Here is a 260,194-nt window from a genome sequence, read left to right as displayed (position 1 = left end):
AATTAATTAATCTGTTGTACGGGTGCCTTAACCCAGCACAATTCCTCCTTGTGAATGAACACATCTTCTGTGACCTCCCCCCTGTTGGTTGGATTCCTGCCCCCACTACTTCTCTGGCCTACATTGTATTCCGTGGGAAATCCTGTTATCTTAAAGGACAATCCGTATTGTGCGCTGGGCTCTGTGGATCTCGTTATGCGCCACGCAGCCACGCAGGTGTTTAATTGCAGAGGGGATATACTGAATCAACATTGTCATAGTCTTTTTCTGAAATTAAGCTTTTTTTTTTTTTTTTTTTTTATATTTACATTTTTTTTTTTATTTATTTTGTTTTTATAGGCCCAGGCAGCCAATAAATGTTTTTTTTTTCTTCTGATATTTGTAATCCTTTTTTTTTTTATTATTATTATTGTATTTATTTTACATTTTAATATTGGCCTAGGCAATAGTCAAGGTCTTTTTCTGAAATCGTTTTTTTTTTTTTTTTTTTTTTTTTATTAGCCAGGGGATTTTAGTTTTTATCATAAAAATTCTGTGTTGATATATAAAATGTTACAATAGCTCTTCCAGCCGCCGGCTGCCAGATCGCGTGTATTTGTGCATGTTTTGAGACAACCGGCTAAACCGGTTTTTGCCCGTAAAATAAAACACTCTTATTTAGCAACATAATTCACTATGAAATTGTCCTTAATGCAAGAAATTATGTAACCGGTTATAACTTAATATTCTTTAATAATATTGGTAGAGGGGGGTTTTCATCCCTACTTTCCCGTTAATAATAATAATAATTTTTTCCTATAATGAGTTTTTATTTGTTTTTATTTTTTTTAACGTGTGACTCTGGCCCTGCCCACTTACACGCGTGTAAACACACACTTTTTTTGTGTTTTTACAAAGTAACACTACCATTATGATCTTTTCAATTAATTCATATCTATTGTTGGGTAGAATGTACGCAATTCGTTAATTACCCTATAAATCAACCCCACCCCCCCACACGCTGCTCCAGGACCACCAGGTTGCGCAATGCCCTTTGTAGATAAGGATTATAGGTAATGGGATACAAATGAGACCGCGTTATCCTCAAACTGGTGTTTTGGGGGCCGAGAGTTGTGTTTTCTTATATTTTCTGGTTTGCGGTTGGTTTAGTAAGTGAAATGGATCCAGCCATGTTGGTCCAAGACCACATGGCATCTTCAGTTGACGTTGGTACCATGTCCAAGATACCCGAGTAGAGTCTCACAAACTTTTAGGACTTCAGAGATCTCTTATTTGTGAAATAGTTTGGTTGGGGATAAAAAATGGGAGAATGGAACCAGTGGGGTTTAATGTAGACCGACACGACTTTGGTGCTAGATGTTGAGCAATCACCAGGAGGTCAAGAGGATGTTCTGCTGACTGCTCCTTCTTTAGGCCTTTGTCTAAGAGCAAACAGAAGGGTGGACTTTGTAGGTCTTCATTGCTGAAGAGCACATCTCGTCTTGAGCGTTTAGTGAGGATCCCGCTCATTATGTTTACTGTTATCGGCAGCTCTGGCCAAGGCTCGCTCCGCCATCATTCCTGGGATTCCTCTATGTATGGGAAATGCCAGAAGCATTAGCGAGAACGCAAGCCCGGAATGACTTGTCCTCCTCCCTACAGCCTGGCCACACACCCATTATCAGACAAAAAGAAACGTACAAACGCTGGATGTTCTTAATGAAGCGCAAAGGAGACAATTTTTGTCCGGTGCCTACGACTTGGGGTGTTTTTGGGGTGTTCTTTCCAATAGCTGGCGGACATCTGGTGCGGAACCCCCGATTTAGTTCCCTATGGCACAGGTGTGTTTAAAAGAAACCAGGTGGATATTATAAACAGTGGACACACTGACCTTTTATGCAAATTAACTGCTCATTAGCATGGAGGGTCAAGTTGTTAAGAAGATAAATACTTTTAACAAAAAAAGGGGGTTTCAGACCATAAATGATCAGATTAAATGCACCAGATTTTTTCTTTCCTATTTGTGTATGTGAAAAAGGAATTTGTCATTTAACCCCATAACGTCCGAATAGCATGCCCCCTCCCCCAAAATAAATCCCGTTTGCACAACAGTGAGCGATGCGTCAGCCCCGGCCATCGTTTTTTTTTTTTAAATATTTTTTTTTCTGTTATGTTTTCAAAGTTCTTGTAAAAAGACGTTGTGGGGACGGTGCTGCCAAGCTGGAATTCCTGCGGGCTCACTCCTTCCACTCTTGTACTTGTTCAAAAAAAGCTGTTTTTAGTAAAATAGAGTAAGTTGCCTGAGCCAAGAACAGAATGTCTTTTTTGGCAATGACAAGTGGGACAGATAATTTTTATTTCAGGTTATTTAAAAAAAAAAAAAAAAAACACATAAATTTAAAATAAAAAGCCCTTGCAGTGCAGCAGAACGCTCACACCCACAGACCGGAATATTTTAAAGGGGGTACACTCATGCCCCCTCCCCCCTTTTATTTTATTTTTAGCGTAAATATAGCTATATTACAGAAAAATATTAGAGTTGGTTGTGGGCTGGCATTCTAAGCGTTAAATAATATGATTTATTGAATCCATGCGAGATTATCACAGGGCCCCCGGCTTCAGGGGGCCACAACAAGCCACACAAGCTTTTGGCCGTCTGCCATCCTTAAATGACCCCGCGCCGTTTCTTGGCCCGTAGGGTTTCTTGATATTCAGGACGGCCTTTACGGTTTCCTTAATCCGCGCGTCCTTTCTGGAAACGATCTCCGTCCACTTCATAAAACATCTGGCAGCGATTACTATGCATAATTCAGCGCGAAACAATGCAGAGCCGCGGACGAGAAAAAAAAAAAACGACCAAGTTTGGGGAATTTGTGAGGTCGACTGCGCTGACCTCATATTTGAAAGAAGTAAAGAGTTTTTTTTATGCCCCCCCTTCACATGTCTTCTATATAACTTTATTTATTTATATATATATATTTTTTTATTATTATTATATACATTTTTAATAAACAGGCCGGCCAATGTTACCCCAACCTGTCGACAATTGGCATGGTGTTCCAAAAATGAGAACCTTAATGACTTTTTGAAAGCCCCCATCCTTAAAATTTGCTGCATAAACAATATCAATTTATTTTTTTTTATTTATTTATTTTTTTTATTTTATTTGGGTTTTGTCTGATAAAATCTGGTGCGTGTAGTTCCTTAAAATCTTAATCTTGATCATCGGCCGTTTCTTGATGTCGGTTGCCGGCATTTAATAGGAAGCTCACCCGGGACTTCGGCGGATGTGCACTTTACCTTAAACGAGACGCCGGTGTCACCGCCGCGCAGGCTTCGGATAATCAAGTTGTAAATAATTAACCGGCTTACTGCTTTTTCCTTTCTGCGAGTTCAGCTTTAATCACCTGGCCGGTGGATGTGAGCAGGATGTCAGTTTGTTTGCTACTCTCTATTAAAGATGAAATATTGCTCTTTATTAAGCCGATTTTAGATCTGTTTTAACGTTATGCTGCTAGACTTTGGATTGGCGGCTATTCTTGATGCACCGGTGATCAGGGAAAAACGCTGTTTAATGGGTGGAATAAAACACACACTCTACCATTCAAAAGTTTGGGGTCACTAAGAAATCGCATTGTTTTTAACAGAAAAGCAGATTTTTGTCCATTAAAATAACATGAAATCCAGTGCAGACGGGGTTAATGTTGTAAATGACTATTGTAGTGGGAAACGTCTGATTTTTAATGGAATATCTTCATTACAGAGGCCCTTTATCACTCCCATCACTCCTGTGTTCCAATGGCCCTTTATCACTCCCATCACTCCTGGGTTCCAATGACCCTTTATCACTCCCATCACTCCTGTGTCCCAATGGCCCTTTATCACTCCCATCACTCCTGTGTCCCAATGGCCCTTTATCACTCCCATCACTCCTGTGTTCCAGTGGCCCTTTATCACTCCCATCACTCCTGTGTTCCAATTTTTCTTCAAGAGTGTTCCAATAACTTCCCAGGGCATGGCCGCTTTCTGAAGAATCCACCTACCTACCCCCTCTCACCCCCAATACATGTAACGTTGGCGCTCGTCACGCTGAAGGAAGTTTCTCAACTCCTCCAGTAAAAGAAAAAACCCATGACTTGTCACAATTTCTCGTCCGCCTGTCCATAAACACATACACACGCACACGCACACGCAGACGACTGAGTCACCCTGAGTCATCTTTCCAAATAATGCCTTTTGCCGTGATGTCTGCTTTTGCCCTCCTACATGTAGCTAATATTAAACTGCTACATCACTAGAATGTGCGTGCGTTATGCAGCCAGATCGTTTATCGTGCTCGTGAAAGTGCGTTTGTTCATCGATGGGCTCCTGACACGCAGGACAAAAGCAGCTTTTATCTCTGGAAGCGTGTGCCGCGCACGTCAACCTGCACTGGTGCAAATTAATATTTAATGGCAGAAGGATCAGGTTTTTATATATTTTTTTTTCTTATTCTCTGCTTGTTGTTGAAACGAGCAATAAAAGGATTATTTATTTATTTATCTATTTTACTCTCTTCTGGTATACAGATAGCGAGCGCCCTGGTATCTTGTAAGGGTTAATAGATCAGTCTCTGGATAATTATATAAACAGAAGTCGGTGATGACCGACAATTCCGATATTAGCGAAGGCGCGATGTCTTGCATTTTAATTTAATAAGCTTTTCTTAAATATGTTTCCCAATTCTTAGTAATCTTGGTCATTTTTTTTTTGTTGTTTTTTTGGAAAATGGGTATTTTGGTGCATTTTATATATTGAGCTGGTATATAGGTGTCCTTCTGGTATGCGTTTAAAAACAATTTAATCTGAATTTTTTTTATTTTTTTATTAGGTCTGTGATATTTCCACATCGACCATGAGTGGGCTGTTGAAGCGGAAGTACGAGGAGCTGGAAGATGACTCCACTTGCTCTTCATCTTCGTCACCATCCTCGTCTGCCACCTCTTCCGGAGGGGAATCTGACGAGGAGTATGCGTGCAGTCCGATGCCTTCGATTAAGGATTTCACCCGTAAGTGTCTCTTTTGCCTGCATGGCTGTCCGATGTACGGCCGTCTCTCCAATATCTAGAGTATCAAGTAGTTGTTTTTTTTTTTTTCTACTTCCTTATACATTTTTCTTATCTGCCAGGGACATCCAACATGCAGCTTATATCCACCCCTGAGTAGATCTCAAATGGTACACAACACGTCAGAAAAAAAAAAAAATAATAATAAAAAAAAAAAAAATAATCAAACCACCACTATATTTGGAAAAAAATAATACAAAGTAAATGATGTTCTTTAGGAAAATTTTAAAAATAAAAAAAAAAACTTTATACCTAGTAGCGGGATTTTTGGTTTTCTCACTTTTCGTAGTCTTATTACAGTAAAGGGGCTGCGCCTTCTCAATTGGTGCCTCCCAGATACTGCATGCCGTGTCTCGGCAGCTGCTATGCGCCTGCGACATGTTCTTTAAATAATACGCATAGTTTCCATACTTTCCCGGGTAAAGCTGTCAGCTATCCAGCACCTGAATAAACATAGAAAACTTTTCCTACTGGCTTTAAGAGTTGGACCGCATTTACCCCGCGTACACGCAAATAACACGCTCCGCTCTCACGTACTGTTCTGTTCTGGAGCACCAGTGTTACCAGAGGGTGGTAGATAAATGGAATGGCCTGTCATCAGAAGCGGTAGAGGCTAATACACTAAGGGAATGAAACCGATGTATGGGATAGACGTATGGCTTTGAGTCTTTACAGACGCGCTCAATGGGCCAGCAGTTCCTACCTGCCGTTTTATTTTATATAATTAAGAATGTCTTGTCTCCTATTGCAGCCACGTCCATCTTGAAAAAGGCAAAACGTGTTAAGAAAAACAATGTGGAGTTTGACAGCGTGCTCGTCTACTACTTCCAGCGATGCCAGGGGTTCACGAGCGTTCCCAGTCGAGGGGGGTGTACTCTTGGAATGAAGCGCAAGCATTGCTCCAGCAGGCACTACACAATGGAAGAGTTTTCCAAGGAGCAGCTGAATCGTCGGAGGGAGAAACTGAAGGAACGATTAAAAGAGGAGAAACTTATGGCTTTAAAGAATACGGTAAGTATCTTCTGTGACCAATTCAAAATGGACGCCAAAGGAAAACTCGTACGCAACGACTTATATTCATTTTGAATATGTGTTTTGGTTTTTTTTGTTTCGTTTTGATCTGTAATTTTAACTTCTCCTCTTTTTTTCTTCCAGTTCACTATGAATGGCACCATTGAGTCCGAAAAGGCCAATAATCTCACTATCGACGACATCTGCGATGAAGACATCGATATGACTGACGGAGAGGTTGAAGACGGCTTCTGTCCTCGCATGTACCCCGCCAAGAAACGACGAGCTTTGCTGAAAAGTGAGGGAGTGAAGAAGATAGACAAATCCGAAAAGCACGAGCTGAATGAGATCAGGAGGTCGAGAGAAGACTGCGGTTGTGATTGCGTGGACTTCTGCGAACCAGAGACCTGCAGTTGTAACCTGGCAGGAATAAAGTGTCAGGTCAGTTCCATTAACAGGAAGGTTTTATGCACCAAGTTCCTCCTTGTTTACATCACGATGTTGCTTTATCTCCATTCCTTTTTCCTTGGATGGTGGTTTTGACTGCTTTTCGCAGTTTCAGAATCGAAGACACCATTATGTCCGCATTTTAAGACGAGTAAATTAACGGAACCTCGAGTAATAGAATTTTACTCCGTGCCTCGAAACAAAAACTTGGGTTGTAAGGGGTTGGCACAAATATAACCATAAATTAACATGGAGTCCTCACGGCGCAAGTAAAAAAGCATCTTGCCACCCAGCGTCTTCTTCGTCAATCCTGATGCAACAAGGTCTACCTTGAGTAACATATTTTCTTTTCTCCTGTTTTTTTTATAGAGAGATCATTCAACTTTTCCATGTGGCTGTTCGAAGGATGGTTGCGGCAACAGGAACGGAAGAGTTGAGTTCAATTCGTCCAGGGTTCAGACCCATTACATCCATACAGTCATGAAACTGGAGCTGGAGGAGAAAAGCCAGAGTAGCGAAAGCAACGACGAAACGGAAGACTCTTGTGGGGAACTGCTTAATCCGTTCGGGTATCCGCCAGCCGTAAACATCAATGAAGAACGGACCGTCCCTACGTCCCCGCCGCCCTCCTATCAGTTCAGTATGAGCTTGGATGCCGCTGGTGAAAACAGCTGCAGCAGCGACATAACCGACTTCTCCACCTCGTCCTGCCACAGCGAAGACTCCGAAGAGCCATTTGAAACTACCCCTGACAAATCCCAGTCGGATGTTGACGATGACTATCTGGCAAGGATTCTTCACTTCAACGACTCTGAATACGAGGAGAGCAGCAGCGACTGCCAAGATAACTTAAGCTTTTTCCATTCTGCGGATTTCTTCTGTGATAATGTTTACGACGCTCTTTCGAGAACAGAAAAACCAGCGAGCGGGACCTTCTCGTGCTCGTTATCAAATGTTTCCAAGTGCATGGATGAGAACGCAAACCAAGGAGGTGATTGTTCTGTTGATAGAACATCTGTAACCACCTCGGTTGACTCTACGGTTTCTGGAACACACACAGAGGCACCTTTGAAAACCTATCCCGATATCAACCTTTCCTCCGATTGTTTTGAACTTGCCTACCCGGATTATAATTTGGGACCTCTTTACAACTCTTTGAAGGAATATGATCACTCGTCGTATCAGCCAATTAATATCCCTGGCGTGTCCCAGAGCTCAGACTCCCATGCAAACTTTCTGGAATCCTTAATTGGCTCGTCCGAATCCATTCCCGATACGCTCGTCCCTTTCATGGATAATCAACTCCTGCTTGAAGATGCCTTCAAGTCCTCTTTCATGGAATCTCTCATAGTCTAAAACATATTTGGGTAACAGACTTTTGTGAATTTATACATATATTTATGTTACAGCAATTAAATGGAAGGAATGTTTATAGGAATTTATTTATTTTTTTTTTTTTTTATTTTATTTTTTTTTACACTCCAGGTAAAAAAAAAAAAAAAAAAAAAAAAAAAAAAAATTAATAATAATAAAAAAAATACTTTATACGAAAACATTTTTTGATGGGGATTACTGCCGGACACAATTTGTTTACCACGCATGTCAATTTGAACAAATATTTTTTATTTTTTTTTTCTCTCTCTCTAAGCAAATTTTGTATATAATTTATGGAAAAATTCTTAATCTTTGCAATGTCTGAACAACCACGTGTTAACAAAAAAAAAAAAAAAATGACCAGGCAAGGAAAACCTTTAAACTTTACACTTTTTATTTTATTTTCAAACTGTATTTATTGAAAAAGAAAAATCCCTTTTTGCATAAGTAGTGTGCACTACTTGGGTTTGCAAAAAGAGAAACAAAACTTCTTTTTTTTTTTTATTTTATTTATTGCAAATTCCAGGAATTACTCGGAAGCTTGAATTACCATGAATTTTATTTAAATGGGAAATACCTCAGATGTATTATGAGTACAGTCATATTTTTTTCATAATAGATCTGCATTATTTATGTAATTATTTCAGTCCTCTCTGTGCAATATTACAACAGTGACACTAATCGATTTTGAATAAAATCTTTAAAATCTAGAATGTACCGGAAAAAAAAATATCCTAAATATTTTGCGTGCCGGGGCTAATTTATTCTACAAACTGTTCTGTATCGTAATACAGTCCGCAAATGGTCATACTATGAGAAAATAGTGTCAATTACCAGTATATATTTTTATTTCATTATTGCGCTTCCCCCCTCCCCCATCTATCAAATAAGCCATATTATTGGTTGTAAGAGCTGATCTATATTTCATTCACTATTAAATTATTTTCTTATTTATTATTTTTAGGATTTGGCCATAAAATGTTGGTTGCCTCTTTTAGAAAGGGCTAGTTAACAATATAGGGTACGGTTTGAACAACATATCACCTAGAACAGACACAGAGCCCCCCCCCAAAAAAAAATAAGTGTTCCTTATTGTAATTGCTTGATTCATTTTATGAACATTGTATAGTAGGGACTTTTCCTTATAAATTACTATGAACACATGATATGGCAAAGAATAACCATTGGATTATTTATTGCATTAGTATAATTAATAGCTTTTTTTTAATATCCAGTTGTATTTAAATGGGACTTAAAAAAAAAAATAAAAAATTAAGCTTTAAATTCCAATATGGATATTTAAGTAATAATGTTAATAGAATGGACATTTATGGAATCTTTTCAAAAAAAGTAATATACATTTTGTAAAAAATATATATATATATAATATAATTTTTTAAATATTTTTTGAAAACTGAGACCAATAGCCATTACATTGACATTATTGCTGCTGTACAGAAATGCCAGCTACTAATGTGAAAGCCACAAATTAACCATTCAACAACAACAACAACAAAAAAAAAAAATCCTGTCCAATACCCTAAAACTGCTGTCGGGTTACTTTTCCCTTATTTATAAATACGATCACCATGTTTTTGGTTTGAGCCATTGGTTTAAAGCAGGGCAGCAAAGAATCCAGTCCTAGTGGTCTGCAAACAGTCCATGTGAATCCTGAGCCTGAGCAAAAGTAGTTCAATTGATTTTTAATTGAGATACCCGTGCTTAAGCTGGGATGTCCAGAAATTGCGGCCCTGGGGCACTGGATCGGGGCACCCCTGGCTTAAAGAGTGGAACTTAACTGGCAACTGTGAATACAACTATCCTGTATGCCCTACAGTGGCCTGATTGGCAGTTTGTTTTAAATCGAGGTACCGTGAGCATCTTCATTGTTTGTGTTTAGTAGTTTTCACAACTCAGGGTTGCTTGTTAAACGTTGATTGAGGGTTAGCATCGACTATTGTGGTGCCACCAAACTTGGGTCTACGTGGAGGAGCCAGTTCCCCAACCTCTCCCATAGATGTCTTTTGTACTGCGGGAAAATGATGGGAAATGCAGTCCATTGGTTGGAGAGATGCAGGGACTTGAATAATTTTTTTATGGCATGTTTGCACATGTTTAGTAGTGAGCCATTTTCACCAATGTTCCTCAAATGATCACAGTCAGGAAAGTTCTGCCCTTGCTATGACATTCAGCATCCATCCTAGCGCCTATGTGTTGTACCAAAGGTTAAAAATGCAGAAAATGTGTTCATTGTGGTACATAACATTTGGTTATTTAAGTAATTCTACACGTAAGTGCCTCTGCCCGCGCTACCAATGTGTGCCGGTGACATTTCTGTATATGGATATCTTTATGAGTTTAAAAACAAAAAGTAGGAATGTCTTATTTAACGTAATTTATTCTGATAATTCTTGCCAGCTTTTGCGGTCGGAGTCCTGCTTTTGTCCAGATGGCTCCTCGCAATAAATCTGGTCATTCTTGTTAAGAAATTGCAGGTCCTGAGCCATAAATCCTTGTCGGAAATATGAAATCGAGCCCTGCCCTCACCCTGTAGGATTCTGTGATTTGAGGACCAGCGATAAATAAATGTAATATTTGTCGGCAAAGTTTTTGCCATGCGTTACCAAGAATCACAGTTCTACGATTGATCTATTTTTGAAATTTGTACAATCCTTATCAATGTGACAAAAGCACATTTTTTTTTTTTTACTATTTTCTTTTATTTTATTTTTTTTTTTATTTTTTTTTACTATTTTCTTTTATTTTATTTAATTTTTTTTTTTTTGCTACCAGCTTTCAAGATGAAATTAAAAGGGTGAAAAAATTAGTTTAACGGGCATTAATTTTGACACGACTAAGATTTAACTGCTGTCCTGATTTCTCATTGGAAATTTTAAACACCTTGCAACTAACCTAATATTTATATATATTTTATATATATATATATAATATTTTTTCTGCGTTGGACTTGCGATGTGAAATGCTGGCAATAATTATCTGGTACTTTCTTGTATTTATTGGCACTAATAACATTTTGTTACAACATTCCTGGATTAAAACATATTTAATTTAAAGAGAAACTCAATTTATCCTGCATTCATAACTGCATTTTATTTATTTTGTTTGTGCCAAAAATAAACTGATTGTATTTTATTTCATGGGGAGGGCAAGAAAATCAACCCCCCATTTATTTTCTCTTTAAAAAAAAAATACTTCCTGTTTAATTATTATGTATTTATTATCACAGCTTGTTAATTCTAATTATCCCACTTCTGCAATTCTTGTTTTGTAAATATTTTTCTTTTTCCGCTTTTGGGTGCAATTTTTTTTTTTTGTACATTTTATAAAAACAAAATGCAGATGCTGTCTGTCATTTCATTAAGCAATATGAAGAAAATATCCATTACACTTTAAAATAAAAAGTAAAAATTTTATCTGGTTGAGTGTGCTTTATTTTATGGGGTCTTCAATGTATGTTGGTGCAATGTATCGGTGGTAATGCAAGAATGCGGGGATTTGGTTTGTTTTTTGCCCCCCCCCCCTTTCATTGAGAGGATGGTGCATAAGTGGTCTAGTGGTTAACTAAGTGAGCCTTGGGGGTCTCTTAATCGGGGTAGAGAAGTGCCCAGACTGCATAGGCTAAGTAGCGGTTCATCTGTCTTTTATAGGTTTCAAAAATTAGGGCGGCGGGGGGATATATATTTTTTCTACACACATACTTTTGCTCTGAGTTTTACGAGGTCATTGATTTTAATACCAAATATTATTATTTTGGTAATATTACTTTTCCAATATTTAACTGTTAACACTACAACATAGTCCTCACAGGAAAGAAGGGACACCAGTGGAGGAAAGAAAAACTAATAATTTGGGACTGTCCATACAAAACAGGGGTGTTTGGGAAGTATGCACACATCTGCTTACACCTCTGTGTCATTCATCCAGTAGAGCATTTGTGAGGTCAGACACTGATGTTGGACGAGACGTCCGGCTCCCAATCTCCGTTCCAGTTCATCCTAAAGGTGTTCGATGGGGCTCTGTGCGGCCAGTCAAGTTCTTCCAACCCAAACTCACCCAACTACGTCTTTATGGGCCTTGCTTTGCTGGGGCTTTGTTCCCTCAAAGCTGGACGCAAAGCATTGTCCATGATGTCTCGGTGTGCTGAAGAAGTAAAATCTTCCTTCACTGTAACTAAGGCGACCGAACCCTGAAAAGCAGCCCCAGACCATTGTCCCTCCTCCATCAAACTTTATCATTGGCAAAGTGTAGTCAGGCAGGTAACGTTCTCCTGGCATCCGCCAGACTTGTCCGTCAGACTGCCAAACAGGGAAGCGTGATCCGTCACTCCACAGAACGCACTACGCTGCTCCAGGGTCCGGTTGCGGCTGCTTTACAGCACTCGATCCGACGCTTGGCATTGTACTTGGTGATGTGAGGCTCGCATGCGGCTGATCGGCCATGGAAACCCATTCCACGAAGCTCCCGGCACACGGTTTTTGTGCTGATATCAACACCAGTGGAAGTTTGGAAGCAGAGTGTCTGCGACTTTTACGCACCATGCACCTCAGCACTCGGTGCCTCCGCTCTGTGTAGGGTTGCCATCTTTCTTGTAAAAAAATACTGGCCATGCTAATTTGCATAATTATTATATATGCGTGACATCACAGAAACATAATGTGCACCTACCCCTCCCCAATATTTTCCATCACAGAAACATAATATGCACCTACCCCCATATATTTCCTGTCACAGAAACATAATGTGCACCTACCCTCCCCAATATTTCCTGTCACAGAAACATAATGTGCACCTCCCCCCAATACTTCCTGTCACAGAAACATAATGTGCACCTACCCCCCCAATATTTCCTGTCACAGAAACATAATGTGCACCTACCCTCCCCAATATTTCCTGTCACAGAAACATAATGTGCACCTACCTCCCCCCCCAATATTTCCTGTCACAGAAACATAATGTGCACCTACCCCCCCAATATTTCCTGTCACAGAAAGATAATGTGCACCTACCCCCCAATATTTCCTGTCACAGAAAGATAATGTGCACCTACCCCCCAATATTTCCTGTCACAGAAACAAAATGTGCACCTACCACCCCCCATCCAATATTTCCTGTCACAGAAACATAATGTGCACCTACCCCCCAATATTTCCTGTCACAGAAGCATAATGCGCACCTACCTCAGTTTACTTTTATCAGTGGAGGCAGGAGTAGGGACGTAAGGCTTTTTCCTCCGTGTCCACAGGCAGCGAGCTTGCACAGGCCGGCCGGTCTGCGGATGCTGCAAGACTCCAGAGTGCTGGGGGAAGTGACGTCATGAAATTAAACATCACTTCCCCCCAACGCTCAGGCTCCGCCAATAACGCCGTCGGGGCACGTAGCTCTGCGCTAAAGACAGAGCGACAGGAGGGGGGGGCGCTCTAATGGGTGCTCCCCCTCCTGCCAATCACCCTGCCGGTCTGCCATGCAAAAAATACCGGCCATTGCATTGCTGGTATTTTTAATATACCGATACCGGCAGGGTGCTCTAAATACCGGCTGTACCGGTGAAATACCGGCCAGGTGGCAACCCTAGGTCTGTGGCTTTACGTGGATTTCCGCCTCATGGCCGAGTTGCTGCTTCCACTTTCTAATAACACCACTTAAAGCTGACCGCGGAATATCTAACAGGGATGGAAGGAACGGACTTATTGCAAAGATGGCGTCCTATCACAGCACCACACTTGGCTATACGCACACTATATGGACAGTTTCAGGACACGTATCTTAATTACTGAATAATTCCTATATATAATTCTTATATATACATATATATATAAGAAGCGGGTCGGTAGATGTTGAGTATGATTATAGTTTTAGCACCTTTGCTATCACTGCATGCGCAGATGTTTGCAGCTAAAAGCTTGCAAATATATCAATCTGCAGACGAGGGGCCGAGGGGCCGCAAGCAATATTTTTGTAATCAATCATATTTTCTTTGTTCTCCAACGGTGTGAACTTCTGAGCATGTCACTGTCACAGTATGATATATTATTATTATTATATGTATTATATACATAATTAGAATTTACTTATTTTTTTTAACAAATACCCTTAAATGTTAAAAGTATTTCCTTCGTTTTCCCCTGGGGATTCCAAGCACCGTCTTGCTTCAAAGCATAGATCCTTGTGCTAGCGCTTCCTGCTCTCTGAAATCTAATATGTTTCTTTTTTTTTCTTAACGTGGATAATCTCGTAATCACAGAAGTCAGACATTTAGGACAAAAACCACCTGTGATTCGCCGTCAGATGTCTCGGCAGCATCCAAAAATCTGACTTTTTATAGAATCGCTAAGAATTCTCCCTCTTACCCCAGGAACGAAACCATTCTAAACACATTTGATAAACGTAAGGTTTTACTTTCATTTATTGCATATTTAACCGTATCTTTTATTTTAATTAAATTTATTTTAAAGGGTAAAAAAAGTAGGAACATTACTGCTGTCTGTGTGCGTAGCGTTGTCCTTGACGTCTTGGTGCTGAAACATTAAGATTGCCTTTCAATGGAAGTAAGGGGCCCAAAATCTGATTTCAATAATTAAGAGGTGCGCCCCAATACTTTTGTCCATATAGTGATGCACAAAGCGAGCTCCATAAAGACACGGCTGGATGAGTTTGGGGTGGAAGGACTTGACCGGCCGCACAGAGCCCTGACCTCAACCCCATCGAACACCTTTGGGATGATCTGGAACGGAGATTGCGAGCCGGGCGTCTCGTCCAACATCAGCGCCTGACCTCACAAACGCTCTACTGGATGAACGGGCAACAATTCCCACAGAAACTCCCCAACATCTTGTGGAAATCCTTCCCAGAAGAGCAGAAGCCGTTATAGCTGCAAAGGGGGGGCCAACTTCAAATTAATGTCTATGTATTTAGAATGTGATGTCATCAAAGTCCCTGTTGGGGTAATGGTCAGCCGTCCCAGTACTTTTGTCCATATAGTGTATGTCTGAAGAAGAAATTGCGTAGAAATGTGAGGGTTCCGCATTAACTGGTCCGTATCGCAACATGTTTGCAGAGGTTTAGGAAATGGCTAAAATATAAAGGACTGCTGCCAAAAAATAATGTCGGTAGGCCTGGAGTGGCCATCGGGGAAATTGGGCAAATGCCCCATGGGCACGTGTCTGATGTCGCGTCTCACGTACCCTTATTGTATATACATTTATGAGAGTTTATAAATACGGGACCTCTAGGGCTTTCGACGAACCACTACAAAGCATCCCATGTGTAGGTTATATTAATAAGGAACTGAAAGAATTGGGAAGATTGGTATCCAGAGCATTTTCTTTACATTACCGGCCAAAAACTGTTTATGTTATCAGAGAATTGCTATAGCTAACCTAAAATCCCAAGAAACATTAGGTTTAGTTCTCAAAATAGCAAATGGTGCCCCTGCTTAACTAAAGCATGTTGACAAAGCACATCGGCGTGTAAAAATGTCACAGTTCCACTTGTAAGCAAAAAAAAATAATAATAAACTATTTTTTTTTTTTTTACAAAAAAAAGAAAAAAGCTATTGAAATAGAAATGAGTGTGAGGTTAAATCACAAACATTAAGGTGATTCTGCTGCCTGTCACAGAGAGAAACCTGTCCGTCTTAGTTGAACAAGAGAAAAAATAGTAAATATTACATTTATTTTGGATGCTTTCTTTAAAGTAAAGTTCGGAAAATTATAATTTTTTTGAATTTATATATATTTTTTATTTTGCTTCCATACCGAGGAGGCTTTTCTGACTTTGACCCTCCAGGGGCAAACAGTTGGCCATATGCTGTTTAAGATTCACATTAAATGATCCCGTCCCACACTTAAGGGATCTAAACAGATCTCAACAGATCGAGGAAGCCGCCACTCGACCTTGAGACACAAAGAAGACAGAGGGGTCTTTCTGGAGACCCCAGGTTAGGTCCACCTGGGTGCTCATCACTGCGGAGAAGATCCATTGAGGAGAACACCTGGTCGCTCACTGGCTGATGAGCAACCCAAAAGCATTCAGATCCTTCCTCGCAACCTTTCTTTTTTTTTTTTTAATTGTTTATTTTTTATTTTTTTTTATTTTCATTTAAAAAAAATTTTTTAAATTTTTTGCATTTCCAACCCTACGTTGGTGTCTAAAACAGCGAGTATGAGGGACCCTTTGATGCCCCTCGCACGTTCCTCTTGTTCTTAGATGTGTCGAGATGATGTTTTGCTTGAAAAATAGGAAATTATATTTCGAAGGGTCGTTATTTTGACGTTGTTGCTCACGAGGTCACACGGAGCCAGCTTTGTATAGTGTATAAGTCGGAACAGCAGTTTTTGTAAATCGTGAACCGAAAAACAAGAATTAAAAGAGAAAATGTCTCATTATTTCCCCGAATCCCTTTGCTTGCCTATAATTCTGCTTTCTTTGTGTCCTGAAGCGACTGCTTTCTCTGCCATTTTATTCAGGTCGCAAAAATGTTACTTTTCAGTCTGTCGACGGCGGAGGCTCGCACCTGGCGTGTGGCTCACGAATCTCTGCCGGTTATAGAAACAGAAATGCTACACGAAAGGTCACGTTTATTTCTCCAGTTTTTCACCTATTATTGTTATTATTTTTACTTTTTAAAGTTTTTACCTTGATTTAGGGGTCTTAATAGTACATTCGCTATAACCCATGAAGATGTTGGGATGGCATAATTGATGCCTAATAGTTTTTTTATTTTCAATTTTATTTTTCTTTTCTTTTTTTTGAAATCTTATTTTTATTGCATTTTTGCGATCAGTGGAAAGAATAGTCGGACCGTCGGGGGAGGAGGGCAGCTGCAGCAGCAGGGCTCCCTCTTCGGGGTCAGGTAGGGGCTTCTTTTCCGTTTTTTAAGAATGCATATTAAAATACTTACAAAGGGTTAGGATTCCTTAATATGCAGAGTACTTTAACCCTTTAAGCACCGGGGCTTCATTTCCCTCTTTTTCATTCAATAAATGATATATATCCGGTGCCGCGTGTTCTCCAGCGACGCACCCGGCCATCCACGCGATGTAAAAGAAACCGGGATTCGTCAGACCGGCCGCCTTCTTCCATCGTTCTCTAATTCTGTAAAATTCTCTAATTTATTTTATTTGTGTATTTTTTCAAATTTTTTACTTATATTTTTTTTAGCTCTTACCTAACCCTAAACCTAACTATTTCCCCAACTACCCCCCCACCACAATAATAATTATGCATAAAAACAATCACAGGTACAAAATTAACCCCTTAGGGGTCGGTTTAAAAAAAATCAGGGTCTTAGGACACAGGGAATGAGCATTTTCTGTCTCTCCTCGGCTGACGGACAGACTGACAGACAGCCGAGACAAAGGCAGCGATTACAAGCTTACAAAGCGGACGTTTTTACCTGGCTTTGAAATGCGTCGGCAGAAGTCATTCCGCAGGAATGTGCCGTCTGGGTATTTCATTCTTGCGATTAGTAAAGCACTAATTGTACGAATGACGAGCCGGTAATTACTTAGGTGTGTTTGCTTGTTGCAGTCGAAAGACACTAAAGGGAGGATGAAACTATCTTTTTTTTTAAAATGGAACCTTTGCTTTTAAAGAATTTTGGAACTATATAATAATGCTGTACCCCGGTGAGCAATACATTCTATATGTTTAATGAGGATGATTCATGGAGAGGGTGGAGAGCGCGTCAACAAGAAAAGAAAAGCAAGGACATGGTGTGTCTGGAGGTATCTTGGGGGGAAAATAAAATGTCAAATAAAAGCTCTTTTAATTTTTATTGTTATTATTATTGTTATTATTATTATTGTTGTTATTATTATTATTGTAATTATTATTATTATTGGTATTATTATTATTGTTATTATTATTATTGGTATTATTATTGTTGTTATTATTATTATTGTAATTATTATTATTGTTATTATTATTATTGTTGTTATTATTATTGGTATTATTATTGTTGTTATTATTATTATTATTGTAATTATTATTATTGTTATTATTATTGTTGTTATAATTATTATTGGTATTAATATTGTTGTTATTATTATTATTGTAATTATTATTATTGTTATTATTATTGTTGTTGTTGTTATTATTATTGGTATTATTATTATTGTTGTCATTATTATTATTGGTATTATTATTTTTGTTATTATTATTATTGTTATTATTATTATTGTTGTTATTATTATTTTTCTTTAGATTTTTTTTCATTGCGGTCTGTGATATTGATATTCTGTTTCTAGAAATACATTTATTTAACAAGCTAATCACCGGCAGGATAGTGCTCCAAGTGTAATTAATGGGAGTACTTTCTGCGCATGCATGCAGGGATCTCCATAGAACCCCTGGAGCACTTATTCTAGCCAGCACTGGAGCTCACCGTTGGGGAGTATCCCGCGCATGCACATTGATGTAGATGTATTCGGCCAAACTTATCTCCATTAAGGCAAATAGGTGGGGAGCGGCGAAACAAGGATTCTGATGAACCCCTCTATGCATCTAAATATAGATTTTAATAGCAAACCTTAATCAGTCGTTGGTCTCGTCTTGGATTCAGGAGCCGTATGTCTATCCTATGCATGTTTAATCCCCTCGCTGTATTACCCTCTACCACTTCTGCTGGGAGGCTGTTCCACTTATCTACCACCCACTTGGTAAAGTAAAACATTACATCTAAGCCTCTGACCCTCTAGTTTTAGATTATAGAATCTTTTTGTAGCGTTTATCGTCCTTTGGAAAGAACTTCGCTCCTGTACTTTGTTAAATTCCTTTATGTATTTAAATGTTTCTATCCCATCTCCCTCTTCTGTCCTCCGATCCGCAGTTAATGAGATCCCTCAGTCTCTCCTGATTTTTATCCCGCAACCCACTGACATAATGGAGGCCCCTGCATTGTGAGGGCCCCCCTGTGAAGTGGGGGCCCCCAATGTCAGTACCACCCCCCAAGGCCAGCATTCTGCAAGGCCACAGGGCCGCTGCCTCACTGAGTGTGAATGCCCGAAGATGACGTCAAAGGGAGCTCAGACACTCAATGAGGCAGCATGTGAGGACTGAGATGAATGAAGAGAGAGCTGTCACCGGCTGATGGATTTCCCCCTCCTGAGCCAACAAAGGCAGGGGTGTATAGAAGTATGTTAGTGTGTCTGTGTGTGGAAGTATGTTAGTGTGTATGTGTGTGTATGTATGTGTGTGTTTAAGTATGTTAGTGTGTGTGTATGTTAGTGTGTGTGTATATGTGGGTGTGTGTGGAAGTATGTTAGTGTGTGTATATGTGGGTGTGTGTGGAAGTATGTTAGTGTGTGTTTGGAAGTATGTTAGTGTGTTTGTGTGTATGTTAGTGTGTGTTTGGAAGTATGTTAGTGTGTGTATATGTAGGTGTGTGTGAAAGTATGTTAGTGTGTGTGTATGGAAGTATGTTAGTGTGTGTGTATGGAAGTATATTAGTGTGTGTGTATATGTGGGTGTGTGTGGAAGTATGTTAGTGTGTATGTTAGTGTGAGTGTGTGGAAGTATGTTAGTGTGAGAGTGTGGAAGTATGTTAGTGTGAGTGTGTGGAAGTATGTTAGTGTGTGTGTATGGAAGTATGTTAGTGTGTGTGTATATGTGGGTGTGTGCAGAAGAATGTTAGTGTGAGTGTATGGAAGTATGTTAGTGTGTGTGTATATGTGGGTGTGTGTGGAAGTATGTTAGTGTGAGTGTGTGGAAGTGTGTTAGAGTGTGTATGGTAGTATGTTAGTGTGTGTGTATGTATGTAAGTAGATTCACATTTCCACGTGGACTGGATTAAAGATGTGTTTGTATAATGTGTGTGTAAGTGTGAGTATGAATGTTAATGTGAATTTGTATTGTAAGTGTGTATATGTGTGTGTCTGGTTGTGTATATTTGATTGGTTGTGTATGTATATGTTATGTATACAATAATATAAATAAGTATAATTGAAAACAGATGGCAATACAGGGCCCGGTGGAACAATACAGGGGTTGTGGGGACACTACAGGGGCCTGAGGGACGATATGACCAGGGGCCGGGGGTTATGACAAGGGCCCGAGGGGAAAGCACATGACAGGAGGTATGGGATCTGGGATCTGGAATTTTATCTGACGCTGGGCTGTGGGTAAAGCGTATGACGGGGGTTGGGCATGTGAGAGCTGGCTGGAGATATTACACGGAGACCGGGTATACGACTGGGGCAAAGGATATGATGGGGGAAGGGAATCCGACAGGGAGGTAATATGACATGAGGGGCATGTAATGGTGGGGGTTAAACCATAAGGGAGATGTAATGGTGAGGGGTTAAACCAAGACAAGTGAAGTGAGTAATATCATTTAAAGAAATGGTAGGGAGAGACAAAAAGGAGAATAAAAACACAGAGGGAGCAAAAAAAAGGAAGAGTTTAATAATAAAAAAAAAGGGAGAGGTAAGGGAGAGGGTTAATAAAAAAAAGAGGACACATCATGGAGGAGGTTAATAAATACATACGGAGGGGGGTAACAGACGGGGAAATAATTTCAAGAGAATTGCTGGAGAATTTCAAAACTGAGGCAAAAATAACCGACAAATAACCGGGAAAATCTCCAATTCAGCTGTTATTCCAAACCTGCTGTTTTTGCCCCAGTTCTGCGATTCTCTCGCGCGTCTCGTGACGGGATTCCCACCTATTCTTCACTTAGCGAATAGACCCGAGAACGAGAAGTTTACGGCTGTTAAAAATAATTCCAAAACAAAATCACTTTATCACTTTTTTAAAATATTAAATTAATTTCTAATTTTGGTTAGCGGGAAAATATTTTTTTGGGTTGATGGGGAGCAATCAGCTATTTCTACACCTGTATTAGCCTCTACCACTTCTGCTGGGAGTCTGTTCCACTTATCTCGCTGAAGTAAAACATCCTCACGTCACCTCTAAACCTTTTCTTTTTTTTCTTTTAATGTAAGCGTGTGTACACGCGTGTGCGTGGACGTGTGTTAGTGTCGTTGCCGTTATCAGCAGACTCAGAAATGCCTTCCTCGGGATTCATATTGTTTTCATGTAATTGGAAGCCATTGAAGTCGGGGACGGGCTGTGCTGTGTTGTGCGGAGTGGCGCGTGTAACTGGACATGTAAACATTACTGCAGGCAACAGCGCGTGTCTCAACGGGAAACCGATATAAAAATAAATGTGAGGACACAAGGACGGGGCCGGTGACATCACGGAAGCTTCGTGGTGACATCAGAGGAAGCACGAGCAGTTTCTTAACAACGCTGGGCTTTGAAGTTCGAGGAGTAAACATACGCAGACATCGTGGCTGGGAGGAAACATCGCGCGCTGTAAGATTCTGCCGAGATAAATGAGTCCGTCGGAGGTGAAGATTGTTTTCTAGAAGCCGCGCTCCCAAAGAGTGTCCGTTCTCATGAAGAGGCTGGATGTGTAGGGATTTATACAGGTAACAGATGTAGCCATTGGATTTGGAGAAGAAGAAAGAAGAACATATATTTGAAGGAAGTTGCCCCGCCGAAAAAAAGAAGGGTTAAAAAAGCAGCTAAGGTGGACCTTGTTGGATCTGGTCTTCATAGCAGGTCTTCGGGCAGAGTTGGCCAAATGACCACCAGGTTTGTCTGCAGTGATATTTTCTTCTTTAGACACGTGACGTGTTTCCTAATCCTAACATGAAGGTGGACTACGAGAGGTGACACTGATGTCCATCAACTAAAACCCTTGCCGGGTGGTCACTGGTGGAATGGGTGGGCTTCCCACTGAAACCTTAATCAGTTGTTGGTCTCGTCTTAGATTCAGGAGCCGTATGGCTATCCCGCGCATGTTTAAACCCCCTCACTGTATTACCCTCTACCGCTTCTCCTGGGAGGCTGTTCTGCTAACCCTGAAGCTCTGAATAAATGAAAATGTCCTTACATTCCATAGGAGTCTCTGACCCTCTAGTTTTGGGTTATGGCCTTCTAACATTTCTCCTCCGTTACCTTTTGTATTTAACTGTAAGATTTGGGGTCTCGTAGTTTTAAAACAGCTTTGTGGCCAGAAGGAACATCAGAGAAACATAAATAAGACTATAAAGGAATTGGAATGTTGGAGACTCTCGTATTCGATGAGCGTCGTCCATCAGTTGAGAATTTACCTCGCTGCTCGTGCATTAAAAGGGACGACCTCCTTATCTTCTGCAAACATATTGAGCGCTCCTCCACGGCTCAGATACAACGTCTGATACCAGCACCAAGCGATAACGTTCTTCAGAGTAAACACTCGATGGGTGATCGCCCGGTAACTTGTCCGTAGTCATTTCCCGAAGGACGTTTTAATTATTTTTTTTTTATTTTTTTTATCATTTTTTTTAAATTATGCTCCTTATTGCACGGTTGTTTTAATTGTTTGACTTAAAAAGTAATACATTATTTAGTTATTTAGATTGTAAGCTGTTTGAGCCAAAATCTTGCTTCTCAGTGTTTCTGTGCATCTTAGATGATATTGATGAATTGATCTAGAAACAGACATTTTATTTTTCTGGCGCATGGACTTGCTTGGTAAAGTAGAAAAGTTATAGCAGGTGCCCTCAACCGGCTGAGGACGTAGGGAGCCTATTGAGCCAATCTGCCCCAGAGGACTAACAAGGTGCCCCAGCAGGTGTCAAAAAAGCTTTATGAAGTTGGTCCTGGGAGGGCAGGGGAGATCCGGGCTTCTTGGTACATTGAAGTGATCTGTGAGGGTGACGCTGCCAGGAAATAAGCACAGTTATCAGGACCACCCCAGCAAATTCTGGTCTATCGGCACCTATGGACAAGTTGAATTTTGCCAAGTGCGCAAAATTTGAAACAGGGTGCCAAAAAATGGGGGGGGGGGGCGTCCCTCGAGAACGTCTCCAGATACACAAGGGCCATGAATGTTCCTATCCGCTAAAATCTTCATAACAAAAAGGCTCTAACGGAATAATAATAAAAAGGACTCAGAGAGCCCGCGCTCACCGGAGAGATATCTCGCACATTAGCGCATCCACGTCTGCGACAGTAAAGCCTAACACTATTTTGTTGTAATGGGTCAGTCGCTATAGAGACAAAATATGTTTGCTGATCTTGTTACTCCGGCTAAGGGCTGGACGGGTTCCAATATTTTTTTCTTCTAGGCACACCCAGCCTTAAAGAAGTGCGATCATTGGGGGGGGGGTAGATGTTTTGTAAAAGGGTCGAGTAAATGCTAGCAGATGTGTCTTTCTACCCAGTCTTTCGCTTTATAAGCAGCGACGCAGAGAACTTCGTGGAATTCCGCTGATAATTTAAATGGAACGCGAGCGCTGACTTCATAGCAAGAGATGTAACGGGTCAGACACATGCGTCGCACCGCCGCCCTCTAGTGGTATCGGCTGTGTATTGCAAAAAGAGCCTGGAACCCCGAGGGTTTCATATCCATTCGCAAGCGTATTCACATTTCATTACTAGTATCAGAATAAATATAATGTTTTCAGGCAGCTGCGTATCAGCCGTTTGTATGATTCTCGCTCTGTTATCTGACCCCCGATCTACTAAACCCCCCCGACTCCTTATCATACTGCCTGTGGGGAACAATAGAACAGCTCGGTTTTATCAACCATTCGGGCATTCTGACTAATGACAGACTTCATTAGCATTGCCATAAAGCATCAGCTCAGTCTGGAGTTTGAGCCGGGAAAGTCACCCAAAATATCACATGACTGACAGCAACGGCGGCTCCAGATCTGCAGATAAAGGGAGTTTATTGGAACAAAATGAGATAAAACCTGTTTTTTGTGAACGTGACCGACATTACTGTATGCTGGGGGTTATATTACTGTATACAGCGCTGGGGGGTTATTATTGTATACAGTGCTGGGGGTTATATTACTGTATACAGCGCTGGGGGTTATATTACTGTATACAGCGCTGGGGGGGTTATATTACTGTATAGAGCGCTGGGGGTTATATTACTGTATACAGCACTGGGGGGTTATATTACTGTATACAGCGCTGGGGGGGTTATATTACTGTATACAGTGCTGGGTGTTATATTACTGTGTACAGCGCTGGGGGTTATATTACTGTATACAGTGCTGGGGGTTATATTACTGTATACAGCGCTGGGGGGGTTATATTACTGTATACAGTGTTGGGTGTTATATTACTGTATACAGTGCTGGGGGTTATATTACTGTATAGAGCGCTGGGGGTTATATTACTGTATACAGCGCTGGGGGGTGATATTACTGTATACAGCGCTGGGGGGGTTATATTACTGTATACAGTGTTGGGTGTTATATTACTGCATACAGTGCTGGGGGTTATATTACTGTATACAGTGCTGGGGGTTATATTACTGTATACAGTGCTGGGGGTTATATTACTGTATACAGCGCTGGGGGGGTTATATTACTGTATACAGTGCTGGGGGTTATATTACTGTATACAGCACTGGGGGGTAATATTACTGTATACAGCACTGGGGGGTAATATTACTGTATACAGCGCTGGGGGTTATATTACTGTATACAGCGCTGGGGGTTATATTACTATATACAGTGCTGGGGGTTATATTACTGTATACAGCGCTGGGGGGTTATATTACTGTATACAGCGCTGGGGGTTATATTACTGTATACAGCGCTGGGGGGTTATATTACTGTATACAGCGCTGGGGGTTATATTACTGTATACAGCGCTGGGGGGTTATATTACTGTATACAGTGCTGGGGGTTATTACTGTATACAGCACTGGGGGGGTTATATTACTGTATACAGCACTGGGGGGTTATATTACTGTATACAGCGCTGGGGGGTTATTACTGTATACAGCACTGGGGGGTTATATTACTGTATACAGCGGTGGGGGTTATTACTGTATACAGCACTGGGGGTTATTATTGTATAGAGTGCTGGGTGTTATATTACTGTATACAGCGCTGGGGGTTATTACTGTATACAGCGCTGGGGGGTTACATTACTGTATACAGCGCTGGGGGTTATATTACTGTATACAGCGCTGGGGGGTTATATTACTGTATACAGCGCTGGGGGTTATATTACTGTATACAGCGCTGGGGGGTTATATTACTGTATACAGTGCTGGGGGTTATTACTGTATACAGCACTGGGGGGTTATATTACTGTATACAGCACTGGGGGGTTATATAACTGTATACAGCGCTGGGGGTTATATTACTGTATACAGCGCTGGGGGGTTATTATTGTATAGAGTGCTGGGGGTTATATTACTGTATACAGCGCTGGGGGTTATATTACTGTATACAGTGCTGGGGGGGTTATTATTGTATACAGCGCTGGGGGGGTTATATTACTGTATACAGTCCATGGCAAAGTTACACAGAGTGTGAAAAAATAAGAACATGATCAACTGCTGTTTCTTTATCGACTTTTATTGACCTTTAGCGCCGTAGCAAACATTCTGAGCTCCTATAGAAAAGAGAGGCGTCACGAGAGGACTGGCCCTCCTAAACAGGGACACTCAGGAACGATGGTTACGAGGCAGTAATTAATGAGTCACTTTAAATATTAACCCTTAAAAATATCATCACAAAGATTCTACTGTAGTAACTCATTGGCAACAAACTGGTTCCAATACCGGTCCTTATGAACACAGGAGGTCACCTGCATTCAAGCAGGGATTCCAGATGCGATACAACATTGAGAAAAGCACCAGTGGGCATGCTCAGATATCATTACATCAGAATAGAATGTGATGACGTCGTCTCCAGACTGCGTGACCCTGAGAATCTATGTTTTCACTGAGGATGGGGTAAAACCATTGAGCCTCGGGGGTAACAGTTTCCAGATATGCCAATAATTCTGACCGCCTTTCTAATGTCGTTGCTAAAACAGCAAAGCGTTTTCCTCTCCGCCGGGATTAATCGTCGGATTTAGGTGGACATTCCCCTTTTTTTGAAGCCCGTGGAAGCTTTAAGCACCTGACGGCCTCTCACTGCCGGAGCGCGGGGGCTTAAAGCAGGCTCCGGGGTCTCTGATTACCGGCTCCCGCATTCATCTGTGAGCTTAAACCCCTAATCCGCCGAAGAAACATTCGTACGCCGGCCGTCCGTGACAGATGACAACGACACGTCTTCTATGATAAAACGGGATTAAGTCTGAGGTCACGCAGAGCGGAGCGGATTGTTCTCGGGATTAATTTTTCGGGGCTTGTTATCTGACATCGTTCCTTTCCTGGTTTCCCATTTTCATGTTCTGTCTGTGATGTGGCTTTTATTGTTTGATGCTGATGACCTCATATTTTTTTTAGAAATAACCCACTTATTGTTTCCAGGTCTCTGTTTTTCATGGTATGAAATATATTTTGCTGTAGAGCTTTGTTGATGGGACAGTAAAGGATCCAGCCAGTTCACACTTATTCAGGGGTAATATGTACCTGATGATCTGTGAAATGTTAAAAAACACTCTTTTTTCTCGCAGAGGCGGACTGTCTAAAAAGGTGAGAAAGTCTGTTCAATCATTTATTCCGTGGCTCCTGCTGGCATCTGTCAGATGGCTGCCGTTTGCGAAAACATGTATGTTGGATATGAATGTCCACGCTTACTTGAGTAGCTGTTGATCTGAACAGCTGTAATCACACTCTGCAGCGCAGAGGTGAGTTTGAGGTTAGTGATGCCTTGGTGCCGGTTTTTCTGCATCCCTCCAGCAAGTAAAATATCCACATTCTAACACGCAAACTCATTCTAACACCATACACTTACATTCATATACAGATACACACTATATCCCTCCTCTCCCTTGTACCACTAACCCTATGCTTGCCTCTGACACCCTAACACAATACACTGCACGCACTCACACTAACCTGTGTGCCAACACCTAGTACTAACACACACTTATGCTACAATCAAACACTAACACAATCTAACACCACATAGTAACACCCATGTTAACAGCATAAGCTAACAAGTTCTAACACCATATACTAACACACACGCTAACACCATATAGTAACACACACACCATACTAACATCACACATTCACTCTACCACCATACGCTTACACATCCTCATTCTCTTGCTCATTCTCTTCCATCATCAATGCAGTTTGCCAGCTTTCATTCTTGTTAATAGAATCTGTGTACATTTTTTTTTTTGGCATGACCAAAACTTTAATCATAAGACAAAGTCAAAGCATTCTGTGTGGTACATTCCTTCTAAATGTCCTGTGGAATTTTGGAAGTTGAAAGCTCTGGGTTTTCTATCTTACTGACCGCCGTGAAGCTCCAAAGTCTGAAAAAGATTTAAAGCACAGAAATTCACAAACATGGATTAAAAACTGTCCTCGAACTCCCAGCTATTTGTCTCCTCAAACTATCCCCCACTTCCCAAATCTTTCCGTACCCCCCCACTCTAGTGTTTACCCCCCTGACCCGAAGAGCTTGCATATTCCGGGTGTAACGAGATACTAGAGACTTTCTCTCTCTGGCACCTTCTTACTGTCACATACGCCAATGGTGAGGGTGAAGGACAATGTAGATGACCTGGGGAGCTATGGGCCTTTGGCATTGTGGGCAGGTGGCCATGGCGGTACGATGGGAAGGGTAATGCTAATGGAGATTTAGGATTGAGCCGTTCCGCTTACTCTGTAAATCCACTCGTTGAATGCTGACACGCGTGTAAACACCGTTGGCTTCTGGAAGACGCTGCAGAACGGCACTATGCCGTAGCTCGCAATACCATGAACTTCCCAGGAACCATTTCTAAAACAGTTGAGAGGTCCGCCGGAGTCGCCCTGGGGATTGAGAAAGACGATCCTTGTTTAACACATAAGAGGCTGATAAAGCAACACTGGCATCAAAACCTGAGCGCTGCATGGGCAGATATAATGAAAGATGCTCATGGTCACTGATAGGGAATGATACAAACCCAGATCCAAACAAACGAACGCTGATCTATATCATAAAACAGATTCTAAAATTAGGATGGAAAAATGAAAGAAAGTTCTTCCCAAACCCTAAGCTGCTGCTCAATATGAAAAATTCACCTAAAAAATTGGTTTGAGAAAGAAAGAAAGAAAAAAGGAAAAATGGAAAGAAAGGAGAAAAGGAAGAAAAAATGAAATAGGGAGGGAGGGAAGGAAGGAAGGAAGGAAGGAAGGAAGGAAGGAAAGAAAGAAAGAAAGAAAGAAAGAAAGAAGGAAAGAAAGAAAGAAAGAAAGAGAAAGAAAAGGGACAAAGGAAGAAAAATGGAATAGGGAAGGGAAGAAAGAAAGAAAAAAAAGAAAGAAGGAAAGAAAGAAAGAAAAAGGAAGAAAAAATGAAATATGGAAGGAAGAAAAGAAAAGGAGAGAAGGAAGGAAAGAAAGGGAAAGAAGGGAAGGAGTAGCAATGATAACAGCACTGATACCATAATAAAGTTTGTTACAAACAATAGTGAATTGAATAAAATTGATAGAAAATCATTCCTATATACAAATTATTTAACAGAGTCAATCGTTAAACATCTCAGAAAGCTCTGGTGACTTCATATACAAAAGTTTCTAATGCAATCTAACTTTTTTTCTCAAATGTTTTTCCCTCACTGCTCACATTCTGATCCTTCACCTTATATATGATATATATGTTATATACAGATCCACCACAGACCCCATTATTGCCTCCTGCCGGTTTATAAAATGAGGACACCAATAACCTCGCGTCACAATAGCTGTAAATACATTTCCAATGAACAAAGAATATGGAAAGGAATATCGGGGTATCTTACACTGCACCCCGATGTCACCCCATCTCCTCCAGCACAAATCATGCTGTCCTTTGCTTCCGTGCCCCACCAGCTGGGCTGTGAGCAGACGGCGTGGTCCACCACCCCGAGGGCAGCTTCCTGAAGTCTGTCAGGGATCCCTCCTCCAACTACAACGGAAGAAGTCCGCATCAGAAAATACAAAGTACCACAAGAAATGGATTTTCATGGAACAAAAGAGAAGCTTCTGACCACTAAAGGTTACGCAGGCATATCGAAAGTATCGTCCAATGTCATGTCGAGTGCGCCAGAAGTGCCCATCTCTGTTATTCTGGAGAAGACCTTGTTAATGGTGTTCTCTATAATTAGTGTTAAGGTCCAGTCTAAGATAGTCCAGTGTTTTGGGTTAGAATGACCCTGCACTGGACTTCCGTCTCTATTGTTAGTGTTCCATCATGGTGGATGCACCTTCTCCTTCATCACTGGGCATTGAAGACCAGGATACGCACTCACCTCAACACAAATACAATTTTCGACCCCCCCTAGCGCCAGCTGCATGACCATTCCCAGAGTTCTCCATGCTCTCTTTCTCTTTTGCCGGGTTGTAAGTCAACAAGTGTCAGGTTGAGCCCGAGTAATGACCCCAACTCGTTAGCTGCGTCTCCATCTCCTCTTCCCCGTCTAGCCCTTCCCAAAATAATACGAGGGGGAGAAATGGAAACACTTCCAGTTTTGGGGGTTTTTTTGTATTTTTATATGAAATTGGGGAGGACGGAGGATATTCACTAAAGCAGGCTCATTTCTTTTCTCTTTTTTTTTCAGGTTTGCCAACTCACTCAAACTCGGCGGCAACTCATAGATTTTCAGCTCACTTCTTGGAAAAAGAAAATGACATGAAATGTATTTGCGTTAATTATTATCTCTAGTTTCCTTTGAAACACGGGGGACAGATCAACTTTTTTTGCATGTTAATTGCACTTTAGCTTTGTTTTCACCTTGAGTTACCCCCCATCCGGTCACATAGCAGGTGTAGCCCCCGGGGAGGACGTCTTTATAACTCGCCAGTCTTCCGATAGCGACGTATCCGTTATCAAACGCGCTTTCCTTCAGGTGAAGCAAAGCTATATCATATCTAAAAAAAAATAATACACAAATAAAACATTTGGGGTAATCTATCTGCCCATTGTGAATAAAATAAAATAATAATAATAAAATATATATATATATACACAAATTAGCACACACTGAATGCTCTAGGTTAGTTACCCGTTTCCGATATTGTTGGCATCCCAGAGTTCATGAACAACTATATTATCCACACCAATAAAATATTCGGTGCCGTCAAATTCAAAAAGATTGTGCTCCCCAAATGCGGCTCTGTAAGTGACTCCGGTACTGGAAAAAAAAATACAGAGACATTTAAAGTCAATCACAGGTTCTGCATCCATTCAAGTACTGGTTGCCTCTGCATGAACACAGGTGAGATGATTTCAGTAAAACATCTTTGCATAAGTAGGGAAATCTGAAGTGGTAAGATGGGGCAAAAAGGGACCAAAATTGTGTACTTCTCATTGTTACCGGTGAGATGTGATTTACAGCCAACAGTAAAGGTCTCATGGGCAGTTTAACCCCCTTCTGACCAGCAAGTGGTGGTAGCAAAAGCCGTGGGCAGTTCCAATGGAATTAGGTTTGTGGAAGTGAAATAATTTGTTCATTTTGTGCACAAGGATCTTAAGTGATTTACTTTACTCACAAGTCAACGCAGTGGGCTGCTGTCAGGACCCAGTTTCTACTGATTAATGTCCCACCGCACAGATGGTAGAAATATCTTGGATCATAGTCGTAGGATATTTGGAGAGAGACCTGCATGTGGAGAAATAAACGGGAAAGGCAGAATAATATATGATATTTGTTGGCTATGCTATGCAGTTGAATATTTTGTCATTAGTTTAAGGTCCTGGCACTAAGCCGATCCTCGGGGGCGGGGCTTTCTGCAGTGCTGTTCTCCTTACATCAGAACAGATATATAAACTAACAGCTTGATAGATTTAATAAATCCACAATTGCTAATGAGACAACTGTGTTCCACTGAAGGACATTGGTATCTATTTGGAGGGCTATAAGCCAAAATGTGTATGAGGAGGCATGAAGTTGACCAATGCCTCTTGCCTCATGTTGAGCCTCCAGAAACATTTCCTTCCTAAATTCCTGTAGCCACTAAATGAAAAGTTTATTCACCTGCCATTTCCAGTGGTTTCTTGCAGCTTCTTGCCCTCCAATTACTTTATCCGTCCTCCGATGGTTATGGACGGCATGGTCCAAGGAATAGGAACCGGCCACTACTCAAAGGGAAAGATCAATAATCATCGATTGAACTTCAGTAGAACGTTACTAGGAAATATCGAAGAATTGTGGTTTCAGTTAGATCTTTATTGGACTTACGATTCTGGTGTAAAGTTTGAGAAGTGGTCTTATCACAGTAGCAAACGATGGAAATGTCCAATCAGCACGATGATTCTATTGGTTACTATGGCGATTAAACCACTTTTCAAACTTTCAAGGTAAATCTTCTGGTACTCAAATTAGTTTTAGCTGGATTGAGTAATTATGAAAATCAGTAGGAATCTCCCAAAGTGCAATTTTCTGGCCAAAATGGCATCCAGAATTGTGATCAACAAGAATAAATATCTTTTTCTTGGATGCTTCTTCGCATGTCTGATCTCCTTAACTTCGTGCATACGATGCAGGAATCCGGCGCTGGGCTTAATAGCAGCCCCGGCACTTTAAGGCCAGTGGTTGATAAATGTCGTATGTGTGGCCGCCTGCTGGATACTTACAGCTTTACCCTACGATCTTACACTTTTTTCAGAGCGTGGTCGGGATCTGTCACGTGAGCGGGCGATAAAGGTATGTGAGAGGCACCTGTCTACTGGGTGTTTGCCTGGTTTGCCCAATGGCCAGTCCAGCCCTGGGTAAATCTGCCACAGAAGCCAACAAGGAAGCAGACGCTGCGTCCATGTCTGATCTGTATCAGGTGATAACAGAGGAGGAACGCAGGGAGACATCTTCTATTAGAATCTGTAGACCACATCATCCTCTTTGATATCTCCAACTATGGTCTCTCACCAACCATCTTATATTTTTTCATTAGCTCCTGTCTATCTCCTCCCTTACTGGGGTGGTGGGGGGGTATTTCACATATAGGGCAGGTCCACTTTCTTATAATACTACCCCTCAATCAACAGATAACTTGCCACTAGCAGCTACTAGGATGAAAGGAACCCAAAGACAAACCAACCTCTACCACCTACTGACCTTGAAGGTCCTTCCATTCCATTGTGTCAATTAGGTCTGTCTTTGTTGTCTTGGGTGATCCAGCTGTTGGTCTTTGTTGACTGTCTACTTTTACAGTACGTCCATCTGTCTCCTGCTGTGGTCTCCTCACTCATCTCCTCTTGGTGTCGCCCCAATAGGTATGTTCTCCATGATCTTTATCTCCTTGCCTAACCTACCTATCATATGCTTATTAATGTCCTCTCCTTATCTTCCATCTTGCTGGAGAATGTTCCATTTAGAACCTCTTCAATGTTACAATTAAAATGTTGCAAGTTGAGAATGATTCTTGCACAATCACCCATCATCAACGCACATTATATACCGGTAGATACCAGGCGGCTGAACCTGTCGCCATCAATATATACCCTAAACATATTAGTGTGAATTAATATGGAAAAAATCATTAGACGTTACTCATTGAAACTTTGGTGATTGTAAATATGGAAACGAAGCCCAGCTAAGATGCGGACAGTAAATCTATCCATTCGATAACTTATATAAAGGCGTAAATGAAGTTTGGTATTTTAATGACTTACCCAGGCTGATGAGAAGTACCAGGAGTGGAGTCATGTTGAAATGTAGAAGCCAGACGGACCCATGGGCTTTTATAGCGTTCGGACTTTGATTGCGTTGTAATGTAACGCTGGATTGGAGGCTCACATCCACAATCTTATCGAGTCAAAGTGAATGAAATCCGTCTGCACCTGGGGCATTCCCAACGTATCTGGCACAGACATAACGAATAATCTGATGCTTTGCTTGTCTATGGTTAATACCGGCGATATTTAAAAATAACACTAATTAGACACTATAATTAGCCGGTTATTGGGAAATGGCCAGAGTTTAGAACCTCCTAAACACAGATTTAGGTACCCGTTCCATTTACCGAGACCCTCAAGGACCAGAAGAGCCGTTTCAACATCTTTACTACGTCTTGGTTCAAGAGCAAGTTTTCTCATTTAGCGTAACCACCCCAACCATACGTTGGTTTTCAGGAAAAAAAGAACTTTGCATGGAAAATTGCATAAGTAAGGGGTCACTTAATTAGAAATCTCCTTGGTTTTTTTAAAAATATCCATTAAAATAAAATGAAATGGATGAGAAATCCAGCGCAGACGGGGTTAATGTTCTAAATGATTATTGTAGCTGGAAATGGCTGATTTTTAATGGAATCTCTTCATAGGCGTACAGAGGCTCTTCATCACTCCCATCACTCCTGTGTTCCAATGGCCCTTTATCACTCCCATCACTCCTGTGTTCCAATGGCCCTTTATCACTCCCATCACTCCTGTGTTCCAATGGCCCTTTATCACTCCCATCACTCCTGTGTTCCAACGTTGTGTTCGCTGATCCAAATTTAAGTTTAAAAGGCTAATTAATTAATTAAAACTTTTGCAATTATGTTACAGCAAGAAATTTTCCTTGTTTTCCATGAAAACAGCTGAGTGACCCCAAACTTTTGAATGTTAGTGTACACTTGGTATACCAATGGGTAGAGGCTGGAGTTGGTTTGCCGTGTGCCCTATGGAAGCCATCAACAGCCTTCCACACAACGATCAATGAGCAATTACAGAACATTCACAAAACAATAAAAAATATTATTTATTATTATTATGTATTGTTTTTTTAATAGCACCAGCATATTCCGCAGCGCTGTACAATGGGTATACGGGACGTAACAAATAGTGTATGTTTTTTTATACTTTCTTTTTCTGATTTAGACTTGTTGGGTTGAGCAGCCTTTTGGATGTCTAGCGCCCTTATACGCTTGTTATCATTTATAATTATGGGTAGTTTTCAGAAATCCTAAAGTGATCTGATCTAGCGGAAAATGATTTTTAAACAGAAAAAGTCTTCTTCGCAGCGTAAATGGAATTATTGAGAGGATTTAACCGGACGGGTTTGAGAACGAATGAACCGGCCAGCACTTGGCTCGTTGCTTGCGCGTCAGCGCTCTGACCTTGCGGAGCAGCTGCGACTTCTCACTTTCCTCCGAGATAATCTCAGTCTAAACCTGTATCCATCTGATCCACCAAGTTCAGAGAAAAGCACCTAAAACACAATCTTCCACCATTTGTTTTTTATTCCTAGAATCAGATTAAATATACATTTTCGAAAATATTTTGCTGTTTTCTGCTTTAAACCAGTTGTCGTGTTTGCCCCGTAATCTGTTTCCAGGCAGCCATTTGTATGATTCTCACTCTGATTGCTCTTGGAAACGGCGCAGGTACGGTCCTAAACAAATGTAATATTTCTGGGATCGCATATGATTTAAGGACGTTAATCCGTCCAATCCAGGAAAATTCTAATCCTCGTCATCTAGAAAATTGTTGCTTTATAATTCCAATTTTTTTTTTATAATTTACCTGTATGATCTCGTTTGCCTTCGAATATACTTTAATTCCCGTGTATTCAATGTTGCCATTCTTCAAATCCACCTTGCCCAGCCCTGCCAGGTCCTCCCCGGCCTCCGTCAGTCCGATATATACAACGGCATAAATTGGGTTTTTAACAAGTCTAGCTTATAGTTAGAAAAAGCTAAATCTGGCTACCTCTGACAGCGAAGCTGGACAGAAAGTCTCCAGGAATATCTGATGAGTTTCTAATTAATGCAGCCAGGGGTTCGATGGTTAATGCATACAAAAGGGTGCTAACGGGCACCCCTGTCATGTGCCATTTTTAATGCTAAGAAATTCAGTTGAAAGACATCCCCTTTATCCTAGCTCTTGGGCCATTGTAGAGTCTCTATGTCGTAAGAACGGAGGGGGGATTTCTTGAGATGTATTTCGTATGCCGAAGACCCTTTATTTTTCAGTTTCTCCAATAACTCCCTCCGTGTAACATTTATTTTCTCAATCGTATCTTTCTTTATTTCCCGTTTTTTTCCCCCATTTCTAGGAGTGTTAAGGTCATATAAAGATCCGAGACGTCCCCGTCTGTTTTTTTTCTTAAGCAAGGTAGCCCCTTTAATGAGATCTCCCCGTAAAGAAACATTTCATGGTGCAACACAATGCAGTATCGGTGGTCTCACCACTGTCAGAAATGTTTTGTCTTGGGAAAGAGAAAGCAAACGCTTCAAAGTGTTAACGGTTCTCATAGCAGACTTTATGACAACCATGACTTGTCAGGAGGTAATGATATTCTAAATTGTCACCTGTATTCAAGCACGGATTCCAGCTGTGAGAAAAGTACCAATTGGGATTCTTGGGTATTATAAAATCAAAGCAGACTGTGAGACCCTCGGAATCTGCCGGCTCACCCCCAAATCCTGAGATGAAGGCATAACATGCAGTGCCAGTATGCAAGCTCTTGGGACTAGGTTACTAGCATATCTTATTGTTTTAATAAATGAAACATCCATTAAAAAAGGACAATTATTTTATTAAGAACACAGCAAGAACATTAAAACATTTTTTAATACAATATTAACATCCAGTAAAGATACTTAATATGGAAATGCCGGCTATAAAAACATCAACTCAAAAAGGCATAGAAATATATTTTAGAACCACTGGTGATTTAATTTATTAACAATAAAATAATAAGTATCGTTAACGCTTTCATCGCCATTCTTTCTGTTTGCAAGCGAATGATATCCCCTCCAAAATGTTTACTCTCTGCATATTAACAATGAATTCACCTCTAGATTGCAAGCTCCTTTGCTGCTCGGTGTTCATCAACAGCGCAGGGAAATGCACATTTCTCATAAATGTATCTAGAAATACTATTCTCCATTTGTAGAAAGTGAGTAATATTTGGTCAAAAGAAAAAAATATACATTAGGTAATAATTTATAAAGGATGGTTAGAAATGCTCAAGATTGTAAGCTTGCGGGTCGGGCTCTGTCCACTTAATGTGTCGGTTTGTCTTAGTCGGTCAATTCTAGTCTTGTCAGACCCCTTAAATATTTGTATTGTACGAAGCGCTGCGCAAGTTGTTGGCGCTATATAAATAAAAGATAATAATAATAATAGTAAATGTATCTCATCTTCTTTTCGGCCCCCTCTGTGCTGAGATATATCGTTGCTACTGCTTCAGGGCGGCCTGAGCCTTTTCCAGTATCTCTTTTTGGATTTTTGGGTAGGTCGGATGATCCTTCAGCACCTAGAACGACAAGACGTGAGTTTGTTTGCCTTGTATCAGCATTTATCTCCACGCTTGGCACAATATCTGTGTAAAAGCCCAGCTCACCTTATGGCAGATATCAATGGCGTCCGTGTACCGCTTATCTTTCAGATAATTAAAGGCTAATCGGAAACCTAAATACAAGAGAAAAAAAACACATTTACTATTCCGAGTTAAGATGATGTCAGATACTGCGGTGTACGACGTACCTTGGGACGAAAGGCTTTTCTTTCCTGTACTCAAAAAAAAGGGAGCGCTGGATATTCTAGTCCCCCACCCAAAGCGCGGCCCCTACTTAAGTCTTCAAGGAGGGCTAAAAAGCCAAAAAGCAGAGCCTTCGGTGCCTTGGATCTACTGTGGCATTTTACAATAGAGAAGAAAAAAAATTCGCTACTATATTAAAAAAAATCACAAGTACGCTAAAACCTAACAGGAGTGAAAAGTGAACGGCGTCCGTGTGTCCAGCTCGTGGCCGGTGTCATAAAAACGTCCTCTACACCCACTGGCTAAAGGTTAGTTCTTTTTAAGTGAGCAGCTGAAATAAAACAAATTTGGATTTGGGGCCAAAATGGAACTATCCTTCGTAACATAATGGGCCTGCGGAAGGTTTGCGTCCCCCTGCAGTTAAATACCCACCGATCGCCGGGCTCGACTGATTGCTGTAGTGCCAGGCCTGTCTGTAGTTGTCGGCGGCGTCTTTGTAGGACTGCTCCTTCTCCATGATAAAGCCCAGGTATTCGTACGCTTTACTGCAAGACTGAAAACAGCAGGAATGAATGTCCACCCGTTCAGAGCCGCGGGTAAACAAATTCAAAAAATCACTACAGAATTCATCCAAAATGGAGAAAAAACAGCATGTGACGGAAGACGGATATATTGACAAAATGGTAAATGAAGCAGATAAACAAAAAATAATTAATTATACGTCTAAAATCTGGAATCTGGAATTATGGCAGAAATTAACATATTACAAAGCAGTCCATATCTACTAAGTATGTAAGAGATGTCCGTTCCTTTAATAGGTAGGGCCCCTTCCCACTTAGAAGTATAGTCTGGCTGGACGCTAATAAATGAGTAATTTCATATAACAGAACATACATATTTTTACAGGAATGGTAAGGACTACACAGAAACGTTCAATGGAAAACAGCCGGCTGACCTGTATATAAATATGGCGGCACTCATGGCTGCCAACATTTTGGCCTGTGCTGCTATGACAGTATGTAACCCGTGATGTCATTGGTGGAATGAGCGCATCTTACCACCTATGACATGGGTATGGGGTAATGACATCACTGTCTCACTCTGGTCACGTTACCCGCCAGTCCTGCTCGCACCGGGCAGGGATCTCGCGTGTGGCGAACCTCTGGACAGGTAGTCTGTAAGGACGGGTCCCAGCCGAATATCTCCACTGTTCTTCCTACCTTGTTGTACAGGAGGCAGTGTTTCAGCAGCTCCGTCGCCATGTCGTATTTGCCAGACTTTATGTACACGTCCGCCAGCAGGAGCCAGCTTTTCTCCAGGTCTTCCGCCTCGGCCAGGGACCAGTTAAATTTCGACAACCGCTTGAGCTGGTTCCTCGCCCGCGGCGTCTGCTTGAGAATCATGTACGCCTGGGCCACGGCGAGAATGGAGGAGGCATCTTCCTTCTGGATACAGAAGAGATGAAATAATTACAGGAAAACATTTTATCACCCTGTACACCGGCATAAACCGACATAAACTGCTAAAAAATGAGTGAATTAATAAATACTATTTAATCTCCTTCTGTTTAGGTGAGAGGGATGTGCTTGGATCCACAACAAACGGGTCAAAATCCCACAATGTACTGGTACGTTTTTTTCTGTGCTTATTTACATATTTTTAAGTAACTTTTTTCTAGTCGCATTTTCTTCCTGAATCCCGAAGAAGAAGTACTGTGGTTGGGAGTTTAATAATTTTGTATAGTTTTTCCTTAAAATGATCACAAACCTCCGCCGTGGCCATTTCTGTGAAGGCCGCCAGAGCGCTTTCCACGTTGGTTTTGTCCTTTGTGGCCATCAGACAGTAGCTCTGGAGCCTCGCCGCCTGGCTCTGCGCTTGTGGAGTTCGAGGATGGAAATCTTTGAGCAGCTTCTCTGCCGTGCGGACGGCCCTTCGCTCCGACTCCCTGGCTTCCTCCGAGAGGCTGCATGCGCGACGCGGAGAAGTCACATAACAAAGCCAATGGTCAGTCTACAGCAGGTGAGACCCCCATGAACCCCAACCAGCTCCTACTCCAAGCCATGATTTAATCTAAGGAGACACGTCAGACACCCAGAAGAGATGGTGAATGTCCAGCTACGCGAAAGAACCATAATTTCCTACTAACGACATCTATAACATGAACGAGCTTAGCTATATCAATGCCCCAATACACATATCTTTCTTAATGAGCTTCATGTCATGCAGGAGGGCGCTGGCACAGGGGACAATTGCCCCTCGAACCAGACCAGGTCTGGTCCTACTTCAGAGAAACATTAAATTTCAACCAACGCAAAGAAAGAATGTTCTGCTGGTCTGCTGTCCTACTCGGCTTGGGAGATTTGGTGTCTACTTCATAATAACCAGCTCTAAGAAAGAAGACTCTGATAACTGTCTCCTTCTTTGGATAGCAATGATACCCGGAGGCACATTTTGATTTATGAGCGGTTAATTAGGGCATTTCGCTCAACAAATGTCACAAGGAACATCAATATATTGCACTTCGTAGAAGATGAAGGGGGGGGAGGGTCAGGCTCTTACCGTCCATCTTCATCCAAGTTTTCAAACACCTCTCCTCCTACTAGCTCGTTGTCGGGGTTCAGACAGATCTGAATCATGTTGCTGATGGCGCGTTGACCCCACTCATTGTCTTTGCGAGCCTTGTTAAAAAATGTCAGGGCCTCGTTGGGCTGTCCTATGTACCTGCCGAGAAAATCAAAAGTACATAAACGTCAGGGGAGAAAAAAAACCCCCGTAATAAATAACGAATTAGACCTTGATCATGGGGGTTTTATCATTATTCTGCCTCGTTCCACCACGCTGGGTCATGAATGCATATGTTAATTAAAGGAGCAGTCAGGAGTAGGTTTTGAGCAGCAATCTTTATGTTTTCTAAATTCTATTATTTAAGAGCCGCTACCCCATATAGTCTGCGCCCGTAGCACGCTAGCCTGCCCAGCCGAGTTGGGGACATCAAGTTGAGGGGATGGAACATCATAAAGAGACCCTCAGCTGAGTAAGGGGTGGTTAGAGGGGCTTCAATAATCACACAAATAGATCTCTGAGAGAACAGACCCCTCTACACGCCAGGCTGCCCACATCTAGCGGAGAACGTACCAGCAGTACAGCCCTTTGCAGTAATTAAATCCGGGCTCGAGGATATTCCGCGAGGATTTAGCTAAAGACATGTCAAAGTACGCTGGAGCTTCGGTCAGCTTGCCGCCTCTCCTGAGCAGGTCAATTAATCGACTCAAGACGTCAAAGTTATCTAAAAAAAAAAAAAAAGACAAAAACATCGGATTGAACGGCATCTGCGGGCGCACATAGACTATAATCAACGGAAGGAAGAAAGGACTCCCCGAGCTCTGACGTTTATTTATAAAAGGCACAAAGCTCGCCGGGATGAGCCGGGATGCACTATTGCACATTCATTGGCAGCGTACTTAAGTATGCTGGTGTTTCCCCTAAACGGGGGAGGAAAATGAGAAAGAAAAGTCATTTTTCAACGGCACCTATTAAACTCTGGGTAAGATTGATGCCGGGAGAGAGACTAAAGTGGGTTAAAAATCAATATTATTATTTTTCTTTATATTTTCTTACAGTCCATACATTTAAGGGGTCAGCAAATCTTTTGACAGACGAACCGATATATAAGATAAAGAGGACCCTGCTTGAAATAGCTATGTATATATAAATATATATATATATATATAGCTATTTCATGTTATAAATACTGTTAAATTGTTTTATTTAATTTATTGAACTGTCAGATGTAAGATTTGGATAAAGAAGGAGATCTGCTTTAAGGCCAATGTCCGCTAACGAACAGAAGAACCTAAAATTATCACACCAGCCGAAATACCAGCCTCGCTTTTCATTACTCCGTATATTTCATTCATGCATTTGAGGGCCGGATAAACCCCGCTTACCTGGAGCTTTTTCCAATACTTTCTGGAAAAGTTCTATAGATTTCGTGTAATCCTGTTTCTGAAACGCAATGTCGGCCAGCATCTAGCAAAATGACAACAGACAGGGATTAAAAGCAATGAATGTAACGGACGGTCTTCCGTGTAAAAACATATAGGATCAATGGCCGGCTTTTCTGCAGACAATAGTGATCGTTGGTCATTTCAACTGTGAAATTTGTGCAATTTTACATTGATTTACAGGGGTTAAATTATAAGACTTTGTACATTCACTACTGTTCAAAAGTTTGGGGCCAGGAAATTTCTGGCTGTAACATAATCGCAAAAGGGTTTTCTAACCATCAAATAGCCTTTTAAACTTAAACTTGGATCAGCCATTGAAACACAGGAGTGATGGGAGTGATAAAGGGCCATTGGAACACAGGAGTGATGGGAGTGATAAAGGGCCATTGGAACACAGGAGTGATGGGAGTGATAAAGGGCCATTGGAACACAGGAGTGATGGGAGTGATAAAGGGCCATTGGGACACAGGAGTGATGGGAGTGATAAAGGGCCATTGGAACACAGGAGTGATGGGAGTGATAAAGGGCCATTGGAACACAGGAGTGATGGGAGTGATAAAGGGCCATTGGAACACAGGAGTGATGGGAGTGATAAAGGGCCATTGGAACACAGGAGTGATGGGAGTGATAAAGGGCCATTGGAACACAGGAGTGATGGGAGTGATAAACGCCCTCTGTACACCTATGAAGAGATTCCATAAAAAATCCAGCAACAATAGTAATTTACAACATTAACCCCGTCTGCGCTGGATTTCACGTTATTTTAATGGACAAAATTTGCGTTTCTTTCAAAAATAAGGACATTTCTAAGTGACTCCAAAATTTTGAATGTTAATGTAGACCCTCAGAACCGAAGGACATCTCTCATGTAAAACATCTCCACTTATCATTTACAAAAGGACACTTTTTGTGTTTGTGTTAATGACACAAAGCAAACCATATACATTTACCATCGAAGCCGCTTCATTAAAACCGGGGTCTTGAAGGAGGACGGCGCATTGGCTTTCACAGGAATCCAAATCATTCATTATTAGGTAAAGATGCGCTAATTCCAGCATCGCCTGGCAATGAAAAGGGAAACGCGTGAGCTCCTGGAGGTGTTTTCACAGGAACAGCTAATGGGGGTTCATTAAATCATCTTCCCTGTACGTTTCCACGTAGACCATTTGAATACAAGATGCTGACTATAAGATAACTTGTAATCTGTGGGTTAGAGACTCATTGTCCACAGGGCCATCTTTAATTTAAATGGGACCTTTGTGAAAACTTCTGCTGTTGGACCCCAACTTAATGTTTCGTCTGAGTGGGACAGCGCCTTTAACTGCACTCCCTACTACGCTAAGCAAACAAACCGTAGCAGATCTGTCTCTCAATGCCGCTCTTTACAGAAGCTATACAGTAAAAACGTACCTTGCCGTCCGTCTCCGAATAAAGCAGGGCTTCCTTGTAGTATTTTAGGGCTTTCTCATAATCTTTTTGATCCGTATAATGCTCAGCGATTCGCACGCAGATTTCCGAAGCCGTCTGCTTTTGCTCGGCGATAAGGTCGGGTTGTTCCAGAGGCGCGCGCTTTAGGATCCGTAACTGGATGTCGAGAGCCTGAGAAAAGTAAAGAACGTTATTGAAGGTATGAAGCGGCGAGCGTCTGGGAGTGTCCGCTCCATTACTACATGCAGACCAGCTGAGTGCGAGTGCCCTGAACATGTCCATAATCTGAGTCATGTTTTGAAGCAGCCCCCACAGCCACGAGTAACCTTACTCTGTGACATGTGTCCGCAGAGTATGATGTCATATCTCAGCGCTCTGCAGGGGCCGCACCGGCCAGAGGTAAATCTGTGGGGGGCAGCTGGGCTTTTGCCCTCGGTAAAGCCTAGGGTACAGCTCAGACAAGGTACACCACTGCTTTACCTAAGGCAAAAAAGTGAGTAAGGCTCCAAGGGAATACACAATGTTGTTAAAGCTCTAGTGTTTGCGTCTCTGTGCTAGAGGGCATCTGCTCCACATGTTCTAAGCTGAGCCCTAGGGGTTCAACGCACAACTGGTCTCCCGTCTCACGTGGGAAGGCCAAAGAGGAACCCATTCCCAGTGATGCTTTAAAACCTTCAATTACGCGTACCCACGGGCACCCAATCTTCAAGAGCCGTTCTCCACGTGGAGCAAATAAATAACGAAAAGTCCTACCGGCTCCAGAGCTGAAATCAGCGGAAATATAATAATACTAAGAGGCGACTGAGCTGAGCGCCAAAAGGCCATCTTCTCTACGGTGTTAACACCGAACTAGGAATTACTGAGCGATCCGGCCGCGTCCCCAGCCAGCGGCACTCATGCTTTACTCAAGCTGGTAGCCGTAGATAATTCATGAAGCTCTCCAACAATCAATAGCTCAGTTCCTTCAAGAACCGGTCCCTATAGGCGAGAAATTAGACGCAGAATTCTATTCAGTAACATTAACACACCTTAATGCACTCTGGTGCCAAAGAAGAGGGCCCTGGCCTTGTGAGCTTACAATCTATTGAAGTTTAGCATTTGCCCCACTTGTCCTGAGCGTAACGTTTTTGCACTGTTACCTTATTTAACGTATCAACCAATTCTTCTCTTTTGAAGGTTTTGTAGATCTTGCCCAATAACACCAGACACTTAACATCCTTCACCAACGACGCCAGGTCCGCAGCTGAAAATGAACACAAAGCATTGAGAGCGCAGCTTAAAATGTGTTTAAAAAGAGAATAAAAATCAAAAAGGATATAAGGGTGATATTTATTTAATACGACAAATTATCACATGACAGATAACAAACAGGTAATCGTATCTCTTGAGACATGCACTCGTTAGGACATTAGAAACATCTTAACACATTTATATATACACACACACACACACACACACAGACACACACACAGACACACATATAAGATGAGCAATGGGTTGGGAAGAAGCGGCCGGGTGAGACTCGCTTGGACAGGCACCAGATCTGCTTCCTTTATACATTATATTTTTTTATTTATTTAATGTATTTATCATTTTTTTTATTCCGATGTTTTTGATACAACGTAAAAAGGAACCAGAAAAAGAGACAATAAAACAATATTACAACATAATTATACTAAAAATAACCATATCAACCCTGCCAATGCTACCTACATTATGAAATTGGATAATCCTTGGAGGGATCTTGAGAACAGAAGCGCTTTTGGGGCTGCGTTTTGTAAATTACTATATCATTGATATTTTTTGATATTTGTTATTTAAATTCTCTACGTCTAATCTTGCAGATAAAATGTACAGAGGGCTCTATAGGCTCTTCCCGAAACAAAATTGTCAATCTCTGATTTTTATATAATTATATTTCAATATAATGTTTAGCATGCTGGTTTTATAATCGCTAGGAGAGACATCGGGGGCGCATCTCAAATGATTTATAGGGGAAAGGTCTCTATCACAGCTCTTACCGATTGCATTAGAAGATATTTAGTTTAAAAGTAACGGAATATTTAACCATGTGGAAGCCAAGATCTGTGCCTTAATAATCTGTGCTGAAATAATGTATATTAGCTATATTTATATATATATATATATTTTTCCTTTATTTTTTTTTTATTTTATCTATCTATCTATCCATTCATCTATCTATCTATCTATCTATCTATCTATCTATCTATCTATCTATCTATCTATCTATCTATCTATCTATCTATATATATATATATATATGTATATGTGTTTATTTTTATTCTGCAAACACCATGCACATAGGTATATTTATTTCACATTTGATTAATTTGAATTCTGATTAGAAACCTCTAGCAAAAGTCAAACCTGGTTCATGGCCCAGGGCCTTCTTGAGCACATTTTCTGCCTTGCCGTAGTTTCTGAGCTTGAAGAGAAGGTCAGCGAGATCACAGCATAGGAAGTTCTGGCCGCTCATGTTCTGAGCCGCTTCGTAGTAATTAATCGCCTACGGGGAATCAAACAAGTGTTTTATAAAATAAAGTCTTTAGACGGGGTCGGTATCTATTAGCTTTTAGGACTTCGGATGTGTCTTGTTCAGAGAGATGAGACCTCTAAGGTGACTAAGGCTTTCAATAAGCCAACGATGACCCCCCCAAAAAATCCTCCCCATAGCTGTTAGTTTTAAAAGTCAATAATGTGGTTAAAACCTTTTTATACTGATGGGTTTTGACGAGCGCTCGTCCGATTCTGCTGGCCAGGGACGCGTCGCTGGGATTCTTCCTGTGAGCCTGATCGTAAACCTCCAGAGCCCTCTCCGGCTGTCATTACAAGAGACAAAAGAGACATCTTTATCATTTCTAAACGCAGGTCTGAATGAGTAAAAGTAATGAAAAGGAAACCTAAAAAGAAACAGCCTTTAAAAAAACACAATGATGACAAATCAATAATAAAGACAGAAAAATAGGATTATTAATTACATTATAAAGAAGAGAAAAAGCTTTCATTGCAGAATTGTAGTCACCTCTTGGATCTTCATCAAGGCATCTCCTAGAAGACGACTCGTGAGAGGTCCAGGAAACCGTTCACAAAGCTCTCTGTCACAAAGGAAATGAAACAATAAGTTACTTATGTATATACCGTATTGGCTCGGATATAGGCCGCCCCCGTATATAGGCCGCATCCTAAAAGTTTGGTGCTTTTTTAAAGAAAAAGTTTTTTTCTTTAAAAAAAAGCACCAAAAAAAACATGCTGCCACTGTGTCCTCCCTCCCCCGAGATACGCTGCCACTCTGTCCCCCCCCCAAGATACGCTGCCACTCTGTCCTCCCCCCAAGATACGCTGCCACTCTGTCCCCCCCCCAAGATACGCTGCCACTCTGTCCTCCCCCCGAGATATGCTGCCACTCTGTCCCCCCCGAGATACGCTGCCACTCTGTCCTCCCCCCCCGAGATACGCTGCCACTCTGCCCCCCCCGAGATACGCTGCCACTCTGTCCTCCCCCCCGAGATATGCTGCCACTCTGTCCTCCCCCCCCGAGATACGCTGCCACTCTGTCCCCCCCCCGAGATACGCGGCCACTCTGTCCCCCCCCCGAGATACGCTGCCACTCTGTCCCCCCCCGAGATACGCTGCCACTCTGTCCCCCCCCAAATACGCTGCCACTCTGTCCTCCCCCCCCCGAGATACGCTGCCACTCTGTCCTCCCCCCCTCCGAGATACGCTGCCACTCTGCCCCCCCCCCGACTTACCAGAGCAGACTCCCGGGTGTCTTGCGGGGCCGGAGGGGGACATCTATGCAAATCGCGTATACAACTCCCGGTGCCGGCACTCAGCGGAAGTGCCGGCACCGGAAGTTGTATACGCGTATTGCGTAGATGTCTTCCGCCAGTCCCGCAAGACACCCGGGAGTCTTCTCTGGTAAGTCGGGGGGGGGTGTAAAATGTATCGTGCGGACGCTTAGACAACCTCCCGTGCCGGCACCCCCCCCGTGAGAAGTGCTGGCAGGGGAGGCTGTCTGAGCGTATCAGAGAGTAGGATACAGGTCCCCTGCACCGCTGCGGGGGATCTGTATCCTAACCCCGCTGCCTGCCCGGCGCCCGGGACTGCTTGTCCCGGGTGTCGGGCGCTAGACCCCGAATATAGGCCGCACCCCCACTTTAAAGACTTAAAGTGGGGGAAAAAAGTGCGGCCTATATTCGGGCCAATACGGTAAATTCCATTACATAAGTTATGGCGGGTAAAGGTGATGGAAACCCTTCCACTAAAATTAAGGGGGCAGTAGAAGTATTATTACACACTCATCTACAGACAGCAGACAAGCCAGAAGGCCTGTCTTCCCCTCAGAAATATCTTCCCGAGTTTAGTCTGAAAAGGCATAATGTGAGCGATTGGTTGGGTTTTTAGGGGTCAATGTGTGCTTTACAGACGCCGTCCGTCCACGAAAAAGCAGATGTTTCAACTACAAACCTTACCAAGGAGCGCCGGCCCGCAGCCGCCCATGCGAGCGGCACCCGTGTCTGATACGGATTCCAGGCTCATGTTCTGAGCCTAATCATAGTAACCGACTTCCTAAGAGGAACCGAACAAAGGCCCTCAAAGCCCCTCTTTAGACAGAGGTGGTATCGGTTATCGGCCCAAAATAGAAAACCTATGCATCCCATGCAAAACCGGAAACGTCAGATATCTGCTCGATGATGTCATAATCCAAACGACGACTCTCATTACAGTGCGCAAAGCAGGGTTTTTAGAACGCCGGCGAAGGTTCTCGCCCGTCTCAGGCTCGGCAGCGATGTGCCGGGCGTAGTATGTTGGCCTTACCTATAACACGCGATGTATAATTTCTTGTCCTTTCGAATATTGAGGTATATGTCAGCCATCTTCTGCTTGACCTCGGTGTAGTACGGTTGGTCGGGGGCGATATCCCTCAGCATGCTCAAGGCCATATCCGCGCCTCCTTTACTGAGCGCTAAGTCTGCGTTACCGAGAACTATCCGGATCTCTTCTGCAGTGCCTTGGAACTCCAGGATGGCGTCTTGCATCACCTTAGTGGCTTCGTGCTAGAAGATAGGGTTTGGTTGGTATACGTCGCACAGGCATTGGACGGTGGCACATTAGGGTCAATTAATTAAGATGCCAAAAAATACACAGCGGTCTATTCACTAAGGGGAGAGTTATTAGGAGAGTTTGCAGGTGTTCTTTTAGCTCCTTGACTTCGCTATTCATTACGAAGGGCCATCACTGGCAGGTTTCTCCAGCAAGAAGGCTGAGCTAGCCCTGTATAATACATAACTCAACTGATGAAGAAGCCCCACTGATTTAACTACACATCATGCAGGGCAGGCGGATCTTTAAATGCCGCTCAAGTGCACTGGGTTGGACCTTCATAATAAATATATATATATATATAGATAGATAACGTAATAGGCAACGATTCAGTAAGAAGCCTGGAAAAGCTGTGTGAAAAATATATTACTACTAATACTATTAAAAAAAAACCAAAAAAAAAACAGATGTTTCAATTTGGTTCCATAGACAAAATCGAGGCTGTTTTTTTAATGTTCTTCACCCAAAAGGTGGAAACAGAAATATACGGGAAAGGAAACTCAAAGGCAACCCCATAAAGCAGAATTCTCAGGGGCTGCCAGGTGTCCGGCAGGTCCGTTACGTGAATAACATTCTATAATATAACCATTTTTTTCTGAAGACACACAGATGTTCTAATTGAATAATAACCCGGGGGGTCTGTTACCTGCTCGCCGTTGAGCCGTAGGTTTTCTGCGAGCTCCAGATACACGGAGACGCGCTCCCCGGTGCTGAGAGCGAAGAGCTGGCCCTTCTTGGCTCGGCTGCTCATTTCCGGGAGCTTCATGGTCATCTTGAGCGTTGTTATAGCCTCCGCCAGCTCCCCGTTCTTTTTCAGAATTCTGGCTTTCATTAGATGATACAGGGGGTGATCCCGGACCTGAGGGAGACGAGGAAGCATTCGGCATATTGTGGGGTAAGCAGCGCGTTAGACTCAAGGTGCCTAATAACGTAGGTGCAGGAATAACGTAGGTAAAGCTATGAATGGGGGTTTAGACGCTAATGGGATGACCATGCCAAGGGCAAGTGCTTCTGACAGCGCCACCAAAGGCAGAGGCATGATCTATTCAGGTTCCTCCTGCTGCCTGTCCGGAGTGTCTATTTTACCTGAAAGTTGTAGCTCACGCCTGTCTCCAGAGACTGTGAACACTCCTTAAACTGTCCCTTTTCGAAGTAGATCTGTGCCATCAGAAGATGAACGTCAGCACAGGTAGCGTCCACCTCCACGCAGCGCTGCAGGCTTCCCAGGGCTCCTTCCAGGTTTCCTGCAAAACAACCGGATTAAGCTTCAGGACAAGCGAAGCTACTTGTTGCGAGACATCAGTTCTCATTTAAAGAGTATTCGTTTAGAGTTGAAGTGAAGAACTCGCCCCAGACCATTTGGGGGCTCCTGTTGGTGACTTTGTTGGAGCTGCTATGTGACACTTAATGAGTGAAACTGAGTGGCAGCTAGATTGGGTCTTCTTTAGCCACTTGGGTGGCAGATAAATGGAACAGCCTCACCGCAGAGGTGGTAGATGCAATTTAAGCTCCTGAATCAAGGCCACGGACTGATCTGCCCTCAGAGTCTATGTTTCTATATTACATGGTGAAACGTTGTGTTCGCTGATGCGAGTTTACGTTTCAAAGGCTAATTGATGGTTAGAAAACCCCTTTTGTAATTATGTTACAGACAGAAATTCCCTGTTTTTCCATAAAAACAGCTGAGTGACCACAAACTTTTGAATGCTAGCGAATATCATTTCAGCATGGGGGTCCTAAGAGGCACTGGGGTGGTAGCGGGGGTCTCTAGGCTGCTACGCTGCATTACAAAATAAAGAGGTACAAGTACCTATAGCTAGATTTTCAGCCGTAACTGTTTCGGGGACATTTTGTTAAATATAAGGATTTTTTTTAAATGGAATCTGTGATTTGTGTCTCAATGTGGAATAACCATCTTTATCTAATGACGTACTCTCTCTCTCTCTTCTTTTCCTGACATTATAAAGGCTGCCTGAACTAATCAACAACAAACAAGCGGCAACAGGGGAGAGATAACGTACTGGGGAGGAATAAATGTGCAGATGCCAAAAACAGGGGGAATTAAGATACCTTTACCATGATATACAAAGGTGGGGGTTTTAATTCATATATACTTTTTATTTTAATCTGCAACACCCATTACCAGAGCCCATTTAATTCACTGAACCGTAACACCTAGGGCGTGGGATACGCTACTTATTTACCGGTATTCTATAGGTACACACTATATCCGGGGCGTCCAACCTGCGGCCCTCCAGCTGCTGCAGGACTACATCTCCCATACTCCTCAGACAGCCTCTTAGCTGAAAGAGCATTATGGGAGATGTAGTCCCGCAGCAGCTGGAGGGCCGCAGGTTGGACTCCCCAGCACTATATAGTATCCCAGCGGCAGATATAAGGTACACCCTCAGGTCGGTGTTGTTGCAACTCACTAAGCTGCCAGTAGAGGTCCCCATTCTCCTTCCCACATGCCGCAGACATGGCCTCGTCTCACATAGTAAAGCTTTTGTTTTATTCGGTCAACTGTGTTATTATTATTATTATTATTATCTTTTATTTATATAGTGCCAACAATTTACGCAGCGCTTAATGTTTGTGAGGGACGATCAGCTAATGTTTGTTTCCAGGTGCCGACACACCTTCGTCTAGGGGGTAAAGTATTTAAATCCGCGCAGCTCGAATAATAACAAGAAAACGCCTCTGTGATAAGAAAACGGAGGGTTTAATACTGTGATGAAGCCTGCAAAAGGCTAAAGGTTACATTGGGAATGAAGATCTGTGGTAACAAGGATGTAAAAGATTGTAACCAGGCAATGACATCACGTCTACATCATAAGATCAAAAGCCTCACCCTAAACAAAAGCTTCAGGTTTCTTTTTACCGATCCCATCACACCTTATTTACAAACAGGCGCTACTGGCTTCACAGACAATGCGATTTGCCTTTTGATGTGGGCTTCAGGAGACTACGTTTGTATTTAAATAATCAGTACGTCAAGAAGAAGCACATTATGAACGTTACTGTCGTTACATATTGAAAGAGGTCACGGCCCTTTAAATCAATTGTGAAATGCCTCTTTTGTTCTGTGTGACGGGCAGACTGGAAATGTTACGCGTTGATCCTTGGCCGTAAAGACAAACCCCCCCTAGCGTGCACTATAGTGCTGAAGATGCCCATAGACAGACTTGAGTGGTAGATAAATGGAAAAGCATACCAAAAGAGGTGGTAGAGGCTAATACAGGGAATTTAAACATGTATGGGATCGGCATACGGCTCCTGAATCTAAGACGAGACCAACGACTGATTAAGGTTTGAGTCTTTACAGCATAAAAATGGGCGACTAGACGGGCCGAGTGGGGCCGATCTGCCAGGAGGATTTCTATCCCCGTCCTAAAGCAGGTGCGAGGGGGGAGCCCGAGACCCCTGCAGAGACGTCCTCGTTTACAGTAACACACACCGTACGGCACAGGCATTGCCGGGGGGGGGGGATAAACAGCCACGTGAGAGGATAAGACATGATGTTTCCTGCCGTATCTCATTAACTCTTTGAATAAATGCTGAAATCGTCCAAATGTTCTTTGGCAACATAGTTACTTTCCCGGGGGTTCCGCAGCACCGGGTCAGAGGCCTGAATTTGTTGATTTGCTATACCAATGACAAAGAACTGGGGGTAAGATGGAGATTTGGTGAGTAAAGGGGGCAAGTCACTTACCTGCTAAATACTTCGCCTGAGCCATAAGATAAAGCGGCTCCATTAAGGCAGGGGCTGCGTTAACCACGGGGGTCAGAATGGCGACAACTTGCTTCAACGCGGGCGACACGGCCTGCCCTGCGGATCCGGGCTACAGGTAAAGAGAAACATTCGCTTATTAAAAATCAAACATATATATCGAGAGTAAGAGTGTCGCGCAACAACACGAAGCAGTCACAACGTTTACATACACGTGATACATGTCATATAGAGTGACAGAGACTCGTCATCCCCATCAGATACTTTATTAAAGGGACGCCGCCAGCGAAATGAACCGTTACTTACTTTATTGTAAATGTATAAAGTAACACGCGTTTAGTTAGACAGACACAAGAAAGAAAGTTTGAGGTTTATTCCCTACAGCCGGGTTATGTTCCGTGATGCCGGATTTTCACGCTCTATAGGATTTTCACTATAGAAGGAGATCGCACCAGGGCGGCTTCTCTAGGAGATCTTTAGTCTCCTTCTTTCTCATTGGTTTGTCCCTAGCATCGTCTGCCCTTTGTAACTGGACCCTGACTAACATGTGACCTTGGTAGGTCTGCAGATCCCGTCTCAACTACCCCAAGACATTAAGCGAGTCCATTTACGTCCCAAAATATCAGCACTCGCAAAAGAAAGTACATTACAAAGCCACATTAAACCAGTAAATGAATAATATTGCTTTTTTCTGTAGCCTTTAACTCAGATCATGGAAACTGCTGCTGATTACCATAACGTGATCCATACCTGCTTAGGACAAAACGCCAAATATTCCTTCACCACGTTGATGATGAAGCTGGGATTGAGTTTCTCAAAGTACTCCACGCCGAGGGGCAGGTCCTGCATTGCCCCAAAGTGAATCCCCACCGCTTCGTTTAGAAGGTCCGTTACGATCTTTTCTTCCTTGTCCTTCTTTGAAGCCATGATTGCCTCAATGTAACACATCTCCTGGAAAACACCGGCGAAATCAACACGTGTATCAGAACAACGATCAGACGTACATAAACATGGGAGTGATAAAGGGCCATTGGAACACAGGAGTGATGGGAGTGATAAAGGGCCATTGGAACACAGGAGTGATGGGAGTGATAAAGGGCCATTGGAACCCGGGTGTGATGGGAGTGATAAAGGGCCATTGGAACACAGGCGTGATGGGAGTGATAAAGGGCCATTGGAACACAGGCGTGATGGGAGTGATAAAGGGCCATTGGAACACAGGCGTGATGGGAGTGATAAAGGGCCATTGGAACACAGGCGTGATGGGAGTGATAAAGGGCTATTGGAACCCAGGAGTGATGGGAGTGATAAAGGGTCTCTGTAAGGCTATGAACAGATTGCATTAAAAATCATCAATTTCCAGCTACAATAGTCATTTACAGCTTTAACCCCATCTGCACTGGATTTCTGATCCATTTCATGTTATTTTAATGGCCCAAATTGGCTTTTCTTCAAAAACAAGGACATTTCTAAGTGACCCCAAACTTTTGAGTGATGACGTGGGTCTTGGCTTTCACCTTTGATCTCCCCAATGATTTCTGAACTTCGTGCAAGAAATCGAGCTGCATTTCTGCCTCTTCCAGCTGGCCTTGCAGGATCTGACACCATATGACACCTACAGGAACACAGGAGTGAACCCTTTATGGCAGAAGTAAAGAATCTTTACATAAAAGGCGGCGTCGGCCCATTCATAAAATCTAAATCGAATCTTTGTGAACTTTTTACACAATCGTTACTCTCACAGCTGCAATGCTGGACCCCATTTTAAAAGAGTGGTTTTGAAGAAGGGTGCTAAAGGTTGAGCAGTTACCATGGAAACCAGTGGAATGTTCCCACGGTAGTTTTACAATTTTGTCAATAATATTTAAAAAAGATTACCACAGTTTAATGTAAATCTATTCTAAAACCCTCTCCTAAAAACATGTTATTTCTAGTACCGTATTTGCTCGATTATAAGACGAGGTTTTTTCCAGAGCAAATGCTCTGAAAAATACCCCTCGTCTTATAATCGGGGTCGTCTTCTCAGACCCCCCAAAAAATGTCTGCTGGGTTCATGCTGCTTACCGGTCGCGAGCAGCGTCTCTTCTGTTAGAAGCAGGAGGACAGGAAGCTTGCAGCGTCCTCACAGAGCTCTATCTCCCCCTCCCTCCTCTGGGGGCGGGGCCAGAGAAGTTGCTGGTACAGCCGGTCCCCTGCAGAAGTCTTCGAGTGAGAGATCTGCAGTTCAGGTAAGGGGGTGGGGGAGGTTTTTTGGGTAAGTATGTGTGTTTAATGTGTGAAGTATGTGTGATTAATGGAATGAATGAGTATTTAAATGTGTTTGTGTGTGATAGCATGGATGTGTAAGGGGGGTGGGGGTTGTAGCATGGCATAGGGAGGCTGTAATCCCACTACTATCATCCCCAGGTTCCAGCATGTACTGGCTGCCTTGGCTTGATAGGAGTGTGATTGCTGTTAGCAGTTTGATATATATATATATATATATATATATATATATATATATATATATATATATATATATATCAAACTGCTAACAGCAATCACACTCCTATCAAGCCAAGGCAGCCAGTACATGCTGGGTTAAAAGGCATATCATGGGGCTGAGTGGCATATAGGGGGTTAAAATGCATTTCTGGACCTCCAGAAATGCATTTTAACCCCTATATGCCACTCAGCCCCATGATATGCCTATATACCTCCAGAAATGCATTTTAACCCCCTATATGCCACTCAGCCCCATGATATGCCTTTTAACCCCCTATATGCCAGAGTGGCATATAGGGGTATAAGGCATATCATGGGGCAGAGTGGCAAATAGGGGGGTATAAAGCATTTCTGGGGGCAGAGTGGCATAACTGGGGGGGGGCAGGTTGGCAAATAAAAGGAAATTTAAAAAATATATTTTTCTCAATCATAGCTTTTATTAAACATGAAAAAATAATTTACATGAATTAATATTTACTGGTAAAACTTTTTTCCTATAGGGTCGTCTTATATTCAGGCTTTTTGTTTTTTTCCTAAATTAATATTTTGATTTTGGGGGGTCGTCTTATAATCGGGGTCGTCTTATAATCGAGCAAATACGGTATATTGGAGAACTAATGGCTAATATGCAGCTGGCTGGAAACATTACGGGGCAAAACTATAACTTTTTGAAAAAAGGAGTATAGTATTTTTGGAAACGTATTAATATCATACTAGTAATTAATAAATATGGGAAGTTCCCCTTTAAATACAAACCAACGAGTGCCTCTGTGTGCTCCGCGTCTGCCCTGATAGCCGTGGAGTACCACTCCGCAGCCCCTGCCACATTGCCCTGTAGCATCAGCTGATTGGCCAGCTCCGTGGCGAGGTCGGCGTATCCCGGAGCCATACGGAACGCGCGCTCGGTAAACGCGGAGATCTCCTGCAGGATCGCCTGGTTCTTTCCACACTAAAAAGAAAAGTATTCTGATAATTGTGCTTTGCTGGTTTTTATTTTTCGGCTGTTAATTTACTTTCCACCAACAACCCCCTTTGCATACCTGCCAACAGACAAGGGTCTTTCCCCAATATACCCCATTACCACCTCCTATCTACATGCACCGGGGTTCCAGAAATCCCCATCTGTCTTTATTTTCCCAGAAAATATTTAGACTGTTGGCAGCTATGCCTCCTAGCCCTGGCTCCAGATTATATCATGTGGGTAACTGCGTGTCATTTACAGGGGTCCCAAGTTTGGAAAATGGGGTTCAGGGGGATTGGTAGGGGATCGGTGGGCTCTGGAGCTGGAAACACTTCACAAATTTCATGCCGTCAAAAATCGATGAAGACACCGTTGTGTCAAAATGTACATATGTGCGTTGTTTGTAACAAGTATTACGTTTGTATGTTACAATGTGGTTATATGTTTACGTTGCCTGATTATGTGTATTTTAATGAAGAACATTCCCTTTGTTTCAGGAAGTTAGAATTTGACTTCATACGAATTTTAACAAAATTAGCCAAAAAGCTCTGAAGTTTCTTTTGCATTTTGTTGCTTTTTCTCACTCATTCTTACACTCTCACCCTCTCTCATTCACTCCCACATACTCATTCTCTCTCTTTCTCTCTCTCTCTCTCAGTGCCTCCCTTACTTTCTCGCCAACTGCGGTGGCTCTGCCCTTTTGCAGAAGTACTCCAACTCAGACAGATTCTAGGAGTAAGAGAAGTGCAGACAGGCTTCTCTTTCTCCACGAAACCCTCTGCATTATTCTCGCCTCTTCCGCAAAAGAGTAGAGCCACGGTGCGCATCATGGGGACAGCCTCTCCCCTGTTCCTCCAATCGCTCTGGAAGGCCTGATTAACAGAGATTACACAAGAAGAGGCAAGAAAAGAAGCGAGGCTGCGGAAAAGGAACAAGGGACAAGGAAGCGGTCGGTGGAGAAGGTGGGGAGACATTTAGAGTGAGCGCGCATCAGGGAAAAGAGAGAAACCACTCCAATTTTTGGGAGATTACCACTATAAGGGTCTTACCAGCCTACTGATCACGAGGATGTTCTGATAATGCAGCAGGGGGTTTTTGGGCTCCACCGAATCCAAAGTCACAATGAGGTCTCTGACGAGCTTTAATGCCTGTAAGGGCGGAGAGAACTGTTAGAGGATCCCAATGATTACTTTATTATTTCTACATTTTGGGGAAGCTAAAACTGTGCAAGCTTTACCGCTGTATTCTATGGACTGGATCCCCTTGTAGGCCTACTGGCAAAGTCCAAAGAAAAGGTCATGTGACGCAAAGAGCATTTATGTTTCTGACGGCTTTTATTCAGCATCGAGTAGGGGATTCACTTGGAAACACAGCTTGTTTGGTTTATGAAAGCTGCCGGTCCTCCTCGCATGTTTGCACATACAGAGGCACCGGCAGGCAGGTAGGCACCCCCTCCGAACTCAGGAGAGCCATTTGTGAGGTCCGGATTCATGTTAAACACGTAACACATAGAGCCAACACAGGCCGGGCACCATACTTACTTTCTCTAAATCTCCTTCTCTTGCAAGGCAATGAACAGCAAGAATCTGAAAAGCGTCAATGTTAGTTGCCTCTTTTGCCAGGATTCTGCAATAAACAAATTTTGGAAGATCTCTGTTTGAAATCAAGGCCTGACTGTTAATGCCAATGCTTAGCAAGTTACAAAAAGCAGACCAATCGGCAGGCAGATTGCATTTGTTGCTATAGTGACTGCATCAACTTTACCGCGCTGCACCAGAAGGCCCTTTATCACTCCCATCACTCCTGTGTTCCAAAGGCCCTTTATCACTCCCATCACTCCTGTGTTCCAAAGGCCCTTCATCACTCCCATCACTCCTGTGTTCCAAAGGCCCTTTATCACTCCCATCACTCCTATGTTCCAATGGGCCCTTTATCACTCCCATCACTCCTGTGTTCCAATGGCCCTTTATCACTCCCATCACTCCCGTATTCCAATGGCCCTTTATCACTCCCATCACTCCCGTATTCCAATGGCCCTTTATCACTCCCATCACTCCTGTGTTCCAATGGCCCTTTATCACTCCCATCACTCCTGGGTTCCAATGGCCATTTATCACTCCCATCACTCCTGTGTTCCAATGGCCCTTTATCACTCCCATCACTCCTATGTTCCAATGGGCCCTTTATCACTCCCATCACTCCTGTGTTCCAATGGCCCTTTATCACTCCCATCACTCCCGTATTCCAATGGCCCTTTATCACTCCCATCACTCCCGTATTCCAATGGCCCTTTATCACTCCCATCACTCCTGTGTTCCAATGGCCCTTTATCACTCCCATCACTCCTGGGTTCCAATGGCACGTTGTGTTCGCTGATCCAAGTTTAAGTTTAAAAGGATAATTGATTTTGTTTACCCTGAAAACAGCTCAGTGACCCCAAACATTTGAACTGTAGTATGTATATACATATATATATATTTATTTATTTTTAACCCTTAAACACATAAAAAAAAAAGAGTAGTATTTTAAAAAATCCCTTACTAATAAGGGATCTCGATATGTCTGGGTCTGCGGGAGAGAAGAGAGACAGATGGGATGTGACTGAAACATTTAAATTCATAAAGGGATTTAACAAAGTACAGGAGGGGAGTTTATTTCCAAGAAGGAGAAACGTTAGAAGCGTTAATCTCAAACTATAGGGTCGGAGGCTGAGATGTAATGTGAGGAGGTTTTGCTTTACTGAAAGGGTAGTAAATAAATAGAACAGCCTCCCAGCAGAAATAGTAGAGGCTTAAAGGGAATTTAAACAATGCACAGGACAGGCATACGGCTCCTGAATCTAAGACGAGACCAACGACTGATTAAAGTGTGAAAATGAAAGGGAGGATTCAACTTCGTTATTTCAAAAATAACAAAAAATGCTATAAGGGATCCTTGACGTGAAAATGTTTTATTAAAATAGCGGAAAGTTTTAAAATAATAATATAATCTGAGCAAATTTGTTTCATTTCGTGGTCCATCGCTTGGGGACCCTCGGCTAACACCCCAGTACACGCTACTCGCTGACGCCAATGCCCACCTGTGCGCCATCTCCAGGGTCTGATCCCAGTCTTGCTGAGCCAAAGTGATTTTCATCTTGAGAGCGTGCGCGGGAACGAACGAAGGGAAGCTTACGATAACTTGGTTAATCGCATCGAGGGCCGCGGAATAATTCTGCTGCATCATGAAACACGTCGCCTGGGGGGAAAACAACAGATATTATTTATTATCGTTTTTTACTATAAAAGCAGTCAAGGAAAGTCACCCCCCCCCTTTGAGACCCTAATAAACAAGACATGGGTCTTTAGTTAAGTTGCCAGAAAGACAGACTCTTCCTTATCTTATCTCAGGTGCAGTCGCTAAAAACAGACAGATGGGGGCAAAAATATTTGATGCCTAAGGATGCATACAGCGATACATTGGGGGCCCTCGCAAGCTACGTTGAGAGCCCCCTCTACCAATGCATGGACATAAATAACTGTGTCTTTAAACATGTGACGTTGGTATGGAAAATGTTATTTATTAGCAGCTAACAGACGTACTTAGCACCCTACAGCGTTATAATGGGAAGGCACAATAATATCCGTCATATAATAAGTACAGTAATGTCGATACATTATGATCAGGGTCCCATAGGTATGGATGCATTAGGAATCGGCTCCTTGCACCCAGGGGCTTACAATCTACATGCACCGTAATGATTTATATACAACTATATAGTAGGCCAGAGGGGAGATAATGAATACCATCTATCATAGTTAATTATTATATTCCGTTACATAAGAGACTCTGGAAAATCGATGTAGTATATGGAACGCTATGCATGTTATATGAATGTTAATATTTACTAATAATTGTGTCGATAATTGTAGAAAAGGTCATTTTAATGCAAATAGCAATTTTAACACAAGTAACGTGTAGAATTACTTGCTATCGGAAGTGTTAGAGATATTGACGTTCAATATATACATAGAAAAGGGAAAAATGCATATTATATATAGGTATAAAGAGTCTTAACAGTTTCAGTGCTGGACTGCGCACCTTAGAGGGAACATTAATTGGAAGACTTAACTCTAGGTCACATACATAAACTGTGAAAAACGCAAGGAAATTACCTTTCCCATCATCCCAAATATATCTCTGGAGCCTCGAATGCCTTCCTCGAAGTATTTCATGCATTTGGAGGCGACCGTTTTCTTATTAGAAGTCAGCTGCAGCCACCCTTTCAGTACCAGACCCTGGAACACAGGAACAGATCGTAACATTGGCTAAAGTGTTGGGTTTCTGCCTCGCGTTAACCCAACCAGAGTTTGGATAATGATCAGATGCCACGCAAGCAAGAATAGATAAAGCGTCATAAAGACGTGGCGTTACGGCCGCATGGGAAAAAAAATAGTAATTAAATATAAGTCCGTTCCTCCATAGACTTAGTCGGAGTCTCCGCTGGGGTGATTAAGACTGAGTCATTCTAACCGTTTACCGCGGGCAGTAGTAGATACAGATAACAGGGCGAGAATTCATACAAATGGCTGATATGCAGCTGTCTAAAAACGTTATATTATGTAAAAACTAGAACTTGGAAAAAAATGAAAACAGAAAAATAGTTTTGGAGATTCATGTTTAATGCGATATTATTAACCACAAAGAACTTTGGTGGGAGTTCCCCCTTTAAAAGGGGAAAAGCCCGAGCATTTAAATTTGCACATTAAGATGAATGCGTGATATATGCAGGTAACCTCCTTTTACTGAAACATCCCTCAATCTGTAGGTAGAAGATTTAGGATTTCTTTAATGGGGGGGTATATTGAATGGGGTCTTAATATAATTACCAGCATTATATTCTCCCCCTTTTCTCACTGAGCATGTGGTATATAAGTAGAACAGCCTCTTAACAGAAGTGATGCATGCGCGGGACAGGCATATGGCATAAGATGCGACCGGCGGCTGATTAAGGTTTAAGTCTTTACAGCAGGAGAAATGGGCAGAGTGGACGGGGGCCGATCTGCCGGCAGAAAACGATGTTTCTATGTCTAAAAAAGGAAAGATAATCCCTCCGTACCTCTGGGGACCTGCTGGATAACTTCAGCATCCTATCAATGTATTCCTGAGCCTTTTCGTTCCTTCCCAGTAGCCACAGGAATAAGCCAGCGTAGTAGAGAGCCTTGGCTCCACCGGTCCTGCGGCTCTCCTTCATCTTACTCTCCAGTTCCGAAATGGTGTCGCGGTCTAAAACAAATTGCAATAAAAAAAAATATATATATATATCTAAGCCAAAAGTACATACATTTATATGCAATAACCCCATATTTAACATATTTCCACCCAAACTCTGTTCACATCAGGATACAGTGTGTGTGTGTGGGGGGGGGCATTTGTGGCTCCCATAGTATCAGCCACAATCCCTGTGCCTTCCAGACTCCCCATACAATAAACCCCAAGTATACGAAAGAATATTCACACGCGAAGCATTTAGCGGCTTCACTAGAGTCTTACCAATCATGTCGCCTTTTTTGTGAGCATAAATCAGTGCCATGGTGGCACACACAGACGTCTCCGGGATATCCTTGATCAACTCCAGTTCTCGTATGGCTTCCTGTACACGGTCTGTGGATATAGTCAGCAAGAGAGGATTGGCCACTCACACTTTGAACCGCGAGCCAGTCTAATAACTAATTAAATTAAGTAGATTTAAAAGTTTGGGGTCAATTAGACCTTGTCACTCAGTGTCCTTGTTTTCAAAAGAAAAGCAAATTTTGTCCATTAAGATAGCATGAAATGGATCAGAAATCCAGCACAGACAGGGTTAATGTTGTAAATGACTATTGTAGCTGGAAAAGGCTGATTTTAAATGGAATCTCTTCATAGGCGTACAGAGGCCCTTTATCACTCCCATCACTCCTGTGTCCCAATGGCCCTTTATCACTCCCATCACTCCTGTGTTCCAACGGCCCTTTATCACTCCCATCACTCCTGTGTCCCAATGACCCTTTATCACTCCCATCACTCCTGTGTTCCAATGGCCCTTTATCACTCCCATCACTCCCGTTGTGTTCGCTGATCCAAGTTTAAGTTTAAAAGGCTCATTGATGGTTAGAAAACCCTTTTGCAATTATGTCACAGCTAGAAATTTCCTTGTTTTTCAAAAAACAGCTGAGTGACCCCAAACTTTTGAACGATAGCCTAATTACTAAACCACTAGATCATGAAGACGGTTTAAAGTAGTTATCACATGTCCGCTGCGGATGGTTCACTTATATTACCTTCCATAAGGGTGCCGTACATCTTGAAGAACGTGAGGACTGGATCATTATGGTACCTCTGAAGTCCTTCCCTCGCTAGATTTTGAACGTGTCGATAGTATTTGTTATAGGCGTTGAAAATAATGCCCGCCTAGAAAAAGAAAAGAAAATTGTGAGCTCAGACGGACCGCAGGATTTGCTTTTTGCTCCATCCCTAAATATTTTTAGCTCTGAACTCGTCTGGATTAAATTCTACGATTCTGGACTGACTGACCCCGAGCTCAGCGTGAAGAATGGAGTCTCGTGCAAAGTCCAAATCCTCACCAGAATATTACTCTATAGATTCAATATGGCGGAATCTTTCCAAAAAAATAGTATGCCTGTATCAGTCGTTGGTCTCGTCTTAGATTCAGGAGCCGTATGCCTATCCCATGCATGTTTAATAGCCTCACTGTATTACCCTCTACCACCTCTGCTGTGAGGCCGTTGCATTTATCTACCCCCAGTCTGTTAAGTTTAATGTTTGCACTCACCATGATGGGGGGGTCAGCTTCCGCCATTGTTACAACTATGTGAGTGATTCACTTTCTTATTGCAGGGATGCTTTCCAATATCAGCACATCAGGTGGTAATTCTCTCCTGGTTCTCTGCCTTTATCTTCCTCTCTCTCTCTCTCTCGCTCTCTCTCTCCCTGGTTCTTTGCCTTTCTCTCCTGATGCTCTGCCTATCTCCCCCTATCTCCCCCTCTCTCCCTCGGTTCTAGGCCTTTACCCCGCTCTCTCCCCTATCTTTCTCCCCAGACTGTCCGCTTCACGTGCAGTTTTTTCTCCGTCTCCACAGCCCTGACTTCCCTTCTATCCGCGTCCCTAGCAACCACCCTGGTTTCATCCGTTGCCATGTAACGTCACTACCCGCCAGGCCTGGCAGCAGATCGCCGATCTGTCAGACTCGGCCGTGGATTGCTAGTCCTGCGCTGCGTCGTGTACCCGGCTCCGTGGCTACTGGTGTCGCCGCCGCTGCCCTCAGCTGTCCCGGACATGGGCTTATCTCTGAGTTCCGAGGCCCCGGACGCCGGCAACGAGGGCTACCATGTACATGGGGTACGTCGGGGGTCTGGGGAGCCCAAGCATGGGGCAGGTGGGGTATCATTTCTGGGGTTTCAGTGTCTAGAGGGTTGTATATGGAGGGTAATGAGCCAGGGGTATCATCAGCTGCATTAAAATTATGTGGTGCAAACCCGAAAGTTAATCTGTAATAGATTCAGGAGCCATGTGCCTATCCCATGCGTGTCTAAATCCCCTCACTGTATTACCCTCTACCACGTTAAGGGTTAATTAAAAAAAAAAAAAAAAGTGGTGTTATAACCATAGCAACCAGTGGAAGTTCCACTCTGCAGGAACACTCCTTTTGTTGCTATAGTGATTAGTCCACTTTACAAATTGGCATAAGAATCACCCTTTAAGCCTAAATCCTGCTGTCTAAGATATAGGGGGTTGAATTGGCATCTAATGTGTTAATAAATGCCCCAAATCTTGATACCCTCCCGTGTATCAGAAGGGTAACTGACACCCCGTGAGTGCCGTGTAAACGAAGCGAAGGCAGCACGATGTTGGCGCTGTCAGGTTATTACATGTTTAGGTTGGGCGTTTATAGCGCGGCGGGGGTGGGGAAGCCGGGTGGTAAATATATTGGCGTCAGACCGCTGGGTTTGTGTTTTGGGGCAAATTTTTACTTGCCACAAATCGGGGTAAATTTCTGTATTTTTGTAGCTCCCAAAACTCATATTGCTGTATGCTTTTACTTATTGTACAGCGCTGTGGAATATGATGGCGCTATACAAAACAGTTAATAATAACGGCCCCCGTCTAGTCGCCCGTTTCTCCCGCTGTAAAGACTCAAACCTTAATCAGTCGTTGGTCTCGTCTTAGATTCAGGAGCCGTATGTCTATCCCATGCATGTTTAAATCTCTTCACTGTATTAGCCTCTACCACTTCTGCTGGGAGGCTGTTCCTTTAATCTACCACCCGCTCAGTAACATAAAAGCGATATTGATCAGAGCAAAGCTGCGGCTTTTCATTTCTGTTGATACGCATTAACGTAAGCGCTCTTGCAGGGTATTAGGATAAGTTCAATAATAACGAAAAATCTATGTATAATTATTTATTACAAATTGAAAGTTTACATTTTTTTATTATGCATGTTATTTTTCATCATGGAAAAAAGTCGGAAATCCCAGGAAAGTCGCGGTTTGGACGTTCAGAGAAATTCTGCGCTTTATTCATACGGAATATAAGTGAGGATTTAACACCGTATACAATTACATTATAATAATATAACATATTCTATTATAATTATAATAATTATAATTATTTAATCTACCTGCATATGTTTTGAAGGGAAAGAGAAATTCAGCAGATATATTTTTTATTTTTTTTTACAATCCCGTACATTAAAGGGTTAAACAGGACACATTACCTGCCCAACCCTTCCCAGTCTGCTCCATCCGCAGCAATTTAGTTGTTTGGCAAGAACCACGGCAGCAAAAAAGAGCCGCACCCTCCTAACCTGCCGGCCACGCCCCCTAACCTGCCGGCCACGCCCAGCCACGCCACGGTCCCATTGGGGTTTGGTGCGGGGTAAATAATCTGGAGCAGGCATGTCCAAAGTCCGGTCCGAGGGCCAATTGCGGCCCGCATTCCGGACTGATGAGGCCCCCCAGATAAGTTGCCCAAATATAGATCTGTTTTTTAGATATTAAAGGCAGAGTGATTTAACACCCGTTTAGATTTGTCATCCAGGTCACAAAATGAAAGGTATGCCGTTTTCAATAAACTTTGCATAAAATAGTTAATTTGCATTTAATTTTAATGGTTCAAAAAATGTCAGGCAAAATGGTCGGCCCTCGCACATGTTCACTTCATCAAATCTGGCACTCTTCGAAAAAAGTTTGGACATGCCTGATCTGGAGGAAGGGGGGCAGAGGCCACATCCTCGTTGAAATATTTCTATAATATTAAGGACCCCCCCCATCTGTGTCTATCTAACAATGCATGGAAAAGATATCTCATATCAACATGGATAAACCAACCGCTCTCTCATTTACCGGGGTCCGGGGGATCATTAAGTCGTTTGTCTCCCAATCAAGATGCTCGGCCATGGTTTAAATTTTTTTTAACCATAAACAATATTAATATATATCTCAAAAACATCTGCATACAGTTTATTATATTACATGGGGTGCCAAGGGATTGGGGTTATATTACTGTATACAGCGCTGGGGGGTTATATTACTGTATACAGTGCTGGGGGGGTGATATTACTGTATACAGCGCTGGGGGGTTATATTACTGTATACAGTGCTGGGGGGGTGATATTACTGTATACAGTGCTGGGGGGTTATATTACTGTATACAGCGCTGGGGGGGTGATATTACTGTATACAGTGCTGGGGGTTATATTACTGTATACAGTGCTGGGGGTTATATTACTGTATACAGTGCTGGGGGTTATATTACTGTATACAGCGCTGGAGGTTATATTACTGTATACAGCGCTGGGGGTTATATTACTGTATACAGCGCTGGGGGGTTATATTACTGTATACAGCGCTGGGGGGGTGATATTACTGTATACAGCGCTGGGGGGTTATATTACTGTATACAGCGCTGGGGATATTACTGTATACAGTGCTGGGGGTTATATTACTGTATACAGTGCTGGGGGTTATATTACTGTATACAGCACTGGGGGTTATATTACTGTATACAGCGCTGGGGGGTTATTACTGTATACAGCGCTGGGGGTTATATCATTGTATACAGCGCTGGGGATATTACTGTATACAGCGCTGGGGGTTATATCATTGTATACAGCGCTGGGGGGTTATATTACTGTATACAGCACTGGGGGGTATATTACTGTATACAGCGCTGGAGGTTATATTACTGTATACAGCGCTGGGGGGTTATATTACTGTATACAGCGCTGAGGGTTATTACTGTATACAGCGCTGGGGGTTATTACTGTATACAGCACTGGGGGTTATATTACTGTATACAGCGCCGAGGGGGGTTATATTACTGTATACAGTGCTGGGGGGTTATATTACTGTATACAGTGCTGGGGGTTATATTACTGTATACAGCACTGGGGGTTATATTACTGTATACAGCGCTGGGGGGTTATATTACTGTATACAGCGCTGGGGGTTATATTACTGTATACAGCGCTGGATGTTATATTACAGTATACAGCGCCGGGGGGTATATTACAGTATACAGCGCCGGGGGGGTGTATATTACTGTATGTCAGCAATGCTGCTTTGTTTACTTATACGTTTGATAGTAAACAAGGTCACCGTCTCCTCGCACACCTGCTGTCTCTGGGATTCTTCTCTTTGCTATTTTTAGGGCTCCTTCATTTCTCACGCTTTGTATTCTTTTACCTCTGAAGCCGCCCCCCAAGGGTGCAGCAGGCGGTACGGTGCGACGGGAGGGCAATAAGACCCCGTATCGTTAATGCCGCGTCCTCGTGTGTTCAGGGGAACTCCTGTCATACCCTTATATCCGCTTGAATCCGATGTGGCGTCCAAAAGCATCTGAATGTCCTTATAAATGACCTTAGAATGTTACGGTGTCTGATAACCCGTTTAGTCGATGGCCCCGCGGAATGCTCTTTATATAACCTCATATGCTTGGCCGTCTACACTGATGCCCCGGTCCGGGGGAACCGGGCTATTAATCTCTAAAGCGGATAGAAATCAGAAGTTTTGGAATGATCGCCGTCGGTAACCGCGTTCCCTTTTCGTTGCAGGTGCAGGAGAATTCGCCGGCCCAGAAAGGAGGACTGGAGCCTTTTTTTGACTTTATCATCGCGATCGGACACACGAGGCTGGTAGGTCGGGATAAATGGCCGGTCGTAAGAACCAATGCGAGGGTGCGGTGCGCTCGGCCGCCCGCGTTATCCATCGTAAGCTGAGGTTGGGGCTCCGACACTGTCCTCATCCCCAATACCACCCCTACCCAGTCTGCAGCCAGGCATCCTGAGAAGATAATGGATGGGTGGACGTCTTGTAGGGATCTCAGCCGTACGTCGGTAGTGACCAGTTGGGGGATCTTTTTCAACAAGCGACCCTCTCCCCCCAGCTGGGCTGTACTGTAACTCCCAGCATGCTCAGCCATTGCCCAGTCCTATGCTAGAACATTCCAGGAAGTCACAAACGGACTTTCATTCCCCAGCCTGCTCTGTGTATATCACATCGCAGGTCAATCTAATGGACGCCTAGTCCAGGGTCGCGCGTCAGCCATCTTTTTTTGTATGTTTCGCAGGTTGCTGCCCCCCCCCGTACAGGTGTAAAGTGCTGCCCCCCCGTACAGGTGTAAAGTGCTGCCCCCCCGTACAGGTGTAAAGTGCTGCCCCCCCTACAGGTGTAAAGTGCTGCCCCCCCTACAGGTGTAAAGTGCTGCCCCCCCTACAGGTGTAAAGTGCTGCCCCCCTCTACAGGTGTAAAGTGCTGCCCCCCTCTACAGGTGTAAAGTGCTGCCCCCCTCTACAGGTGTAAAGTGCTGCCCCCCTCTACAGGTGTAAAGTGCTGCCCCCCTCTACAGGTGTAAAGTGCTGCCCCCCCTCTACAGGTGTAAAGTGCTGCCCCCCTCTACAGGTGTAAAGTGCTGCCCCCCCTACAGGTGTAAAGTGCTGCCCCCCCTACAGGTGTAAAGTGCTGCCCCCCTCTACAGGTGTAAAGTGCTGCCCCCCTCTACAGGTGTAAAGTGCTGCCCCCCTCTACAGGTGTAAAGTGCTGCCCCCCCTACAGGTGTAAAGTGCTGCCCCCCTCTACAGGTGTAAAGTGCTGCCCCCCTCTACAGGTGTAAAGTGCTGCCCCCCTCTACAGGTGTAAAGTGCTGCCCCCCCTCTACAGGTGTAAAGTGCTGCCCCCCCTCTACAGGTGTAAAGTGCTGCCCCCCCTCTACAGGTGTAAAGTGCTGCCCCCCTCTACAGGTGTAAAGGGCTGCCCCCCCCCACAGGTGGTGTGTGGGATGTATAATCCGGTACCTGATTCCCTTCCCATTACTGTAGGTTAGCAAATGGAAAATGTATTTGGATCCTGGAAAAAGAAATTCCCCTTAATTACATATTTTTAGAATTTTTTTTATTTTATAAAGTGATGCAAAACCCAGCTTTTGCCTTAAAGATCAAAATTGTAACGGGAAGCTTTATACCCGAATTACAACGCGGTTCAGAAAGTGCCTGGGGTGTAACGGGTTTGGGACTAAATGGGTTAAAAGGGTCCCGTTTGCCCATTTTGTGCTGGTTATGAAGAACTTCCCGAGCTGCTTACCGCGCATCCCCGCCGGAGCCGCGTGCTTTGGGGATGCAGTAAGCGGCTCGTCTTTAAACTCTCGGTAATCCCCCCGGAGATTAATTTCCTAACAGCGCGTAATTTTACCCCGTGCCGAGTCCTGGCGGGGCAGTTACATCGAGGACCGGCCAGCTGGCGATTTAACCCTTTAACAATTCTGCTTGTTGGTTCCAAAACTGGTGAATTCCGTTAATTGCAAACAAACGAGCGGCGCTGTGATTTTAAAAGGGATTATGTGAATACTACAACTCCCACAAATCTGTGCCCACTTAAACACAGCGAGTCACATTTATGGATGGCCAGCCGCAGCTACAGCCCCTTGGTTAATTCCCCCCCGGCTTGGAAAACGACTTATTAACCCATCCAATGCCGCAGGTAAACTTTACATCTCCGAACAGCAAGTGTTCCATCCCAGAATCCGCTGTAATTTCTTTATTTATTTTTTTAATTCCCCCAAACTATACATTTTTTGTCTCCTAAAGTTAACCCTTAGCGTACAGGATTAAACCTTCGAAAGGGACCCATCTGCTTAATATTATTTTCTCAAAATGCTACAGAGGGGTTAATGTGTTCATTGACAAGTGCGGCTACTTGTGCTGCAGGGTCTGTTATACAGCTAACCCCTGGGACTGAAAGGGTTAAATCGCTGAGTCTGCATTGGTTTTAGCCGGTTCGGAAGGCCCAATGAGACCCCCGTGCACAGAAAGACCCCCGTTTATTTGAATGGAAGTGGTTTCCTGCCACTGATTGGATGGTTGAAGCAGCCAGTCAGTGGCAAGAGTAGCCTGAACACTGAGGAGACTGGGAGCTGCAGCTTCTCCCTAAGGTGTTTAAATTATTATTATTACCGATTAATGACTTGAATATGCGTCACTTTTGGTGAGGATGACATCATGCCGACCCTTTTAAGGGACGATACTTGAAACTAGTTAACTGACCGCCGTCCGCTCTGTCTTTGCAGAACAAAGAAAACACGATGCTCAAGGATCTCCTGAAAGCCAACGCCGAAAAACCCGTAAAGCTGGAGGTTTACAGCACGAAGACGATGAAAGTGCGCGAGCTGGAAGTCACCCCCAGTAATATGTGGGGAGGAGAGGGGCTCCTGGGGGCCAGCGTTCGCTTCTGCAGCTTCCAAGGAGCCAACGAACACGTGTGGCACGTACTGGTGAGATGGCCGGGCAGAGCAAAGGCGGTTACTTATCAACTCCCATCACACCCAGCAAGCCATGTTTGCCTAAAAGGATCACGGTTCACACGAAGAGGCTTAAAAATTGTTCATCCGTTGCATTAACTCTTTAGGTCACTCATCCCAATATGAGTATTAAGTATATCATCGCCCGAGGCAAGCAATTGCTAGTACAGGGGAGATTAAAAAAAATGCTTTTGTTTTTCCTCCCCATGGATGGAGCTTTCTGTAGCTTGTATGTGTAAATGTTGTGCCTGCGCGTTGCTTAATACTAATAGATTTGTTTTTATTTGTAGGAAGTCGAACCATCGTCGCCGGCTGCCCTTGCCGGTCTGAGGCCGTTCACCGACTACATCGTGGGATCAGACCAGATCCTGCAGGAGGTACAATACGCAGGCGCCCTGTCTGACTTCTCCACACGATGCGCAGGCGCCCTGTCTGACTTCTCCACACGATGCGCAGGCGCCCTGCCAGACTACTCCACACGATGCGCAGGCGCCCTGCCCGACTACTCCACACAATGCGCAGGTGCCCTGCCTGACTACTCCACACAATCAGCAATACTCCAACCTGTTTTGAGCCAGACCACAATTGTTTTAAAACATTAAGTTACTGAATATTTTAGATCCTCAAATTGTAGTAAAAATCATTATTTAGTTTTCTTGGATTTTATAAAAAAAATTAAAAAAAACTTGCTGCTTAAGGCTTCAAGTCGTTAAAGCTGCTGTTCCACTTAGAGAAAACATTTAGCGGTTTACAGAAATATATCTGTTATTTTATTCTTTTCTCTCAAGGTTTAATCGGACAAAACAGAGAAACTAAGAAGATTTATTAAGTTTCTATGGCAACGATCTTTGTGTTCCACGACAATTAAGCATTCCTTGAAAAAAATGATTAATGATGTGAAGTATTAAGCCATTCATTCTGCGAGGGGGGTTGGGTGTTCAGCAGAACTAGGAAAGATGGTTCTAACGGCATATTTAGGTATAACAGTGTTAGGTTTAACAGAGTAGGTGGAACAGCACCTTAAAAAAAAATGATATTTAAGGTCCATTAACTGGAATAACTACCCTGGCCTCAGGAGTGTGACACGGGATCGACACTAAGAGAGGCATCTATCGGGGTTTGTAATGCAGGGAGCACGATGTATGGAATAAGAGAGGGGCTTCAAGCCAGTATCTGCTGGGTATGTTATTAATCAAGTAATTTAACCCCTTCACTACCCTATTGACGTACAGTTACGTCCACCTAAGGCGCAAGCGCAGGTACACTGTTACATAAGGAATCGGGAATTCCCTTCCGGTATGTGTGCTGACACCCCAGAAGCTCTTTGAAGGACAGGAGAGACTCGGCATGGTCTGCCTAAAACCTGCTGAAGCCCCCTGCTGGCTGATCTCACGCATTGCAATCAGCAAAGCTATGGAGCCTCTCAGTGTGACATCACAGCCGTACATAAAATACACGAGAGATCCCTGAAACAATCTCCATCCATATTGCACGGATAACGTGGTATGGAAAGGGTTAATGTCTTTTGTGTATCGTTTCCCAAGCCCTGTCCGACTCCGGTAACATTAACACGGCCTTTTCTCCTTTTTTTATAGTCTGAGGATTTCTATTCCTTGATAGAGTCTCACGAAGGGAGACCGCTGAGGCTGCTGGTATATAACACGGAGAGCGATTCCTGCAGAGAGGTGCTCGTCACCCCCAATGGAGCGTGGGGCGGAGAAGGAAGGTACGAATAAAAATTAACACATTCAGGGGGTCCGCGGAGCAGCCCGATCATACTGCCCCTGTGTTATATAGATTAAGGCACACATGCGCAGCTATACGTCCCGTAAGACATCCTTAGCAGGTTACATGCACGGGGAGGCGAACCGGGTTTCATATTAATCCTACTGCATGCGCTATATAAGCCAGCCATGTATATAACGCACGCACACGCCGTATAGGAGGCTCTCTACCCTTGTGGTGCGTATCCCGTTGTGCAGCGCTGTGGAATATGATAGCGATTACGCTTAGGACCACTGTAATAGCCGCCTACCCCCATCTACTGGCCGTAAGTGGAATTGCAGCATGGAGGAAAAGTGCCTTTCAACGGTACAAAAAAAAAAACAATTGCCCCTTTTAGTTGAGACTTTAAGACCTTCTGCCATTTTCCTTCCATGGGGTCTTTAGAATGAAGCATTCATTGCTTCTAACGCCCCCCCCCCTTACACGTAACCCCTAGGAAGTGCCTTCCGGGTATATATTGCAGCTTTAGAGTCGCCCTTAAAGGTTAGCATGGCGTTTTCAGCACATTATGTCACTTCTCCTAAACAGAGAATAAAAATGAAATCGTAAAACTATAAGCGCTTTTACCTTTAAGTACATTTTATTTGCTGGTAATGCTTCCGTTGAAGCTGATCGGTTAATGGGGCAGAAGCTGCGACGAGGGGTAGAAGAGGCCAATCGCCTTGCGGCTGCCTCCCTTGGATTTTGTCTGGGATAGGTAAATTATTTACAGATATTCTGGTGGTTTCATGAAGCTGAGCGAATACGCAGTCATGTGATGTTCTAATGAGGAGGCGGAGCGGCCGCCGCGGAGAACAAGCGGTCGAGGGGTTTGTTTTCTTGTAATTAATGCCGTTTTGTTCCGTTGCAGCTTGGGGTGCGGAATCGGATATGGGTACTTGCATAGGATTCCCGCGCAGGCTCGTACGCCCCAGAAAAGCGGTGAGGTAACCCCCCGGTCACCGTCGCCGTCGCAAGAGCCTGTTGTGGCGCCCACTAGTGGTTACACCGAGGTAGGAGCCAAAACATGGATTATGAGGCCAAAGAATAACAAGAACACGTTATGTCTGCGCTCAGCCCTGATTTACTGGGAGGCGACAGCGACCTGATACACAAAGGAGAGCAAATTACCATCACTCTCATCCGAGCCAGTAATCATATACACGGAGCGAACACGAGGCCGTATACAAAGCAAATACATTAACCTGCCGTGTCCAGGCAAAGCACAGGAGGGGAGTCCTTACTGCATTACTAAACTAAGACAAAATAGATGGCATCCCCTCTCACTGAGAAGGTGGTAGATAAGTGGAGCAGCCTCCCAGCAGAAGTGGTAGAGGGTAATACAGCGAGGGGATTTAAACACGCATGGGATAGACATACGGCTCCTGAATCGAAGACGAGACCAACGACTGATTAAGGTTTTTACAGCAGGATAAACGGGCGACTAGACGGGGGGTGATCTGCCCGGAGATTCTGCTAAAAGGACAGGCGTGTTATTCCTCGGCCGTTTGAAGCGGGTATAACGTGTCCCTGTTTGTGGGTCTGTTTACCAAGCAGCTTTTAACCCCATCCTTATCTGCTTCGATTCTAGATTCATGTTAAAAAATGCACATTTTAAACAATAGAGGCATTCCCTCCGCACTCTGTTTTATAGCGTTCTACTCTTTAAACACTTCGTGTAACATGCTGTTCTTTTCCTTTGTAGGCTCCGCTGATGCCGGCAGAACCTCAGACTGACCTTTCTGCAGACGCTCTCCCCCCGACCGACCTCCAAGAACCACAGACCCTCAGCAATCCTGCAGAAGGGTCTCTGGTCCTCCCTCCCCCCGTACAGCGGGTGATGCATCCAGGTAACGCTACAAGCTGTGTGATTGGTCAGTTGTTAAAGATCCAGGTGAACGACTTGGTAGACGTTTCCCAGATTTTTCCCGTTAAATTGTCTTCCGCACTCCGCCCCCCCTTCCTTTAAGACGTATAACGTGTATATCAGGAATTATCTACTTTAATTTATCCCCCAGGAGACCTCCAGCGGCCTTTTTAAAATTGTTTCTATAATTTATTTAAAAAAAATGCTGCTTTTATTTAACAAAAAATACAGCAAAAAAAGAAAAATCCCATATTTGCGTTTTCTCAATGGATTCACCTGGCGGATTATCAGAGAGTGAAGTGTCCGCTCCGGGGAGTTTATATTATAGGGAATTGAACGTCATTAACTCTTCGTCGTCCAAACCAGATATTCTTTTAAGACTAAATGTATCCCTTTAGGTTTTCCTGATGTCTCCGACCTTCCGGTGCCTGAAATCCCCGACTTAACAAAACTCATCGGTGTGACGGCTCCCGATTTGTCAAACTTAATGGCGGACGTCCTCGGGGCAACAGACAAGTCTCTGCATGCCGAGGAGCTGAGTGCTCATACAGGTATTATTATTTACTATTATTATTAATATTATCACTATTATTATTATTTCATTTGATTCAAGGGCCAGTAGTTTTTATATCGGGGGAGATCCACTGTGTTACAGAGAGAAAGCCTGCTTCCCATTACAGTATTACGGCTCCTTGAATAATAAAATAGTGTATGTTACTTAAAGATCCCCTTTTTGCCTTTAATGATAGAGATTGGATTCCTTGCTGGCTCAGCGAACACAGCCAATCAGTGAAGAGACTCCCCAGGCAACAGGTGGGGGTAGGAGCTGCAGCTTCTCCCTAAGGATAATGCCTATGAATGCACTTTCATATGCATTGTGTCTTTCGGGGCTCCCTGGGACAGTGCATTTATCAGCCGGAGTATTGAAACCGTGAAATGATTACATTGTTATTGTAATACAAAGTAACCATGGGCTATTTTGTATGGCAGCCAGGTGCATGATGGGAGCACTTGCCGGGGCTGAGTGCCGTGGAATCGCCACGGTACCCTTCCGGTTCGTATTGCCTGCCTGGGGTCCTAACGGCAGTGATGAGATTGCCCGGCAGAGTATTCTTCACACGGCTCTAATCTTTCATTTTTTTAATATTCAGAAGCCCAACCGAACGTTCCGGATCCGTCTCCCGACTCCTTCAAGCCCCCATCTGCTTCGAATCACTTGCTTACTCCGGACCCTCGCGCGGACCCTGCCCCGTGTATCGCGGAAGACGATCTGGGAGTTAAATCTTTGCCTGATCCGGACACCATACCCATGTCCTCGCAAGACGACGGCAGAGCCCCCAAAGACCCCGCAATATTAAAAGATGAAGAGAAAGAAGAGTAATTGGAAAGTGTTGGAGGTTAAAGAGACAGCTGTGCCAATCCATGACCAGCCCCCCCGGGCAGCAGATCGTCTTTATATTGTTATAAAATAATAATAATAATTTTTATACAAAGGACACTTTTAATTATTGAGACGTCTTTATTGCTACTCAAACCCCGATGATTATCACCGGAATCCAAATTCATCGCAATCAGCCTCAAATCTGTGCTTCGTTAGAGGGACTTGTCAGTCCATTGAGGGTCTTGGGCTTGTACGATGTAAGATGACCCGTATATTTATACCGATATATATATATAATATACATATCTACCAGATTATCGAGTCACGATGCAAGGCGTATACAGGATTCTTGCAGAATAATATGCAGAATTTATATATTTTTTGGCAAATATCTTCCAAAACGGTTCTTCTGCATGCCGGCGTTATTCTTTGCGTTATTTCTGAGCATGTACGACTTGGCGATGCTTTTTCCTTCCCGCAAAAAAATAATAATAAGGCACGAAGTATTTATTAAGCCACCAGTTACGGGGGGGTCACAGACTTCAAAAGGGGGGGCTGTTACGTCAGGAAGCCTGTTTTTTTTTTTTCCCCACGCCTGCATGATCTGTCCTATATTTTAGGTTTAATCTGTGTATATTTGTTATTGTACAGGATTTCCTATTTTTATTATTGGATATTTAGAGGAAGAAAGGACCAGCGTAATAGATTTTAGTCGTTTCGACTAAAAACTTCACTCCTACACCAGGCGGGAATTGCTGTCCAAAGACCCAGCCAAAGATCTATAATAGTATGTAAAGACTTAAATGTACAAATGATGTACGGTCTCTCCGTCTAGAGCAGGGGTGTCCAAACTGTGGCCCTCCAGCAGCTGCAGCACTACATCTCCCATAATGCTCTTTCAGCTAAGGGGCTGGCTGAGGAGTATGGGAGGTGTAGTCCTGCAGCAGCTGGAGGGCCGCAGGTTGGACACCCTTGGTCTAGAGTATTGTCAGAAGGGTTAATATCAGAGAAGACGGGTCAGCGTGAGCGCGTATATGCCTACTGGTTGAACGTGGAACACGCGTGTATCGCAGTTTGGGCGGTATCCCTGTTTCATTCCTGACAGGATACCTTATTGAGACTGAAGGGGGCCATTTAAAAAAAAAAATGTTTTATTCAGTCTTAACATAAGTCTTAACAGATACGTTCTTAACCCATTATTATTATACCCCCCCCCCGTTGCTTTAGTCTGTTCTGATGCAACATTGAAGCAGCTCTGTATTTGATTGGCGGATGAAAAATAACCTAATTTGCCTTTTCGTGTTTAATTTTAGGGTATTAAACCCGGAGGCTACGCCTCTCCAACCTGCGGCCCTCCAGCTGCTGCAGGACTACATCTCCCATAATGCTAAGGGGCTGGCTGAGGCGTGTGGGAGATGTAGTCCTGCAGCAGCTGGAGGGCCGCAGCTTGGACACCCCTGTTATAAACGTTCCTCTAGCGCAGGAGCGTTGGTTTATAAGCGCACAGGAGATCGTCTGTGGTTAGAAACAAGCTGCAGATTCATAATGAGAGAAAACATTGAGGTCCCTCCACCGAAGAAGCAGTCGGTACTTTTCATCAGCCTGGATGGATTTAAGCCTCGTACCGCAGTCTGGCGAGTCTGATTAGTAAATTGCGACTTCTGGATCGCATGTGTCTGGAAGTAAAATCCAACACGATGTATCGGTCTTTAAGAACTTAACTCTAAGCTGGCCCCGTCATTCTTAATACTAAAAAAATATTCTTTGGAAATTAATATTTGATTTATTATTAGTATTATTTGAGAATCAATAAAGGAGGCTAACGAGGGGTTAATTGGACGGATGATCATCGCTAAGGCTTTCTTAGCAAAGTCATTTTTTATGATTTTGCTGCCATCCTTGGAAGATAAGAACAGATATTTAAAATCTTGAGTGGGGGGATAATTGTCATTTTGGTTTTGAGAATCTTTATCTCCACAAATACATAAATCAAAGGGTGACCAATTTCTGTAAAAAAAAAATAATGATAATTTCCTTTGTTTTGAGGATGAACGAGTGTGAACTCCCACTCCTGGAGTCAGCATATTTACTCATCTGCATCACCTGAAAATTGGTGCATCAGTATGTATGTATATGTGTGTATATATATATATACACACGCACACTACCGTTCAAATGTTTGGGGTCACTTAGAAAAGCAAATTTTGTTGATTAAATAAATCCAGCGCAGATAGGGTTAATGTTATAAATGACTATTGTAGCTTGAAACAGACAATGGAATCTCTTCATAGGCGTACAGAGGCCCTTTATCACTCCCATCACTCATGTGTTCCAATGGCCCTTTATCACTCCCATCACTCCTGTGTGCAAATGGCCCTTTATCACTCCCATCACTCCTGTGTTCCAATGGCCCTTTATCACTCCCATCACTCATGTGTTCCAATGGCCCTTTATCACTCCCATCACTCCTGTGTTCCAATGGCCCTTTATCACTCCCATCACTCCTGTGTGCAAATGGCCCTTTATCACTCCCATCACTCCTGTGTTCCAATGGCCCTTTATCACTCCCATCACTCCTGTGTTCCAATGGCACGTTGTGTTCGCTGATCCAAGTTTACGTTTAGAAGGATAATTGATGGTTATAAAACCTTTTTGTAATTATGTTACAGCCAGAAATGTCCTTGGTTTCCATGAAAACAGCCGAGTGACCCCAAACTTTTGAACAGTAAGTGTATAGATATTTAAAGGGATTTTTTCTTTCTTGGTGTAAAGCCGCGTCGCAGGCACGTTGTACGGAGACATTTCGTTAAGAACGTATCTTTCGCTTTTATTATCGGCATTTATGTTGTAATAAGGTGTGAGGACAAGTGGGAGTCCAAAACTGTTTCCTACCCGTTTTATATATATAGATTTTTAGGTTTTTGGGTTTTCATAATTGGGTAAAACGATATGCATGGGAAATATTTTTTTCTTGGTTTTGGGGTTTTTTCGGCTGATATTTCCGTGCTCCCCGTTGTAGATGTAGCCCTGCCTATTGATGGGAATTCAGCTGCTGGTCAAGAGGACTTAAAAGAGACCCTAAAAAATAACAATCGCCAAAAACAGCTTCATCTGTGCGTTTTATCACCCGATCGGTGGGTTTGAGATGGAAATATCCGCATTTTTTGTATCTGCATCCAAAATCTTCTTATTTAAGTCTGTTTGCAGTTATTTGTTCGGTTTTAGATTAGATTCATTTACCATCAGAACTTTTTTTAGGAACGCAGAGATTGCAATAAAGTATTTCTGCTACAAAGATGTTTGTCCTGTATTATTGGGGGTAATTATTACATTTTGGTAACATTCAAGCTCAAACACCACACTCGGCTGATTCTTTGACAATTCTTACGACAGTCTTTCCTCCGTAGGTTTCTTCCAAAGATGGGGGTTTTCCTATCCTGCGAGCTGGAGAACGACTCTTTTGTGAGTCCAGAGGGTCCATTTGGGTGATTGTGACGGAGTAATTCTATTGTTCACAGCAGGCAGTATGATAAGGAGTCAGGGTGTTTGTCGAGTAGTTTGGACCTGGATAACCGGAACACAGACAGAAATATGTAGCTGTCTAAAAGATTATGTGAAATCTAAAACTAAAATGGTTTGAAATAATGAAACAAGTTCTTTTTAATTATTCCAGTAATTGGTGCAAGTTTCCCTTTAAGAGGATGGTGACCAAAGGCGCATGCATGAGCACGCTGGACAGTTGGCCAAGGGCCCCACATTCTAGGGGCCCCCTTGGAATCACGCTGGTGGCCTACCAGAGAATTCCTGATCGGCTGTCTCACCTGGGGTGGGTCTCGGGACTGGCCATCTTATAATATGTGCAGAGGACGGGGTACACAGCAGCTCAAAGATAGGCTGAGGCTTCGCAGGGTAAGTGAGCTTGCGTGTATGTTAGTGTATGTTGATCTATACCTTAATGCGTCTGATATCCCCAGCTGGACCCATGGAAGGGCCGGTCTTACTTCTAGGCCACTTGCCTGTGCTTGCCTAATGGACTCAAATCAGCCGGCCCTGCCCTCCCTTACATGAACATATATACATATTTCTGTTTATTAAATCCCTCCCCACATCATGTATTTTTGAGAGGATGGATAGGGGCCCTAGCGCTGTATACAGTAATATAACCCCCCAGCGCTGTATACAGTAATATAACCCCCAGTGCTGTATACAGTAATATAACCCCCAGCGCTGTATACAGTAATATAACCCCCCAGCGCTGTATACAGTAATATAACCCCCAGTGCTGTATACAGTAATATACCCCCCCAGTGCTGTATACAGTAACATAACCCCCCAGCGCTGTATACAGTAATATAACCCCCCAGCGCTGTATACAGTAATATAACCCCCAGCGCTGTATACAGTAATATAACCCCCAGCGCTGTATACAGTAATAACCCCCAGCGCTGTATACAGTAATATAACCCCCCAGCGCTGTATACAGTAATATAACCCCCCCCGTGCTGTATACAGTAATATAACCCCCCCCGTGCTGTATACAGTAATATAACCCCCCCCGTGCTGTATACAGTAATATAACCCCCAGTGCTTTATACAGTAATATAACCCCCAGCGCTGTATACAGTAATATAACCCCCAGCGCTGTATACAGTAATACAACCCCCAGCGCTGTATACAGTAATACAACCCCCAGCGCTGTATACAGTAATATAACCCCCAGCGCTGTATACAGTAATATAACCCCCAGCGCTGTATACAGTAATATAACCCCCAGCGCTGTATACAGTAATAACTCCCAGTGTTGTATACAGTAATATAACTCCCAGTGCTGTATACAGTAATATAACCCCCAGCGCTGTATACAGTAATATAACCCCCCAGCGCTGTATACAGTAATATAACCCCCAGCGCTGTATACAGTAATATAACCCCACAGCGCTGTATACAGTAATATAACCCCCTGGCACTGTATACAGTAATATAACCCCCCAGCGCTGTATACAGTAATATAACCCCCAGCGCTGTATACAGTAATATAACCCCCCAGCGCTGTATACAGTAATATAACCCCCCAGCGCTGTATACAGTAATATACCCCCCAGCGCTGTATACAGTAATATAACCCCCAGCGCTGTATACAGTAATATAACCCCCCAGCGCTGTATACAGTAATATAACCCCCCAGTGCTGTATACAGTAATATAACCCCCAGCACTGTATACAGTAATATAACCCCCAGCGCTGTATACAGTAATATAACCCCCAGCACTGTATACAGTAATATAACCCCCAGCACTGTATACAGTAATATAACCCCCAGCACTGTATACAGTAATATAACCCCCAGCGCTGTATACAGTAATATAACCCCCAGCGCTGTATACAGTAATATAACCCCCAGCACTGTATGCAGTAATAACTCCCAGTGTTGTATAGTCTAGTAGATTGGGCAAAACTACAACTGGTTTAAAAAAAAAAAAGGGGGAGTTCCACTTTAAAATAAAAATCCCAAGTCACTGTTGGCTCCTATTACCGTTGGATTACCGTTATTTCCGTTTATTGATAACGGTCGCCTGCCCTCGCGGCTCACAAGTCACGTATAATAATGTCAGATGTTTTATTAAATGCTGGAATTGATCCTGGTCTCATCGCAGATACGGCGGTTTCTCATCAAACGGTAAAGTGCGACTTAAACATTAATCTATGTGTTTGTCAAATATTTGTTGACATCATTTTATACAAAACAAGAGAGATAAATAAAAAAATTATATTATTTCTTTATAAATCTGTTTTTTTTATAATAAAAAAAAAAGACAAAATGTCTGTGGTTTATCTATGCAAAGGAGGAGAAATGTCAAAAACTAGAGGGTCAGAGTCTTAGATGTAACGTAATGAAGTTTTAGATATATGGAACTGCTTCCAAGCAGGGGTGGTAGAGGTATTTAAACATGCAGGGGATAGGCATATGGCTCCTGACAAGACCAACGACTTTCAATCACCCAGAAATTGTTGCCATGTAAAACGTATCTTCTCCTTTATTTGCTGTTCTATCGCTTCGCTGTCAGACGTTAATAACTGAAGTACCGCTGCCCTGCACAGATGGTAATGCGTGAATAATGTGATCCCCCGCAAAATGCTGCTCACAGAAGACCATTTAAGGGTTAAATTCATTTGTTTCTCATCCGTTAGTTTGAGTGGAAAGCAAACAAGCAGTTTTACTATTTGGAAGAAAAATTCACAGCCGCCGATGATGAGATTAAGAATAAACTTTATTATATAATCCATTTTTTTCTATTTAATCGACCTTAACGCAGGTCAAGGAGGGGGCCGCCTCTGGACCCTCAAAGAGTCGTTCTCCAGTACGCGGGAAATATTTAGAACCAATTAGAAATTAGGCAGCTACAGCCTAGTAGCCCAACTGTTTGATTAGAAACCGTACAATCAAACTGTCCATCTTGGCAAAACATAAACACTTAATATCCTTCGCTCATTTATTATTATTATTATTTATTGTTTTATATAGCGCCATCAAATTCCGTAGCGCTGTACAATGAGTAGACAGGACATCATTCATATGGTTTGCTTTTTCTCTCTATCCGTGGTCTGGCTTCTCTTGAGCTTTCACACAGAGGCCTCCGTGGATCCCTACCATCCTATCAGTAGTAAAGTTCTCTCTTGTACATTGAGCAGGTTGTAGGTTATTGATACATTTTACTCCACATCAACCATTTTCAGCCATGCCCAGTTCCAGTTATAAAATCTGTAACGTTTTGTGTAAATGGGTGTGTAAATAAAGTTTAAAAAAAAAAAAAAAATTCTCCATTGTGATGTCATAACAGAAGGTGCACAGATCTCCGCACAGGAGTGAAGCCGTCACTCTGGAGCATCTACAGCAGCAAGAACCATGTAAAAACCGCTGGCCGCCTGACCAAGAGATCTGCGGAGTGTCGGCTCTCCGGCAAAGAGATTCGCAGAGTGTCAGCTCCCGGCCGAGATCCGAAGATTGTAACCTGCAGATCGACGTTTGTGATCGTGTATTTATATTTAATTTTGAATTGAATTTTGCCCCATCTACAAGATAGAATTAACCTCTTAATGCCCAGAGGGAAGGGCAATTCTTCCAGCCATGGTCCCTCATAGGTTTCCTCCAAAGATGGGGTTTTTCCTATCCTGCGGGCTGGAGAATGACTCTCTGTGAGTCCAGAGGTAGCCCCCTCTTCAACCTGCTTTAAGGTTGATTAAAAAGAAAAAATGTTATTATATAATAAAGTTTATTATTAATCTCAGAATTGGTGTCAGTGAATTTTTCAACTCTTTATTTGCTTTTAATTGTCATTTTCCAATGAACGGAGGAGAAACAAATTAATTTAACCTTTCTTATGTAAGCAGCATTTTGTGGGGGTCACATTTTCCACACATTTACAGAGCAGCGATATTTTAGTTATTAACTTCTGAAGTCATAGAGCAGCAAATTGAAGAGAAGATACATTTTATGTGGCAACAATTACTCTGTAACTGACTGGTCGGTCTCATCAGGAGCCATATGCGTATCCCATGCATGCATCAGATTGAAATTACATTTTCGAAATATTGATCCATCGCCTTTTAATCATTGTTTTCTTTTTAAAGCAGTTGTAGTGGAAATAGTAGACAACAATGGCAGCCTCAAGGTCTGCAGATAAAGGGAGTTTACTGGAATACAGCGCTGGGGGTTATATTACTATATACAGCGCTGGGGGTTATATTACTGTATACAGCGCTGGGGGGTTATATTACTGTATACAGTGCTGGGGGGTTATATTACTGTATACAGCACTGGGGGTTATATTACTGTATACAGCGCTGGGGGTTATATTACTGTATACAGTGCTGGGGGGTTATATTACTGTATACAGAGCTGGGGGGTTATATTACTGTATACAGTGCTGGGGGTTATATTACTGTATACAGAGCTGGGGGGTTATATTACTGTATACAGCGCTGGGGGGTTATATTACTGTATACAGCACTGGGGAGGTTGTATTACTGTATACAGTGCTGGGGGGTTATATTACTGTATACAGTGCTGGGGGTTATATTACTGTATACAGAGCTGGGGGGTTATATTACTGTATACAGTGCTGGGGGTTATATTACTGTATACAGAGCTGGGGGGTTATATTACTGTATACAGCGCTGGGGGGTTATATTACTGTATACAGCACTGGGGAGGTTGTATTACTGTATACAGCGCTGGGGGGTGATATTACTGTATACAGTGCTGGGGGGTTATATTACTGTATACAGCGCTGGGGGGTTATATTACTGTATACAGCACTGGGGAGGTTGTATTACTGTATACAGCGCTGGGGGGTGATATTACTGTATACAGTGCTGGGGGTTATATTACTGTATACAGCACTGGGGAGGTTGTATTACTGTATACAGCGCTGGGGGGACGACAGATCAACAGAAGGATAAAATAGGGCCGTTTTCAATAAAATAAAAAAGCTTTCATCTTTGGATTTAGTGCAATAAATGAGGCTAATGAGGTTTATACCCAGCCAGGGCCGGACTGGCGTTGGTGGGACGGTGCTGGCACTTTAAGGCCAGCAGCTCCCTGATGTTCACATAGCAGCAGCACCTGATCTGGTCAGGGGCCGATGGGCCAAGGGACCGATGGTCTCATAGTCTAAATTATTTAACATTAAAAGATAAAAATACAACAGTCCAAAAACATTTTATAACAAGAATAAAAACAAATAACATTTTATAGACATTTCTGGTATGAAGTTTCTGAAGATGAAGATTCTCAGCCCAATTCCTACTAAACAAAATTAAATACTCAAGAAGAATTTAATCTTAAATTACATTCCTGGGTTGGGGGGGGGCCGCTTGCATGCGAGGCCTCCATGGATTCCATCTAGTCGCCGTTTCTCCTGCTGTAAAGACTCAAACCTTAATCAGTCGTTGGTCTCGCCTTAGATTCAGGAGCCGTATGCCGATCCCGCGCATGTTTAATCCCCTCACTGTATTACCCTCTAATGTTCCTCCATAGACTTTCATTAGCAGGCAAGGTTGCCCTGGCGCTTTAAGGTGGCAGCGGCCTGGTGATGTCAGTGCGGCCAACGGCTGGATAAGCGCAGTTCAAAAAGACTATTTTCGAGAATGTATTTTTAATCTGATACTAATAATAAAAAGATGAATTGGTGGCTTCCCCTTTAAATTAACCGGTTCTTGCTGGCGCTGCCAGTGGCGGATCTCACGGGGTCCTTTTCTACCCTCACACTTTGTGACACTTCGCTCGCGATCTCTAAATAATCCTCAGCGACGCGTTCCTCCAGCTTTAAAGCATCAGATTTTTCTGAAAAATAAAAGTCACCCAAAACGGGTTAGAAAAGGGGTTTTGTTTTCTTTATTTTTTTTTGGTCTCCTTTGTGAGGCTGGATCCTGGCGGCAGGAACATTAACGCGCTCAAGGAGAGAGAGAGGACGAGCCGCGAATACTAATCCAGGACTGAAACAGATCCTTTCTCAGCTCTAAAATAGGGCATGGCTCAGCCAAGACGGGTGTTGGGTTTCCCCCCTGTCCACGGGGGCCGTTTTTCTGCGGGGACAGACTGTACCTTCACCTGCTGTCTGAGGAGTTAAATAAAAACTATTTCTTGATCTCACGGGTCGAAGGTCAACCTTTTTTTCCCTCTGTGAAATGGGCGGTCAGAATTATTAACCCTTAGTGCGCCGAGGATTATTTTCTTAATTTTTTTTTTAAGGAGAAACCTCAGGCCGCCTTTATGTCGCGAAATCGGGTCCGATCTGTGGGGAACCTAAATGTGGAGGTTTTTAAGTAATATATACGGTATATTTTGCGGGTTAATAAAATAAATTTTATAGTGATTTACACAACAACCTGGAGTACGTTAGATTGATAAGGGGACTGTCTCCTAACACTCACTCTAATACCGTACACATACACATACTTTCTCCTGCTCCTCCTCTCCATCTCCCAGGCACCGCTTACCACAGGCTGACCTCTGACAGTTAAACGCCATAAGCTGACACACAATCACGCTAACACCATACACTGACATCCACGCACACCCGCTAACAACAAATATTTGTCAGTCGTGTGATGTTTTGGGTGACTTTCTCGGTTCAAGCACCACACTGAGCTGATGCTTTTTGGCAACGCTAATGAAGTCCGTTGCTCCATAGACTTTCATTAGTCAGAGAGTCCAGTTGAGTGACTTAGACTGAGTCATTCTATTGTTCCCCACAGGCAGTATGATAAGGAGTCGGGGGGGTGTTCTCTAGTAGATTGGGGCTCAGATCACATAGCGAAAACTCATACAAATGGCTAATATGCAGCTGCCTCAAAACAATATATATTATGTGGCAAAAACTACAACTTTTTTTTTACCGACGCTAAAAAGGAAGCCACAGAATTCTAGACAGACAGCTCAATTCCTTACCCGGGAACCCACAACTCTCCAAGAGACAACCAGCTTTGTGATATGAAGGAACACTTTGATGGGAAAGTTGGGTGACCCTTCTGGAAGATCCTGGCTTTTCTGTAAGGTCTTCTTCAAGGAGAACTCTAAGCCTGGAGCTCGTAGATGGATAATCCAGGGGCAGAATGTATCTAAACATTACAAGGAATACAAACCGGTTAAACAAACCTCCGATTCCGGACACTCACTCGGTGTCTAGCTATGAACCACTAAACAAATGATCAAAGTGATAGCGATCGGTTCTGGAACCATCAAGAACCTGCGATGGTTCCTATCAAGGACAGCGATGATTCTGTTCTAGATACACCTTCAGCGTCCGCGGCTCCGACCTACTTTCGAATTGCTTGCCTCAGCTTTTGTCACATAGTAACACATTAAACAGACCTTCTATCTCTTCGACACACAAACCCACCTCTGTCTCCCCGCCGCTCGACTGCCAAGATGCCACCGACCAGGGGGATCCGTGGGGACAACAGAGAGGGGACTGAGAGCGTTTCAATTCAGCGCTGGGAACAAAGCACCATATTTTACAATTTTATATTGAAAAAAATAGTGAATTTCTGGAGATCCGTCCGCACTGCTGTTTCCGTTCATAGAAGAACCTTGGAGAAGATCTCAGTATAAAGGACTAAAAACTGTCACGGGGCGTTTTACTTTTATGTTGCTGTTTATCTGATCCGATGTAGGACTCAACTCACCGTTTCCTCCTTAGTCTGTATCCGCCATCAAGGCACCACTGTTTAAATACTAATTGGAGGAGTCTGATAGGGTGGTAGATAAGTGGAACTGCCGCTCAGCAGAAGTGGTAGGGGCTAATACCGTGAGGGCTTTAAAATATTTGTGAGATAAGCTTTATGTTTGTAATGAGCCCCTAGATTTCCGATGGCATCCCTGGCCCCAAACATTCAGGAGAACGTCCTTCATCCAGTTTACCCACCGACAACATACCGCCTGGGCCGAGAGGGTATATGGGTGGGGGATGGCACTATTCAGCCCGGGGTAGTGGGGGCAAGTTGAACCAAGTGACCCAGTAATACAGCAATACAGACAGACGGTGGTCCAAACAAGCCCTGTCCTGTCCTACAAGCGTTCACTAAAAAGGACTGCATAGAAAACACATAAAGGGAGCACAAGAAGGATCCAGGTATGATGTAAAAAAAACTTTTGTAACCCCAGACACCCTAATGACCTTAGGAGTATTTCAACTAACACAATTTAGGTATTGGCCCCAAAACCTTAAATCAGAGCAGCTAATGTATGATTATTTATTATAATTATTTTTAGTACAATGTATTTTTCATTATTAATTATGTATAATTATTAGTATTATTAGTATTATCATCAGTATAGATGATTATTTATTAATATTAATTAGTTATTATTTTTATTATGGATTATTAAGTTTATTATAATGAATTCTTATTATGCATTATTGTGTATAATTATTAGTTGTATTATCAGTATTATTATATTATTATTAGTGTTAGTCAATAATAATCTACTCTGATAATAACACCAATAATACTACTAATAATAAATAATACTACTAGACAATACTACTAATAAATATTAATAATACATAAATATAAATTAATATTAGTCAATCGTAATCTATACTGATAATATTAATTTATATTTATGTATTATTGATATTTATTAGTATTAGTAGTATTGTTTAGTAGTATTATTTATTATTAGTAGTATTATTATTGGTGTTATTATTAGAGTAGATTATTATTGACTAATATTAATTAATATATTTATGTATTATTAGTATTAGTAATAATATTATTAATTATTAGTAGTAATATTATTGATGTTATCATAATAGATTATTTTCTCAGATTAATTATTTTTTATTATGCATTATTATTATTATTATTATTATTATTATTATTATTATTATGATATAAGTGCTGTAGTGTGAGGTTTGGGGGCTTCTGTGTGGCTGCTGCTGCCTCCCAGGCGGTGGTGACAGGCTGCTCCTGCCAGCCTCACTCCCCCTCCCACCCCCTGCTAAACTTACCCCAGCCTCTCCTCACTCCTCCACTCACAGCACTCATGGACCCTCCACAACTCATTTTGTAGGACACTGATTTCCCAGGAAAGGGGGGCTTCTCTTTAAACTTCATTGTGGAATCCTGAGACCCTCCAAGACTGCATCACAAGGTCAGTGAAGGGGGTTGTTTTTTGTTGCCCCAAATACCCTGAACTGCTGCATGGGGGCTCTGAGGGCTCATATACACAGCTATGGGGTCTTTCATGCTGTACATTCTCATGTACCTGATCAGTTAACCCTTTCCCAACCCCAGTGGGGAGCATTAGGCAGCCACTGGCGCTTAATGTACTGCATAAACCTTGGCAGACTAAGCATGATAGGAGTTATTCTGCATAGCATTAATGGGTTAATAAATCTACCGTGTAAATAGTGCATGTTTGTACGTTAGGTATATTTATAAGTGCTGCTTCTTACAAATAATTTTGCAATGTGACTTTATTTAACCCCTTGAATGCCTGACGTCGGATAATTTAACTTATCGTCAATCAAAGGGTTAAAGAATAAAAACGTAAGCATAAATTCAAATATCTATCCATCTATCTGTCCATCTTATTTTATTATAATGTAAATATGAGCCGGCGGCATGCGCGTGTGTGTCCGTGTGCGTGTGTGTGCGCGTGTGTGTGCGTGTCTGTGTGTCTGCGTGTGTGTCTGCGTGTGTGTATGTATGGAATGACATGTCTGCAAGCCCCGGGACTGCAGCTTCCCGTATCACGCAGCTCACTGCGGCTGCAGAGCCCGGGACTCGGGGCTATAATTGGAAGGAGATGCAGTTTGCAGCTGAATTAGCGATTCCCTCCGCACTGCTGACACTTCATTCACTAACACCAGGCGTCCTTCACACGCTCCGGGCTGGGAGTCCAAGGGCAGGGGCGCTCCTGGCTGTAGGGCCCTGAAGGAGTATTAAAGGAGGGCCCTCCTGTGATAAATGCTGGAAAAGATAAAGCACATAGTAATGTGTATGTGTGATGTGTCGTGTGTGTATGTTCAATGTGTATGTGTGATGTGTATGTGTGTATGTGTGATGTGTATGTTCGATGTGTATGTGCAATGTATATGTGTTGCGTGTATGTGTATACGCGATGTGTATGAGTGGTGTGTATGTGTTGCATGTATGCACAATGTGTATGAGTTATGTGTATATGCAGGGTGTGAGTGCAATGTGTATCCGTGTACATGGGAAATATAATCATGTGAATGTATGTTTTAATAGCATGCTCATCATATGATATTTGAATGCTTAAGTATCTTGTGATCAGTCAGTATATGGCTGCAGGTCTGGCTTTAGGTTAATAGGGACCCTGAGCCCAGACTTAGGGGTCTCATCTCTGACTCCAGAGATTTTAAAAAGGATCGCAATACCTTTCATCAGAAATATACCTTCCAGCCATATTATGTTTTCTGAGACCCTTGCACACAAGGGGGCTCGTGCTGAGCCCCCTTGTGTGCAAGGGTCTCAGAAAACATAATATGGCTGGAAGGTATATTTCTGATGAAAAGTATTGCGATCCTTTTTAAGCTCTGCAGGGGAGGAGTCAACATTGAGCTCTTCAGGGTGGGATGGGGCAGAGCTCTTCAAGGGAGGGAGATAGAACTGAAATCAGCAGGGGAGGAGCCAGATGATCTGGCTGTGCCGTGTGGTCTAGGAATATTGGTGGGATGAGCTGTAGCTGAACAAACCGGTGAACACATATGTAAGGAACAAATGGTTACACTGCAGCTTTTGCTATGGCCTTTTTTAATCACGGTGAGGTCAGGGGCAATCCCTTAATTTGCCCCTACCCCAGTCTCACTTTCAGCAGAGCCCTTTTCATCCCTGGCAGTGCGGTGCGATGGCGGTGGCAGCTCCCACCTCTCCACTATCGAGTCCTCCTTCATGGTCTGCCCCCTGTCTGATTCCCGGCTCCAGGATATGAAGTCATAACCCAGGACTCAGTAACATCACATATATAGACCTCCACCCCACCGTGAGGACCTCCAGACCTTGGTGTTTGTTGAGTGGGCCCTAGGGAGAGATGCTGTGGGCCTCTAAGGTGTCTGCCCTTTTGCCTCATGTTGAAAAAGGACCCATCACTATGAAATGTTTGTTTTGCTCACAATACCATTTCTGCTGAAGGGTTGATCCATGCACTCACTACTGAATTGTTGGGAGGAATGTTTTCAGTGGGGTGTTTCACTCCCTAACAACAAATCTATAGTAAGAATATTGGTTTCCCCAGATGGCGCGCATGTTATTCCACCGCCCCTCGCTGCTTCGTGGGGTAGTATTTACAGTATCCCGAGATCAGTTACAGCTGAGACTCAGGAGCCTTCGAGGAGCTTATAATCTCCAGATCATCTGAGCCGTCCAGATGGGTTCCACGCCAAGAAGACTCTCCCCGCCTGTCCCGCATGTCACAGGCAGGCGCTGATACAGGGGCCCCGACCGTATCATAATAATAATAAAAGCCTGTCGCCGGGCACGCAGGAATCATTCAACTTTATTTAATAAAGCGGCCCTTTATAATGTATAGTTAAATCAGTGAGCCGGCCCCTGTATAATGTATAGATAAATCAGTGACCAGCCCCCTGTATAATGTATAGATAAATCAGTGACCGGTCCCCTGTATAATGTATAGATTAATCAGTGACCGGCCCCTGTATAATGTATAGATAAATCAGTGACCGGCCCCCTGTATAATGTATAGATAAATCAGTGACCGGCCCCTGTATAATGTATAGATAAATCAGTGACCGGCCCCCTGTATAATGTATAGATAAATCAGTGACCGGGCCCCTGTATAATGTATAGATAAATCAGTGACCGGCCCCTGTATAATGTATAGATAAATCAGTGACCGGCCCCCTGTATAATGTATAGTTAAATCAATGACCGGCCCCTGTATAATGTATAGATAAATCAGTGAGATGACCCCTGTATAATGTATAGATAAATCAGTGACCGGCCCCCTGTATAATGTATAGATAAATCAGAGAGCCAGCCCCCTGTATAATGTATAGATAAATCAGTGACCGGCCCCCTGTATAATGTATAGTTAAATCAGTGACCGGCCCCTGTATAATGTATAGATAAATCAGTGAGATGGCCCTGGGTAATGTATAGTTAATATTTTAACACCGTGCAGGATAGACGAGGCATACTTGAAGTTGTGTCAGCGAAGCGTCTCAGAATCTGCTGATCATAGAATGTATAGAATGGATACGCGTATAGAAGCGGGGAGGAAATACCTGGGCTAAGCAATTATCGTGCAAAATGTTAAAAGTGCTCTTATCACCATAGCAACCAGAGAAACGATTAGCAGGAACATTCCGTCGGATGTTGGGGTGATAACCTTTTTTTACACTTTTTCTCAAAATCACTTTTTTCTGTATAAAACCCCAACTATTTTTTTGGTTGCTTGATATTGAGTTGGGGCAGGCTGGGGGGTAACTCGGTGCTGGGCTCATGTCACGGGGCATCTATTGAGTTTGAGCCGGATTGTTACCCCCTCCACCCTAACACTTAATTCCAGTACAAAGGAGAACACAAGGCCGGCTCTATAATTCTTGCTGAGACTCTCTCCTAGCGGGGCATTTACCCCAGGGCAGCGCCACCAGCCTTTGGGGTTGGGGTTATAACAGTAATGGGCTGGTTGGGGGCGATCCATGACCTCCCTTTTTACCTCGTCATTGAGTAGCGGAGCCGCAGGGAGCCTCATCTCCCAATAGGCTGCGGCCCCCCTGGACCTGCTGCCCTAGGCCTAGTCGTCATACCCCGGACCTCTCCTGGTTTTCCCCAGAGGCTCCAGTTGAAGCGCAGCTTCTCCGAGTCTCCAGGTAACGAAGGAGAAACTCTGAGTCGCAGGAGCAGTGTTCACGCCTACTCCACACCCACACCACGCCCACTTCCAAAAACGGGCAGCTTCTATTTTTCAATCTCTACTTTTTTCCTTCTCTCTGCAGGCCCTGCTGCTGATCTAAGCTGGCACCATGGGGGTTAAAGCCGCCCTACCGCACTACGAGTTGGGATTCTACGCTCTCGTGCTGACCTGCGCTCTGGTTTACTCCTTGAATGGAGTATTTGAGATGTCTCGAGGTGAGTGATGTCCCCCTTCCGCATATAAAATGTATTAATGATAAAAGACATCGCGCCGCGCAGACTCCCCCGTTAACTTTAATCCCATCCCGCAGATAATATGAACCGAAAGACGTTCCGGGATGGCGTGAAGTCCGGCTGGCATTACATCGGCAGGAAAATGGTGAGTGACAAAAAAATGACCCTGACCTTGGGTACTTAAATAATAATAATAATAATAGTAATAATAATGATAACAATGCTAATAATAATAGTAATAATAATGCTAATAATAATAGTAATAATAATAGTGATAATAATGATAATAATAGTAATAATAATAAGGATAATAATAGTAATAATAATAATTATAACAGTAATAATGCTAATAATAGTGATAATAATAATAACAATAATAATTATAACAGTAATAATGCTAATAATAATAGTAATAATAATAGTGATAATAATGATAATAATAGTAATAATAATAATTATAACAGTAATAATGCTAATAATAGTAGTAATAGTAATAATTATAATAATAATAATAGTGATAATGATAACAAAATAATAGTAATAATAATTCTAATAATAATAATACTGTGTAAGTATGTTAATTAATGTGTGTTTTAGTATGTGTATGTATATACACACATATGCCAAACAAAAATGTGAAAATAATAAAAACTAAACAATTTCCTCTAACCCCCCCTCTTCGTAAATACATCCAATAGACGTTGCAGCACAAAAGCAGTTTATATAAAAGAAGGGGTTAAAAAAAAAAGCAGACTATAAGAAAAAAATATACTCATTTCCTGATATATAAATGATACTTTTTTGCACCCCTGATTCACCAACTTGTGACAACTCCTATCATTCTCATCACCACTCTGGCTGAGCGTCATAAGAGTTATCCGTAAAAACTCATCATCCCAAAAATACACTAATTTCACAGCCGTAACTTGGATTTTGTCCCCACAGGACTCCGCAGACTTCGAGTGGGTGATGTGGTTCACCACGTTCCGGAATTATATCGTATTTGCTCTGACGGGACATGTGATCTTCGCCAAAATATTCTCCATGTTGGTGCCTCAGGTGGGTGTCAGAAACCTTGTTCCACACCAACTTTTCTCGCATTGTGTGCATAAAAAGAGAGCATCCTTCACTGTAACAGCCTCTACCACTTCTGCTGGGAGGCTGTTCCATTTATCTACTACCTTCTCAGTGAAGTAGAACTTCCTAACATTATATCTAAGCCTCTCTTGGGCTCTCTAGAGTTAGATTCTGCTGTAACATTTCTCCTCCTTTGAAATTATCTTCCCTCCTGTCCTTGGTCCTTTATTTAAACGTCCCTCTGCCATCACACCTCTCTGCCATCACTATTTTAGATCATAAGCAGGTACATCGACGATATATGCTAAATACAGAGCGTGGACAGCATTAAAAAACATTGATCATTTTACTCACCGCTACTATGTATTATGGTAAAAAAAATATATGTTTTATAAAAAAAATGATAAATTTATAATAAATATAATAAGAAATATGTGAAATGTCATGTAGTTCATTCAATTATAATGAATTATGAATTTATTTATATTATACCACAATCAATCATAAATTTGTAGAAAGCAGCCGCATTTTAATATAAATGTAAATAATCATCACTTATGCTGTATGGATAAACGCAATTTATATAATGAAAAAACAGGGTTTTTTTATTATTTAAATATTGCGGGCGCGGTATTATTTAGCGGCATTTACACGGGCGCCGTACCGCTTACTGAACGCGTGTTTCCTCACAGTACAGGTCACTGGTTTACATGCTGTACGGGATGCTGACCGTGTGGGCCATTATGGGCAGTAACTACCTAACGCTGATCCTCTCGCACTGCGTCGTCCTCTACACCATCTCCCTGGCCAAGACGAGGTGCTTGTGCTTCGCTGCCGGGCTCTGCAGTCTGGCAACCTTCCGGCTGGAGCCATTCAGCACCTGGCAAGTATGTCTTCTGGGCTTCGATGACCAATAAAATGTGGGTTCATATGTCCACGTGTAGGAGAGTACTTGGAAAATATAAATCCATACCTCCCGTGTGCCCCAGTTTAAGTTGTCCAGTCCCTCATTGCCGCCTAAGTCCATGTCCCCCTCTTTTCCTCCCCTAATGCTCTTCGTTTATGGAGCCCATGCACCGTCTGCTAAAACAATGAAGGTAGCTGATCCAGGAAGCTGTTTAAAAACCCTGCTGGGGTAATATCTCAGCCTCGAAGTAATGAAAATAAACTCAACCAAACAGTATTTACTATCTCTCCTCCTCTCTCTCTTTATGTCTCCTTTTTCTCCCTATCTCTCTCTTCTCATTATCTCTCCCCTTTTTCTCATTATCTCTCCCACCTCTCATTATCTCCCTCATTTCTCTTTTCTCTTCTTATCTTATCCAGTGGTCCTCATCTATCTTCCTTCTCATTACGTTTCCCCTTTCTCCCTATCTCTCCCCTTATTCATTATCTCTCCCATTTACTGTTATTTGTTCCTCTTTTCTCCACCGCTTACCTTTCTCGTTATATCTCCCTTTTTCTTCCCATCTCTCTTCTTTCTCATTATCCCCCTTTTCTCTATCTCTCCTCCCATTCACTCCTCCTCATTATCTCTCCTCCATATCTTTCCCTTTATCTCTTCATTTTCTCTCCTCTTTCTCACTGTCTATCTCTCCCCTTTCTCCCCATCACTTACCTTTCTTAAGTCCTGTGGTGGGGGTGCAAGGTTTGTTTCTACAGACCTCTGTTTCAGTGCTATAGCGTATGACATCATATCCCAGCGCTCAGCATCAATAACCAGAATACTTCATGATGGAGCAGCGAAACAGAGGTCGGTATGAATAGACCCTTTATTTTGGGCCAGTTACAGCTAGATCTGTGATCTCCTAAAACGGCCCTGCTGGAGAGAGCTGGTGGGGAGGCCGACCCCACAAATTGTGGTGGCAGACACCGGGGTCCTTGTAGTGATGCCTCACTGACCCCTGATTGCTCCCCCTTTCAATGCGCCACCTGGGTCTCATGGACCCCCCCGGAACCACGTAAGGAGCGTCTCTAATCATTTCAATTCACATCGGCATCCGTGGGGTTTCTTGTATAAGGTTTATTATGTTTATTTTGTTTATAATGTTTATTAGGTTTATTTTGTTTATTATGTTTATAATGTTTATAATGTTTATTTTGTTTATAATGTTTATTTTGTTTATTATGTTTATTATGTTTTTTCCGCTGGATTCCAGAACGGATTTGTCACCGGAACGTTCACTCTACAAGAGATCCTGTTCTACGGAGGGAGCGGACTGACCGTCCTCCGCTGCATGAGTTTCGCCTTGGAGACCTGCGATCGGAAGGAAGGGTTTTACTCGCCCGTGGAGCTTCTCAAATACAACTTTTACCTCCCGTTCTTCTTCTTTGGCCCCATTATGACTTTCGACCGGTTCTATGAACAGGTGAGTTCGGGAAGCGTAAAGAAACAGGAAAAACCTGCCATGATACGAACGCTTTTTTTTTTTTTTTCTTTTTTTACAATATTTTGTCCGTCGCTGGAAGAAAAACATTTTTTTCAGTAAAAAAAAAATATTTAAAAAACAAAAAAAAAAAGAAAAACTAGGAGACAGCCTCACGGTTTGACGGATGTCAGATCTGTAAACGGACGAAGATTTTATATCCTGCAGCCAAAAGCCCCATCCGGCTGCATCTACAGATAGGACTCCGAAGACAGCGGTGATGATCTGCAGGACCCAATACTGACAGCAGGATTCCATTAACCCCTTCTGCAGGGTGCGTGCTACGCAATGGCAGCCAAATAATATAGGGGAGATTGAGTTCTGGTTATTTTCTTAAGAACCACACTAGCATTTTGAGGAGATAAAGTAGGGTTCCAGGGGCATTACTTTGAGGGAACGTTTGTTTCTCTGCCCGTGATAGTGACCCTGTTACGTCCCGAGTAATCCCCGATTAATATTGTGTTACAGGTGAACACGCGAGCCATCACGCGGAAAGAGAACGAGATGTGGAACATCCGCCTCCAAGCGTTGGGCCACGTCTGCGTTATAATCATGGTGGATGTGCTCTTCCACTTCCTCTACATCTTGACTCTCCCGTCAGACCTCAAGGTCGTGTGCCGCCTTTCAGACTGGTCATTAGGTGCGTAATGAGAAGAATAGATACTATTCTCATGAATGGTATGGTCAATGGCCATTTGACCACTAACTCAAAAGCTATTGAGGCTTCGTACACCTGCGGATCTGACCCTCTGGACGGGCCAATTGGCCAGGAAGTTGAGGAACTTTGGGTCCTGTGAAACCCAAAGGCGACGTGGTCCATTCATGCCAATGCATTTATTGTTCTACGAGGTGTAGGACCTGACTTCCAGTACATCTTGGAGCATCACCCCCTACAAACACCCTGCGTTAGTCAACAGCATCTAAAATCTCTCTCTCAGGCCAAAATTTTTTTTAGAAAACAAAGATTACAAAAATCCATAGTTTGCGCGGAAGATGCCAGGTGCGTGGTGGGAAAACTCAAGTCCAGAAATGTTCTCCCAGAAGAGCACCTGGTCACCTTATTTTAAACACTGTTTACGAGATATTCTCCAATGTATCTACCATCTTCAAAACCCACTTACTGCTTCAACCATGTCCTACAAAACCACCCTTAGGCGCTGATATTCCAAATATTCCTGAATCTATAGGTTGTTTCCATATGGGTTAAAGCACCATAAGCTTAGGCAAACACACAATGCTTCACCGATGCCTGGGAAAAAATTCTGAGAGTTACTGCCCCTTTAAGAGCATTAAAAAGGAATACTCAACGTATGATGAAGCTCATCGCTCAATAAACTCTATCCCTGCTCTCTTCCACCAGCGGGCTTGGCGTACTCCAACCTGGTGTATGACTGGGTGAAGGCCGCGGTGATGTTCGGCGTTATAAACACCATCTCTAGGCTGGATCACCTGGACCCTCCACAGCCACCCAAGTGTATCACCATGCTTTACGTCTTTGCCGAAACGTAAGTCTTAACTCCCCCAATTCCTCCCTTGGACCCCCAACTGGCTATAAAAAAAAACACAACAACCCGGCAGGGCGACCTCCCTTCTAATCAGCCCATAGAGCATAGGGGGCCACAGGGAGCCTTGTCCTCCAGGAACTGCCCCACTGGTTATTCTAAAGCTATGTCCCGGGCCCTGGGTGCGCCCCACTAGCTCTTCCTCTACCGCTGAATGTTATTATATGACATCATTCTCGACGTTCTCCTTTTCCAGGCACTTCGATCGCGGCATCAATGACTGGCTGTGCAAGTAAGTGGAGGCAGAAGCGCTGGAAACGGAAGGAATGAAAGCTTCCCGATAACCGAATGTTTTGAGTGGTTTATTCTCCCCTGATGACCGTCCATTAGGAATTTCCTATACATTCCATGATTTTAAGACAACAGCAACTTTTACAGGAACATATTCATCAAAAATTTACAAAAAAACCCACTAAAATATCTAACCTTGCTTTTTTTTTTTTTAAATAAAAAAAGCATTTAAATTTGTAAACATAATAGCAGATCTTTTCAAGAAAGATGATTATTTTATACTGTATTTTTTTTTTTTAGCAATGTCTTTCATAATTCAGTCTCACGCCCATCCCACACACCTGTAAAAAGATTTCTGTAAAAAAAAAAAAAATCAGTAAAAAAAAATAATTCAGTAAAAAAAATCATTCGGTAAAAAACTAAAAATTTGGTAAAAAAATACAAATTCTGTAAACAAAATATATATATTTAGAATTTACATTCTCTCACTTATTAGAAGAGGGATGAGCTCTATTTCCGTGTTTAAAATGTGTATATTTCGGTACTGCTTTCTGATAATCGAATTTATTTATTATGAGGTTGTTACTGTCCCTTTAAAATTCTAGATTCAAATTTTTCAATGAAGCCAATAAATCATGATTATAGAACTTTTTGATCCAACAATCATCACTTCATCAGCATATTGTGGGATTAGACCCCTTCATGTCTACTTGGTACATCCTGTTTCTATAGCGCCGTCATATTCTGCAGCGATGTACAATGGGTACATCGCTGCAGAATATGACAGCGCTATAAAAATCAATAAATAATAATAATAATAATGTTACAAAAAATTGGAAAAAAATATTGTATTAATTAAATATGTATTAATATATCTCCCGTTCACTTTTTTTTTTTAGGTATGTCTATGACTATCTTGGCCAGAACCACGATAATATCAAGAAGGAGCTCCTGGCCACCGTGTCCACGTTTGCCGTGACCACCCTGTGGCTCGGTCCGTGTAACATAGTTTACATCTGGTCCGTCTTCAACTGCTTCGGCCTGAACTTCGAACTTTGGGTTCAGAAATTCTTCCAGATGGAGCCGTTTGCTAAAATAGAGGTTCGTAGCTTTAAGAATTTGATCCAATAATCTTTAGTTTTGACCGTTTGACCGGGGATACCGAGACAGCCCTGATTATATAGGTGAACGCCACTTATCCCCCCCCACGCTGATCTCTTACTCAGACGGTGATTAGATGCATGTCTCTGCAGCCCTGTTTTGCTTACTAAAGGATGAACCCCCAACAGGGTCTCTATGACAGCAACGTGCCATTGGAACACAGGAGTGATGGGAGTGATAAGGGCCACTGGAACACAGGAGTGATGGGAATGATAAAGGGCCATTGGAACACAGGAGTGATGGGAGTGATAAAGGGCCATTGGAACCCAGGAGTGATGGGAGTGATAAAGGGCCATTGGAACACAGGAGTGATGGGAGTGATAAAGGGCCACTGGAACACAGGAGTGATGGGAGTGATAAAGGGTCTCTGTACGCCTATGAAGAGATTCCATTAAAAATCAGCCTATTCCAGCTACAATAGTCATTTACAGCATTAACCCCGCCTGTGCTGGATTTCTGATCCATTCCATTTTATTTTAATGGTTAAAATGTGCTTTTCTTTCACAAACAAGGAAATTTCCAAGTGACCCCAAACTTTTGAACCATAGTGTATATTATAATTCTATAATTTGGATGACATTTTTTTTTTTATACACTGTTTTCGTTTAGGCGAAGATGCCCGAGTCTCTGTCCAGAAGAATCAGGGGTGTTTTTGGTGCAGCTAACTTTTGGGCAATCATTTTGTACAACGTGTTATCCCTCAACAGCCTGGAGTTTGCAGTAATAGTCGCCAAGAGGCTTCTGATCACAGGTGACATGGAATTCAACTTATTTTTTTCTTTAAACTTGTCTAAGACGGAAACATAGAACCTGCCGGCAGATCGGCCCCATCCGGCCCCCGTCTAGTCACCCGTTTCTCCTGCTGTAAAGACTCAAACCTTAATCAGTCGTTGGTCTCGTCTTAGATTCAGGAGCCGTATGTCTATCCCGCGCATGTTTAATACCCTCAATGTATTACCCTCTACCACTTCTGCTGGGAGGCTGTTCCATTTATCCTATTTTGCTTGTCAGAAAAAATCACCTAAAAACACTGCCTTGTCTTATAATTTAGGTCGAGTTCTACTCACACTCGTCCCTCACACTCTCACTTACTCTGTAATACATTCTTAAATGGGCAGACTGGATGATGAGACCGATCTGCCGACAGGTTCTAGGTTTCTCTGTTATAATTGCCACGTTGGCTGATGAAACACCCCAAGGTCCACAGTCTTAATCTGCCTGTAGGGGGCACATCGTCTCTTTTATATCTCTACAATCTCTCTGTCATCCCTACTTATAGCCTTAAATAAAAGCGAGAATGATGGCTATTATCATTATTATAATTTATATTATTTATATATATTATTGTTACTTATCATTATTATTATTATGATGATTATTATTATTTATTATTTATACTTATTATTATATTAGTATGATGATGATTATTTATACTATTATTAATTATTATCAGTAATAGTATGATGATGATTATATTTTTATTAATAGTAGCAGTATGATGATTATTCTTATTACTTATTATTTATACTTATTATATAAGTTGTATGAGGATGATGATTGTTAGTAGTAGTGTGATGATTATTATTTATACTATTATTATTATTAATTATTATTATATTAGTAGTAGTATGATGATGATTATTCTTATTACTTATTTATACTTATATTAGTAATAGTATTATTAATTATATTATTATTATATTAGTAATAGTATGATTATTTACATTATGATTATTATTATTATTATTATGTAGTAAGATGATGATGATTATTTATATTATTATTGATCTCCGCAGTTTTTAGTTGAGTGAGATTATTAACTCTTTGTTTGCTGCTTCTAGGCTTCCCGTATAACACTCTCTCCATCTGGTTTGTCACTTACTGTGGAGTGCAGCTGATAAAAGAGAGGGAGAGAACGCTGGCCATCGAGGAGGAGAGGAGCGAGAAACAGAAGACGTCCTAATCGAGAACTACAAGAAACAAAAAGCGCTGAATCCCACCCTTAACGGTCTGACGCTGACCGCGAGAAATATAGAGCATCGCTGCACCCAGCCAATGGATGAATAACGGGCTCCGGAGTAAAGCTTTAATAAATATTTTCTGGAAGTACAACAAATGGCTGATTCGTTATAAATGTTACTTTATAAATCGCAAATACCCAGTAAATTCCAAGGCAGTAATCCACAAGCCAACCCGGGCCACTGCTTGGGGCCCCTGGCTAACGATGAATCCCTTTCTATTAATGGGGTATTTCATGTGCGAGAGGTGGGGAGCGAGGAGAGTCATGGGGGGAGAGCGGAGGGTAGAGGACCCGGGGAATTCTGCCTCCGTCCCTTTAATGGCGTCTTGATCTTTTTATGGTTTGGCTGCCTCTTGGTTTTCTCACGGCGGGTAGTAGGTAAGAGTAGAGACATTCATGTGCATAACTGCCAACGGTCTTGAATTTCCTGGAACAGTCCCAACAGCCGGCAGATGTCCTGTTTGCTGGCACTGCAGGCAACTGGGTGCTTGATTCATACTGTGCGAGGGGTAAATTGGGAGGAAATGGGGTATTCCAGGGGCGATACACCCCGTTAGCTGCCCTCAGATTGTGGGCAGTCACCTGTGATGTCACACGTGCTCTGACCGCATTAATCATGTTATTAAATCCCCCGGGTTCCACATGATTAAAAAAAATGGCGGTCTGCGGCAATATCAAAGCGCTGCCCCCAACGTCTGTCATCGTTTACTTCGCCCGAAGCACCCGGCCAATACTTTTTTTTACTTTGCTGTGAGGGTGGTGGCTAAGTGGAACAGAGTCCCAGCAGAAGCGTTAGAGGGAATGTAAACATGCATGGGATAGACATACGGCTCCTGAATTATTATTTATTGCTTTCTATAGCACCATCAAATTCTGTAGCGCTGTACAATCTAAGACAAGACCAAAGACTGAGTCTTTACAAAAGGAGAAATGGGCGACTAGACGGGGGCCGGATGGGGCCGATCTGCCGGCAGGTTCTATGTTTCTACGTCATATGTAAAGTGCTGCCCCCTGCAGTATGTATGATGTATAGTCATGCTAGGGAACCAGTTACTCGGTTATACCCCCAACACACTGCAGGGGGCAGCACTTTACACGCGATGCATCCGCACACAGACACACGCTTACACTCTAATGATGCTTTAACTATTGCCTTGTGCAATATCACGGCTACTCAGCAGGCTGATCACCAGGAACTCCCATAATCCTCAGCCAGGCTGTGACCAGGCGGCAGCTGCTGCCCCCTCTGCTGTATATTATATACAGTGACCCGGGCGCGCGATATGATGGTGTGAGGTACGGGAGCTACTGATCCCCGTTTCCACGTTTTAGTCCATAATCAGACATATCCCGTTACGGCCTCCGCCTCCGGCCAGGGGCAGCTGGGAGCCGCTAAATATACCCTGCAGCTGCCTCTCTGGGAATAGGGGTCCCAGACGAGCAATTACCGGCCGTGACGTTCCTGTGCGCGAGCCACGACACCCCCGGGAAGAATTAAGTTACCTTTATTAGCAAATACCGTTGAAGGTAGATAAGTGGAACAGCCTCCCAGCAGAAGTGGTAGCGGGTAATACAGTGAGGGTATTAAACATGCGCGGGATAGCCATACGGCTCCTGAATCTAAGACGAGACCAACGACTGATTAAGGTTTGAGACTTTGCAGCAGAGAAACGGGCGACTAGACGGGGGCCAGACGGGGCCGATCTGCCAGTAGGTTCTTTGTCTTTTTGCTGGAAGCTTCCGTAGCCAACACAAGACGGACATGATCTCAGTTCAGGAAATCACTGCTCCCCCGGCCCCGGTCTGAGTATTGGTGATATCTCGGTGATAGTGAGTGTGCGTTGCACTATTCCTAGATCTCTCAGCGTCGACGTCTCGGTGGCCCAAAGAGGTTTCATTCAGATGGACAGAGGCAGGGAGTGGGACCCCCACGCTGCCAATCTGCCCCGGGCCATAGCGGGGAACTGACTAAAGCATTTATATATAGAAGCAGCTGTCAATGCCAGCGACCTGAGTGCCCGCTAAATATATCATCTCACTCACACGCGCCTGTTCACCGGGACAGTAAAGTCCGGGGAGATTAGGGGGGCACACAATGAGCGCTCTGGAAAGAGCATTAAATAAGAGTGATGTCTCACCTAACAACCTCAGGGGTATTAGTCATGAACAAAGAAATAGGAACTACCGGGGCTGTTAGAGCTTTATGTATCTATTATTTATTATTATATTTTTTATTATAATATTTTTATTTATTATTATAATATTTTTAAATTATTTTTATTTATTAGTTATATTATTTTTTATTATTTGTATTATATTATTATATTTTCATTATTTTTATTTAATTATATTTTTTAATATTGTTTTATTATTATAATATTTATTATTTGTTATTATTATTAGACTTGTGCATTTAAATTCGTATGATCGGCAAATTTACCAAATTTAGGAAAATTCAGCGATTCGTACGAAGCCACGACCCCCTACTAATTGGACTAAAATGAAGCAAACAGCTCAGAATTTTCACCCGAAGTATGTGGGCCCATATTCACTCACACTCACTCTCCTCTCGCGCTCTATAAAATGGCTAATAGTCTTCTTTCTTCTATCTTTATTCTACTATCTTCTACCTTCATCTGCATCTCCGCGAACAGAACCCGGCGGGAACTTCCGCCAAAATGGCGGTGCTTCCAGCGACGTCCTCTCCACGATCCTCCAATCAGAGGGTTAGCAACAAGAGACAAAGAGGGTAAATACCCGGTCTGCAGCGGCCCCAGCATTTTCCCATTAAAGGTGCTGTTCCACTTAGGGAAAAATAGTTTGCCCTCTATATGTTAAACCAATAAACCTCAGCAGGTCTTCCATCTAATGGTTTAATCACAAAGAACCAATGCAGAGACTTTTAAGCAGAATTTTCCGTATCTATGGTAACAACCTATGGTAGCAACAAAATCAGCACCAACCTTTGAGTCACACGACAAAGCATTCCCCGTAAAATTACAAATGAAGCACAACTCTAGGATTTCCGAGCGGTTTGGGGGGGTCCACTTTTTGCAGTTAACCTCTTCAATGGTGATGTGGAGCTATCATATATGTGTGTGGTTAACCTATTAAGCGCTGTTAACCCATCTAAAGTTTAAAACATAACCTCAATTAGTTCCCTGGCATACTCTGCAGTCTCCAGCAGGGAAAGGGTTCATTAGGTCAGGTTTTGGGTTGTAAGAGAAACAAAGGGGGGGGGGTGTAATTTGAGATGAACCCTTACTCCAGTCATGGGTGCATTAATAATCGAATTAAAGTTAAACGGTTAACTTTATTAACATGCTGGAAAGTCGAAGTGGGACAGCACCTTTAATTGAGGGGGTCTAGTTTTCCGGTGGCCCCTTACGGTTCCTTTATGATCCAGCATATTCTAGGCAGTACTGAGTGATCCATTGAGGTGAGTGCAGGATCCATTCGGGTCTTTGACTCATCAGTTTGGACGGAACCCAGAGAATCGTTCTACCAAGTGGTCACAAAACCTTCCATGGAAACGTCAAAAAGAAATAGCGAGTGATGAGTCACGTATGGACGGTGTACGCCTGGTGCCCCCGGCCCGGACAGCTGTCCCCTTCGACGTGTCACGTCCAAGAGAGATCGTCTTCCAGTAAAGAGCCCCCTGCTTTGTAATGCTGAAGCTATAAATATAAATGGCCACAGCTGAGGAGCCTCGTCAGCTGTACAAGCAAAATATTCAAATGCTGGGTAGGATATCAGGTTGAACGTTGGGAATCCTCCTCCATTCTCCAAAGCTCGTTCCCTTTTTTTTGTTTGCGGCAGGTCACCGAGGCCCAGGGTCTGCGGGGAAGAAAGAGATCGAAGGTAGGAAGATATCAAAAATGGCGCTGCCCGTCCAACAGGCTGAAGAGTTACGTCTCTATCAGCAAACATTGCTACAAGATGGGCTGAAGGACATGCTGGACCATAACAAATTCATAGACTGTGTCCTGAAGATCAAGGAGAAGGAATTCCCCTGCCACCGGCTCGTGCTGGCAGCCTGCAGTCCCTACTTCCGAGCGATGTTCCTTTCCGATTTGGACGAGAGCAAGAAAAAGGAAATCGACCTCGAAGATGTGGACCCAGATGTGATGGAGAAGATCCTTCACTATATCTACACTTCCGAAATTGAAATCACAGAGGCCAACGTACAGGATATATTTTCTGTAGCCAACATGTTCCAGATCCCTTCGATATTCACGGTATGCGTCTCGTTCCTCCAGAAGAAGTTATGTCTCAGCAACTGCCTGGCCATATTTCGACTGGGTCTCATGTTGGATTGTCCTCGATTGGCCGTGTCGGCCCGGGATTTCTTGTGCGACCGCTTCAGTCTCATCTCGAGGGATGAAGAGTTTGGCCAACTGTCCCCCGACGAGCTGATAGCAATTATTTCCAGCGACACTCTCAACGTGGAGAAGGAAGAAGAAGTGTTCGAGGTGGTTATGAAATGGGCTTCCAAAGACCAGGAGAACCGCGTTAAGGCCTTGCCGGTCGTCTTTGAAAGCATACGCTTCCGCCTCATATCCCCAGACTATATCAAGAGCAAGGTTGAGAAGAATGACTTGGTCAAGTCCAATAAAGAACTTTTGAAAAAACTTCAAATGGTCAAAGAGGCTGGGGAAGGAAAACTTCCCGTCTTAAAAAAGAAATCCCCTCCCAAAGAGGGAAAAGACGGGGAGCCGGTGGTGAACGGGGACGTGGAGGAAGACGAAGATGTTCTACCCGGAATTTTGAATGACACTCTACGATTCGGAATGTTCTTAAAGGATCTAATATTTATGATAAGCGACACGGGGGCCGTGGCCTACGATCCCAGCGGCAATGAGTGCTTTTTTGCCTCACTCTCAGCCCAGATCCCCAAAAATCACGTCAGTCTGATAACTAAAGAAAACCAGATCTTCGTGGCTGGTGGAATTTACTATAACGAGGATAATAAGGACGAGCCATTGAGTTCCTACTTCCTACAGGTACGTAGGACTATGTGTAGAGCCCTCTGACAATCGGGATGTAATAGTGCTGGTATTAGAACGCCATAAAACACCGAAAATAACTTTCCCCCCCTGAAGTGGGTAAAAACAGAGGCTTAGGAGCTCCAAACCATTTCGAGGGCCAGCATAAGACTGTGGAGGAAAGAGATTTATGGATAGAATGTTTCATCACTCCAGTATATTTTTTTAACCCCTTAATGACAAAGCCTGTACATGTACGGGCTCAAAATGCATTGTTTTCAATGGGTTTAGAGACGGCCCATTGTCCTTAAGGGGTTAAACAGATGTTATAAGGTGTTTGTTTTCCATAGTGTTATAGAAGTGCGACCATTAATCGTGTTAGAGATGGTTCACGTGTGCTTACATATGGCCCTTACTGAAAGCTACCAGTAGGGGTCGCTGTTGAATATCAATATATTGTTAATGTATCCCCCCCCACCCAAAAAAAACCAAAAAAAAACCAATAGTATAAATAGATCTATGATATATAGCATGTATAATAAAATATACCGTAATTGGGTATTAATTAGTTGGCAGAAAAATAAAAAAACTGCCTATAAAGTTGTGTTCATATACATTTTAATGCAGCCCTGTTGCTTAACATACTGGCAATTGCCCTGCTGGGCTGCTGGGGGGGGGGCAATTACACTCCTGGGGCAATATGAATATTTTGTGCAGGGCAAGTCCGACATTTAGCCCAGGGCTGAATAGGGTCACGCAACCCAACTCGGTCCTCTGTCTGGTCTTAGATGCAGAAGTCGTGTGCCTATCCCATGCATGCTTATATTTCCTCACTGTTTAGTATCTACCACCTCTGCTGGGAGGCTGTTCCATTTATCTACCACCCTCTCAGTAAAATATTACTTCCTTACATCCCATCCAAGCCTCTGACCCTCTAGTGTTAGATTCTGGTCTCCTGTTGTAACTTTTCTCCTTCTTTGAAATAATATACTGTACTTTGTTAAATCCTTTTATGCATTAAAAGCCCCCCCCCACCTTCTCTCCCCAAGCCGGACATAATGAGATCTCTTAGTCTTAGTTTTTCCTCCTCTCTTCAGAATATCAACATCCTTCTGGAGTTGGAGGTCTGTAGTTTATTTAGTGCCTGGGTAGGCTGGATTTAATTTATGTTAATAAATATATATATAAACATGTACCAGCACCGAAAGAGTTAAATTGTTTAACATTTTGCCTGATGTATATATACATTTTCCTTTTATATGATAAACAAAAAGTTTTATTTTTTTTCTGAAACCTTTGCCTTTTTAAAAGCGAATGTATGTGGCCAAGAAAATTGAAACTGTTACATTTATCACATGCAGTTCAATTGAATGACCGATGTGGTAAGTTTAATTGAGCAATGATACTTTATCCAAATAATTCTCAGAAAAAATTAAAACGATATTCTTATCCACATGAAGGGGGAAATGATTCACACACACGCACAAAATATTTTATTATATTAACCCATTCATTGTGTATATTTCATAAACCTTATGTGGTATTTAAGGGATGGTTTAATGTAATTTAATAAAAAAAGAGTATTTCATTAAATGTCTTTATTTCCCAATCTCATTCACTCACTCGCATCCTTACAGTTTGACCACCTGGACTCGGACTGGTTGGGGATGCCGCCCGTGCCATCCGCAAGATGTCTCTTTGGTCTCGGAGAATCCGAAAACTCCATCTACCTGATCGGTGGGAAGGAGCTGAAGGAAGGAGAGCAGACTTTGGACTCTGTTTTATGTTACGACCGACCGTAAGTAGAGGAAGAAACAAGAAAAAAAAATACATTATTTTTAAAATTTTAAGCTTTTGCAGAAAATTAAAGTTTACGTCACGGGTTTAACTGCCAGAGTCAATAGGAATGAGAAGTCATGTGGTTCCCCAATCTCAGATTTTATCAGATTTTCCAGTTAACCCTTCGTATGCACAAATGATTACGTGAAGGTGCAACCCATTGGGCATCAGCAGACACCTCCCCGCAAAAAAACATGTCACTGTACGCTAAACACAGTAACCCTTTTCCTTTTTTCAGAACATTTTTCATATCTTCGGCCATAACGAGAGACGGTCAATTTTTTTATATTTATTTAGGGAATTGTAATAAATAAATTAAAAAAAACCCCATTGTCTCTGGAAAGGCTTTAGAATGTACAGCTCTGTGGAATATGACGGCGCTGTATGATACCATAAATAATAAAATTTTCCTAGCTTACTTACTTTGGTTACATTTCTTTTTTTTTATTCAGATCATTTAAATGGGGGGAATCGGACCCTCTGCCCTACCAAGTGTACGGACACTCCGTGGTGTCACATGACAACCTGGTTTATGTCATCGGTGGGAAAGGAAACAACAAGTAAGTAAAACAGGATCCGTTATCAAAATCGATGACAAATTCTCCATTCTGATCGGTTTAAATGAATGGAAATTAGGGGAGTCCAAGCCAAGACTCTACGAGCATTAACGTCGGGCCGGCATTCTATGTATCAATCTGACCATGCCGAGTTTGAAAAGTTTTTATCGCTATAGCAACCAACAGAATGGGCCAATCATAACCATTGGTTTTCCTTTGACCTCATATAAGACGTGTAGGTTAGACGGCACTCTACGAAACACACTCGCCGGGTCTGCCAATACAACCTCAAGGGGCATCAGACTCCTGTCCATAATACGGACAATTGTCGAAGGCAAATTCTTCTTTCACTAAAAAGAACAATATAGCCCAATAGGTCATTGAGACTTTAGTTGAAGTTATTGGGCCTGAGAGGTCTCGTCTTCTGATGGAACCAACTTATCATGAGGTCTTCTTCTTCTGATGGAACCAACTTATCATGAGGTCTTCTCCTTCTGACGGAACCAACTTATTAAGAGGTCTTCTCCTTCTGATGGAACCAACTTATCATGAGGTCTTCTTCTGATGGAACCAACTTATTATGAGGTCTTCTTCTTCTGATGGAACCAACTTATTATGAGGTCTTCTCCTTCTGATGGAACCCGTTTCATTCCTTAACAAACCGGAAATGATTAATTTAAAGTTCCCCGTTGTTATCATGTATCTGGGTTTTTCAATATAAATACAGTTCATGTAGGGCCGTTACAAATAGATGGGAGGGATAAAGTGCTGGACAATCTGTCGTTATTCAATAACATGGTGGTGACCTCATTCCGCTCTCTCTTTTGTAGGAAGTGCCTGAACAGGTTATGCGTCTACAACCCCAAGAAGTTTGAGTGGAAGGACGTGGCCCCGATGAAAACGGCTCGGTCGCTGTTTGGAGCCACTTTTCACAACGGGAAAATCATTGTAGCTGCTGGGGTTACCGACACCGGCCTGACCAACACCGTCGAAGCCTACGACATAAAGACCAACAAGTAAGTAGCTGCACCTCAGCCTTGTCGCAGCCAAAGAGCGTAAGCCTTTTCGACTACGTAGTCGGCCTCGGATTGGGAGGCAGGCAGGGAATTAATAGTGAAAATGACAACAAATGGCTAACAGCGCGTAATTTTCCGTATTCCAGGTGGGAAGAGTTCGCGGAGTTTCCGCAGGAACGGAGCTCGCTCAGCCTCGTCAGCATGGCCGGGACACTTTTTGCCATTGGAGGTTTCGCCACGATGGAGAGCGAGACGGAGGAGCTCGTGCCAACAGAGCTCAATGATATCTGGAGGTAAGAAATAGAGTAAAAAATAACCTTTTTGGCCGATCCGGATTTATAGGAAGTGAACCAATTTTTTCCACCAAGAAACCTCCGGGAGACACGCGGCTGGCTTTGCTCCTGAGCTAAGGGTTGGATCCTGTCACTAGTTATTGGTGATAACGAAAAGGGATGAGTTGTAGATAAGTGAGCAAATCCGTTGGGTTTTTACCCCAACTGCAGGGTGAAGGGGCAGATTCTCGGGGTCACACATTCTGGAGCCAACCCCCGCCTTATTTCACACTCATTTAATGATTGGTGCTTTTCTCACTGCTGCATCACGTCTGAAATCCCTGCTTGAATACAGGTGGACTTAATTCAGAATTATCTTTACCGCCCGACAAGTCATGGTTTCCAGAAGGACTGTTAGAGCCATTTGGTTGCCACCGTCATGGCAATATAAGCTTTAACATGGGCCATTAATGGGTTAATACTTAAAATCTTAGAATCAGAGAATTTAACCCTAATTAAAAATACCTTAAAGAGAAAAAAACATGTTTTGCCAAATCTAGAGGATAAATGTGTTTTTAGATGTTCGGTATTGAAGTTTCTATGAGAATTTTTTAACTTTGTTTCAGATACGACGAAGAAGAGAAGAAATGGGAAGGTATCCTGAAAGAAATCCGATATGCATCCGGCGCCACCTTCCTCGCCGCTCGTCTGAATATTCTCCGACTGACAAAAATGTAAAAAATCTCACACAAGGCTTTGATTTATCCCAAAACCACAATATTCTTCAGTGCATTCAATAAAGGGTTAAAACATTAGCATAGCGGTTCTGAGAGTTAATCCGCGAGAAACCAGTGGCCATGCAAAAAGAAATAAAAAAGAAATTGAATTCTGGTAAAAAAAAAAAAAAAAAAAAAAAAAAAAAAAAGTTTTAAAACATGGACTGAACACAGCAACTAGCAGCCATTGGTTACCATGGTAATAAGATCACAATTCAAATTTTGCACCAGAATCACCCCATTGTGTGTTGGCCACACTCTTTTGACCATAACATTTTGATATGTGTTCTCGCTCCCAAAGAACTTGGCCTGTATTGTAACAAGAGAATTAGACAGGCTCTGCCCCTAATCAAGTCCATTAGAATTTGTTTGAGACAAAAAACTATTTTTTTCTATAATAATATATATATATATATATATATATATATATATATATATATATATATATATATATATATTTTAAAACAGGAATTTGTTTCATCCAAAAAAAAAATGGAATTACTTTTTTTTTTTTTTTTCTTTTTATTTCTACCCCCCCTCTTTGCGGAAGCTTTTATCAACACATAGATTGGAATTGGGAACTTTGCCCTCGTCGCACGCTTTTAACACAAATGTATTATTATTTAAAGGAATGGAGTTTATTTCTTATATAATTCTGCAGTTTTCTAACATTTTTTTTTTTCTTTCTAAAATGAGGGACTAAGAATTTTGATAGAAATTTTCTGCTAATAAATAAAAAAAAATCTGCTAAAAAAATAGGTGTTTTTTATGTTTCGGTCGTGGTTTTGGAATATCGGCAGAAAACATACAAAGTATAATTTGATGTATATAATTTTATTTTAAATTGTTTATTTACTGGCAGAGAACCTTAAACCCAACATCTTATTAGTTATTTCTTTTATTTTATTTAAGTTTACTGGGTCTTTAAATTTTCCGGAAGATTCCAGAAAATGACTTTTTAGGATCTTCTGATTGGCCAATTGTCGTAATAAGGAATGAATTGGCTGTATTTAAGGTCCTACTTGTAGAACCTGGGCATTCTTTCCTTTGATACCACGGGGACAATTCAAGCAACTCAACCAAGACCCTGTGAATTCGGCTCCTCCTTGGGAACAATTCTTAAACAACTGCATGGAATGACGACATATAAAAAGTATGGGGCCACACGGACACTGCGTGTTTTAAAAAGGAGCCACTAACCCCCAGGACTGAACGGACTTTGGTCAGAGAGGTTCAACTGAACCCGAATATAACTAAGAAGCTGGTGAAGGTGTTGGAGGCATCAGGTAACAAAGTATCTACATCCACCATTAAGAACTAAAACCGGCATAAAAACACCGGAATGAGATCTGCAGGTGATCAGCCGGACGAAAATCTAGACTTTTGGAGCAGTTTGTCCATAATGATCAGCGACAGGAATGGAGGAAAAAGAGTGAGGCTTAAAATCTGAAGAACACCATCCCAACCGTGAAGCATGGGGGTGGCAGCCTCATGATGTGGGGGTATTCTGCTGGAAAAGAGACAAACGCCCTTCAGAATATAGATGGCATCGCGATGACCGGGATTATCTAGAAATACTGAAGCAACACTTCGAGACTTGGCCACAACTGGGTCCTCCAGCAAGATCCTAAGCAAACCTCCGATGTTGGAACGCGACGACTTAGAGACAAAGAGAAAGTGTTGGAGTGTTCCTCACAACCGCCTGACCCGAGGCCCATAAAAAGTGCGTTCCGAGAAGCTTATGGAAGACACAGTGAGCAGGAAGCGCTTGGCTGGCCCTGGATAATGCATAGTTAAATAAGTGATGTGCTCCCAGTCTCCTCGCCCGCTGAGTTATGCATTAAACAGGGCCAGCTCAGCCCTTCTCACTGGAGGAAGAAGGCAGTGCTCACCCTTCCTAATAAATAGTGAAACGACAGTTAAAACCAGAGACTCTCCATTTAGCGAATAAACTCCCGTCTTTCCACGTATCCCAGAATCGTTAAATTCATTGGCTGTAAAGACTTTCCGATATCCGGCACGCAGGCGTTTTGTGTCAGCCGGTGATGTGGAAAAAAAATAAATTACTGGAATGTAGGAAGAAGGTTAAACATAGAAATATCAATAGAAAAAAAAATTGTATTTATTTTTGGTCGAAACGGCTACATTTCCCAAGTGTCAAAAATGTAATGCAAAAAAAAAAGGGTTAAATTGGGTTTAGATTCATATCTGAAATTTTAAAAACATCCAACAACCTAATTAAATAACACATTCTTTTAAAGGTTAAAAAGAATAAATGCACTTACCTTAGGGAGAAGCTGCAGCTCCCTTGTAGTCTGTCAGTTCCTGATACTGATTGGTTGCTTGAAGCAGCCAATTAACAGCAGGAGAACATTCCCACTGTATTCAATGGGAGCGACAACACATTTCTCCAGCATGGAAAATACCTGGGGGGGGGGTTGCATATGGGGGCAGGTGTGGAGGGGGGGAGGGCACCACAAAAAAAAAAAAAAAAAAAACCTTAAAAAGGGACCTCTCAGCTATTATATGAATTAAAGTGCATGCAACGGCTGGAGGGTCTTTAAATTTTCCCAACAAGTAGTAAGACAAATCATCCCCCCCCCCCCCCGACACCCAAAAACATGCAAGAACATAAAAAGAACAAAAACTCGAAAATGTTCAAATGTTTTTTATTTTGTCAAAGAATTTTTATAGCTATTTTAAAAAGGAAAGAACAAAATTATTATTTATGTTTTTTTTTTGAGATTGGCAATAGGCGAGTGGATCGGGCTCAGCGCCCCCACACACATCCTTTTATTTTTTTTGTCTACATTGTGCTCTGGACAAGTATTTTCTCACTAACAATTTCTACAACTACTCTTTAAATTTCTCCTACCTCTTCTAATTAGGTCTTTCCACTCGAAAGCACTAGTAAAGACATTAAAACCGCGACGTTTAATAATACGGTGAGACAGCAGAAGAGCTGTGAATGTAAGCATACGATATCGTGAAAAACAAAAAAAAAACGTTCCATAGAGTACGGAAATATCCACAAGTTCTCTTTCCAACATTGTCTAGTGTTGCTGAGAGTTTCCTATCTACAGAAGAAGTTTAAAGGTAACCCGGGGCGCGCGTCGGACCCCCTGCTGTCCGTATCTACTCCCAGAATGCTTTGCATTCACTTATGTCAAGTGTCCTGGGACCAGCTTCTAAGGATCGGGAAATGGTCTTATGGGTCATGGAGGACGCGCCGTCTATACACAGTAGTTGAGTTGAAAGATGACAAAAAGTTCACAACGGTGTCCTGCCCCACGAGGGATTCGCACGGAGGCACGCGGCCAGGTGAGGACATCCATCGATGGAGTTGAAGGCCAGTGAAATGTCTTTGTTTTGGGATTAAATTATCAGAAGTTGGACCAGGACACCCAATCGCAACTTTCCAAGAGTCCGTGAGCCCCCAAGCTAGCACGCCCAAGTCTATTGGTATCCTCTCGACGGAAGTCCGTGTCGATAAGACACAAGGCTGTTTTTGTTTTGCTCGCCATATCCAGAGGTGACGTTCCCCGCTGTCCATTTTGTTGGGTGAAGCCATGAATGGTTTCCGAGTTTGACCAAAGAGGGAGGTTTCTCCACCAAGCAAGGCTGTGGGTATCATCCAAACGGAACGGACTCAAGATATTCTTTTAATTACTACACCAGGACCATTCACATCCAGCTTTTTTGGAATGAGAGGACATCAGAACAAAAATAATCCAATGCTCTGGTTGGTAGGGAGGTCACCTTCTCCTTCTATGAAGAACGTCTACACAACAGCAGCTGTTCCAACCAAATAACTGGAGCGGGACTCGTTCCGGCCACAGACGATGTCTCCTGCTCGCTTTGAATGTTTCCTCGTGGGTTCGCGGTCAACTGTAATGCTAAACGAACTTACAGATGGACAAATACAGGTTGAATTTGGTTTATTTGCCAATTATCTGCTCCGAAGCATAGCAGCCTTTCCAAAAAAAAATAATAAAAAAAAAAATATATAAAGCAGGCAAGATAACTATTTAAATTAAAATAAAAAACAAAAGCTTTGAACCTCTGTAGGACAATGACTCATATATATAGTTTTAATGGACAGATCTTCCTATGTAAACCAAAGTTCTATACAGTCTTGAATTTTATTTGAACAGCAACCTGATATCCATATTTAAAAAATAAAAATTAAAATAAAAAAAATTAATGTAGAAAACACCGGGGACTCATTTAACCAATATTAAAGGAATCGCAGAAAAGGTTACCTGCTCCCTAAAGTGCCTTGTGATAAATGCTGCAAGGAATACTACCGTATAACAATACTACCGGGAACAATGACCTATAGCGGTTCCTCCCCATCTTTGTGGGGAGGGTAAATTACGTTCCCAAAATACTACATGAAACGGGGCTTTTTCCTGCCCCCCCTTTCGAGATACAGCTCAGTGGAACTATAGTATTAAATTCCGATATAACATCAGAAACCCATCGGTAAGGGAAAAAAAAAACAATGAAATGCATCAAAACCTTGCATCAGAGCGATGAAATGATATCACCGTATATACACGTGTGTATAATCACCAACACGCAGCGGCCCGCAAAAATATTAAAAACCAACTGTTCCCACTGCATATTTTTATATATTTTTATATCGCGCTCTAGTGAAGGCGCCATGTTTTTTCCTGGACTTAATATTTAAAGCGGAACGGTCATGAAAATCAAAAACTGACATTAAACAGAGTTTAAAGTGGCCTATTGGACTCTATCGCACCAATTAATTTTTTTTTATAATTTTTTTTTTTTTTGTTAATTAAAAAAAAATTACAAAAAAAAATTACAAAAAAAAAAAAAAAAGATTAATTAAGCACTCAGCTACACCACAACATTAATTTTCTTTCTTTCTGTGGGAAGATTTATATATATATATATATAAAATAATAGGAGCAGCCAATCAAAACAGGGAGGTGGGGCACATGCTGGAATTAATCAGCATATAGGACAAGGAATAAGTGTATAATTTATCAGAACCGTCTTAATAATGACAGAAATTACTTTTTTTTTTTTTTAAAACCCTGATTAATGTCATTTTTTCCTATGTTAAATAAACCCACGTCACGGGGCCACAAACAGTTTAAGGGTGCAGATCCACATTAACCATGATGTGAATCCACCCCGACCCCCCCCCGAATACAAGCCTTTTGCTACATTTAGTTTCCTAAAAAAACCAAAACATTTTCCTGCGACAGGAACGGCGTCGCAGTCCGCATGATACTGGAATCCAGTAAGAATTTTAACCATTCTTATATTTACCGAAATAACCGGTTTATTCCCCCCACACCGGTGCCGCTGTGGCTTCCGCATGTTACGGCATTAAAAGTTTGTGATTTTACTATTTATATAGAAAAGGCGGTTTTTCTATAGGACACGTTTCTAAAAGATTACTCCCCATGACTGTGAAATGTGAAACCGTAAAATAACTGATTGGTGAATTTATATAAATGTATATATAAAAAAAATATAAAAAATGTTTTTCATTATGGGGATTTTTTTTTTAAATGTAAATGTATAAAATTATATACCGTGGCCAGCAGAGGAAATATGTATTTAAATATGCCAACTGTATGCCTAATTTGCATACAGTGGACCAGATTAAAGGGGAGGGGCCAGTTATATTGCTTTTTTTTCCCCCTAAAACCAAAATCACAGTTTTTTGTTTTTTTTTTACATGCAGTTTTTGCCTCTGATTCATGGAATCAAGTTAATCCAGGTGTCTTCTCTTTATGGACCCCAAATAAAATACTCTGTAGGCTAGATTTATTCCGCAGTCCAATTTATGTCCTTTCAGATGGTGAAATGGGCCGGGGGCCGGGAGAGGAGCGTCTCAAACAGAAACTGGGAACCAACCACGGAATTCTAGACTTTTCTTTTTATAATTGTGTCCCACCCAAATTCTATATAATCCAGTTAACCCTTGCAGCAGCTGCACTCGAAGGGTTAAACGCTCCTCTTGGGCTTTTAATTCAACAGCGTCCTAAACCCTTCACACTAATCTATTGTCATTCTGAAATGTATTCGGAAAAAGGAGACGGGGGGGCGGTTTAGCGTGATCGAGAAATGTTGCAGTGGGTGGAGAGGTGGCATGATGGGTGGGTGGAGAGGTGGCATGATGGGTGGGTGGAGAGGTGGCGTGATGGGTGGAGAGACAGGTGGAAAGGTGGCATAATGGGTGGGTGGAAAAGTGGCCTGATGGGTGGAGAGGTGGGCTTCCTAGTCAACGTCTTGTATGTGACCCCCACACATCGCTCATCAACAGCGATGGGAAAGTTAACGGAAACAATTCTTATTACGGTGTTTCCGCCACTGTTTTGGTGGCAAGAGAGCCGTGCGGTCACGCGGTCGCTTGCAAGGCAGTTGCTTGTTTGCCAAAGACCCAGCGGAATTATCCCGCGATAAAGTGCGCTTTGCCCGGTAGCCCCCGACTAAACGTACGCATCAAAGCCACCGCTCCTTAGAGAAGGAAACAAACGTCCTTTCAACCACCTCTCTGCTACATTAAACAGCAGCCGACGTCCCGAGCGCCCCGGCAGCAGGATCGCGGTCCCACCAGCCGACGGCGCCAGGTCCCCCACGTGGCATCTCTGCCACATTCTGAGGAACAAAGGCAGACGACCCTTTATCGGAACATCCGTTGAATTAAAGGACATTATATCATGTATATTTACCAGGCTGCTGCCTCGTGACGACCAACAACTGTTAGGAGATACAATGGGAAACCTGCGTTCTTACAACTCGAGTGGACTGGTAACTTTCCCCATCTTGGCTACTAATTTCTCCGTGGCATTTCTCCAGGTCTGGTTATATATAAATACACACAGTTACATGGACACGTGTATATTATATATTACATTAGACATATAAAGATGAAACACTAGCCAAGCGTGACAATATTAAAATTTCTAATTTGCTCTAAAAGTAAAATAACGCACAGTAGCCGGATAAGCACAGCTCGGAGCCGTCCCTCCCCTCCTTCCTATCTCGATGTATATCGGCGGGATTGACACAGGGGGGTCCCGTCTCGGCAGGCGCTACAGAAACCCCACACAATGGGGGAGGGGGGGGCCTGTCACGTCCTCCTTCCAGCCGGACGCTGATCCAGAAGAGAGGGAAATAATGGAACAGCCATAACTCCCCGGGGCGCTCAGCGAGGGCCACGTCCACGTTTCCGGGCCAGTCTTAGGTCGATCTAGTTGTTGTTGATGCGGCCGGCGGGGAAAAGCGGGGGAGGCGGCGGCAGATGGTGCGACGGCGCAGGCATGTTGTGCGCCAGCGAGTGGAGGAGGGGCAGAGACATGGGGTGCGGCGGTAAGGTGGGGGACAGGCCTGGACTCGACTGGCCCGGCGAGTTGCCGCTCTGGGAGGAGAGGCTGGCCACCGTGCCGGGGCTTCCTGGAGTCGGCGGGTTGCCCCCCTGGAAGCACTTCTCCCTGTGGGCCTTCAGCATGTTGGAGAAGCGGAAGCGCTGGCCGCACACGCTGCAGGGGTAGGGCTTCTCGCCGGTGTGCGTCCTGCGATGGCGCTTCATGTTTGGCCGGCTGGTGAAACTCTTGCCGCAGATTTCGCAGATGAAAGGCTTCTCCCCTGCAAGAGTAGAAAGGAGAGGGATGGGGCGGACAGCGGTCACACGCGAGACTGGTAAACAGCAGAAACAGTCACAAAAGGGGTCAAGTGCCCCGTCATCAACACCAAGGGAACATTTTTATTGCAAAAACACCCATTATGGTCACAATTTACACGGATAATTATCTACAAATACTTCTTAGGGAGAAATGTTTTCAGGCAGCTGCATATCAGCCATTTGTATGATTATCTGATCCCCGATCTACTAAACAAACACCCCGACTCCTTATCATACTGCCTGCGGGGAACAATAGAATGGCTCAGTCTTAATCCCCAGCATGACTCTCTGACTAATGAAAGTCTATGGAGGAACGGACTTCATTAGCATTGCCATAAAGCATCTGCTCAGTGTGGTGTCTGAGCCGGGAAAGTCACCCAAAATATCACATGACTGACAGCAACGGTGGCTCCAGGTCTGCAGATAAAGGGAGTTTATTGGGACAAAATGAGATAAAACCAGGTTTTTGTCACTGACCAACATAACTGTATACAGCGCTGGGGGGGGGGTTATATTACTGTATACAGAGCTGGGGGGGTGTTATATTACTGTATACAGAGCTGGGGGGGGGTTTTGCTCAAGGAGAAGAATATTTTTCACCCCTCTAACTACATTTATCTGAATGAGCTCCAAACCCAACCCAACAATTTTCTTTCAAGAATTTAATGCTAAAATGATTTTTTTATATCCACTTCAACATCCACATACGTTATGAGAAGAAAATTATACATTTCCCCATCACGACAGCATTTTTTGCATAAAAAATGATATTTCACTGCATTCCCAAACAGAACAGAAGTTAGTGATAAAATTAAAATAAAACAGTATTTCCCCGCGAGGTCCGAGGAATTAACCTTTTTTTTCTGCTCATTTGTTTCACATTTCGGGGATCCCAAAAGCGGAGGATTCCGCCATAGCTGGGTTTTGGATGCTGCTTGGTAGTTTACATCCTGCTTCCAGGTTACAGCGACACCAACCCTGCTCCTCGAAACCCAGTCTGACGCGACAGCAAAAGGCTCCTCGACGGCTCTTCTGATGAACATCTCCTATCACTCTGAGCCAGACCCTTGACGATGGGAGTTGTAGGTCAGTGCAGTGCGTGGTGCCCAACTCTCTTGTTCCAAGGCGAGACCCGAGGATGACTTCATTAATGAAAGGGAGAAGTCTTAACCCCTTGGGTGCCAAAGAGCTGCGCAAACCTGCCCTGAGGGGCCAAAAGCAAGGAGTCTTCCGGGATGGAGAGGAGGGATGCCGATGAAGGAAAAGGCAGGAGGGCAGGGTGATGATCACGTGGACAGGAAAGGGTGTTAAACAATATTAAATGAGTTTCCTTACTTTCCTTACCGGTATGGGTCTTCATATGTTCATCAAAATACTGTTTCATGTTGAAATCCTTGCCGCACCACTGGCACATGAACTGCTTGTGGCCGATATGGATGCTCATGTGGGAGCGGAGCTGGTATTTGTACTGGAAACGCTCGTGGCAGTTCTACAGGGAGCACAGGGGACAAAAAAGGTGCAAGACATTGATTAGCGATCACCCCGACCTCCGTAAGACCCGAAAAGAATCCTAAAACTGTCCTAACAGGACGGCTTCAACACCTCGGCTTCCCTACGCATCGTATGTAAGCATTCCGGCGCGGAGGTTCCTACATTCCCGGCAGATAAGAGAGAAATATTCCGCGGAATACCGCAGAGATCTAATGATATGAGAGCCACGTGATTTGAACTTTAAGAAGCTGAAGAGCTGCTGGCCGCCCGTCCCGGAGCACACCAGACCACATACTCTCTGCCCGGCTCTCGACACCAACAGCGATAAGAGTCCGGGTCCCCAGGGGCCGAGCCACCCGACAGTCAGTTTTTTTTTCCTTTTACACATGATGTCACACGATGCTAATAGCGTCCGCCGAGACTCACCTCACACTTGAACGGTTTCTCCCCGGAGTGCTGGAGCGAGTGAACCTTCAGAGACATGCTGCGCTTGAAGGACTTCCCGCAGGTTTCGCACGTGAACGGCATGTCCTTGGTGTGAGCTGCAAAAAGTCGGCAAAAAAAGGGTTATTCTGTGGAAGGCTGTAAATTCAGGGGGCGCAGAAAAGCATTTGAGAAGCGCACAGAGAGGGGCTTACCGATCATGTGATGCGTGTTCTCTCGGAACACGGAACATCGTCTCATAGTTACCGACATAAAACAGAACTCATTCTTTTTAGGGTTCTATATCTCCGCCGCTGTACCTAAAACACCCAGCGAGCCGCAGCGCAGGGGGAGACGTAGCCGAATAAATGTAACACACGACTGTTATACCACGGAGAGCACGATCACGTCAGCAGAGACACGATGTACACTTAACACGCGATCAGTGCAATCGATACTTTCAAAGATAATCTAATGGAAGCCACTGGTGGCAGAATGTGGCAGCATTTCCGGTCCTGTCGTCTCCCTTCTCCTACACGGCCCTTACAAAAAAAAGCTCCCTGAACCAATCAACAACCAGCAACACTGCCTCGGAAAGCGTGGCTTACTCGGAATTAATGTGGACATCTCTATGGTTTCTTCCTGCTTCCTGCGTCATAAAGCGATCAATTAGCCAATCACAGAGCAGCCTTAAGTCAGGAACGCAGTGCGGACGGCTTTAGAAAGGGGCAGCGGAAGCCGCGCGACGAGGTCACTCACCGACCAGGTGTTTCCGGACGTGGGCCATGGTGTAGAACTTCTTCTCGCAGATGTCGCAGGAGAACTTCTTCTCCGCGTAGCCGTGGACGATCTTGTTGTGTTCGTGCAGCGACCAGAGCTTTTTAAACGTTTTCCCGCACGTCAGGCACTGCGAAGAAAGCAGACGGAGGGGCGGTTAATACCAGAAGGAAAAAGACAGCCCCTGCCGCCGGAGACCACAACTCCCATCATGCAGGCAGGGAATCTGAAGAGGTTTTTTGCCCGTCTTAAGAAGAGAGGGTGAGAGCAAGAAGGGAGGGGAGAGCGAGAAGAAAAGGGAGAGGGAGAAGAAGAGAAAGAAATAAAAAAAGGAGAGAGAAAAGTCTGTATACACTTCGATACTAGGGGGTCAAAGGGCTTAGATGTAATATGAGGAGGTTTTACTGTAATGAGAGGTTGGTACGTGGAACAGTCTCCCAGCAAGTGGGCAGAGAAAGTAATGAAAAACGTGGTAAGTTGTAGAAACTCCGAGACCACGTCCCCTTACACGCTGAGCAGATAAGCCCCTTGTAAGCCAGATTCGCCCAACTCCAGGCTGCGACATCCATAACCAGGCCGGGCTTTGCAGACATCCCGGCCCGAGCGCCAGCAGCGCAACCAAAACGGTTTCAACCAAAACTGCGCTAAAAAGTGCTTTAAAGCAAGACTTAACCCCAAATCTGGTCTGTTTGTGCCTTGTGGGGCCTGGAGTTTGACACCCCTATCCCACATGTAATAGATACAGGATTTACTAAGTAAGATGATTTTACAGAAAAAAAAGGGGGGGGGACCCTAAGTTGGGGGGGGTGGTAAATACAGTAGATCAAACTCTTGATAAAAGCTGCGGATGCGCCTGCCTTTTGCCAATGACCATACGCGCCGTGTCACCCGTTAGCAAATACTTTTTTACATTAACATGCGCCTGCTTTGTGTGCTTGTATACGTACCAGCTCCCTCAGGAGGAGAATAGGGTATCCACTTCCACGGCGCATACATTTAACCCCTTAATGACCAATGATGGTCCAGACATGTCACGCAAAAACGCTCAGGTAACGACCAATGACATGCCTGATGTCGGCATCAGGATCATGTCTGGTAAATTCACACCTGAAGTACAGTTTGTGTGATAAAAAATAAAATGACATCCACAAAGTTTGATAAAGGCTGGTGGTAGAATTAGTGCATGGAAAGGGTTAAAATACCAGCAGCTGAAATACCCTGGGGTGTCTAGTCTTCAAAATCTATGGTTTGATGGGGTAAATCACATTGGCTGGCTTGAAAGATGACCGAAATAGCACATGGGGGCAGAACTTCCATATTTGGGGAAAAAATGGTTTTGAAATAGCAAAGCGCTACCTGTACTTATGGCCCCAAAACGTGCAGAAAAAAGCAAAAAAACATAAAAACATTGGATATTTCTAAACTCAGGACAAATCGTAGAATCTATTTATCAGGTTTTTTCGTTGGCTTTTGTAGATGAGTAAAAAATGTTTCTAATAAATGTGATGAAAAAGTGTGGGGTTTGTTTTTTTTCCAATTTTTCATCATATTTTGTTTTAATTTGTATAGTAAATTAGATGATAAAACTAAATATAACTCGCGTGGGTTCAGCAAATGGGCGAGGAGAAAATTACAGCTGAACACGAGCAGCGCAAAAGTGGGTACAAAAGATAAGCCTGGTCCTTAAGGGGTTAATGAGACGTCTCAGCTAACATATGCATTAAAGTGAAATATCATATAAACGTAAAATTAAGAGTTATTTCAGGAATTTCTTCCCGTTCCGTCAGTCTCTCTCTCGTGCACGACTTAACAACTCCCTGAAAACCCACCTGTGAAAAACGTCCAACCTCTCCTCCCAACACTCTCAGCCGTCATCCTAGCGGAGCCATCTAAACGACCAACAGCCTCTACAGCTCATCCGGACCCCCATCGACTCATCCCCATCCAAGCCATCTTCGCCCAACCGGTTAGATTGTAAACTCCTGGGATCAGGGATTAATATTGTGCGTGACTTTAAATGTTGATGGGTTCTTTTGAGGGCAAAGTTTATTGAAAAAGGGACAGCCCCCCCCCCCCAACAGACAGCAACAGGAAAAGACCCCGTGCCTGCAGCATTCAACACGCGAGCTCTCTAGCGTCCAGCTTGGGGTCTTAATTGGACGGCCATTGGGCCCGGCTACCCGTTCCTCGTACGAAATACATTTCGGACCCTGCCACGGCATCAGCTGCCACCACCTCTGCTGGAAGACCATTCCAACGTAGCACTAATAAAACCCAACGTCACTTCTGCACGTCGTTCCTTCCGAGAGCCGCATGTCAGCAGATACGATTGTTTTCAAAGTCTGGAATGTGGTCTTATCACCATAGCAACTGGATCATGAATGCCGGGGGGGGGGACGACTCAGCGGCTGAGTGTAACCCCATTTTCACAAACATCCTCGGTAGCCACACCTGAACGGAAAGCCGCAGCCCCCATTAAATCAGATCGGTCCTCAGATTAAAATACGATAGTTTGTTACCCCGGCTAGGGCAGTTCTGGGTTACCGGGGAGGGAAGAAAAAGGAAAAATAATCATTCCTGTGTGTAGCGGCTAAACGGGGGATCGCTGCCGGGTCCTTTTTTTTTGTATTATTTTAATACCCCATCACACGCAGGAGGATGCCCCGGAGGCGTCAGGGAAGTCAACGTAACAACCCACACCCTAAAGAAATGTCCAAACAAACCCAAATCTCGCCCCCCATGGGGTGGCAAAAAATTCAACCCCCAGGGACTATTTAATAGAGGTGGGCAGCGAGGGGTCCCAACACAGATTTAACCCTCTCCCCTACACTCAACGTGGGGACATAGAGTGTAAGCTCTTCTGAGAAGGGTCCGCCTTGTCTTTTGTTTCCGTAAATCCAAATTCTAGGACCCTCTGCTTGTTAAGCCCCATTTATCCGTTGTACGGCGCTGCTGCATATGATGGCGCTATATATTAATATTTAATGGGGTATACTACACTTACTAATAACGAGAATAATTACAGTAAACATGACTAATAGTAAATATACTATGTTACTAAATATTAGAATATTTATTATATTATAGACAAACTATAATAACACAGTTTACCCTAAATTAAAGAGATCTGGTGTTGAGCATCCGCCGCCTTGACAAGTTAAACTTTATTCCGTAAAATAAGAGGCGCGGCAGATAATAAGAAATCTCAAACTACCTGCAGACACATCTTAACCCTCTCATCACTAAATATAATACACGCCAGAAACACACTAAGAGACGAGGAAAGAAAACACTACCGTTCAAAACTTTGGGGTCACTTAGAACGTTCCTTGTTTTTGGTAGAAAAGTAAATTTTGTCCATTAAAATAACATGTGGTGGATGAGAAATCCAGCACAGACGGGGTTAATGCTGTAAATGATTATTGCAGCTGGAAACGGCTGATTTTTAATGGAATCTCTTCATAGGCGTACAGAGGCCCTTCATCACTCCCATCACTCCTGTGTTCCAATGGCCCTTTATCACTCCCATCACTCCTGTGTTCCAATGGCCCTTTATCACTCCCATCACTCCTGTGTTCCAATGGCCCTTTATCACTCCCATCACCCCCGTGTTCCAACGGCCCTTTATCACTCCCATCACTCCTGTGTTCCAACGGCCCTTTATCACTCCCATCACTCCTGTGTTCCAACGGCCCTTTATCACTCCCATCACTCCTGTGTTCCAATGGCCCTTTATCACTCCCATCACTCCTGTGTTCCAATGGCCCTTTATCACTCCCATCACTCCTGTGTTCCAACGGCCCTTTATCACTCCCATCACTCCTGTGTCCCAATGGCCCTTTATCACTCCCATCCCTCCTGTGTCCCAATGGCCCTTTATAACTCCCATCACTCCTGTGCTCCAATGGCCCTTTATCACTCCCATCACTCCTGTGTCCCAATGGCCCTTTATCACTCCCATCACTCCTGTGTCCCAATGGCCCTTTATCACTCCCATCACTCCTGTGCTCCAATGGCCCTTTATCATTCCCATCACTCCTGTGTCCCAATGGCCCTTTATCACTCCCATCACTCCTGTGTCCCAATGGCCCTTTATCACTCCTGTGTCCCAATGGCCCTTTATCACTCCCATCACTCCTGTGATCCAATGGCACGTTCTGTTCGCTGATCCAAGTTTAAGTTTAAAATGATAATTGATGGTTAGAAACCCTTTTGTAATTATGTTTCTGCCAGAAATGTCCTTGTTTTCCATGAAAACAGCTCAAAGTGTTCGTCTGGAGATATATAATGTTTTTCTATAACTGATGTCCTGTCTGGGGATGCGGAGCTGGAAGGTTCAAGCTTTATGGTGTAAGAGAGCAAAAATTATAATGGGCTCTGGATGGTCTAACAGCATAATTCTGCCTTTTAACCCCTCAAGAACAGGCTTTAAAAAAAAAAAAAAAAAAAAAAAAAAAAAACTTGCACCCTTTGTGACAACAGCCATTTTCAGATTTCTGCGCTGCTCGTGTTTAGCGGTAATTTTCTCTTCTCCCATTTACTGAACCCACACATGTTATATATTCTTTTTTTCTGGACAAGAAAGGCTTCCTTCAGATACTATTTTTTTTTTGATTATATCTAATTTCCTATAAAACATGATGAAAAATTAAAGAAAGAAAACACTCATTTTTATTTTAAAAATCTTTTACGCATCTATAAAAACAAATGAAAAAGCTTGTTAAACAGATTCTACTATTTGTCCTCAGTTTAGAAATACCCAGTGTTTTTATGTTTTTTTCTGCAGGTTTTTGGCAGTAAGTACCAGTAGCGTTTTGCGATTTCAAAACCATTTCTTTTTTCTCCAAACCTGGTAATTCTTCCCCCCATATGGTATTTGGGACATCTTTGAAGTCGGCCAATGCAATTTACCCCAACAAACCATAGATTTTTGAAAACTAGACACCCAAGGGTATTTCAAATGCTGATATTTTAACCCTCTCCCTGCACTAATTCTACCACCAACCTTTGTCAAACCTTGTGGCAGTCATTTATTTTGTGTTATTTATCACACACATTTTACTTCAGGTGTGAATTTTCCGCTCCCGGCACATGACACACAACACCCCAAAATGTGTTCAGCATCTTCTCCCGAGTACAGCGATACCCCCCATGGATGGGTTTGTCGGGTTGTTTGGGGGCTAAAAGGCCACATTTGGTGAAGTATCTTGGCTATTTGAAACGCTAGTATTTTAACGCTTTCCACTTTATTTTTTACATTTTGCAGGGACTGGGTGGTTGCCTTGATGATTACATCACTGCATAATCATTTTTAAACGTTACCTGACCGTTTTTTGCATGACGTGCCTGGCACGTCATTGGTCGCTAAGGGGTTAAATAAACAAGATGTCGATTTACAGTAATTTGTTATCAAAATATGAAGTAGGCTCGGGCCTCCCCCCTGCAGCACAGAATCAACGTGACTTTTCCAGATCACCCCCTCATTCGGTGCGAAAGGGGATCAGGGAATCAACTGGTTCTCACAGACGCAGAAAAGGCTACTATTATGGCCCTTGTTGCATTTCAATAGTGTATTTCACTTAAGGGTTTATTGGGGAGGACCTAGCCCAGCTTCTTATGTCATGTGAGGAGATACACGCATGTTAGGATACAGCCTTGGGGACAACAGGCGGCTCATTAAACGGTCTCATTAATACGTTCATTGATAACATGCAATAAACCCCTCTCCCAGACATACAGGTCATTAGCGCGTCTGGAGCCGCGGGGGCCCAATTCCTAAACCCAGGAAATGCCTGGGGGATGCGTATTAGCGGGACACACAGCCTACTTCCTGCGCAGCCTGGCTCAGGAAGGGAAAAGGAGACATTTACCGACCCTCCGGGACACTTTTTAGTTGAACTTAACAGACGTATAAAATCTACCTGAAGTGTGTCGGTATTTTAAATCAGAGCTCGACAAATCCCAGGCGCCAGGTCGCCATGGCGACTGAGAATTTTGCCTAGGTCAGGGGCGTCCAACGTGCAGACCGAAGTTCATGTGGTGCGGACCGTGAGGTGAGAAGACCGCCGTGTCTGCACGCTGGCTGCTTTCATTTTATCAGGTGGCCGGCTTGCACACGCCGTGCTGCCGAATGGCAGTGCCTCAGTGAGGCTCTCCGTCCTGCCCCTTTCAGGAAGTGGCGCTCAAGGGGGCGGGGCTCACAGCAGAGTTCCTCACGAAGGGGAAAGGATCGTCACATCGGAGGAGAGCGCGGGGGGGGGAGCGAAAATGTAAGTATTTAAAAAAAAAATAGGGGTTTGAGGAAAGTGGACCTATATTTAGGGGAGGGGGATTCATTAAAACTTAAATAATACAAAAGGGGGATGGGCTGGGTTTTGAAATTACAAAATCAATGTAAACAGTGATGTGTGTGGCTGGGGCTAATACACATGGCAGTGGGGGCATCAATAGACAAAAGGGTGGTTGGGCATCAAATAAATTAATACTAACCACGTTTAACCACTATAGGGGGTGGGGTGGGGCATCAATACACAAGGAAGAAGGGTTGGCTGGGGGCAACACAAACCAATGGCATAAATGCACAAAGGGGGGCAATACACAAGGCTGTGGGGCGAAACATTAATCAACACTAAAGGGGGTCTGGCTGGGGCATTAATACAAAAGGGGCAAAAAATATAAAGGGGAGGGGTTAATGACAAAGCAGTGTAGATTCAAAACAAATTTGTCATGCCCCGTTTTAAATGTTTTCCCCGTGAAAGCCGAGAAAACTGGCAGCCGGTGGCAGAACTAGCGTTTATCTAATCAATTCCATGCCCTCAAGTCCTCATCCCTTCTACTCAGTCATCCTTTCAAAGGCCCTCTGAACTGATGAAACAGCAACTTATGGGGAGGAATAATCATGCAGATCCAGAAATCAACTTAAGGGGAGATTCCAGTGTTCCAGAGAGTGTCAGCATCTAATGTATATCAAAACACTTTATTCTGCAGAAACCTACCTTGCAAAGGGGACAATTAAAAAATTAAACACAAACAAACAATTAAAGGGGCCACTCCGTGTTAAAGTGTGACACTACTGTTAAGAAACTTTTAATAATTCCCACCAAAAAAAATAAAATAAATCGAGACACTTAATATTTCTTTAAACTCGGCTGATTAAACTTTTTTTTTAATTAAAACAAACAAAGCCAAAATCGGCGTTGCCGTCCCAAACACGGAAATCGGACGACAGATAAAAGCCAATCAGCGCGGTAGACATCATGCAAAGCACACACGGACCGGTATACCCGTGCAGCGAGTGCACACGGCAACAAAACACGTCGGCTAAAGGGCTCCGAGGCGGCACTTGTTATGGCGAGACTTACTTGGATGTTCTTTTCACAGTCCGTCTGGTGGTGAAGCATCAGCTCGCTCTCAAGCAGGAACCTCTTGCCGCACTTATCACAAATCCTCATGCGGCTGTGGGTAACGTTCATATGCTTCTCCAGGTACCACCTATTGTTGAACACTCTAGGGCACTTCTTGCAGGGGAAGTGCTGTTTCTCCTCAAATTTACCCTTTTGCCCCAACCCATCCTGTCCTTTCTTCCTCCTCCTTCCACCGCCTCCCGACCCTCTTTGACTTCGTGCCGCTTTTGCGCCTTTCCTTATTTTTGTGGACTTGTTTTCACTTGGCGATTTGCTCCCTTCGGCCAGGGAGCTTCCATCTTTGGCCGTCTCTGCTGCATCATCCCCATCCTCGTCGTCATTGTCCTTCTCCTCCTCTTGTGGTTCTTCAAGATCTTCTTCGCTTGGGAGGATGTCGTCCTCCTCGTCCTCCAACATATCTAGGAAGTCATCCTCTTCCTCCATCCCACCTTCCTCCTCTTCGTTTTCATCGTCGCCGTCACCTTCCGAGCCCCGGTCGTCGCCGTCTGACCGGTCGACGACGGTAACTGGCTCGGAAGATGACTTACCGTCCGTCCCTTTCGAGACGTTTAGCGTCTGATTGTTTAAGTTGACCTCTACGATAATCTGCTCCCTGTTGTAGGATTCCTGGTTGTCCATGTCCTCCTCGGACTCTGCCCCTTCTATTTTACACATCCTCGCCCCGCTCCTGTCCTCGTCTTTGAAATACTGCTTAGGTGACCCATCGTTGCCGTGATGGCCCTTGCTGACGCTGTCCTCCACTCTCACCGAGTACGGGTCGTTCCCCTCCCGCGCGTAGATTTTGGTCGGGGGAGCGTCCACCTCCTGCTTGATCTCCCGATAGAACTGCGGCGGCATTGCCGTATTAGTATTATCGTTCCTATTGTCCTCTGCGTCCATGACGTCATTGGCCATCGACAGGTTCAAGGACCTGCTGTGGATCAGCTCCTGACACGACGTGACGATCTCGTTCATTTGTAACACCGCGGCGGCGTTGAGCACGTCTTGTACGTTGCAGCCGTTGACGAGCAGCTTGGAAGTGTAGATGAAGTTGAGGATCTGCTGGAAGCCCCGAGACGTCAACGCTTCGAGGGACAGCTCGACCCTCTGCAGCTGCTTGTTCTGGGTGAAGAGGGAGTGAAAGAACTGGCTGTAGGCAGCGAGGACGCCCTTGTGAGCGGGAAACGTGCTCTTCTGCTGAACCAGAACAATGTCCACGTCGCACAGGTCCGGCTGGAACAGGCGCTGCTCGTTAAGCCTGTCCATCAAACACGTGAAGTGCAGCGCCACATCCTCCACCAGAGAGTACTCCGTGGAAGGGTAGTCCGTGGTCTTCTCGACTATCAACTGCAAAGACAAAGAAAGAGAACGTGACTACGGAGAACATCGCAACCAACTCCCATTAATCCCAACCGGGACGCACATCAACTCTGGCAGAGGAAGTTGGTTTTGCCGTCAGAATGCAAAATATAAAAACTATCTTTAAGAAGAAGAAAGAAAAAAATTTATCACATTAATACTCTGCAGAATATCTTTCAATGTATTTATTTTGCACCAACTTTTTTTTTTTTTTTTTTAAATTAAATTAAAATAAAAAATATATATAAAAAAAAACAGATTAAAAAGTCAGCAGGCAAGCATCGCTTTATCTCAACGCCATCGTCCGCACGTTGCACACAAAATAAAGACTTCTCAGTCCGAGTTGCGACCGGGGCTGCTGTCCCTTTAAGATAAACAACGGTCCGATAAGCCATGCGTCGCGGCTTCACATGGCAGCCACACACAGAGGAGGGGGGGTAGATTATTGCCTTCCCCGGCAGATTAGTTTGTACAGAGTTACCTTCCCTTCCGTATTCTTAAAGCAGACGTCTCGTGTAACACCAGATCGGCTCCCGGCAGCGTGGCGCATGCACGCATTAAACTGACACCCCAGCCGTATTTGTGTTGCCTCCCCCCAATCAGCTATTTTTGGACAAATAATATACTGACCGCCAGTCAACTGCAGGGTATTGCGGGAGTCGGACACGACCTCCCCCTCCCCCGCGCACAGGCATGGAAAGCGGTCCCATTAATTTCAATAGGATCATTTTCCTGCCACAAGCAGCCAATCAGTGGAGAGAATTAAAGTCGGGTGGGGGAGGGGCAAAAGCGTCTCAATATTAAAGTACTCATAAAAGTACTTTAACATGCCGCTGCCTTCATTGGTGCGTCTGTATGAGACATTAAACTGTCCCTTTAAAGATCTTAACACATTCAGAGCCTATAAACATTTTTTCCTCCCCTACTACCTTTTTTTTTTGCTCACATCGGGAGCAAATGTCATATTTATTCAGCAAGTTAGAGAATAAACCGGGGTCCCATCATCGATTGAACGCGTTTCTTCATTAGCGACTTTGTAGACGGCGCTTGGTAATCAGCGACCCATTTCCGTCTCAACATTCATTCTGCTTCCCAGCGAGGAGAATCATGGAAAACTTTTTTTCCCCTCAAAACGCAAACTGAAATTTGACAAAAGTAACCCAGATAAGAAAAGAATAAAGAGGATCCCCCCCCCAGGAGCATAATCCTGGGTTAGTTTACATTGTAACAGAGGAAAGAACCAAAGTAACGAAGATCCGCGCAAAGCTGTCGGCGATCACGGATATCGGCGAGATGGGATACAGTTAACGTTCCGCAGCGTATGTCGAGGAAGGAAAGAATTAAAGACACTGGGGAGGAAAAAATAAAATCAATATAAGCGCTGATTTCTGGTAGGCAGCCACCGGCAGCTAAATCCACGGGGGAAACAGGAAACCCGTGAGTTTATTGCTGGGGGGGCGCGATGCATCCAGCGTCCGAGAGCACAGAGCGGCCAATGAATTAAACGCCATTTATTGTACACGGGTTTCTCGTGCCCCGTACAGGTTTTTTTTCCCAGTTTATCCAATTAATGTCGCAAATGTTCGGCCGTTCCGGGAACTCGACGTTTACGAGTCTGGGATCTGGAAACCTGCCCGGTAGACAAAGAAAAAAAAGGGAAGGGGGGACGTACTTTCCCCAAAACTATTCAACCGTAAAGCCGCTTATTAGATAAAGTAATAATAATAATAAAAAAAATTGTGCATTTCTTCTTTAAGATAAAAATTCACTTTGATAGAAATTAATATTTCAGGGCAAAAATGTTCCAAAATGTTCCATGGGGTACTGAATATTAGGGGGGGTCACAGAGCGGTGGCTTGTAGTTTATGGGTCTGTCCAGCACGTTATTAAAATAATAATAATATAAAAGACTAGAGCTGAAACAACGAATCGATAAAATCGATAATAATCGATAACGGAAATCATCGATAACGATTTCCGTTATCGATTAATCGAGTGATCAATTCGTTGTTGGAGCACTCGGCTCCTTTTACTTACCTCCGCGAGCGTTCCCCGCTTCTGCTACACGCTCTGCAGTCTCCGCCTTCTTTTAGCTACGTGACGGATGTGACGCGTTCCGGAGGTAAGTATTCTTCATGTCTATGTGCACGGATCGCACAGAGCCACTCGCACAGAGCGAATCGCTCTGTGCGAATGGAGCCACTCGCACAGAGCGGTTCGCTCTGTGCGAGTGGCTCCACTCGCACAGAGCGGTTCGCTCTGTGCGAGTGGCTCCACTCGCACAGAGCGGTTCGCTCTGTGCGAGTGGCTCCACTCGCACAGAGCGGTTCGCTCTGTGCGAGTGGCTCCACTCGCACAGAGCGGTTCGCTCTGTGCGAGTGGCTCCACTCGCACAGAGCGGTTCGCTCTGTGCGAGTGGCTCCACTCGCACAGAGCGGTTCGCTCTGTGCGAGTGGCTCCATTCGCACAGAGCGGTTCGCTCTGTGCGAGTGGCTCCACTCGCACAGAGCGGTTCGCTCTGTGCGAGTGGCTCCATTCGCACAGAGCGGTTCGTGAGTGTGGGTGCAGGGCAGAGTGGGGGTGGGGGTGCAGGGCAGAGTGGGGGTGGGGGGTGCAGGGCAGGAGACTGGGTGCAGGGCAGAGTGGGGGTGGGGATGCAGGGTGTGAGTGTGGGTGCAGAGCAGAGTGGGAGACTGGGTGCAGGGCAGAGTGGGGGTGGGGATGCAGGGCAGGGTGTGAGTGTGGGTGCAGGGCAGAGTGGGTGCAGGGCAGAGTGTGAGTGTGGGGGCAGGGCAGAATGTGGGGGCAGGGCTGGGTGCAGGGCAGAGTTAGAGACTGGGTGCAGGGGCACAGTGCAAAGTGCTGGGTGCAAAGTGCCAGTGCTGGGTGCAAAGTGCCAGGGCTGGGTGCAAAGTGCTGGGTGCAAAGTGCCAGGGCTGGGTGCAAAGTGCAAAGTGCTGGTGCAAAGTGCTGAATGCTGGGTGCAAAGTGCTGGATGCAAAGTGCCAGGGCTGGGGCAAAGTGCTGGGTGCAAAGTGCCAGGGCTGGGTGCAAAGTGCTGGGTGCAAAGTGCTGGGTGCAAAGTGCTGGGTGCAAAGTGCAAAGTGCTGGGGCAAAGTTTCTTGAACAGTAATAGTCCACCTCTTTTCAGAATGTTTGGGGTTATTTTGTTTCATAAATATTGTGTTTGGGTTCTTGTACTTTGAAAATATTGTTTTTTATTACATCATAACAAAATAAGAATGTTAATGTAAATTTTAAGTTGTTTTTTAACATCCAGTTCATTAAATTCTTTTAAATAAACGAAAAATTTGCATATTGTTTTTTTTTATCCGATTAATCGATTAATCGAAAAAATAATCGGCCGATTAATCGATTATTAAAATAATCGTTAGTTGCAGCCCTATAAAAGACTATAAACGCCAGGCTGCTCCATGACGACCCCTAGTGGTCAACAGCAGCTACTGCTTCATACAGAAACCTACCTCGCAAACCTGAGGTCCGGCTCCTATTCCTTTACAAAAAGGGTTATGATTAACTCAATGGCCAATAGGACATATGAGAGGGTGGTAATAAAGTGGAACAGCCTCCCAGCAGAAGTGGTAGAGGGTAATACAGTGAGGGTATTAAACATGCGCGGGATAGACATACGGCTCCTGAATCTAAGACGAGACCAACGACTGATTAAGGTCTGAGTCGTTACAGCAGGAGAAACCGTCTGTTAACGCACAATTCCCCTTCTCCATATGTGATCCGCACACAAAGCATACATCTTTTGGTCAGGGCAAGTAGGGCCTTCTTTTAAAATTATATAAAATACATAAAAACATAATTAGTGATAATTTTTTTTTTTTTTTTTTTTATTATACAGGGTGGGTGCTGCAGATGAACGATGATAATTTATGTTCAGCAACATCCCCCGATTACAGTCATACCCCCACATGCCTAATTGTTTTTATATGTCCAAAAGGGCCACATCCATCCCTTACATATAACCCCATATTATATATTTATTTATTAACACTACATGTGATTTTTTTTAAATATATTTAGATATATATACTTGGTGACATCACTGGGCTCCCCATAAATGTATATTTTATAAAATGTTTGCCTTTTTTCCACCTCTCCCCCATCTGATACGTCTGTGCTGATCAGCACTGATCAGCAAGCACGGCTCCATAACCCTGCATTGCTGATCGCAATCGGTTCAATCAGCCAGCAAGGGGAGCAATCAGACCTCCGCAGGGACTCGAAACACCCTGCCATGACTCTCCTGTCCTCGCGCCAACCACGAGTGATCGGGCATTCCATGCATGTTGAAATTCCTTCACTGGATTAGCCTCTACCACTTCTGTTGGGAGGCTGTTCCACTTACCCACCATTCTATCAGTACTCATTTTTATGAGATATCCGGGGCTGCGAGAAAGACCTTGGCACCCCCTGCACTTTACCTCAGACTAGACGGTTCTCAGAGCGGGGGGGGGGGGGGTCGATACATAGACAATAGACAAATTGCCAAAGCGCGTCAGGGAGAGAAAAACAAAAACGTGAAACCCGTCTATTGTGCGGATTCTCTATCCAGCAGCCGCGTTCCCCGAGACCCGTTCTGACGGTAGAATCATCAATCATTCCGGTCACTCGCTCAGCATTCCCTCTAATGAACCCATCAGGGATCACTGGATCTGCCCAACGACCCCCGGCGGGCGATTATCCCCCGAAGAACCCAAGAAAAAAAAAAAAAGCGAGATGTAAATCATTTTTTGCCATTTTCCTTTCCCGGATGTTACTTTATTAAGCACCGTACTTTAAAAAAAAAAAAATAACCTTGTTAAGCCAATCAGAAACATTCGTCGGTGAAGTCCTTGACTGGGGGGTCATTCCGCCTCCCCGCTCTTGGATTACACAAAGAAAGAATAGGGGGGGGGGATACACTAATTGCCTCCCAGATGTCCACCGGGGCAGGGATGAGAGATGCGGGAGGGCGAGAAGATGCTGCAGTCACAGGGATGAAGGTGAGTGGAGCGGGTGGGGGGGGGGGTCGGTTACGGGGGGTTGGATTAGTTTGGCTGTAAGGAAAGCACGACTCGCCTACATTTAGGAGAAGCTTCAGCTCTAAGGTTGCAGTTCACCTCCCCCCTCACAGGTAGATCCTGGTTTTTTACTGCCCCAAACATCACAAATGAAGGAAAGAGGGCAAATGCGTAGAGGGGATACCGACGACCAAACATCTGTAAAAGGGGGCATATGCAGACCCCCCTAATGCATTTGCAAGGTTAAGCTGTCAATCAGCGCCAGTAAAGGGGTCCCGTTGAAACTGAACAGACCCCCTGCACACAGCATTCAGCAGAGCCGGCCCTAGATTGCTCTAGAGGAGAGTACATCACATGCGGGGGGTGCATTAGTCCAAAAGCACCCCCCAGGACGTTTTGCTGGGGAGCGGGGGAGGGGCAAATGCATTGGGGGGGGATCCTTGCAAACAGACCTCACCAAAATGTAAAAGGGCCCCACACCTACCACATGCATTAACACGAGCACAACGGCTGGGGGGCCCCCTGTAGTACAGCACATGGAAAAACCGAAAGCGCCCATCACTCACAGGCATCCCCCGCGTGGCCAGAGAGAAGCCGTTCGGAACAGGTTTCATCACCGGGCATTCGTGGGCAGGTTAACCATTTATACTTCCTGATAGAACCGCTATGAAGGGCCGACCCCCCATTAACTATGCATTATCCGGGGCTAATTAAGCCGAACTACCTCCAATACAATCCACACAGCGCAGGTCGCAGTGAAACTGCAGCTGGACTGGGGTTTAGTTATAAACTTCGATTCACGCGATCCTTAAAAGGGACGTTTAAAAAGGCGCGTTAAGGTAGAAGAACTTTAATACGGATTCCTTCAGAGGTAATAATTAGAGAGAAGCTGCAGCTCCCACTCCTCGGTCATTTTGAACCAGCCAATCAGAAAAGTGTTCCCAAAAATCAAATGGGATCAGTTCCCATTCAAGAGCACGGGGGGCTCCTTCGATACCCCTCACCGAGCCGGCGGTGAAGCTGCAGGCGCCATATAGATAAATGTAACGTAATTAAAGAGTATATAATGGCTAAAACGTCAATATACACACATATTATACACAACATTATATATACACACATATACACACACACATATATATATATACACACACACACACACACACTGAAAGCTCTAAACATAACGAATATTCTTTATTCGCCCCAAATATTAAGGCAGCTTTTCTGAAACGCCGCTGCAGCTTTCACCCCACAGACCTTCCCGGGGCAGCTACTGTACGAGGCGGAACGCAGACAAATGACATCATACGGGCGAGATTATTAACATGACGCTCAATCAGGGGGTCCGCTGGGATTAAGATAAAAAAAATAAATAAAAGAATGCCGTTCATAATGCACAAAGGGCACTAAATTATCCTTTTTTGGCAATCTCAATTAAAACGATGTTTGGTCAAGCAAAGGGATGGATAAAGAAGACGGGACCCCGACAGGGCCGCACCGGAAACATACGACGCGGAGTAACGTTCTAAAGTTATTTCATTTAAAAAAATAATTAGAGCTCTGAGTCCGTTTCCATCACTAGAGGCAGAATAACCAGTATAAAAAATAAAAAAAAATAACCTAAAAGTGCAGAAAATATCAGAAGTTTATTTTGAAAACCAGGACCAGTCAGGTGGCCACGGCCGGCCCCCGCGGGTGTACTTCACCCCGGCTCCTGAACGAGATACGGAGACGGCTCCCAGATTTGTCCGTCTGGCTACTCACATCTACACCAATGAGTCCGGCCCCCAAGGTAAGACGGGCCGTGCCGGAACATAAAGCTGCCTAACCGAGCGAGTGAGGGGCTTCCAGCCGTCATACAAACATCACTGGCAGCCGACGGGTCCCTTATTGCGAATGTGTGGGGGAAATCTGCAGAATAGCCCCCCCCCACCTGTCCAGTTGCCCCCCCACCTGCCCCCACCATGCTATTTTTTATCCCATGTAGTAGATCTGTTTGGCCGCAGACACCTCCTTGCACGGGATATTCTCAACTCCAACTCCCATCACTTTCAGTGCTTCAAACGCTCAATCAGCGCAAAACTCACCGGACCCTGGAGGAGGAGGGCAGCTGCAGCGCTTCAGCTTCTCTATTAGTGTATATATATATATAATTTTTATTTGTGATGAATGCATATTAAAGGGCAGAGGGTTAGGGTTACTCACATGGTACTTTAACACACATTGACCCTTGGCGGGGGTGTCGGGGGTATTAAACCGTCCCTTTAAATGATTTCTTTAGCCGTTACCGGAGTTACCGGCGGCCCAGAAACAAAACGATAAACCCGGCAGATAAAATATCAGAACAGAAGCAGATCACAAAGCAACGAACACAGAAACTTAACCCGGGGGCGATCACAGCCCGGACGCCTTCCTGGGGATCAACTACTCCCCGAGCCACCTGCGCCTCATACATGCGGGACGTGTGATTTACGCACGTGGAAAAGGGCCGGCGGGCGGCAGGTACGAGGAGCCGCTTTCTGCCACACGTGTGATCGCCTTCCACAACATACAAACAGCACGCGTCACAGCTGTGCGGATTTCCGTCTCGCTTACACGGCTAATACCGACGCGGGCGTTCGAGACGAGCGCCGGCTTCTCGCGAGCCTCGTAAATAATTCACACGTCAAAAAACTACTGAAAAGCAAGAAAAAAAAAGTTCATAAGCCGGAGGACTCGCTCCAGATCGTTTCACGGCCACAACATTCACGATTACGGAAAATATATGCAATTAGAGTGTAAGCCTGCGAGCCGAGCCGCCTTAACGTATAGGATTGTCTAAGTCCGCTGGTCCTAGTTCTGTCAGATCCTTTGAATGTAGGGACTGTAAGAAGCGCTGCAGGGATTGCTGGCGCCATAGAAATAAAAAATTATATTTTTATGAGATTTGCAATATTACTATTTAATTAAAATATAAAAAAGATATATTTATAATAATAATGAATAATAATAATAATAATAGTGATAAAAAAATAATGATAATAAAATCTGCAGTAACACCAGGCGCAACCCTTAAAAAAAAGTTCACTACAAACACCATCACTCCCAGCCGGGCGGCAGGCAACGCGTGAACGGCGATCATTAAGACGACGATTAACATATTAGAGGCAGAAACAAAGTTACACGCCATCCGTGTCTGTGTGCGACCGTTACCCCGGAGTCACAAAGACGGGGGTACAACTGGGGCAAGAAACCCCCCCGCGGAGGGAGCGGGGCAGCAGGCGGGGGGGGCATTGCAGCAAACGGATACAGCAAGAAAATAAAAGAGATCAACACGAAAATAAAAGCAAAAGCAGAGAAGAATCAGAGCGCCCGCTACACATTAATACACAACAGTCCTGCTGTACTGCGCCACGGAGCAGGACGGTGCTATACCACTCAAATCATAATAAACGCACAGAGCCTGCCGGCAGATCGGCCCCGTCCGGTCCCCTGTCTAGTCGCCCGTTTCATCTGCTCCGTTGGTCTCGTCTTACATTCAGGAGCCGTATGTCTACCCCATGCATGTTTAATACCCTCACTGTATTACCCTCTACCACTTCTGCTGGGAGGCTGTTCCATTTATCAACCGCCCTCTCAATAAAGTAACATTTCCTTACAACACATCTCAGCCTCCGACCCTCTAGGAATGATTTTTTTTTTAGTTTATTTTGCAGGCCCCTGTGTGCATCACCCAATAATAATAATAAATAATAATATTAATAACACTGCCAATGATAAAGCAGAGCGTGCGGTGGGCTCCCGGGGCACGCAGCCTGCCTCCTGGGATGCACTAGGGGGGCCCTTTGCAATCACACCCCTATTTTGGGGCCCAGCTCAGGTTGGGCTCTGCAGGAGCTATTGTTAGGGCTTCCTCCTCACCCCACCGCATGCCGCCGCGCTTTACCCCCTGTCACCCCACTCCCCTTGCCCCCTCCCGTGTGCCCTGCGCACCCCGAACTCCCCCTCCCCGGTGTGTTGATCCCCCCCCTTGCCCTGTGTGGTGCATGCTTAGGCCCGGCCCTGCAGCCAGCCCGGAGGGATGTACCATTTTGACGCCGTCTCTAGGGAGGGAAGGCCCGGTGCTCCTCGGTGCATGCACGGGGGGCTGCTCTCCATATGCCCCGGGCGCCGCTGCCTTTTATTGTCCTACATGCTCGGTGCCGCCAGCAGCCAGCGCCATGTTACATTCCCGGCCCGGGCTCTCACTCACTGGGGCGGGCCTGCCAGCGGAGACAGCTCATTGGCTGGTACCGGTCACGTGAGGACGGAGCCCGTGCCACCGCCTCCTCCTCCAGCAGCCTCACACAAAGTGAGCTATGGGGGGGAGAGGCATATGAGAGCGAGCACGGAGAGGGCAGTCGGGGGGACAGGGAGATGTGGAGGAGAGAAGGGGGTGGGGCAGGGAGCATGGGGGGTATGAGGAGGGACTCAAGGGTATTACAAGAGACAGGAGTTGGTGTGGATAACAGAGATATGGGGGGATCCCTTCCAAGTGACCCTTTCCGGGTCCCCAATACCCCTCTCTCCTCCCCTGATGCCCCTTATTCCTCCCCTGATGCCCCTCTTTTCAAGGAGCTCAGAATGTTTGCTGGGTATGAGGGTGTCGCAGGTTCTACAGCCCTAAAAGCCCCAATAATGAGTATAGAAACAGCAGGGAATGGGTTAATACATTAAATTAGTAAATAAACCCTATTATTATTATTCTAAATGCCCCCTTTGTTCAAGGCCTATTTGCACCCCTCAGTGTGCCGACTGGTCTCAGCAGGGTTAAATCCTGAAGCCAGCTGCTAGGGTGATGTTGCCCACCAAAAGATAGGGGGCAAAGTAACCCCAGTAATATAAACCAAGGGGGGGTTATGGGCAAGGCTGCCCCATCAAAGGGTAACGCGCTCCCTTAGGCACGGATACAGTAATTAACCCTCTCCCCTCATTCGGTGACCTTATCCCCATCCTAAAGGAGAACTACAATGTTGGCGTTTGAGAGGGTGGCAGAACAGCCTCCCAGCAGAAGTGGTAGATGATTGGTCAATGATTAAGCCCCTAGGAGTGTGGAACGCGTCGGGTTGTGGTTTTATGTCTTTGGGGTGAATGAATCAGCAGCAGGTGCCCGTGGGTAACTGTTTGAAGCCTTGGCCCACACGGGGGGGCTGGGGGGCCGTATCAGTTGTACCCTCCTGATGGGTTTGGTGACCTTAAAGCTGAGAAGGACCACCGAGGCACGAACATCTCGTGCCCCCATCATCTGACTGGGAGGAGGAGATGGGACCCTTGGACGTAGCCGCCATATTCCGAGGCGGAGATGGGTGGACGGGGATGAAGCGGGAAGAACGTGGGGTAATTGATGACCTAAGAGGGGGGCATCTGCAGCAGCAGGGCTGCCTCTTCTAGCCCAGGTAACACCTAGAGCGTAATATAGATTGCCTTTTAACCCATACGGCGCTGTTTTTTTATGGCCGTCCTTCAACATATCTGGGCGTAAAAAGGGTTAATGTGAGTTAATAAGATAAAGAGGTCACTAAGATCAGGCATACTATTGGGGGGAACAGCGGAGCTTTGTTTTCGGTTTCTTCACACGACTTTGAGAAATCTGGAAACTTAAGTTAATAATTATCCCGTACCGTGAATGGGTTAATATTTTGCCTGTTTCACATGACCAGGCAGAGAGCGGGTTAATGATTGCTGGAAGTGAATCGCTAGGCGCTCTAGGACTCTTTCTGTAGAAATGTTTTCTTATTCAAGTGAAGTTTCAGTGTAATGTAAAGACATTTTCCTTTCCAAGAGGGTGGTAGGTAAGTGGAACAGCCTCCCAGCGGAAGTGGTAGAGGGTAATACATTGAGGGTATTAAACATGCACGGGATAGCCATACGGCTCCTGAATCTAAGACGAGACCAACGACTGATTAAGGTTTGAGTCTTTAGACACCATCGTGATTTTTACGCTACTTTGAAGACTTCTGTAATTGTTTATCAATCTACTTCCTGTCTCTCTCCGCCAATCAACAGCAACCAGCAACAATAGGAGAGGGATAACTAAATGAGGAAAACAGGAAGTTGAGGTGGCTGCATCTTTTTTGGCTGCCTAATACCTTCGCCTCTCGCCCCCCCCCCTGATGTTCCTATTTCCACAGCTGTGCCCCTCTCTCCCCCCCCCCCGGATGCCCCTCTTTTCTAGGAGCTCAGAATGTTTGCTGGGTATGAGGGGATCGCAGGGTTCTGCTGCCCTAAAAGCCCCGATAATGTGTATAGAAACAGCAGGAAACAGCTTTATAAATTAAACGGGGTGAATAAACCCCATTATTCTTCTTCTAAATACCCAGCACTGGGGCTCAAAGTCATACAGGTAAAAATCACCCCTTTGGGGTAAAAGCATCCACGTGACGCCTCCAACAAACTGATTGCAATCAGTGGCAAAATGTAACAGACGGAGAAGCAACGTGCGAAGCTTTAGCTTCCCTGCACATCATCCATGTCTTCAGGCTGACGCATACGCCATACGACGTTTCATGTTACACCAGCACACGGCGCATTCGATACTCAGGGAACCCGGCGCTGGAGCCCAGATCACGTTCCTGCCTCCGCGTAGGGCCATTAAGCAGCCACCACGGCCCCCGGTGTGCGCACCACGGGAACGGCCCTGTTCTGTTCATCTCTTCCTGGCTTATTCACTAAATGGGGAGTCGCGTTTCAGCTCAGTATTCATCATGAAGGGTCGTCACTGGCAGGCTTCCCCAGCATGAAGGCTTAGCTGGCCCCGTATAATGTATAATTCAATGGATAGGCAGCTCGCTGATTTACATTATACATTATACAGGGCCAGTCAAGCACCTCCTCCAGTAGGAGCTCGTCGGGGATGGACCATCAACATGTTAGAGAAGCCAAGGAGCTGAAACCATTACTCTCCGTTTAGTGAATAAAGCCCTTACTATGAGGGTAAGAATGACAGCCAAGACTTATTTATTGGCAACTTCGCAGTCCATAAAAAAAAATAAAAAAAGGCTGAGCATACTGAGAGTTGTAGTCGGTCGCTGTTATCCCACACAGCAGTGATATTTGCATTCGTTTTTATTCAGACAGCTCGGAGAAATATTTGTCACGTGGAAGATTATACGGAGGATCGAACGTCATTTATTACCAGGGCCCTAACAATCGGGGCTGGAACTCTAAGGGGCCTGGATGACCCCAGCGACCACGTGTCGCCACCCCCTTAAAGCAGCTAGCGGCGCGGCGATTGTAGAGGCGGGATCATACCCCGCGCATGGTGTCTGACCCATACAGCATGCAGGAAGTGACATCACATCCACTTCCTGCACGCCAAATCAGTCTACACAGCACGGAGGAAACAGAGACCACCCGTGCAGGTAAGTGTTGTGTGGGCAGGGCCACAGGTAGGCTGCTTGGGGGGCAAATATGGTACACGCAGGCTGGGGGATGACACCATGGGACGTTGCTTGGAGGGAAATCTTTGCACCGGGTCCCGTGGCTTCGACTCACACCCCTGTTCGGCACAATGCAATCATTATTTCAGATCATATTTATTTGTAGCTTCAATCCCCCCCAAAAACCAGCCCCCCCACGAAGGGCTACCGTCACCCCGATTCCCGCACTTGCCCCCAACACGCAGCACAATAATCCGTTTTATTTTCCGTTTTGTAGCGGCTCATGCGCAGCCCCCTTCCAGTCGCCCGATTCTCCTGCTGTAAAGACTCAAACCCTTAATCAGTCGTCGGTCTCGTCTTAGATTCAGGAGCCGTATTGTCTATCCGTATCTACCACTTCTGCTGGGAAGCTACTCCCCTTATCTACCACCTTTACATTGCAAGGCTTGCAGCTTTGGGTACATTTCCCAGGAAGGGCGCTTCGCCTCAAATGGGCTTCTTATAAACATTTTAAAAAAAACCAATGACAACTGGAAAAGGAAACCCGGAGTTCAGAGTTAATATTTTAATCTACCGTAAAACAAAATACGAGTCAGAAGATGTACATACAAAATTAGAATTGTTCTTTTTTACATTTTGAAACAGATTTAATCCTCAGGAAACTAATCCGCGCCCCAAAAATACTCAGCTTTACAGAAAAAAAAGGGCCGCCGATATCAGTAAACGCTCTTTTAGAATTCATTTAACCCTTGAAGTATTAGCTTATACGGTTCCGATTATAGGCAGCACTAATATTTAAATTAGGGGTGTGGCCTGTAATCAGGGTTTATATATTGAGGGTGGTCAGCTGTGCGTCTATCTCTCCTGTGCTCGGGGGTCTCGGTCTCCTTTTCTGCAGCCTCGCTCCTTCTATTTCCTCTTCTCGCTCTTCCGTATTCTTTCTTCGTCCGCTTCTCCCAGTATCAGCTCCGTTGACCAGGCCTCCTGTACAGCTTCCTCAAAGGGGGTGGAGCCTCCACACCCACCCATCCACAATTGGCAGAACAGCAAAGGGGCGGAGCCATGGTGGAAAGCCCCCCCCCGTTCCTCCAATCAAGGAGAAGGTGTGCGCCAAAGCTCCAGGGGGCCTGATCTATGGAGCAGATACAAGGGAGAAACGGACGAAGACAGGAGAACAAGAAGAAGCAAGAGAAGCAGAACCGCAGAAAAGGAGGTGGGGGCACGTAAGCGATCGGCAGCGAAGGTAGGGAGACATTGATAGAGAGCGAGAAAATACTGTTTTACCCTTTCTATAAACAATTTTCTTTAAAACAGCACCAAGCTATAAGGGTGCGCTTCTAATCGGGACAATACGGTATATCGTCATCTAGAACTTACAGACACCAGGATTCGGGTCATTTTGTTAAAAATACTGAAAGTTGTATTTCATGAATCTTTTCGGTAATTTGGCACGCTCACCGGGTTCAGTGGAGTTTGTGGGATCTGTGAATGGCTTTAACTTGAATCGTTTAAAAAGTCGGCGAGGTGCTAAATGTTTTGACTGTCAGGGCGGTAGACAGGAACATCGCCTCTGATTGGTCAGCACGGCTGTCGTACGCCAACCCGCTGCTCCGCAGGAACATATCCGGCAAAACTTCCTCCCTCAATGTTATTTAATAAAGTGATCTGGAGCCTCCAGCGAGAGAGAGACCAACCTAAAGGAGGCTGCGGGGCGGAAAACTGCAGGCTGTCAAGGGGCAATTACCATCAGACAGCCTCGTGCTTCCAGCTGATGATAGCCCCTCGTTTTGGAAGATCGGGACAACACCTGGAGAGCTTGGGGCTGCCCGCCACGGATCCATAATAATCAGGTCCAGACCAGGGATGCCTAAGCGGCCCAGGAGGAACATGCGTGGCCTCGCGGCCCACTGCAAGAACGGATCTGCTGCTCGAGCAGGACAGTCTGGCACTATGAGACCCTATCGGGCCGCTCATCCACCGGGTATTTGCCCGCTGTGCCAGATGGCCAGTGCGGGCTTGCTTTTCGTTCTCTTTAACTGCTTCTGGCAATGAAGTGGTTAAGGTTTGTAAAGTTCAGCTGGGGCAGACTCCTACCGCCGGCCAATGAACGCATCTCACAGGCGGCTATAAAAAAACCATTTGCATGTCATCGTTTCCATACACCATGCTCATGTTCGCCTCGGTGACATCCCAAAAACGGGTTAAAAAAAAACAAACAAATGAAACAAAAGATTATAAACAGGACGCCGGCTTCTTCAGCTGCGGTGCCGGTGGCGGCTGTGACTGCGATCGCTGCCGCTGTACGACGTGTAGGACCTCCGACTCCGGCTGCAAGAAACAGAAGCTGCTGGTTTGTACGAGATCACGCGCATGACATCAAACACCACCAAGGGCTTACTCGCTAAACTGGGAGATGGTAACTTTCTCCTGCAAGAGGGGCGGGGCTGGCCCTGTATGATGTATAGTTCAATCGAAGAGGGGACTTTCAAGACTTTTTACTGATTTAACCGCATTACGCATGGTCAACCAGGCAAGCGTGTATGGGGGATGCAGACGTGAAGGCCAGTGTCAGCTGGGGGGTTGTTATTATGCCAGGGGTAAACACATATAGATACGCAGGGTGGCCTAATAATATTTGGGGAGGGGCTTCGTTTTCTCCATACCTGGACCTCCTGTCGTAACTACGGGACCGGCGATACCTCGGACTTCTGGTGCGGCTCCGACTTCTGCTGTAGTAACTGTCGTAAGTGTGGGATCGGCTCCTGCCAAGAGACAAAGAATCCGCTACTGTAATCGGGGATCGTTGTATGAGATAACTTAATACCGATCTACCCCCCCCCCCCAATAATGGGTTCTTAAAAATGCTGCCCGCTTATCTCCCATTGGCTGCAGAGTCCAGCGACCACAAGGCCACAGACCGCCCCGGAGAATATATCGATACGTTCTATCGGTCAGCCTCGTATAATAATCACGTACCTCGACCTCCTCCGGCGTTCGTAGGAAGCACTCCGCGAACGACTTCTACTGTGGGTTCGGCTGCAATCAGGACAAAAGCAGGTTTAAAATGCACCATCTACCCAACTTCCTGTCCTGGGGGTTCTGTCCCGCCCCCCTTACAAAGGTAACTTTAACCAATCAACAGCTTCATAAGCGGCACAGAACTTAACGGGGAGGAATAATCACGCTGGATCCACAGAACAGGAACGTGACTCCCGTATACACGCAAGGCGAGTTTCTAATACATATTGATTGCTTTGTTTAAATGTAGAATTTAGATTTAGACGCTATAATTCCAGCTCCATAAAGAAAAAAAAAAAAAAAAAAAAAAGGAAAATAAAAGTATTTTTTGCTCACAATAAAATCACTTTTTACGCTAAGATCATATATTTAACATTTGGAAAAGAAACGTTCTGAGCGGAACACCATGTAACGCTCGAGTTTAACCTGTACTGTAATAATCAAGCAATTAACAGAAGTAACCCCTTAACGACAAAGCCGTACATGTACGGGCTCAAAATGCATTGTTTTCTATGGGTTTAGGGACCGCCCATTGTCCTTAAGGGGTTAAATATCTTTAATAATAATCAGAAAATCAAACACGTGTTACATACGTGTAGCTCCTATAGCTTCCATAGGACCTGCTCCGACTGCGTGATCTGTAGCTTCCATGACGACGTCTACTGCGGCTTCTTGTATAGCTTCTCGACCTGTAATACGTAAAGTCGAGGTTATGTCGTCGTCAGTGACCGGGGCACAATAACTAAGAGACCCCCAGAGGAGAAATCTCCCAGGCGTGCTCGATGGAATGGTTTAGTAAAAAGGGAGGTGGCAGCCTGTGGCAGAGCCAGCATTATCTAATCAACTTCCTGCCCTGAAGTTCTCTCCCTTTTGCCTGAACCCAAACTTAATAAGGGAGAGATGACTCAACGGGGAGGAATAATCATGCTGATTCAGGAAGTTGTTGAACGTGTAGGGCTTATTGTCTCCTACCTGGACGAAGAGCTGTAACTGTGCGATCGGCTCCTGGACCTGCTGTAGGAACGCGACCTCGTTCTGCGGCTCGACACCGACCTGGACTTACTTCGAGAGCTGGCGGGGCTTTTCTCCCGGTGGCTCGAGGAACCTTCATCGCTTGAGCTCTCCTGGTTTCGAGGTCTCTGGTTCAAGCGGGCAGTTTTCCTGACTTCATCGAAAAGCGACCCCGGCCTTACCCTGCTTTTGCTTTTAATCTCGATCCGGAAGCCCTGGGGCTTTTTCTCTGGCCCCGTCGGGGGATTCGCCGGCGCGCCGGACGATCTCAGCATTTGCAGAACGCTCTGTCCCTGCACGGGTTTCCATTTGTGGTCAACGGGCGCAGGGTCTGAACTTCCAGCCGTGCCCTTTTCCGCGCTCGTTGTGCTTGCGGCTACCGCCGGAGGACTCGGGGCCCGCTCAGTCTTGGCTTCTGTGCTTTCCCCTTTGACGGACGTCGCGCCCGACGATGAGGTTTGCTCAGACTTCCCCGGGGCAGGACTTGTTTGCGTATGTCCGGGGGAACTTCTTTCCAACTTAAGTAAGCGATTGTGGGTCCGCACTTTGATTTCATCGTTCTGGGCTCCTTTTCCAGGAGCCGTCTGGCTTTTATTCAGCGAGAACACAGGTTCCTTCTCCTCTGTCTTCCCAGAGCACGTCTCCGAGGTCTCATTTTTACTCTGCTCCGCGTCTTTCTCGTTGCCTCCCAGAGAAATGCTGTTTTTGCCGCTTTTATTCACGGGACTGCTTTCTTTGCCTTGGACCGCGTCTTGCCGCTTGATCAGATTACTAGGCTTCTCGTTCACCGCATCCTCCTCCTCTTCCTCGCCAAACTCCAGCGGAGGCTGCCAGTGAAATACCTGCTTCCTTTTCGGTACTTTGTGCTTCTTTTGCTTTTTCCTCTTGGATTTCTCCTTCGCCTTCTTCAAGTGGCTCTTCTTTGCCCTCTTCTTACTGGATCGATGCTTGTGTTTCTTGGATTTGCCTTTCTCGTTCTCCTGACTCGAGCTCCTGGAAGGTGTAGATCGGGTTTGTTTTTCGGTATTATCTTCTGAGGCACGCGGAGACAAAGTAGCCACCATTTTTGACTGGTTTATGGCCTCGGTGTCGGACTCGGAACTGGCCTCCCCTTCTTCCTTCCCAGAGGAGACGGCAGCATCCTCTACGTTACGAGAGCCCTCCATGTTGGAAGTCTCTTTGACCGGAGCGAGCGTACTTTCTTTCATCCCTTCGCTTTTCGCTCCTTGGTCCCCGATTACTTCTTTGATTTCTGAATTAACTGCAAGCGAAGCATCACCAACCTCCTCAGGTCTCGATTTTTGGTCGCCGTCCGATTCTCTGGTGTTAACGTTCGTTTGAGTGTTTCTTGCACCATTTTGATTTTTTCCTCTTTTTCTGTAACTCTCCTTTTCGCTGTCCGAGGACGGGCCTGAATTTGAGTCGCTGTCTGTGCTTTTTGCAGAACTGGACACCTTTCCTTTATTCTTCTGGCCTTGGCGTTTGGAGTGACTCTCGAGCTTTTCCTTGGAAGGCTTTTCCCGCCTCCGAGGCCTTTCGTCATCGGAATCGTAAGATGAGGATCGGTCCCGCGAGCTCGATGAATCCGAGTAGAGGTTTGCTCTGGAACCGGAGCTGCTACGGCTTCTTGAACGAGTGTAGGATCTGCTGTAGGATCTGCCTCTCGAGGATCGGATTTTGGATTTGCGGCGATAGCTTCTACCTGAATAGCCGCTGCTTTCGCTTTCCGAGCTTAACTGCCGCTTTCGGTAAGAACCCGATTTCTTATCTACCGCGGCGTGTTTACTCTGAGCCGGAAGAACGTCGGAGGCCTTGACTTTAATTTCCTGGATTCTTTCATAAGACGGCTTCCATGGTTTTTGTCCAGGTTTCCACCTGGAAGGCGGCGGACTGTCGCTTAAGGGCATGACAGGAATATTATCAGCGACCGCGAACGGCAAAACGACTTTATCAATCGGCTGCGTCGCCTTTACCGTTTCCGTATTTCCAACCAGTTTGCTTCCTGCTAAAGGCGACTCTTTAGTTTTTGGGGAACGAGAGACGTTTCTCATGTGTTTGGATTTAGGAGAAGCTGGAGGTCGTGACATTGATCTCGATCGAGACCTGGCCCGTTTTCTTGATCTGGATCTAGTTCGCGAACAGCTTCTGGAATGACTTCTGGAGCGGCTTCTAGATCGTGAGGAGGATTTGGAGGCTGTTCTGGATCTCGAGCTTACCCTTGACACAGACCTTGATCTGGACCTAGAACCAAGACGAGATTCTTTGCTAGAACGGGCCGAAGAGCCTCGCTCTTTATCGGACAGAGACCAGTCTTTTTTGGAAGATTCCCTAGATGATCCGGATACAGATTCTTTAATCTGCTCTTGGGTAGGTTTCTCTCTCCTGCTTGAAGAACGTGCGGACTCTGCTTTTGGCGTGGGTGGCTGATTCTTCTTAGTTGGTTTATGTTTCTTGGAATGTTTCAGTTTTTTGGACTTCTTTTTGCGTTTTACCTTTTTATCTTTCTTGCTCGTTTTAGAGCGGGAAGCGCGTTCTGGACTATCGTCAGAGTGGTAGCCATCCTGCGACCATGAAGTCGACCTTGGAGACACGTTACCATCATCCCAGTGACTGGACAATCGGTCGTTGAGTCTAAAGTAAAGGAGAAGACAAAAAAAAGAAAAAAGTGATTTTTTTTGGCATGATAACATTTTGAATTTTAAATTTTCTATATTTTTAAAAATCACCAGATCTGAACCTTTTACTGGACTAAATGGGTGAAAAATACAAGACAGACACTGGGTGTATTTTCCAACAGCCTGTGGAAAACTGGAGACACCTTATCGGGACATTTGTAGCCCAAGAGCTGTTTTTGGCCATTGGAAAAGTCGTAAATAGGCCAAGGCAGACCTAAGATTTACACGAATAGCCCAAGATCGTCCTTACTTGTCTCCTTTGCTCCACTTCTCCCCGGACGGAGGTTTGTAGGTCCTCAGCCTCTGCATCTCCTCCTTCCAGTGAGGGGGAGTCTCGCTGCTTTCATCATCGACTTCCGACTCCGAACGAGACCTCGATCGAGGTGGCGTGTGATATCGCTGAAAAAGTAGTTGAAAAGAACAGAAATATATATATATATATATATATATATATATAAACTTCAACAAATCAAAAAGGAGGAACTCTGCGGGCGCTTCATGTGGAAACGGACTCGCAAACGTTCCCTGAATAATCTGTACGCAAAGATCCATGAAAAGGGGAGGAAAAACCGTTGAACTCTAAGAAAGGGGGGACACACAGAAGACGGCGGTGGTGTTTTTATTAACCGAAGGAGGATGTTCTAGAAGAGTTGCACTTCCATCTCAATGACTTCACTTTACATGATTAAGGTCCAACCCCAGTGGGCTTCAGTTGTAATAAATGCTCGGCTGGCCCTGTATGAAGTCTCTGGAATGACTGAACTGCGTGTGCTATATAGGAAGAAAAAAACTAAATAAACGTACTAGAGTCATATGCAATTAAATCAAAAAAAGACATACTATTGTGCCTCTTCCTCTAATTTTCCTCCCGGACTTCGAAAGTAAAGATTTCTGCAGGTCAGTTTGCGGAGGCTCCGTATTCACAGACTTCCTAAACAAACAAGTTATGCAAGAACGGAAAAAGATAAGATACATACTAAATAGCCTCAACCAAGTACACTACTGTTCAAAAGAAAAAAAAGAAAAAAGCAGATTTTGTCTATTACAATAACAGACGGGGTTAATGTTGTAAATGATTATTGTAGCTGGAGACGGCTGATTTTTAATAAAATATATTCATAGGCGTACAGAGGCCCTTTATCACTCCCATCACTCCTGTGTTCCAATGGCCCTTTATCACTCCCATCACTCCTGTGTTCCAATGGCCCTTTATCACTCCCATCACTCCTGTGATCCAATGGCCCTTTATCACTCCCATCACTCCTGTGTTCCAATGGCCCGTTCTGTTCGCTGAAGTTTAAGTTTAAAAGGCTAATTGATGGTGAGAAAGCCTTTTTTGTAATTATGTTACAGACAGAAATGTCCTTGTTTTTCATGAAAACAGCTGAGTGACCCCAAACTTTTGAAAGGTAGTGTAGGTGGAATGACATATTTATACCTTTTCTCTTTATTGTGTAAGGAAAGTCACATCCAATTATATGCATTTTGCCGAAAAGAGTTGAAAGGCAATAGACAAGCAGACAAGGCTCATCTCCTGTCGCCCTAATCTTTCTTCCTAATGCAAAGCAAATACCAACTAGCACGGACCCACAATGGAGTGCGTGATCATTTATATACACAGCCAAGTTTTTATGCCGAATACTCATTTCCAGAAAACCTCTTCCCCCGCTTCCCAATGATCCCAGAGAACGGTCTCGAGTTCTACTATTGTTAGAAAAGGTCAGAGTGACTTAGCTTTATTTGCTCGAGTTAAATATCTTTCTAGCACGTAATTGGAATCCTCTATTTTTACCGCCAATGATTACTCTCAAAAATCACAGGCGCTGGTATATACACTACTGCTCAAAAGTTTGGGGTCGATTAGCCTTTTAAACTTGCCATTGGAACACAGGAGTGATGGGAGTGGTAAAGGGCCATTGGAGCACAGGAGTGATGGAGTGATAAAGGGCCACCGGAACCCAGGAGTGATGGGAGTGGTAAAGGGCCATTGGAACCCAGGAGTGATGGGAGTGGTAAAGGGCCATTGGAACCCAGGAGTGATGGGAGTGGTAAAGGGTCTCAGGACACCTATGAAGAGATTCCATAAAAAATCTGCTTTTTCCCAAAACAAATAATTCTCATAAAAACAAACTTTTAATGCAGAAAACCAAAGGTGCAAAACATCCAAACTGATGAAAAGCGACCGATTTTAACATCGTAGTCTTTCGTGTAACGAACAGGTTATCGATCGTGTCCGGCTTGTAATAATGTAATTATTCAGCTGTTTTCTCGTATAATATTTTTTTCCAGTGCTCCCCGGTCGGTATTTACGCGACTCTCGTGTTGGTCACAAATGCCCAGGGAAGCGGTAACTTAAGCTTACGTTTCTGTATCTGGATTTGGAGCAGGAGCGTCTCTTCTCAACAGAAACCTGTTTTCAGGAACGGGTGGGATTTCTTCTGGGCGCACGACGAGCTTCTCCCTGCGAGACACGGAGTCCTCGGCGTTGTTCTTATCAGACTGAGTGCTGCAGGAAAAACAATCGCAGCATAACCACCCATACTAATACAGCCAGGGAATTTAAACATACGCGGGGTAGACATACGGCTCCTGAATCTAAGACGAGACCAACGACTGATTAAGGTTTGAGTCTCTACAGCAGGAGAAATGGGTAGACTAGACGGGGGCCGATCTGCCATCAGATGCAGGAGCATGATATATCAAACAGATTTAAAAAAAAGGTCGATTTTCCCCTATTTTAGCCAACGTGGTTGTTTCAGTAAACGCACCTGCGCAGACTTGGTGCCCTTCTCTCTCGGGTCTCCACCTTGACGGCACGGTCTTTCCTCCTCTTCTTCGAGTGTTTCACTTTGCTTCTTCTCTTGCGTTTTTTCCTCCTGCTTCTTTCAGCTTCGCTCTCTGAAGAAGACTCTGAGGTGGAAGAGGAAGACGAAGGAGAAGAGGACTTGGAACTGGACTCCTCCGAACGAGAAGAGACTCTCCTAACCTTCTCTGAGACTTTAAAAAAGGAAGCAGAAGGAGATTACAAGCCAGCCATGAAACCCAATAAGTCTCCCAACCGCACATTCAACACATTGGCCACCATGCTTCTACACTCCCTGCACTGATCACACCTTGCACCGCAACCTACAGGGTCACCTAGAGTAGGCAGGAGAGTTGCAGTTTCATCTCACATAACCTTGGCCAACGGCAGTGAGCTTCCGCTCCAAAGACTGCTTGGATGGCCCCGTATTATGTATATTTAAACCAGCGAGTTTATGAATGTTGCCAGGGACGGCCCTTTAAACTCGCCTGCCAACCCCCCCCCCGCCCCCCGTTTTATTGAGTAAGCGGATTGGCCAGCTCTCTTCCAATGCGTGAAACTCACCATCTTTGGCTGGCTTGGCCCCCACGAGCCCGCAGTTTATCACTCTAACATCAGCGTACGGCCGGCTGGCCGCGTCGGTTTTCAGGTTCTCGATCTGCTCTATCGCCTCAAAACCTGAAATCACGAGTCCGAAAACAACATGGACGCTGGAAACCAAAACAATACGGCAGAATGCATCGGATTAGAACGGAAGCGTACCTCCTGACAGACCCGACATCCATCACCATGGCGATTAACAAACTTGCCCGGACTTTAGCAGAAAGCAGCTATAAATCTATAAAGTGTTTTTTTTAAACCAGCTTTATGTATACATGTGGAAAGCGACACATTGTCAAATGTATTCAGCTGCACCGGGTCTATACAGGTTTCTCTGTTGCTTTATAACTGGTGTAAAACTCGAGGATTATTCATTTATTTTGGATCAGCCTAACTGCATCTCAACAGCAACACCCCCCCCCAACAAAAGGTTTGTGTTTGAAGTTTGTGTCAGTCTGGAGGAGATTATGTCCACATAAAGCTACACCTTTCACGCCTTTCACGCTTACACCGGGGCAGATTAAGCTCGAAAAATAAAAAAGATCATACTGGATCCCTGGTGGGTTTTTTGAGATGGGGTAATCCGGCCTGACACCTGCCACTCAACCTGCCGCTACCCCGCCAACACACACCCGGGGGTTAATCCACACAAATATCATCACACGCAAAGGCCTTACCCGTCAAGGTGCGGCGCCGGCTTAGTGGTTCTGTATAAAAAGGACAAAAAAAGAGAGAGAGGTCAGGAAAAGGAAATTGTACTTTTATCATTCCAGGAACAGGAAAAAAGGTGAGAAACTGCTAAATATTACCTATTCCTGTTGAAATTATTATTATTACTATTTTTTTTTTGCCCTCCAGTTTCTGACATCATATAAGGGGGCGCTAAGTCTATTAGTTTAATGGGGACTGGGGGTGGCTGTGGGCGGTCAGACTGCTGTGATATAAACACACAGAGGAGGGGCTTTGGGACAATAGAATGGCTCTGTTGCTAAGCACCTCCAGTATCTCAATCAACCTTTGAATGCAGTTTTTATTATTCAGCTTTCAGACCCCCCTCACGGCAGGGTTAGCTTTGAAGGACCCCTGACTTACATAAAAAACTGTGACCCGTTGGTATCCTTTCCACGGTTTGCCATAGACAAGAGGAACGCGCGATCATGTTTGAGAATAAAGTTTTCATCTGTGAGAGGGGAAAAAAAAAAAAGAAAAAGAAAAGGGTGGGGGAGGGAGAAAATATTTAGTGTTAACATCACAAAAAATAGCAAAAGGTAACTTATTACACAAAAAATATGCCAAATTTCCCAGAGATGCGGAGAATTTAAAGGCTGCGACACAAATTCTGCCGGGGACTGGGAAGAAATATATGGTGGGTCTCCCCAAAAAAAAAAACTACTCTATCGATCTTTTAAAGGTGAAAATAATGTTAAATGATCACAAGGTTTAACCCTTTAATCACCAGAGGAATCATTTGCACGCACACACCCCCCCGCCCCCCTCAGTAGTCGTAGGGGCTAATCTTTGGCTAAACTCAAAAACTAAATAAAATACATTTGCTGAAATATTAAATACATTTGTTGGACAAAAAAAAAAAAAAATCATAAAAAAATGAATAATATTGAAAAAGGAATTCTAAGTCTACAGTTAAAGGTGCGATATTAAGTTAACATGCAGCCCAAAAGTACATTCTGAGGACTACGCCAACGCTGTTAGTTACTAAACTTACTACGGAAAATAAATACAATTTAAAATAATAATAATGAAAAAAAAAAAAAAAAAAAAAAGAGAAAATAAGTATAAATATTCAAAAAAAAAATGTTTAAAACTACTCTGGCGTCTGAGACAAAATGTAAATATTTGTAGCCATAAGTTTAACAATAAATGGATTTTGTAAGCATGACACAATCAGAGACCCGTATTCATCTTTTTTTTTTTTAAAGACAATAATTATTTAAAAAATTGATTCTTTACAATAAAATAAGAAAACATTCAGAGAAGCTCATGGTGAAGAAACTAATGGAATGTTGGCCATCGCCGCGGATTCCGCTAATCTGCGTTTAGTGGTCGGTGACAATGATTTGAAAAGACTAAGAGCGGCCGGACGCCCCCATTCCAGCTGATCCCCCCCTTATTTTTAAGGAACGTAACGTATTACATGACGCGCGCTGGAAGGAAGACGTCCGAAGGGCACCCAAGGTTATTCGCACTTACCTACTTGAGTACACTGTTTAAAAACAAAAACAAAAAGAAAGCCTTCAGTGGGAACACAATGCTGCGTGAAGAGGCACAGACGCGTGTACCTCGTGTACAGTATATGAAGCATCTGAGACACCTGACTGCATGCACGCCCCGATACACAAACCAAACGCATGGGGCTTTTCTTCCTAATAAACCTTATTTTTGCCATTTTCTCTCTTTCCGGAGAGTTCTTGCAGCTATACCCTCTTCTGGGCTGCGTGGGCAGCAGTGGGCGGTGCTATTGCTGGCAGGCGGAGCTAAATGGTACCAAACGCCCGTATAAAACCATTATTCCGCCCCAAACAGTATAGCCAGACCTGACGTCTAAAACCTGAGGGTCAGATGTCGGTAAGGATGTTTTACTTGACAGAGGGTGTTAGATAAATGTTACAGCCTCCCAGCAGAGGTAGTAGAGGGTAATAGAGTGAGGGGATTAAACATGCATGGGATAGACATACGGCTCCTGAATGTAAGACGAGACCAACGACTGATTAAGGTTTGAGTCTTTACAGCAGGAGAAACGGGCGACTAGACGAGGGCCGGATGGGGCCGATCTGCTGGCAGATTCAAAGCTTTAATTTTCACCCATTCAAAACATAATAATCATGTTTTTTTTTTTATTATTATTATTTATTTATCCTGCCCCATCACAGGGTTAAATCGCCCTAAGATATCTGTGATAATAGCGTTACGGAGGGATCTGCGTCCGCTAAAACAATGCAGAGAGAGAGAGAGAACAGGAAGTGGGTAACAACTTCCTGCTTGGGCTGACAGGAGGATTCCAATGCCCTCTGCACCAAGGGATCATGGGAAAGGATGGTTAATTTGCATAAAACGCCCCGGCAATGAAGTACGTCCGTACGCGGACAGGAGACATTCTCGTTTAATGGGAACTATTACAGATTATCATTCCCCGCGCCTTTCTAGACAGACAGACGTATATCTCTAGAGCCGATACCGCCTACAACTAGCTCCGCCCACCAGCTCCGCCCACCCGCAACTGCACCGAAAAAAGGGTATAGCCGCTACGTTCCAAAACGCAAGAATAATCGGAAAGTTTAATCATTTATTGTATTAAAAAAAATGACTTTTTTTCTGTTAAAGCGGGGGCTGGGTAGGGGTTAGCAGTCGATTGCCACCCAGCTTGTGTTCAAACACCCATCACACTTAGCCAAATCCGACAGAGAAACTGAACAGGTCACAAACCTGGCCGGGCGTTATGGGAAATTGGGTAACAGAGACCTCGGTGAAGATATAGTTCCAATAGTGGGGTGGAGTGGACAGCTACACTCCCTGAAGTGGAAGCTTTTCACACACAACCCCCCCCCCCCAGGTTGGTGGCACTGACCTGGACAAATTAAAAGTCTAATAGCATCTCCTATTTCATATGGAGACGTAACAACCTGGGGAGGAACGGGAGAGAATGATCTAAAAGTACAAGACGCTTAAGATTTCTAAATCCTGCCCATTCCTTAAAAGATGACACCATCATCGGCTAACTGAAGTATAATAGATTGCAAGCTTTTGGGGCTATCCAGGTCTCGTCTTCAAGCATATTATACATATGGAGCAGAAACAACTCATACCAACCTTAAATGCATCATAAGCCTGAAGAAGAGACCAAGATAGTCCCAAAAGCTTGCAATCTAATCTCGTATTCCTTTCTATGGCTAACATGTATCATCTGTACCAATTCCTTGAAGGAGGTGTTACGAGACCCAGACACAAGGTATCCGTGTACGGGGGGTGCGAGGGGAGGGGGTATATTCACGGTGTTACCGAGCTTTGCTTTGCTTACCTTTTCATTTTGCAAAAGACCACATTCTCTATAAATAAAAGAATATGTTGACAGTTTTAGGCAGGAAGATAGGAGTTCTTTTTCTTTTCATTGATAACGTTGCCTAGCCTCCATGCTGAGAAAAACACACCGCTTTATCCCATACAAGATTAGTCCTCCCTTTCTAACAGTTACGTGGCTAGGGGGGAAAAAAAAATGTATATATATCTATATTTCTGGCCGTCTCATGCATACGGGTCGTACATGCAACATTACGAGACATGCAAGGAAGTGATCTATCCGGCCGTTCTTAATAAAGGCTAGCCTCCTCCAAACGATTATCAGCAACTAACACAAAAGGCAAGGTCAGGCTTTACCTTCAAAGTAACCGCCGTATATCGATTCCCCTCCTTTTCCGTTACCTGGAAGAATGAAAAAAGTTAAAATAAATAAAACTTTTTTTTTGGCAAAAGGTAAATTTAACTACATTTAACTACCTCTACATTTTTGCTTTCAAATGCATTAAAGGATTCAACAAAATCCTCTCTATGGATTCGGTTTCCCTCCCTGGCCAAGAAGATTCTTCTTTATTGACCGATATAGCGCCATCATATTCCGCAGCGCTGTACAATAGGTATGCGGAATTCTTCTCCTGCACACGCGTGGTACACTCGCCCCAAGGCAGGTCAACTAATTAGACCCATTTATTGCATGCACTGAAAATGCTCCTATATAAATATATTATTATTATTATTACTTTTAAATAGTGAATGTTATATATACTGCATATTTGCAGTATTTGGGAAAGTAACAGCCCCCCTTTACAATATATGAATATTTTTACGGAGCCGCCACGACGGCCCCCAGACGGATGAAAGAATCACACCGGCCGCTGTCTTTACCTTCACTGAAGTCTCCTCCTTGTATCATGAAATTTTTAACCACGCGATGAAACGTGGAGCCCGTAAAACATAACTTTTTCCCAGTGACTTTTCCGATTCCCTTTTCACCTAATGGGGGGAAGGAAAATAAACAAATAAATCAAACTGTCAAAAAAAATCCCAAGAATGAGAAAACCTTCAGAAATGAGGAGGGGTATTTTTTTCAGAGCAGAATTTTCTGATTGGACCCCTGGGGGTTCCATCCACTCGGTACAAAGTTACAGCGCAAGAATTATTACAAGGAGTTCTCACGAATAAAGCACAGACATTATTAAATGATTTTATATATATATACACACACTATGCTTCAAAAGTTTGGGGTCATTTCTAAATGTCCTAGTTTGTAAAAGAAAAGCACATTTTGTTCAATAAAATAACATAAAATGGATCAGAAATCCAGCGCAGACGGGGTTAACGTTGTAAATGACTATTGTAGCTGGAAACGGCTGATTTCTTCATCGACATACAGAGGCCCTTTATCACTCCCATCACTCCTGTGTTCCAATGGCCCTTTATCACTCTCATCACTCCTGTGTTCCAATAGCACGTTGTGTTCTCTGATCCAAGTTTGAGTTTAAAAGACTAATTGAGTTAGAAACCCTTTTGTAATTATGTTACAGCCAAAAAATGTCCTTGCTTTCTAAGAAAACAGCTGAGTGACCCCAAACTTTTGAACACTAGGTCTAATTATATATATATATATACACACACACATTTATTATAAAATATTCTATAACAGTAACATTATTATTATTAATGACAGAGGCAATGAGAATTTTTATGGTTGCCTGGGTTACTCGCGCCTTACCTGTACACAAACACAGGAAGTTCATGCAGGTCTTTGGGCAAACATCAGAAAAGAGCTGAAATACAATACGGCCGACTGAAAAGCAAAATAAAATCCGTCAACACAAATTTGGGGGACGGTCACAAAGGGTTAAAAGAAAAAATAGCAAAGCTAAATTCAATTTTCATTTGAAGAGCATTTTACCATAAAGTCCAATCACAGATTAACTATATACATTAAACAGGGGGCCGACTCGCTGATTCAACTATACGTTATACAGGGGGCCGGCTCACTGATTTATCTATACATTATACAGGGGGCGGCTCGCTGATTTATCTATACGTTATACAGGGTGCCGGCTCACTGATTCAACTATACATTATACAGGGTCGCCTTACTGATTTAACAATACATTATACAGGGGGCCGGCTCACTGATTTAACTATACATTATACAGGGGTCGGCTCGCTGATTTATCTATACATTATACAGGGGTCGGCTCGCTGATTTATCTATACATTATACAGGGGGCCGGCTCACTGATTTAACTATACATTATGCAGGGGGCCAGCTCATTGATTTATTTAGAAAATAGTAAATTAGAAAACATTCAGTAAAACCCCACCTATTCCAAGAAGCTTACAATCTATTCCGATAATCTCAGCATCCTTATATTTCTGTTCTCTCGCTACAGTCGAACTATCCTCACCCAAGCAGCCCCTCTTTCTCACCCCCCCAATGGATTGTTAGCTTCTGTACCAGTACGTCCTAACCTCTGTTAATGTTAGTGTCAGTTTTGCGTATCTCTCCCCTTTTGTAACTGCGCTCCGGACTCCGCTGGCGCTATATAAATATAATGTATATCGAGTATGAGATGATAACCATTCATACAGGAAGCTGGGAGACCTCCGCTGGGTCCGGGTTCCAGCTGAGAAGGAAAGAGGATGGAGACAAAGACCACGCTTGTTGCGGGGGCCGCAGCTGGCCCCGCCACAGGCTCCTGTACACACAGGAAATGCTTTGTGCGCGTACGGGACAAATCTTTATACAGATAAAGCTCTCTATGCCACTATAATCAATAACATAGTTGCCAACAGTCCTGTCAAGACATAAAAATTCTGCCTGTGTAACGTGCATTGCGGCCTAAACGCCGGTAACCGAGCTCCAGACACCCAGTATCTGTCCCGGGCAGCCTGGAGCTCAAAGAGGTAGGGTAATGCAGCTCAGTGTAACCCCGCCTACTTTAGACTCCACCCCCTTTCTGTTGTGGGACACTCCGGAGCAAAAGCTGGCAAATATGCCACGTGTTACTGATATTAAAGGTGCTGTTCCACTTTGCTTATTATGGTAGAGGGTGCCATTGGTATTCTGTCATTTAATTTTTTCTTCTGAAGTTCAGATAAAAGCAACAGAAACTTTTTTTTTTTTTTTTTTTTTTTTTAAGAGCCAGTCCATGCCGGCTTTTGTGTCACATGACAGGCAGTAGTGGCAAAAATGAAGAATGGTGTAACATTTTATATAAATAAAAATATATATTTCTGGTCAGGGTTTTGGCCAATGACGTGGCAGATTCGGACCTTTAATGTGTGGCCGCTGGCTGGACACACACAGGCGCACGCCGTTTATCGGCTGCTGGCCTTAAAGGGCCAGAGCGAATACCCAGCCTGGGCTTGTTTCTAGAGCTGCATTTTCTGCAGAATCTGTCTTTTACATTTGCCCCTAAGCTCCAAGCCCCCCGGCTTGTGATATACGCCAGGGCTGGCCGGGGGCATGGCAAGCGTTCCCCTATTGAATTCAATGGGAGTGTTATCCTGCCACTGGACCACGGAGGGGGAAGGAAGCTGGTGCAGCAAGGCTGCATCTTCTGTGTCAGGTGGGTGCTTTTTGTTTTTTGAAGAATACACTCATGGTGGGTTAGGGTTACTTATAGATTACTTCAGTATGGATTCTTCTATAGCGGGAGAGTCGGGGACAGTAATCTGCCTCTTTAAATTAATGGAGACAGAAATGTGGAAAAAACGGTTAATCTTAGCAAATAACTGCAATGAAATATGAGCTGATTGGGATTTTCTGGCAGGGCTTTTAGTATTTAATATGCATCACATGAAATTGAATAACCCCTCCCCCCAAAAAAAAGAAAGGATTATTTTTTCTGTAATTATCACATATTTGAACCTATCCTATCTCTGGCGCCCGAGGCTGGGCTTTGCATAGGTCTTCACAGCGGAGCAAAGACCGGACCATGGAGGGGATGTTGCACTGCACCCTTGGAGCTGCAGCTTCTCCTGAAGGTAATTTGTGAAGTACTTTAATACGCTTCCTTTGTTGAGGAGGCTGCCTGGGACACTGTCCCTTTAAGCTTAAGTCTCATCATATATACACCCTCCCCTATACACCACGTGATATGAAGCTCTGCGCGCCTGAGGGGCTCCTGGCAGTTACGGACACCGTAGAAATATTGAATTTGCCTGCAGACAAGACCCATCTGGCCCCATCTAGTCTCCCGCTGTATTAGACTCTACCACTTCTTCTGGGAGGCTGCTCCACGTATCCATCACCCTCTCAGTAAAGTAAAACTCCTTTCCATCTCAGCCTCTGACCCTCTAGTGTTAGATTCTGGTCTCTTGTTGTAACTTTGCTCCTCCTTTGGAATAAACTTTCCTCCTGTCCTTTGTTAAATCCCTTTATGTATTTCAATGTTTATCTATATTCTAAAAGTAAATCCCATTATTAATCAAGACGAGCATATTATATATTAATACAAATAATAATAATAAAAAAAATGCTAATAACTAAAGTCAAGGAACTTCATGGATATAAAAATGAGACGCGTCCCGATGACAGCTGTTACAGAGAAGAAAACACGACATGGTACTTACTTGGCTCCCGATTGATTTCAACTTCAAAGTAGCACTGGGGCCGGGCCTTTTCCCCCATCGTTAGATGACTGCACCTTAAAGCAAGCAGGGGAGAAAAAAACACAATGCCTTTAACTTGGCGGCACGGACCGGGACGAGTGGAGCATCTGCTCGAAGCGAAGCCAGGAGGACACTCCAAGATGTCGTCGTGTGAAGCAGGTTCTGCCTCCTTTATATACACAGCAGCTCAGAAACCTCCCAGCCGCAGCCGCCGGGGAGCAAAGGGTTACTTCCTCCTCTTACAAGAAAACCACAAGCCAAGCGGCCCGTAAATCTACTCATACGTGACATTCAATCTATACTTCATACCAGCACCTATACACAGGCTCACCTATAATAAAGCCTTTCCTCTACCTAATAGCCCCGAGTGGGCCGTGGGTGCAGCCGCAGCATTCTGTGGATTTTAACCATGTAAAGAATTTGCTTTGTTGGTTTAAAGGGACTCTCCAGCCATCAGACGCGGCGCCTTTAAGTTTCCATCTGGTCTGTTTTGAAAATACGTTGTGGGGGGGGGGTTATGCAAAATACCCCATATGCATTTGCCCCCCACATGCTAAATTCCATGCAGGAGATGGGGTCCCCCTGTATGTGATATATGCTGTGCCGACTCAGCAAATGCTCCCATTCATAATGCGCTCCCGTTGATTTCTATAGGAGCTCTTTCCTGCCAGGGATGAGGCTGCAGCTTCTGTATAAGCTATATGAAACTTACACATGCTTTGTATATTTAAGGGGCTCCACAGGACACCTATAAATCCCCCCCCCCCGCTGTGTGGACAGGGGTCCATGACACGAGATCAGAGCAGCAGCCCCAGCGCTTCAGCTTGTTCAGGATCTACCGGCGGTCATACAACGCCAGTGACCTGCTTAACACTGCCAAGCAAAACGGCGATAAACACAAAGCACGAGTTCAGCGGCGGAGATCAGAACGTTTCCCTCAAAAAATAAAATATCAAAGGGAAAAAAAAATTAAAAAAAAAATCCTCATTAAAATTTGGGCAAATATGTGCAAGTTTATAACAAATATTTATTTTAGGCGTTTAAACCTCAGATCCAGTGGTGCGCGAGATTTGAACGCAATTTAGGAGTCAGATTGGGTTTTTTGGGCCCCGAAGAGATCTGTGTTAGGAGCCCACAGTAAGAGCTCACCGATGGGGCTACCTGGTTCCCGGGGTCTCCCCGGCTTATTTGCTTCGGGGTTTAGCATTTTTGTTTATTTTTAACATAAAAGCGTGAAATATGAAAGGAATCTTCGCAGGCAGCTGGAAGAGCAGAGAAGTTCTTCTTCACCCGTCGCTCAGAGACGTCGGTACGTTAAGGGAGCGCGCAGGTTCACAAACACGGCACAAGGGAAGCGTGGGGTCCCGAGCGTCTCGCCGACGGCCGGCAGAGAAGGGCAGAGACTGAGCCATTCTATTGTCCCTCACAGGCAGTATAAGGTGGGGCGTCAGATAACAGAGCGAGAATCATACAAACGGCTGATATGCAGCTGCCTGAAAACTTTATATTATGGGGCAAAAACTACAACTGGGTTAAAAAAGTAACAAAGCAATATTTTTGAAAATGTATTTTTAATCTGATACTAGTGATAAATTGGTTCCCTGCCGTTACTGTTTACTTTATTGCAATAGGAACAGCTACAATGTAACATTCTAGAGTCTACAAGAAGAAATAAATTATACAAATCTTAGTGAAATTAAGACAAACGCAATGTAAATTTAATTTATATCAGCCGCGGGGCCTCCAAAAATACCCACGCAGCCACCTGGCCTCACCCCAAAGAAGCGGCGTTCTTGGCCGACCTCATCAATGGCTCATCCCAACAATATTTATTTCATCACATACATAATCTGCACACACGATGAGGTCACATCATCCTTTTAATGAATACAATTGCAAAAGACATTGTACCCAATACCAGGCGCACAACGAGGTCACCCCCATCAGCACCAGGCCTCTGGCACCCAGGGGTCACCCCCATCGGTTCCAGAATACTACCCCAGGGGCACCAAGGCTCTAGAACTGTGGAGGTTAACCCCATCAGTACCAGCTCTCGAGCACTCTGGAGGATAACCCAACCCGACCAGACCTTACAGGACACTGATCTTAACGTCATCAGAACTAAGTCACCAGCACTCTGAAGGTTAATCCCCAAAACAAAGCAAACTGGAGGTAAACCCCATCAGCGCAAGGGCTCAAGGCACTGGCAATCAGGAGGTTAACCCCTTCAGAACGAGGTCTCCCAAAAAGCTCTGTAAGTTAACCCTATCAACACCAGGGCTCTGGAGATAAACCCTTTCAGTACCAGCTCTACAGCCCGCAGGTAGACTACGGAATCGAAGGTTGACCTTTAAGGGGTTAAATTACGCAAATTAGTAAGGTCATCATGGGGTTAATCACAATATCTCATTCAAATATACCTCAGGTAAACCGTGTGCGTGCCTGAACTTACTCCTATCGCGGGTGATACTGACCCTTGGAAATCCCCCCTCCCGTACGTGTGATACCCCAGGCCCTCCCTACCCCCAGCTTCGGTGCTAATTACCGGGTAACTTCTCCGTGAAGCCGCCGCTCCCGCAGCCACGTATTCCCGTTGCTCCGCCCCTTTCCCTTACCTCAGTCACAGCACGGAACGCGGTGCAGCCTGGGACATCACTGACGTCATTAGGCGACAGCGCCTGCGCACTCTGAGGTAGCCGAGGAGCGTGTGACCCTTCGAATTCTATACACCTGAGACCGAACTTAAGGTGTCTCCAGTACGGAGCCCTGGTGTCTGTTGTAATCCATACCCAGAGCTGAAAGGTGTTTTGGGCTTTATTTTTCATTATTAATTAACAATTAATGATTTGCCTTTACAGCTGCTGCCTGCCCACATCTAATAATCTGGTTATTATAACCAAGGCTGCGGTTTCAGCTACCATGTATTCACAACTTCTCTAAATGAGATGGTTCCTCATACCTCCCAAGTGTCCCTGTATAGTGTGGCCAGTCCCTCCTTGTGATTCAAGTCCCTCATTACTTTAAAAATATCAATAACATTAACACAGATTAAGGCATACTGGGGCAGAAGGAGAAGCGGCCCCTGACACCCCCCTCTCTCCCCCTGATGCCCCCTCTTCTAGGAGGTCAGAGTGTTTGCTGGGTATGAGGGTATCGCAGGGTTCTACTGCCCTAAAAGCCCCGATAATGTGTACAGAATCAGCAGGCTTTATAAATTAAACAAAATTCTGGTGCTAAAAATGAACAGTGTTCATATTTATTAATGTATTAAGCAGCCGCGCCATGTCATACCACCCAAGTGCCCCTGCTTAGTTTGGCCAGTCCCCCCCCCAGCACTGGGATGGAGCTTCTCTGTTCCCTGGGGTCCCTTTATAGCCCCCCCCTATAACTCCTGGCTCTAATCATAACCCAGACAAATCGGCTTTAAATCCTAAATACTTTTGGATCGAGTGACTGAAGAAGTCTGACGCCAGACGAGGATGTGGTTATGGAGTCGCTGCCTGTATCCGGGATCGATTGTTTGCATAGAAGCTCGAAGCCTCAGGCGCTATTCGAATAAATCACCGAATACTGGTCCAAGTTTTGGATATAATGTTAATTAAAGTTTAATTAATGTTTCACAAAGTTAATTCAATTATTATTTCACTATTTATTCATTTGTATAGCGCCATCATATACCGTGGCGCTGTGCACCGAGTAAACAGGGCACGGCAGATAGTGCAGAACATAACAAAAGACAATGGGGATGGTGCTGCTCATATATATACTGTATATATATATATATATATATATTATATATTAACCCTTACGCTCCCAGATATGCAATGAAATTAGTAATAGTTTATGGCAAAAAAATATATATTTAGAAAAATAATTAAAAAAATTTTTTTAAGTCCTTTTAAGTTTTCCCTCATTGATTGAACAAGAACGGCGATCATTGTTAAAGTATGTCAGCTTTTTAAACATCTGCCGGCAGATCGGCCCCATTCGGCCCCCGTCTAGTCACCCGTTTCTACTGCGGTAAAGACTGAAACCTTAATCCGTATGTCTATCCCATGCATGTTTAAATTCCTTCTCTGTATTAACCTCTACCTCTTCTGTTGGGACACTGTTCCATTTATCTACCACCGAGTTATCATCAAAAATACTGAATGTTATCACAAAGTATACCTCAGGGAAGTTAGACGGTGACCTAAGGATTTCAATCATGACCGTGAGGTGTAGAAATAAAACAATTTTATTTCCATAAATAATTTAAATGAGTCTTTCTGTGCATTTTATAAAACACATAATATTTACTTAAAAAAGAATATTTGTGCAACGGAAAGTACTTTTTGTGACAAATAAAATGATGGAAGATTTTCTATTGGAAGGAAATTAGTCTTAAAAGAACAAAATAATAATAGTAATAATAAAAAATATATATTGATTGATATTAAATTACTCTGTAGATGTATGTTTAAGCTGCTATGTAATAACAATAATGTAGTTATAATAAAGCAGTTACAAAGCCAATGTTGCCCTTTTAAGTTCCACAGGGTGGCATTGCCGCTTTAAGAATTACGCATGCGCCGTGGCAGTAGCTCGCTGCTCCGCTGGAATCCCAGTTTAGGGTCCTCTTTGCCAACCACAGATTCGATGGGGGTGGTTGTCGGGCGACCCCCATGACGTAACGACGCTCTGCTGATGACATCACTGATGCCAAGCTCGTCTCATGTAAGCGAAGCTGGAATTTGATCCAAAGAGCCGCGCAGTGCGGGTAGTGGGGCCGGGAAGGGACACACAGGGTGCGCTGGGTGACAGGTGGGGGTTTCGACCGATTATTGTGTTATTTGTGTCCGTGTTTGTATACATTATTTCTGCATTAACCCCGCCCACATGCAAATTGTGTGTATCTGACGGGAAATGTATTAATTCTTCTGCACAGCAAAATATTCTTTCTAATAATAGTAATTTTATATATTTATAATATAGATTTATATAAAAACACAATATTACATGTATTACATTACACACACACACACACACACACACAGAGAGAGATACACACATATTACAGTATGTATATAAACTATGGTTCAAAAGTTTGGCGCCACTTAGAAATGTCCTTGATTTTGACAGAAAAGCAGATTTTGTCAGTTAAAATAACATGAAATGGATAAGAAATCCACTCCCATCCTTCCTGTGTTCCAATGGCCCTTTATCACTCCCATCACTCCTGTGTTCCAATGGCCCTTTATCACTCCCATCACTCCTGTGTTCCAATGGCCCTTTTATCACTCCCATCACTCCTGTGTTCCAATGGCCCTTTATCACTCCCATCACTCCTGTGTTCCAATGGCCCTTTATCACTCCCATCACTCCTGTGTTCCAATGGCCCTTTTATCACTCCCATCACTCCTGTGTTCCAATGGCCCTTTTATCACTCCCATCACTCCTGTGTTCCAATGGCCCCTTATCACTCCCATCACTCCTGTGTTCCAATGGCCCTTTATTACTCCCATCACTCCTGTGTTCCAATGGCCCTTTATCACTCCCATCACTCCTGGGTTCCAATGGCCCTTTATCACTCCCATCACTCCTGTGTTCCAATGGCCCTTTTATCACTCCCATCACTCCTGTGTTCCAATGGCCCCTTATCACTCCCATCACTCCTGTGTTCCAATGGCCCTTTATTACTCCCATCACTCCTGTGTTCCAATGGCCCTTTATCACTCCCATCACTCCTGGGTTCCAATGGCCCTTTATCACTCCCATCACTCCTGTGTTCCAATGGCACATTGTGTTCCCTGATCCAAGTTTAAGTTTAAAAAGTTAATTGATGGTTAGAAACCCTTTTGTAATTATGTTACAGCCATGTCCTTGTTTCCAAACTTTTGACCAGTACTACACACATATATATGTATGTAAACATATGCGTAGATGTTAATACATATGATAATATACATATATATATACACGCACACGCACACATATATATGATCATATCTGAGAAGCAATCACTGGCCCGTTCAGCCGCTGGCGTATATAATGAATGTATCGTACAGGTCGCAGTGATTCCGCAGCGCTGTACAGTAGGTAAACGGGACATAAGATTCAAAGCATCGTATAGCGAGTTGGACTCTCCTGCTCAAAGGAGCTTACAATCTAGAATAAAAGTCCCTGTCTTGCTCAGGCTTGGCGGGGCTCCAACCTCTCCTGCCAGCGCATGCACAGGAAAAGAAATCCGCCCGGCAGTAGATCATTCGCTCCGCTTAATCTCAAGAGAACTTGCAGCTGCCGCCCTCATTCCCCGAATCCGCTGATACATTTTTGGGGCCGTTCTATTAAAATTGACGATTTACAGCATACGTTATATGCAGAGTAATGTGTTTAGTCATATTCAGCAGTTCCAGCCCTCCCGTGGCTGCACTTTGGCTCCCGTGACGTAATCCTGAGCGGAGACCGTCGGACTGTTCTGTAACGAGCTCGTTTCAGACTTTATTGTATGTTACATTCTGACAGATTTTGTTTTTTATAGCTGTATAAAGAAGATTTGGCGGCCGGTATGAAATGTTTGGACCTCCGAAGTTCCAGAGTCTTGAATTAGACAGAATTTCAGAAAAACAAAGAGTTTTTTAGGTTTCGGTAAGTTGAGACGCGTCAGACCCAGCTGGGCGCCCGGAGCCAGCAGCGTGCGCATCATTAACACTAAAGAACACGGGCTCCGGCTGAACGCACTGCTGAGGTCACCAGGGCCACTCTCCCATTCAGAAAAAATCATCTGAAACATGACCTTGTCTTATTATTCCACCTTCTTACGCCCTTGTGCTCTTCCCCGTCTGCGCTCTTCCCCATTTGCTCTCTTCCCCGCTTGCGCTCTAACGCTCTTGCCCTCTTCCCCGTTTACGCTCTTGCCCTCTTCCCCGTTTACACTCTTGCCCTCTTCCCCGTTTACGCTCTTGCCCTCTTCCCCGCTTGCGCTCTTCCCCGCTTGCGCTCGTCCCCGCTGGCGCTCTTGCGCTCGTCCCCGCTGGCGCTCTTGCGCTCGTCCCCGCTGGCGCTCTTGCGCTCGTCCCCGCTGGCGCTCTTCCGCTCTTCCCCTTTCGCGCTCTTCCCCTTTCGCGCTCTTCCCCGTTCACGCTCTTCCGCTCTTCCTCCTTCTCTCCCTCTCTCAATGTCTCCCTAACTTCTCCACCGACCGCCTCCGCGTCCCCGTCTCCTCTTCGTTGTGTAGTCGTGGCGTTTGATTTTTAGGACAGCGTTTGTCGTGCGTGTATTTGGTGCAGATGCAGGACTCGTGAGCCGGGGGTGCAGAATGCCCGTCATCCTCTACGCTTGTGTCGTGCGGCTGCAGGACGGACTCCCGCTCTCAGCCTCCAACGATTTCCACGCCAACAAACAAATTCTGGAGTGCAAGAAAAAACTCAAAGCTCTGTGTCCAACCCTGTCCAGAAAACCAGCCCGGGGGACGGCCAGACTGAGTGAGCTCTGCATCCAGTGAGTGCCACTTACTCTGTATTCTCAGAGCTTTAGTCTTTATTACTGCGATCCCCGACTCTCTGATGCCCCTCTTTCCTCCCCTGATGCCCCCTTTCTGGAGGTTTGCTGGGTATGAGGGTATCACAGGGTTCTAATGTGTGTTTCTGTTAATTGACCCCTTTTTATTTTATTATCCCCCCCCCCCACCGGCAGTTTTTGCTCCGCGGGTGTCATCTCCTCCTTGATGATCTGCCCTGACAGTTGCCCCCCAGCCGTGGCGTTCTGCTTCCTGGATGAGATCCTCTGGGAATTCTCTGCTTCCTATAACAGCACCGCCATCGCCCTCGCCTCCCGGCCGTACGCCTTCCTGGAGTTCGGTGAGTACGTTTTCCGGGAGATTCCAACCGGAACTCACCGGGTTTCCTCCGTTATAAGATGCCCCCCCAATGTAAGACACCCCTATTGGGGGGGTTCAAAACCAAGTTTTTTTGCTTTGTTACAGTCACGCTCTCGCTCTCTGTCACACTCTCGCTCTCTGTCGCACACTCGCTCTCTGTCGCACACTCGCTCTCTGACGCTATTTCACTATTTTGTAATACATCTGTGAAATTATGGATCTCAGAAGCAGAATAGCGATCAGTTAAACGGTAATCCAATGATTGCATGTAAGTTTTGCTTTACTGAGAGAGCGATAGATAAGTGGAACAGCCTCCCAGCAGAAGCAGTAGAGGGTAATAGAGTGAGGGGATTAAACATGCATGGGATAGACATACGGCTCCTGAATCCAAGACGAGACCAACGACTGATTAAGGTTTGAGTCTTTACAGCAGGGGAAACGGGCGAATAGACGGGGGCCGAGTTCCCCACAGGAACAGACCATCTCTACTGGATGGAGGAACCTTACCATAAAGACCTTTTATCTGTTATATACACTTTGTTCGTCTTGTTGTAACAGACAGCGTCATCCAGCGGGTCAAACACAATTTTAACTCTGCTGGAGGTCCTCCGGTCCACCCGGATCTTTCTCCTCCACCCGTCGTCATCAAATTAGAAGATGCTGAAGAGGTGAATGGCTTTCCCAACGGGCACGCGGCCTCCGGCACAGCGGTCTCCCCCACGGCGTCCGGTAAGATCCCCGCATGAGTATTTATTACATGCGCTAATTAAGTTAACGGAGCCAGCGGGTAAACTGAGCGGATTATCCCTGTAAGAGACCCCTCGCTTTGCCCAAAGAGTACCCACCCTGTCTTGTTAACACGTAACCGCACTGCGCTCTCGGGGAAGCGTGGGGGCCACGTCTTGAGTGTGAGTGTGAGTAGTGGGTGTCCAGGGTGGGACGTCATATTCATAAGAGTCTCTCTTTTAATTGTATGAAGCCCCTAATTACAGGATGACGCCGGTCACAGCGCTGGGAATCCTTTCTCTAACTCTGAACATCATGTGCGGCGCCCTGAGTCTCATCCGCGGGGTGCATCTGGCCGAAAACTCTTTTCAGGTAAGTCGCCTGGTCTCTCTCCCAGCAGAAGTGGTAGAGGGTAATACAGTGAGGGTATTAAACATGCGCGGGATAGACATTCGGCTCCTGAATCTAAGACGAGACCAACGACTGATTAAGGTTTGAGTCTTTACAGCAGGAGAAACGGGCGACTAGACGGGGGCCGGATGGGGCCGATCCGCCGGTAAATGTTTCTCCCCAGGGGAGGTGGTCTGTAGAACCTTACTTACACTGCAAGCCTTGAAGGCAGCTTAGGTCTTTTCTTAAGGCGCTCTCAGGAGCTTACAATCTAATGCAGTTCTTTACCAGATTTGCCCCTTTTTCTTATTTATTTTTTTACCCCGGCACATCTCTATTCCGATTACCGAGCTGTTATTTTGGAGACTTTTTGTTGTTTACGTGCGAAGAAGTCCAGACGAGGCACGTGGCTCCTCCTAGGAGGACACGTGGGTCTCTGGGTGGTTAGTGCCAGGAACACGAGTAGAAACACAAAGCTGCGCTCCGCCGAGGACATCGTTGGCACTCGATTCCCAGCCCGTCGGGAGACAAAAGGGACGCGACAATTACCGAAGTGCTTTCAAAAACTGGAGATGTTCCACATAAAAGGGACAATTATCATAAAAGCGGGGCTCTGACGCAGCAAGGTCTTCAATGACAAAAAATCATCTGTTTTTATTATTATCACCAACCTCAGGACCCAAATACATTTTACTTTAACCCCTTAAGGTCTCCTATGTGCAATTTTAACAGTATAGGACCAGAGCAGTTTTTGTGTTTCGTTCTCTTTTTTATTTTTTATTCCTCCCCATTAAGTTATCTCTCTTGTTATTAATTAATTTTAAGATTCTACCTCTTGGGCCTGTTATTAACCCTTCAGAGGAGAAAAAAAACGATATAACGACAGGTCTTTCTAACGCGGCAGGGAGCGCATTCGTTTTGCGTCTCGTGTCTAAGTGGGACTGAACCTTTAACCACTTTAAATGTGAGGATGTACTGAAATTACACAAATACGGCAGCGCGTGGCGCATGGTTAGATCACAAAACTCCTAAACTTTAGTAATATAAACGCAAGGATCCCATTTTCGTTTTAACCCCTTAAGTACCAGGGCGTTTAGGAGCGCAGGACCGGAGCTGCATTCGTTGCGTGTTAACCGATACCGCGCTTTCTTTTCCAAGGACGGCTCCGAAAACTCAGGAAGGGTGATAGCGTTTCTTACGGCGTTTTCTGCAAACATATTACAGGTAAGTAAACTTTGTGTATTGTTGCTATATTGTTTTTTTTTATTTAATTTATAACAAAAAAAAAAAAAAGTGCTTTACCTTTGTCTACCCGCAGAAAGAATTTGTGCAATGCCTTTGTAAAAATTATTGAATATCCCCATTTTTAAATGTTTTTGCTTTGGGGGGAGGGGGATACCAATTGATTTATTGCCACCTTTTGCATTCTTCAATCAGGAACAACGATTTAAATTCAGAACCGTTCTGATTGGTTACTGGGTGTTTTCTACCCAGGGGCAGCTCTAGGGTTTTATTACACCATGGAGCGCTGATCCATGTGCTCCAGGTTATGATGTCATATCCCAGCGCTCAGCATAGAGGACGGCAACTGCGTTGGTAAGCGTTAGGGAGCCGCTAGGGCGCTGCCCTGTGTCTGGCCTGGGATACCACCCAGCCAAGATACACGGCCGTTCAAAAGTTTGGGGTCACTCAGCCGCTTTCATGGAAAACAAGGACGTTTCCGGCTGTAACATAATTGCAAAAGGGTTTTATAACCATCAATTAGCCTTTTAAACTTAAACTTGGATCAGTGAACACAACGTGCCATTGGAACACAGGAGTGATGGGAGTGATAAAGGGCCATTGGAACACAGGAGTGATGGGAGTGATAAAGGGCCATTGGAACACGGGAGTGATGGGAGTGATAAAGGGCCATTGGAACACAGGAGTGATGGGAGTGATAAAGGGCCATTGGAACACAGGAGTGATGGGAGTGATAAAGGGCCATTGGAACCCAGGAGTGATGGGAGTGATAAAGGGCCATTGGAACACAGGAGTGATGGGAGTGATAAAGGGCCATTGGAACCCAGGAGTGATGGGAGTGATAAAGGGCCATTGGAACACAGGAGTGATGGGAGTGATAAAGGGCCATTGGAACCCAGGAGTGATGGGAGTGATAAAGGGCCATTGGAACACAGGAGTGATGGGAGTGATAAAGGGCCTCTGTAGGCCTATGAAGAGATTCCATTAACCCCTTAAGGTTGTCCTTAAACCCATTAAAAACAATGCATTGTGGGCCCATACATGTACAGGCTTTGTAATGAAAGGGTAAAAAATTTACAACATTAACCCTGTCTGCACCCTATTTCTGATCCATTTCATGTTATTTTAATGGACAAAATGTGCTTTTCTTTCAAAAACAAGGAAATGTCTCAGTGACCCCAAACTTTTGAGCAGTAGTGTGTGTATCTCTGTTGAGGCCGGTGGTCAGGCTTTAGGTGCGAAGGCAGTCACATTTCCGTTACATCGTCCCCTTTTTGAAGTCCCTGCGTTGAGGAAGTGAATATCTTTGCGCGTCCGGTGACCGCCCGTCTCGTGTCTTCTCGTTCAGTGCTACCTGTTCCTGTTTCACTGCTCGGCGCGGAAGCTGAAGACCTGCAGCCTCCTGGCGGTGATTTGCGTCTGTAACGTTTACCTGTACGGACTGCGCGACGAGTGGCAGATCTTCTTCCACGTCGCGGTCGCCACGCTTTCAGCGCAACAAATTGTGGTCAGGAAGCCTGTGGACAGACGCAGCGACTGTGGGGTATGAACCCAACGGGGCCGGGGGGCTTCTGGTACCCCTGGGGCGGCAAATCCCTCAAAGAATACCAAGGAACTTTTACTACAAGTATGCCACAAAATAGGCCTGGACCTTAAATTATTCCCGAGAGTGGGGGAGGGACGCAGCAATCCCACTGCTGACACAGAAATGTCGTTGTTTACTTGTATTTTATAATTAATCGGGATTCCTATGGATTTTGATTTTTATGCAGAATTGCACTCTGGATGTATTATTTGGTTCGCGGTATACAGTGTTTTGTTACTGTACAGCCAAAAAAAAAGATTTCCCTGGAGGAAAATTTTAATTTTTAATTGTTTTGTAAAAATAATTTTTAACCTGTGGAGAAGCTCGTCATGAGTTTCCGGTTTAGTCCTCAGTGAGGCAGATCGTGTCCTCCAAGTCCTCCAATGACTTATTTAATATCGAATAGTATAAGTATTAATGACATTTAAAATATTTTATTTTAATGAGAGGGTGGTGGAAAAGCCTCCCAGCAGAAGTGGTAGAGGGTAATAGAGTGAGGGGATTAAAGACGCATGGGATAGACATACGGCTCCTGAATCTAAGACAAGACCAACGACTGATTAAGGTTTTTAAAGCAGGAAAAAAAGGGACAGACGTGACGGGGGCCGAATGGGGCCGATCTGCTGGCAGATTCTATGCTTCCATGTTGCACTTGCATGTCGCATTATGTATGCGTTGCTGTTCTGCAGCTCAGACATCTCATGTGCAAAGCTTGTCTTTAGGTGTCTTCTCGCTAAGCCGTTGATTAAGAGATGAAGTTTCCACCCAAAAGCAGATCCATCAAATACTTCAGGGTTTTAGCCAAGTCAGATAAGCTCATGTTGTAGAGGAAAAGAAACCTCGGAATGGGGTGGGAAAGGTTTTTTCGAGGGACAGTCAGCGGCTTGCGAAGTTTAATGTCATTTGGGTTATAAGTATTTCCACTGGGACGTTGCGTGTTGGTCCATGTGTGACTCCGTAGCCGCTGTATTGCGATCGCCTAGAGCAGGGGTGGGCAATTAATTTTCCCATGGGGCCACATGAGAAATTGGAATGGTTTTAGAGGGCCAGACCTCTACAAACTACAAACTCCGAAGCCTTGTCCATTTTGTTAACTTATGTGCTGTTTAATAAAGTTATTCAAGCCTACGTCATTGGTAGAGGTGCTTGAATAAGTAAGGCCTGAATAACTATTAGCACAGCACAGAAGTGAACAAAATGAACAAGGCTTCGGAGTGCATACCGTATTTTTCGCTCTATAAGACGCACCTGCTGATAAGACGCACCTAGATTTTAGAGGAGAAAAAAAAGGAAAAAATATTTTGAGCTAAAAAATGGGCTAAAATATTTATTACAATAACTGAATAAGCTATGAACACAGTAAGACACACGCAGTAAGACACACACAGACACAGTAAGACACACACAGACACAGTGAGACACACACAGACACAGTAAGACACACACAGACACAGTAAGACACACACAGACACAGTGAGACACACACAGACACAGTAAGACACACACAGACACAGTGAGACACACACAGACACAGTAAGATACACACAGACACAGTGAGACACACACAGACACAGTAAGACACACACAGACACAGTAAGACACACACAGACACAGTGAGACACACACAGACACAGTAAGACACACACAGACACAGTAAGACACACACAGACACAGTAAGACACACACAGACACAGTAAGACACACACAGACACAGTGAGACACACACAGACACAGTAAGATACACACACACACAGTAAGACACACACACAAACACAGTAAGACACACACACACAGTAAGACCTCCCTCCCTAACCCCCCTTCTCAGTATCTCCCCTCTAACTCCCTAACCCCCCCTTCTCAGTATCTCCCCTCTAACTCCCTAACCCCCCCTTCTCAGGATCTCCCCCCCCGTCCCGGTCACTTACCTTAAACTCCTGTGTTGGAAGCGTGAGGCGTTTGTCTCGGGTGCCGGCGCTTCACTGCTGATCGCCGGCGTCTGACGTCATATGCCGGCGCCCAGCGTAAAGCGCCGGCACCCGAGACAAACGCTTCCAACAAAGGAGTTTAAGGTAAGTGACCGGGGCGGGGGGGGACACCGGACTCATTGGTGAGTCACCAGGACACTCTTTGCGGGCCGGTCCGAGCTATTCAGCGGGCCGGATGTGGCCCGCGGGCCGTGCTTTGCCCAGGTCTGGCCTAGAGGCTTCCGGGTCAGAAGAACTAGCCTCGCAAACACAGAGGACCATGGGTAGGCATACCTGGGTACTTCGCAGGGAAGGCTAGCGGGAACGCTCCCTCTTCTGTGGGAGTGGCTTCGGGAGAGGGTGGGGCTAGACCCAAACCACCTTAAATTAGCTGGGAGCAGAAGTGGGTGGGGAGTGGGCGTGGCCAAACACTGCGCCTCTGCCCGGAGAAATATTAAAGCGACCCAGAGAGCCGGGGAAGCAGCACTTCACTGGAGACTCCAGTAGCCTTTCGTGGCACGAAGAAGCATAAAAGTAAATGGTAACGTTACTCGTTGTGCCTAAGGGAAAGGTCCATACCCGCCCCTTACCTGTGACAGGTGACCTTCTGCGTTTTGGCTATAAGACGGCACCAAAGCCCCCTTTCTTGCTTCTGATTGGAGGCTACGTGACAGGGGCTCGCATCCTTACTTTATACATAAAATTATTTTTCTAAGGCTATAAACTCTTCAGAATATTTAGCGTTTTGGGAAATGGGCACCTGGACCAAATCTCCAAGGAGGAGAAAATATTTGTACCGACGCCACTTTATTCACTACTGGTGAGCACTGCCTGTGGGGTTTCTTTTTATAATTACTGCTAATTGTAATTAAATGTTTTTGACTGCTGTATAACTTGCTGTATTTTTTGGTGTCTATTATAAAATTTTTGTTTTTTTTTTCTTTTATTTTCTGCCACCTACAAATAATTACAATTAGTTAATTATTTCCTTTGTGGTAAAATATGCAATGTGTGTGTTAATTCCCTGAATTTTTATTATTTATTTTTTTTTTTATCAGCTATGGTTTGTATAGGAAAGATGTTAGGCCTGCCGTAAAGCAGTATTTCCAGTGAGGTGAAGTAGCAGGGCGGGGCTAGTGAATGTCACATGATTACCTACAATGGTGACCTCCAGTATAAAGATTTGATCCACCCCCCCCATCCCCCTCCAGCCGGATCACTATGGCTACTGGCAAACACAGGATCGAAGGGGGTTATATCAGTGCAGGTCCTGGCAACTGGGGGGATTGTAGGCTTCAATAATAAATGCCCCCCAGTCAGTGATGTATTCTGGACGGGGGAGGGGCAGGCTTCTCATCTGAGGTATATAATCACACTAAGGAACATCAGTTGCTGATACAGAATGTTCCTTTTTAATCATTCCATGTAGTTTATAGTTGAAGAGGGAGCTTATTTTTATTATTACTATTATTTGTATTATTACTATTATTATTTGTATTATTACTATTATTATTGTTACTATTATTTGTTGCTGCAGCGATTGTATAAAATGATGCAGCTAAAGCGATGACAGCCTTTTGTAGGGTCTGCGTAACTAAATGTATTCATTTTATTTTTCTATTTAAGTTAAAAAAAAAATAATTTTCCTAAAACTAAGGAAAAATGCCATGTAATGACTCAAAATTCAGCATTTCTCTGTGAAACGCTCTGCAGCACCGCTTGGCTCCGCCACTCTCACCCTGCGGAGAATGTATTGGGTTTGCGTTTCCAGTGCGTGCGCAGGTGCCATCATCACTACGATGGTGCAGTAACGGCCAGCCTTCCAATGAAAAGCGGTGATCCAGACACCGACTGACCCCCCCCTCCAAAAATTAGTATTAACGTTCACCGTTTATCGTTTACATTTGTTCCATTGGCTTTTTCTTTAAGGGGGTTCTACCTGCAGTTCCACATCCAGCCACTAGTGGCAGCAGAGCATAGGGTTAAAAGGAGAGAACCAACAATTACAGGTTATATGTTTTTATATTTGCAATAAAATGTCTGATTTTATAAAATGATGTTATTTTTTTTGGCATATTACCGACACTGCTGAAATTAAACGTGTTAAGATACTGTCTGACCGCACCGCGGGGAATCGTAGAACGCCTCGGTTTCCCCAGGAGAATCTCCAGCTGGTTCTTTGGATTCCGGATAAAACCTCTGATGAAGCAGAACCATAAAAAGAAACGGTGGTGACGTTTTTTGTGCGGAAGTAGCTTGTAGTTCTTTCATTATTTGTCAACAGACAACAAGAAAATGCGGATTCTAAGAAAATGAAACTACAGATGAATGCAGTGTGTTTGTATTTCCTCCCCATTTTTGTAGTAGGTTAAAGGCAAGCATTTAGAGGCAAAGACTGGTAATTCTATTAAAAATCAGCTGTTTTCGGCTACTATAGTCGTTTACAACGTTAACCCCGTCTGTGCTGGATTGCTGATCCATTTCATGTTATTTTAATGGTCAGAATTTGCATTTCTAAATTTCTAAACTTTGCCCGTGCCTGATATTGATTTATTACACAACTCATTAAGACCGGGTGCCATTAAAGCTGCTGTTCCACCAACGGAATTTGTACAGGGTTGGAAACATCATTCCAAGTCCCAAACGCCCAAACCCTTCCCAGGAATAATCTTTCATTCAGAAGTTTTGCAGGGAACACTCAATTGTCATGTGATGCAAAAGCAGGCACCGATAGGATGTTGCTATAGAAATTTTTTTTTAAGGTTTCTGAGTTTTTATGGGATTAACCCTTCAAAGGAAATAATAATACTACAGATCTAGTAAATTGTGCAATTAATGTTTTGTCTGAGTGAACATCACCTTTAATGCCAACTTCAGAAGTCCAATTTATGCACCAGCGGCAGATTATCCACTTAAGACTATAGCCAAATAGCCGTCCGATCGGTTGCTATGGTTATAACACCACTTTTGAAACTTTGCACCGGAATCACCATTTTTAGAATACCCTCTTACAAGAGATTTCCCAAAATGTGGGGAGAATATTTCCACCCCAACCAAATTTCCGAACGATGCTGTTCGTATGATAGCTTCAATTTCTAATTCTAGAAGAGTTGACGTTGAGTCCTTTTATTTGGCCAACATAGGAAAAGTTGCAAAGTTTCATAAACTTTTTGGGGCTTCATAGGTCTCTTCTTCAGGAGGAAGGAACTCCAGTTTCTGAAACCACCTCCTAATGTAAAAAATCTCTTCACCACTAGAGGGCAGTCTCACACAGCCAATACTTCTCATAGGCTCATTACATTCATTCGCACGCTATATTAATTGAAAAGGTTTGAATGAGTTTACTTTGTTACTTTATCAACATCGCTCACGCAGAATGATATATTTTACTGCAAATCAATATTCCCCACTAAGAGCCCACTAAATGACAGTTATTTCTGATTGATAACTGGAACAGCCTCCCAGCAGAAATGGGCTAATACAGTGGGCTCCTGAATCTAAGATGAGACCAAACCTTGGAGGTAGAGTGCGCATTTGTGCATATGTGCTGAGTATCCCTGTTTAATTTGGCCAGTCCCTTTCTATTTCTGCTCAGATACATTTGAAGCCTGAACCAAGTCTTTAGGCTCTTCTGTACCTTCTTCCTTTTTTAAGGAAATTGTCGCTTTCTCTTTTCAGAAAGGGATTTTGGCTTTTCTATTTTTTTTTTTTTTTATATATTTTAGACATTTTTTTTTTTTAACCAATATGAATTACATACACTTCATTAAAAACTGGGTTGTAAAAAGCTGGCGACGGTCGGTGAAGAACCCCCCGGGAGGGCGTCTCGCTATGAGCCAGCAGAGAAGCTGCTAAATATTTTACTGTTCAAAAAAGTGCTTCGCCGCGTACGCCTGAAATTCATAAAATATAAATGGAAATCCCGAGCTCCGCTGATGGATTTTCCTGATATGGGGTAATACAGAGAGACGGTATTTAACCTCTTCAGTGCCGCAGGGGTGAGCAGTACCTTAAAACGTGGCTTCCCGCACCTTGCCTGCAGCAAAGACATAAGACTATGGAGTCCAGTAACCAGAAACAGCAATCTGTTCCGTGGGGCAAAAGGGGTTAATTGCCCAGGGCCCAGGCCATGAATGCCTTTGTTCTCGACATACGGTCGCATAGTGGGGAGAATATGCAGGAAGCGTCTTTTTTAATTGTGAATTCAGGGCTGGCAGCCTGTTTTATGCCCCACTGGTTTGTCCAAAGAGCTTGCAATCAGCGTGGCCATCAAAACAAGGAATGTCCAGGATTCCATCAACATAAAACAAATTCTACATTTTATGCATCAACATGGGTGTAAAAATGATATAAGCAATAAATATGTACTAGGAGCAACAACCGTAACTTCCTGCATTGTTATTCCTCCCCATTAAGTTGCTGATTGTTATTGATTATACTTTAGAATTTAATATATATATATATAAATTTTTTATATATATTACTATTTTGTATTCCACAAAGGGCCATCTGTCCTTTTTCGATGTGTAAATAAATACATGAGTAACTAATGTATTGATTTGTATGTTATTTCATTTATTTGGGGGTTTGCTGGTTGGGGGGTGTGGGTATGATGTCACAGTGTCCGATCTCTGCATATTAGCTCATGTCAGATATTTTTTTTCCCTGCATGCTGGCAAACTGATCCAGCTGATCAACCACCAACATGCATGTTTTTTTTTTTTTTTTTTTTTTTTAAACGGTTGTTGCCATGGCAGCAGCCAGCCACTCCATGCGGCCTTCTCCATGCACTCACCCCCTCGCCCCGATTGATACCCCGATGCACTACAGAATCAATTACCCCAAAAATCTATAGAAAAAAGCCAGTATGGGGATTCCTCGTCTTTCTTTACCGTCCATCATCTTAGCGTTTAAAGGGACGGCATCACCTTTTTTTTTTTGATCTATACGGATATTTTTTTAGTCTAGTCTTCTTTACGGTTTCTAGATCTCTTTATCCCGTCCGCTCTGCTAAGAAAAGCTCTTAACGCCGTTGGATTAAATTGCTGTAGACGGTGTAAAGCCCGGGCGATGTCAGCAATATCTCTAGAAGGACTCGGCGTCTTTTCGCTCCTTAAATCCCGGCTAAAACGTTTAAGAAAAAGCTGCAAGAAGTACTTTTAAGTCATTTTCAGCAGAAAGTAAGAGGAAACAGGTAAGATGAACACCACAACCTTTTATAATAAACCCCCTTTTTTGTTACAATCGAAATCCTTTTTTATGTTAGTGTCCCTTTAAATGGTAAAAGGTGTCATTTTGTAGCAGAATGAAGGGATTCTGCGGAATCCCCCCCAATGGTTTTGTAAGGGGGGCCCCACAAAAACGTATAGGAACCTCTCAGCTGTCATATGCATTAAAGTGTCCCTTTAACATGGCGAGGGATCGCTGAATTTTATATTCCTGCTGATGGGGCAGCAATCGCATGGAAACCATGGCAACCGAAATCACAGTGCGACCCTGACAACCGGGTTAATATGGCGGAAAGACTTCTCGCCTGAGGCTAGCACATAAAGTACTCATAATGGCCACCGAACCGCCCGTATTACCGCGCTGCGCGGCGTGACGCAGATTATCCGATGATTTCCCAGAAACAGGTAAGAAAATCATCTTAAAGTGCTTTTAACAGAATTCTCACAAATTAATAAATGATAAAAAAAACAGGTTTAAGTCGAGGTTCTGATTTCTCCTCCATTAATACTAGAAATAAGACGGAGCGGAGGAGAAAAATAAACACTTTTTCTTGGTGGATGTCTTAATTTTCCTCGGTTTCATACAAACTTTATTTTTAATGAAATTTGCCATTTTCATGTATTTGAATGAACCTTCGATAACGAGGAGGATGAATGACAAAACTTTTTTTTTTGTTGAGATTTTTTCATTCTTTTGCCCGTTTTAGCGCTCTTTCTGGGGGGGGGCTGTGTGTGGGAGGCTACACATAAATGATTGACAGGTACAAGGCTGTGATTGATGGGTCCAACAGCCTGTTTTTTCCCTTTTTTTTATTCTACAGTATTTATAAGCGGAAGGACAGGTATTAGATATATAAGAGTGCCGACACGATTTTAACCTGTCAGTAGCAGTTACAGACTGATGGGAGTTGGAGTGTGAGACAGTCAGCGACAGTAAGAGTGCTGAGGTTCAGCTATCATTCTGTGTCAGTAGTGTCGTGCATACAATTTACTGGGATGGGGTGGATTGAAGAAGCTGTACAACCGTAGTTCATTTTATTGATTTACTGGGACTGCAGCAGAAGGTTTTTATTTATTTATTTTAAGGCTGTTTGGAGGATCAGGGGAGAGGACGTCACCGGAAGCGCCGCCAGGTTATGTCCATAGAGATGCGGACGAAGATAAAGTAGATAAGATGAAGAACAAGAAAATGTGGAAGTGGTCGACAGAGAAGGTAGGGAGTGTGAGAAAGAGAAGGAGAGAAAGGGAGAGAGAGTGAGTGTGAGTTCAAGGGTTTTAGACGCCATGTTGGCTTTTATTCAATTCCATTTATTCTGTAACTTGGAGTGAATTAAAGGGAGAGTAACGCCCGCCGCTGGAACCCGGGGGATTTAATGACTTCTCAGACAGAATGCAGACGGTCAGAGCACGTGTGACATCACAGACGACTTTGCTTACAATCTGAGGGCAGCTAATAAAGCGTTTCGCCCCTGGAATACCCCATTTCCTCCTGATTTACCCCTCGCACAGTATAGCACAGTATGCTATATATATATATATATATAGCGGCAGTGCCAGTAAATAGGACATTTGCCAGCCGGCGGCATATAAGCCGGCTGTTGGGACTGTTCTAGGAAATTCAGGACGGTTGGCAGGTATGCTCCGATTTTAACACTAGGCACATCAAAGTCTCCGCTCTTACCTATCTTACGCGTAGAATTTTCCCACCATCTCTGCCCGCCGTGAGAAAGCCAAGAGGCAGCAAAATATCAGGGGGTATACTTTAAAAAGTAGTCACGTAACCAGTGGAAACTCGGCCAAGAGGAGACGGCTTGCACTTAAATGTGGAAAAAAAAGAAATGTTAACTGATTAAATACAGAAGATTTCCGAACAGTTTCTAGTGGTGAGCTGTCATTGGCCCAATTCCTTTTGATGAATTATGAGCAGTGATGTAATAAGCGCAGAACGCGACGATGAGACGCTGAATGGAGTCTTAGGAGGCGAAGGCTGGCGAGGACGTGCGATTTCTGGCCGTCGCGGGAGATCAGGACACAATTCGCTTCTTTATAAATCCTTTTGATAAACCTTATCTGGGAGAGGGAATTATTCATACATAAAACATAATGAGGAACGGACGGAACGCAGGCAGCGGATTCAATTAAGAGGAACGAACAATGGGTTCAACGGGGAAATTGTCCAGCAGTCAGAAAACATCACACATTTCACCCTACTTAGGGTTTTTTGTGAACAAATAATGCGGAATTTTTTTTTGTGTTCAGCGCATTATGTGAATAATTATACCACTTGTATCAGTCCCTTTCAGGATATATATATGGCGGCAGCTTACTCCACTGTCTCTGTTATAATGTGTGTAAACAATGTACATATGTATTATTACTAGACTTTTTGATTTGTACGAATTGCAAATTTACAGAAATTTGGCGATTCGTATGAAGCCCCAAGAATGACCCCTCCCCCCACGAATCGGACGAAAATGAAGCAAAAAGAAATACATCAATTTTGCCATCGGCTGCCCTCAGTTTACCTGAAGGGAAAATGACGCCACTTGCAGTGACGTCCTCTCCCCCGATTGGAGGATCGAGGAGGATGTCAACACAGAGCCGCCATTTTGGCGGAGGTTGGCGGAAGTATGCGGGTTATGTCCGTGGAGATGTGGACGAAGAAAGAAGATTAAGGATTAAAGATTGAAAATAGAATAGAGAAGATAGAAGATGAAGAAAAGGAAGATGTGGGCACAGGGCAACCAATTTTGTTCCTGTAATGATTATTCCTCCTCATTAAGTTATGTCTCCCTATAATTGAGTTGGTGAGAGCTGCTGATTGGTTAGGGTGGACAGAGTAGGATTAAGAAAACTTCAGGACAGGAAATTGATTATAAATCACAGGTCACCTTAGGATCCAAGACAATGGGGTTAACGTTTTAATTAAATATTGCCACAATAATTATACTGGTTGACAAAAAAATGTAATCCCTTCCACATCTGATGGCAGTAGATTGCCTGCATGTTTATATACTCCTGTACATTAGTGGCCCCAAGTGGTTGGAGGTTGCATTGCATCCTCCATCAACTATTACAAAAGTAATGATGTTTCAATTATTTTATGAGTTCCTGGCGAGGAAATGCGAGCTGTCCTTGGACTTGTATGCCCTTGCATGAAATTTTGCTGATGTAGCTAGTGGCCATAGAATTTAAATCGAACATTTAATAACAGTATCTGATATTTTTAGAATCAACATTTATAAAAAAGCCCCCCCCCCAAAAAAAACAGGGTCTTAGCATTACATCCGCCTTTATTTCTGCATGTTTCCATGTTGTTGCTTAATGAATACTCCAGGTATTGATCTAAATCTGTGCGATAGAAAAAAACATATCCTTAAAGGTGAAATATCATAACAGTGCTCTGATGCTTAGAGGGTTAAAGTCTGATCACCCTGCAGCATCATACTAAAATACTATAAAAAGTGCTAATTACCTCCAAAGACTATATATTTTATACACCTTGTTTATGTCGGAAATTAAATAATTGATCACTTTCAAGATTTCAGTCGACAAATCTGCCTATGATCAACAGAACTTTGGATGAACATGCATTATTTATCACATCGCATTAGTGCTTAGATTACAAATGAACCCCACTTTTTATTTATTTATTTATTTTTGCCTCCTTGCAAACTTCTTGGCTCATTCGTAAAATTCACTTTGTTTTTACTGGATGCAGAGTCATGGATTCCAGTAGATAGACTGCCCAGAGTACCCAGTTGGATTTCAAGAGGCTGGATTACCTGTATTTTTAATAATTATAATTTTTTTTAATACCGTCGACCCCTTCCATGTGATTGGCACATTCCAGTCTGCAACCCCTCGATTCTCCTGGGCATACGCTGGTGCTGGGGGAACCAGCATGTTCCTTTGTCAATATATTAATGGCTTATCGTCAAGATTGTGTGAAGGTCGGATTTTCCGTGGGCCGTTCCTCATTGGTAGAGAGGAACACTTGCTGAGAGGCGCATCGAGATGCAACTTTACCCGGCTCGGACCTTGGCAGTGGTGTCCATTGCCCTAGTGGAGTCTGAGCTTGAACTCCTTCTTTGTTTCAGGAACGTCTGTGTTTCCATGAACTCTCAGGGTTTGACCCGGAGTCTCTGAGTGGAACAATGCTTTCCTGAGTCTCTGGGTCAGTTTCTTCTCTTTCCGGAAAGAGCAGCAGTGTTTGGCAACCAGAGCCAGTCCTTGATATAAGAGCACCGCAGACAAAATTCTCTTTTGTTGCCCCGCATGCCCATACACCACGTCCATGTTTAGAGTGCCAATGTTGACATACTGTAGACCTCTTGTACGGATCCTCCATGCATTCTGTCCCCATCAGGTACCCCATTTTATGGGGAGACCTCTAGTGCCCCCTGGTCCAGCTGCCCCAGACAGCCACCTGACCTTCCCAGCCCTGCACCCCTAAACAATGACCTCGATTATGCGGAACCCATCGTTTTCCAGAATAACTTTAAGGTTTTCCTTGCTTGGAAAAAAAAAGCCCCTTCCTAGAACGTCTTAATTCAGTTTATGGAATTCCAGGTTTTGACAACGTGTAACAAACAAAGATTAATAACGGTCGTTTCCATTAAAAGTCTCTCGCTCTGGAGAAACGAGAAGGTCAAATGAAAGTGGCCAAGATACTCACAATAAAGCATTATCATGAAATAAATGCCACATCACTCCGGCGACTGAGTGCACTTCAAAGGGTGAGGATAAAATCTACCTTCGGTGTCTTTGTGGTCTGACAGTTAATGTATCAAGCTCTTGGCAGGTCGGGGGCCGCTCGCTTTACAAAACCTAAGCTTTGCCCAGAAACGATAATGCCTGTGTCAGCAAAATCTGATTCCTTGTCGCAAGTTATGATGACATATTGTCAGTAATAATTATGAATTGGCAGCAACCACCGAGGCTTTTAGAAAATCAGTGATAAAAATAATGCGTGCGCAGCCCGGAGCCCGATGAATAATTCATCGCAACGAAACGGCAGCAGCTACTTTACTTAAATAGTTTATTAATAAATCAAGGGACTGTTTTTAATCCAGTTGGTTGGGTTTTGTTTTTTTTTTTTTAGGTCTATGAATCTCCTTTATGTTTGTCGGATGCTCGTTCGCATTTTCCTGGCATGATATCGAGACGTCGGGAAATGTCCTTGTTAATTTGTTTTGATACAAACTGGAACATTTTGGAAACGTAGCGGAGAATTGTGATTTGCAGACAATGGGGCAGATTTATATAGTTCTCAATATTTAAAGAGGCCAAAGATGGGGGTGTGGTTAGAAGTGTGGTTAGGGGCGGGGCTTTGTGCTGGTTACTGGTGTAACGGAGTGGGGGCATTCAGAAGAAGAAGAATGAGTTTTATTCACCCCGTTTAATTTATAAAGCCGTTTCCTGATGTTTCTATAAACATTATCGGGGCTTTTAGGGCTGTAGAACCCTGCGATCCCCTCATACCCAGCAAACATTCTGACCTCCTAGAAAAGAGGGGGCATCAGGGGAGGAAAGAGGAATGCAGATTTGGAGAAAGGGGCATCAAACAGATTTGATACCCAAATAAGGACTGGCCATACTAAACAGAGGCACTTTGGAGGTATGCACTAGAGCGTGTTAGAGTGTAAATCTTGCCTTGTAAATATGGTTTTGTACTCAATTCCAGTATGAGCCGTTTGGGAGTCTGCTCCATAAATGAGCGGTGATCTGGCTGTTGCACCTCTTCCCGATTGTCGAAAGGCTGTCCAGTACAGCGAGCAATTACTTTCAAGGGATCCATGTATAAAGTGGATATAGAGGCAAAGGTGGTCAATGTTGACCTTATTTGCATGTGCCTACCCAGAATCCCTTGTGGTCGTGGCAGCACCATGAGATTTCTGAGGGAAAAACAAGCCTTCTGGCTTGTCTGGTGTCTGTAGATGAGTTTTTAATAATACTTCTACTACCCCCTTAATTTTAAGTGGAAGGGTTTTCCATCACCTTTACCCACCATAACTTATGTAATGGTACAATAGAATGGCTCAGTCTTAATCACTCACTTGGACACTCTGACTAATGAATTTCTATGGAGGTAGGGACTTCATTAGCATTGCCATAAAGCATCTCCAAGTGTGGTGTTTGACCTGGGAAAGTCAACTAAAATATCACCACTGACAACAATGGCGGCCCCCAGGTCTGCAGATAGAGAGAGTTTATTGGAACAAAACACGATAAAACATATTTTTCTAGCTAGCTCCTCATCATGCTCAGACGATCTTGCATTCACTCTGGGAGCTGGAATGCCCAATTTTGTATGTTTCTTATTTCAAATACGGTAATAGAAAATCACAGAAAAAATTATTCCTGCCAGATTTAAACATTCATTTCATTACATTGAAGCGCGCGCTATACTTTAGATCGTTATTTTCTGGCCGAGTAAAATGTTTAGCCTTTCATACTAAGAATCCATAAACAGCTACCGGGTGCGTACTACAGATTGCTATAACGTCTGAGCTAATAGTGAATATTTGAGGATGAAATCACATTTTATCGCCTGTGACATTTTCCGGGCAAAATTCATGAAAATTCGAAAATATACAGCCTTTCACTCAATTATATTTCCAAACTGAATGAAAATTCTGGTATTTTATGTACAAAACCGGTCACAGTAAATATTGCTTATTATTGCTGAACAGATGGCTCACAATTTCTATAAATTCAGTATTTTAACAGAAAATATGAAAAGCGTTCTAGAAAACGGATTTGATTTATCAAATTAACAGCCCATGTTTTTCTGTATGCACTAGACAATGTATAGGACAATATGCACCTTTATTTTAATAATTATTAATAAATTAATATAATAATAAAATAACGGGTTCAAATATTAACATTCTGATCTTTACTACTAAAGGAACATTGATTTAAAATGCATTGCAACAGTCGTAATCAATTATTATCAATTAGAATGCATCAGTATTTTTTTTTTCTTTTAATTTTTTTAAAGTACATACACATTGCATTAGTATAGGATCGGTATTTCCGCCCCCCCCCAAAAAAAAATCATATTGACGGACTCATGTTTTGAATGAAATGCATATAAATTATTCATTGCTGTTTTAATCCATTCAAATGTTATTCACTACGACAGGTTCAATCTCGGCTTTTATTGCTTTTTTTCAGATCTGTGACCCAAGATAACTTATAAGGAAAATAGAGAAAACGAGGAACTTATTCCTCTTTTGATTAAAATACGCAGGGTCGGTCACCTAAGCCGGCAATAAGCCATGCTGTCAATCTATACCACATCCTTTCTCATGCAAATGCCTCCTTCTCAGACTTCCTTCTAGGGTCAGCCAGCCGTGTCCCACAAATACGGCCATTAAAGGGGGGTGGGGTTAGAGGTGTGACTAGGGGTGGAGCCTTAGCAGTACATCTTAATGTGGCTTTTTGATATTTTGATATTAAACTAATGCAAAATAAATATAATGCAATGTAATGTAATGTTTCAGGAACCTCCTTCTGAGCGTACGCGGGAACTCTCGGGGTTTGACCCGGAGTCTCTGGGTGGAACAATACTTTCCTGAGTCTCTGAGTCTGATTACGACCGGGCAGAGAACGATATTGTAAGGATGCCCCTGGTGGCGGAGCACAGTAATGCAGATGATCTCCAAACATGAGGCTCCTGGTTTAACTCTCTTGAGGTCCTGATATAATATCATGGAAGACACATGACAGCGCGGGCTTGTATGAATCTGTCCAGCTCTGGCGACATCAAACGAGACAAAAACGATATGTTTAAGGCCAAACACATTTATTTCTGATGACACTTCCTTTATTACAGTTACATTTCTTTTTTATTCCGCCAAACATAGTATATGGTTCCTGTTCCTTTATAAATAGAACGTTAAAAATGTGCATAGTATTGGTTCTCTGTTTTTAGTTTTATGTGACTGTTTTAACTGTCTGTAAGGCTTTTAACCCTTAAGAGTGTGTGTGGTATGTTGCTGGCCGAAAAGGGCTTGAGTGCTAAATACATATTGCCATACCTGGGATTTACCTGGGGTAAAACATCGCTTCTCTGGGTCACTGCAGAAAACTCTGGGTCGCCAGAATCTCAGGTCACAAGTACCCCTCCTTTAAATCCCGTTCTACTTAATAAAAAATAAATAGATAAAATAAAAACAATTAACACATACATTTATATTTGATCTCATAAGCATTTGTTGACTTCAGACACCATCATTCTGAATACTTGCCTGGCTGAGTTATAGTGAGATCGGCTGCTTTTGTCTGGCTGAGTTACTGCATGATCGACTGTTCTTGTCTGGCTGATTTATAGTGTGATCGGCTGCTTTTGTCTGGGTGATTTATATTGGAACTGTCCTTGTGATTTATATTGGAACTGTCCTTATGGCAGCTAAGTGGGGCAAGGGGCAGACTCACTAATTTAGGGAAAATCAGGAGAGGCGGCAGCCCTGAGTAGACACCATGTGCTTACGGGGCCCCATTGGGTCTCAATCTTGTGCCGTCTCACCCAAGTTATTTGTGTCCATGCCACATCCAGGATTTTGTCCACGGCCCACCAACAAAATACCCAACTCGTTCTGCACCCTGTATGATTCACCCCAGGCCCTGTATGCCTGGAGTAGCCATCTGGTACCCCGGACACATAGCTGGTTGGACTGCTAACAGCGCCCTCTAGTGTGAGTCTGCTAGCTGGACATTCCGGGCCGCAAACTACATGAGCATAGAAATGTAATGTTGGGTCGCCTATAGCCAGCCATCAACTACACGTCATCGGATGGCCACCTGGACTTCTCCGTCATCACCAGGGCAGCCCTGATAGGGTCCATGGGTATTCGCACAATGATAATGACGCCCTCTGTATAATTACCCCCGACTCTGTACGGTGACCCTTGGTATTTGCACAATGATAATGATGCCCTCTGTATAATTACCCCGCGCAGGCTCAGCGCATTGTGGCTCTGGGTATTTGCACACTGATGATTACCCCCGTTGCACATGGACCTTAACGCTTGCTGTCCTTCCATTTCTCTTGCAAAAATATGTTTTTTTGACAGTAATAACAGCCCGGCAGGTGGGTTCGGAGACTAGGAGCTTGTTTTATCTGTTTTTCTACGGTAATCCCCTCTCGTGAGATTACTGTTTTTTTAGACGGTCGGACAAGCGGTCTCTAACATGACATAATCTTTAAAGCAAACAATAAAACCTTTCAGAGGAGGGGAAAAAAAACCCTTCCTGATTTATGTAACCTTTTCACGAGGACAGAAAGGATGCAGGAAGGAAATTCCAGCGGAATAAACTCTTTATATAATGTATGTGACGGCGCGTCTGCGGGATTACACACGTGATATAACGCAGCCGCGGCGTTATATGCAGCGGAGCGCTCAGTCCGGCTTCGTTTCTGGAAACCCAGCGGCTCAGACAGCCCAAAAGACATTAAAATACAAATCGATATATCACCCCCTTCGCTGTCGTTTGGAAATGTCACCTTTCTGTAACAAAGAATGTTATTTCTAGTCGATTTGTTAGTAGGGTGGAGATAATTCATCGCTTCTTCCTCTTTCGACAAGCTGCGGCGTTTCGCTTTCCCCACGCCGGTTCCTTTTTATTATTTTTTTTTAGCTGATTTTATTTCACTTTATGTTAAAATATATATTTTTTAATCAGTGTATCTTTGCAAACCCCCCCTTGAGTGTCTGATCGGGCAAGCGCCGGATGCCTCTTAAATAGCATTTACAGATTAACATGGTATATATATATATATATATAATAATAATAGTGTCCAAAAGTTCTGAGTCACTGAGCTGTTTTCATGGAAAATGTCATTTTTGGCTGTAACATAATCGTAAAAGGGTTACTAACGATCAATTAACCTTTTAAACCTAAACTTGGATCAATGAACACAACGTGCCATTGGAGCCCAGGAGTGATGGGAGTGATAAAGGGCCATTGGAACCCAGGAGTGATGGGAGTGATAAAGGGCCATTGGAACACAGGAGTGATGGGAGTGATAAAGGGCCATTGGAACACAGGAGTGATGGGAGTGATAAAGGGCCGTTGGAACACAGGAGTGATGGGAGTGATAAAGAGCCATTGGAACACAGGAGTGATGGGAGTGATAAAGGGCCATTGGAACACAGGAGTGATGGGAGTGATAAAGGGCCATTGGAACCCAGGAGTGATGGGAGTGATAAAGGGCCATTGGAACACAGGAGTGATGGGAGTGATAAAGGGCCATTGGAACATTGCTGGATTTCTCTCATCAGAAAGGACCCTAATACCCCCGCTCTCCTCCCCGAAGCACCTCATACCCTCACACTCAGCAGAAGGTTCTCTTGTTTTATTTATCTAATTCCACATTTTATTCACGTCCCATTAGAAAATAAAACATCCTCCTCGGAGTTTATAATTCCTCGTGTGATTTAGTATCATCTGCAAACACAGAGACATCGCCAATAAAACACAAGCAAATTCTGGAGTTTACGCGCGTTTTCTAAATTTAGGTAAAAGATAAAAAGTTGAAAGTATTCCTTCAGTGAATAAACCATAAGTGCTGCCTGTTTTTCAAATTCTAAAAGTGATATTTTTGCAGTCATTTTTTATACCGTAATCTGCTAATTAAAACTGACGCGGCTTTCTATGGCGGCCGGTGTCTAAATCCCCCAAGAACAGCCATTTCATCATCTTCACGCCTTTCACCATAAATGACGTTATTTTACTGAAATGCCTTATAGTTTGGTTTTTCCATCAGTGTAATTGTTCTGGAGACAATTGTTTTCACTTCAAGGTCCAACTACAAATTAATTCATTTCATTTTGAGCAAACAACTTTTGTTGTTGCGGGTGAGCATGAATCTGTATGTGTAAGTGGATATGTGTGTTAGCGTGAGTGTGTGTGTAAATATGTGTCAGGGGAACAGGTGCCGGCTCAGTCTTTGTGCAGGAACAGGATCGGGCTTTAAACTCGGCTTGAGGAAGACGGCTGTCTGCTTTACCCTTTGGATTTCTCTGTTGCGCCATCTGTTGGCACAACTGAAAAACAACGGTTGTCTAAGAACAGGCTCAGAGCAACAGGTTGTGTAGAGTAGGCAGGTACGGGCAGATGGAAAGGGGGTCTGTAGCACGAACAGACAGCAAGGGGGTCTGCAGCACACGCAGACGGCAAGGAGGTTTGAAGCACGAGCAGACGGCAAGGGGGTCTGTAGCACGAGCACATGGCAAGGGGGTCTGTAAAGCAAGCAGACGGATAGGGGATCTGTAGCGTGAACAGACTGATAGGGGGTCTGTAGCAAGAGCAGACGGCTAGGGGGTCTGTAGCACAGTATTAAGGGATAATCCAGAAGAGTAGTCAAAAATCCAACTCAATGGCAGTACAAAAAGGTAAAGCAGGTTCAATGTCATGGCTCAGCGCCATTGCGTATTTGAGTTTCCAGGGAGGGGAAAGTTTAGGTTTAAAAGGCTAATTGATGGTTAGAAAACCCTTTTGTAATTATATTACAGCCAGAAATTTCCTTGTTTTCCATGAAAACAGCTCAGTGACCCCAAACAGTAGTGTAAATACTTTAATACGCATTCTTAGTTTTTGAGGCTGTAGAAGACTCTCCACTACTTGCTTTAGGAGGAGAGAAGTTTCAAAAAAGAAACTTTAAAATCTCAATAAAACTTTTTTTTAATGAAAAAAAATAATGAAACAAACTTTGCTTACGACAACGTAGTACGTGTGAAGAAGTCATAACACACAGGCGAATATAAAACCCCTTTTATTAGTTTTTTTTTATGATATCAATGTCTGTAGACGACTGCGCGCCCCATCACAGCAGGCGAGAAGGGATCCTACAGCAGTATAGCCATATAATATTACGCCGAGCACGCAGATCCGAATAAGGAGCAACTAAAACATAATTCATACGTAACATAATACATACAGTATGTTCTGCGGGAGATTAGAGGAGAGCCTTAAATCAAAGTTTATTAGAGATCGGCCGTTAAATCCTAACTAGGCAAAGGGTGCCTCTAAAAAACAAAAACACCACCTGGTTTCCCACAATGCCCTTGTTTTCATTTTATTATACATATCTACGTGGCCAATAAATATGCAGAATATTCTTATTACGGAAATAAATCGCGCCTTCTTCAGGAGGTCCCCCCCCGCCGTAATATTCTTTTGCTTCACGTCGTTCGTAAATGTCATTCCTGGTCGTCATCCAAGTTTATTCGCGAGGTCGTAAGGATCCTAACGAGGGCCGTAAAAAAAAAGCCAAGTGTGACGTTGCTTTTCTGGATTGTCCCCTATGGCATTTGGGATATATGTAGCGGAAGCGTTTTATGTTTTATTATATATGTGTTGTAAAAGGCTTAGTAATTCCGGAGATCGTATTAGATACAATGTTACAAAGTTAGCCGGAAGCTGCAGCTGCCAATAAGCGATAAAGTATCTGAAATTACGCAGAGGGAGGTGCGTCTGCAGAGCTAGGGTCTGAGCCGTACCCGTTGATGGATTTCACGGCCATCAAAGAGCCTCGTACTGACACCTCAGCATCTGGCGTCACTTGGGGACCGTTACGAGCTCGCGCTGTGACACCATAGACAAGACGCCACCTGTGCTGTTAGGTTGAGAATTCGAGGCTCGTAAACTCCGTCCTTTTTTTTTTCCGGTTCTACGGTAAGTGTGGAAAGTCGAATAATTGAATCAATATTTATTCAAGCTGAAGCAATTCTATGACCGTCCTGCTTTATTATTTAATTTCAGATTTATTATATAATCAGGTTTTTTTCTCCCCTACAGCCTTTTTTTCTTTTACCATCAAACATTAGTTTGCTGCCCCAATACTAAAAAATAAATAAAAAGACATTATCCATGATTTCGAACAGGCCTTCGATTTTGACAAGCTTTTTGAGCATTGTCCTAGGAGTTTTTTTTAACTCACATAAGTTATGGTGGGTAAAGGTGATGAAAAACCCTTCCACTCAGGGATTCTGAGTAAGCACATGCAAATAAGGTCAACAATAACCACATTTTGCCTCTATATCCACTATATACATGGATCCCTTGAAAGTAATTGCCCGCTGTACAGGACAGCCTTTGACTAAACTTAGGTAAGAGATTCAGCAGTGAGATCACCTTAATTGGGCTTATCAGCATGAGGTTATGATGTTGGTTTAATACTTGAGGATTGGGGTAGCAAAGAAATTCCATTACATAAGTTATGGTGAGTAAAGGTGATGGGGAAAACCCTTCCACTTAAAATAAAAGTAGTAGTAGAAGTATTATTAAACACTCGTCACCAGACAAGCCAGAAGGCCTGTTTTTCCTTCAGAAATCTCATGGTGCTGCCACAACTACAAGGGATTCTGGGTAGATACATGCAAATAAGGTCAACAATGATCACCTTTGGCGAAACTCGGGAAGAGGCGCAGTAGCCAGATCACCACTCATTTTTTGTTTTTGTTTGGAAGCCCGAGGTGTCGTGCTTCTCGTGATGTGCATCAGTGAATTCTGTAAAGAACTGCAGCGGAGCCAGATCCTACGTTAAACTGTTTATCCAGCAACCCCCCCATGGGGTACGCCAGGGCTTTTCCTTCCCTCTCCAGCCAGAAGGCCTGCAGGAGGGCCGGATCTTCATGGTCCCCTCCAAAGAGGAGGACCGCTGTAAAGAAGAGATAGGGAGCCATAAGGCCTCCCCTAACCAAAAAAAACCGGGTCCCAAATCATAAGCACACATGTAAAACACGAGATAAATAAATAAGTGTCCAGCCATATCATGTGGCCGATGCAAAAAAAAATTACACACGCAGGCCAGAGGATCAAGTCCCCCACTCACAGCTTTTTTTTTATTTTTTTTTTTGAGCCCGAGGTGTGTGCTCCTTGGGTGCTGCTTTAAGGCAGCGGAAGCCCGACAAACTATTCTGCATCTCCCCGAAGGGAGAATCCAGGCTAAATTCCTTCCCTCCCCCATGGGAGGGCAGGATCTTCGAGTCAAAACCCCGAAGGGTAAGACTCCTTTGAACTTCGGGACGATCCCAGAAGGGAAAGTGCCCTTTATGGTTAGAGGGAGGGGGCCATAAGACTCCCCACACCCCCACCAGCTAACTCAAGCTTTCACTGCGTGTGCACTGTCCAAAAAACGTGATGCCAAATCATATTCCAAAATCAAAGCTGCGGCCGCGCCGTGATCCAATAACGTGGGTTCAAATCCGTTCAAAAACAAAGTGAGGTAAATGAATAAGTGCCCAGCCATACCTGGCTAGAATCAAAAAAATTAATTGCTAACCCACAAGCCCATAAGGGTCAGGGGGAAAAGCGTGCATGGTAACGAAAAGCACGCCAGTGCAAATCGTGCGCTCACAATATGCATACATATACATGCAGACTGTGAAAAAAACACAACTCCAACTGTACACTGGGGCAAATAAGCACCTTGGGCTCCTTACTACCTTGACCCTAAAGCCAAAGGATCAGTGTTTCCCCCTCCTAACATAGGGACTCTACACTTGATCTTAACCAAAAAAACTGAGACTCAATCACCGTTCACAGATAGCTATAATGGCCTTAACAGAACTCCTTAGCATTAGGTCAGGACGCTGGTTGAATAGTTGAGGCTTGGGGAAGGACGAGAAATTCCATTACATAAGTTATGGTGAGTAAAGGTGATGGGAAAACCCTTCCACTTAAAATTAAGGGGGTAGTAGAAGTATTATTAAACACTCATCTACAGACACCAGACAAGCCAGAAGGAAAGTGGATATAGAGGCAAAAGGTGATCATTGTTGACCTTATTTGCATGCGCCTACCCAGAATCCCTTGTGGGGAAAAACAAGCCTTCTGGCTTGTCTGGTGTCTGTAGATTATTATAATTTTTTTAGGAAGGGGTTTGGTTTTGGTGTTAAATGGACACTCCATCCATTACATGCGCGTTAATAGATATCACAGCCCTCACTGTACAACACTGTAGAATATGATGGCGCTATATAACTCAATAAGGTAAAATAATAGCTAGGAGGCCCCTTAAAATTTACATAGTGGTCCACTTGCAAATACATGGGGGGTGTCTTCAGAATCCCCTTATACCTTGTGCACATGCGCAGAAAGTTGTCTTCTAAAAGCCAATTTGTGGACCACTGAGGAGATGTTCCGCTGCAGCTTCTCCTTAAGTTTTTTTTTTTTATTATTGAATGCATATTAAATTCATCACAAAGTACTTTAATATGCGTTCTTCATTGGCGAGGCTGCCTGAGATATTAAACTATGAAAAGCCACAGGTTGGAATTTGAGTGCACGCTCGTCTTCGATCAATGGCCCCATTTGGCCCTTGGTTAATCTGGCCCTGTCTGCGGCTACTTGTTAATATGCATATTTTACAGCACAAGTGGAATGAGAAATGATAACCAAACAGACAGTTGTGGATTAATGCTGTTTCTTATTTTGGTAACAGGTATTTTCTGTCAGGGACCAGGACATCGGTGGCAATCAAATTTAATTTATAAAGCCATTTCTTGCTGTTTTTATACACATTATTGGGGCTTTTAGGGCTGTAGAACCCTGCAATACCCTCATACCCAGCAAACAGTCTGAGCTCCTAGAAAAGGGGGGCATCAGGAGAGGAAAGAGGGGCATCAGGGAGGAAAGAGGGATATCAGGAGAGGAGAAAGCAGCATCAGGAGAGGAAAGAGGGGCATCGGGGAGGAAAGAGGGATATCAGGGGAGGAAAGAAGGGCATCAGGGATTTGGGTCCTAATAAACAGGTACATATGAAGTATGAAAGCAGGACACGTGTCTAGTAATATTCAGAGTTTTCTGCTCATTTGTTGGGTTGGAATTGTTTGACATGTTACTCTGAAGGTCAAACAAAACAAAACACTTTTATCCTTCTTGACATCTACCATTAACGGCCGATAGAAAACACTTCTGTAGTAATTCAAATCACTCCCAGAGGTCGGGAACCAGTTGAATGTAACATCACAATTTGGAAAACAAGAAAATAAAGTAAATGGACATGCTCTTTTATTTTTTTTTTGCTCTTAAACGCATTAAAAGGAGACCATCGCACCTGATGCCTTCTTAATCCTTTGAGTGCCAGGAAGGTCTAATCGAAGATCTAAAGCGCAATGGGGGTCATCCAGGTCATACGGTAAAACAAAACACACACGCTCAATAATAATAATACATTAACGTTACTAATTAAAGAAAGAAGGACCCCCATTTCTTTTTATGATAATAAATAACTTTTTTGTTACAATTTATTATAGTATATAAATATATTTGTGATGGAGGAGTTTTGACTATTCTGCAAGGTTCAGGCGAGTACACATTTATCTCGCCCTCGCCTAAAACTAACAAAATTTAAAGCCGCAGGCACTCGCAAACAACACACAGATTAGTTAATCGCTGAGTTGTTTTGTTTTCGTCAACCCTTAACTGACCAACCAACTTCTTACTGAATAGACAGGAAAGGATAGAAGAAAGGATTATGTGGGAAGAGTATTGGAGACAGTTCTGGAGATCCCCATCTCCAGAAGGCTATTGACATTGTGGATTTCAGAGGAGGGCGACGGAAATCTGAATGAGACAGATCAGAAAAGACAAAGGAATGTCCCCCTGGATTTAGGGAGAGAAGAGAGTGAGGGTAGAAATATTTAAATACATAAAGGGTACACATACTCATGTTCTCATGTTAACAAATACTGTCTCTCACACACACTTACACATACACATTCAAGCTAACACACTTATACACATACACACACAGATACACCCTTAAGCTAACACACATACACATTCATGCTCACACACAAATACATACACTCTCACGTTAACGTACATACAGTCATACATACACACTCCCTCCCTTGCCCTCTCACTCACTCCCTCAGTCTTAGATCGGGGTCACGTAACCTTGCGTTACATGCCTCCTCTGCGTTCCTTCCTCCCATGGCCGGTCCGACATTGTTCACAAAGCGCTGGTCCGACCTGGTTCCAGCTGCTTAAACAGACTGATCTAAAACACGCACGTCACCGGCTACCGGATACATTTTATTCTTCCGGGTGACCCACTTTAGGTCCTTAGATTTGAGAAAATGATAAAGATATTACAGCCAGGATATACCTGTGTATTTTATGGCTATAAAATATTTCACGCTCTATTTACACCCTGTGTCTTTAACCCTTTGCGGTGCTGCAGGGGTTGCACATTCATTGCTCACAGGCTCCGAATGACTTACAAAATCCCCCCTACCCCTTTATAAAAAAACACGGCGAAAGGCCCTTTCTGTTTGTTTTTTTCCATCTTTTGTTAGAGATTTCAGCCCGACAAACCTACGACACGCCTGACATTTAAACTGGAAATGTTTTATTGTCTTGATCATTTCATTTATGTGGCAAATGTCATTTTTTTTATACTGTTTACCAGCGAACAACAAAAGCGTTGATATATATCACAGTTCAACGCCTCTCGGGTGCGGAGAAGTAATTACTGAACTCTTCCCGTCACATTAGGATGAGCTGTTCAAACTCATTTTCACCTGGCATTTCATCATGCACGGTCGTCTCTTAAATAAATACGCGAAGAAACTAACCACTTACAGATTGCGCTTCTCAACACTTAGTTTATATCGGGCGGCTATAACAGGGGAGCCACTTTTTCCCGTTAATAACACAATTTATCAGAAAAAAACTTGACATGTTTCTTCTCCATAAACCATCTTACTTACAGATGAGCTGTAAGTGCATCACTTTGCTATTCACGCCAGAAAATGCAGGTTGAGGAGGGGCGAATAATTGTCATTTTACTGGGTAATTTGTTTAATTTAAAATAAATAAATACAAGAAAAAAAGCCGGGAAAACAAAAAAAAAAGAAGACATAATGCATTATTCAAACTGTGATTTCTACAGCGCAGTAATGTGAAAAGATAAGGAGAGTTATATTTGGGAGTGTTATTTAAAAAAAAAAGGAAAGCGGTGAATCTATGAATATATTTGCATACATTATTTTTATTTTTTTAACCATTATCTGGGAACAGCCATTTAGTATTTTTTTTTAACTAGTCGCACGATAATAATGTTATATACCTGGGCATCATTATATTTGCAAACAATAGGACGGAGGTGACAACATTTTAACTGAAATGTGTGAGTTTTTAATAACTCATTAATGGATTTTTTTAATATGACGGAAGAGGGACAAATAAAAGGGAAAGATCACGGAACTCAATAAATGAGTAGATAACAAATATTTATTCTGCTTTGTGAATCACTGTTCACGAGGGTTATAAAGAAGAGAAAGCGATCCCATCGCTGGATTGCTCCGCTCTCATACCAGGGAACTTCCCAGGGTAGGCAACTCAAAGCTCCTTTTCCTGGGGGAGTGGCTTCTCTAGATGGAAGGAGTGGCTTCACGAGGGGGCTGTCCATGAAGGCAGGGCTAGCTGCGAGTGAGGAGACAGTCTTGAGTGGGGAGGGAGTAGGAGGGGAAGTGGGCGGGGATGGTAATTACCAAATGTTGCTCTTCTACTCAAAAAATGAAGAAAGCATCAAGGAGACCCAGGGAAGCAGAGCTTCACCTGGAGACGCTGGGTCAAATCTTCATTGAAATGAAGGAATGCACATTCAAAAATACATTAAATGCCATGATTTTGGGTTCCCACCTTATTGGGCATCCATCTTGACTTCAAATTTATGATTTACCATTCGTATCTGTTTGTTTCATCCACATGGTGGGGGTGAATATATCTTGATGGCATCAGAAGAAGGTTCGAAGACTAGAAAGTCCAGAAGAGGTGAATGAACACCATTTTCCTAATTGCTTGGTCTTGATCCCCACCAACTGCACCCAGACCTCCGTGTTGGTTTAGGTTGCCTTTAAGGGTACTGGGATACATTTACAAAATATTTCATTCCACCAAGTAGTTTACAAATTAGGTGGTTTATACCTGCGTTTGATACAAAAGAGGAATGTTGGACAACAAGATCGAAACAAGCAAACATTTGAAAACAAATTAACAAAAACGATATTAAGATGGTTCCTCTCTTTGTTTTGGGGGAAAATATATGGAAAGACAGAGGAGAGAGGGCATATAGGCAAAGTCAAAGTCAAGGGAGGCAGCAGACGAGGATAAATCATACCAACGATGGAAAATGGGTAGTGAGGAATGAACTGAGCAAAGACTAAGGCAATGTGAAGATATAAGATTAGAGGAAAGGAGGAAAGCGATGCAAGCAAAGTGGATCATGAGGATCCTAAACCATAAACAGAGAACAGACAATCAGACTGTGGATAGGACCAATCAATCCTACACTCTGTTGGGCTAGCCCTGGCACAGCACAACCCATGGGCCATAACCTCGACTAATTGAGTTGACCATGTGAAAAGTTGGACTCCACCGTCAGATGTGCTCAGCAACCAAAATCCTAAAGGGGAAGAGATGTTTCAGCTGATTTGCCTCAGGCCTGCAGTCCTCCTCTTGAATATCAACTCTTGCCTTTGGCCGCTCCACCTCCCTAGGGCCTCCCTGGAGTTATTAGAGCGCTAGGAAAGCTTTTGCTTGTGGGCCTTCATCTTGTATTTCACTCATTAAAGATTTTATTATTGTTTCTGATTTCTTGCGACTCCCTTATACCGAGATTCTGTCGAATTTATTTTATTTTTAAAGTAAATACCGGCTTCTCTTTAGTTTTCATTCTGGGGACAAACTTTCGTCGATCTGAGGTAAAAACTTATAAAACTAATATTTTCTGACTGTACGCTGGGAATGTTGGTGTAAATAGTATCCGAGGGATTCTGGTGACATTATTAATCAAACATTTAGAACAGTCTAAGTGCCTTTTAAAATGTCACTACCAGGCCACCGTGGAATTGAAGACCGCTGCCGGTGCTTTGGCCCAACCACACCGGTGTCTAGCTATCAGTTTAATTAAACGTCACATTAAAATTCTATGCGACTTTTAAATGGAAACCCCTAAAGGCAACATTTTTTTTTTTAAAAAAAATAAGCTAAATGGCTCAGTTTTAGCTGTAAAACTAGATTATTTTTATAATTAAAGACATTTTTTTGTAGATTTGAGGAAGTGGGTTACAATTTCAGAATCCAACCCAGACCGGCTGAGCGTAGACCACGCTGAGGGATCGTGGGAAATGGAAGGAAATTTGAATTCTGGCTGTGATGTCATAGCTGGAAATATATGAATAACGTTAAAGGGGAACAAGGACAGCCTCACCAAAAAAGGAGGCTTATTAAAGTTCGGTATTTTTAATAAGCATTTTTTAAAAATTGAAAAAAAAAAGTTACTGAGTTTTGCCCGGAGGCCTAGGAAGAAGTGATGCTTCTCCGGGTCGCCACCAGAAAACTCTGGGTCTTGTGACACACCCACTCCCCGCCCATTTTCCCCTTAAATAGTGATTTGTAATGCGACGTCAGCAGGACCACCCACTGACCTCAGTGGGACCGCCCATCGACCTTAGCGGGACTCCCTTCCCGCACCTAGCAAGGGGGGGCTCTGGGTAGCCAGGTATGGACACTATGTAACTTTAAAGGGGCCACTAAGCTTTTATACACACATTAAAGGGATGAGGGATGGAGTGTCCCTTTAAATAAAGATAATAATAATAACAGCGCAGGTGATAGATGGATTTCAGTGCAGGATTTAATTATGGTTTTAACCCCTGGTGTTTCGTGTCAGGGGTGGGGTCTGAGGTGGGTGTGGTTAGCCATGCATAGGCAGGAATTTAGCGGGAAACGGTTGGAGCTAGAGCCCGCCTAAATGGCCTCTTATCATATGTATTTCCAGCTGCCTTTGGGGCAAATCTATAGCATTGTGGAGTATTTCACTATTCTTTGGCTCAGGCAGGGATTTTGGATCACTAAGCGACCCTGGTACTTTAAGGTCAGTGGCCCCCAAATATCGTACACAACCCCACTTGTGTTTTTATGCTCTCACAACGTGCCGCTCCGCGCATCTAACCGGCAGCCCACATTGCGAGACCCTATCTCCCGCTGGCGCGACAGTGGTGGTCCTATGGGCCGCTGCATGTGGTTGTGCCAGATGGCCACTTTGGGGGCCACATTATACTGAGATCCCCTCTTATCTACTTCCCAATACTGAGGTCCGGCTCTGAAATCACATATATTCCTTGTGTAGCATCCAAGTGAATTATGATCGCAATGCAGTATGGAGCGATATTAGCTTGGAAGCGCATGGCGTCTTGCGCAGCAGAATCGCAGTCCATTAAGAAATACATATCCGCACCGCAGCACATTCATTAAAAACGATGCTTTTTAATTACCGAAAAAAAAGAGTTTTGGGAGGAAATGTCAAGATGGGCGACAGCCTGGGAATATTTATGCCTTTAGACAAATGGAACCCGGTTCCCACTGGTTTTAATAGAATTGCAGAGGACAAGAGAAATTGCGATCGCAGAAGGTGCTTCTACGTAGCCCGGAGCGGTGGTTTATTTTTAAGCTAAAATAGCTGAGTAAAATGTAAATGAGCCTGCAGACAAAATGATTATTGTAACCTTGGAGGTGATATAATGGTGCTGAGGCCGTGCGGGCGTCAGAACTCTCATTAGTAAGAGGCTGTTGAAGAATTGCTAAAAAAGAAAAGTTGCTAAGGGCCGAGTCATACGCCAGAAGATATGTGCGGAAAAGTGCTCAGAAAACAGAGCGTTTAATGCCCATAAAAAATGTTTTTAAAGCGAGGGAGCCCCTAAAACATACACGATCGGCCCCATTCGACCCGTCTTGTTCAAAATTGGAGGGAAAAAAAAAAAAGGTACTTTTGCATTGTCATAAAAAATGTCCCCAATGTTTTATATTTTAGCCAGAAAAATGAAGGCAGACGTATTACCCGGAGTGAGAGAATGTCAAAGTCTTTATTGGACAACGTAGAAAAAGATGTAACAAAAGATGTAGCAAAAGGAACCTAGTATTCTATGTAGCAGCAAATCCACTGTGTGTCCCTATTTACTGTAGACAATCCCTCTCTGTACCCCTCTTTTTACCCCAATGTCCTCCATCCTCCAATGTGTCCCTCTGTCCTCCCCTGATGTCCCTCTTTTCTCGCCCCTGATGCCCCTCTTTCCTCCCCTGATACCTTTCTTTTCTCCTCCAATCTCCCTCTTTCCTCTCCCGATGTCCCTCTTTTCTCTCCCAATTCCCCCCCTTTCTTCCCTGTGCCCCCTCTTTGCCCCCTGATGTCCTTCTTTCCTTCCCTGATGCCCCTCTTTTCTCTGCCCTGATACCTTTCTTTTCTCCTCCAATCTCCCTCTTTCCTCCCAATGTCCCTTTTTTCTCCCAATTCCCCCCTTTCTTCCCTGTGCCCCCTCTTTCCCCCATGATATCCCTCTTTCCACCCCTGATGCCCTTCTTTTCTCCCCTGATACCTTTCTTTTCTCCTCCAGTCTCCCTCTTTACTCCCCTGATGCCCCTCTTTTCTAGGCGGTCAGAATGTTTGCTGGGTATGAGGGGATCGCAGGGTTCTACAGCCCTAAAAGCCCCGATAATGTGTATAGAAACAGCAGGAAACGGCTTTATATATTTAAAATCCATCGCAGTCTCAGGAACGTTTGAATGAACAGTAAAGAATCAGTTACTTCTCCATCCATCAACGCTTCCCTTCTGAAAAATCAATACAGGCCAGGAAGAGAAAACACCGCGCTAATAATCTCTCCGTTCTCTGGCAAACAATGCGGGGGAGTCCGCCGTCCCCCATCGGTAATGAGGAACAACCGTATAAATACCTAAAAATACAATGTTTCGGTGTCTCTGACATTATTGTAGCCAATTTGTAATAAACGTATAAAGCATTCACACTCAGCCAGCCTGCAGCAGAGTACCAGATGCAGTCTGCGTTTGGTAATATATTCTTGCAGATTTCACTTCCTTTCTTTAAAAAAAAACTGAGCATGATGGGAGTTGTGGTGCCCAGTAAGCTGGAGATTGGTTTCAACACAGAGTCTACCACTGATACGTAAGCAGAGTCCGGGTTCGATTAGTATTAGTATTTATTTTATTACCGTAATCAATGTATTCATTCCAGATATTATTTATATGAAATGATGTCATTTAATCTGTGATTTCTGATAATTTTTTTCTGTTTTTGTATAAATAAATGTTTTAAAAAAAGGATAAATATTTGTTTCTTAGGACTCCTAAGAACTGAGGGCATGCCCTGGTTCCTCATGGGAGGTACCAGTGACATAACCTTGTATGCTGCATGTATTCCAAATGGTCAGGGATGTAGAATTTTACATGTGGGGGCGTGGCTAGAGGTGTGGCTAGGGATGTGCTTTCTACCCACCCAGTTTATGTTTTATATTTACATTTAAAGGGACACTCCACCAATTATATGCACTTGAATGCAAATGAAAGCTAAGAGGTACTTACACATGGGAGTAGCTCCTGCCTATGAATTTGCCCCTTTTCCCATCCCCCAGATGTTTACTGAGCAGGAGATGTACTTGACCTGCTTATATATATAATGACCCCCAATCAGCGCCAGCACTGGAATTGGCGGCTTCAAGCATTGAAGCCATGGCACAAAACGTCGGACCATGGAATGGACGGGAAACTGCAGCTCCGGAGCTGGGGCTGCAGCTTCATCCTGAAAAGGTCCAGTCTTTTATAGGAAGTGGTTTCCTATGTACTGATTGTATAGAGGGCACCCTGGGGCACTGGAGCGACCCTAGCATTATGATTACTTGCCAAACCAACTTTTTCAAGCACACAAAGAGTTAAAACCAACGCTACGCGCTTACTTAACGCCCGCTATCATTTTCACATATTGCACAGATATCGTCGCAAATAAAACAAATATTACAATCTTCCCACGTCTTATAAACATGCAATAAAACACATTTAAACGTGTTATTGTGCTCCACTTCCATTTATTATCTTAAGACGTCAAGCAATTTCTGTGGCGCTATGGTGACGGCGATTCTTAAACGCGTTCTCTTGTAAAACGGCAATAAATGCTTTTATTTTCGAGACTCTAAACTGGCAGGAATTATACGCGTCAAGATTGTTTTCAAATTCCACTAATACGGCTCGATGAATGCAGTTCTGGGGCAAAGTGCTTGATCTGGAGCAGAAACATTCCGTTCATTTCCATGGTAACCACTCCACATTTAGCACTGAATGTCTATGTCTTTATGGACCTTGCTTTCTGTACCAATATATGGACAAAAGTATTGGGACACACGCCTTAATTATTGAAATCAGGGTTTGGCGCTTTACTCTCAGTGAACGGTAACATTAATGCTTTGGCGCCCCTAGACGTTTTGGACAATGCTCTGGCTCCAAGTTTGTGGGAACAGTTTTGGGGAAGACCCTTTTCTATTCCATGCGCCCGACGCACAAAGCAAGCTCCATAAAGACATGGTTGGGTGAGTTTGGGGTGGAAGAACTTAACCGGCCGCACAGAGCCCCGACCTCAACCCCATTGAACGCTTTTGAGATGATCTGGAACGGAGATTGGGAGCCGGGCGTCTCATCCAACATGAGTACCTGACCTCACAAACGCTCTACTGGATGAACGGGCAAAAATCCCACAGAAACTCCCCAAAATCTTGTGGAAATCCTTCCCAGAAGAGCGGAAGCCGTTATATCTGCAAAGGGGGGACCAACTTCATATTAATGTCTATGTATTTAGAATGCGATGCCATCAAAGTCCCTGTTGGTGTAATGGTCAGGTGTCCCAATACTTTTGTCCATATAGTGTATCAGGAATTGTGGACAGAGTAGAATAACGAGAAGATGTCATAAGTCGTCAATTTGTTAACATAGAAAGGCAGAACTGATCTGGAGAGACTATGATGGAGCCATGACTAATGTGCAAAGGGGGGGGGCATATTAATGTCTATTTATTTAGAATGTGATGTCATCAAAGTGCCTCCTGGTGTAATGGTCGTGTGTCCCAATACTTTTGTCCATATAGTATAAGTATAAGTCAGTAAGGGTCTGAGGCGATTGAGAAGGGAAAGAACTTCAGGACAGAAGGCTGACCAAATGACACCAACAAATATCCAGATTTACAAAGAAGCACAAGCTGTAGGTAGTTTGAATTAACGCGAGGCAGTGGCGGGATGAGTGTCGCTATTTCCTTGTTGGTTATTATCAATGAAGAACAAGAGCTCCGGTTAATTAGTTATGTCACATATATCTATAAAACGTCTTATAAGATAAAGCCAAACATTAATCCCAAACTGTGCAATTCCCAGATAAACCTGGCTTAATCTCAATAACAGGACAGTATAACTTGTAATTGTTGGCCAGATGATCACGTGGCGGCAGAGACGATGGGTGAGACAGTCCTGTTTGACGCATTGAGATTGTGGTGTCAGATGAAACACACACGTGGCTTTAACCCCTTAATGACAAAGCCCGTACATGTACGGGCTCAAAATGCATTGTTTTCAATGGGTTTAGGGACCGCCCATTGTCCTTAAGGGGTTAATTATGTGTATTCAGCGGATCTTCTGTTTGCTCCGTCTATTCACTAAACCGGTTGAGCGCGTCTGATTGTTCATCTGTCGGTTGAATATTTTTTATATTCTTTGCTGTGAATATGTGAAATCCGGACTTTTTAATACATTCTCCGGAGCGTCTTCCGAGTTTAAATGGACTGTCTGGGGGAAGATCTCCCTTGTAATTGCCCCATTGAGCTGCATCACACCAGGGACCTGATTGTCCAAGAGGGTGGTCTGCCCCCCCCAGTTTTGGGGGCTGCCCTACTGGTCTTACTACCCTCGGCCTAGCCCTAAACGGCCCCATTCTACCCGTCTAGCAGAATATGCTGATGCCTCTTGGTTTCTTGCCTACTCTGTATTCATTTTTCCTGTTTTTTTTTTTCATGTCCATTTCCATCCCGTTATCCTCATTTTTAACCCTTCTCCCCTCGTGCATCCATTGTGTGTTTTTCGAAACTTTTATTGATAAAATAAACTAATAAAAATAAAAACTTCCCTTTGGGGCCAATCTTCCTTTAATTAGCATCTGTCTAATAACAAGGCATGTATCTGGTACCTTTCTGCTATTTATAGGGTTAAATTAGTGAAAGCCTGAGTCTAAAACACCTTAATGGACTTGGATTGGTTTTAGTGAAATAAATAACAATGGCATTTAAAGTACATTATCATATAAGCGATATAAAGAAACGGTCACATCCTTCCTTACGGGTCGCGCGCCTTTCACTTTCTAGATATACGACCCGATTTGGTCTCATAAATAATATTATAGATTAAACCTCGCAGCAGAAAGGTTTGATTTATACATTTTGAGGCAGGTGACAGGTCAATCCCATGACGCCGACCCCACGGATATCATTGCAGGGTGATCTACTCGAGCACAAGGAAGCTGACTTGAAATTACAAACATGTCTATATTCTGATTTATGGAATTCCTCGAGGTCTGAGCGACAGGATAGTGGGGAAGTATTATTAGTGATTCAGTACAAAACGGTAGGGCTTGGCAAATGACATCAAGGAGTACAATTCCCATTATGCTCAGCCAGGACCAGACTGGCGATCGTGAGGCGGCCCTGGAACCTTCTAAATGAGCGGACCCTGAGAGTTTTGAAATATTAACCCTTTAATTGACCATCATTAAGATTGTATGTAGTGACTCGCCAAGTGTATGTGTTAACCAAATGGCTTTAATAGCGGCCCCCGTGGACCCCTGCATTGCCCCAGGGTCCCGAGGAGCGGCCCTCCCTTCCACCACCACTTCCCAGAAGTCCCGCCCAGACTAAATAGCCCCGGTTACGCCACCTAACTCAATGGGTCAGGGGTGGCAGATCCCAGTCCGATCCCCTGAGGGGTACAAATCTGACATCTACCACCATTAGCCAACTTGCCCCTTTCTAGCCCAACGTCTTCACTATACCCTGCAGGGGATGATAAAGGTGGGGGGCAGGAAGTGACCCAGCACCCTCTGCCAGACGCTTGTATTGCCCCTAACCCCGACCCTGCTCCTTTCCTGTTGCCAGCCCCAGGACTGCACCAAAAGTCCCCTGGGAGAAACCACTTACTGCCCCAGCAGGGGCAAAAGAGGGGTGCCCTGCTTCTGTAGGGGCCTGTACGGTCATGCACACCTTACAGTAAAGGCTCCAGGGGTTTCTTTATTTATGGATGCACTTAATTTAGTCACCTGCATTGAAGCAGGAAGAATCAGTCATACGTCCAAACTGGGAGTCTTATCTATGATCACAGCGGGGGGGGAGAATAGGAAGGAGCCGTCTCCAGACTGTGTCCAGACTGTGCCTGCTGCCGCCAGACAAGCAGCTCGACCTATAAGTGATCAGAGCTCATGAGAAAGCTGTTAATAGTGTATCTGTATGTGTGAGCGTTTCCGTTACATTCTTACCAGGTCTCCAAAGCTTTATTAGTTCACTCTAATGGAGCATGACTGTCCCCCAGCGCACAAAGCGAGCTCCATAAAGATATGATGAGTTTGGGGTGGAAAAACCTGACCGGCTGCACAGAGCCCCGACCTCAACCCCATCCAACACCTTTGGGATAAACCGGAACGGAGATTGTGAGCCGGGCGTCTCATCCAACATCAGTGTCTGACCTCACAAACGCTCTACTGGATGAACGGGCAAAAATCCCGCAGAAACTCCCCAAAATCTTGTGGAAATCCTTCCCAGAAGAGTGGAAGCCGTTATATCTGCAAAGGGGGGACCCTTAGACATTAATGTCTATGTATTTAGAATGTGATGTCATCAAAGCCCCTGTTGGTGTAATGGTCAGGTGTCCCAATACTTTTGTCCATATAGTGTATCAGGAATTGTGGACAGAGTAGAATAACGAGAAGCTCAGCCTCGGAGACGTTTAAGATGTCATAAGTGGTCGATTCGTTAACATGATCTGGAGAGACTATGATGGAGCCATGAGTAAGGTTTGAAAGAGCTGATGGCAAAATAATGTCAAAGCCCCCATCACAGGAGGTGTGAAGTCATTACCAGGGAAGGGATGCTTTATCCTATTAGTATTCTCGAGTCATTCATCACCATCGCTCGCTGTGACAAGGAACTGGAAGCAGGAAAATTAGAAAAAATACAAAAAAAGAACACAGAACCCTGCAGCACATTCTCAATTTAGAGACCACCCAATCTAAACATGAATCTCCGGACCTCTAATCAAACTATCCATGGTCCAAACCCAAAGACCGCAGGGAATAATTTATAAAGGAACCGCAAGCGAGTGATCGGCGCAAACCTAAAACCGTGCATGCGGCATTAACCATTTCCCTTGCGGGATGCGGCCAGGACTGCCCACAGCGCTGTATACAGTAATAACCCCCAGGGCTGTATTCACTAAACTTGGTTTTATCTCATTTTCTTCCAATAAACTCCCTTTATCTGCAGACCTGGAGCCGCCGTTGTTGACGGTCATGTGATATTTTGGGTGTCTTTCCCGTCTTAAACACCACACTGAGCTGATCAGACTTTCATTAGTCAGAGAGTCTGGCTGGATGATTAAGACTGAGCCATTCTATTGTTCCCCACAGGCAGTATGATAAGGAGTCGGGAATTCCTCTTTGAGATAAATTTAGTTTTTTTATTAGTTTTGTGATGATAATAACGCGGTGCCATTCGTTCCTTTTTCAGATACACGGCGGCGGGTTCCGGCACGTCAGGCTGATCTGCGCAGCGCCCGCTGATGAGTTTTTTTTGCGGGTTTCTGGATTAGGGGCATGTGTATTAATCTGCACCATTTGTAATCACATTTGCTGTGACATATTTTGTGACGCGAGAAAACTGCCCAGGTCGTCAATTATTCAGGTCCCCGTCATATGACATTTGTCTGAGAAAAGATCCGCGTTTTAAGAAAATGTTGTAACTTTTAACCAGCATTGACTTTCGAGCGGATGCGTTTAAAAAAAAAATGCAGTAAAATGTAAGTCATGTCAGCCCAGGATTATTCCATCTGAAAAAGAGACCACTGAGGGTCCGAAAGCTAATGCCACTTTACATCATTTTCAATGCAGGCCCAATAAAAGGTATGAAGTTTGACTGAAGGCTGCATTTAACCTGACTTTACAGCAGTTCCTGTTGCACTTTGATCATTTATGTCAATGTATGGAAAGGTTTTTCTATCACACACAGGGGTAACGCTGCAGCGGGGGCTGGGGGTGTGTGGCAGTCAGGCGCACAGCGTTTTCATGTATCGGCCCGTCTAGTCTGCTGTAAAGAATCAAAGATTAATCAGTCGTTGGTCTCGTCTTAGATTCAGGAGCCGTATGTCTATCTCATGCATGTTTAATACCCCTCACTGTATTACCCTCTACCACTTCTGCTGGGAGGCTGTTCCACTCATCTACCACCCTCTCAGTAAAGTAGAACTTCCTTCCATCCCATCTAAGCCTCTGACCCTCTAGTTTGAGATTCTGGTCTCTTGTTCTAACTTTTCTCCTCCTTTGAAACCAACGTCCCTCCTGTCCTTTGTTAAATCCCTTTACGTATTTAAATGTTTCTCTCCCATCCCCCGTCTCTCTCTTCTCTCCATATTGAGACCTTTTAGTCTTTCCTGATAAACGTAGTCACCCTCCTCTCCTAATTCCAGTTGATAGATACCCCTCTGCGAAGCTAATTTCTGCCCGTAGCTCCTTGCGAACGCTCTTTGAAACGTATCTGTCCCTGACCGGCTCCAACAAAGCGCGAATCAAATTAATATTGAACAAGTTTGTCCCCAACAGGCATCTGGAAAATCAATGTCATTTTACGTTATTTCCTTTTGTAGAAATCCTCAAAAAAAATAGGTGCACTAAACACAAATTTACAGGTTATGGGCATTTTTTACCCCCCCCCAACTATACAAGCACTATAGCTGCCAACAGCCTTGAGACAGTCCTGAATACTGACACCTGGCTCTCAGAGGCTGTGAATGAATTCATTATATACAAGGCGTCACAATTACTCTGCTCCGTACATAATAGTGTCATTTCCCCAATGAATAAATCACACAGAAATATGCTAAAACATGTTCTTTTTATCCACGAATGAGATGATCTCCTTTCATTTCTTCAGTTTCTGTTTGACACTTGCAGCCGGGGGTTAATCTGGATGATACGGGAAATGAAAAATACATCGAAACGAGGAAATATTTCTCACATCAGATAACAGTTCCGCCGCGCTGTTTACATCATTCATAAAGCTCTCGCCGAGACCTTTCAAGACAACACTAGAAAAGTCAAAGGCATCACGCCGGGCGATCTCGTTGCGACATGGAAAACGTCTCTCCGAACTCCGTCAACAAGAAGGAACATCTACAGATCATTTTGTGGCTTTTTGACATTTTGACAAAACCCAGAAAGCACATAAATTTAAAGGATTTTTATGGGAACATTTTTTTTGTGCCGAAATCCACAGGTACCTCCTGACCGATCCAGGGGCTGTAACATCGCAGGCCTCCATCACTGCTAATTTGTGGCCTCCTCGTGATGTCCAATAACTGAGTGCCTTAAAGTGGCTCTTTGGGGGCGGTTGATAGGAAGCCACGCCTCTTGCCACACCCTACATCACAGGCGTCCCAACACTACAAGGGACACTTATTGGATTCCATGTGACTGCGTGATGACATCACAAAAACATTAACAACCACGTTCACAGTCTTTATCGAAGTTTTTGCTGAAAAATACCCCAAAAAATTTACACCAAAAAATAAAAAGCAAAAAAAAAATTGAATGTTTTAATACGGTGTTTATAAAAAAAAAAAATATTGTCATTGTGTCCTCAAATTATGTTTCTGATTTTTGCCTCTTGGACTGTATTCTTCATTCGGCCGCCTGCGCTCTGTCACGTATTATTACATCATCACCTGTTTCTTCTACTAATGGAGAGATTTCCGTACTGATGTTAATGAATGAATATAAACCGGGAAGGGAGATAATAATGAGACGTTTTTGATAGTTCATGATATGTAACTTTATGAAATAATTAAGGGGGATTTAGCAGCATCGTCATTCACGACATCAATAAGCAGCTCTTAATATTCTAATCAGTGATAGAAGGAATGAGCGCGATCCGAGATAATATTACACGTGACGCTGTCTCATACGAATGAGTCTCTAAACCAATCTATACATTATGATTCCAGAGCAGTCTCCATGTTAGCCTTGCACACCAAATCGGGGCACCTTTGGTGGGGGTAGTGGCTAGAGGAAAGGAGGGACCGGAGGTGGAGGGAGGGCAGGAACCGATATAGGAGGGATTGGAGGCAGTTCGGAGCAGGACCGCTTGTACCCCTTACCTGAAGAGCCACCCCACGGAGCTGAGCTGTAGAGCGCTGTGAGAAGACCACATATGACCTCCAATGGAGGGGTCTTCTGCAGCAGCGCAGACCTCCATTGACCGGTCATGGTAGATCAGAGAATCTCACCAACTGGCCCATAATCCCAACTGCTCCTAAAGTAGGGCAATTGGGAAGCTATCCCCGGATAGTGGGGCAGTGTTGGAAAATCGGGACAGTTGGGAGGTATGGCCTTGGGCTGCATTTTCCCGTAGGGTAGGGTGAGCAGATATCCTTGTGTTTAGGGGGACATTTCACTTGGTGAGGCTTTTGTCATCAGTTTTTTGTTTGTTTCCCAGAATTGTGCCTTGAAAAGTGAATTACATTTCAATTCAATACATTTAAAATTTATAAAAATCCAGAATTATTTTTTTTATTGAATATTATCTTTAAAACTAACATCAGTGATAAAAATGATTTAATTATTTTATATTACGGCACAGGTTTATTTCGGATGAATACAATTCTTTTTTTGTTCCGCCGGTCTCAGTGCTTCCTTCCCGCTTCTTATTGGAATCCTATAAATAAAGCATTAATAATGTTCCCGTATTTCATTTTAAAGATCCGGTCGGTTTGCAACTGTAGCGTATTCTAGGGCGTGCAGGTACAGAATGATCCTGATTTCAATATTCATGCCACGCAAGGAAAAAAATGGAAAAAGAAAGGAACAATTTTTTAGTATTTTTCTCAAAAAAGTTTTAGCCGCCTCGGCTCCGGCTCACGGTCTTTCTCTCCTTAAGAGCTGAGCTGACCCTGATGTTGGGCTTGAGTTATAGCTACATCTGGGGCTATCTTCATGTTTGGGGCCTGGGCAAGCAAGGGACCCGACCTCCCTGATCTCTCACAGGCTCAATCATTGTCCCTCTTGGGCCATTCCTTGGGACTGAGGCTACAGCTTGCTACCTAGGACCGCACCCAACTTTATTTGGGGTCCAGATGACCCCTTTCTGTAGATTGGGGCCTTTACTGGCTATGGGACTTGGCAGCTCCCTTCTGGGTATTTGGGATGACTTGGGTCTAGCCTGAGAACAAGTTCGCCGGAGCAGCGTCAAGCCACTTCCCACCAGCTCCCTCTTCGACCACGGCCAGTGTTCCAGCATGTGGGGCTAGCACCGCATACAACGTCACTGGGACTGCCCACCGATGTCCCCTGGACCATCCACTGATGTTACCGGATTACCCACCGATGTCACTGTGACCACCCACTGATGTCATCGGGACCACCCACCGTTATCACCAGGATCACCCACAGACCTCAGCAGGACCGCCTACACGGATCCCGAAAATGAAAGGCTTTGAGTAACTGGAGCCTCAATGTTCCCAGCTATGGGGCCTAGTGGCCCCATCGCAAGGCTGGGGTGGGACAGTGGGAGGAGTATGGTGTAAGATGGCGGGAGGAGCATGGACTGGGACAGGGCAGAGGGTCCTTGTTACTGATGGTGGCCTTAGTGACATCCATCTCACAGGAGCCACCACTTTATATCTCATTGTACCTCCTTTGTGTAAAGGACTATTCTTATTTCATTTGAGAGGTTAACGTCTCCGTGGCTCCAAACATATAAATATATATTCCATAAATTACTATCCAGAGCTCCGTCAATTCACCATAAACCCAGTGTGAGAAAATAAATGGGTTATGAAAACCATGAAAATGAATACTTTTCCCTAATAAAACACTATTTTGATTGTACTCTGAAAGCTGTTTGTGAAATAACGGTTCCCGGCCTTGACTGTTCCTTGCGGTATAAATTATAACGCAGACCTTACTTTTAGTTGAAGGCGTTTGTAGCTTTATCGTAGACGCGTTAATGGAATGGCAGGTTGTGGTGGGTTCGTTAATTAAATGTAGTGAAAATAAAAAGCAGGTATCAGGGGTACAAATGGAAGGGAGGAATAAGTGTGCAAAACTATAAAAAAAACTATAATATATGTTGGGATTAAAAACATACAATATAGCCTTTTTCATAAACTTTCTCATTAGAGAGAAAGGCAAGAGAAAAAAACGGAATGAAGGACAAGTGAGAAAAGAGAGGGATATGGGGAAAAGAGGACATTAAAAAAGAGGAAGGAAAAATCAAAAGAGAAAGGAGAAAAGAAAGAAAGAAGAGGGACAAGAGCCATGAGGAGATGAGAGAAAAGAGGGATTAGAGGAGATGGAAGAGAGACGAGAAAGAAAAGAGAAAGAAGTGAAGCAAAGAGAAAAGGAAGAGGAAAGAGGTGAGACAGAAGATTGGAAGAGCAGGAAGAAGGGAAGAGAAAAAGACAGAGAAAATTAAGTGGAGAGGACAGATGAATGAGACACACACAAACACACAAACACACCGATTCTAACACATAGATACTCACTAATACTGACACACAAACACATTTAGACACACACACACACACATCTAGACACTCACTCAACACAAACACATACACACCCAGTCACACCAATGCACATGCATTCAGTAAAATAACCCCCTCATGTTTCTTTTTAAGGTCCATATTTAGTTTAAATTTTTTAATTTTTGTTTTTATAAACCACTTAGGGGCAACATTTAGAGGTTTTAAACATGTTGCAACAAACATGGATCCCTCTTCACAGTTTATACAATAAAACTTCAATATTATTGGACTTTATTTGGGTGAGCCTAAGGTAAGTGGCACCTGGGTGCAGTGTGTACCCCCTCCCTCATCAGAACCACATACACATAAACACACATAATAGCACACAAACTCACTCTAACACCATACACTAACACACACTCACTCATATACCATATACCATATCCTTATGCATACGCACACACACTCTCTCTGTCACCTTCTATCAGGGCCCACTCAACCTAGTCTCAGCCCTGACACCACATACTGACACACACTCACGCTTAGCACCTTACACTAACACACATGCTAACACTATATGCTCACACTGTCACACACATACTAACATCATACGTGCACAGACAACACCTGCTAACACACACTCTAACACCATAAGCTCAAACACACATGCCTAACACCATACAGTTCTATGTACATCCACACACCCTCTCACCTCCTCTTCCTCTCTCTCTCTCTAGCTCTCACACTCACCTTGTCTTCCCCTCTTATTGTCTCCCTCTCTCTCTCTTTTCTACTCCTCTTGCACTCTCCCTGCCCTCCTCTTCCCCTCCCTCTCTTCCCCTCTTTCTCACCTCTCCTTCTGTCCCATTCCCATCTCAAGCAGCTCTCCCTTTTCCATTGCATGTACAGCCTTCATCTTTAATGGATGTCATGTCGCCTGTAGCCCCGGACCTTATACGCGGGTTAAAAAGCCTGGATTACAGGTATTGTTTTGCGTTTGATGGAATTTAAAGGGACGGTGATAAGCGCTAAGATCAACAACACGGAGGGGATAACTAGAACCCCTCCTTGGACTCCCCCCTGAATAAACGTGACTATCCCTTTAAATAACTGTTACATTCAGCTTCCATGATCATAGATAATTAGCTTTAAAAATCTATCTACGTTCCAGCGCACAGACCTTATACAGATCCCTTTGAGATAAATGAAGAGAAGCCTTTTAAGCTCTCCGCTCTTTCACTAAAAAGCAGATAAGCTCGCATTGTGATACGTCTCGGTAATTATTGCTAAATAAAGGACTCCATGCGTTCTGTGAAGAATTGATCTGACCTATACTGCACGATGGGTGAACTATTGATTTGGTGTTGCCATGGAAACTTCACAACAATCTTCAGAACCCTTGAAATGTATCACGAAGCATTTTCTATAAAACTAAATTACATTTTAACGACGACCTCTAGGTTGTTCGTTCCGTTTTAATTCAAAGTGCGGTAATTGTTTTGAAGATAGAAACATAGAATCGCAGAAACCGTCGGCAGATCGGCCCCATTCGGCCCCGTCTAGTCGCCCGTTTCTCCTGCTGTAAATCCTCAAACCTTAATCAGTCGTTGGTCTCGTCTTAGATTCAGGAGCCGTATGTCTATCCCATGCATGTTTAAATCCCCTCACTGTATTACCCTCTACCACTTCTGCTGGGAGGCTGTTCCATTTATCTACAACCCTCTCGGAAGGTTCAGGATCAGATAGAACTTAACGAAAATAAATACCATGATCATGTCGTTTTCCTAGAATAAATTATATGTAAATCATCAAGGTCCTTGCCATTTATTCAGATAAATTTCCATTTAAAACCCAGAAAAAAAGCTTTTAGCCAAACAATAAGGGTCCTTTTTTCAGATAAAAAAAACAAGAAACGTTACGATATTCTCTGCTCTTGAAGGCTGACATATTCATTAGAGTCGCACGTCTTCCGAGGGCCAATTAGCTGGCCATCAATTCCGTAAAAAGCCCCGCTAATACAGCATAACTTTAATCTTTCGCAGATACAATTAAATGCCATGAAGGGTTTTAATCCACTCTGCGAGCTGCTCTGCTCCACATTGATCTCAACAAACAAGCTCATTGATTATCTCGGGGTCACCACTTTCCTTTCCAACTTCAAGACGGAGCGGTGGGAGTCGGCATTATCTGATTATAACGGCCCTCTGCCGAGGAAAAAGAATGAATTGCTTAACACGGTAATCAAATCTCCATAATTGCCCAAATCGTGGCCCTTTTTTTTTCCATTTCAGCAGTCAGATTAGTTGAGACTTGTTCTGGGTGACCCAAGGACCGACTTAGTTCTTCAATGATCAAAGCGAGGAAACATCTTGCTGAAAAGATTAACCATTTCTTGGTCCATCATTAATACAGCAGTATCGCTTTAACATAGCAAAGCAGCAATACCCCCATGTACCCGCTTAGGACTGAAAGTCTAACCAACACCCCCAGCGCTGTATTTAGTAACATACAGTAATCGATCGGTGACAAAAACCTGGTTTTGTATATTTTTGCCCCAATAAACCCTCTTTATCTGCAGACCTGGAGCCGCCGTTGTTGTCAGTCATGGGATATTTTGAGTGACTTTCCTTGCTCAGACACCACACTGAGCTGATGCTTTATGGCCATGCTAATGAAGTCTGTTGTGTAGGGGTGGGGCTAGCCCTAGAGAGGAAGTGGGAGGAAACTCCCAGGGTTCGGTGTAGAGTGGGCAGGGTGTAGTCAGAATATGGGCGTGGCCACACTTTGCATGGGAAAGAAAAAACTGGCCTGGAGGCTCCACGTCAAACCCAGGGAGTTTTTATGTGTGTTTTTATTCCACTACAATTCACATATTCTTTGGCCGATGGCAAAGGGGGACATGACTGCTGGCCTAGTCCTGTGTGGCTTGTTAGCGTCCCATTTTCCCATTGGGAGAGCATGGCAACATTGTTGTGGGTCTTAAGGGGTGTCTAAGCCGTGTCGCCCTCTTTCCCCTAGATGGGGTCATAGGTCAGGCTTTTTCCCACCGCCCCCCCCTCTTAGAGGAGTCAGAAAATTGGGGGTACGCTCAGGGTGAGTTTTTCTCTTGTTTTTATTGTCATAGCGACGGAGTTTCCCACCAGTCATCACTTATAGTTTGGGATCATGGTACTCGCCCAAAAAGGGCTTGTCGTAGTGCGTCCTGAAGACGGCTGATGGCATCGATGGACGAGGACTATTGGTTCATTTGTGCGGAGTAACCGGGTCTTTAGGATTCATAGCTGGCGGGTTGTTTTAGGTCCGACGGCCATGGGGGCTATGATTAAATCTGCGGCCTAATGGCATACCTACACTCATTTGCCTCTTGCGTCCTTATTTGCCCATGGCCTAGGTTAGGTGGGGTTACGAGCGTTTTACAGACAGGTTTCTTCAAGGGAAGGTCCAGAAGAATAATTACACAGCAATGGCGCTATATAAATTAATAATAATCATAATAATAATCTTAATAAGATTTCAATGGAACCTAGATAAAGTAGCAATGCAGGACCCCCTAAAAATGAAGTCACATTATCAGGGGGACACTCAAAATATAGGTCCCTATAATGTCTTCTGTGGCCCCTGATGGGATTCTTCACCTGAAAAAAATAAAATAAAATGTACTTTTTAAAAAAAAAAAAAAAAAAAACCTTTATATAAAACAAAAGTTTGGAGAAGCTCCAGAATAGTGTTTTTCGACAAGAACCCCGTTTATTTATATTGATTTATGAGACTGTGATGTTTAAACTCCTTTTGAATGTATTGTGCGCCACAATTCTTACCGATACAAAGAAAATATTGAATTTTAATCCAATTTATCTAATGTTCCTGGTCCCGCACCACCTACTCGAACATTTCCTTGATTTTCTACGGTTCATCTAATTTATTTCCAAAAGCTTTCAGGGAATTAGGTGGAAAGGACTTGTCGGGGTCATCTACATTTTATCTAATGGGTCCTTGACAGAGATACTTGGTGAATAATAACAATAAAAAGCGACAGAATGAAATGGAAATTGTCCAGGTTATTTTAATGGAATGGCATACTGATTTTTGTAAATTTTGGAAGCAAATTGGCAGGATTAGTAATAACAAAGGCCGCTTTTTTTTTTTTGAAAGCACTCGCTCGGAAATGATATGAAAGTACGTGAAATGGATCTTGATGAAATGTATCAGTTGTTGGAGACCAAATTGTGGTCTAATTATATCGAGTCCGCCTGTGACGCTTTCCAAATCTCTGCATCTTTACAAGATGTTGGATAATTACGGAACCTAGCGAGCCAAGACTGCTTCTTCGCATAAAGGCCGTGTTTTGTGTACAAGATATCAAATTATATATTTCAATAAAAAAAAATATAAAAAAATCAAATATAAAAAGGCATAGTTATAGAGATATAGGGAAAGTAAATTTATTTAGTTTTCATTTTTATCATTGGAATGATTAACGGAAAGTCAAATTCCCTACTGCCATAAAAGGTAAAGGCAAAAAATAATAATAATAAAAATATATATATATATATATTATTTTTTATTTATATATATCATTTTTCGCTGCAATTTTTTTATATGATGGCCATAATAAAATGGATCAGTGACTTTCCTAACTCCTACATCTTACAGTATGGTACATCGATGAAACCAGTGCTACATGACATACAACATTGTTATAAAATAAAAACCAAAAAAGGTGTAAATCATTTTGAAACACTTTATACATTTCCCTATACAATTCAAAAAAGAATATAAACAGCATTGGAAACCCATTAAACTGGTGAGAGCAGCAATCACAAAGAAAGCTGAAAAACATTGCGAAGAATTAAATAAATTGAAGGGCATTTGAAGCAGAATAATAAAAAATAAATAATTTAAAAAAACGTCAAGGTGCTCACTATATTAGGGCTGAAACAACTAATCGATAAAATCGATAATAATCGATAATGAAATTCGTTGTCAACGAATTTCATCATCGATTAATCGGATCGATTTTTATCGATTATAAAAAGAGGTTTTTTTCAGAGCAAATGCTCTGAAAAACTCCTCTCCTTATATAATCCGACCTCAAACAGAGATCGGATTATAACACCGGAATCCAGATCCCCCGCAACGCTGCAGGGGACCTGGATTCCCCTCACTGTCGGCCGGTCTCTCACTTCCGTCTCTCTCCCCCTCCCATCTGACTCCTCCCCCCTCCCATACATCACTCTGCCTCTCTACCCGGCACCGTTACTGACAGGCACTTTCCCTGCAGCTTCATAGAAGCCTCAGTGTAAGTGAAGGTGAGTAACGGAGTCTGTCTGTGCGATGCAGACCCTCACCGGCTAACAGAGAATCATCCTCTCTGCATCGCACAGACAGACTCCGTTACTGCCCTTCACTTACACTGTGGCTTCTATGAAGCTGCAATGAAAGTGCCTTCAGTAACGGAGCCGGGTAGAGAGGCAGAGCGGTGTATGGGAGGGGGGAGGAGTCAGAGGGGTGTATGGGAGGGGGAGGAGGCAGAGTGGAGTATGAGAGGGGGGAGGAGCCAGAGTGGTGTTTGGGAGGGGGAGGAGCCAGAGTGGTGTATGGGAGGGGAGGAGCCAGAGTGGTGTATGGGAGGGGGAGGAGCCAGAGTGGTGTATGGGTGAGTTATAGTGGTGTATGGGGGGTATTATGAATTTTTAGGGCATATAGGGGGTATAAGGCATATGGATATTAGGCATATCAGGGGGGGCATAAACATATCTGGGGGTAAAAGGTATATCAGGGGGCTCAGTGGCATATAGGGGGTATAAGACATCGATATTAGGTATATCAGGGGGGCACAAAACAAATCTGGGGGTAAAAGGTATATCAGGGGGCTCAGTTGCATATCACTGGCATATAAGGAGTATAAGGCATATCAGGGGGCACAGTGGAATCTGGCATATAAGAGGTATAAGGCATATATGGGGGCAGAGTGGCAAGCTGGGGGTCTGATGTGCATAACTGCGGGCAGTTTGGTAAATAAAAAAATTTAAACAAGGCTTTTTTTCTCAGTTTTTATTAAATATGAAAAATAGTTAACATATGAATTAATATTTACTAATAACTTTGTATTAAAACCTAGTTTGAGAAGCACTGTGTTTGGGTTCTTGTAGCTTTTATTATTATGTCAGTAAAATAAGAAGGTGAATAGAGAGAGGCCATTGCAATAAAGAGATGAAAGTGTAAATTGTACGTTTTTTATTGCAATTTTTCTTCAATTTAAAATAATGTATTTTTTTATCCGATTAATCGATTAATCGACAAAATAATCGGCCAACTAATCGATTATTAAAATAATCGTTAGTTGCAGCCCTACACTATATATATATATATATATAAAATATATTATTTGCTTTTATCTTTGCTTCCGACCTCTTTAAGCGGGGCACGTTTTGGAATAAAAATCCAAACGGAAGAGTCATTTGGGATCTGAAAAAGTAATTTCTTTGAAAATATTTAAGGCATAATTCTGTAAAATGTTGCAAACTTACTTTTTTCCCCAGTTACGGTTGGCTAAGCATACTGAGGACATCTAGAAAAAAAATTCTGTGCTTGGATAATTGTTTCCAAGAAATAAGTGATCTATAGGTTAATGGATACATCTGTGCGATGATACGTAAGTGACAAGGAAAGCCAATGCGGGCATTAGCCGGCGCGGGGATAATTGGAGTCGCGTAGGGTTAATGAGCTGATACCGCTGCACCCGTTTGATGCGTTATCAGTTCACATCCACGTCCGGCCTCGGACCTCTCCTTGTTTGAACACATTATCGCCCGCGAGCCCATCTCTTCACCTCCGTCCTTCGATCAATTCCCAACAATACAGATGAGTGTTTATTATATCACGACACGAAGCTTGACAGATGTCAAGACTTGAAAGGTTAATCTCAAGACCAAGTGATCGAGGAGACGAAGGAAAAACACGTCACGTTCTGCCTGCCCCTGGATTATTTAATTATCCCAGTCGGTGATTAAAACGAACTATTAGAAAATGAACAACGTTCCGACAAGATAAAATATTAAATTGGAATTTGACAGTGGATAATAGCCGTTTGGCACATTTATTATACTTCTGTAAGACCTTAAACACATAAGTGAATCAGCCTCCCAGCAGAGGTGGTAGAGGGTAATACAGTGAGGGTATTAAACATGCATGGGATAGACATACGGCTCCTGAATCTAAGATGAGACCAATGACTGATTAAGGTTTGAGTCTTTACAGCACGAGAAACGGGCGACTAGACGGGGGCCGAATGGCCGGTATTGTTAGAGTTGTTGCTTTCAATAAATCGGACATAACTTGGAACAGATATTGAAATGGTTTCCTCTCTGGAGATCTCGCCATTATTTCTCATTTTATTGAAACATTCCAAATTTAGAATTTTCACCGATTTTATTTTAGGAACGGCCAGAAGGAGAAGTCTATTTTTTTTTTTTCCTGGACAAAGAAAGTAACCGATATGCATGAAAATAGTAACGGAGCCATAAGTAATGAGCGCAAACACGAGGATATCGGTAATTGCTATTTTATGCGATGAAAGCCAGCTTAGAAATGAGGGAGGATCAATAAAAACAAAGCCATTAGCATTTTATTTTTAGAAAAAAATCAGCGAAAATAAGAAAAACGCCAAAAAAAAAGCCACACATTTCACTGGGCTTAAAAAAATAAAATCAGTTTTCATTGATTACCGTATTTATCGGCGTATAACACGCACTGGTGTATAACACGCACCCCCATTTTTGAACAGAAAAACTGAACAAAAAAAACTCCATCAGAATCACTGCTATCTGGGAAACCACACACACACAGTAAGACACACACAGTAAGACACACACAGCAAGACACATACAGCAAGACACACACACACTCAGACACACACACCCTAACCCCCCTTCTCAGGATCTCCCCTCTCTCTCCCTAACCCCACCCCGGTCACTTACCTTCAACTCCTGTGTTGGAAGCGTGAGGCGTTTGTCTCGGGTGCCGGCGCTTCACTGCTGAGCACCGGCACCCGAGACAAACGCCTCACGCTTCCAACACGAGTTGAAGCGCTGAGGCAGGCGGCGGCGGCGGAGGCTGAGGCAGGCGGCGGCGGCTGAGGCTGAGGCAGGCGGCGGCGGAGGCTGAGGCAGGCGGCAGGCGGCAGGCGGCTGAGGCAGGCGGCTGAGGCTGAGGCAGGCGGCGGCGGCGGCTGAGGCAGGCGGCAGGCGGCGGCTGAGGCGGCGGCGGCGGCCGCCAGCAGAGGAGTCCTGGATTTCTGTCAGTCAGGGGGGCCCGAGAGTTGCCGAGCGGTCGTCTTCAGCAACCGCTCGGCACCCCTTGGGCCCCCCCTGACTGGCAGAACTCCAGGGCCCGGTCGCAGTTGCGACCCCGGTAGTTCCGCCACTGGCTCTAGGATTTATCGGCGTATAACACGCAGGTAGGATTTCAGCTTCAAATTTTAGTTAAAAAAGTGCGTGTTATACGCCGATAAATACGGTAATTCCTATTTTTAAACTATCTGCTGGTTTTCCATCTTAAAGGGAAAAACTCATCGTTATTTTTGGGCTTCGGACTCTAAGGGCCGGTATACGAAAGGAAATAGACAGCACTAACATTACTCAAGGCCACAATAAATATATAAAAAATAGTTTTTTGCAATGTGTGTAATAATAAATCCGCCAATGGCGTAAATACAATGGAAGCATAAAAGAGAAATAAAATACAATATATTTAATGCTCTTAAAGTACTTTTTATATTGTAAAAAAAAATCATCAAAATATCCTCACAAAATAAAAATTATAATATAAAAAAGGAAAGAAAAAAAAGATAATAAATAAAAAAGGAAAAAAGGCTACTATTTATGTGATTATTTATGACAAATATTATATATATATATATATTTATTACAGCCATAAGACAATAATAAAGGATATAAATTCATATTTATCACAAAATAAGTTCTTACTGAAACATGAGATTGTTTCATGAACTTCTTCTATATCTTTCATTATTAATTAAATCTCATTAATTTTAAACGTTTACGTCTGATAACTTTCTGATACTTTCATGCTGCTTTTGACCCCTCCAGGAACCACTGCTTTTGGACGTATGACTGAACAAGATGCGGCCACATCAAACTTTTAAAGTGAAATAACCAATATTCCCTCGGTTTTATCTTCAGATCTCCAGAAAGCACGTCAAATATTTTTAGTAAAGTCTTTCCAGGCTAAATCTCATGACCCAAAACATAATAAAAAAGGATTAAAACGTTTCACAGAAAAAATATGTTTGACTTTCTATTTTTCTTATTAGTTATGTGCCGTGCAGCAACCAGGACCCTGGGAAGCTTTTCGAAGGGCCGATCTTGGCCTCCGCAGTGGGCCACAGCTTTCAATGGTCCAGTTGGGGAGGTCAAAGATCTCCCTTAAAACCTGGCTCGTTATGCTTCTGGATATGACATCATATTCCGCCTCTCCGCAAGAAGTCTGGTCATGGAGGAATGGTAGGTCAGGGGTATCTGGGGGCATTGCCCTGGGTCAGCCTTGTAGCAGTATATAAAATATATATAATATCAAACGGCTGGCTCCCCGGAGCTCTCCCTCTCCTCCTCATTATAAGGGACTGGGAGGGGATTTCTTAAAAGGGGCGGGGCCACTCACATGCTGGGCAGGGCTTACCCCATTTTGACTTGAAAAGGGGTGAGCTGCTTCTTGCAGGGCTGGCACAAGGAATTTTGCCATCCTAGGCAGAAACTCACTTTGTTGCAGCCTTGGCTCTGCCCCTTGTAACTGCCCTTGGGGTGATGGAGACATACACACAACACGCATCATACACACAACACGCATCATACATACAACCCCAGCCCTGGCACCGATATTCCACACTTGGACTTGCCCCAGCACCAAGATCTCCTCCATCTCTCTTTATCACTCCCTTTCTCCTTCTCTCCTCTTTCTCTTTATTTCTTCCCCTTCTCTTTGACCCCTTCTCATTATCTCTCCTTCTCTTTATCTCTTTTTTCCTACCTCACCTCTTTCTCGTTATCGCTCCTCCTATTTCTCCTCATTTTTCTTTATTTCTCCTCCCCTTTCTCTCAACCTCACCCTTTTTCCCTATCTCTTACCTTTCTGTTTATCTCTCCTCATCTCTCTCCCTCTTGTCTCCCTTCCTCCCCCTTTCTTTTTTTATCTCTCTCCCTTTTTGATAAGAAAGTTCCAGAGAGTTCTCAAGTATCATACTATGTAATAGACCGTTGTTTACTTATTTTAGGGACCGTAACGCATCTGTTTATCAGTGTTAAGCTTCATAAAACTTGAAAATTCCTCACATTTTAAAAATTAAGTGAAATGATAAAAATATATATTTTTTTTAGTTGTTTCCAAACATTAAAAATTATAAAGAAAATGTAAAAAAAAAATGAAAGTACTTGTTTTTAGTCTGGAAGGATTAGGGAAGGAGTAAACGCTATGATTTACGTAATTTCTAGGCAGTGACAGATGTCCTGAAAAGACAATTTAAAATGGACAGCTGTTTTGGGTTAATTTAATTGAAAGCATATGGTGTGAAATGTGTGCGATCAAACAACATTTTCTAACGAGAATAATCCTAATGTATCATAAACACCAAAATTGTAGTTATTTCACTAAAACGGGGCATCAAAATAAATTTATATGAAAAAGAAGAGGGAGGATAGGCTGGGTGGGCCGTGACTTCTACTTTCATTGTTTAAATGTTTGTATCTGGTTTGTTTTGAATATCATTTTTATAAATTTGCATTCTTTGAAATACGTTCATTGTGATTGGTTTATTGCTTTCGAATTTCGTCCAAGAAAGTACTTATGTCAGAGAGCGCGGCTTAGAGGAACCAATGCGTGATTTCCAAATATTTCCTGCAGGACCATAAAGTGAGGATGCATAAATCCCCAAAAGATAGGAAAAAAAGCAAATAAAGTGTTATTAAATGCAACATAATCGTGAATCACCCATAGTTACAGATGTTTTTAATAAGTTCTCCATTAAAAGAACAATCCAGGCATCATCAGCACTTCAACGCATGTGGTCCCTTTAAGTTTTCATGGTGTACCTGTTACAAATGCACAATCCCCCCATATACCCTTTCCCCCTGTATTTACCGCACAGGTTAGCGCTGCTAAAAACCTGGTTTTATCTCATTTTGTCCCAATAAACTCCCTTTATCTGCAGACCTGGAGGCCGCCGTTGCTGTCAGTCATGTGATATTTTGGGTGACTTTCCCGGCCCAAACACCACACTGAGCCGATGCTTTATGGCAATGCTAATGAAGTCCGTTCCTCCATAGACATTCATAAGACAGAGTGGTCTGCTGGGTTATTAAGACTGAGCTATTCTATTATTTCCCCACAGGCAGTATGATAAGGAGTCAGGGTGTTTATCCAGTACATTGGGCTCAGATAGGGTGAGAATGGCTAATATGCAGCTGTGATGTGACAGTTGCCCGTCGCTACCCCTCTTTTTTCTTTATTAAGGTAAAATTTATGATTTTACTTAAATTGTGTGTACTCCGGCGTGTACTGATACGTATTAATAATGATGTTGGCTGCACTCGTAAAATAACAGTGAGATAATTTAATGGCAGGCTTGTAGAATACTGATTGGATAATGCAGGGGTTGATTCATTAACACACTTGCTGTCCTCGGCTAGAATGTATTAATATATAGAGAAGCGGTTTCTAGAAATAAAACAAATTACCGCAAAACACGTACGCAGATTTAAAGCTAAATTAAATCTTTTTTATCGCTTTTGACCAAGTATTAAAAATATAATTTTCTGCTTCAAAAGAATGTTAGTGATCCTAAAAAAACAATGTTTCTGGCCTCAGGGGGGTAACTAACTCACACATCTCCAGACACAAATTCACACACAGTAATGTACTCAGATACTCACACTAACACACCCAGACACTAACACAACTAGACATTCAACATACAGAACACACACTCACACTGACACACTGACACACTAACACGCATATCCAACCAGACACTCACACTAACACATACCCAGACACACACAATCACTCACACTAACAAGACACTCAACACTAACACACATGTAGACACACTCACATGCACCCAGACATACACTAATATACTTTATGGAAATATATTTTACCTCCCAACTTCTACCCCTGGTGAACCCGGGATGCCATGGGGAGAAGCTGGGGAGGTAGAGTGTAACTCAAACTGGGACAGTTCAAAAAAGCAGGACAGTTGGAAGGTATGGTATATGATTTCCTACATGATTTCCTGTATATAAATGACTACCAGGACTATCCAGCCAAGATATGCCGCTCCGACAATCAATTCATTCCAGGTCCATTCATGGCGGGACTTGGGATAATAAGACCCTGGCGCTTTAAGGCCAGCAGCCACCTAATGACGGCCGATGGCACTTTACGCAGATTGGGTGCATCTTGAACGATGTTGGGCAGAGACCCATAGGGCCTGGGTTCATTAGATTGGGTTATAATTTAACATTAAAGCTGAATGATTATGAATATATTACCCAATTCCACATGTATTTCTAGAAAATGATAATTTTCGACTGCTCGGTAATTATTGCCCGATATACAATGTTTGCTTTATTTTAGGTAAACTCAATATTTCCTGCCGTATAATTAGTCCCGGGTGTACACACGTTGAAGTTATTTGCCTCATTAAAGGTAATTAGTTGTCAAAGTCAATAATACCTCATTAAAAAGATACGCTTGAATAAAAACGCGCACTTTGTAAGGATGCGAAAAGGACAGCAATTTGTCAGACATTGATGGTCTGATTGTATGATGTTCCCCGTCAGTCAGGGATCGAACGAGTTCACAAGCAGACTGAGATCTAAGGCGTTTATGGAGAAGGATTCAAATAAATTCTAACGCGTTAATGTCATTAAAGAGAAACGTGAATTGTTCCTTTTATTTCTAAAGTCTTGCATGATTGGATTTTCCATGAATAATGAAATATATACCGAAAACAGTAGACCACGAGCCAGTGGCGTTGGCATCCATCAGTAATTATTCTACATCGGTAAAAAAAGAAAGTCGATTATGGTTTTGAGTTAAAATATAGAATATTTGAGCTCGGTTATAAGTAACGACAAGTTGTTCAATGAAAACATGGAACGTTATTTTTATTGATGGTCTTTCTTATGAGGACGACCCTTGGGGGGGGTATCCTTATGGGTCATCGATGTAAGCATGACCGACGGTAAAAAGTGTTGGAGATTTATTTTTATTAATTATTTATGTCTTGAGAACAGAATGTAAACAACATCCGAAATAAATCGTCCGAGAATATCCTGCATGTTCTTTCTTTTAGGAGGTAAAGAGTGAAAACAAGAATGGAAAGAAGCTTGGTGAAGAGGCGATAGAATGAGAATCCAGGTTCTCAGAGATGGTGCCCAAAGATTTTCCAACAATAACATGGGGTAAAAGAAGAAGCTGCCCTTGGGGCAGGATATCCTCAGGGGCAAACTGTAGCTTTCTCTTGGGCCTCCTCAATGAGTGTGCCGACGTGATAGCAGATAGCATTGTGCGTTGCAGCCAGGCATGGTGGCCTCCCTCCTACCCATATGATTTTGGATGAATGTCCAACATCAGAGAGAAGAACGAGAAATCACAGTGGGTCCTGGTGCCACCATGCACTAGAACGGGGTGATGGCAGGGTCTACAGCTGGGCTAGGTGAGGCTCTTAGGGGCCCCAGTATCATTAAAATTGGCCTAACCTGCATTAGGAGTTTTTTATTTTTTTTTATTTTATGGTGAACAATAGTTCTCAGGCAAGCCTTGGACTATTATCTTCAGAGATGACTATTGGTATAAAATGGTTTATTAAATGGGGTGGGTGGAGAATAGACGTGCATTCGGAGTCATAAGAATTTAATTTTATTTACTCCAAATACTCCAAATAAACGAATGATAACAAAGCTGAAAGCTCTGAATTTTCTTTGGAATTTGGGTTTCCGCACTCACTCTCTGTCGACCGGCATCACGCTGTTTCCCTCCCTTCCCCGTCTCCTTTTCCACACCTCCACTTCTCCTTCGTGTTCTCCGTGCCATCATTCCCCTTTCTTCTCTGGTGATCCGCCATGTTACCCTGGCAACCTGGAGCACTTCTGCATCAGGGCGGAGCCTCGGTGTGCCCCACGGAACCATGGAGAGAATTTCTCCCCTGCTATTGGAGGAATGGGGCAGAAGTTGTCCCCCTGGTGCGCTTTTTTCTGTGGAAATGTGCATTGGTCATATGAATTTTAGCACATTTAGAATGTTTTATTTATTTTTTGTTCATATGTACTTTTTAGGGTAAATCAAAATCTTTATTTTTGAATTTTCAGTACATAACAAAAACAAAAAGGGGGGGTACAGAAGGAAAAGGGGGGACATGAGGCAAAAACTGAAAGAGAGCATCGCGGTGGGAGACCTGAAGAAACACATCACATCATATGAAAGACATTGTGCATGATAACAGCTCACATAGGTACAGTGAAGAGTTGCACGTCAAGGGGCAATGAAATACGTGCAATAAAACATAACTGTTGGAACCACAGGATACAGCAAAACCCACTGTGCGAGCACAAAGGAGGCTATGGAAGAAGCCCTCATGGGAACGCCACCCAAGGGGAGGAAAATGACAAGGACGGGTAAGAGAAGAGAGGGGAAGGCATGAAGGCCAAAAGGAAAGAGGGGAAAGACGAAAAGGGGGGTATCAAAGTGAGAGACCCAAGGGGACACAAAACAAGATAGCAGACGAGGGACAAGGCGCAGAACAGCCGCGCACCCACGTGCACAACAGGCCATAGGGCACGAGACAAGAAGTCATAGACAGCGGAACATAGGAGAATGGTGAGTAGTACGCCATAGAGGTGCTGCGTGATAAGGTAGGAACCCAGGGAAAGAGAGAGAAAAAAAAAAAAAAAAAAAAAAGAAGGAGGGGGAAAGACAAGGGAGATAAGATACACGCCTCTCAACTACCTCGACCCAACCCAGGGAAAAGCGTCTCAGTGCAACTAATCCAACAGGGGGCAAATAGCAGGGCCGGAGACGAACTCTAGCCAATAAAACCAGGTCTTCTGGTATCTTGCCTCCGCACCCGTGGCGAGTAAACGTAATTCCTCCAGGACCCTCGTTTGCTCAACCCGGAGGACCCACTCCTTGAAGGTAGGCGGAGCAGGGTCACCCCAGTGTAATGGGATGAGTGCCTTAGCAGCCGTGAGAAGATGGCGCGTAATAGACCTGCGGAACCATCGTTCCGAGAGGGAGGTATGAAAAAGAAGGCAGAACTCCGGGGTGAATGGAACCTCGCGGTCTGTAAGGCGTCGCAACTGGGCATGAACGGATTTCCAGAAGGGAGCTATGCGAGGACACTGCCACCACAAGTGCAGGAGAGAGCCCGGGGAGGCGTCGCATCTCCAACACCTGTTCGGCACGTCAGGGCGGTACAGGGATGTCAATGCCGGGGGACGGTACCACAAAGCTAGGAGCTTGTAAGACATTTCCCGGTCAGCAGTACTCACGGAACAACAGTGGGTAAGGACGCATATCTTGTCCCATTGCTCCGCCGTAAAGGCAACCTGCAGCGCAGATTCCCACCGTCCCATAAACGTAGGAGGCACCGGGTTAGACGCCTCAAGGAGTAGACCGTAGAGCCGCGAAACACCATGGGGCGGGAGCTCAGCAGCAACACAGAGGTCCTCAAACACAGTGAGAGCACGCGACAGAGTGTGCCTCCGGGGTAACGACCGCACAAAGTTGCGGAGTTGGGCATAACGGAACACGTCCAGAAGAGAAGGGGGTGTGTGGCGAGAAAGTTGATCCAGAGGCTTAAGGCCAGCCCCAGAGAGGTAAGCGCGGATCTCCGACCTCCCGTCCCCAGACACAGGCGAAAGGAAGGCACCACTCATCCCAGGAGGGAAGTCAGGGTTATACCTAACTGGTGTCAGAGGCGAGGGCACAGAGGATAGCCGTGTCCTCCTAAGAACCTGGGACCAGACCGCAAGGGTAGCCCGTATGAAGGGATGGGGCAAAGCCACACCCCGAGCAGTGGGAGACAGGAGCCACGGCAAAGAGGACGCAGGAAGGCCTAGCAAAGCAGAATCCACGGCCACCCATTGTTTATGTGCAGGGCTATGGGACCATTCCATAACGCGTAACAAGTGGCATGCCCTGTAATAAGTGCGGGGACAGGGCAACGCCAAACCGCCTTTAGATTTGGGGAGAATCAGCGTAGCCAGGCGTACCCTAGGGGCCCGAGAGCCCCAGACAAACCGCAGAAAAGCTGCACGCAGAGAGGCAAAGAAAGAGGGAGGGATAGCAACAGGGAGGGTCTGAAACAGGTATAGAATACGAGGCATGATGTTCATTTTAAGCACATTGATGCGACCCAACCAGGAGATCGTCAACGACTTCCAGGACAGTAGATCAGACCGGACAGTGGCCAGCAAAGGGGAGAAATTATAGTGGAACAGTTGGGAGAAGTCAGACGTCAACCAAGTCCCCAGGTACTTGAGCTTAGAGCTACACCAGGCAAAAGGGAAGGAGGCCTTCAGGGGACAGACCACCTCTTGAGCCAGGTTCACGTTCAGTATTTCAGAATATGTACTTTTTAATGTCTTCTGGTTTTAAAAAAAAGGCAGGATTCTCATTAATTTTGGGGTTAATAATGTTAGGAATTCCGACTCTATGAACAAAGGCAGACAATCTTTGTCACCAGCAAACTTTAATTTGCGCAAAAATTAGAGCGCACAGTGCCCTTCCCCTAAGGGGATCATCATGGCGTGCCAGGGAAAGGGCTGGGCATAGACAAAAGGGGTGGGGCATATGTAAAATGGGGAGGTCCAATCATATAGCCACACCCACCAACGGGAAAAAAGCAAATTCAGGAGCCAGTCACCCTATTTTTCAAATGTCCTACATAAGAAAATGTATTTAATATTAATCCTCGTTAAGGTTATCAGACCCAGCTGACCCCAATTACTTGTTTTTAAATAGCTTTGTTTTATATTCACTTTGACACTCAAGTTATTATTTTATTTATTTTTTTATAAAATGGATATTCCGTCCAGTCCTTTACTAATAAGCACTGGGTTTATTTGATCGCTATCTTATTTAATAAGTACGCGTATCAACATTGATTGAGAAAAACTAAACGAAACGAAGGTATAGAGCTATTTCTTGGAAAGTGGAAATTAAAGTGTTTTTTTTTCTGGGCTCTGGGATATCGTTACAGAAGATACAATAGGAACAGTTCAATCATTCCTGATAGATAGTTAATTAGTTAGGGTGCCGCGCTCGATATTTGGAATGCTTTTTCTTGACTCGTGGTTTGGGACTCTTTATCTCGCGCCACGCAGTTTGCCAAGTAAACCTTTTACGCAGCGGTATAAGCAAAGAGAAATGCTACTTTCTTTACATTTTATTTAATAAAAATATCCTGATTTGAAATGAGGCAGGATCCCCGAGCCAGCAGATCCTAGTCACAGGAGCAGAGATACTCTGCGCAGACAGGAACTTGGATCCATGCCTATGGAAGTCCTTATGTATAAATGTATATATATATATATATATAAAAAAGGAAAAACAGCGCACTATACTTCCTAACAGTCCTGGTTCTTGCAGCACATTCCCGCAACGAGGACCCTTAAGGGACAGTCCTGATTTTCAGGCAATAACATTTTCAATCGGTTAGTGTTTATCATGCAATTGAGTTCCCATGCGCGATTAATTAAACCCGATAATAACAACGGTTTTTATCCTTATTATTATTATCTTTTTAACATGAACGCTGTAACGAGGCACTTTGATTTGTTTGAATCATTTAATGTTTGTGATACAGTTCTCTTTATTTGCACAAAAATCTGTTTTCATTTGTAACTCTATTATAAGTATATAAAAACAGATGAGTGAACCAGCTCGGAATTTGCATAAATCAGATTATTTCATTAAATGCCAAATACCGTAATTAATTAGCCAGCGCCGGGAACGAAGCCCTAATTATCTGCTCCTTTGCTGCAATCAGAAAAATTCACAATATAAACTTGCTTGTAAACACTGTATCAACTCAAAATGCCTCGGGTTTATCAGCCACATTATTGGAATTTGGTAGATAAAAATGAATTTGACAAAAAACGTTGCTTTATTGGTCTGTAAAATTTGAAAATGTAAACGTGAATAAACCAAATATTTTTTGCAATTTTTTTTTTATTATTTTAATTTTTTTATTCATTTTTTAGTAGTTTTATTATGCAGAATATAAATATATATATATATATATATATATATATATATATATATATACGGTATATATATATATTTGATGAAGCTGAACCATTATATCCTATAATTTTAAATTAATTCCAATGAATTAGAAAAAAGGCATATGCAGGGTTTTTTTACCTCAAAAGTTTTATATATAACATTCTTTTTTAAAGGGCATTTACATCTTATATCCTATATTTTGCAGTTACACAAAATATGGTGTTTATGGATTAAAATACACGACATACATGCATTAGATACTCCCCATATGTGTTTGCGATGGGAGCAGTCGTCTTTACTTCCTGCTTGAAGCAGCCAATCAGTGGCAAGAATCACCAGACCAGAAGGGCATCTGCAGCTGCAGGGCTGCTGTTTCTTCCTCAGGTAAGAGTTTTTCTGAGCACTTTAATATGTATTTTTTACCTATAATGGCTGTCAGGGCCACTAAACGGCCCCTTTAAGATGGAGTTAATCAGGTTGCCCTGTCCCGTGCATCATATAGCCGATACTGTATGATTCAGGACCTTGGCATTCCTGGCAACGGTATTTCAGCTCTGCGAGGCATACCTCAGATTCCCAGAATAAGTCATTGGGTACGATCTGTGCCGTTTGATGTCATTACGACCCTATATATGCCATCCCTTTTTAAAATCACAGGAAGAAATAGTCATTACGTCTCTTACATGTCTTTCATTCTGAAATGAGAAAATTGGGTACAGCCCTAGCCACAAATATCTTTAAAAAAAAAAATCTGCCTGGATTTCACGTTTGGAATGCAATTTTTGTTATCCAAGGTTTGTGATATTTAAAAAACCTACTTACAACAGATATAGGCTGCTGTATTAATTGGTATTTTTACATTTTATATTGTTTATAATGAATAAAACACATTTTAGAAATGGTGAAAAGTTCTGGTACTGTGATGCCATACATATATATATATATATATATATATATATATATAATACCGTATATGTATGTATATATATATATATATATATATTACCGTATATTACCGTATATTACCGTATATATATATATATATATATATATATATATATACCGTTTCCCCGAAAATAAGACATACCCATAAAATAAGCCGTAGCAGGATTTGCACAATATAAGCCATACCCCGAAAAGACATAGGCATGACCGGAGAGGTGTGGGCAGCCCCATCAACAGGTCTATATTTGAATAAATGTAGATTGTTGTACCATACTTAATAAAAATAAGACATCCCCTGAAAATAAGCCATAGTGTGTCTTCTTGAGGAAAAATAAATATAAGACCTCATCTACAGGCACCAGACAAGCCAGAAGGCCTATTTTTCCCTCAGAAATCTCATAGTGCTGCCACAACCACAAGGGATTCTGGGTAGGCGAATTCAAATAAGGTCAATAATAATCCATTGAAAGTAATTGCCTGCTGTACAAGACAGCCTTTAGACAAAACTCAGGAAGAGGCGCAGTAGCCAAATTACCACTCATAAGAATTTTTTTTTTTTTGCAATCTCTTTTTACACTTCTTATTTTACACCAAGAAGGCTCAGGACCCCGGCTTTCTTTACTATTTATCCAAGTCAGAAAGCCACGTGCAATGGGTCCCTTCAAGCCCTGCTAGCCTTTCACCACCTCAGCCAGGAAAACGCAGCCTGGCTGAAGAGTTACTAGGCCTAACCAGATAACAACTAAACTCAGCAGTCCCTAGTAACAGTCAACTCAACTCAACTCAACTCAGGCTCCAGAACAGCCACAAACATGCAGCACATCCTCTCTAAACCTCATCCTTAATACAAGTCATTAGCATTATGTTCTGATACTGAGGTAAAACTTGAGGCTTGGGGTAGCCAAGAAATTCCGTTACATAAGTTATGGTGGGTAAAGATGATGGAAAACCCTTCCACTAAAATTAAGGGGTAGTAGAAGTATTATTAAACACTCATCTACAGACACCAGACAAGTCAGAAAGTCTGTTTTTCCCTCAGAAATCTCATGGTCCTGCCACAACCACAAGGGGTTTTGGGTAGGCGCATGCAAATAAGGCTTACAATTATCACCTTCGCCTCTATATCCACTTTATATCAGAATCTCAATTACAGACCAGTAAGCCTAACATCGGTAGTGGGGAAATTATTTGAAGGGTTGCTAAAGGTATACATTCAAGAACATATCTAGATTTGTGAAAGACGGGTCTTGTCAAACCAACCTATTAGCATTCTATGAAGAAGTTAGTAAAAATATATATAGTTACATAGTTCATAAGGTTGAAAAAAGTCCATCAAGTTCAACCCTTCTACCTAACCTTCCTATTCTTGATCCAAAAGAAGGCAAAAAAAACCCTAATTAAGCTACTTCCAATTCTGCCATCAGGGGAAAAATTCCTTCTTGACTCCAAAAGGCCAACGAATTTTCCTTGGATCAAGAAGCTCTAAAATATTAATTCTGTTTATATCCCTGTATGTCATGCCTTTCTAAAAAAAAAAATACCCAGAAACCTTTTAAAGGCATCTAATGTATTTGAAATCACCTCCTCCCTTGGCAGTGGATTCCATAACTTTATTGTCCTTACTGTAAAGAATCTCTATAGACCTGGGGGTAATTGTTTATTAATGATCTCCCAAGCTGCGTTGAGAGCCATGTCCCAGTGTTTGCTGATTACACAAAATTAGGCCGGGTAATTCAGACTAATCTTGAAGTATTTTTTCTTTGCAGGATGATTTAGACAGAGTTGGGGACGGGGCGTGCAAGTGGCAGATGAGTTTCAACATAGATAAATGCAAAGTTATGCATTATGGTAAAAATAATAAAAATGCAACCTATGAATGGAATATTCCTGGGGAAAACTACCAATGAGAAGGAGTTAGGAATAACGGTTGACAACAGACTTGGCAACAGTGCACAATGCCAGCAAGCAGCTGCGAGGGCCAATAAGGTTTTATCGTGCATAAAACGGGGGCAGGGCCGGCCGAAGACTTAACGCCGCCTGGGGCGAAGTTTAAAACGCCGCTTGCTGGCATTGTGCAATTGCCCCAGTCTGCCCCATTATAGGGCCGGCCCTGAACGGGGGGATTGATTCATGGGAGGAGGGTGTCATCTTGCCTCTTTACAGGTCAATGGTAAGACCTCACCTTGAATATGCGGTATAATTCTGAGCACTGGTCCTTAGGAAAATACATTATTACACAAAGTGCAATGCAGGGCTACAAAATTAATAAGGGGATTGGAAGATACTAGTGACCAGGGCCGGCCTTAGGGGTGTGCGACCTGTGCAACCGCACAGGGCGCCATGGTAGCAGGGGCGCCTGCACGGGACTTAACTTAAAACATCGTTTTTTTTTGTTTTTGTTTTAACTTTATTTAACATCATTCATGTTAAATAAAGTTTAAAAAAAAACCAAAAAAAAACCGATGCTTTAATCTATGTCCCGGGCAGGAGCGCCGAGCGGTTGCTCGTGAAGTTCTCAGCAACCGCTCGGCGCCCCTTACTCTCCGTGACTCCGTCGCGGTGCCGGCATTTCATGTTGAGCGCCGGACTATTCTGCCGCTCAACATGAAATGCTGGCACCGCGGCAGAGCGAGAAGACGGATGCCTCCCGCTCTCACCGCAGGACTCCGGCAACAAGGTAAGTGGGGGGGGGTGTAGTTTGAAGGGGCAGAGGGGGGGTAGTTTGAAGGGGCGGGGGGGTTAGTTTGAAGGGACAGAGGGGAGGGGTAGTTTGAAGGGGGGTAGTTTGAAGGGGCAGAGAGGGGGGGTAGTGAGGGGGGGCACCAGAGGAGTAGTCCGCACAGGGCGCCACAACGCCTAAGGCCGGCTCAGCTAGTGACCCGTTCATTAACAGAAATTTACAAAGAACAAGAGGTCGTCCTCTGAGACGAAAATAGTGGAGATGTCATAGATGACAAAAGGAAGGGATTCTTTACAGTAAGGACAGTAAAGGTATAGAATTCACTGCCAAGGGAGGTGTTGTTATCAAATACACTAGATGCCTTCAAAAGGGGTCTGGATATTCTTTTCAGCATTTATTATGCTGGGTTAATATTAGACAAAAACATAAAAATCATTCCCAAAAGTACCTAGACCATACTAATCGAACCACAAACTAATCGATAATGAAAATCGTTGACAACTATTTTCATTAGCGATTAATAACGATTTAGTCGATAAGTTGTTTCGGCCCTAAATATATTCTCAGTTTCTGTGTAATGTATTCCTAGACAAGCGAATCTCACTGAATGGGTAATGAGTATTTATATCTTGCGGGAGTTCCTTTAAGGATTTATTTTGTCTTTATGTTCCTCTCGGCAGTGACACCTTGTGATTTGTGCTGTTATCTGTAGGTACCTTGGACTCTTTCTCTGTCACATAAAATCCTTACAAAATGAGCATTTTAGATGTTCATAAGCCTTTCAAAAAATTCCCTCTGCCGCATTAGACCTTCAAGTAGAGTCGACTTTAATCCGTGCACACACTGCGCGTACCGGAAGAAGCGTATTTGAATGTCACTGGAATTGATTAATATTCACCCAAACGGGATTGATTCAAAATTCAGAAGCTAAGTAGCATGCAGACTACAATTCACATTATCCTAAGGAAGCAACACACAATAAGCTATTACCCTTCCATAAATTTGGACAGACTTTTCCCTTGAGAGAAAGAAAGGGGTATGGGAGTACCAGACACTAAACCACTACCTCCCTCTAGTTCTATTATCTTTTCTGATGCTCGCAGAGTGTCAGACATTAAACCACTTACTATTTGGGAAGATACGTTTAAAGGGGATTTCCTATCATTTTTTTTATATCAGATTAAAAAAAAAAAATCTAAATATAATGTTTTCAGCCTGCTGCCTATTAGCCCCAACTCCTCATCATACTGCCTGTGAGAAACAATGGAATTACTCAGTCTTAATCACTCAGCTGGACTCTCTGACTAATGAAAGTCTATGGAGGGACGGACTTCATTAGCATTGCCATAAAGCATCAGCTCAGTGTGGTGTTTGAGCCAGGAAAGTCACCCAAAATATCACATGACTGACAGCAACGGCGGCCTCCAGGTCTGCAGATAAAGGGAGTTATAGGAAAAGAATGACATAAAACCATTACTGGATACAGCACTGGGGGTTATTACTATATGCAGTACTGGGGGTTATTGCTATATACAGAGATGGGGGTTATTACTATATGCAGTACTGGGGGTTATTGCTATATACAGAGATGGGGGTTATTACTATATGCAGTACTGGGGTTATTACTATATACAGAGATGGGGGTTATTACTATATGCAGTACTGGTGGTTATGCTCCCCTTAGAGAAACATTGATACCCATGAAGCAATCCCACGTCACTATTGGAAATATACGTGTGGGTACGTGGAACATGCATGAGACAAGCATACAGCTCTCCTAAATATAAGACAAGCATAAGGACCAAGTTAAGATTGAGGTCTTACGTCAGATAGACAAACAGATAGACTAAATGGGCCGAAGGGCTCATATCAGCGTTTTCCACAAAGTACTTCACCTATAGGTTTTATGCATGTTTGATAAATGCATCGAGCGGTTGCTGATTAGGACCTGTGTGCTAACACTTCATTTCCTTGATACATTTACTCTGTAATGTTACTTCTGCAAACACAGCCATGCAGCGTATCGCGGGAGCCGGTACTTTGTTATGGTGATAATCATACTTAACTTCAGATCTTTATTAACTGTAAATATCACGAAGAGGCACAGAAAATGTCAAGCTTTATTGGTCTGAATCACTGGATTTTCCTGCCTTTATTCGTCTCACTTAACAGTAGGAGATAATTCCGGAGTTTTCTGAGAAGAAAACAAGATAAGATAAACGGGCAGATTCTTGGGTCACACTGTCTGGAGCCGGCTCTTTCATATTCTCCTCTTTATTTAATGATATTCGAGCATCCTGATTGGTGCTTTTCTCACTGCTTTATGACAGCTGGAATCCCTGCTTGAATACAAATGATGTCATTCAGAACATCTTCACCTCCTGAGAAGTCAAGAATTTCATTAGGACCATTAAAACCATTGGTTGTCTCCATTAAGGTGATGTATTTACCTTGGGCACTGACCCGGGGCTGAGCCCTAGCCATCTCTAGATCTCCCCTGCAGCAACAGCGGCCCTAATGCTGACCATCCAGGATATGATGTCATATCCCACCATTCCACTTATTAATGACACCTGGTAAAGCACACTATGGAGGCCATGTCAGCCTCACACAGTCCTCCATAGTATGAATAGGACGATTTGGGGAGATCAGCGATCTTCCTTGCCACCGGCCCATTGAACAGTACACTGGGAAGCTTTATAACATTATATAATGGGGCAAAAACTACAAAAACTACAACTGGTTTAAAAAGAAACCAGCGCAAAATAAGACCCAGGCAGATGTGTCCAAGATGTGCACACACTTCTGAGAATTTCCAGCCAGACCGGCCATGCTGACATGCATGTAACATGTTATGAAAATTACAATAGGAAACGCATTAAACTGATCGCCAAACACAATCAGTTCCTCCTTAATCGGCTATCTTATCTCCCACCAAGCACTCAACGAAAAGTTTCAGTATAGAAGTGAAAAAAATGTGAATTATTAGGATGACAGGTTACACATATCGGTCAAGATCAAAGAGTGACCCAGACTATCAGGAACTACAGGGTTTTAACCAATGACCTTGAGAAGTCATGCGTCCGACCATGTGGCCATCTGGAGGGTCTGGCCTTGTGTGAGTCTCTGTCTCCCCGTGTCCTCTGTCATCTCACTCATAGAGAACCATTGGCCTCTAAACACCAGCTTGGTCCCAGATTGACCCTTACTCTGGTTTTGAGAACCTTCTTGCCCCTTTGTACCAGATATTCGGCATGCCAGTCATGTGGTTTTTGACCCCCAACTTGGGCTCTTACTAGGTTACCATCTTGACCCTTAGAAACCTCTTTTTGGCCTGTGGTCTTGCCACTTACACATGTCTGAAGTCTCTTGTCTTCTGGTCACAAGCCTCTGCGATCAAACTAGTTCCTAGCCAAAGAGGAAGGCAGCAGCAGAAAGCCGGCAGCAAAAATGATGACCACAGCAACCGATGAATGGTCCGATCAGCAGGACAATTCTATTGGTTCAAGAACCGAGCACCAGAATGGTTACTATAACACCCATTGTGCTACCCCAAAATACGTCAAGCTGAGGATACGTCAGAAAAGATTCTTTTGACCAGTTTTCAGGATGTCTACTAAAAAAAAAAAAAAAAAATGCACTTGAGGTGGTAGCTTCGACTCTCTCGTCGGTAACAAAACAGTTACATTTCAAACATATTTCCATGGCAATTGATTTAGATACCCACTGAGAGAAACTTGACACATATGTTCAGAAACCCGGATTAACTGTACGTTTATTATTGTTTATAACAGAAAACAGAAGAGAAAAGGGATTATTGTAGCCCTGAGTCTTTCTTTTTCACTTTAAAAACACCTGCCACCTATTCTACACGTAAAAAAAATGTATCACTCTCTTTCTCCCTCGATATGTTCATATTTGTTATCCTTGTTTTTTGTTTATTTTCGAATGATCGACCTTCACCATGGTCTGATATCTTTTAATTGAATCAAATCTGCCTTTCCTCCTACATAGCTCTCTTCATAATAATATTTATTTGTACGTGGAAATATTGTTTAGTTTCTTATTACGATAATGCTAAATAACTACCACATTTACTTTAATATTTTAGCCCTAAAAGGGTGGGCTGGTACCCTCTGGTCCCTTGCCCTCCAAGGAACTCACATACGCTCTAGCACGCTGACACACACATTCATTCTAACACATAAACATATGAAGTTGGAGGGAATGTGTATGTGTTACTGTGTGTGTGTGTTAGAATGAGTGTGTGCTAGTGTAATTATTAGTTACCAGGACGGGAGGGGCAAGGAGCCTGGGGGCCAAGCTTTATCTGCCCCTAGGCCAGAATGTGACAAACTACTGCCCCCTTTAGCTAGATGCTAATCATTATATTTAGGAATTGTCACCTGCATTCAGTCAGGGATTCTAGCTTTGATATGGGAGAATATGGAGGAATTGGCTCCAGACAGTGTGACCTTGAGCATTTTCTGCAAGCCACTCTCAATTTTTTGGCACTATCCTGTTAAGCTACCCCGCCATCCCACTTTTTTTGTACAGTTGGGATCACGGCCACTTGGAGAGATCCTCTGATCTCCCCTGGCTGGCTCATGGAGCCTTAAAATCTATCGAGGTCCAAAGTTAAGTGTGTCACGAGGCAAAGGTGTCCCAGTTTGGACATCTGAAAGTCGAGTGGTTTGATAATCTGACCATTAAACCCAAGGACCAAAGACTGGGCTAACCCCCCCCGATATGCCACTGTTGGTCCAATGGCTCCTTCAGACAGGTCCATTCATTAAATATTTTGTGCTTCTCATATGGCTTCGTAGATTGATCCCGGCGTTTGTTTCTGTACAGAAGATGGATGGATATATTTAATTTGCTTTTTTCAAGTCTTATGTAAAAGCATCAATTTCCAAGTTACTGAACCTGAAGAAAAATGAACCGAGTGGAAATAAATAAATATAATCCAAGGCTCGGTGTCGCATCAAACTAGAAAAAAATGTATATTTGACAAGTAAATGATACCCTCCCACATGGCAGTAAATTAAATGTAACTTGAAAATAACATAATTGTATCAATGGAAATAACAGTTTTGTGTTACGGTTACAGTGATACATTTCTATAATGAGAGATGGTGCGCCAGCATATACATATTTCTTAAAATATCTCGGCTATTACATCTAAGCCATCCACGAAACTATAATTTTGTTTTTTATTCATAAAACCATATATGGAAATAAATTGCACAATTCTCACAAAAGCTTGAAAAGGAATCCTAATGGTTATTACCATGGTGCAAAGCATTGTGGGAAAAAGCTAGTCTTACATTAAGTACGGTATGTTCATGGGGATTATGGAAAGAAGTAAGAGCAGTTCTATGAACAAGGTCAGATTAACATAAGGGTTGAAATAAAGTATTAGCCATACTTCTTGGTTGTGGGCTCTTAGATACCTTCAGGGGCGGACTGACCCATTAGGCACTAATCAAGGGCCTGCAAGTTTTGGGGGCTCACAAGGTTTCGGGTAGGGTCTGCAGCCAGTTAGGGGAAGATCATGGATCTGCCTCTAACCGACCCAAACATTAGCGTAACAACAGGGGTCCCGTGTGACCAGGTCTGAAGGGTTCTTTATAAACAATTTTGAATCAGCATGGGGAGACAGTGACAGTGTACAAGCAGCTGGACCTAAGGCTGCAGGAGCAGTAAGAGGGTGAGGGAGTTAATAGGATATATATGTTTGAATGTATGTATGTTTGAACAGATGTGAGCATTAATTTGTATGTAATCATGAATGTCTATGTATACGTCCGTCAATGTCTGGCTCAGTAGATAGTGATGGCAGTTATGCTGTACCACTGTCAATGTCTGGCTCAGTATATAGTGATGGCAGTTATGCTGTACCACCATAGATGTCTGGCACAGTATATAGTGATGGCAGTTATGCTGTACCACTGTCAATGTCTGGCTCAGCATATAGTGATGTCAGTTATGCTGTACCACCATAGATGTCTGGCACAGTATATAGTGATGGCAGTTATGCTGTACCACTGTCAATGTCTGGCTCAGCATATAGTGATGTCAGTTATGCTGTACCACCGTAGATGTCTGGCACAGTATATAGTGATAACAGTTATGCTGTACCACCATCAATGTCTGGCTCAGCATATAGGAGTTACCGCTGCCATCAGTGGGCGTTCCAGCTGCCTTCAAACACTCCCATTAAAAAAGGGAAATGGGCAGGGAGCGGGGCCTGTGAAGACTCCGCTCATGCGACCCTGAGGATTCGGGTGTTAGCCCGGAGAACCGGAGGTGCAGAGCTTCACCTGGAGCTCTCTGGGTTAAACCCAGAGAGTTACCAGGTATGGTTATAGGGCAAAAACTGCAAATGGTTTACAGGGTACATATTCTTGTTATATGGCTTTTTGGGATTTCTCATAATTCTTCAAAGAGTTGTTGTGCATTTGTGTAGAGTTTGTCAAGATTCCTACTAATGGCTTTCAAGCAGACTGGAAACCAATCTGTAACTGCTCACGAAGCCACGATCACGATTGATTCGTCTTATTGACCTCATACTTGAAAGATTTCAATCACCCTATTCCATATTGACAACTCAATCGACATGCAATACACAATAGGTTTTTTTTCTAAATGATCTTTATCACGAACAATTCAAAGAGAAAATGTAGAAAAAAAAATCAATGAGCGCAATGATCATGGATGTGATCAAGGCACGCGTGTGCCTTGTAACTTTTGCTTGTTGACGTGACCACTCGAGGGCCATGTTTTCAATTATTTTTTGAATGAGAAATTATAGTCATCAAAACTCAACGTGGAACTTTGTCGCACAAAGTCTTCCCTCCACCCTACTCTGGTGGTTGGGTGTACTATTTAATATATGTGTGTGGTAGATGTCTCCTCTGGCCTTGGGTGGAAGTAGAATTTTGCTCTATTGGTCTTCCTCCATCATCATGTTCTTTCTCCATGTCACCTCTTTCACATCCATTATGTATCTCTTTGTATATTTTTGGAGGTTGGGATGGAGTGTTTATAAGACATAGGTTGCTTGGGTCCAGCAACACCAATGAATGACCTCGGCCACCTCCTTCAACCCACTTTGTTAACTAAGTTTGTTGGGGTTCGGCCAACGACAAGATCACTGAACTAGGGTGCACTCCTTTGTTATTTTCTGACCATGTATCAGAGCTTTTGCCATGTTCCTGACCACTAAGTGAACTCCACCTGCCCTGACCTATTGGCGTGCCCTCAGTTCCAGAGTTTTAGTTATCCTTTAGTACCGTGCCTTAACCTCCATGTCACAAAGAACCCAGAAGCTCATCCTCTGGGTAAAAAGGGGGTGCTAAGGTAAAGAGTTACCCTACTCACCTAGCTTTCAAGTTCCGGCATCTGCAGAGTGGGGATAGCTATGCGGTGCTCTTCTATGGCGTCCAGCCTATCTTTTGAGATCATTACATCCATTTTTTGTAAAAGGTTATAGCAGATATTCTCGTTGTTGTGTTTCTCGTTGAGTCATATAACCTTTCAGGTGGCATTTGGGATTAGGAACAAAATGTAAATTAAGAGAATTTAAGATTTCTGCCTCCAAAATATTCTAAAAATATTCTATAACATTGTAACATTGCAGTATATAGTCAAAATACACATAATGATACAAAGTATCCACAGAGGCACGGAGAAGGAGAGATGTCTGCTGACCGACCTCCACCCAACTTCTCTACTTGAAAACTAACAACGACGTCCTTCTGCACACATTACCCCGTGCATTAAAATGATAGTTTGTGGAGTTCTAGAATATTTAGGTCATAGCGATACTAGGATCCAAGAGACATTTGCCATGCCGTCAGCTCTTGTGATTTGTACACTGGGTCCATTGGGACAACTTGCTGCTAATGAGCCATCGGTTACCCATAGCTGCAGATCCACAATCAATTAGTGCTACATAGAAGGTGGAAAATTACCAATCAGCACATCCAACCCACCCTTTTTAAATCACTTTTCACTTATTTAACCTTTATATGCATCCTAAAATTTTCCTTTACTATGTTTGCCGCTATTACTTCCGCCGGAAGTCTGTTCCAGGTACCGACTTTGCCTTTGGTTATAACTGATATAACAGAACGTCTAGACGTACAGATAGACAACGTCACGACCTATTGGCTGAAATGAAATTCTGTTGTTCAATATGAATTGTTGTCCCTCTTTAAAAATAATAAAATAATATAAAAGCCAGTATAATGTTCTCTTATATAACGATCGATAATTTAAATATCGTGGCTTCTCTTCTCAGCTGATGTGGGCTCGGTCCCTGCGTTAACTACACTCACTAATTGCTACACCTTGCCTCCTCATCCATCCCTAAAGTGCCCTCTCGTTTTTTCCCCCCGGCAGACAGCTGAAGAAATGTACAGTCCGCTGCCGTCTCTCACCCGTTTTTGAATTAATTTCTACTTTAAGGTTTATAAGGATTCTTAAAAGCACCAGAAGGACGTCACTTATCCATACTTCATTCTGCTATTGTGGCGTCTCCGTCTATCATTACCCACGGTGCGGCGGCACCGGTGCTTCTAACCATCTGGTGGGCCCTCCAAGTTAATTACCAGACATATTTAACGCCTTCCCTCCTCGTCAGCGTCTCTCTGATTGTTCCTGAGTCTTTGGCCCATCTTTTCTTAGATCTGCTTCCTTAACTGCTCCTGAAAAATCTTAAAGGGAAACCCCAGGGCTGTATACACTAATAACCCCCAGTGCTGTATACAGTTATATACCCCCCCCCTTGCTGTATACAGTAATAGCCCCCAGTGCTGTATACAGTAATATACCCCCCAGCACTGTATACAGTAATATAACCCCCAGCGCTGTATATAGTAATATAACCCCCCAGCGTTGTATACAGTAATATAACCCCCCAGTGCTGTATACAGTAATATAACCCCCCAGCGCTGTATACAGTAATATAACCCCCCAGCACTGTATACAGTAATATAACCCCCAGCGCTGTATACAGTAATATAACCCCCAGCGCTGTATACAGTAATATAACCCCCCAGCGCTGTATACAGTAATATAACCCCCAGCGCTGTATACAGTAATAACCCCCAGCGCTGTATACAGTAATATACCCCCCAGCACTGTATACAGTAATATAACCCCCAGTGCTGTATACAGTAATATAACCCCCAGCACTGTATACAGTAATAACCCCCCCAGCACTGTATACAGTAATATAACCCCCAGCGCTGTATACAGTAATATAACCCCCAGCGCTGTATACAGTAATATAACCCCCCAGCGCTGTATACAGTAATATAACCCCCAGCGCTGTATACAGTAATATAACCCCCAGCGCTGTATACAGTAATATAACCCCCAGCGCTGTATACAGTAATATAACCCCCCAGCACTGTATGCAGTAATATAACCCCCCCAGCGCTGTATACAGTAATATAACCCCCCAGCGATGTATACAGTAATATAACCCCCCAGAGCTGTATACAGTAATATAACCCCCAGCGCTGTATACAGTAATATAACCCCCCAGCGCTGTATACAGTAATATACCCCCCAGCACTGTATACAGTAATATAACCCCCAGCGCTGTATATAGTAATATAACCCCCCAGCGTTGTATACAGTAATATAACCCCCCAGCGCTGTATACAGTAATATAACCCCCCAGCGCTGTATACAGTAATATAACCCCCAGCACTGTATACAGTAATATAACCCCCAGCGCTGTATACAGTAATATAACCCCCAGCGCTGTATACAGTAATATAACCCCCAGCGCTGTATACAGTAATATAACCCCCAGCGCTGTATACAGTAATATACCCCCCAGCACTGTATACAGTAATATAACCCCCAGTGCTGTATACAGTAATATAACCCCCAGCACTGTATACAGTAATAACCCCCCCAGCGCTGTATACAGTAATATAACCCCCAGCGCTGTATACAGTAATATAACCCCCAGCGCTGTATACAGTAATATAACCCCCCAGCGCTGTATACAGTAATATAACCCCCCAGCGCTGTATACAGTAATATAACCCCCCAGCGCTGTATACAGTAATATAACCCCCAGCGCTGTATACAGTAATATAACCCCTCAGCGCTGTATACAGTAATATAACCCCCCAGCGCTGTATACAGTAATATAACCCCCCAGCGCTGTATACAGTAATATAACCCCCCAGCGCTGTATACAGTAATATAACCCCCCAGCGCTGTATACAGTAATATAACCCCCCAGCGCTGTATACAGTAATATAACCCCCAGCGCTGTATACAGTAATATAACCCCCCAGCGCTGTATACAGTAATATAACCCCCCAGCGCTGTATACAGTAATATAACCCCCAGCGCTGTATACAGTAATATAACCCCCCAGCGCTGTATACAGTAATATAACCCCCAGCGCTGTATACAGCAATATAACACCCAGCGCTGTATACAGTAATATAACCCCCAGCACTGTATACAGTAATATAACCCTCAGCGCTGTATACAGTAATATAACCCCCAGCGCTGTATACAGTAATATAACCCCCCAGCGCTGTATACAGTAATAACACCCCAGGGCTGGGGTAAACCCTAGTGCTGTATACAGTAATATACCCTGCATACTGTATACAGTAATAAAGCAGTCATAGGATACAATATAGTATTTTAGTTTATGTAATTTTTAAAAAGGTCCTTTTGCAGAATCAGTTGTAGTTATTTAAAAAGTAACATTTTGAACTATATGATTTTTAACTATATATATACCGTATATACATATTAACCGAGTTACTTCAATGTTTCTCTGCGAAACATTTTTTTATTTTATTATTACAGTTCCGGTTACCTAGCAACAGTCAGATTGTTAAATATTATTAAACTGGAGCCATACAGGCTTCTGGATAAATACAGAAACATTATAGATATTTTACACTTTCGGAAATGAAATGCAGAAATACATTTGGCATAAAGCAGGGGAATGTTTCAGGACTTATGTCTGCAGGATACACATATGGGCCGCAATTAAGTGTTGGATTTATTGTAAGAATGCCGGCTTTTGACAAATGTTGATATCATCTTTTTATAGTTTTGTTTACATTTGGTAAGTTTGAAAAAAAAAATAAAAAAATCCAGACCTCCGTACAGCTATTTCTGGAAACTGTCCGACTTCTACGTGTTTATAAACGGTCCGACCTGCCCATAAAACCGTGACGGGGACAACGCTGTTTGGTAAGATTCTGTACGATTACAAAACATACAAAACAAGCAAAATATAGCGTTAATGTTTAATTAATGTCAGTTTGGCGAGACAGCCAATGGGGTTCCATGGGCCCTTACGGTCAAGTGGGGAGCCACACATGATCTGAGCTGGACCCCCCCTCTTACGGAAACACAGAATCTTCCAGCCAATTGGCCCCATTTGGCCCCATCTAGTCTGCCCCTTTTTCCCGCTGTAAAGACTCAAGACTTTAATCAGTTGTTGGTCTCGTCTTAGATTCAGGAGCCATATGGCTATCCATTCCGTGTTTAAATTTCCTCGCCATATTAGCCTCTACCACTTCTGCTGGGAGACTGTCCTACTTATCTACCACCCTCTGAGCAATGTCAAAGACCCAAACATGCAAGAGAAGGGTTGCTTTAGCTGGCACTGTTTTATCTTGTTCTGTTCCCATGAATGCATCACGGATGATCCAACTATCACGTAAGACTCAAGTAAGTAAGCCCGTTTTCCACCCGGCAGCCATGGATTTAAAGCTTTAGAAGGTATTCTGATGCTAAGAAATTGAAGGATTGCTTCCGTGGTCCAGGGGTAATTCAGGTTACTGATCTCTGGCTGATCGGCTAGAATGTGGAGAGCTTCATTTACTTTTGAAATGCATTGCGAAGACGGTGAACCTTGGCCGGTCTGAGACCGAGTGCGTTGAGGCTGTCGAGAGCGTCCAGGTGTTCGAGATCATCGAGGAAGGAGGCAGTTGTTGTGCTTCAATGGTTGGATGATTGAGGATGATAACGAGTTGAATAGACTTTGGCGATAATGTAATAGAGAATTGGGTATTTGGTTTATCAGTCATTCTGGGTCATAGGGCCACATTTGGAGTCATCAGCAGAAATGCCCCATAAAATCGCGGGAAAAGGAACACAAATACCTATAGAGTGAATTATTTATTCGTAACATGAAAAAGGAGGTCAACATTTCGTCAGCAAGAGGACCTTTTCATGTAACCGATAACACTAAGCAAGCATTTAGGTGTAGATGGCTCCAGGTGCTTTACTATGGTCATCCTGGGGGCTATTAGGGTTAATCCCTACTGGGGGATTTGGCCCCCTTACAGAAAACGGGGTAGACAACTTGTTGAGGACCATAAAAGGCCTATGTAATAGTCAACACGATAAAGTACTGGGTGCAACGCCTTGCCTCTCTGTTCCTGTGCTTATGATTACATTTTTGGGCATGTGGCCACTGACGTACCCTGGGGTGGCAGGTCCAGGACGATGGGAGACCCCGGCTACAAAATCTGGTGAGGGGTCACCCTCTTGGATGATCAGCCCTGTGTCCTGCTGCCCAATGAGCCGGTTTCAGGGGGGACCTTTGATTTACACTATGGGGTCTTTAAGACAGGAGCGCTCAGCACAACAAGCACTGTAATAATTGCCCCCTTTTGCCCCTTTGCCCGTTCCTGATGTGTTTTTTAAAAAAAATAAAAACAATTAAACCTAAAATTAAATTATCTTTGCAAACAATTGTAAAATGTATTTTCCATCATAATTATTATTAATAATGAGACTTTTTTTTTTTTAAGTTTTCAGCAATATAACGGCAATGATTCATTTGTTACATGTTGACAAATGATTCGAGGAGGTGATGTTTCGCATTCTATCTGCGTGTCTGAAACTGACAAACATTTTGTCTATTGCCAAATAAATCAATTATGCGGGTGCCGAATGTCACCCAGGACCTGAGCGGGGGTAAAAATTCAATATAAATGCAGAAACATCCAAAATGAACCGTGGGAGTAAAAAATATGCGAAAGTGTTATTCTGTAAATAAATGGAGATGTTAAGAAATGTTCAGATAATCAGTTCTGGATCTGATCGAAGCGACAGGGCAAATATGTGGAAATACAGAGTAAAACGGCAAACGCCTATAGAAAGAAAAAAAAATTCTTACCCAAAAGAATTGAATATAGATTACATATCAAGAGTAAAAGTAAAATTGTTCCTTAAATAAAATTAAACATTAATTAACCTGTTACCATAATTAATGTATATATATATATAGATATATATATATAGGTACTGATATGTTCAAGAAATGGAAATAAGGTTTAAAAAATCAAAAATAATAAATACATTCTAAAAAAAAGTGAATGGGAAAAAAGTTAAAATTACAACAACAAAAACAACAAATACTTCTTAACCCTACCAGATTTTTTTTCAAGAAAACTTTCTCTACCTCCAAACCCCTTAAGCCGCAAGTCTTTGAAAAAACTCAATATCTCGTACTATATAAGGGGCCCTCGATGGCATAGAAGTCGTACATGTTGGGTGTGACTATAATCAGGGGATCATAAATCATACATTGAGTTATTGATCAGCAGCAGCTCCTCCTGTGTAGAAAAGACCTGGGGGGGAAAAAATCGAAAGAAAGTTTGAGATCTCAATCTGACGCTCTTCTAGTTTATATTGAGAGATGGGTGATAGACATGACCGACAAAGGGTAGACTTTCTTCGTACATCTCCAAAATTCAGCTTCGGAATGTAGGTTTCAGTTGAAGGAACCTCGCTGATTCCTCCCAATTCCGCACTGCAAATGTTATTCTAGAATGAGGCAAAAACACAAGGATTTTCACAGTAAGGGAATATTTTTTTTGTCCTATGGAAGCTTCCGTGAAGGCTGATTGGGTTCTTGTTGGTCGTATGATGTTAGATGGATTGTGTTTGGCACGGTTTGGAATGTGTGGAGCATTAAACGTTCTGTTGATGTTCCTTCTGAAAGTTGGGGTTCCCATTCTTCACCTGTCCGTAGCCACCCCAGGTTCTCCAGCTCCATTTCCTTTCCCTCATACCTCATATTTAGATGTTTGGCCTGGATACTTTGTATTCTCTCTCCAGTAGTAGCCAATAGATAGTTTATACTGAGTAGAACTAGGAAATCACTTACCATTTGGGGAAGTTTTGGGCTCTCCTAGGCTTGATGGACCCCAATTTCTGGAATTCTGTGGTTGCTTGTTTTATGAACTACTATTTTTTTAAGAAATACTCTTTTTATGAATAGTCAAAACGTCATTGTAATGCCAGGGGGTTGGCGCATGGTCTCTGCACCTTCTTGTTGCTCACACCCCATTGAAGAACAAGCTTTTTTTTGGGGGGGGGCTATTTTAAGTTGAAGCTCCTGTACTTTTTCTAGGGTTTTGGATCTGATTTATAGCTAAATTATAGAAGGGGGAGCCAACAGTTAGCTCATTAAGCTATTGTAGTACAACGCTTGTGATCCTCAGCCAGCAATTTTCTGGGCACAGGTCGACGTTACAAAAATGTAATCAAGTCCAGAATAGGGAGGCGTTCATCTGGTCTTATCACGACAATTAACCGTGATTAACAATGTCTACCAAATCCAATTTACTAAATATATTGACAAAATCAGCGTGTTTTGGAACAAAATGATGGGAATCTTGTCCCCGTCATTTCACTTTGAAAGTATTGGTAATTAGCGAACACATTTTTCTCGCTCGCCTCCCCTTGCAATTGGCAAATTCGCTTTATTTGAGTAAATGGAACACAAGCTTCTGATGGTGGATTTTGACATCAAAGATTTTTGGGACGTTAACATCATTGACGTGCACCTTAAACAAATCACTTTTATAATCGTTAGGACTTTTTTTTTCTTTGTTGAGTGGAAATTTGGCAAAGCAAAATGTACTTATGTTTTATTCAGAAACTTTAATTGGCATCATGCCTTCCAATTTGCTACCAGCGCATTTCATTAGACTTCCAAATGTATTCAGACGCAGAAAATAAAAAAAAAAACCCTTCCCCTCCGTGACTTTATTCTTGAAGTCTGATGAGATTTGGATTGTAGAAAACGTAAGGCTTTAATTGTTTCGTGTATGAGGGCCGTGACTCATTTTAGAGGAGTACAAGTGACATTTAGTCGGCTATTAAAGAAAAGATCTCAAATCTGTTCTCGGCTTTGGCATGGGAAGACTGTAAAGGGGGCGGTTGGCCACTTGCAGACGTTGGCCAAGATGTCAGCGGGGTCTGTGTAGTTCTCATCGGATAATTGGTGGGTTTATTATCGATGACATCAGAGAGAATTAATAATAAGAAAAGAGGAAACATTCTTTGGGGCAGGGGAGGGCTGGCACCTTCAGGCGTGGGGGGGATTAAGGCCAAGTGGTCTCATTGCCCCCTCCCTGGTAAATAACATATGCACTGGCACACCTTGCTACATAGACACATTCACACACACATACTCACACACACTCATGCTTACACACACACGGTAACACATGCATGTACACATATACACTCATGCTAACACACACACTGACAGCATACACAATTACGCTAACACACATTTACATATGCTTACCACTTATAACCTGCCATGTTTATATTGTTAATAGAAAAAATACAACTAATTGCTCACCTGAAAGAATGAATGATGAATGAAAGAAAAAAATAAGAAAGATATAAAATCACTCACACATTAAAACTTTCTCTTAAATTAACCCCTAAGGATGCGGACAGCTGATTCCTATTCTACGCTACTTACTTGGTAGCTCAAATGGTTAAAAACACAGACCAAGTTCTGCCAACAAGCGAGACCAATTTCTCAGTGTTTGGATTTGTTGAATCTAAGATCTGAGCTAAATAAAAAAAATCAAAAAGGTGGTCGAGACCCCAATCATGGGTGTCAGCAGCGATAGATCGGCAACGTTGTAATACATGACCCCCCTGATTTGGGATTAGCTACTGAGTTTTACTATGAAGTCACATAAAGTGTTTGACTTGGAATAAAATATTCCAAATATAAAGGTTTCTAGCTGAGGAAGTACAACACAGAAAAGTCCTGAAGGTAATTATTCTATTTGCGACTAGACTAGACGATAGGAAATAAATCAGGTGAATCAGAGATCAGAAGGGAATACATGTTAATCAAGTTCCTCTCGGCTGTGATAAATAAGTAATGTTCTTTATAGTATCAGAGTCAGGTTTTGTATGTGCCTGCGGCGTATTAATGCAGATTGCTTGGCCGGGAATTTGTGAAGATGGGTGCCTGACTCATACGGGGACGCGGTCGAGAGCGGCTTTATTCCGCGTCGCAGCCGCAGGAATGAGGAGAATTTTATTTTTTGTACGTATTTTTATCGGACGCTTGCTAGATATTACCACAGGGCTGCAACATTTTTTGTTATTTGACATTTTAGCTAAATGTCACACAATATAGATATATAATAATCATTTAATCTAGCCTATTGCTGAGTGCATTATTAATAACGGGGGAATAGAGGAATGCAGAGAACTAATGGCATTTATGAATTTTCGTTTTTTTCCTCTCTTAAACTTAACTAAAATTTTCCTCCCATTTTATATATATATATATACTAAATGGGCAAAAGTATTGGGACGCCTGACCATTACACTAACAGGCACTTTGATGACATTGCATTCTACATACATAGACAGTCATAGACTAGTTTGTAGTTGGTCTCCCCTTCTGCTGCTTTCCACAAGATTTTGGAGAGTTTCTCTGCAAACTTTTGCCTTCTTCATCCAGTAGAGCGTCTGTGAGGTCAGGCACTGATGTCGGACGAGACGCCCAGCTCGCAATCTCCATTCCAGTTCATCCCAAAGGTGTTCCATGGGGTTGAGGTCAGGTCTCTACGTGGCCGGTCGAGTTCTTCCACCTCAAACACCTCCAACCGTGTCTTTATAGAGCTTTATTGATTTTTAAGCTCCATGGGCTGGTCAGAGGAGATTAGAGGATTTTCCCAACTGGTCCTTGATCCTCATGGTCCACAAGAGCTCAGCGAGAATGTCCCAGGGATGACTGGGGTGCATTAGACACCAATCTTATGTGTATAACATGAACAAAAAGCCTATAAACGTCATATTATGGTGATCGTTATGGTCACGGTCATTGCTGATTTTTGTTGATTGGTTTTGGGCAACCTTTACAAGGTTCGGAGAAGACATGGGAGAGAGCGTCAAGTCAGCAAAAGTCCAGTTGGGTCCTATTGAGACAAAGTAAACTTTTTAACCAAATATTTCCATAACAATTACTCTCATTAACAAGCTAAAAAGAACAAGCTATAGGTCGTTTAAGTAAATGAATCCAGTTATTTTAGACGCTGTGAAGGTGATCGTTCCCCTTTAAGGCCACCAAACCTTAATAGCCATCAGAATGTCATTGAATTTTATTCCGAATGATTGCGTCGCGTAACAAACAAAGGTCACTGTTGATGAAGAACCAGTTAAGACGTTTCTTGCCAAAAACGTCAAGCGACTCCTTTCTTGCGGCTTCCAAGAGGCTTCAGATGCCGCCTAACACTTTTGATTAATTAAGATCCCCTTTTTCCCACATTCTCATTAGATCGTTAATAAAATGTTTATAGTGTTGGATTTAGACGTTCGGAAAGAATGATTACGTTTAAGCGAAGCCTCTCCATATATGCCTAATTAGAGTATTAACGAAAAATATTCCGATATGATAGAAAGGGAGTGCAAGAAACCCTATGGACTTGCCAACTTTTTGTCACAACATGCTCTCCGGTATGTAAATTAATTATTTGGCGTTTACATTTTATTTACATATGAGGCTGCATAGTGATGTCCAAAAAGGGCAAAGCCAATCAAACTGTTTCAAATGTTTACATTTTTATTAAGTGGTTACTATATAATATGGTATAATAAGGAATTGTTGGCTGCCTGGGAGGTTTTCCTAAATCTAGTCATAGTGAGGAGACCCTCATTGATCTCAGCAGGTGATTGGCTTATGATAATGATGATGTATCCTATAAAAGGTATGGTAAGAAGCGGTTTATTCTGCCTGAGGGGGCAGTTCCAGGAGCCCTGTAGGCCCTATGCTGCTTTATTGGGGTAGATCAGAAAAGCCCCTCTTAATGCCCCCTGCTATATGCCATGCAATGTACGCTGGATCAACAAGTGTTTCAAGGGGGGTCTAATGAGACCACCCATGAGCATGTGCAGTAAGCAGCCTCACTTGTTTCAAGCAGCCAATCAGCATACATGATTTAATCCATTTAGGCATGCCCACTCCCTCCACTACCCCCCCTGCCCAAATTGAATAGGTTTTGAAATTGGCCACACCCATATGTGTAGCTATAACCGCCCACATATGTGGCTAGCCCCCGATCCTCTAAGTGGATAGCCCATCCCCCAAAAAGCCACTCCTCTTCGATGAGAAAGGGCTCCGGTAGCCAGAGCTTGGAAGTTCCCAGTTCTGCCAATCAGAGGGTGCAAAATGTTGGATAACGAAGGGGGAGGAGAGCTGAGAGCTCTGGAGCTCAACTTCTCCTGAAGGCAAGTATCTTAATGACTTTAATGTTACAAAGTACAAATGCAAATTTGGTGAGACTCCTGTCTGGGGCACTGGAATGTCCCTTTAAATAAAATAGTGACCATCGCAACATATATTTAAAAAAAAAAAAAAAATATTATTTTTTTTTTAAATGATCCACTTTTGTCGCCAAAAATAAAAAAAATATTTTTGAGTATCTAGCATGTTGGTTTCATAAAATGTTTTTTTTTTTTTTTTTTTTAGGTATTTTACTCAAAGTTCCTCATTGATTTTCTAGGTCAGGAAATAATTTCAGAGTCCTGGATTGGCAGGGACAAGGTGATCTTTGTGTCAGGTCAGTCGCGTTCCGAGCTCGTTCTTCCAGAACAAACGCGCGTATTGTTGAAATGATTTCACTTATGGGTTTTTTGGACTATGATAAGAATGTTTCCCTCTTATTCGATCTTTCAATTTTTTAATAAAAAAAAAAAAAAGACTCATTCCGCAGTGTTGTGTTTAAAAAACACAATCAAAACATAATAAATTATTTTTTTTCTTCCAGGAAATGCACTTATTTTACTAAAAGATGTTCTGATATTGAATTGTGTAATTTGATCTTACCTTAACACATAGGGAGAGTGCTATAAAAGTACTGCACTCAGACACTTTCCTATTAGGGGTGCGTCTAGGGTCGGTGGCGGCTTTAGGCGATATTTCTTTGCCCCCCCTTAACTGAAACGCATACATACTAACATGCAAACTCACTCTAACACCATGCACTTTTACAAATATACACACACTGTCGCCCTCACACTTTCAACTATAAGGTCACTCACTTTGTGTGCTAACACACACTAACACCTATGCTAACACGCACGTTAACAGCATACACTCACTCACGCTAACACCATATGTTCACAAAAACATAGTGATCTCAATATGTCCGGCTTGGGGGGGGGGGAGAGGGGATAGGAGAGAGACATTTAGACTTTCCAGAAAAAGTTAAGGGCCAGGACAGACAGAGTAGTTTGGTCACAGGATAGCAAAGAGCAAGTGGGAACCATATACCCCTAAAGATTGGCTCTAGGAAACAAGTGGGTTCCTAATCACAAAACACTTAAAGGGGAACTCTTACCTTTTGTATTTCTAGTATTAAATAAAAACACAATTTCAAAGATAGATTTCAATAGAATGGCTCAGTCTTAATCATTCAGCTGGATGCTCTGACTAATGAAAGTCTATGGAGGAACTGACTTCATTAGCATCGCCATTAAGCATCAGCTCAGTGTGGTGTTTTAGCTGGGAAAGTCACCCGAAATATCACATGACTGACAGCAACGGCGGCTCCAGGTCTGCAGATAAAGGGAGTTTATTAGAATAAAAGGGATAAAATCATGTTTTTGTCACCGACCAATACTGTATACAGCGCTGGGGGTTATATTACTGTATACTGTGCTGGGGGTTATATTACTGTATACAGCGCTGGGGATTATATTACTGTATACAGCGCTGGGGGGTTATTACTGTATACAGCGCTGGGGGTTATATTACTGTATACAGCGCTGGGGGTTATATTCCTGTATACAGCGCTGGGGGTTATATTACTGTATACAGCGCTGTGAGGGGGTATATTACTGTATACAGCGCTGGGGGGGTATTAGTGTATATAGCGCTGGGGGGGTTATTAGTGTATACAGCGCTGGGGGGTTATTAGTGTATACAGGGCTGGGGGGGTTATTAGTGTATACAGGGCTGGGGGGTATATTACTGTATACAGCGCTGGGGGGGTATTAGTGTATATAGCGCTGGGGGGGTTATTAGTGTATACAGCGCTGGGGGGTTATTAGTGTATACAGGGCTGGGGGGGTTATTAGTGTATACAGGGCTGGGGGGTTATTAGTATATACAGGGCTGGGGGGGTTATTAGTGTATACAACGCTGGAGGGGTTATTAGTGTATACAGCGCTGGGGGGGTTATTAGTGTATACAGCGCTGGGGGGTTATTAGTGTATACAGCGCTGGGGGGTTATTAGTGTATACAGCGCTGGGGGGTTATTAGTGTATACAGCGCTGGGGGGGTTATTAGTGTATACAGCGCTGGGGGGGTTATTAGTGTATACAGCGCTGGGGGGGTTATTAGTGTATACAGCGCTGGGGGGTTATTAGTGTATACAGCGTTGGGGGTTTAAGGAGAAAAAGGAGAAAACTGCTTTGTTTTCATAGGACTTCCTCTTAAGGTCAATAAACAAAAAGTCCTTCCTGTGCCCGTTTGTGCGGCGGAGGCGTCCTGCACCCCTTCTTCCCAATGGTTTGTGAAAATCTCGCCGTCCGTCGAGCGATTGTCTTCTTCAACCAGATGAACTCTCCTCGCGATTTTCCGTGAAGGTTTTAATCAACTGGTAATTCAATCGCCAAACCCATCTGCTCAGCCTTGAAATGTTAATAAACTCACACTTTTCCACCCAGCGTCTGAGTAACGCCACATTATGAAAATCCTCCGCTCGGATTGCCCCGATGCGCACTCATTATAACCGCAGGAGGGGGACTCTCATAATATGATATCGTTCTCTTGCCTTCTTTATGATGTTTTACTACTAAAAAGAAAATGTGAAATATAACTCACGACTTTACATGCCCTTCAGCCCTAAAAAAAAGTGAATAAATGAGAAATGGATCAAAAAATATTTTTTTTCTCTCTCTCTCTCTCTCTCTCTCTCTCTCTCTCTATATATATATATATAAGGCCTTGTTACCATGGGGATATTCAGCGATTTTTGGTGGGGTGTGTAGTAAAGTTTCAGGTCCCGTAGTTACAGACAGTTTCGAATGTTTCTTCCCACAGCGTCGCTGTGTATTGCAGACCTTGTGATGTTTAGGTAGAGGTGGGGACGAGTGGAAAGGAGGGAGTGCGGGGAAAGGGGTGGGAGAGAGTGAAGAAAGATAGAGGAAATGAAGGGAAGAGAGAGAAGCAATGGAGTGAAGTAGGGGAGATAGAAAGAGAAAAGGAGAAGGAACACAAAATAGATAGAAGGGAGAGAAGTAGGAGAGAGAGAAGGAAGACAACAGAGATGGAAGGGAGAGAGACAGGAGAGAGAAACATGCAAAACAGGGAGAAGAGAGAGGTGATTGATTTAGGGGCTGAGGAGTTATAAATATCATACAATATCTCTCTTCTTTGTCTCTTTCTCCTTTCTCTTTTTCTCATCCCCTCCTCTTTCTATCCCTCTTCTCTCTGTTTTTCATGTTTCTCTCTCCCTTCTATCTCTATTGTCTTCCTTCTCTCTCCCCCTCCTTCTCTCTCTCTCTCCTACTTATCTCTGTTTCTTCTCTCTCTATTCTCTTCCCTTACATTTCTCTTCCTTTCTTCACTCTCTCTCTCTCTCCCTCCCTCTCTCTCTCTCTCTTTATATCTCTATCACACACTCCCTCCTTTCCACCCATCCCACCTCTATGTACAAAAATTAGGGTTCATTCAAATAGAGCATTATGGGCCGCAACTTGGTCACTCACCAGCGGATCATACAACACAGACTGGCATTTCATAATGCTATATGGTGCTGAGACTATTACCCCTCATCCTTTGTATCTGTGAAAGGGACCTCTGAGCCCTCTTGTATTTTACATGTCTACAATTCCCTCCGGGGCAAACGTTCCAAGAAGGACACGTCCCATCCGACTTTCTGCTTTTTTTCTGCACAATTAATAATAATAATGCCAATTTTTACCAACAGTGCTACCTTTGTTGTTTGAGCGACGTACAATAAGAGATTGTCTATGAATATTTTTGGCCTCCATTTACAGCAGGATTAACCGTGAGTTACCCAATAAACCTCTGCATACCTGTAATAACCGGGCGCGAGAGCACAGATTAAATAACGGAAACTAATTTTAAAAAGTTAATTAAAAAAAATGTACATGCTGACTGGATATATCACATACTACAGACATACCAGCAAAAAATAAATATTTAAGTATTCTGAGTAAAGATTTATTTTACTAAGATAAGGTGAACAGCCTCCCAGCAGAAGTGGTAGAGTGTAATACAGTGAGGGCATTTAAACATGCATGGGATACAACGTACAACATGAGTGGTGGCGGTTCCGGTGACGTTCTCTCCCCTGATCCTCCAGTCTGAGGAGATAACATCACTGAAAGCGTAACAATTTTTACCTAAGGTGAACTATAGTCAAAATGGCGGCGCTTGCGTTGACGTTTCTCTCATTTTGGAGATATTGGAAGAAGATAGACGATACACGATAAAGGAGAGAAGATGCAGAAGTGGTCAGAAAAGAAGGTGGGAAACCTTTAGAAAGCGTGAGAGAGAGAGTGAATGAGAATGTAAGAATGAGAATGTAAGAAAGGGAATGAGAGTGAATGTGGGCAACAAATTTAACCCCCAATTGAAAATGCCCCCTCAATTTTCATCAGAATGGGCAGGGAACGATATTTGTTGCCCGAAAACCAATGGGCCAAAAAAAATGTGTATCGGTTTTGGGCCATTTGCACATATCTACTCTCTCTATATATATATTTGATGTGTTGGGGTGTCTTCTAGGACTAGACAATGGAATTAACCCTTACATTTCTACCTCATACAAAGTCCTTCCTGAAAATGTCCAGAAAGGAAATCAATCACTTAAAGAAAAGTGCTCTGCCGCGAATAAGAAAGGCCATTATGGAAATGTAATTCCCCACCCCCATACTTACATATGAACAATCGAGGACCAAGACAGAGTTAACCGCATGGATAGCTTTTTCCTTCAATAAAAAAAAACTAAATTATACAAACAGTTCTGGGGCGGAAAAAAACCCTTTAAATATGCCATTATGCCCGTGCAGCTAATCTCACGCTGTGAAATCAGATGTGTTATTGATTATGATATCGGTACATTAGGTAAGAGTGAAAGCAGTGGAGACGCGTTATCACATTTCAAAATTACTTTTCACGCTTTGATATTATGGGAATGGTAACGGGAAGAAGAATCCGGCCGTTTTAATCGAAGTACAAGGAAACCCCTGCGGTTTAAATCATTCACCGAGTCCGGGTAAAAGAATGGCGTCGCCGATTGTTATTTATCATTCGGCAGCCGGTGTCACGGCCGTGATGTGGTTTTTAGTGGTACTTATCAATCACGGCTCGGCTCCTGATATCTCAAGACTCGATTTTGAGCGTTTAGGAAGATATAGATATCTTAAGGGCAGGAATATTAAACCAATATTTTTTACGGTGCGGGGGGGGAGGGGTTATAAAAAATAAAAAAAAGCTCACGGGGAGAAAAAAGGGTTTTGTGCTTGTGGTATAGAGAAAAAGGGACACATTAAATGGATGTGCATTTTATATAAAAAAAGAAAAATCTTGTTTACTTTAAAAATTAAAGGTCAGAGGCTTTGGTGCAATGTAAAGAAGATTTAATTTACTGAGAAGGTAGTAGATAGGTGGAACAGCCTCCCAACAAGGGTTGGATTTGATGGTCTTTTTTCCAAACCTATGTACTATGTAACAGAATTGGCAGAGGTTAATACAATGAGGGAAGTTAATATGGGATGGGATAGACACATGGCCGGACGTAAGCCTTGGTCAGTTGTTGGTCTCGTCTTAGATTCAGGAGCCGTATGTCTATCCCGCGCATGTTTAATACCCTCACTGTATTTAAGTTACTTTTATACATTGGACATTATTTATTATGGATATATTTCTTTTTAAAAATTTATTTCAAAATTAGGTTACTCTAAATAATGGCTCCCAATCCAATCACTGGGGGGGCCCGGTGCGACCCCTATTCCCGTCCAAAATAGTTTAGAAAGGGCCCTTCCGACCTGGACCGCACTGCTCAAGCTCGGAAGGGCCCTTTCTAAACTTTTTTTGAACCGGCACAGTGAGACGGGAGAGTATCGGGGTCATGTTACATCACGTGACCCCGCGGTGAAACCGAGGCTGCTGCACAGGGCGCGCGAGCAGCCAGAGAGAAAGCTGCAGGAGAGATGAGAGGTAAGCGAGGGCGGGATGTATGTATATGTGTTTGTATTTATGTATGTATGGATGTGAGCATGGATGTATAATTGTGTGTGTGTGTGTGTGTGTGTGAGCATGGATGTGTAATTGTGTGTGTGTATGTGTGAGCATGAATGTGTAACTGTGTGTGTGTGAGCATGGATGTGTAATTGTGTGTGTGTTTGAGCATGGATGTGTAAGTGGGGTGAGATGGAGTGTGTTAGTGAGTATGAGTAAGTGTGTGTAATTTATGTGTGTTTACATATGTTTATGTTGTAAGGGGGGGCAAGGGACAAAGAAGGCACAGACCAGTTGTGTGTGGGGGGCAATGATGGCACAGACTAGCAGTTGAAGTCTGGCAGCCCGGGGCAATTTTTGCACTAGGGCCCCGTGGTTTCTAGTTACACCCCTGGGGCCACATGAAAATCTAAAGGGACCACACAGTTGGAGTGTCCCTTTAAACTAAGAGTATCTTTACCCGGAGAACTGGCCATCAGCCATTAACCTAATCACGTCAAGCAAACAGTGTAATAAGGGCTGATTGAGGCGAGAGATTGAGTTTCTCGTGCATTGGAGGACCTCTTTTTTAATTACTTGTCGTTGTAAAGAACATTCTATTCATTCTGATTGCCTCTTGTAACGATTCCTTTCTAAACATTCTTTGTCATTGTGCCTGCATTAGCCAGAGAGCGCTCGGGCGTTTGTTAATTGTAGCAATGCGCCGGTCATTCATGTGCCGGTTAATATTCCGTGCCGCTCCTTGTTCCCGTTTTCACTGAGTCTGTTGATTGCACGGAAGGTCCGCGTGATGCATCGCAAGTGACGTACTCCGCCGGTTCCTAACACCCCTGTGCCGTATGTCAGAACTTTTTATTGTCCGCGTCTCTTATTATCCACTTTAGTTGCGCGAAACAGAAAGACCAGACCTCTTTCGTTCTCAATTCTCTATAATATGATCTGCGAACAGTCTTTTAAAAAATGATTTGCTTTCCGGAACGCCAAGTTCTCTTTGGATTTAAGCCTTTGATCGAAATGGAATCTGAACTCCAACTTCGCTTGTTCCTTCACATTCATTTATCTAAAGTTTGTGGGGGGGGTGTAAATATTTAAGTAACTCTGTATCAGTAGTCTCCAGTCGTTTCTAGGTAAAGACCACCTAAAACCAACCAAAGTCTCAAAAAAAAATTAAAAAAAAATAAAAATCTAAAGATGCTTGGTATGTGTAGCAAGGATTTAGGCCTAGGCCGACTAAGCCCAGGGTTTGGGTGGAAGGTCCAAGGTGCAGCAGTCCCCCACCACAAAACCAGGGGCAGATTGTTATACCTGGAAACTCTCTGGAACCGGCTACCCATGCTTTCCCCCAAACAGCCTGCCTGTGCCATCTCTGCCCCCACTTACACATCCATCCTTTTCACACACACACATATTCATTCAGTCACAGATACTCATTCACAAATATTCATTCACACATTTCAAATATGTCTATGTCGTCAAAAAAACGTTCGAGCTTGACAAATGTTTCCATCGCAGTAAATTCAAATTCCAAAAACATCTGGAAATTTTAAACCTGCCCTAAACAACGTGTTACTTTGTAATTATAGTACGTTTCATCTAATTAATTTAACCATCAGCCCATACGATAATCCAAAGAAATTGCGCCGGCCTTGATTTTTTATTATCTTCTAAGATACATGAGGATAATTACTTAGGGGACAAACAGGAGACAAATTTCTGCGAGCAAAATTCGTGATCCATCAGCTGTAAAGTCTTTTTTTTCCTCTTCCCCACAGCGTCCGAACCCGCTGGGCCGCGTGTAAACCTCAGGCGATGCCGCCTGGAACTCTCATTTATCTGTCATCTCTGTCTCTTTCAGGATGACTAATTACGGAGTCCTTCATAGATCAAATTTTGCAAAACTCTGGGTGAAATTTCAAAAAATGTATGCGACTTTCAACAAATATTAAAATAAATTAAAATTAAATAAAGAATTATTTTTTTTTCTGTGCTGAAAGATCAGCAATTTCCCTCATTCTCTGGCATTCTCTGTTTGCATTTTCTAATTACGCAACGATATTTTATCTTGGGGTCGTCATCCATCAGGGTCCAAAGACAAAAGTTATTCTGTTATAAGGCTTTGCATCTGAAGAGATTTTACACAGAAGCCTAAAATCTACTGTATTTACAGCTTAAAATGTCAGTAAACGCCTTTATATATATTTTTTATAACTATATCATATTTTATAGTAGTCCCAATAGATATGTTAAGGATATCAGACTTCAGTGTCCAGCCTTTTCTTGTTTCGCATTTTTGTTTTAAATTTAGCGAATAGAAAATGCATAAAAACACAAAATAAAAAAAATATGACCAATTTAAAATTAAATCTAAATTCTGATTTTTTTTAGCAAATCAAAAACATTAGACCAATAACGAACAGAAGTCAATAACATTTCTGTTGCACCTGAGAATTATAAAAGATCATAAGACGGCCATTTCTGAAAGGCATTAAAACCCAATAAATATCCCCGGTCTGTTGTAGTTTATTAAAGGAGGCCTCGTACAGAGCGAGTATTTCATGGGAGCCGCAGAACACGTCGCCAACCCGCGGGGGGCTGATTATTTTTATGATGATCTGATAATCAGATGAGTCCGTCTGCTGTGATGTTAATGCTCAAGCGTCGGTTCATCTTCTGAATTTAAACTGATGGGAAATACGTCATGAGGTGGAGAAAACCGTTATGGTCGCAAGAAAACTGTTGCTCTTTGAGTTTTTCCTTCACCTCTTTAAGGATAAAGAAGTTATTTGATGAGATCATTTTCAGCATTTTTTCTGCATCTGGAATTCCTCTCTTTCATGTATATTGTTCCAATGGCCCTTCATCACTCCCATCACTCCTGTGTTCCAATGGCCCTTCATCACTCCCATCACTCCTGTGTTCCAATGGCCCTTCATCACTCCCATCACTCCTGTGTTCCAATGGCCCTTCATCACTCCTCATTTCCAATGGCCCTTCATCACTCCCATCACTCCTCATTTCCAATGAAGATTGAAAAGAGAAGAAAGAAGAGAATGGAAGGGAGAAGATAGATGAAGGAGATGCAGATGAAAATGCAGAAAAAGATGTGGACGCGGAAGTGGCCGGCAAAGAAGTTAGGGAAACAGAGTGTGTGAGAGAAAGCGTGAATGAGAAAGACAATGTAAGGGAGTGAGTGAATGAATGAAAGTGAGTGCTGGCAACGGGCAACAAATTTCATTCCGGAATTTTACAGCTGAACCGAATGGGCAAGGGATGAAGACAACACAGAGAGCTAATACATGAGAAAAAGTATTTATTGTCCCCAGCAGATAAATTCTTCTTTTGAAT

The 260,194-nt window shown here is 43.3% G+C and overlaps 9 protein-coding genes across 13 annotated transcripts in view; 5 read left to right on the top strand and 4 right to left on the bottom strand.

Moving 5' to 3' along the window:
* Positions 1-8,001, top strand: part of CSRNP1 (cysteine and serine rich nuclear protein 1) — a 9,575-nt gene extending 1,574 nt beyond the window's left edge. The window contains exons 2-5 of the mRNA XM_053468289.1: positions 4,850-5,027; positions 5,836-6,095; positions 6,240-6,536; positions 6,912-8,001. Of these exons, the coding sequence (XP_053324264.1) occupies positions 4,850-5,027; positions 5,836-6,095; positions 6,240-6,536; positions 6,912-7,898 (1,722 nt within the window). The 3' untranslated portion in view covers positions 7,899-8,001. The remainder of the gene's footprint in view (positions 1-4,849; positions 5,028-5,835; positions 6,096-6,239; positions 6,537-6,911) is intronic.
* A 19,025-nt stretch (positions 8,002-27,026) lies between these two features.
* LOC128496901 (chymotrypsin-like elastase family member 1) lies at positions 27,027-32,528 on the bottom strand. Its single transcript, XM_053466726.1, has 8 exons — positions 32,495-32,528; positions 30,861-30,961; positions 30,376-30,485; positions 29,889-30,017; positions 29,618-29,754; positions 28,647-28,792; positions 27,526-27,675; positions 27,027-27,173 (listed from the first exon to the last, which is right to left on the bottom strand). The coding sequence occupies exons 1-8, from the start codon at positions 32,526-32,528 to the stop codon at positions 27,147-27,149; spliced, it is 834 nt and encodes a 277-aa protein (XP_053322701.1). The 3' UTR covers positions 27,027-27,146.
* A 3,300-nt stretch (positions 32,529-35,828) lies between these two features.
* On the bottom strand, positions 35,829-60,957 carry TTC21A (tetratricopeptide repeat domain 21A). Its single transcript, XM_053468301.1, has 29 exons — positions 60,833-60,957; positions 60,321-60,450; positions 59,554-59,664; positions 59,120-59,286; positions 58,176-58,298; positions 57,101-57,258; positions 55,563-55,647; positions 55,071-55,169; positions 53,817-54,009; positions 52,094-52,191; positions 51,327-51,527; positions 50,559-50,688; positions 47,933-48,090; positions 47,493-47,705; positions 46,562-46,800; positions 44,766-44,838; positions 44,452-44,562; positions 44,111-44,249; positions 42,862-42,965; positions 41,705-41,893; positions 41,245-41,355; positions 40,235-40,316; positions 39,423-39,573; positions 38,847-39,008; positions 38,055-38,250; positions 37,508-37,732; positions 36,720-36,840; positions 36,150-36,217; positions 35,829-36,062 (listed from the first exon to the last, which is right to left on the bottom strand). Exons 1-29 carry the CDS (start codon positions 60,857-60,859, stop codon positions 35,985-35,987), a joined length of 3,942 nt encoding a protein of 1,313 aa, XP_053324276.1. The 5' UTR covers positions 60,860-60,957; the 3' UTR covers positions 35,829-35,984.
* A 219-nt stretch (positions 60,958-61,176) lies between these two features.
* Positions 61,177-73,357, top strand: GORASP1 (golgi reassembly stacking protein 1). Of its 2 annotated transcripts, none has more exons than XM_053468298.1 (9): positions 61,177-61,399; positions 65,113-65,193; positions 67,620-67,823; positions 68,141-68,227; positions 69,446-69,576; positions 70,486-70,627; positions 71,320-71,464; positions 71,880-72,032; positions 72,636-73,357. In XM_053468298.1, the coding sequence occupies exons 1-9, from the start codon at positions 61,337-61,339 to the stop codon at positions 72,860-72,862; spliced, it is 1,233 nt and encodes a 410-aa protein (XP_053324273.1). In that variant the 5' UTR covers positions 61,177-61,336; the 3' UTR covers positions 72,863-73,357. The 2 variants fall into 2 exon arrangements, with proteins under 2 accessions (XP_053324273.1, XP_053324272.1); XM_053468297.1 differs by having other exon boundaries at positions 61,181-61,399; positions 72,633-73,357.
* A 12,029-nt stretch (positions 73,358-85,386) lies between these two features.
* Positions 85,387-97,946, top strand: HHATL (hedgehog acyltransferase like). Its single transcript, XM_053468295.1, has 12 exons — positions 85,387-85,520; positions 89,353-89,485; positions 89,581-89,648; positions 90,449-90,562; positions 91,273-91,467; positions 92,740-92,949; positions 93,475-93,646; positions 94,367-94,511; positions 94,765-94,800; positions 95,699-95,900; positions 96,570-96,711; positions 97,802-97,946. Exons 2-12 carry the CDS (start codon positions 89,380-89,382, stop codon positions 97,921-97,923), a joined length of 1,512 nt encoding a protein of 503 aa, XP_053324270.1. The 5' UTR covers positions 85,387-85,520; positions 89,353-89,379; the 3' UTR covers positions 97,924-97,946.
* Positions 97,947-101,699: 3,753 nt separating this feature from the next.
* Positions 101,700-107,515, top strand: KLHL40 (kelch like family member 40). The gene is made up of 6 exons (XM_053468287.1): positions 101,700-102,983; positions 104,603-104,763; positions 105,257-105,364; positions 106,192-106,377; positions 106,524-106,670; positions 107,276-107,515. Exons 1-6 carry the CDS (start codon positions 101,859-101,861, stop codon positions 107,385-107,387), a joined length of 1,839 nt encoding a protein of 612 aa, XP_053324262.1. The 5' UTR covers positions 101,700-101,858; the 3' UTR covers positions 107,388-107,515.
* A 6,843-nt stretch (positions 107,516-114,358) lies between these two features.
* Positions 114,359-135,814, bottom strand: ZBTB47 (zinc finger and BTB domain containing 47). 2 transcript variants are annotated; one of them, XM_053468285.1, is made up of 6 exons: positions 135,647-135,814; positions 125,147-126,535; positions 117,768-117,915; positions 117,012-117,127; positions 116,430-116,583; positions 114,359-115,057 (listed from the first exon to the last, which is right to left on the bottom strand). In XM_053468285.1, the coding sequence occupies exons 1-6, from the start codon at positions 135,647-135,649 to the stop codon at positions 114,663-114,665; spliced, it is 2,205 nt and encodes a 734-aa protein (XP_053324260.1). In that variant the 5' UTR covers positions 135,650-135,814; the 3' UTR covers positions 114,359-114,662. The 2 variants fall into 2 exon arrangements, with proteins under 2 accessions (XP_053324260.1, XP_053324261.1); XM_053468286.1 differs by having other exon boundaries at positions 116,439-116,583.
* Positions 135,815-141,145: 5,331 nt separating this feature from the next.
* Positions 141,146-160,348, bottom strand: NKTR (natural killer cell triggering receptor). 3 transcript variants are annotated; one of them, XM_053468282.1, is made up of 17 exons: positions 160,288-160,348; positions 157,704-157,777; positions 154,846-154,920; positions 153,999-154,106; positions 153,474-153,518; positions 150,177-150,264; positions 149,762-149,791; positions 149,049-149,194; positions 148,450-148,678; positions 148,044-148,187; positions 146,522-146,612; positions 145,932-146,080; positions 142,968-145,637; positions 142,589-142,684; positions 141,954-142,013; positions 141,641-141,739; positions 141,146-141,305 (listed from the first exon to the last, which is right to left on the bottom strand). In XM_053468282.1, the coding sequence occupies exons 2-17, from the start codon at positions 157,759-157,761 to the stop codon at positions 141,233-141,235; spliced, it is 4,161 nt and encodes a 1,386-aa protein (XP_053324257.1). In that variant the 5' UTR covers positions 157,762-157,777; positions 160,288-160,348; the 3' UTR covers positions 141,146-141,232. The 3 variants fall into 3 exon arrangements, with proteins under 3 accessions (XP_053324257.1, XP_053324258.1, XP_053324259.1); XM_053468283.1 differs by lacking the exons at positions 153,999-154,106; positions 154,846-154,920; positions 157,704-157,777; positions 160,288-160,348 and adding exons at positions 151,293-151,305; positions 153,118-153,145 and having other exon boundaries at positions 153,474-153,520; XM_053468284.1 differs by lacking the exons at positions 153,474-153,518; positions 153,999-154,106; positions 154,846-154,920; positions 157,704-157,777; positions 160,288-160,348 and adding an exon at positions 153,118-153,135.
* A 1,979-nt stretch (positions 160,349-162,327) lies between these two features.
* SEC22C (SEC22 homolog C, vesicle trafficking protein) lies at positions 162,328-169,866 on the top strand. The gene is made up of 8 exons (XM_053468299.1): positions 162,328-162,458; positions 164,263-164,369; positions 165,011-165,221; positions 165,417-165,580; positions 166,159-166,329; positions 166,580-166,698; positions 167,875-167,940; positions 169,307-169,866. Exons 3-8 carry the CDS (start codon positions 165,040-165,042, stop codon positions 169,505-169,507), a joined length of 903 nt encoding a protein of 300 aa, XP_053324274.1. The 5' UTR covers positions 162,328-162,458; positions 164,263-164,369; positions 165,011-165,039; the 3' UTR covers positions 169,508-169,866.
* Positions 169,867-260,194: the final 90,328 nt, after the last annotated feature.

Source organism: Spea bombifrons, chromosome 5, assembly GCF_027358695.1.
Source record: "Spea bombifrons isolate aSpeBom1 chromosome 5, aSpeBom1.2.pri, whole genome shotgun sequence".
Taxonomy (NCBI): domain Eukaryota; kingdom Metazoa; phylum Chordata; class Amphibia; order Anura; family Pelobatidae; genus Spea; species Spea bombifrons.
Note: the sequence above shows the minus strand (reverse complement) of the source record. Positions and strands in the feature narration are given on the sequence as shown.

Coding starts and splice junctions, on each gene's coding strand:
- ZBTB47 (XM_053468285.1), bottom strand. Junction 117,128..117,767: donor CGTCCGGAAACACCTGGTCG/GTGAGTGACCTC, acceptor GACTTTTTGCAG/CTCACACCAAGGACATGCCG. Junction 116,584..117,011: donor AGAAACCGTTCAAGTGTGAG/GTGAGTCTCGGC, acceptor TGCTCCCTGTAG/AACTGCCACGAGCGTTTCCA.
- HHATL (XM_053468295.1), top strand. CDS start 89,380: ATGGGGGTTAAAGCCGCCCTACCGCACTACGAGTTGGGATTCTACGCT. Junction 92,950..93,474: donor TCGACCGGTTCTATGAACAG/GTGAGTTCGGGA, acceptor ATTGTGTTACAG/GTGAACACGCGAGCCATCAC. Junction 93,647..94,366: donor CCTTTCAGACTGGTCATTAG/GTGCGTAATGAG, acceptor CTCTTCCACCAG/CGGGCTTGGCGTACTCCAAC.
- GORASP1 (XM_053468297.1), top strand. CDS start 61,337: ATGGGCTTATCTCTGAGTTCCGAGGCCCCGGACGCCGGCAACGAGGGC. Junction 65,194..67,619: donor CGATCGGACACACGAGGCTG/GTAGGTCGGGAT, acceptor CTGTCTTTGCAG/AACAAAGAAAACACGATGCT. Junction 71,465..71,879: donor ACAGCGGGTGATGCATCCAG/GTAACGCTACAA, acceptor GTATCCCTTTAG/GTTTTCCTGATGTCTCCGAC.
- SEC22C (XM_053468299.1), top strand. CDS start 165,040: ATGCCCGTCATCCTCTACGCTTGTGTCGTGCGGCTGCAGGACGGACTC. Junction 166,330..166,579: donor GGTCTCCCCCACGGCGTCCG/GTAAGATCCCCG, acceptor AATTGTATGAAG/CCCCTAATTACAGGATGACG. Junction 166,699..167,874: donor TGGCCGAAAACTCTTTTCAG/GTAAGTCGCCTG, acceptor TTCTTTTCCAAG/GACGGCTCCGAAAACTCAGG.
- LOC128496901 (XM_053466726.1), bottom strand. CDS start 32,528: ATGACTCCACTCCTGGTACTTCTCATCAGCCTGG. Junction 30,018..30,375: donor GCAGCCCACTGCGTTGACTT/GTGAGTAAAGTA, acceptor TTTTTTTTCCAG/TACCGGAGTCACTTACAGAG. Junction 29,755..29,888: donor GCCAACAATATCGGAAACGG/GTAACTAACCTA, acceptor ATTTTTTTTTAG/ATATGATATAGCTTTGCTTC.
- KLHL40 (XM_053468287.1), top strand. CDS start 101,859: ATGGCGCTGCCCGTCCAACAGGCTGAAGAGTTACGTCTCTATCAGCAA. Junction 102,984..104,602: donor TGAGTTCCTACTTCCTACAG/GTACGTAGGACT, acceptor GCATCCTTACAG/TTTGACCACCTGGACTCGGA. Junction 106,378..106,523: donor TACGACATAAAGACCAACAA/GTAAGTAGCTGC, acceptor TCCGTATTCCAG/GTGGGAAGAGTTCGCGGAGT.
- NKTR (XM_053468282.1), bottom strand. CDS start 157,761: ATGGGGGAAAAGGCCCGGCCCCAGTGCTACTTTGAAGTTGAAATCAAT. Junction 154,921..157,703: donor TGAAATCAATCGGGAGCCAA/GTAAGTACCATG, acceptor TTTGCTTTTCAG/TCGGCCGTATTGTATTTCAG. Junction 148,679..149,048: donor GGCCAAGCCAGCCAAAGATG/GTGAGTTTCACG, acceptor CCTTTTTTAAAG/TCTCAGAGAAGGTTAGGAGA.
- TTC21A (XM_053468301.1), bottom strand. CDS start 60,859: ATGGCGGAAGCTGACCCCCCCATCATG. Junction 60,451..60,832: donor AAGCTGACCCCCCCATCATG/GTGAGTGCAAAC, acceptor TTCTTTTTCTAG/GCGGGCATTATTTTCAACGC. Junction 36,218..36,719: donor TCAGTCGAGCCCGGCGATCG/GTGGGTATTTAA, acceptor TCTTGTATTTAG/GTTTCCGATTAGCCTTTAAT.